General features: G+C 47.3%; 2 protein-coding genes and 1 non-coding gene across 3 annotated transcripts; all 3 read right to left on the reverse strand.

Annotated features, from left to right (window-relative positions):
- Window positions 1–730: 730 nt before the first annotated feature.
- Window positions 731–63,480, reverse strand: POSTN (periostin). Its single transcript, XM_056847927.1, has 23 exons — window positions 63,356–63,480; window positions 59,036–59,134; window positions 45,533–45,597; window positions 43,887–44,044; window positions 40,540–40,704; window positions 37,874–38,020; window positions 35,782–35,923; window positions 31,273–31,485; window positions 28,639–28,773; window positions 27,863–28,011; window positions 26,999–27,135; window positions 23,317–23,447; window positions 21,286–21,416; window positions 19,027–19,129; window positions 17,694–17,761; window positions 15,828–15,873; window positions 14,486–14,581; window positions 12,933–13,022; window positions 11,729–11,809; window positions 10,168–10,248; window positions 5,671–5,757; window positions 1,647–1,688; window positions 731–807 (listed from the first exon to the last, which is right to left on the reverse strand). Exons 1-23 carry the CDS (start codon window positions 63,478–63,480, stop codon window positions 737–739), a joined length of 2,562 nt encoding a protein of 853 aa, XP_056703905.1. The 3' UTR covers window positions 731–736.
- Window positions 56,079–56,151, reverse strand: TRNAS-GGA (transfer RNA serine (anticodon GGA)). Its single transcript has one exon. It is a non-coding gene; the product is annotated as a tRNA-Ser (tRNA).
- An 11,017-nt stretch (window positions 63,481–74,497) lies between the features above and the next one.
- TRPC4 (transient receptor potential cation channel subfamily C member 4) lies at window positions 74,498–205,460 on the reverse strand. Its single transcript, XM_056848067.1, has 11 exons — window positions 205,400–205,460; window positions 150,038–150,442; window positions 134,147–134,665; window positions 115,986–116,322; window positions 106,824–106,963; window positions 93,892–94,205; window positions 86,370–86,565; window positions 79,284–79,478; window positions 77,349–77,390; window positions 76,404–76,493; window positions 74,498–75,221 (listed from the first exon to the last, which is right to left on the reverse strand). The coding sequence occupies exons 2-11, from the start codon at window positions 150,413–150,415 to the stop codon at window positions 74,502–74,504; spliced, it is 2,931 nt and encodes a 976-aa protein (XP_056704045.1). The 5' UTR covers window positions 150,416–150,442; window positions 205,400–205,460; the 3' UTR covers window positions 74,498–74,501.
- Between the last annotated feature and the right edge of the window lie 82,898 nt (window positions 205,461–288,358).

Here is a 288,358-nt window from a genome sequence, read left to right on the forward strand (position 1 = left end):
CCTTTTCTCCGAACTGCTCGAATGGGTGTAGAACAGCAGCAATCAATCGTACGCCCCTTCTGAGCAGCATCCTGCCTATTCCTGTGTGCAAAGACATGTGAGGGGAGATCCAGGTGTCAGTGTCTTTTCGTGTGGGACCTTTGATCAAATTCATCTGAGGTAACAGCATTCTCGGGCCTATGCATTTTGTCCTTTTTTTTGGAGACGGGAGTGGGGTGGGGGCAGAGGATTCCACCAAATTGACCCAAAAAGCGTTTCTTTTAATGCAATGATGAAAATGGAGATGCTGTGCCGTTGAATAAAGTTTATTATGTTTTTTTTTTAAAAAGGTAAGGTTGTCGGTTTCGTCATGACATTTAAAAGTTCCCCTGAAATTTCATGGTTTTGCCAAACGAAAAGTGCTCGGTTAAAATAGCTTACACTCTCTTAGGGTTTTTTGTCACTTAAAATGTTGTTTATTATTCCCAGGCATGGTGAAATTTAGAGTGTCAGATTCATAGAAAATGGATACATTCTGAGTTAACCCCTTGTTCATAGGGGGCCGATGGGCATTTTGTCTGGAAGAGGTGCCTAAAACCACATGTTCTCCCATGTGCTTTGAAAGGGTAATGGATGCTCCGCCCAATGGTTAATGTTGGCTGTGCTTTATGAGATCCAGTCGTTCAGTTTATGCGTAGCAATGTTTTCTCGTGGGACTGTTTGGATTATCAACATTCTTCTCGATGCTGCAATCGTTTCAGTTCTCTTTTGGTGGACTCTGCTTTTTCGTAGCAGGACGAACAAGTCTTGTTCTTCTCCTTGGTGGTCCTGGTTCGCCACCCCCACAAGCACACACACACAAACACACGCACGGAAAAGAAAAAGAAAGAAAGAATTGGAATTGTTACAAAGATAAACCTTATAATCATAATACAGCCTTCAAAGCACTAGAATAGTTACTTTGGAGCATTCTAGAATTTTATTTTTGTTTCACTTCATTTATACCTCGCCTTTCTCCCCAGTGGGGACCTAAGGCAGCTTACATCATTCCTCCATTTTATTCTCACAACAGCCCTGTGAGGTAGACCAGGCTGAGAATGTGCGACTGGCCCTAGGTCACTCAGCAAGCTTCCATGGTAGAGTGCCAATAAGAAGCTCATCTGAGCGTATGAATTTCTAACCAGTGGAAATAGTCTGGCAAGGAGAAAGTTCTGTTGAAGGGTATCTGGAAGAAGCGAGGCGAACATTTACGATTTGTGTCCTTAAACACTAAGGGTTTTGCGAAGGTAAAAGATGGCGGAGAACTCTGTACACAACCGTGACTTCTTTAGAGAAGGGTTCCCCCATGTGGTGCCCATTGGCACCATGGTGCCCCCCAGTACTTCTCTTGGCACCCACCAAACTTTTCAGAAAGTGGGAGAGAGACTGAGAGAGTGTGACTAGCCCAAGGTCTCCCAGCTGGCTTCGTGTGTAGGAGTGGGGAAACCAACCCGGTTCACCAGATTAGCCTCCGCCGCTCATGTGGAGGAGCGGGGAATCAAACCCGGTTCTCCAGATGAGTCCACTGCTTCAAACCACCGCTCTTAACCACTACACCATGCTGGCTCTCTCAATGAAGCCTTACTAGTACATATTACCACAAGAGGAAATGTAAACTTCTCTCTTACCTTGTGTCCTTCTGGATGTCTGCACTCTCCTTACAGGTGTTTCTAAATCAAATAAATAATAAACATATTGCAATCAGATATCATTCATCTGAAGCATTTGAAATGGAGCCAGAACCTTTCTTGATGTCTCTTGTTCTGGCAGATGTTAAAACTAAGGCCTTCCTCCAGTTATTTTGCCCCTCTACGCAATTGGAGACGACAACTCAATTCTCACCCCGCCTCTCTGTTTCATACAGTATATAAACAAGCATTTTAAAGTGCATAATACTAAAATAATATAACCTTATATATAAATTCTAAAATAATAAAAGTATAACATACTTCTCCAGTGGCTATGCTATTTTGCAAACACGATCAGCAAAGGAGCATTATGTCCGCACAAGGCCAGCTGAAAAGAACAGCGGCTGTAGCCGTAACTGTCTGCACAGGACAGAGATAACTTTTCAGAGGCATTTGTCTTTTATGCATGGGTGTTTCCCTCGTGGTCACTCCAATGACTTCACGTCTCGGTGTTGATTGTGCATGCCCTTTCCGACCGTCAGAGGTCGCCTCGCTGTCCTCCTGCGTTTCCCCATGTTTTGCCTGTGTTTTCAAATTCGAGATAAAACAGGTCTCTAAAAACGCAGGTAAAATGCGGAGAAAGGCAGGAGGAGAGCGAGGCGACCTCTGATGGTCAGAAACGGCATGCATAATCAACACAGAGATGTGAAGTCGTCGGAGGGGTGACTGCGAGGGAAACACCCATACATAAAAGGCCATTATTTCCTATAGCAGGGGCTCCCAGCCTTTTGAGCTTGGGAGCACCTCTGGAATTCTGGCACAGTGTGTTGGGCGCGGCCACAAAATGGCTGCCACAAAAGGGTTCCTGGTCGCAGGAGGCAGTGCCAGTCACAAAATGGCTCCCGCAACTGACCTTCAGTCACACCTTTCCTGGTGCCCACCAAGCATTTTTAGAAAGTGGGCAGGGTAGGGTTGCCAGCTCTGGGTTGGGAAATACCAGTAGATTTTGGGGGTGGAGCCTGAGGAGGGCAGGGTTTGGGAAGGCTTCCATGCCGTAGAGTCCAATGGCCAAAGCGGCCATTTTCTTTGTCATGAATACCTCTATAATATAGTATAATAGTTTGTACAGAGTATATATAGGTTCTAATACTTTATGTATATATGTAACTAATTGTACGGTGATTCACATTGTTGGTATTCACACATGTATGATAGTCTATGTTTAATATAAGTATAATGTTTGGCATTATTGCTGTTTATTTTTTCTAACACACAGTGTAGCAAGCTAACTCATTTATTTTGCAACACTACCTGGAGGTTGGCAACCCTACGGCAGGGCCATGTGGGGCTTTGTCCAGCAAGGTTTCTGATCGGCAAAGCAGATTTCAAACAATGTTACTTAGTCGGCAGCTGCCACCACAGCAGAAGGAGATTCACTGTGTTACCAGAGGTAAGCTACAGTTAGGGCTGCCAGGTCCCCCTTCGCCACTGGCGGGAGGTTTTTGGGGCGGAGCCTGAGGAGGGCGGGGTTTGGGGAGGGGAGCGACTTCAATGCCATAGCGTCCAATGGCCAAAGCGGCCATTTTCTCCAGGGGAACTGATCTCTATCGGCTGGAGATCAGTTGTAACAGCACGAGATCTCCAGCTAGTACCTGGAGGTTGGCACCCCTAAGCTTCGCTGTGTTACCAAAGGTAAGCTACAGTGGCCATTTTGCTCCCATGACGCTATTCCAGAACTCTAAAGGTTGGGCACCCCTGACCTACGCTATCTCGGAGGAATATTATTGTGCGGATAAAAGTGCGGCGAGCCATGGTACGCAGTCCTGTGCTCATTGGAGGGAAGGTGAGACAAAAATCAAATCAATAATGCCAGATACGGGACTGGATCTCTAACAAGCTACTTCTGGGATGCTCAAACCCTGGATTCCAGATCACAATCTGCTTTCGGAAGCCCCCTGTTTCAAAAGCAGTTTGCTCTTAGCCTTAGGCTAAGAAACAGCAACATAGTCCAAACTCCTCGAGCAGATGGAATTACTTGAATGTTTCTTTGGATCCCGGCCACAATAATGATGTAAAAACTTTTAAGACCTGCTGATTTCCCTGGGGGTGCGGGGAAAGAGATTTGAGCAGGTTACCCTTTGTTTGGAAAAACGAAATACGGTTACTGAAATGGTAGCCTGTCCTTTCAAACCGTTACAAATGGGAGAGTAAATACCTGAAATAGTCGTATCAAACCGTTTACTAGAACTGTCTAATCTAATGAGGCTGAAGCTAGGAAAAATACAAGGTTAATGGAGCGGACGCACAGTACAAAAATTCCCATGACAAGCAGGCAATTCTGAGCAGTTCCCCCATCCAGAATATGTGAAATTCCACGCACTCCTAGCTGGATATTTGATCCCATATTTCCTGGTGGAAACCTCGTGCAGGACTTCTGCATTTGTGAAAGCATCCAAATGCTGCATCTGACCTGGCAAACGGATGCTAAAATTTATTTGGTACTTTAATACTCTCCTTTGATTGTGCAACTTCAACATCTTGAACGAGTTGTTCACATATTCTGTTCAGCCCATACAATGAGATTACATTCCCTTTTGTGAACAAATGTCACATATACATCCAGCTGCCTTTTTTTTGCAAGTACCTGATGCAGAGAGAAAAAAGATGCAGACCGACAGAACTGAAAACAGCAGCCACACAACATGTGCTCCAGTTCTCAAGTTAACTGTAGAAAGTCTCCTAGCGAAATGGGAATTCAGGAGGAGAGGGATGCAAGGGGGAATTGAAATGATAGACCAGGGGTCCCCAGCCTTTTTTTGACCCTGTGGACACCTTTGATATTTTGACACGTTCTGAATTTCTGTGTTGGCCGCCACCACAAAATGGCTGCCCCAGAAGGCGGAGCCAGCCCCAAAAGGGCTGCCACGGCTCATCTTCAGTCTCGCAGTGAAGATCCTTGTGCTGTGGTGGTAGCTGCCACCAAAGCAACATTTTTTTTTAAAAAAAATCGACAATCCAATGGCCAATCAGAAGCCTTGCTGGGCAAAAGCCCCATTTGGCCCCACCCACTTTCCCAAAACACTTAGTGGGTGTCAGGAAAGGTGTCGGTGGATGCCGGCGTGTCCACGGACACCACGTTGGGGACCCCTGTTGTAGACCAATGTGTTGTAGGTGGAATGGAACGAATACTTTCACCCTTAGCTTGAATTGACTTTGGGGGATGTTGTTACTAAATCATTACACCAACAACAAAGGGGGAAAAACTTAACCCTAAAAAACAACAGAATTAAGTACCCATAGGTCAAGAAAAAATAAACATCCAAGGCCAAAAGTCATACAATCTAAAAGGTACATCCGTACAAAATATGTATGTATTTATTACTGGCTAAAATCTAATAACACATCTGACATGACACATATAAAAGGTAAAAAGTAAAGGTCCCCTGTGCAAGCACCAGGTCATTCCGGACCCATGGGGTGACTTCACATCCCGACATTTCCTAGGCAGACTTTGTTTACGGGGTTGTTTGCCAGTGCCTTCCCCAGTCATCTTCCCTTTACCCCCAGCAAGCTGGCTACTCATTTTGCCAACCCAGGAAGGATGGAAGACTTAGTCAACCTTGAGCCGGCGACCTGAAACCAACTTCCGTTGGGATCGAACTCAGGTCGTGAGCATAGTTTGGACTGCAGTACTGCAGCTTACCTCTCTGCGCCATGGGGCGCCTATGACACATATAAGGCCCCAATATAAGAGTCTAATTGTATGATTTTATGTCTAATTGAGTTACATGAGCATGTTTATTTGGTAGGCCTTTGCAGAACCTTATGTGTGTTATACGTGTTATTAGATTTTAGCCTGTAACATACATATTTTGTACAGACATAACTTTTAGACTGTATAACTTTTGGCCTTGGATGTTTATTTTTTTTTCTTGACCTTTGGGTTCTTAATTCTGTTACCAAATCACTGCCTGCAACACCCATCTGCACACAAGGGCGGCCCCGTTATTTCTGCATAACTGACCTTCCAGATGAATTTTCTTTATTTCTGTCTCAATAATCTTTGGCTCTCCCTCAGTTACTTTAGTAACCTTGGTGTACTCAGATCCAGCTATGGTAAGCAAGCGTTAAAAACAATCATTGGTAAAGTTGCGGACAGCGTCTTTGACCAAAAAGGGGGGTGTCCAGGCTGGGCGTGGCTGTTTTTAGGAAACCACAGACACTTCTTGCCTGTTTTCTTCGAAGCATCATGTTAACAAGGGACCCAGTGGCATCCAGGCAGTAAGTCCTCTCCATGCATGTTCTGGCAAAGTATGCAAGAAGACGCCAAGTCTTATAAGTCGTTTATGCATGGGTACTTTCACTCATGTTCGCCCCTGGTCTGAATCGGTTGTTTCTTGGAGTTATGCATGAATTTCCCATCCATTAGAGATTACCTCACTGCCAGCCCCTGCAATGTCCGGGTCTTCCTCAACTCTTCCAACTTCCCTGAGCAAAGCCCGGGTGAGATCCCCATGCATAAGGCAAAGTGCGGGACACGCAAGCTTGGTTTTTCTCACAGCCAATTACAAAGCAGCATGCCCAGAGGCAGGGATTCAAATGCTTCCTGCTTCCTTGGAGCTCTTTCTGAGCAGAAGAAAAGCTTTTTAAAATCGAGGTTGGATTTCTCCCCCCTTCCCTTCAGATTGCTTCATTTTTTTGGTTCTTAAAATGCTTTTGTATGCGGCAATTGGTTTTTTGGGGGGATTTTCTCTCACAGTAAGCACTATAAAGTAAGCCAATTACAAAGTAGCATTTCAAGGGGCGGGGACTCAAGTGCTTCTTGATTTGAGCTTGGAGACTGCTGGTGCATAGATTCCTGACAGGAACGAACCTCAGGTAAAACTCCCGTGCATAAATGACCATAGTCTGCTCTTATAATATGACTCACACTTTGCAAAGAGCTTGTCGCATTGCAAAGGACAAATTGTTTTCCCTATGCTTTGGGCATTTTGGATGAGAAAACTAAAAACTCTGGATGCTGTCGAAAGTGTCTGTGAGCCATTACCCCCCCTCCCCCATTGCGTCACTTGGAGTATCACCATAAAGGGTTTGCTATCCGTGTCTCAAAGCACCACCTAGATCTCTGGTGGCGCTCGGTGCAAAAGGGGCTGGAAGAAACAAGGGAAAGTGAGAAAACGGAGGGAACAATACAGGCAAATCCATCGGCTAGTCCGACCCAGAGAGTCAAGCACGATATTTCCGGAAGGCATAACAGCAAGAAGGAGGAAAAAAAGAATCCAATGGAATTCACAGCATTTCAGGCAAACGCTTCGTTTACGGTGGTTGTTTGGCCATATGAACCTACCCAACCACGCTAGTCATCTTCATAGGCCCTGCATTGGCTGCCTCTGCTATCTGAGGGTAGAGGCGCAGCCAGTGGCGGATCTACTACACACAAATGGACCTTGTTCTTGTTCGGAGATTCTAGCGGGGGAGCGCAGCTATCGTATACCCTTGACCGAAGAACAGTACACTCCTTCTATCTGGGATGGTCGTCCTCTTTCACCGAGCGCGCAGCTTCGGGAGGGACACACATGGAACGGGGAGGGAGGGGACGCCCGCCTAGCCAGCCAGATCAGCCGGATCAACCCTGGCGATCAACGGGGTGACAGATGCCGCAGCCAGATCGCCCTCGCATCCAGGCGGATCTACTATGAAACTAATGAAGCTTAAGCTTCCAGAGCCCCTAATCCTGGAGGGGACTTGAAAGAACTTTTTTTTAATGAGGGAATTTTCCAACAAAATTGAGGGAGTTTTTAAAGGGTTTGTTATAATAATAATAATAATAATAATAATAATAATAATAATAATAATAGTTGGTTTTTATATGCAAACTTTCTCTGCCGCTTAATGGAGTCTCAGACCGGCTTACAATCACCTTCCCCGCCCCACAACAAACCCCCTGTGAGGTAGGTGGGGCCGAGAGAGCTGTGACTAGCCCAAGGTCACCCAGCTTTGTGTGTGGAGGCAGCCTGCTGGGTGACCTAGGGCTTGTCGCAGTTCTCCCCGAAACTCTCTCAGCCCACGCAGGGGCAGGTGATGGCAAACCCCCTCCGAATGTCTCTTGCCTTAAACCCCCCACCAGGGATCGCCGTAAGTCAGTCGTGACTTGACGGGGCACACCCACACACTTGCACCCCAGGGTCTTTACACATGAATGAACAGAGCCATGTAAATACGTGAGGATCTCCCTATTTATTATTGCATATTGTTGGTATCCACTTCGCTATGGTACCTATTTGCTGGGCTTGCTAAATGCCTCTCTGTCCCCACTCTGCAAGTAATAATGTGAGCTGGTGCATTGCTGTCTCTCCAAAACTTGGCAGGGCTCCCCTTTTGGATGAGGGCTACAGCCTTGGAGAATTTCGTGCTAATTACAGCGGGTGGGAATTGCATACAGAAATTAGTTTCCCCTTGCAATCAATGGAATTAAAGAGGGAACATGATAGGAACGCGGGTAGTAACAAAAATCACGAAAAAGAATTAACTTTCTGGATAGGAAAGTGTGCCCAAAAGAAATTTTTTTTTGTGCACATCCTCCTCAATGTATGCCGTCATCGCGTTGAGAGAGAACATCTGTCAATCTCATTTTACTGAACAACCGAGATGTGCCCTCACCGAGATATTTTATGCAGTTCTTATGAACATGAGGATCCCTGATTGAATTTTGCCTTGAGGGATTTCAAGGCCTGGTCCAACGAAGCACAGCTTGGCTCGGAGCCGCTTCGTTGGCCTCCTTTCTTGACACTTCATTACTCATAAGAACAACGAAAGTGGTGTGGACTCAGTTCAAGTGGAGCAAAAAGAGCTGCTCTCCGCCTCATTTGGGCGGGAGGACGCCATTCAATTTTGCCAAAAGCTTGAATTCTTTTCTCCTTCACTCTTTTCAGGTAGTTCAACTCCATACAACAAGCAGAAAGCATTCCAGACCAACGCATAAAGATTCATTTCATCGATGCTCGGTTTTTAGACTGCATTTCAATTCTTTGGGTTATTTCTTGCCTGTTAGCATGAACAGAAGAGACGCAGAGCCCGAAGCCTGGCAATACAGTGCACCCCACTTATACCATACGGCGATTCATTGCAAGCAATAGCTATTGGCAGAGGAAACTGTTCCCCACAGGTCGGTGACATCCCCCCACCAAGCAAGTTTGCATGGCAGGGATCCCATACGGAGTGGCATGGGCTGCCAGAGGTGTAGCGGCGTCTGATGAAAAGAAATTAAAGGAGCTCCATATTACTAGCTTGGTATTAGTTGAAAGCCCACAGAGAGGCAGAACTGCCATCTCCCCACCACATGGGTCTCGCGCAGGGCCAAAAGGGCCAGCTCTGTTGCAGTTTAGATGTGGGGAGGAGCTGTGGCTCAGTGGTAGAGCATCTGCTTGGCATGCAGAAGGCCCCAGGTTCAATCCCCGGCATCTCCAGTTAAAGGGACTAGGCAAAGAGATGATGTGGAAGACCCCTGCCTTGAGACCCTGGAGAGCTGCTGCCGGTCTGAGTAGACAATACTGACTTCGATGGACCAAGGGTATTCAGTATTAGGCAGCTTCATGTGTTCCATAGATGAATAATTCCCCATTTCATTATGCTCCTCTCCCAACCTCCACACTTAGGGTTTGTTAGCTCTGGGTTGGGAAATACCTGGAGATTTTGGAGGCAGAGCCTGAGGAGGGCTGGGTTTAGAGAGGGGAGGGACTTCAATAGCATAGAGTCCAGTTGCCAAAGTGGCCATATTCTCCAGGGGAACTGCTCTCTATCGGCTGGAGATCAGTGGTAATAGCGGGAGATCTCCAGTAACGAGCTGGAGGTTGGCAACCCTATCCATGCTCCATCATTTGCTCCGGTCCTGCGACCCCACATCTGGTAATAGTGCCCGCTCCTGTTGTAGCAGGTCTAGCCTAACGGTATTGTAATAACCGTTCAGCTTAGGAAGATTGCACCTTGACTCTGCACCAGCTGTATTGATTGAGATGCGTTTGTGTCAATGAGCTCAGTATAGAGAGAAGTGCACTGTACTCTTGCAGAGAAGAAGTAGAATTAAAGTTGAATACATAGATCCCGCAGTCATGTCAAAAGGAGGGTGCGGAACATGCCTTTGGTGAGCAACGAATATTCATTTTTGTACGAGGATTGCAAAAGGCAGCAAATTTGGATTTCGCCAACACTTTCTATTTCGCAAGTATTTCTTGAAGTTCAAAGATGGTCAGAAATAATATTGATAGTGCAAATAAATCTTCATTGCTCAGTTGAATGTAAAGAAACCTTTTAAAGACTGACGAGACATACATACAAACACTTTGTTTGGTCTTCCTAATGGACCCATGGAGGTCAGTGTAATGTTCAGAGGTCAACGTTTCACGCCTCTTGCTTTGTTTTTTCTTTGGTAGCATTTTGCTTAGCGAAATCAGTCTTTAAAACGTTACAGGTGTCAGTCCTCGGAACTCATTACAATGAGGTTAGTTGTCTAGCACCCACTAACCTCCCTGGAGAAGTCTTTTGAGCTCTTCATCTTCAAGTAAATGGCCATCACCTTCAATTAGTTTGGTCACCTTGGTAACCTCTGATAGGATACACATTTATGGCGTGATTTACGCGAGACATTGAAGAAAAAAAAGGTACTCACAGTCCACTTAACAAGTATACTTTATAAGTACCCCATCCATCAGAGAGAGTAATAAGAACTGTGCCAAACATCTGATGGTTTTCATTAAAAGAAAGCATGTGTTTCTGATGCATAATATGTATCAGCAGTTTCACTCAAACAAGAATTAAAGTATTAAGGAATCTGAGACAGATCACAAATTTGCAGGAGACCCTAAATATACCTTCCACAAAGCCCAAGTTCAAAACGTGACATAATATGGAAATGCTAGGATATTTTATTTCATGTAACGTATGACACCATGAATTTCCATAATGTGGATGCTGTTGATAATCACCAGGGCATGTTGGCAGTCAGTCATGCATTTGGTGAATATCCAAAATAACCCACAGCTAGAACAGTGACTATATAGACAGTCACCAAATATGGTCATTTTCAGCATTCACTAATGTAATTGGTTCATTTCATGTACTGTAATCACCAGATACATGTAGCTCGGCCAACATTTTCTTATTGCCAACTATCTCTACATTATTGGCATGGTCCACATTTGATGAATGTCAAATTCATATGCGGTTACTGACAATCCCAGATGTTTTGAGAATGTCTAATGGTTTGAGTCACCCCCATGTAAATCCTGGTCAGGTGACCGGCCTCTGATTGGCTACTCTGCATGAGGTCAGGGCAGGGTGCAGCAAGCCCCTCTTACACCTCCCCCTTTCTGGATGTAGAAGAAGAAGAAGAGCTGGTTTTTATATGCCGACTTTCTCTACCACTTAAGGGAGACTCAATCCGGCTTACAATCACCTTCCCCTCCCCACTACAGACACCCTGTGAGGTAGGTGGGGATGAGAGATTGTGACTTGCCCAAGGTCACCAGCTGGCTTTGTGTATAGGAGTGGGGAAACAAATCCAGTTCACCAGATTAGCCTCCGCCGCTCATGTGGAGGAGAGGGGAATCAAACCCGGTTCTCCAGATCAGACTCCACTGCTCCAAACCACCGCGCTTAACCACTACACCACGCTGTACATCATTGAATGATGACAACCCCATTAACTTACAATCAACATTCCCTGCTCTGAAAATTTTAACATCTGCAAAATGTATCTGGGACTATCAATATTCATTTGCTGTTGACATTCACCAAATAAATGAAATAAGTAAACAACTGAATTTCAGGCATTAATTGTCACACAACTCTCTGCATTCTGAACATCTTGTTTCTTGGAAATCTGAATCTTGTTAAACTTCTGCCCATTATCATAACCATGGCCAAGAGCTCTGATCTGATTCTGTCCAGACTCTGGTTTTTGTTTCTCATGTAGTAATCATTTTACAAAATGCTAATTGCTAAAATAACAACAATATATCAGTATCTATCTTAAATCCTTGATTACGCATCAATAAAATTCATCCTTTATCTCAGGAAGTACTAACCTTCTTCCAGCAGTTTCTTGATGCTTTCCTCAGTATTTGCTCCTCCGGTTGAAGTGATTCGAGTATATTTCACTTCAGGACCTAAAGTGGAAAAACAAGTAAATCAGGCTGCAAACAAGTCAAACGGCTAATGGTTAGAGTTTCCCGTATGTGCTTTTAAGTTAGGGTTGCCAGGGCCCCCCTTACCATCAGTGGGAGCTTCAATGGGGGGGCGCAATTTGTGAATGAGAAGCATGCTCACGTAATAATGTCCCTTCCGGGGTAAACCGGGAAGCAAAGGAGACTCTTTAGCATGTCCTTCAAAAAACTCTATAGAAACCATAGAGTTTTTGGAGGAATGTGCTGGAGCATCCCCGCCAAACCCGGAAGTGATGGGGATGCTCTAGCAAATTTCTCCAAAAACTCTATGGTTTCCATAGAGTTTTTTTGAGGGACGTGCTAGAGCGTCCACGTCACTTCTGGGTTTACCTCGGGAGGGACATTATTGTGCCATGTCATGCTGCGCATGAGTGGTGATCCTCCCCCCGCTTTAGCTGGCCTGTTTCCCCCACTGGGGGAACACTGGCAGGCCCATTAATTGGGGGAGGGGGTAATTATCTGCCATTAACAGGCACCTGAACACTATATTTTCAGCACTTTGTTATATGTAATAAGATGCCCCTGTTTGAATTATGGATTTCAGAGAGTCCTAAACTGTCATGGAAGTAGGCCCCAAGTGAAGCCTTGACATGGCATCTTGTGAGGAGTAGTGTATTCGGCGGGCCGGCAGCTGGGGAAGCAATTCCAACAAAGACAACAACGAGACTTGTGAAAGCAAGTGGACATGTGTCACACAAAAAGTAACTTGCTGTAGTTGACCCAAACCCGGCCACTTTCCTCCAAAGGCTGCTTTTCCTATAGATTCAGCAGGATTTGGTTGTGGGGTTTGGGAACGTCAACTACAGGGTCAACACAAAATGACAAGCACATGAGATGTCCAGAACGAAAGTTGAGGATTCAACGGCAGATTTAACATTGGAAGGAACGGGGCTTCTCTCGGCTATTTACATGTGATGCCTGAGGCCTTTCCTGAGGAATTGTTTGGATGGTCTTGCTACGAGGCAGCCCGGGCAAGATTCTGCTTGAGCAGCCAGCGACCAAGCAAATGACCCAGCATCAGAATTGGGGAGAAGATGAAAATCTGCATATTCTTGACGTGGTTTACCTTGAATAATTCTTTCTTCGGTCACTTGTTTTTCAGTCACTTCCACAGGGCGGCCATCAATTATTTTCGTATATTTTTTAATTATAGGCTCTATAAAGATGTTTTTTTAAAAGTTAGAGACAAAATAATGGACAGTTCATTGGACCGTTTCGACCTCTCCCTTCCTTGTAAGTCAGTCAGGCAAGGGGGTTTATCTCCAGCGCATGGGCCAAGAAAGTCAGCATTAGAAATGGTTAGATCCAAGGTTTTGCTCAGACAGACTGTTATCGCGTATGTGTCAGGGAGTCGAGGAAGAGGGCTGGCTTAGTCTCAAAGCATGCCAATTTTGCCAAGACCAATAATTCACAATATAGAGAACACCCTGACATTTTTAAAAAATCTGAATAAAACTTTTTTTGTAAAAAAAAACTATTGAGCTTTTAATTCAGCGAGATGTCGGAAATGGGTTTTCAACTTTGGTTCAGAAGGCCAATGGCAGCAAGTCCAGGAGGCACGGGCTCAGACTAACCTGCAGAGCCCCTGTTTGCAGGCACGTGTCAGGGGGGTGCACCTAAGCTGGTGCTGGGATGCTGGGCTGTGGGGCCGGGGAGGCGAGGCAGGGAGCAGCAGAACCCAACTGGGTCCCAGGGAAGCCAACCCAGGGAGGTGGTGGCAGCACATGGCAGGCGGAGTGAGGCTTTCCATGCTGCTGCAGCCATGCGGCCACTGGCGGCACCCCCCCCGGTTCAAATGGGCCAATCAGGGCTCGGGAGGCGGGCACAATGCGCGGGCGGACCTGGGTGTTTCCGCCGAGGTCCGCCTTCCCAGCAGAAAAAGAGGCCTTTCCTGGCCCCATTCTTTAGCCTGTTTCAGTGTCTTCGGTTGTATACTCGGGGTTTATGGATGGGGGGAGAAGGTAGTACAGGTGGAACAAAGTCTGACAGGGTTTGGGTTTAGGTAGCTGGTACTCAGCACTCCGCAGATTCTCTCCAGGATCAGAGGAACATGCCTATTATATTAGGCAGGACAATGTTGCTGCAGTTGACTTATTTGTGGGCTTCCTGGAGGCACCTGGTTGGCCACTGTGTGAACAGACTGCTGGACTGGATGGGCCTCGGTCGGATCCAGCAGGGCCTTTTTTATGTTCTTAAATTGGCACTAGATCTGTAACTGAGAATCCCAGCTCAGTATATGTGTTTGAGCTTGGGAAGAAACAGAAAGAGTTGGCAAAAGTGCTTTCCCACATTTCATCTCATGCCTCCAAACTCGGAGAGCACATATGAGCAGAACCAAAAGGTGGGAACACAGCATGCAAAGCCAAGAGGAACACGATAGTCACGACATGGCGTACAAGGGCAAAAAAGAAGCGAAGGATTCAATCGAGAAATATTGCGAGGCGGCACATCGCAACAACACATGCTTGGAACAGAATGCATCACAACGACACATGCGCAGAACAAAACAAGCAGCTATTAGAACTCCATCTCTTTCTGTCTTGTAAATAAATTGTCATTATGCCCCGCCTCCTCCAATCCATTCTAGTTAGCAGCATTCAGCCCATAAGCCATACTCACCTCCATGAATCACTTTGGTTACTGTCTCACCTCCCCGGACCACTTTGAATTCTGGCTCCCCTTCAATCACTTTGGTGATCTTTGTAATGGTTGGCACTGCAAAGCATTAATTCAAAATAAGAAAGTGTGTTATAAATATTCAGATACATCAATGCAAATACATATATATATATATTCAAAATTATTTGGAATGAAAATGCTACTCATATGTCACAACACCTAAGTCTATTGGGACTCGTGCCAAAATGTTCAGAGTGATGCAGTAATGCAGAAGGTTTGGGGGTACCAGATGAATAACAAGAATAACAATTGATATATGTGTGCATTAGCACACATCAGTGTAGCTGCGGGATCTGGTATGGTTTGTGTTGTGTAGGACTGCAGAAATAGGAGAGTCCAGCAAAGGAAGAATGTCTGTTCACAGCAGCTGAAGGAGCCAGTTTCTCTCCCGTCCACAGGAGCTGAAGGGGCCAGTTTCTCTCCTGTTCACACGAGCTGAAGGGGCCAGTTTCTCTCCTGTCCACAGGAGCTGAAGGGGCCAGTTTCTCTCCCGTTCACAAATGAAGGGGCCAGTTTCTCTTCCCATTCACAGGAGCTGATCAGAGAAGGTTTTGTTCTATTGGCTGCCTGGTGACTTATATGTACGGTTGCCAGGTCGCTTGAATTGGCAGGCAATTGCCTGCCAATCCACCAGTTGGCTCAGAAGAAGAAGAGTTGTTTTTTATATGCTGACTTTCTCTACCATTTAAGGAAGAATCAAACCGGTTTACAATCTCCTTCCCTTCCCCACAACAGACACCCTGATACCCCGGAGAGCCGCTGCCAGTCTGAGTAGACAATACTGACTTTGATGGACCTTGATGGTCTGATTCAGTATAAGGCAGCTTCATGTGTTCATGAGGTAGGTGGGGCTAAGAGTGTGTGATTGGCCCAAGGTCACCCAGCTGGCTTCATGTGTAGGAGGGAGGAAACAAATCCAGTTCACCAGATTAGCCTCCGCCGCTCATGTGGAGGAGTGGGGAATAAAACCTGGTTCTCCAGATCAGAGTCCACTGCTCCAAACCACCATTCTTAACCACTACACCACTTTTAACCACTACACCATGCCAGCTCAGGAACGAGGATAAGGCGTGTGCGCGATCCCCGCCCCAGCTCCGCCCCAAAAACCTCCCACCAGAGGAGAAGAGGACCTGGCAACGCTACCTATATGGCAATAACTCATCCCTTGACCATTGCTTGGCAGCCCTGACAACACACAACACTCATATCGTTGCCGCTCGGTAGTTCCATGCCAACCAAAAATGGATTTGCCACATTAATTTTTTTAAAAAACAATACTTACTGTAAAGTGTCCATGGAATTTCTTCATAGCGGTAGCCACTGACATACTGGGGAAGAAGGAAGATGGGTTAAATCTAGAGCGTATTGATTTATTTTATTTATTTGAAACATTTTAATGCTGCCTCTCCACCTCATCAGGGTCCCCAACGTGGCGCATATGAAAACACTGAAACATTTGAACAAACTGTTACAAGGGGGATTTTGTTATCAGGCACTATCCTTTAAGTAGCTTTTTGGCAGTCCTAATTAATTTAGGTTTTAACTGCTAATGTATTATGTAGATTTTTATGGGGAAGAAGGAAGATGAGTTTAATCTGGTGCATATTTATTTATTTGAAACATTTCAATGCTGCCTTTCCACCTGATCACGATTGCCAAGGCAGCACATATTAAAACATTAAAACATTTGAACAATTAAACAATTAGAAGGGGAATTTTATTATCAGACGCGATCCTTTAAGTAGTTTTTACGTAATCCTAATTAATTTAGGTTTTAATTGTTAACTATTTTTATTGATATAATTGTAAGGTTGTTAGCTGCCTTGAGCCTGACTTTTGTTGGGAAAGGGCAGGACAGAAATTGAATTTAATAATAATAATAAATAATAATTAAAAAAACATTTAGAATTATAAAATGATTCTATAAAAACACACCAACAACACCAAAACCAGGGAGGTAGGGTTGCCAGCTCTGGGTTGGGAAATACCTGGAGATTTTTGGGGAGGAGCCTGAGCAGGGCAGGGTTTGGAGATGGGAGGGACTTCAATGCCATAGAGTCCAATTGCCAAAGCGGCCATTTTCTCCAGGTGAATTGATCTCTATCAGCTGGAGATCACTTGTAATAGCAAGAGATCTCCTGGTAGTACCCAGAGGTTGGCACCCTTCAGGGAGGAGAGTCAGTAATTATTTAGTGGGGTTTTGACAATCAGAACTGGGAAATAAAAGTTCATGCTTTGTGACAATCAAAAGTGGAAATGCAACAGCAGAGAAATGCTTTGAACTGGGAGCTTAAAGAGAAAATATAGCAAAGGCTGGCAAGAATGTAGTCAAAAGCACTTAAATTAGAGCTTTCTAGACTGGAAGTCAATATATGACTCTGATTTACAATCGGTCCCTTTATGGTAAAGAACTAGATCCATGAAAAGTAGGGTTGCCAGCTCTGGGTTGGAAAATACCTGGAGATTTTGGGGGCAGAGCCTGAGCAGGGCGGAGTTTGGGGAGGGGAGGGACTTCAATGCCAGAGAGTCCAATTGCCGAAGCAGCCATTTCCTCCAGGGGAATTGATCTCTATCGGCTGGAGATCAGTTGTAATAGCAGGAGATCTCCAGCTAGTACCTGGAGATGGGTACCCCTAATGACGAGGGGAAGGGAAGATGGCAACTAAAGCAATCACTAATAATTCCCATTTCATCTGCTGGTGCTGCTTTTGAACCAGTAAAGAAGTAACGCTTAACCATAAACATGGGGCTGCCTCCAAAAATGGCAGTCCCAAGAATGTGTGTGCGTGTTAAGTGCCGTCAAGTCGCTTCCGACTCATGGCGACCCTATGAATGAAAGTCCTCCAAAATGTCCTGTCTTTGACAGCCTTGCTCAGATCCTGCAAATTGAAGGCTGTGGCTTCCTTTATTGAGTCAATGTCCCAAGAATACCATTATGATATTATGGCACAGACTAAATGTTACAGGTGGGATGGAAACTCAACATGGGACTGAGATTTTTGTTATCATGTGGCTCTGCTCCAAATGAGGCCTCTTTGTTCATTATCCCAGATGTAGGACAAACACATTTGGGGGGGGGGGGCTTCTAGGAAATGAACACAAATGGAAGACAGTTCTGTGTGTATCTCAAGCCACAAAGTGATTATACCTTGATCTGAATATACTTGATCAGTTTTTTCAGAATGGTTAGGAGTTCACTGCTTCCAACAGGCACATCTGCAACAAACATATTTTTTTTAAAAAAAGATTAAAAAGAAATCTCCTAAACACAAATGATGGCAACTTGCAGTGGCTATTTATTTAAGCAACCCTATCTCGAACCCTCCACTTTATTAAGTGTTTTTGGGTATTCTGTAAATCAGAATGACTGAAGGGGAGAGGAAGAGCACAGTAATAAACATTTCCAGTGTAGCACATTTCTTTCATATATTACAAAGCGTAAGCACTGACGGCCCATTCCTGACTTCTGAGGACGAAAGTCCTTCCACCGGCGTCCTACCAGCGTAAAGGCCCGCCTCGGTGTTCCGGGAGGCATTCCAGCGGCCTCAGGGGCGTCCCCGGGTCATGCTGGGGCGGGGGAGCTGCCTTTAGGCAGCCCCCTGTCCCCTTTCAGCCCGGCATGCCAGCGGCGAGAACGGCGGCCTTGCTGTTCTTTATGGGGCAAAAAGCCCCATTTAAAAATTAAAAGGAGCCCCGTGGCGCACAGGGGGTCAACCGCAGTACTGCAGTCCAAGCTCTGCTCACGACCTGAGTTTGATCCCGACAGGAGTTGGTTTCAGGCAGCCGGCTCTAGGTTGACACAGCCTTCCATCCTTCCCAGGTCGGTAAAAGGAGTACCCAGCTGGGTGGGGGTAAAAGGAAGACTACTGGGGAAGGCACTGGCAAACCACCCCGTAAACAAAGTCTGCCTAGTAAATGTTGGTACGTGAAGTCACCTGGTGCTTGCACAGGGGACCTTTACCTTTACCTAAAAATTAAAAAGCCGAGCTTTCAGCAGCCGGGAAACGGGTTAGGAGGCACTGCAGTAGGGCTTCCTCCGTCCCTGGCTGCTGATAGCTCAGGAATGGTCTGTGCGTCTTTCAATCACCTTTGTCTATTAAAGTTCTGGGCAAAGAGCTTTCTAGGTTAATTCTTTACTGGGGTATCCATGTATAGAGACATCTGGGACAACTGTCTGGGACTGGCAACTGGCTATCAGGATTTCTGTTTACGATAGTTTGACACCTTCCTTTCCCAAAGCTGCTCAGAGCAGTATATATAGTTCTCTCCTCCCCATTTTATCCTCACAACAACAGCCCTGTGAGGTAGATTAGGCTGAGAGAAGATGACTGGCTCAAGGTCACCCCCATGAGCATTACGGCTGAGGTAAGAATTTGAATCTGAACTCCTCGACACAATGCTCTAACCACTACACCACACTGACTGGTTAACATCCTGACTAAATAACATGGGTTAATATGTTAGAATAAACTGCTACCTACCTGCAGGATACAGGAGTTTGTCTATGGTGTGAATAACTCCATTGGTTGCCAAGACATCAGATTCTTTCGATTTCAGTTCATTCACCAGAAGAGTGTCGTTGACCTAAGAATTAAATAATAAAGGAAAAGAAGAAGAAGAGTTGGTTTTTATATGCCGACGTTCTCTACCACTTAAGGGAGAATCAAACCAGCTTACAATCACCTTCCCTTCCCCTCCCCACAATGGACACCCTGGGAGGTAGGTGGGGCTGAGAGCGCTCTAAGAGAGCTGTGACTAGCCCAAGGTCACCCAGCTGGCTTCAGGTGTAGGAGTGGGGAAACCAACCCAGTTCACCAGATTAGCCTCCGCTAATTAGCTCCCGTGAGCTGTTCAGGCACATCTGCACCATAGTTGCGTTGGGGCTGATAATGATTCTTCAAGGTTTTGGGGGTTGTTATTGGTGGTCGAAAGTACTGTCAGGACACAGCCGAGGGTTCTTAGACCCTCACCAGGTGCGAGGGATATCTCCCTTTGCAGTCCCTCCCCCCTGGAACTGTTCAGCCACCTGGCAGGTAACATAGTAAACATAGGCTTAGCTCTCATTCATCAGCAACACAGTGACATCTCTTCCAGCTAGAGTTGCCAGTCCCACCCCCCTGGCCACTTGCAGGAGATGGGGGGTAGGGCTGCCAGATCCAGGCTGGCAAACTCTTGGAGATTTGGGGGTTGAGCATGGGGACCTCAATGCCCTAGAGTCTACCCTTTAAAGCATCCATTTTCTCCAGGGAAACTGATCTCTGTAGTCTGGAGATGACCTGTAATTCCGGGGGATCCTCAGGTCCTAACTGGAGGCTGGCATTTCTACTTCTGATGTGCCCCAGACATGATGTCATTACATCACCGATGGCTGCAGGGATGCTCTGGAATTTGGGCAAAATTCTATGGTAAAAACAGCTTCTATCAGAATAATAGGAGCCCCGTGGCACAGAGTGGTCAGCTGCAGCACTGCAGTCCAAGCTCTGCTCACGACCTGATTTCGATCCCGACGGAAGCCGGTTTCAGGTAGAGCTGGCTCAAGGTTGACTCAGCCTTCCATCCTTCCGAGGTGGGTAAAAGGAGTACCCAGTTTACTGGGGGTAAAGGGAAGATCACTGGGGAAGGCACTGGCAAACCACCCCGTAAAAAACAACAGTCTGCTTAGTAAATGTTGGGATGTGACGTCACCCCATGGGTCAGGAATGACCCAGCGCTTGCACAGGGGAACTTTACCTTTTTACTGGAAGAAGAAGAAGAATGATAATGATAATATTAATCTTTAATCTTAGATCCTTCCCTTCTCTCAGCCGAAGCCGGACTCAGGGCAGCTCACAACAATAGAGTTTTGCCCAAATACCAGAGAGTCCCCATGGTTGACGACAACATGATGATGCCACTTCCGGTGAACACTGGAGGTGATGTTGCCACGACGACAGAAAACTAGGCCTAAGTTTACTGCCTGTAAGTTCCTCCCCAACCTCTGCCGGTTGCCAACTTATGGCGGCCTCGTAGGGTTTTCAAGGCAAGAGATGTTCAGTGGTGGTTTGCTACTGCCTGCCACTGTGAAGGAACCCCGGACTTGCTTGGTGGTCTCCCATTCAAATACTGACCAAGGCGTACCCTGCTCAGCTTCCGAGATCTGACGAGATTAGGCTATTCTGGGCTATCCAGGTCAGGGTAGGTTGTTATTACAGGATGCTAAATGGCAAATTTTGAAGTGTAAGGATGTGTCACTGGCCACCAAGACTAGATTAATTCATGCCATCGTATTCCCTATTACTATGTATGGGTGTGAGAGCTGGACAGTGAAGAAAGCTGATAGAAAGAAAATAGATTCCTTTGAAATGTGGTGTTGGAGGAGAGTGTGACGGATTCCGTGGACTGCCAAAAAAACAAATCAGTGGGTTATAGATCAAATCAAGCCTGAACTGACCCTAGAAGCTAAAATGACTAAACTGAGGCTGTCGTATTTTGGTCATGTCATGAGACGACAAGAGTCACTGGAAAAGACAGTCATGCTAGGAAAAGTTGAGGGCAGCAGGAAAAGAGGAAGACCCAACAAGAGATGGATTGACTCAATAAAGGAAGCCGCAGCCTTCTATTTGCAAGATCTGAGCAAGGCTGTTAAGGATAGGACATTTTGGAGGACTTTCATTCATAGGGTCGCCATGAGTCGGAAGCGACTTGACGGCACTTAACACACACACACACACAAATTGCAAAGGGTTAATCTCACTACTCACCACTTTCAAGTACACTTTGCCTCCTTGGATACTTTTGAGAATGTTGGTCACACCTGGCTCAAATCCGTTTCCGATGAAAACTCCCCGAATCAAGTGATAAAGCAAAATGTTCCTGAGTGCGTTGGTGTCTCCTACAGATGGGAGAAAGGCATTAGAACTGTCTCAGTGGTAACACTTCTAGCTCAGTATCCTGACTCCCCAGCCATATTCTGAAAATGACCTTGCTTTTTAAATCCTATTATCCCATGATAAGAAACCCCTGAATTCAAGCTCTGGTTTCTTGATATGTTCGAGGGGTGACTGAGAGGTGAAAATCAAGAACCACTAATTCTTTTTATCGTAGGGAAAGCGCTAGGGTTGCAAACTCCTGGTTGGGAAATACCTGGAGATTTTTGGGTCAGAGCCTGAGAAGGGTGGGGTTTGGGGAGGGGAGGGACTTCAATGTCGATAAAGTACAATTGCCAAAGTGGCCATTTTCTCCAGCGGAACTGATCTCTATCGGCTGGAGATCAGTTGTAATAGTAGGAGATCTCCAGCTATTACCTGGAGGTTGCCAACACTAGACAGCGCAAATATAAACAGCAAGGATGTTATCTCTTGAGAGCAGAGATGTAAACCTAGAAGTGATGGGGATGCTCTAGCATGTCCCTTTTAAAAAACTCTATGGAAACCATAGAGGTTTTTTTTGGAGGAATGTGCAAGAGCGTCCCATCAAAAACCCGGAAGTGACAGGGACTCTCTAGCATATTCTCTAGCATATTCTATGGTTTCCATAGACATTATTGTGCCACCCTTTAGCGGGCCTGTTTTTCCCACCAGCCAGCTGAGAAACGGTGGGCAGGTCTGTTAGTTGGCGGGCAATTGCCCACCATTAACAGGCACTTGGCAATAGGGCTGTTTAAAAAGAAATTCGGTAAAATTCGGGTTCGGGTTTATTGGCCATTTCTTTTTCTGGTAAAACCCGAATGCTGAATTCCCTATACCTGTAAATGTAGGAATTCGGCTTTAAATTCAGGTTTCCTGAAAAATTTAAACCCTATGGGGGCTTTTCGGACCCCCCGACCCAATCTTTACCAAACTTGGGGGTTCTTGCAAGGAGAGTCCCTTCTAGGTACCCTGAAAATGTGGGATTTCTACCTGCAAAAATGCCCCCTCAGGAGCCGCTGAAAGATGTTTCCGAAAAAGCCAGATTTTATCCGGCTTTTTCAGGAATGGCAAATTCAGCTTTGCCAACCTCCCGGATTTTGCAGACTCAGTAAACCTAAATCCGAATTTTACCAAATTTGCATTTTTGGGGTATTTTTTCGGTTCGGTTTTTATTGAATCCACAGCCCTACTTGGCAGCCCTAGTGAAGTGGTTACCTAAGTGGGTAGAATCACATTGCCTGAATAGAGAATGAAGAAGGGGGGAAAGTGGTCCTCTGTGTTCAGGATACCTGCTTTCCCCCTTTCTACTCCTTATATCACACTTAGGTGACCCCCATGATGAACTTGGTTCTGATGCCAGGAAAGCTGCTGCTGTATTCCACTAGTTTGTATTTGAGGTGTCACCAGGTAACTCTTCTTGTGCTGTTGTTGCAACCAATTAACACGACAAGCCCTTTGCCATGCTAAAGACTAGATACCAAGATGTCTGACGGAAGTACCATGACAAATGACCCCACACCAAAGAGGAAGACCACAGAGGCTGCAAGTTAAGCCAGTGCTGACAGAAACCACCTTGGACTCTGTTTAGGGTTCGCAGTTGCCTGCTTATGGTTAGAGGTCTCCAGGTCATTGATGCTGATGCTCACCTGATCAGTGGGCGGAAACAGGGGCCAAACGGGGGTCTCTTTGACTTACAGGAAGTTCTGATAAGGTTAGTTCTAGGAATCACCCAAAGATCTATGGTCAGAACTTCCGGTAAGTAGATACGGCCTTATTTTTCTTTCTAATTTTTCTCCCGGGAAGCTGCCCCCCAACAAGCCTCTTATCATCTGCTGGTTGTTGTTCCCAGGTTGCCTCCCATTACCCTTTATGTGACCTACTTACTGATCAGGGTCTGTTTCTCTTGTTCAGTCAAGCCTTTAAAAGCATCATTGGTCGGGACAAACAGAGTCCAGGCTCCTTCCTGGGACAGGACCTCTTGCAAATCCGCAGCATCCACTAGGCTCAGGAATATGCTGGGAAGGGGAAAAACACAACCGGATAAACAACAGGCTACTCAGCTCTGAGATAACAAGCTGCTCTCATTGGGTCACTTAACAGCAAAGGGAGGGCCTCATGAGAAACACCATCCTCCCAGAAAGAGGATGACAAGAGCAGGGAGGCTGTTCCCCCTCTTGTTTCCTCTGTCTGGTAAGGAAATTGCTTGCCAAATGAAAGCAAAAACAGTAATACATCAAGCAAGGCAGGTTTTTAGCAGCATATGCAAGGATATAAAGATACGTAGAGACCACATACAGACATTTTACAATTTTAAAAAGCTGTTCTTTTTTTATGGGAGATGTTTTGAGTCCCCAAAGTAAGACCTCTGTCAGGCGAATAGGATCAGGGCAATTAAGCTTCAGAGCAACGAGCCCCCTCAATTTGTCTAATTACCATATAAACCACTGGTAATTCGAGGGTAGTTAAAATAATGGCGCCTTCAACTAGCTAACGTTTGGTTCAATAAAGCAAAGGGCCAGTGGCAACTTCAATACTAAATGACCGCGGGGAAATGTCCCTGCATAAAAGGCCTTTCACACATGCTGAATAATGCAAGTTCAATCCACTTTCGATGCACTTTAGCAATCGTTGGCAAGTGGATTTTTCTATTTCACACAGTAAAATCCAGGTGCAAAGGGCACTGAAAGCGCATTATTCAGAATGTGTGAATGTGCCAACAGTCCCTTTTAAGTCATTCATGATACCCCAATGGTGGATTTTAGTGGCTTCACTTGTTCCTGCTCTTGGTGTAGGGTTGCCAGGTCCCTCTTGGCCACTGGCGGGAGGTTTTTGCAGCAGAGCCTGAGAAGGGCGGGGTTTGGGGAACGGAGGGACTTCAATAGGGTTGCCAACTTCCAGGTACTAGCTGGAGATCTCCTGCTATTACAACTGATCTCCAGCCAATAGAGATCAGTTCCCCTGTAGAAAATGGCCGCTTTGGCCATTGGACTCTATGGCATTGAAGTCCCTCCTCTCCCCAAACCCACCTTCCTCAGGCTCCACCCCCAAACCTCCCGCTGGTAGCGAAGAAGGACATGGCAACCTTAGACTTCAATGCCATAGAGTCCAATTGCCAAAGTGGCCATTTTTCTCCAGGGGATCTGATCTCTATCAGCTGGAGATCAGTTGTAATAGCAGGACATCTCCTGCTAGTACCTGGAGGTTGGCAACCCTATCTTGGTGGCTTGCCATTGTGGGGAGTCAAAACCCACAGTCTTTTGTCAGTGTTGTTCCCCAACTCACTTCTTTTTTGTCGCTGCCGCAAGGGGGCAAGGGGGTACTCGTGTGCCCTGCTACGCCAGCCCTGTGCTGCTGGAAAGCGGCGTGCTGAAAGTTAGCGCCAGAGGGGAGTGGCATTGAATTCTGAGAAGGGATAACATGGACTGTAACTCCCCCAATGGCACAATTTGCCAGGACTGAGGTTCCTGGATTTAAGTCAATGACTTGGAAGCAGCTTCGAAGACTGTATCCAAGAACATTGTCTTAATTGGATTTGGAGTTGGAACCAAGAAATACTGGCCAACGTTTGTGGCTGGAAAATGTGGAAAGGGGGGGGGGAATTGCCCAGTCCTCCTGCCTCGCTATCCCTGGACAACATTATATTTCTGTGTGTAGTCATGCTTTCTGCTTCAAGGCGCATGGGCACAGCTTTACCTGATTACGGCTGAACTTGAGTTGCATTTTCCAAACCTATCTAGGTGCCACTGTGTATCTCGAGACAGTGTACATTTAGTCGTGGCAGATAAGAGTTTTTAAGAGTTGCACCAAAAGGGAACACTCCGTATCACTACCACATTGTAATGGGAAAGAGCATTCATGTGCATTTCTAACATAAGAACATAAGGAAAGCCTGGCTGGATCAGACCAAGGCCCATCAAGTCCAGCAGCCTGTTCACGCAGTGGCAAACCAGGTGCCTACGGGAAGCCCCACAAACAAGACGACTGCAGCAGCATTATCCTGCCTGTGTTCGACAGCGCCTAAGATAACAGGCATACTCCTCTGAGACGGGAGAGAAGAGGTGTGCATTATAAGAACATAAGAAAAGCCCTGCTGGATCAGACCCAGGCACATCAAGTCCAGCAGTCTGTTCACACAGCCACCAACCAAGTGCCTCTAGGAAGCCCCACAAGACGACTGCAGCAGCATTGTCCTGCCTGTCTTTCACAGCACCTAAGATAATAGGCATACTCCTCTGAGACTGGAGAGAATAAGTATGCATCATGACTAGTATCCATTTTTACTAGTAGCCATGGATAACCCTCTCCTCCATGAACATGTCCACTCCCCTCTTAAAGCCTTCCAAGTTGGCAGCCATCCCCACATCCTGGGGCAGGGAGTTCCACCGTTTTTCTCCCTCGTAAAGGCTCAGGAATTCTTTTGGGTTCCAGTTTTGTCTGGTATTTGAGGCTGGTATTTTGCTTCATGCCTTGACCTGGATGGCCAAGCTAGCCCGATCCAGTTAGCTCTCAGAAGCTAAGCAGTATTGGCCCTGGTTACTTTTTGGATAGGAGACCAGGGTCACTGCATGGAGCCAGGCAATGGCAAACGGTACAGCGTGACCAGAAGTCAGTTGTGACTTGAGAATATTTCCCACCACCATTTTGCTTCATAAACAACATATGTTTTGCTACTTTCCCCCTAAATTACTAGTTGCTTATTAAAATAGTTTTTGAGCCCATTTGACAGTCATCTGAAAAGCAGTTGTCAAGATATGTCTTCTATTTTTTTTTCTTTTTAAATATATGCATTTCCACTTAGGGTTGCCAGGTCCCTCTTCGCCACTGGTGGGAGGTTTTTGGGGCAGAGCATGAGGAGGGAAGGGTTTGGGAGGGGAGGGACTTTAATGCCAAAGCGGAATACAATTGCCAAAGCGGCCGTTTTCCCCAGGGGAGCTGATCTCTATCGGCTGGAGATCAGTTGCAAAAGCAGGTGATCTCCAGCTAGTACCTGGAGGTTGCAATCCAAAGAGAGGCACCTCCGTGCTAATACCGTAAGGTTAGAAAAAAATGCACAGGAGTCTCCAAGTACAAAAGTATCAAATTGCTTATTGGTGTTTAAACATATAACATCTACAGAACACAGTGGGATACATAAACATAAATCCTAGAGAATATATACAATATATACACGTATAAGATTTGATGCAGTCTCTATGCAATTCAAATTAGTGTTGAAATCTTCTGGGTATATATCTCTTAATTAATCTTCAAAAAGTCCATGAATGGTACAAAATTCCCAAAAACATGCCTTTTTTCTTGGGGAAAAGATGGGGGACAGCATCAAATCTTATACATGTATATATTGTATATATTCTCTAGGATTTATGTATCCCACTGTGTTCTGTATATGTTATATGTTTAAACACCAATAAGCAATTTGATACTTTTGTACTTGGAGACTCCTGTGCAGTACCTGGAGGTTGGCAATGCTATTTCCACTCCAAAACACAATGCGGAAATTCAGAGTCGGGATTTTCAACTTTCAGACTAAGGACAGTTTGGAGGTAGTTTAAAAATCTTGCTATACCTGAATCGTTTATCGGTTTGCAATACTTCATAAAGACTTTTTTCTGATGGTTGGATAATCTCCCTGAAAACATGAATGAATCCATTCCTTCCCTCTTTGCTTCCTCGGATCATGCATGAATTTTCAATACATACAGCCTAGTAAGGAAAAAAGTAAAATAAAAATAAAATACAACTATACAGTCTTGGGGAAAAACATATCAAGCACATTTTAAATCATCCGATCCCCCAAACATTGTGTTGTGCAAAGTGTAATTAATTTGCACATGCTGAATAATTCACACATGCAAAATAATGCACTTTCAATCTTCTTCCAATGCACTTTGAAAAGGGATTTTACTATAACTAAAAAGATTAAAAACCAAAGGCTCTTATTTGTGATTGGCTATTCGACCTAGTTAATTTACATCATCATCTTATTTGTTTTTTGTTTTATACCCCCTGGTTTAACATGCAACCTGCTGGGGCTTGAAAATTAACTGTATATTTACCTTTGTACGTGTGTATATATTTTCTGAGACCAATGAGGAAGTCCTTTTGGCCAAAACAGATCTGGTCACAATGGTTTATGCATGCTACCAAATTGTATTGTTTATAGCGTTTTTAATACTTCTATGAGGCTTTGTTTTTTTAATGTTTTTACGAATTGGTGCACACAATAAAGAAACTACTATTTTTTTGTAGTTATGCTAGATCAACCTTTTTGGTTCCTAACTTGTTTTTTGGGGGGTTGGGTTGGGTTCTCTTCTTTCTGAGTTTAGTACTGTACAGTCATTACATAAGTCATTTTAAATTAATTAATTTTTTTAAAAACATGTTCAGAAAGCCTGGAAGGGGGGAAAGTGTTTCCATTAACTTCACTTACGGTACGATACACAAACACTCTCAGTTTCTTTCCTCCCAGGGTCTCCAAGAACTGTCCATTGTAGAGCTCATTCAGTCCAACTTTCACTTTCAAAATGTGGTTCTGGAGGATCAGTTTGAGAATTCTCTGGTCCATGGTTAAGGTGTCCTCTAAGAATTGATGAGAGAGCAGAAGGTCTGAATTAGGTTCCTTTTCATGGCGTTCCCACCTTTTCATATTCTTGGCTTCAGCGACTCAAACCAGTCACTTGCCAGAATGGTTTCCTCCATGTTGAGCCTTCCAGGTACAGTGCCATTATTTGAGTCACATGACAGATTACTGTCCAATAAGACAATGAGAAAGGAGAAGTTTTGCCCTCCTCCATGCTCCGCAGACCTTCAATCAAGACTTGGGCAATTTCACACATTCTGAATAATTAGGTTTGCCAGGTCCCTCTTCGCCACCAGCGGGAGGTTTTTGGGGTGGAGCCGGAGGAGGGCGGGGTTTGGGGAGGGGAGGGACTTCAATGCCATAGAGTCCAATGGCCAAAATGGCCATTTTCTCCAAAGGAACTGATCTCTATCGGCTGGAGATCAGTTGTAATAGAGGGAGATCTTTAGCTATTACTTGGAGACTGGCAGCCCTAGCTCACAGAGACATATTGAGTCTCTCTAACAGAGACATATTGAGCTTCTCTTGATAGATGCTATTTAGTAATTGAAGGGTTTTTCAAAGCCCTCGTGTAGGACTTCACACGGTTGAACTGTAGTGCCATACATTGTGTACAGGCTCCCTACCAGAAAAGGCCCCATTCACTGGAGCAAGCAGAGTGTATTCCGCTTCCGGCCTGAGAGATGAAGCCAAGCCCAGCTGAGCGACCAAGTCTTTGAATGTGGCCTGCTGGGGGCCAGCCAGCTCGATAACCTGTTTTGCTGAAATCAAAACGGAAACAAGGGGAAACATGTTAATTTTTGAGGGGATACCTTTGAAGCAAAACTAATAATTCCACCCCCACAGACGAACAAGAAGAAGAAGAGTTGGTTTTTATATGCCGACTTTCTCTACCACTTAAGGAAGAATCAAACCAGCTTACAATCACCTTCCCTCCCCCTACCCACAACAGACACCTTGTGAGGCAGGTGGGGCTGAGAGAGCTGTGACTAGCCCAGCTGGCTTAATGTAGAGGAGTGGGGAAACCAACCCGGTTCACCAGATTAGCATTCATCACTCATGTGGAGGAGTGCGGATTCGAACTTGGTTCTCCAGATCAGAGTCCACTGCTCCAAACCACTGCTCTTAACCGCTACACCACGCTGGCAAAGAAGAAGCATTCTTTGACAGAGGAATGGGTTAGACCCAGCTGCTGGTTTACTGGGAATTTTTTTGATAACTGAAAGTTATCCAGGGGACCACTCGCCAGAGTCTTTGACTTTTATTGTTTTTATGGAAATTGACTAGAAAAATACATATTCTTGTATATAAAGCATTCAAGTGAAGACAAAAGCAATTTTCGATAGGACAACACCAAAGGACTAATTCATGATAACAGTAAAACCGTTTAGCCACTTGTATAATTCCAATAATAATACGAGTCGATAAATAACAGCCCATTCCTGAGCTGGTGGTGGGCAGGGATGGTGGGGAGGAGTTCATCATCATCATTCCTTTATTGGCATAAAAACATAATGCAAAGAGGGTACAAAAGGAATGGAGATCTTTAAAAGTGCCCTTTATGGCATAGTTAAAAGACAGTTCCATCGAATAGCGCTGTTTGTTGCTACTGCCATCTAATTAACTGTTTGGCGGACTTTTAAAACAAACTTTAAAAACTGTGCCACTGTCTCCCATATGTGGGGCGAACGATTGTTCAATAAATAGGAAACGTTAAAAGAATCTGAGACTTTCTGTCTATTAACCAACAGGGGGCTTAAAAGTTCGTTACGAGATTCTGTTAGCAACTACAATAAAATAAGACATGAGCAACCGTTTCAATACAATTGTTGCCACAAGGGCAAAGCCTGTCAGACAGAGGGATTTTCCAAAATCTGCCTTCAAGTAGTGCAGATGGCAAAACATTAAATCTGGCCAGAGAAATGGCTCTACGTTGAGAAGGATCACACAGGTGAGATAAGTATGGGGAGGGCTGATAAACATCAAAAGGTACCCCTAAATTTGATGGGGAGCATGTTTTATTAGCAGTGCTGTTGAGGTCTTGAAGTCCTATATCTAAGAGTGTGCATTTTATCCTGTTTTAAAAGTGTAAACAGGGCTTTTCGCTCCATAGAAAATAGCAAGGCTGCGCCTGCTAAAAAGCCCGCGCAGCAACACCATTCTCAGCACTGGTGTCTGGGGCTGAAAGGAGACAGGAGGCTGTCTAATGCAACTCCTCTCCCTGGAACACCCCAGGAATGCCTCCCGGGATGCCAGAAGAATGCCCCCCGGAACGTTGGCATGGGCCTTTACACCAGTAGGACGCTGGCAGAAGGCCCTGCCAGCATTCTGGGGTGGTGCTGCTGCGGTGGCATCCGGAGACCGGCGTCCGGACCTCCACGCCGGCACTGGGGCCCACTAAAGCCGACAAAAGTAGCCCGGGTGCCGGCGCGGCCCCCCCCAAATGCTGGCACGGCCCCTTCCTGGCTTCCTAAGGCCTTTTGCCCTTAAAGTTCAGGAATGCGCTGTAAATCTGTAAAAGCTAAAATAAAAATAAAATACAGTAAAATACGGTAAAAATATGAACATGGAATTTAAAATTTAAATTCATTTAGCATTTTTATCATTATACCTGCGGCATAAATTATATACAAAAGCACAGAACTTAGCAACATTACTTGTGATTTGTGGGTTTTCATCAGGGAGGAGTTTTTCAAGTTGGTTTTTTTTCGGAATGACCTGGGATTTTCTTTTAAGAAATGACCTTGCTGCCAGCCCTCGCAATGTCCAGGTCTTCCCATTCCTCTGTTAACCCGATTCTTCCCTCTCTCCTGAGCTCAGCCCGGGTGAAATCCCCGTGCATAAGGCAAAGCGTGAGACATGCAAGCGTGGTTTCTCTCACAGCCAATCACAAAGCAGCAAGTAAAGAGGCAGGGATTCAAATGCTTCCTGCTCCCTTAGAGCTCTTTCTGAGCAGAAGAAAGGCTTTTTAAAACCGAGGCTTGGATCTCCCCTCCCTTTCTTTCAGATTGCTCTGTTTTTGTTTTTGTTTGTCCTTAAAATGCTTTTTTATACGGCAATTGGGTGTGGGGAGTGGGATTTTCTCTCACAGTGAGGATTGCAAAGTAAGCCAATTACAAAGCAGCATTTCAAGGGGCGGGGACTTGATTAGAGCTTGGAGACTGCTGGTGCATAGACTCCCAACAGGAAAGTGAGGGTCCAGCCAGCAACGAACCTCAGGTAAAACTCCCATGCATAAACAACCTAGGACTTCCACTCACCAGAGTCAGGAATCAGCACATCGTCTATGAGGTGAATGACACCGTTGGTTGTCACGATGTCTTTTCGGCTGACCATTTTCACTCCGTTCACGGTCAGGCTTTCTCCGTCGCAGCCAACTTCGACGGTGTTTCCTTCCAGAGTCTCGAAGACAGCCCCACCCGTGATCGCTTCAGAACACTGAAGGGTGTTCAAAACATGGAACTTCATAAGAGCTGGAGAAGAGTGAGAATAGAAAGGCCTGTGTGAAGACACTGAAGGTCTGAGAAGTATATAGCATCAGCGTTGACTAGGGTTAAGGGGAGGGTCCCTGGCTTAGTGGTAGAGAATCTGCTTGGCATGCAGAAGGTCCCAAGTTCAATCCTTGTCATCTCCAGTTAAAGGGACTAGGTAAGTAGGTGATGTGAAAGACCTCAGCCTGAGACCCTGGAGAGCTGCTGCCGGTCTGAGTAGACAATACTGACTTTGATGGACCGAGGGTTTGATTCAGTAGAAGGCAGCTTCGTGTGTTCATGTGAGAAATACCTGGAGATTTTTGGGGTGGAGCCTGGGGAGGGCAGGGTTTGGGGAATGGAAGGACCTCAGTAGGGTACACCCTCGAAAGCAGCCATTTTCTCCATAGGAACTGGTCCTGGTCATCTGGAGATCAACTGTTATAGTGGGAGATCGCCAAGTGCTACCTGGAGGTTAGGGTTACCAACTTCCAGGTACTAGCTGGAGATCTCCTGCTATTACAACTGATCTCCAGCCGACAGAGACCAGTTCCCCGGGAGAAAATGGCCGCTTTGGCCATTGGACTCTATGGCATTGAAGTCCCTCCCCTCCCCAAACCCCGCCCTCCTCAGGCTCCATCCCAAAAACCTCCCGCCGGTGGCAAAGAGGGACCTGGAGGTTGGCAACCCTATTTTTAAAACAGAACCAAACACCGAGATGTTCATGGTTGCCTTCTGTCTTGCTATGCACATTCAACTAGAATGCCTACACTTGAGCAAGAGCCTCACAACGAGTGGATGTCTTTGGATCATGGCCTTAGAAGAGCAAGGAGACCAGGACTTTGTTTATCCATTTATTTGCCTGTACAATGTGCCTTTCAACCCTAAAGCGTCCCCAGTGTGGCTCATATCTAAACTTGGAAGCAATTAAAGGCATCCTTAAGCCATATGGCATCAAACCAAAAACTATAATAGAAAAACTTGGCAAGAAAACTAAGCAACAGCAGCGGAAAATGCCAGATCTTTGCCAAGGCTGCGCTCTTCCAAGGTCTTGCATGGAAAAAAGAAGCCCCCCCTCTGACCAATTTCTGAATCACCAAAAGGGAGACCCATAAGATATTCTTATCAGTAGCATCCTTTTCAAGAAACAGCTGCATTTCTAACCTCATGACATTCCCATTAGCACAAAATGATATTTAAGAAGGGGACCTCCTGACAGGGTTGCCAACCTCCAGGTACTAGAAGGAGATCTCTTGCTATTACCACTCATCTCCCGCCGATAGAGATCAGTTTGCCTGGAGAAAATGGCCACCTTGGCAATTGGACTCTACGGCATTGAAGTCCCTCCCCTTCCCAAACCCTGCCCTCCTCAGGCACCACCCCAAAAACCTCCCACCGGGGGTGAAGAGGGACCTGGCAACTAGGGTTGCCAACCTCCAGGTGGTAGTATAAAAGTATCACCAGTACTGTATTGCAAGATGCTATAAATGCACAGTAATCACCGGTGGCGAAGAGAGACCTGGCAACCCTACAGCCAACCCTACCGCCTGAGGGAGGCTATAATTCCAGGGGATCCCCAGGCCGCACCTGGAGGCTGGCATCCCTAACTAGAGCAGGTTTGTTATTGGGACTCAAATGTATTCAAACATGGTTTCCAGACATCCTGTTGCTAACGCTTAGCAGGACTCCCTTGATATCCTTTGTCCTTTTTCTGTAACATGAAACGAGAGAAATGTTCCCCCCTACGCTGTGTTCTTTCTTAATGAGGAGGACAGATGTTAGGATTCCTATACAACAGGAACGGTTCTAACAGGTCTTCTCCCATTTTGACAGAAAGGAAATGTTTCAGCAGTTCAAATCTCTGCCGCTTAAGCACTTGTTAATGCATCTCATCCTCAGCCACGCCAGTGACATTAAAATCCGCTGTAACAGTTTACTTAGCTTAACAGGCTCCAGGCGTTCGTAAATGTATTCAAAAGCCGAGGCTTAGTAAGCATTAAATATTTCTTGTTGCTGCGGTTTACTTCCTTAAAAGAAAGTGCCGGTATGTTTGCTTGTGTAGATAAACAAAGCTGATTTTCAGCAGCCGTATTCCTGGCCCTGTGTCAGATTCTTGGCGTATCCATCATGGATATAACAGGTATGGAATAGCTGATCTGCCCAACCTCAAAAGACCTAGCAATTTAGGGTGCAACTACTCAATACATCTGACTAAGGTTGCCAACCTCCAAGTACTAGCTGGAGATCTTCTGCTATTACAACTGATCTCCAGCCAATAGAGATCAGTTCCCCTGGAGAAAATGGCCACTTTGGCAGTTGGACTCAATGGCATTTAAGTCCCTCCTCTCCCCAAACTCTTCCCCCCTCAGGCTCCACCCCCAAAACTTCCTGCCAATGGCGAAGAGGGATCTGGCAACCCTATCTCCAGCCAACAGAGATCAGTTCACCTGGAGAAAATGGCAATTTTGGCAGTTGGACTCTACATGAGGCATTGAAGTCCCTCCTCTCCCCAAACCCTGCCCTTTTCAGGCTCCACCCCAAAATCTCCTGGTATTTCCCAACTCGGAGCTGGCAACCCTACATTTGACAGGCTAGGTTAAGCCTGACCGGACTCATAGTCAGATGTAAGTTTGGGGAACTCACCATAAAAAGAACTCATTCCATTGGTGCAGAGAGGAAACACTGTGAGGAAGGAGAAGGAACTTCCCGTTTCCATTCCACCCCCTTTCCACCAGTGTCAGAGGCGGGGGCTTTTCGACCCTTTTCTCTGGCTCCACATGTCGTCCGCCAGAGAAAAGGGGTGAAAAGTCCCCCTCCCCTTTTCTGCTGGTGAAAAGGGGGTGGGAATAGGGTAGCCGACCTCCAGGTTCAGCCAGGAGAACTCCCTGAATGACAGCTCTTCACCAGACATCCGAGATCAGTTCCCTGAGAAAAAAGGGCTGCTTTGGAGGATGGACTTTAATCTAAAAGAAAGTCTCAGGCCTTTTATATAGGGATGTTTCCCACGTTCACCCCTCACCGACTGTTTCTGGGCTACCTTTTGATTATGCATGCCTTTTCCCATCTGTCAGAGGTCACCTCGCTCTCCCTGTGTGTTTTGCCCGCATTTTCCAGATTCTAGCTAAAACAGCATCTGGAAAACACGGGCAAAATGCGCAGGGGGAGAGCGAGGCAACCTCTGAAGGACAGAAAAGGCACTCATAATCAAAAGGAAGCCCCAAAGCAGTCGATGTGGGTGACCGCAGGGAAACATCCCTCCATAAAAAGGCCTCAAACAGCTACCGGGAAGGGGAGGGCTATCGCTCTGCCTCTCATCACCCCCACCAAAGCGGAAGATTGAAATGCTACTTAGGAGAATCACTTATCTCATTTCCCAAGACAGAAAGAATTAAAAACGTTAAGCAGCAAACACACCCCTCCCTGATTCTGGGGCAGAGGCCTCACAATTTTGCAAGAAGCTTTTTCACTCTGTCTGGAATCTAACATGCACAGTGCTTTGAACGGTCACACTTCTAAGCTGTGAAACTGATCTGATTTTCCCACCCTCAGGGACGTTCAATTGTCCTTCCCTCTCAGATCACAATTTCTTGGCAAGTTGCAAGTAGCAACACTGATCAACTGATTTTTTTAAAAAAATATGTGCTTAAATCCTGCTTGCGGGGGGGGGGGGAAGGAGGGAAAGCGGTGTGGCTTGTGTCTAGGGTTGTGCATATCGATAAACCCGAACCTAAAATAAACCCGAAATTAGCCGTTTGGGCAATATTTGGGTTTCAGTTTTACCGGATACCAAAATCTGGGAATAAAGCTGAATAGCCGATTGCTGAATCACCCGAATAGGTATTCGGCTTTTTTCGCTTCGGCTTTTCCCTATGGGAATTTTTTTAATGAGCTCTGGGGGAGGCATTTTTGGAGGTAGAGATCTTAAATGTTCAGGGTAGCTTCAAAGGACTCTCCTTGCATGAACCCTGAAGTTTGGTGAAGATTGGGTCAGGGGCCCCAATTTGATGGTGTCTGGAAGGTGTCACCCCCCTCCATAGAGAAACATTGTAAACTTTACCATACTTCTCTATGGGGGAGGGGGTCTACTCTTTTTGGACCCCATAAAATCGGACCCCCTGTCCCAAACTTTACCAAATCATGACTAGTATCCATTTTTACTAATAGCCATGAATAGCCCTCTCCTCCATAAACATGCCCACTCCCCTCTTAAAGCCTTCCAAGTTGGCAGCCATCACCACATCCTGGGGCAGGGAGTTCCACAAGTTAACAATTTCTCTGACACGTCGTTCTCTAAATTACCTTCAGAAGCCACGCTGTCACCCATGATCCTTTCCAGCACACCGCGAGGAAGTTTAGCGAAAGCGTCGTTGGTGGGAGCAAAGAGGGTGTAATGACCGGGTTTCCCAAGGGTGTCCATCACACCTGAGGCAATGGCGGCAGCCTAAGGAAGAAATAGGGGATCCCGCTAAGAGCATCAGACAAAAACATTGACCTCTCAGGCACAGAAAAGCCCACTTTCCCCAGCTCTGGAGCCGCATAACGGGCTTAGCATTCTCATGGCCATAATCCCTGTTCATTGATAATATATTTTTTGTGGAGGAATTAAAATTAACTGCACGCTCTCAGGGCCAGCCGGAGTATTTTGATCAGCCACGGTCATGATTTCCCAAGAGGCAACCCCTTCTGAAACTGGGAACTGGCTGGGAAAGGCATGCATAATCAAAAGGAAGTCCCAAAGCCGTGTGTGGGGGTAATGCTGGGAAACAGCCCAGCATAATTGGCCATTGTGCATTTTCCCAGAAAATTTATCATTCAAGAATGGATGCAGTGCCAGAGCCATTCACTTAGCAGAGCCTGCCTACCAAGCTCTCAAGGCCCAACTACACATTACATTTTTTGTGAGTTGCGTTGGGCTTCCCCAGACTCAACTTCCTTTCCCCGCAGCTGCTGAATGTAATTTTAATAAACAGAAGGCTCTGCTTGGAACTGCAGCGTAGGAGGAGAAGAGGCTCCCGCCAGTTCTCCCAAACCATTTTTCCTAGTTGAAACATCCCAGTAGGGAGTTATTTGCATGACTTTTGAGCTGCACATGGAATATACTGCACATGTGCAGCTCCAGAGTTATGCAAATAACTCCTTGCCGGAGCCATTTCAGCTAGGGAAAAGAGCATAGAGGGGAAGGCCCCTCCTACCGAGGGATAGAGCCTGGAAGGGTGGAGTTTGGGGACCGGAGGACCCCAGTGGGGTTCAATCCCATGGAGTCCACCTTCCTGAGCAGACATTTTCTCCAGGGGAACTGATCTCCATAGTCTGCAGACCAGTTGTAATTCCAGGAGAATTCCAGTAATTCCAGGCCCCTCATAAAGGCTGGGAACCCCCCTGCAGTTCCCTTGGGTTCCTTCCAATTTTTATAATGACATCCCCCACAGCTGATGTGTGTCTGCAAGGAAACAGAGTCAGCTCCAGGAGCCCCAACATGACTCACTAGGGTTGCCATCCCCCAGGTACTTGAAATCCAAAGAAAAACCTCTCAGTACACAGCCACTGAACACTGAATATGTACAGTTTTAACAATATATTTGTTTGCTGTAGCAATACTATATAACCTCCAGGCACTAGCTGGAGATCTCCTGCTATTGCAACTGATCTCCAGCGGATAGAAATCAGTTCCCCTGGAAAAATTGGCTGCTTTGGCAATTGGACTCTATGGCACTGAAGTCCCTCCCCTCCCCAAACCCTGCCCTCCTCAGGCTTCGCCCCCAAAGCCTCCTGCCAGTGGTGAAGAGGGACCTGGCAACCATGGGGCCATCCTCTTTTGGCTATTTCTCAGGGGGTGGGAGGATTCAGTCTCATTGGCAGTGGAAACTGTACTCTCCACTTCTGCTCAGCATCACTTATTTTGCTTCATCTGTACAAGGCAGATTAGGGAAGAAGAAGAAGAGTTGGTTTTTATATACCAATTTTCTCTACCTTTTAAGAAGAATCAAAAGGTCTTACAGTCGTCTTCCCCTGCCCACAACAGACACCCTGTGAGGTAGGTGAGGCTGAGAGAGTTCGGAGAGAACTGTGACTTGCCCAAGGTCACCCAGCTGGCTTCATGTGGAGGAGTGGGGAAACCAACCTGGTTCATCAGATTAGGGCAGGAAGGACAGCCCTCGCTCTGATTTGGCTTCACGGGGGGGGGGGGGGCACGTAAAGTAACCAGTCAAAACTGGCTACGTGATGACATCAGAAAACCCGGATGTCTGCCTCCTTACAACACATCATCTAGCCGGCTTATCTTTAGTTCATTGCTGCATTCGTACGGTAACCGCCTCTTCTTACATTTAAGGACATGATTTAGATGCGTTTACAAGATTAAAGGAGATGATGAAGAAAGCAGAAGACTTACCCTGAGAGATGAGAGGTCGTCTTCTGCCTCAATGACATCTTGAATGGTATTTCCAACTGGGGTCAGCACCCGGTCGATAACATGAACCACGCCATTTGTGGCAATCTGGTTGCCATGGATGATTCGGGCACAGTTCACAGTAACAACCTGTGTTTAAAGAAACGAGCCAGGGAATATTAAGCACAAAACTTGCTATAAACTTGGCTCTTGTTTACTGTTGGCCGCAGGGGATTATCTAGAATGTTTGACATATCTCTCCATTTGTCTTCTTCTTACAACTTGTTTATGAGACGAGAGATGTCGGCCATAAAATATTCTGGTTCATGGAATCAGTAATGCTAAAATACACCCTAATATTCTCATTCTCTCTCTCTCTCTCTCTCTCTCTCTCACACACACACACACACACATTTTTTATATTAGAATTATTTAAAATATGTACAAGAACAAAGCTGATTAAGACATAGACAAATATATTAAAAATAGAACAGCAGCACAGTAATTGTGAATTTCCTGCATTGTGCAGGGGGTTGGACTAGATGACCCTGGTGGTTCCTTCCAACTCTATGATTCTATGATTCTATTCTTCCTGTTTCAAGGTGGAACTGCTTCTTCTAATGCTTTACTCAATGGCCATTTATGCAGGGTTGATTTTGATGCTCGCTCAAAGCTGCTTTTTTACACGGCCTTTAAAATGTCTAGTCACGGTCCCGATGCAAGAGGAGAAAGTCAAACAAATCCCACACACTTGCCTGCTCCTTTGTTTGCATAGCCATTAGCAATGGCCGTTTGCATAGCTAAGCCCCAGCTGTGATTCTGCATGCTTCTTTCCAGAAATGCTTCGATGTGGGGGCGGAGCAAATAGAAAAGGTCATGTTAAAGGAGCTCTTTAGTAATGCGAAGCACATATGCACTGGAATGACGGGTGGAATGATGGTTCAAAAATCAATTGCATAATTATAGGATGGGGGAGACTCGTCTGAGCTCGTGTGTGTGAAAAGGATCTTGGGGTCTTAGTAGATCAAACACTGAACATGAGTCAGCAGTGTGATGCGGTAGCTAAAAAGGCAGATGCGGTCTTGGGCTGCATCAACAGAAGTATAGTGTCCAGATCACGTGAAGTGATGGTATGTTTAGCCTGAAGAGGAGAAGACTGAGAGGGGACATGAGAACCATCTTCAAGGACTTGAAGGGCTGTCATATAGAGGAGGGTGCCGAGTTGTTTTCTGTCACCCCAGAAGTTTGGACCAGAACCAACGGGTAGAAATTAAATCAAAAGAGTTTCCATCTAGACATTAGGAAGAACTTTCTAACAGTTAGAGTGGTTCCTCAGTGGAACAGGCTTCCTCGGGAGGTGGTGGTGGGCTCTCCTTCCCAGGAGGTTTTGAAGCAGAGGCTAGATGGCCATCTGTCAGCAATGCTGATTCTATGACCTTAGGCAGATCATGAGATGGAGGAGGGCACCTTGGCCATCTTCTGGGCATGGAGTGGGGGTCACTGGGTGTGGTCCCTTCCAACTCTATGATTCTATGATTCAGCGTGAAGAAATAAAAAAAAATATGCGGGGCACCTCAGCCTGGAAAGCACTGCTAATTACCAAGCATAAACGGCCAAAGACTTTGAAGGTACCATGGAAACAAATTAAGGTAGCTCCTTAGTGCATCTGAAGTTGATCTGAAACTTAAACCTAGTAAAAGCAAGCCACAACATTCTTTCAAATATATTTTACAACTCTAGACAACCTTCAATTTGCTCTTGCAGGTTAGAAAATGAATGCCGCGGCAGGAATATATCTGATATAGTTCTACATTTCTCCATCTGCTGTATACTGTCCATATGCATATTTTTATAAAAGTTACAGCTAAGACCCATTTTGCACAGATCTTGTCAGTCACGTGACACGGGCATAAACTTCCATTTGGTAGACCTGTGTTGTTAATGAAAGCCACGGTTGGGTTGTTCATTTAGTGAAAGGACAACAAAAGCTTTGAGCATCATTTGCAATGATAAATAACTGTGTGGAATCCAGAGCTTATAAAATTGAAATTCTGTCTGGCAGGCAGGGCTAGTTTTTGGTTTTTATATGCTGACTTTCTCTACCACTCAAACCGGCATCCAATCTTCTTCCCTTCCCCTCCCCACAACAGACACCCTGTAAGGTAGGTGGGGCTGAGAGAGCTCTAAGAGAAATGTGACTAGCCCAAGGTCACCCAGCTGGCTTCATGTGGAGGAGCGGGGAAACCAACCCAGGTCACCAGATTAGCCTCTGCCGCTCATGTGGAGGAGTGGGGAATTAAACCTGGCTCTCCAGATCAGAGTCCACCGCTCCAAACCACTGCTCTTAACCACTGAACTACACTGGCTCATGCCGGCTGCTGCTCTCCCTCACTTTCTTTCTGCAGGGGTGGCCGCTGTGCATCCTGCCCAGCGCATTTCTCTCTGCCCCTAGGGCCACCTGCATGTGGCTCCAGCGCGCATGCGTGCGCACATGCGTAACAGCCCTTTCCCTCCCAGTCACGGCGCTCCTTCACTCAGCTCCGCGCCTGCTGGCAGTTGAACTCTGTGGTTCTTTCCAAAGCCTTTCGAGCATAAATGGGATATAATAGATACCCTGCTGCTCGGGCACATGGTAATATAGATGGAAATATATATATAAACAGACTTACACCGTTGGGATAGTGATTGATATGCAGGGTTTGGTCATTATACATGGACACCACCGTCAGGCCATTCCTTAGGTCCTTCGTCAACAAGCGCTTGTTGACCATGTGGTTGTGGAGGGCATTGTACAGCTCAATGTTGACGTTTTCAATCAGGCCATCATGGATTTCCTGAGGAGAAAGATTTCGTCAGACTTTCCATAGTTAACTTTTCCCTCAGTCAGGTTTCTCTAGCACAAAGGTTCTGGTATTTGTGGGCATGCATATTCTCTCTAAGAAGCTCTGTCTCTTACAACTGTAACTGGCTAAACCATCTTCAAGTCTTGGGCTGCATCAACAGAAGTATAGTGTCCAGATCACGTGAAGTGATGGTATGGCTTTACTCTGCTCTGGTTAGACCTCACCTGGAGTACTGTGTTCAGTTTTGGGCACCACAATTTAAGAAAGATGTAGACAAGATGGAACGTGTCCAGAGAAGGGCAACGAAGATGGTGAGGGGTCTGGAGACCAAGTCCTATGAGGAAAGGTTGAAGGAGTTGGGTACGTTTAGCACGGAGAGAAGACTGAGAGGGGATATGATAACCATCTTCAAGGACTTGAAGGTCTGTCATATTGAGGAGGGTGCCGAGTTGGTTTCTGTCGCCCCAGGAGGTCAGACCAGAACCAACGGGTTGATATGAAATCAAAAGAGTTTCTGTCTAGACATTAGGAAGAATTTTCTAACAGAGCGGTTCCTCAGTGGAACAGGCTTTCTCGGGAGGTGGTGGGCTCTCCTTCCCTGGAGGTTTTTAAGAAGAGGTTAGATGGCCATCTGTCAGCAATGCTGATTCTATGACCTTAGGCAGATGATGAGATGGAGGGCCTCTTGGGCATCTTCTGGGCATGGAGTAGAGGTCACTGGGGTGTGTGTGTGGGAGAGGTAGTTGTGAATTTCCTGCATTGTGCAGGGGTTGGACTAGGTGACCCTGGTGGTCCCTTCCAACCGAGCAGCATTTAAAGGGGTGGGACTTGATTTGAGCTTGGGAGTCTGTGTTTCTGTATTCATGCCTCCATTAGCACACAGTTTCGTCCATGATTCTATGAAGTCTATGTAGTCTAAGCTAAAACTGGTAATTTATCTTCTCAGAGTATATATATATTCACAAGCCGATGGGCAGTGGCTTCAGGGTGGACAAAAGGAATTTCCTCTTTACTCAACAAGTGATTAAAATGTGGAATTCACTGCTAGAGGATGTAGTGATGGCCATAAGCATAGGTGTTTTATGAATGGTCGCTTTCCCCTCCTTTATTCCCTGTTTCAGCCAGGGTCAAATTTTTCAGTATGCACGACACCTCATTCCTTGGAAGCTCAACGCTGTTTCGACGCAAAACGAACCTGGCTTTTCCCATTCCTCTTCTGGCCCGAATTAAACCATTCATCCTGGCTCATTCCGGAGTCACATAGCATGCACACTCCGTTCTCGGGTTGAGCTTTGCCCCACCCTTTTCCCAACCCCTCTTCAAGGCAGCATGCAGATAGCCAAACAGGGGAAGCACAGAAGATTGCCAATCTTCTCTCACAGCCAATCATGAAGCAGTGTGTAAAGAGGCAGCGATTCAAGTGCTTCCTGCTACCTCGGAGCTCTTTACGAGCAAAATAAAGGCTTTTTTAAAACGAGCCCACCCCCTTCTTTCAAATTGCTCCGGGTTTTTGTTGTTGTTCTTAAAATGCTTTTTTATGCGGCGGTTGGGTCTGGGGGGAAGGAGATCTTCTCTCAGGATGAGTACTGCGAAGTCAGCCAATTACACAGCAGCATTTAAAGGGGTGGGGCTTGATTTGAGCTTGGGAGTCTGTGTTTCTGTATCCATGCCTCCATCGGCACACAGTTTCATCCCTGATCATTCCATCCAATTCCCTGATCATTCCATCCAGTTTTCCCCAACCCAGGTTACTTTGATCCTGGCTGAAACGGGGAATAGAGGAGGTTAAAGCAACCAGGCATAAATAACCATAGAGAGCTTTAAAAGGGGATAAGACAGTTTCATGGAAGTTAGGTCCATCAGTGGCTACTAGCCACTGTAACTAGAGGGAACCTTCACATTCAGGGATGGTAAATCTCTGAATACCAGTGTCAGGAGGCGCAGGGGATGTCCTCAGGGGACATCAGGGGATGTTCTCAGCCTCCAGCGGCAGCCGTTTTGTAAGCTGCTCCTATACCTTGCTGTGTGATAATTCCAAAGGTGCCTTAGGCTCTGAAAAGGTGGGGAGCTTTGTTCTAGTAAGAGAGCGGGCTGCACCTTATGTGGCTCTCTCTCTCTGAAATTTCTCTAATTTTCTCCAAAGGCTGGTAAAACTCGATAGTAAAAACTGAGCACAATATTTCAACTGAAGCCTAAAAAAACCCCTGTCTGTCTGTCTAATTAACAAAGTTAAGTTTTGTTACCTGACCCCGGGGCTTGTTTTGGATTTTCAGTATGGTTAAGTGTCGTCAACTTCAAGTCGCAGCTGACTCATGGCGACCCCTCAAGGGGCTTCCCAGGTAAGAGATGAGCAGAGGTGGTTGGCCATTGCCTGCCTGTGCAGAGAGACCCTGGACTTCCTTGGTGGTCCCCCATCCATGTACTAGCCAGGGCCGACCCCGTTTAGCTTCCGAGCTCACATGAGCTCAGGCTAGTCTGAGCTATTTTATTAGCTTGAGGGTAACTCTAAATACTGAGCCCCGTGGCACAGAGTGGTAAGCTGCAGTACTGCAGTCCAAGCTCTGCTCACAACCTGATCCTGACTGAAGTCAGTTTCAGGCAACCAGCTCAAAGTCGACTCAGCCTTCCATCCTTCCGAGGTTGGTAAAAGGAGTACCCAGCTTGCTGGGTGTAAAGTGTGGATGACTGGGGAAGGCACTGGCAAACCACCTCGTAAACAGAGTCTATCTAGGAAACGTCGGGATGTGACGGCACCCCATGGGTATAAATACCCATGTATATATGGCACCCCATAGGTATAAATACCCAACTTTCAGCTTTTTGCCCTCTCTAGCTTAAGATACACCCACAACGCTAACCTTTGATAAATGTATCTGAAGAAGTGAGTTGTGGCTCACGAAAGCTCATCCCCTGCCAGAAATTTTGTTAGTCTTTAAGGTGCTACTGGACTCCTGCTCTTTTCTACTTTGGTAAATGTGTAGTGTTTGCCTAAACCCAACAAACTAGATCCTGAAGTCCACTTTTATTTTAGGGTGTTTTTAAACACTGCATTCAGCAGCGGAATCTTTGTTAATATAATGTAACATTCACAAGTTGCATACATTGAAAAATAGTTACCAAAAATGACTTAGTCATATCATTTTTTTAAAAAAAAACTATATTAAAATATTTACCCGATCCAAGAGGTCCCAGGCTTCATTACTGGGGGCAAAGAACGTGTAAGAACCGGGCCCTTCGATCTCTTCTCGTAGTTTGGACATGTCAGAGTATCGTTGAGTAGACGTCGCTCCCACAATCCCCAAAGTGCCATACACGTGATCGATGGGAGCAACTGCAACAGACCAAAAAAAGCACAACACTGCCATGAAGTCTACTATTGCCATTTGGTTCCCAGTTAGGATTGCCAGCCTCCGGGTACCAGCTGCAGATTTCCCGCTGTTACAGCTGATCTCCAGCCGATAGAGGTCGGTCCACCTGGAGAAAATGGCTGTGTTGGCAATTGGACTCGATGGCAATGAAGTCCCTCCCCAAACCCCACCCTCTTCAGGCTCCGCCCCAAAAATATCCAGGTAGTTCCCAATCTGGAGCTAGCAACCCTGTTCCCAGTAATGGCATTTCACGGAGGGGATGATTGACAGTTCACGGAATTTCTAATTGTGGTGGCCCAGATTTATCACGGGCCAAACCGTACAAAAGTTAATTGCTAGAAATATGTCAAAAGGGAAAGGAGTCTTCTGCTGCCGCTTGCTTGGGTGTCTGCACATTTTCTCTGAAGCGTAGAGTTGCCAACTCTGACTTTGGAAATTCTCGGAGGTTTGGGGATGGTGCTTGGGGAAGGCGGGATTTAGAAAGGGGAGGGAATTCAGTGGGGTAGTCCACCCTACAAATCAGCCATTTTCTCCAGGGGAAGTGATCCCTGTAGTGTGGAGATCATTTGTAATTCCAGGATCTCTCTCCAGCCCTCACCTGGAGGACGGCAACCCCGCTGAGGAGGCTCATGTAATTAAAAGAAATTAATGACCCATTGGCACTTGGGAGGCCAAAGCTGGAGAGTGCCAGAGTGTAATTCCAGCTAGGATGCTATCAGTTGCTTATTTACACACATGAGGAGGTTGCTCTCAGGGCCTTGAAAAATGAGAAAACAAGTCACTAGTCCTTGCATATGACTCTTCATTAATGAGAAAGCAAATCACTATTAGTTACATATGACTCTTCCTTAATGAAGAAGAAGAAGAAGAAGAGTTGGTTTTTATATGCCGACTTTCTCTACCACTTAAGGGAGACTCAAACCGGCTTACAATCACCTTCCCTCCCCCTCCCCACAACAGACACCCTGTGAGGTAGGTGAGGCTGAGAGAGCTGTGACTAGCCCAAGGTCACCCAGCTGGCTTCGTGTGGAGGAGTGAGGTAACAAATCCAGTTCCCCAGATTAGTATCCACTGCTCAGGTGGAGGAGTGGGGGATCAAACCCAGTTCTCTGGATCAGAGTCCACCGCTCCAAACCACTGCTCTCAACCACTACACCACGCTTTCTCTCGAGAAACAAATCGCTAGTAGTTGCATACGACTCTTCCTTAATGAGAAAACAAGTCGCTAGTAGTTGCATACAACTCTTTTTTAATGAGAAAACAAGTCGCTAGTAGTTGCATATGACTCAATGAAAAAACAAATCGCTGGTAGTTTCACGTGACCCTTCCTCAAGTAGTGCTTCCTAATGTAACATTTCATCCCATCAGACCAGCCTCCTCTCCTTCTTGTCCCCCCTTGGAAGAGGCCCACTTGCACTCATTTGCATGGACAGGCAGTCCTGTAAGGGTACCTGCGGGGCATCCGCGCTCTCCATCCATCTTCATATAGCCGGGGCAGCATTCATATAAGACGGTTCTGCAGAAAAACAAAACAACTTTGTTTTATTCCTTTGCTCCTTGCCATCTTACTCTTACTTAATAATCAGTGCTGTGCACATTACACACACATGGAGGAAGGGAGGGAGAGAATGTTCATAGAATCATAGAGTTGGAAGGGACCACCAAGGTCATCTAGTCCAACCCCCTGCACAATGCAGGAAATCCAATTCTGGGGTGACAGAAAACAACTCGGCACCCTCCTCTCTATGACAGCCCTTCAAGTACTTCAAGATGGTTCTCATATCCCCGCTCAGTCTCCTCTTCCTCAGGCTAAACGTCCCCAGCTCCTTCAACCTTTCCTCATAGGACTTGGTCTCCAGACCCCTCACCATCTTTGTTGCCCTCCTCCGGACACGTCCCAGCTTGTCTACAACTTTTTTGCTCCAAGGTAACCTTTGTTCTGCAACCAGAAACGCTGGGAGTCTGCAACATCCGCTTTATGCAAGTTAAGCCAATTTTGTATATCTTCTTCTCCCCCACCCCCAATTCTGCCTCGGCAAGGAGGCAAGGAACAAGGTCCACTGAAACACATACCCATGTCCACGCAGCCCACTCGAACCCTTATGCAGGCCCTCCCTGCTGGTTCCTGGGATTTTTTTTATCAAGTGTTGTCCAAACACTTCCTGACAGCTAAAAGGGTGGAGGGAGTTGCTTTTTTAAAGATCAAGAGTCGTGATTTCTCAGGCAACTGATTTCTGCAACCAGATACCATGTTCTGTGTCTTTGCTGAATTCCCACGGAATTGTGGCACATGCAGACCTAGCTAGCATTCCCGTAGGTACTTTTAGGCTTGCCAACTCTGGGTTTGGGAAATTATTGGAGATTTGGGGGTGGAACATGGGGAGAGCGGGGTTGGAGAGGGGATGGAGCTCAACCAGGTACAATCAAGGGTTGCCAACCTCCAGGTGGTGGATGGAGATCTCCCACTATTACAACCAATCTCCAGGTGACAGAGGACAGGTCCCCTGGAGAAAATGGCCACTTTGGCCATTGGACTCTATGGCATTGAAGTCCCTCCCCTCTCCAAACGTCACCCTTCTCAGGCTCCACCTCCAAAATCTCCAGGTATTTCCCAAACCGGAGCTGGCAACCCTAGTTGTCATTCCAGGCAGGACCTGGAGGATGGCAACCCTATCCATCACTAGGGTTGGAAAATACCTGGAGATTTCTGGGGCGGAGCCCAAGGAGGGCGGGGGTTTGGGGAGGGGAGGGACTTCAATGCCCTAGAGTCCAGTTGCCAAAGCGGCCATTTCCTCCAGGGGAACTGATCTCTATCGGCTGGAGATCAGTTGTAAAAGCAGGAGTTTCCCAGCTAGTACCTGGAGGTTGGCAACCCTATAACCAGCAGAATGTTGGCAGACTAAAATGCAGTATTTGGCGTGGAATGAAGAACTCAATAGGCATTTGCCGCTTGGGTGTGCTCTGAAAATTTGCCTCGGGACAAAAAGGAGAGGGTAGATAGACCTTTGCCTCTGGTTACAGAAAGGATAGGACAAAGGCAGGATTGTAAACAGCTCTGGCCACCCCCTTTTTCATCGTACCCAGTGGGGGGGAGGTCGCCACAAATTATATACAGATGAACCAGGAAAAAAATTGCCTGTGCGCAAAGGACAGAGCTAAAATGTTCTTCTTGAATATTTTAGCTTATCATGTTCCTTTAAACATACAGCACACTTCCTGTGGGAGACTCCGGGGATTCATGTCTAGCCAGCATTTGGCTTTGAATATGCACGGCCATATGTTCCCCACACGGTTCAATGCAACTGGAAAGCAACGCACCGCACATATGTGAAGTGCGGGGGAAGGTTGGAACAAGGACCGCTTCCAAGAAAGGGGTCAGAATCCCTCCCCTTTGCAGACAGCATTGGAAGAAGAAGAAGAAGACAAAGATGATGAAGAAGAAGAAAAAGAAGAGGAGGAGGAGAAGGAAGGAGAAGGAGGAGGAGGAGAAGGAGAAGGAAGAGGAGGAGGAGAAGGAGGAAAAGGAGGAGAAGGAGAGTTAGTTTTTATATGCTGACTTTCTCTACCACTTAAGGCAGAATCAAACCGGCTTACAATCACCTTCCCTTCCCCTCCCCACAACAGACACCCTGTGAGGTAGGTGGGGCTGAGAGAGCCCTAAGACAGCTGTGATTAGCCCAAGGTCACCCAGCTGGCTTCGTGTGTAGGAGCAGGGAAACAAATCCAGTTCCCCAGATTAGTGTCCGCCACTCATGTGGAGGAGTGGGGGATCGAACCCGGTTCTCCAGATCAGAGTCCCTTGCTCCAAACCACCGCTCTTAACCACTAGACCACTCTGGCTCTCCAGCAAAAAAATCTAGGTCCTCAATATCTTTTTGTCAGGATCCAGCCGGCTCTCCACACAATCAAAACTACCAGTTCCAGATGAAATGGAAACCTATTTTCAACACAAAAGGAAGACGGCTCTGAAGCAGAGCTGGGCCCCAGGCGGTCCCACTTCTCAGATCTCTCCCCCTTGAGAGATGCATCAGAAAGCATCCTGTTGACCCACAGCAGGGAGTTCACCCTGATCCCATCCCGTTTCCCCAAAAACATTGTGCCTCAAGAAGAACAAAGACGGCTCTTGGTAGGGTTGCCAGCTCTGAGTTGGGAGATTCCTGGAGACTGGGAGGTGGAGTCTGGGGAAGGCACGGTTTGGGGAAGGGCTTCACCAGGGTATAATGCCATTAGGGTTACCAGCTCTGGGTTGGGAGAATCCTGGAGATTTTGGGGGCAGAGCCTGAGGAGCACGGGGTTTGGAGAAGGGAATCAATGCCATAGATTTTGGGGCGGGATTTGGGGAGGGACTTCAATGCCATAGAGTCCAATTGCCAAAGCGGCCATTTTCTCCAGGCGAACTGACCTCTGTCGGCTGGAGATCAGCTGTAACAGCGGGAGATCTTCAGCCACCACCAGGAGGTTGGGAATCCTAAATGCCACGGAGCCCAGCCTCCAAATAGGGTTGCCAACCTCCAGGTAGTAGCTGGAGATCTCCCGCTATTACAACTGATCTCCAGCCGATAGAGATCAGTTCGCCTGGAGAAAATGGCCGCTTCTGCAATTGGACTCTATGGCATTGAAGTCCCTCCCCAAATCCCGCCCCCAAATCTCCAGGTATTTCCCAACCGGTACCTGGTAACCTTACCTCCAAAGCGGCCATTTTCTCCAGGGGAATTGGTCGCTGTAGCCTGGTGATCAGCTGCGATTCCAGGAGATCTCCAGGGCCCACCTGGATGTTGGCAACCCTATTCCTGTAATGCAGCTTTTGTTCCTTGGCTCCAAGACCCACCCCACTAATGGGCAGGGAATGGGGGTTATTAATAGGATTGCCAGCCTGCAGGTACTAGCTGGAGATCTCCTGCTATTACAAGTGATCTCCAGCTGATAGAGATCAGTTCCCCTGGAGAAAATGGCTGCTTTGGCCATTGGACTCTATGGCATTGAAGCCCCTCCTCTCCCCAAACCCAACCATTCTCAGGCCCCACCCCCAAAACCTTTCGCCAGTGGCAAAGAGGGACCTGGCAACCCTGGTTATTCAAATACCCATAAGAACATAAGAAAAGCCCTGCTGGATCAGACCAAGGCCCACCAAGCCCAGCAGTCTGTTCACACAGCGGCCAACCAGGTGCCTCCAGGAAGCCTACAAGGAAGATAACTGCAGCAACCCCATCCTGCCTGTGTTTCACAGCACCTAATATAATAGGCACGCTCCTCTGATCCTGGAGAGAATAGGTATGCATCATGGCTAGTATCCATTTTGGCTAGTAGCCATGGATAGACCCATCCTCCATAAGAACATAAGAGAAGCCCTGCTGGATCAGACCCAGGCCCATCCAGTCCAGCAGTCTGTTCACACAGCGGCCAACCAGGTGCCTGTAGGAAGGCCACAAACAAGACGACTGCAGCAGCATTTATCCTGCCTGCGTTCCACAGCACAGCATGCTCCTCTGATATTAGAGAGAATACCGGTAGGTATGCATCATGACTAGTTTCCAATTTAACTAGTAGCCATGAATAGCCCTCAACTCCATGAACGTGTCCCCTCTTAAAGCCTTCCAAGTTGGCAGCCATCACCACATTTTGGGGCAGGGAGATCCACAATTTAACTCTGTGTTGTGTGAAGAAATACTTCCTTTTGTCTGTTTTGAATCTCTCCCCCTCCAGCTTCAGCAGATGACCCCGCGTTCTGGTATTATGAGAGAGGGAGAAAAGCTTCTCCTTGTCCGCTCCCTCCATACCATGCATAATTTTATGGACCTCTATCATGTCTCCCCTCAGCCGCCTTCTTTCCAAGCTAAACAGCCCTAAGCGTCTTAACCGCTCCCCATAGGACAGTTGCTCTAGTCCCCTGATCATTTTGGTTGCTCTTTTCTGCACCTCCTCAAGCTCTGTAATATCCTTTTTTTAGGTGTGGTGACCAGAACCCCCCAAATACACGCTGGACTTTTGTCAAGGGGAACCCTACTACCAACCTCACATAAATGTATTATCTGCAATGTCTCTTTGTAGTTCATATCACAGAGACTCGGACGGTTAAGACCGAAGCCCTTGTTATTTTTCAGATGACTCATCTGGCAGCCCCCTATGCGTCTTTGCCCCGCTGCAATTTCCTCGAGGACAAACAGTCCTCCGCCACCTCTAGGAGGGCCACGTTTGAGCTGGGCAAACAGTAGGCGTCTCCCCCCGAGTATTGCTTGGGGAAAATGCCAGGGCCGAGTCGATGGCGAAACTGCTTTGTGCTAAATGTTTTTCCCTCCAAAATTATGCATTCCCATTCCGGGGCCAGAAATGTCGTTTTTTTCTCTCTGACCCGCCTCAAATGATGCCAAAATGAACCTCCCCCTCAGAAAACTGTGATATATCACAATGTGATCCACAAAAGTATTGCAATCCATGACACCACACATTCTCTTCCCTCCCTATATTTGTGCTGGCGCTTGAGCCCTGTTGCCAACTCTGGGTTGGGAAATTCCTGGAGATTTGGGGACAGTGCCTGGGAAGGGGAATTTGGGGGATGGGTTGCAGTTAGAATTAAAAAGGTATGCCATAGAGTTTTCCCTCCGAAGTTGCCATTTTCTCCGGGAGAACTGATCTCTATTGTCTGGAGGTCAGTTGTAATTCCAGGAGACCTCCAGGTTCCATCTGGAGGTTGGCAACCCTCCCTGTAACCCCAAGCATGCCTGGGGTCCAGACACCACCCAATTCACAGTTTGAAGCAGTTCTCCTTGACACTGTTCTTGGCCGAGAGGCCCTGTGCTTTGCCTCTGGCTCCAAATCCCGCACTCGGTGCAAAGGAGGTGGCCGACCAGAAGATATTCGCGTTGAAATTGATTCTGTGTTTATTAACACCACCCTGCAACGGTTATACAGTGTCCCAGAGATGGATAATTTTGCACAATGTCTAGGGTTGCCAATCTCTCTCCCACTGTTAACAACTGGTCTCCAGCTGATTTCTCCAGTTCACCAGGAGAAAAAGGCCGCTTTGGCAATTGGCTGTCCAGGGTCTCTGGTGGAGGTCTTTTGCATCACCTATTGCCTGGTCCTTTAACTGCAGATGCCAGGGATTGAACCAGGGACCGTCTGCATGCCAGGCAGACACTCTATCACTGATAGGGTTGCCAGAGTGGTGGGTTTGGAGGGCGATTGCGCGTCAAACCACCCAGCCACTCCGGAGTGGTGGGCTTATGCACATGCACACGTGATGACATCAATTCCAGTTGTACTTCCAGAAGCACCGCATTGCCGCGGCTGCTTTAGCACTTGAACTAGGGTTGCCAACATCCAGGTAGCAGCTGGAGATCTACTGCTATTACAACTGATCTCCAGCTGATAGAAATCAGTTCCCCTAGAGAAAATGGCCGCTTTGGTAATTGGACTCTATGGCATTGAAGTCCCTCCCCTCCTCAAACTCTGCCCTCCTTAGGCTCCACCCCAAAAACCGCCTGCCGGTGGCAAAGGGTGACCTGGCAACCCTATTTTAGGGGTTGGGGCTGGGGTGGCCAATTTAATTTTGGGGGTTCAAGTTAGAGTTGCCAGGTCCCTCTTTGCTACTGGCAGGAAGTTTTGGGGGCGGAGCCTGAGGAGAGCGGGGTTTGGGGAGCGGAGGGACTTCAATGCCATAGAATCCAATTGCCAAAGCTGCCATTATCTCCAGGTGAACTGATCTCTGTCTGCTGGAGATCAGTTGTAATAGCAGGAGATCTCCAGCTAGTCCCTGGAGGTTGGCAACCCTACCCTAAAACCCCCTGCCGATCAGGAGGGGGGACTTGGTACCCCAAATCAGTGACCTACAGGCCCTCCCCATATATGGCAGGCCATATATTAATAAGGCTATTGAACAGATGATTAGGGTTGCCAACTGCCAGGTAGTCACAATCAATTGCAAAAACATGTATTAGACAAGTGCAATAGTGAGAGTGCAAAAAGTGCTAGAAAGGAAACTTATCAATATATCTACCCTCAACAAGCATAAAACTAATAAATACTGGTCTATAAATATGTCTCAAAATATGGTCAGGAGGACTCTATTACAGTTCATGTATATAACATGTCCTTTGCTTGTGTCAAAATTGACGACAGAAGACTGAGAGACAGGAGATGACGGAACGCCGTCCGGATGCTTTGCGTTTTCGCCGCCCCCGCGGGCGGCTTCTTCAGCTCTCCGTTTACGCTAGAGACAATTCTCCTTATATTCTTGTACAACAAGTTCTTACACACAAAGTTCTCAAACAGACTCTTGCTCCCAACAGGGTTGCTCAATGAAAATGCATGCAAAGGACACCTTAAATACATGAACTGTAAGAGAGTCCTCCTGACCATATTTTGAGACATATTTATAGACCAGTATTTATTAGTTTTATGCTTGTTGAGGGTAGATATATTGATAAGTTTCCTTTCTAGCACTTTTTGCACTCTCACTATTGTACTTGTCTAATACATGTTTTTGCAATTGATTGTGTGAGCCTTGTACTATTGTTTTCTCAGCCAGACTTTTGTTAGTACTAGTGCATCTTTATCTCAAACTGCCAGGTAGTAGCAGGTAGGGCTGTCAATTTGGTTTGTCCCGAACCAAAAAACAGCCGGATTTTCCCCGATTTGGCGGTTTTCAGTTTGGATGGAACCAAATTCAAAAAAACGTGGGAAAACGATGAGCCGAATTTGGCGAGTTCGGGGCGATCGCGAATAAATTCAGCAAATTCGGGGGCTCCGAATCAGCAGCATAACCGTCAGTTAGTAAGGAGCATTCTCCCGCGGCCAATCAGTGGCCAAGCTGTGTCTTCTTCTGGCCAATCAGTTGCGGTTGAGTGCGTGAGCCCAACTGCTGTGCGGCCCGGGGAGAGAAAGAGAGAGTGTCTGTTTGTGTGAGAGAGAGATCCCCGTGTGTGTGTGTGTGTGGGGGGTGCGTGTGCACATTCCCAGCTTTCCACGGCTCCGGGGGGGGGCATTTTTGAAGGTAGATGTCTCAAAATTTCAGTGTAGCTTCAGGGGGCCCTTCTTGCAAGAACCCCCAAGTTTGGTGACGATTGGGGCAGGGGGTCCCGAGTTATACGGTCCCCCCATCCAACCACGGTGATCCTGTGCATCTAGAGAGCAGCAAATCCAAGGCAAAACCTCCCGTGTATAAATGGAATCGTATTGGATTACTCCTGAGAAGACATCCACAGTAAGACCCATTTTGGGGCTTTTCTCTATAATTTTTTCCCTGTGTGTGTGTGTGTGTGGGAAAGCAGAGTCTGTGTGTGTGTGGGGGGGAGCAGTTTCTGTGGGTGGGGGGGAAGCCGAAGGGGGCTTTCGCCCATTCTGCCAAGGGGTGTGTGCCCAAAGATTTATTTCTCCTCCATGCTCCTGCTGGAAGACATCCACACAGTTTGATTTTGGGGTTTTTTCTCTATACCTTTTCTCCTGTGTGTGTGTGGGGGGGGAGGGCAGTTTCTATGGGTGGGGGGAGGAAGCCAAAGGGGGCTTTCGCCCATTCTGCCGAGGGGTGTGTGCCCTCTCGCCTTTGCGGGAGTGTGTTCTGCTTTTAAAGTTTTAAAGTATAAAGTTGAGTCTGTGCAGCGGCTAGTGAGTCTCTCTCTCTCTGCTCGGCACACGGGCTGCGCCTCCTCCTCCTTGGTTTTTTTTTTCCCGTTTGGGGCCGAGCCGTACTGGTTTGCGGGGTTTTTTCCCGCCCGTTCTGCCTGGGTGTGTGTGTGCCCGCTCGCTTCTCTCTCTCCCTGGTTTGAGGGGGGGGGGTGCTTCAGTTGTGTGTCCTCAGGTTTTCCCTCATTCATAAGATCGGTTAGGTCTATTTTGATGCTTGCTCAAAACTGGTTTTCAAATTGTGCCTTAAACAAAGCATTTGCCCGGTCCCAAGACTCCCGACTCCCGAGGCCGATGCAAAAGGGGAAATTCCACCCCCACCTGCTCCTTATGCATAGCTAGCGCGCTTCTGTCCCTTTCCATGGTTTGCAAACTTCCAAGGTCCCATCACATGTTGCTTTGCATGGTTTTGCAAACTCCAAGTCCAAAGGGTCTCTTTATTTCTATTCATTCCAATGGGCTGATCATGGGGGGGGGGAACCCTTCCGGGCCCCATAACTCGGGACCCCCTGCCCCGATCGTCACAAAACGTGGGGGTACTTGCAAGAAGGGTCCTCTCAAGCTACACTGAAAGTTTGGGTCCTCTACCTCCAAAAATGCACCCCCGGAGCCGTGGAAAGGCGTGAATGTGTTTTTAATGGTTTTATTCGGCCGAATTTTTCTCCGAACTTAGTGCCGAATTCCACAGATCCGAATTGGGGGCCAAATTTTGCCGAATCCAAACTTTACCGAATTTTTTTCCAACAGCCCTAGTAGCAGGAGATCTCCCGCTGTTACAACTGATCTCCAGCCGATAGAGAGCAGATCCCCTGGAGAAAAATGGCCGCTTTGGCAATTGAACTCTATGGCATTGAAGTCCCTCCCCTCCCCAAACCCCACCCTCCTCAGGCTCCCCCCCAAAAATCTTCGCTGGTGGTGAAGAGGGACCTGGCAACCCTACCGATGAAAGAATGGCTTCCTATGACCTCTAGAGTCCTGAGTGATAAGCTCTGGAAGCTTCTAGAGAGAGGCCAGAAAATGTTCCATCAGGGGGATGGAAGGGGTCTGAGGGTGGGCTGCAGGGAAACGCTGTGTGGAACTGGGAGATGGAGAAAGACTTGGTTCTGAAACGGAACGGCTTTAGGAAGAAGAGAGGCTTGATCGGGACTTGCCAAAATGTCTGGGAAAGAGGCCAAGATGTGGCCTGGCTGGAAAATCTGACTTCATGAGAAGCCCCAGAGTGAAATGGGATGAAACATAAATTGGGTAATGTAAAGATTATTCTGCCTACCTCTCTTCACAGAGAAGTATGTTTTAGTTCTCGGGAGAGAGGGCTGCATTTATTGCTTATTTCATTTCCCCTTTGCTCAGCAGCTAGCGTTGCCAACCTCCAGGTGGGGCCTGGGGAACTCCCAGACAAAGGAGATCAATTCCCCGGTAGAAAATGGATGCTTTGGAGGAGGACTCTATGCCATTTTGTGTGTGTGTGTGTGTGTGTTAAGTGCTGTCAAGTCGCTTCTGAATCATGGCGACCCTATGAATCAGCGTCCTTCAAAATGTCCTCTCTTTGACAGCCTTGCCCAGATCTTGCAAATTGAAGGCTGTCGCTTCCTTTATTGAGTCCATCTATCTCTTGTTGGGTCTTCCACTTTTCCTGCTGCCCTCAACCTTTCCTAGCATGACTGTCTTTTCCAGTGACTCTTGTCGTCTAATGACATGACCAAAATACGATAGCCTCAGTGTAGTCATTTTAGCTTCTAGGGTCAGTTCAGGCTTGATTTGATCTACAACCCACTGATTTTTTTTTTTGGCAGTCCATGGTATCCGTAACACCCTCCTCCAACACCACATTTCAAAGGAATCTATATATGCCATTTTACCTCACTGAAATCCCTCTCCTCTCCAAAACCCACTTTCCCCAGGCTGTTGCCATCTCCAGGACGCTTTGGGATAGGTTGCCAGAGGCCCTTAATTTTGAAGTCTTTCAAGAGACTAAAATCCAAATGTTTAGTGTCCAGAAGATTAGACAGCTGTATCTCTAAAAATTTCTGGTGGTAAAAGGAATCCTGTTTGTGTTGGAGGGGCAGAATAAAGTTGGAGAGGTGAACTTCTCATTCTGGTCTACCAACTTGGAATCTGGCTAGTTGGGTAAATTCTACAATCCCCCATGGTAGAAGAAGGTACCCTCTGGACCTATTTTGCTTCACCCTCAAACATAGAAAAAGAACATTCCCCCTGAAGGCCAGAAGGACAGTTACACATGATCACATGAAGGTGCCTTATACTGAATCAGACCTCTGGTCTATCGAAGTCAGTATTGTCTACTCAGACCGGCAGCGGCTCTCCAAGGTCTCAGGCAGAGGTATTTCATATTACCTCCTACCTGGTCTTTTCAACGGGAGATGCCAGGGATCGAACCTGGGACATTCTGCATTCCAAGCAGATGCTCTACCCACTGAGCCACAGCCCCTGCCCGGTCGGAACGATACTAGGGTTAGCTGATAAGACTTGGAGATGAAGATGGATTGGGGCCCATCTTCCAACATATCCCATCAAAGTGGCTCCTTTAAACAAGTGTGACACCGGTTGAATCCTAAGAATGCAACAGTGCCAGCATGATTCGAGATTCAGTGGGATTTTCGAGGTACCGGTATGAGCTTTTGAGAGTCAAAGCTCCCTTGGTCAGATTCTCACAAAAGCTCATGCCCCCAAAATCTAGTTCTCTAAGGTCCTACTGGACTCACATCAAGCTGTTCTACTACAGACCAATACGGCTACCCTTTAAAGCCATCTTCTTCTTTTTTTTGTTGTTGAAAATTTTATTGGTTTTTATAATATAAATTTTCCATGTTAACAAACAACAATAAAAGTAATATAAAAAACTAAATCATAAGTAATGTTGTTATAGTTATTTAAGTGCTAAATAAAAATAAAAAATAAAGGAAAATTTATTGACTTCCCCGTCACCTCCGTCCGCCTCCTAATAAAGTATTCTATCCCATCGTGATATGGTCTGATCTTAATTATTCTTATATCTCAATTAAGTTTCAATCACAATATGCTATTAATATAATTGATTACACTTCTTTATGTTAACAATGTCATCTAGATCAGATTAAAAGGTACTCTTCCATTTTCCCCAGTCCTAATTCATATTCACAATATTTCATCCAAGCCTCCCATTCCCCCATAAATTGAACATTGTCTTTTTGGTTTAAAGTAGCTGTGAGTTTTGCCATTTCCACCAGTTCAAACATTTTCATAATCCAGTCTTTTTTGCCAGGAGTGTCTGCCCCTTTCCATTTTGCTGCATAAAGCAGTCTTGCAGCTGTTGTCGCATAAATCAAAAAAGTCCTTTGTATTAACAAGTCATCAGGTATCATACTTAATAGCATCATTTCTGGTGTTTTGGGTATATTTTTTTGTACTATTAGTCTTAATTCATTATAAATCATATCCCAAAAATCCTTAGCTTTGTCACAAGTCCACCACATATGATAAAAAGAACCAACTTCTTTATTACATTTCCAACATTTAGGGGATGTCACTTTGTAAATCCTTGCAATCTTCTTAGGTGTTAAATGCCATCTATACATCATTTTGTAGATATTTTCTCGAATTGACTGCGCATTTATTCCTTTCAGATCTTTCGCCCATAGTCTTTCCCATTTGTTTAAGGCAATATCATGTCCCATAGTTTGAGCCCAATTAATCATTGTTGGTTTGATTATTTCCTGCTCACAATGAATTGTTAAAAGAAGATTATACATTTTAGAGATCAGTTGAGTGTTATTATCTAATAACATCCTGTGAAAAGGCGATTTTTCTTTAGAAAATCCATTCTTCATATCTTGTGTAAATACTGATTTAATTTGATGATATTGAAGCCATTGTAAATCGTCTTTAAGTAACTGAAAGTCTTTTAGTGAGCTTTTTTTCCCTTCCCAGTTAATTAACTCTTGGTAGGTGATAAATTTGTCCAATCTAAGTGGGCGTAATGTCAACATTTCTTGAGGTGATATCCACATCGGTGTTACTGGTTCAAGAATATGTTTATATCTCATCCAAATATGAAATAAGGAGGACCTGATTATATGGTTACGAAATGATGCTTGTATCTTGATTTTACCATACCACAAATAGCCATGCCATCCACTTATATTGTTAAAACCTTCAAGATCTAACAAACGCGAATTGGATAAGTTCATTCAGTCCTTTAGCCCCCTTTGAAGCCATCTTCAATGCCAGCATGTGACGCCATTAGGTGGTATCCATAGAATCATAGAGTTGGAAGAAACCACCAGGGTCATCTAGTCCAATCCCCTGCACAATGCAGGACATTCACAACTACCTCCCCCGCACACACACCCAGTGACCCCTACTCCAAGCCTAGAAGATGCCCAAGATGCCCTCCCTCTCATGATCTGCCTCTAAGGTCATAGAATCAGCATTGCTGACAGATTGGCCATCTAGCCTCTCCTTAAAAACCTCTAGGGAAGGAGAGCTCACCACCTCCTGAGGAAGCCTGTTCCACTGAGGAACCGCTCTAACTGTTAGAAAAGTCTTCCTAATGTCTAGACAGAAACTCGTTTGATTTAATTTCAACCCGTTGGTTCTGATCCGACCTTCTGGGGCAACAGAAAACAACTCAGCACCATCCTCTCTATGACAGCCCTTCAAATATTTAAAGATGGTTATCATATCCCCTCTCAGTCTTCTCCTCTTCAGGCTAAACATACCCAGCTCCTACAACCTTTCCTCATAGGATTTGGTCTCCAGACCCCTCACCATCTTTGTTGCCCTCCTCTGGACACGTTCCAGCTTGTCTACCTCCTTCTTAAATTGCAGTGCCCAAAACTGAACACAACACTCTAGGTGAGGTCTCACCAGAGCAGAGTAAAGCGATACCATCAATTCACGTGATCTGGGCACTATACTTCTGTTGATGCAGCCCAAGATCGCATCTCGCTTTTTAGCTACCTTTTTAGCAAACCTTCCTGCCCTCCTTGTCATGATCCATCCGAGGTCATAGAATCAGCATTGCTGACAGATGGCCATCTAGCCTCTGTTTCAAAACCTCCAGGGAAGGAGAGCTCACCACCTCCTGAGGAAGCCTGTTCCACTGAGGAACCGCTCTGACTGTTAGAACTGCTTCTAGCAAGCTGAGCCCAAGAGCAAGCAAAGCATGGAGGAAGCCAAAAGGGTGCCTAGGTTTAGTGCCATAGCCAAGATGCCAGCCCCCTCTCTCCCCCTGTCCATGTGGGGCCACAGTCACTTGGGGCTCACCCCTTGTGTCACCCATGACAAAGCTTGACTATCCATGTCACATAGTTGATGGAAGAGGTAGGACTTACGCTTTCTTCCCGCAGATGGCTCCCTGGTACCAGTTCCTGCAGGTACTGAAGTATTTCTTGTTGGTCCCCATAACTTGCTGGAGAGCACAGACATTTGGGCTGGAGGAAGAGGGAGAAAGGCAAACATTCAGCTGTTGTTTGTGATTCTAATTTGTAAATAGCAGATCAAGACCAGTGTGGTGTAGTGGTTAAGAGTGGTAGTTTGGAGCGGTGGACTCTAATATGGAGAACCGAGTTTGATTCCCCATTCCTCCACATGAGTGTCGGACTCTAATCTGGTGAACCAGGTTGATTTCACCGCTCCTACACATGCAGCCAGCTGGGTGACCTTGGGGCTATTCACAGTTCTCTTCGAGCTCTCCCAGCCTCACCTACCTCACAGGGTGTCTATTGCGGGGAGGGGAAGGGAAGGTGATTGTAAGGCGGTTCGATTCTCCCTTCAGTGGCAGAGAAAGTCGGCAAATAAAAACCAACCCTTCTTTGTTTGTGATTCTAATTTGTAAAAGAGTACTTGGTAGATAAAGAGCAAACCAAGGCTACAACAGGAGTAGTTTAATCACACATTCACCCATGGTAGATGTAAAAAAAATTCCTCATAACCTAACCCTGCTCCTCAGGTTCAATAGAGGATCTCCCACATATTCGGTTTAGTTGCCCATTTTACAACTCCATTCGTTTTAAATTAACCCAGCATTACCCAGATGTTTTAGATACAGTTGAGGGCCAAGTTAGATTTTTAATGGCAGACGTCAATTCAAAGATCACGCTTAGTGTGGCCTTTTATATCATGTTAGCTTCTAAGCTAAGGAAGAAATTTGTTGAAAATCAGACCCCGAAGTTGACACAGAAAGAATAATTTAGGAGAACTATAACATTCAATCAATATGTATATATGTGGCTGTCTGTAACATTTAAAAAAATTTATTCATGTAATGCTGGGTGTTGTGGGTTATACATTTTGTATGGTTTTAATCTGAACATTGTTAAGGTCTGTGACTAAAACATTAATAAATTGAGATGAGTTTAATCACATTAATTAAGGTTCATGGGACCCTGACCTGGATGGCCCAGGCTAACCTGATCTCATCAGATCTTGGAAGCTAAGCAGGGTCAGTCCTGGTTCGTACTTGGATGGGAGACCACCAAGGAAGTCCAGGGTTGTTACTCAGAGGCAGGCAATGGCTGACCACCTCTGAACGCCTCTTGCCTTGAAAACTCTACAGGGTCGCCACGAGTCTGCTGCAACTTGGCAGCCCTTTCCATCCCCACTGAGTTTCTTGGGGCGGTTTGCAAGTAAAACATGTGAAAGCATCATGTTGCCTTTTGCGCATGGCTGTTTCCCTCACTGTCACCCCCCTCCTGTGACTTCGGGTGTTTGTTTGGACTATACACGCTGTTTCCAACCATCAGAACTCGCCTCGCTCTCCCCCTGTGTTTCACCCGCGTTTTCAGGGACCTGTTTTATCTAGAATTTGAAAACGGAGGGGACACGCAGGGGGAGAGCGAGGCGACCTCTGACGGTCGGGGACGGCACGCAGAATCCAGACAATGACCCAAAGTCATTGGAGGGGTGATGGCGAGGGAAACAGCCATGCGTAAAAGGCCATTGTTCTTGTTATAAATTGAGCAGGAAGCCTCTCAGAAGCTGAGTCTAACTATACTCGGTACTTTTGACTGGGCATGATCATTGCTCTGTTCTAGGGTTGCCAACCTCCAGGTCCTAACTGGAGATCTCCTGCTGTTACAATGGATCTCCAACCGATAGAAATAAATTCCCCTGGAGAAAAGGGCCGCTTTGGCAATTGGACTCTATGGCATTGAAGCCCCTCTCCTCCCCAAACCCCGCCCTCCTCAGGCTCAGCCCCCCAAAAACTCCTGCTGGTGGCGAAGACCTGGCAACCTTAATTTCGCTGGAAATGTTAGCAAGGGCCGCGAGAGCCAAACAATGACACAAACCTTCCTGCCCTCCCTTCCTGCCCTAAGTTCATCGAATCAGCATTGCTGACAGATGGCCATCTAGCCTCTGCTTAACAACCTCTAAGAGGTTGTTAAGGAAGGGACTTCTTCCTCTGACCCCATTGCTGGAGAAACGCTGGAAATCTACAAGACCCTCCGGCGTAAGTTCAGACGTAGCGGCGGCCGTGCTAGGATCTCCTTGCGGCTGCCTTTTGCTCCAGAAGCTTAGGACATGGACTGCAAACCAGCCTCTGTTCCCGAGTTAGCCCTGCTCCCTTGGTGGTGGTTCTAGGGGGGCTTCTTCCTTGCCAGCTGCCTAGGAGGGCAAGTGGATCTCTTGGGATCTCTTCAGGCTTTCATGTGCCCTTCAGAACCACTGGCTCCTTCCCCGTTCTCTCCAAGTTTTATTAGGCCTCACAAAGTTTCCCTTTTTGGCAGGAATGTACTCTTTAGCCAGGGATGGAGCTGTGTGAATAACATCCAACTTCCATTCTCTTTTTTTTTGACACATCTTCCTCCCAGCTGTGGAGTTTAATAATTTGCAGAGGTTTTGGGGGGCAGGGGGCTGTGTGCAGTGTTTGTGTGGGGAGGACAGTAAACATTTTGTTTCCTCTGACTCCCAAAGGGAAAACTCTCATCTTTTGTAATTCTAGACACTATATTTATGGCCACCGTTTGGAATACTACAAGAACATCTGAGTAAACAGTCAAATAAGTAGGCGAGAATAAAAGCGGAGGGGGGATTTTTGAGGAGGAAGAAGAGTTGGTTTTTATATGCTGACTTTCTCTACCACTTAAGGGAGAATCAAACCGGCTTATAATCACCTTCCCTTCCCCTCCCCAAAACAGACACCCTGTGAGGTAGGTGGGGCTGAGAGAGCTGTGACTAGCCCCTCGTCACCCAGCAGTCTTCATGTGTAGGAGTGGGGAAACCAACCTAGTTCACCAGATTAGCCTCCGCCGCTCATATGGAGGAGTGTGGAATTTAACCCGGTTCTCCAGATCAGAGTCCCCCCGCTCCAGACCACTGCTCTTAACCACTACACCACGCTGGCTGGAAGAAGTAAATCTTTCTTTTGGTCTGAGAAAAAGACATCTCCACGGAGATTAAATCCATTCCAGATCTTGGCAGTGGGCCACGGGGAGTTCTCCTGCACACGAATCAATGGGGTCTCACGGGAGAACTTCCCGCTGCCTTGTGGTACCTTGTTGATTTTTGTGTTGTGTGCTCAAACCATCTATTACGACACTATTTCAAAAAGAGATGGCGATATTATTCTTTTATTATACATTTATTAATTTATCATACATTAGCCTTTTATGCATGGCTGTCACCCCTCTGATTGCGTTTCGATTATGCGTGCCATTTCTGACTGTCAGAAGTCGCCTCGATCTCCCCCTGCATTTCCCCACATTGTCAAATTCAAGATAAAACTGGTCCTTGAAAACGTGGGCAAAGTGCGGGGAAACACAGGGGGACAGTGAGGCGACCTCCGACGGTCAGAAACGGCGTGCGAAATCCGAACAAAGACCCGAAGTCAATGAAGGAAACAGCATAAAAGACCATTATCTTCAACAGGATGCATTTTTTAGTTTTTAAAGCGTGATTTACTTATGCAAAACTTGTGACCACTCACTGACCTTACTAAATGATAAGATTATTTTGAAACAAAAATCAGTGCGCAATATATTTCAACTGAACCTCAAGTTGTTCAAACATGTCACCTTGAGTGATCTGTTCAGGCTTTATTAATACGAATTCATTGTTCACTGGTAAAAGCTCACATCCTCCAACCTCCCAATTTCGTGGTCAGAGTTTAAAAGAGAAGCAAGAAGGCGTTTATTTGGAACAAATGTGGCCTGGACTGCACCGGAGTAAAGAATAGCCAAATATATCTGCCTTATTGTAAATTAGAAGGGTAGTGTTTAATTTCCGAGGGATGCATATATATCATCCCTGACCTGTGGGGAATCTTCTTTCCTCAGTTGTAAGGGGAATGCGCCTGCTGATCGGAGCTATTAGCGCTTCTTTTTACCCCCCACGTTCCAGGGTTTAGTCCTGGCACTGAAAACAGATGCCAAACATGCGCACCAGCGGAGCCCGGCTGAAGCCCTCGAGGGGATGGGGGGAAAAACCCGCACTTTTCATGTTTACTTTATCATCCTTGTAAATCAGATCATTTGTCTACTTAGAAAGTTTCACCATGCTTGCAATGCATGTTTTCTCTGAGCCTTAAGGATATACATCGCCACGGAGTATGTGGCCGTCCTTCTCTTTTGCAACAGTCCCCTTAACCTTATACAAAAACTTTTAGGGAAACAGGACTTTGCAATGGTTATAGGGTGGGAAAAACCCAGACTCACCCCTGAGTGCGTGCCCGGATCCGGCTGTGGGACAAGATCTTGTCATAGTGAGCGGTGGAGGAGCCCGAGGGATGGCAGAGTGACAGGAACGCCACGGCCAGGGCGGTGAGCAAGGGGAACGCCATCCTCATGTCTCTCGGTGGCTCCGGACTCGCCTGAGAAGAGAACAAGCAGAAGGCTCCCGAGAGTTCAAAGTTTATATACATGCTACAGCTCAGTGGGAGGGGAAAAGGGCTCAACCTGAGACGGGGAGCCTCCCTCCAGAAAACGGCCTCCTTCAGCCGGTTTTCATCAGCCTGGCCGGCGAGTGAAACATGAGGACCCGTGGGGAGGGGGCTAACTCACCCCCACCCCTGGTTTTCCTTTCCATATGTTCCGTGGCTTTTTTTCCTCCTTCAGAGATGAGACTGGTGAGACAGCGCAGATTATGAGGGATTCTTAATCTCACGGACTGAACAGCGGCACCTTTTGGGAAGTAAGGTGCTAATTCTTGAGCACGTGAAGCTGCCTTCTACTGAATCAGACCCTGGGTCCATCCAAGTCAGTATTGTCGACTCAGACTGGCAGCGGCTCTCCAGGGTCTCAGGCGGAGGTCTTTCACATCACCTACATGCCTAGTCCCTTTAAGTGGAGATGCTGGGAATCGAACCTGGGACCTTCTGCATGCCAAGCAGATGCTCTACCACTGAGCCACGGCCCCTCTCCTAAAATGAACACATGAAGCTGCCTTATACTGAATCAGACCCTTGGCCTGTCAAAGTCAGTATTGTCTACTCAGACCGGCAGCGGCTCTCCAGGGGCTCAGGTACAGGTCTTTCCCATCACCTACAGTACCTGCCCAGTCCCTTTAACTGGAGATGCCGGGGATTGAACCGGGGACTTTCTGCATGCCAAGCAGATGCCCTACCACTGAGCCACAGCCCCTCCCTCAAAGGGTAAACTCATTCTCACAGGAAACAAGGAGATAGTTTAAAAAACTGGGAGGAGGGCTTTCACAAAACATTACACGTCCCACACACAAGAAGCTCTCTGTGTGGAGAAAATGAGCTGTTGGGAAAAGGGTCCTGAACATCCTTCTTTGCGACATGGTGACTTTACACATGCGGCGAATGTTTGGAGGAGCATCCCCCCCACACACTGCTGGCTAAAGTACAAAAAGAAGCTCCCCCCCTCCTCTGCAGCTTGTGAGAAGACGGCCTTCTTTGTTGCTGTAGCCAGGTGTACACGGCCTTGGCTTGTAAGTAGCAACCAATGCTCCCAATTGAGCTGTGCTCATCCATGCTTCTGCGGCCCGACGTCTGGATTACTGCAATGTGTTCCATGTGGAGCTGCCCTTGAAGAAGAAGGAGAAGGAGGAGGAGGTGGAGGAGGAGGGGGAGAAGAAGAAGAAGAAGAAGAAGAAGAAGAAGAAGAAGAAGAAGAAGAAGAAGAAGAAACCAAAGCAAACCAAACCAAAATCAGCAGCAGAGACCAAACATTCTGGCCATGGTACCAGTTTTAGAAGAAGAAGAGTTGGTTTTTATACCCCGATTGTCTCTATTTTAAGGAGTTTCAAACCGGCTTACAATCGCCTTCCTCTCTCCACAAACAGACACCTTGTGAGGTGGGTGGGGCTGACAGAGTTCTGAGAGAACTGTGACTGGCCCAACGTCACCCAGCAGGCTTCATGTGGAGAAGTGGGCAATTGAATCCGGTTCACCAGATTAGAGTCCGCCGCTCATGTGGAGGAGTGGGGGATCAAACCCAGTTCTCCAGATTAGAGTCTGCCACTCCTAACCACTACAGCATGCCGTTTTGGAACGGAATGTGGTGGCTAGGGTTTCCAACCTCCAGGTACTAGCTGGAGATCTCCTGCTATTACAACTGATCTCCAGCCGATAGAGATCTGTTCCCCTGGAGAAAATGGCCGCTTTGGCTATTGGACTCTATGGCACCGAAGTCCCTCCCCTCCCCTCCCCAAACCCGGCCCTCCGCAGGCTCCGCCCCAAAATCCTCCCGTTGGTGGCAAAGAGGGATCTGGCAACCCTAGAGGTAGCTCAGCAGTTGACGGGGTCCAGCCACTATGTACATATTCTACCTATGTTGTGTGTGACTCACTGGTTCCCTAGATCCTTCCAGGTGCCAGTGAGGGGGGGGGGGCTGGGACTTACCATTCAGGGTCTTCATGGCCTGGGACCCCCACAGACCTGCAGGATTTCCTCTCCTTCCAGGGACCTGCATATCGACTTTGCTTGGCTCAACAGTGCCTCCTAGTGGTGTCTCTGCTGCAAGGGACATGCTGTACCCATTAACTCTTTCGTTATCCCCACTCCCACCCTTTGGAATTTATTATTTATATGTCATTTCATTTATTTGTTTATTTAATTATTTGTTTGTTTGTTTATTATATCAATTTAATACCTCGCTCTTCCCCACCAACCCATTTAATCAACAAAACCATTGAAACAGCATTTAAAATAGCCCTAAAGTTATTAAAAAACAATTATCCTAAAACTACTTAGGTGCCTCTGTATCCCGCCTTTCTGCCCTTGCAAGGGCCGCCGAAGCCGCTGTTTAAAACACACCTGATAAAAGTTGCATTTTAAAACCATTAGACTCCATCCTCCTCCCAAACACACATCATTAAAACGATTAAAAGGATTTTAAAAAGAGAGTTAAAGTGCATCCTAAACATTAAAAGCAACAATTAAAACATGGGATAGGAAGGAAGGATCATGGAGGGAATGCCGAACGACACAAAAAAAGATTAAAAAAACAGAGTTAAAATACATACTAAACATTAAAAGCAACAATTAAAACATGGGCTAGGAAGGAAGGATCACTGAGGGAATGCCAAACGACACAAAAAAAGTCTTCACCCGCTGGTGGAGGATGACAGCAACAGAAGGGGACAGTTGGATCTTCCTGGGGAGAGAGTTCAGAGTTTCGGTCTGGGTTGCTGCCCTCCTAATCTCAGAAGGCTGCAAAACCTAAAGCAGGGCTTCTGAAGATGACCATAGTGGCTGAGCAGGAACGGGGTCTTTGGCTGGACTCAAGGGATAACACCTTTTCTGGCCTGTACCATGTCGGGCCGCACTGGCCTGTCCCGTGGATCAAAAAGTCAGAGTGAAAGATTCAGCGGAGGGCCGAACGACACATTACAATTTGCATCTTGTCGGGTCTGTGTTCGCTGACCTGACTTTGACTCTTGACGGTCAGATGTCGGGAGCAGGGAAACTTGTTACCCAAGCATACGGGTCCTACTTCAGATCAGGAAAGCAGTGCTTTTGCCTTCTTCCAGTGCCATTTTTCTGACCAAAATGGCCCGAAGCCACCATTTGCCCTGTTGGGGGGAGGCTGCTTATGTAGCCCATCAGTATATTTAAAACTACTTTTGTGTGTTATGCATAAAGTATGTTATTAGCATAGCACTAGCTTATGTATGCAGGACAGGATACCAGAGGAAAGTTATAATGGACACAAGACAAAACGTATCATTCCTTATTCTGACAGATTTTGCTCTTGAACAAGGCTTCATCACAAACAACTCCTCTTGGTCTTCAAAAGAAGAAAACATTTCCTCTTCTTAACTAGCTCTCATACATAACCATTTGAGTGTACATACTGATCAGTCTACATCAGTAAGTTGAAAATTGCTTGCTGGGGTAGAAGAAGGAGAAGGAGAAGGAGAAGGAGGAGGAGGAGGAGGAGAAGAAGAAGAAGAAGAGTTGTGAATTTCCTGGATTGTGCAGGGGTTTGGACTAGACGACCCTGGTGGTCCCTTCCAACTCTATGATGATTCTATTCTATGAGAAGTCTGATGAACACAAATCCTCCTGCACATAACTTTCACCAACAACCCAGCCAATCGAGACACATTTTTATGCTCAAGATGCAAGAGTCCCTGTGAGCCAGAGACCGCTTGTGAGTTACGCACCCTGCTGGGTATACGACACAGAGGAAGGAATGCAGAATGGGGGACAGAACGCCAAAGTCCTGTTCTGTAAAACAGGATGCCGTCATGACTAACTTTCTTTGGACTGAGGCTGGTATCTGTTTCAGAGCATTACAAGGAATGTCTCCTTCTGAAACATGAAGGTCGGTGACCTCAGAGGAATGCTGCGGGGGCCAAAGCTTAGAAAGCCCTTTGCAGAACGCTTTGGAATCTGCCATATCTTGGAAGAGGGGGGCCCAAAGGGATTGAGCTAAACACTATCTAGTGGAACAACAAATAAAATATACTTTTAGTATAATGTTAGGCTTGCCAGGTCCCTCTTCACAACCGGCAGGAGGTTTTTGGGGTGGGGCCTGAGGAGGGCAGGGTTTGGGGAGGAGAGAGACTTGCCATAGAGTTCAATGGCCAAAGGCGGCCATGTTCTCCAGTTCTGTATTGAATAGGGATTAGTTTTAACAGCAGGACATCTCCTGCTACTACCTGGAGGTTTGGTAATCAAAATGAAGACAAGTGTTCTTACAACAGAGTATTGCAACAAAGACCAGCACTTATGACCTTAACAAGAAAAATACTTATATTACACATTTCCACTGAAAGTAATACAATTTTCATGAAATAGCAACCAAAGCAGTCGAAAATATACATATAGAAGTACAATATTGTACAAAAGGTAAGTGTCATCAGAAGCTGAATGTTATCTGATGACACTTACCTTTTGTACAATATTGTACTTCTATATGTATATTTTCAACTGCTTTGGTTGCTACTGCGTGTAAATTGTTTTACTTTCAGTGGAACTGTGTAACACAAGTATTTTTCTTGTTAAGGTCATAAGTGCTGGTCTTTTTTGCAATACTACCTGGAGGTTGGCGACCCTATATAATGTGCACAATTGTATCTAAAAACACAGCGCCTAAAATACAGGCTGCCAAAAAAACAAATCAGTGGGTTATAGATCAAATCAGGCCTGAACTGACCCTAGAAGCTAAAATGACTAAACTGAGGCTGTCGTATTTTGGTCACATTATGAGAAGACAGGAGTCACTGGAAAAGACAGTCATGCTAGGAAATGTTGAGGGCAGCAGGAAAAGAGGAAGACCCAACCAGAGATGGATTGACTCAATAAAGGAAGCCACAGCCTTCAATTTGCAAGATCTGAGCAAGGCTGTCAAAGATAGGACATTTTGGAGGACTTTCATTCATAGGGTCACCATGAGTCGGAAGCGACTTGACGCCACTTAACACACACACACAAAATACAGGCTTCCTAAAGAGCACAAAGAAGAAATGGTTACAAATATTACAAACACGTACACAGTTGATGCTAATACATAAAATGACCAAAATCTGACCAGACGCGTTTCGGCCTTTTAGAGGTCTTTCTCGGGGGTTATGCATACACAATTTCGCAATACACGCCCTGACATATGCACAAACATTGTTCAAGATAAGAAAAAAAAATAGTCCATGAGTCTTATAACATAGCTTTCAGCTCACACCTTGTATATCATGTTCAGCGTATTAGGATTTGTATTACATCAACTAACATGAAGATGAGAATGTTTGTAATATCTGCAACCGTTTATTCTTTGTGCTTTTTAGGAAGTCTGCGTTTTAGGCCCTGTGTTTTTAAATACAACTGTGCACACTATACGATAAAAGTATATTTATTTGTCGTTACACTAGATAGTGTTTAGCTCAACCCCTTTGGTTTCCCCTCACTTTTAGGCTGAGTTTCTTTATTCCACGTATTTCTTTGGAAGATCAATGTATTTCTTGGAAGATCAATGTTTGCTAAGCTGAATCAGAATACGTGCTAATTTGCAACTTTTTAAAATTGTCACTAGCTTGCCTGTAAACATTACTCCTGTAACCATCATAGTCCTGTTCCTCTTCCAATGCAATTTATGCCATCACATGCCAGCAATGCCCCTCCACCCTCTACATTGGACAAACAGGCCAGTCCGTGCGACAAAGACTGAATGGACATAAGTCTGACATCAGAAACCACAACATTCAGAAGCCAGTGGGGGGGACGGGACATTTTAACCTTCCAGGACATTCAGTTGCTGATTGAAGAGTAGCAGTTCTCTTACAAAAGGGATTTCAAAGGGAGATTAGAGAGATAGCTGAATTACAACTAATAATGAAGCTCAAGACAATGCATTCTCCGGGATCGAATAGAGACCTGGGATTTCTGTCTCATTACCAATGCTGATTTCTCCATGCCTACTACCCCTCTGCATATCATACCTAATCCAGTCACGCCTGCGAATGCCGTTCACTTGCTGTTGACATTTACATTGCCATTGTGTGTCTAAATCACTCGTCTCTACTTAAGGATCGATGGACTCACATTCTAGCTGTATCCGAAGAAGTGAGCTGTGGCTCATGAAAGCTCACACCCTGCCAGAAACGTTGTTAGTCTTTAAGGTGCTACTGGACTCCTTACCTTTCCTACTGTTTGTAAACATTACTGTTTTATTCAGTTTAATCTTAACCTCGTTTGATGCGAACGGTTTTTTAAATTAACATAGCAAGAATTAATCCGTTGCTGAAATCAGTCCATGATCTTTTTGTTTAACGCAAAAATGTTAAAGGCTATGAAATCAAATTGGCACACAATCACATGATGTCCCATCCAGAGCAGATCTGGGGATTTAACTCTCGTCCAAAGTAACTGGCAAAAAGACTAGGCCTTGCGGGCCAGCAGAAATCATTCAGATCCAGTTCTTCTGACACATATAAAGGTGCTTGTAAACAAAAGTCACGGGTTCAGATAAAAAGAAGCCTCCTTGTGTTCCTGGCATTAACGCTGACCCAGTACTACTTGCATTTCTTGGGAGACCTCTAGTGGGGAAAATCTTGCAATGACTTTCATTCAGTTCCTTCAAGGAAGGTTGATAGGGAACTCGACAAGAAATCTATATATTCAACTGAATGTCTCCTTTATCCCTTATTCCACTAGACTCCTCTCTTATCCAACCCACCTTTCTCAGTGTAATACATAGACTGGGGTTAAGTTGGGGTTAAACTAAAGTTGGACTAAAGTTTGGAGATATTCTGCTGCAGTGTTATGGAGAAATGCTCTGCATCCAAGGATTCACTCCAGTATATTAATCTACTGGTCTCTGTCCATGAATAGGAGCCCAGTTGCTAGGGTTGCCACTTGCCAGGTCCCCCTTTGCCACCGATGGGAGGTTTTTGGGGCGGAGCCTGAGAAGGGTGGTGTTTGGGGAGGGGAGGGATTTCAATGACATAGACTCCAATTGCCAAAGCAGCCATTTTCTTCAGGTGAACTGATCTCTGTCGGCTGGAGATCAGTTGTAATAGCGGGAGATCTCCGGCTACCACCTGGAGGTTGGCAACCCTACTCCCCAGGCTCCACCTCCAAATCTCCAGGAATTTCCTAACCTGCAGTTGGCAATCCTAGGCATGTTGTGGAAATGGAGACTTCATGCATTTAGGTGTTTGTCCCAAGAGTCCCTCGGCTGATAGAGATCAGATACAAAAGTCCCTCAGCCGACAGAGATCAGTTCCCCTGGAGAAAATGGCCCCTTTGCCAATTGGACTCTATGGCATTGAAGCCCCTCCCCTCCCTCCTCCGGCTCTGCCCCCAAATTCTCCAGGTATTTCCCAACCAGGAGCTGGCAACCCTATCACAGCCTGCAGGAGGAAAAAAGTCCCTCAGTCCCCCCGCCACCGTGCGATAACTAGGGTTGCCAGGTTCCCCCTCCTGATCGGTGGGAGGTTTTAGGGGGCAGGGCTGAAGCGGCCACGTGTGCACGGTGACGGCACTTCTGGTTTTCTTCCATAAGCACCACATCGCCGCAGCTGTTTTTTCAAACCCCCAAATCCACCCCCGGAGCGGCTGGGTGGATTGGTGGGCAATTGCCCGCCAATATCACCCACCTGGCCACCCTAGCGATAACCGAGTTGCTTCTATCGGATCGCAGTATATGCAGCATGATCAGCATCCCCTCCCCCTACCGGTTTTCGTTCTGGCTCCTAAATTCAATGCCTGCAAAAAAGTACAATCTGAATGCATCCTAACGAGATATTATATTTTTTTAAATGCATTTCCAAAACACTGATATTATGCCCCTGTGGTGGAGCAGACAATATAATTTTTTCCCAAAAAAATATCCTTAACTTGCCAGATGTAGCAATTATAGAACCTCCAGTGGGAAAGCCAAGCTCGATTAGACCAACCGCCGCTGCATTTCAGGCTAATGCTTTTCAGTAGAAGGGGTCGTTCTCTCGCTCTTTTCAGCTTTTTTCACAGCGTGAGTAATAACGGAGTGAGGTGTGCCACCCTCCAGAGCCCGTTGCTCTGAAGGTGGAGGAGAAAAGGCTGTGATCTTTTCCCACCTCCCACTCAGGTGACTCACGCGGGCACCCGCGGAGCTTCAAACATTGACCGGCACACCTGGCAGTCAGTATAGGGGCCTGTCCTTTTGGACGCCACCGGCATATAATATTTCTCACTGTTGGGACAATAGTCTCTGCCATCTAATATTCCAGTTCAAAACGCCTTTGGGGCTCGGTTCCGCGTGCATTCCCCTTTATAGCTTGAAAAGGTAAAGGGAGCTTGCGGCCATTCGAGTCACGCTTCATCAGAGAAAGCTGGCGGAAACGCCCCTGCGGATAAAAGCAGGGTTGGGCTTCTTGTGTGACCAAACTGTATTTTTCCTCCATTATAGTGCAAGGAAAAATAATTTGCAGTGGTTCAGAACATTCAAGCTGAGTGTACCGCTAATACAATGTATGGATCAGGACAATTATATTTCTATTGCATACTCGCCTCCTGTTTGTTTCTTAAGGTAGTTGTTCTGAGAACAAGAATCACTGGCCAATAAGAGATCCATCAGAACTGGAAATCGTAGAGCAGAGATCTTTTAAAGGCTATATTAGCCAAATGGAACCTATAAATTCGGTATAGCTTTTATTGCCAGATTCTATTTATGTATTTATCTCCCTGACCTGGATGGCCCAGGCTAGCCAGATCTCGTCAGACCTTAGAAGCGAAACAGGGTCAGCTTTGGTTAGTACTCAGATGGGAGACCACCCAGGTAGTCCAGGGTTGCTATGCAGAGGCAAGCAATGGCAAAACACCTCTGAACATCTCTTGCCTTGAAAACTTTACAAGGTTGTCATAAGTCAGCTGCAACTTGATGGCACTCTATCATCTGTCTGTCTATCTGTCTATCTGTCTGTCTGTCTATCTATCTATCTATCTATCTATCTATCTATCTATCCATCCATCCATCCTTCCATCCATCTAGCTATCTAGCTATCCTCTTTTCCTGCTGCCTTCCACTTTTCGTAGCATTATTGTCTTTTCCAGTGACTAGGGTTGCCAGCCTCCAGGTACTAGCTGGAGATCTCCTGCTATTACAGCTGATCTCCAGCTGACAGAGATCAGTTCACCCTCCCCTCTCCAAACCCCGCCTCCTCAGGCTTGGGGAGGGACTTCAGTGCCACAGAGTCCAATGGCCAAAGTGGCCATTTTCTCCAGGTGAACTGATCTCTATTGGCTGAAGATCAGTTATAATTGCACGAGATCTCCAGCTGGTACCTGGAGGTTGGCAACACTACCCATGGGGGCCCCTATGAGGCCCTTGCCTTGTGGGAACCAGCCCTTTTGAAGAACACATTAGTCACTGATGAGAAAGAAACAAGATTTAATTTCAAAAAAAATCATTTTGGCTGACAATAAAACACTCGTTACATATGAAAATACTCTCAGATTAATAGTACTCTACATCTGAAAGCTGACATATTTATTGTACAAACGGTCAGAGAGGAGGCCCCCCTGTGAACGAGCCCGTTCCGGTGAGTCTTTCAAAGATTTCGAATGATTGTCATTGTGTGACGGTACATCATGGGGAGTCTTCCTTGAGAGTTCGGCAGGATGTCCCGAAAACCCTGGAACTGCCAGTGCCGAAGCCACAGCGAACAGAGATTCTTCCCAATACATAAAGTGCAACGACTGATCCAGGCAGGTAGATACTCACTCACCTGGGAGAGGATCAAAAACTGGCAGGGCAGTTTTGCAAAAAAAGAAGAAGAAGGCAAGTTCATTTTTTTTTCTTTTCAGGCCACAAATGACTGAGAGAGGACTGTGGGCAGGCAGCAGGTGAGCAAACATTTTTGGAAACGAATAACCTCTGTGGACATACTTGCAAGGCCGGATTAACTCACATTTTGGCAAACTGGGAGAGCAAGATTGCATTTCTCCTGCTCTGGAGAAAAAGAGTTTAAATGAAGGGGGAGTCTGAATGAAGCAAATTCTATTTTGACATTCCAATACATGGAAATGATCATAGCTAATAGGGTAAACCAGCACAATTACCAAAAAAAGAAAAGAAAAAAAGATAACTTGTAAATTACAGGAATGAAGAAGAAGAAGAAGAGTTAGTTTTTATGTGCTGACTTTCTCTACCACTTAAGGAAGAATCAAATGGGCTTACAATCACCTTTCCCTCCCCACAACAGACACCCTGTGAGGTATGCGGGGCTGAGAGAGTGTGACTAGCCCAAGGTCACCCAGCTGGCTTCATGTGTAGGAGTGGGGGAACCAACCCAGTTCACCAGATTAGCGTCTGCCGCTCATGTGGAGGAGTGGGGAATCATACCCGGTTCTCCAGATCAGAGTCCGTCGCTCCAAACCACCGCTCTTAACCACTACACCACGCTCGCTCTCTAATAAATCAAATCACTGTTTGTTGCAGATTTTATTTATAGTAACAAAACTCTAGCTGGTTAAAATTCTTTTTAACGGAAAATTATGCCCACCCTCATTTTTAGGGATCTTGGAGAAAAAAAAGGTTACCCGAGGCTTCTCCCACCTTTGTCAAGCTGTGTTTGTTTGCATAGAAAAAGGATTTACCAGAGGCATTGAAACTATCACAGGAGAAGAAATTGCACTTCTTTCCGACTGAAAAAAGAGCGCTTAAAAAGTTTCTGTGGGTTATTGCAACAGTACAAGAATACAAGATGCTTCCATTGAATTAAAAAAAATGTAAAAGAAATTGGGAACGCAAAGCGGGCTAAGAAAGAGCAGGGGCCTTCTCTTGCCTTCCCTCTGTGGAATTATAGGATAGGCTCAGCCGGCGTTTTCCGAGTTCACGTTGGCAGCATCCCCAGGCAAAGGACGCCGCGGCCTCTTGCTGTGGGAGTAGTTCTGTCGGCCTCTCTACCCGGCGCCCATCACAACCTCGTTGTGAGGTAATTGTCCTGCTCTACGGTCTCTTGTTTCCCAGCCGAGTCCCTACTGAAGTCCAACTCCTTGTCCAGCAAATCCTTTGGTGTGAGCAGCTCAGAGTCCTGCCTCGTGCTATTCATTGTGTCGGCGGAGGAAGGTGCCTCATCCAGCTTGGAATCTGAAGCCTCGGTTTCAGCTCGCGCCTTAGCACCCGCCGCGCTCTTCTCACTGGGACTATGGATGTTCAACTCGCAATTGACCACCAGCTCTTCCTCCTCCACCTCCTTGGCTTCCTCCAGTTGCTCCTCCATTTGTTGACGGGAGACTTCTTCCGAGATGGAGTAGATCGGATTGGCGCTTGGCTCGGCAGAGATGTTTTTGGACTGTTTGTGAAAGAACCCGAACTTCTTCACGTCGGAGACGAAGTTCACCTTCTTCTGCTTTTCCTTGGGGGGCTCGGATGCCTTCAGGGCCGACCCGTTGCTCAGGATGTGCGCCTCCGAGGCCCGCGCAGCGGCCCTCGGGTGAATCATGGTGGTGATGTCAAAAAGGCTCAGGGTTCTCCGCTTCACTTTCTCCTGTCCTTCGGTCTCGTCTCCTTCCGCAGCCTCGGATAAAGAGTCGTCGTCTTTGCCCGTCTTTGAGGACTGCAAGTTGGGCAGTTTGTTTCCCTTTAGCAAACCGAGGACTTCAAAGCGGAAACTGGAAATATCTTGTTTTAACTCCTAAATGCAAGCAGAAAACAGGTGGCTTTTAAAGCATGGAACGCTTAGCAGAAAAAGTGTTTCACATTTGAAAGTGGTTGGAAACCTTCCAGGGAGGGTGATTTTGGTGCCCTAGGAGGGGCTGAGGTAGCCCGGGAGAGAATCATAGAATCATAGAGTTGGAAGGGATCACCAGGGTTATCTAGTCCAACCCCCTGCACAATGCAGGAAATCCACAACTACCTCTCCCACACACCCCAGTGTCCCCTACTCCATGCCCAGAAGAGGGCCAAGATGCCCTCCCTCTCATGAACTGCCCCACACACCCCCAGTAACCCCTACTTCATGCCCAGAAGATGGCCAAGGTACCCTCCCTCTCATGATCTGCCTCAGGTCATAGAATCATCTGCTGACAGATGGCCATCTAGCCTCTGCTTAAAAACCTCCAGGGAAGGAGAGCTCACCATCTCCTGAGAAAGCCTGTCCCACTGAGGAACCGCTCTGTTAGAAAATTCTTCCTAATGTCTAGAAGGAAACTCTTTTGATTTGATTTCAACCCGTTGTTCCTGGTCCGACCTTCTGGGGCAACAAAAATAACTTGGCACCCTCCTCTATATGACAGCCCTTCAAGTACTTGAAGATGGTTATCCTATCCCCTCTCAGTGTTCTCCTCTTCAGGCAAAACATACCCTGCTCCTTTCCTCCTATGACTTGGTCTCCAGACCCTTCACCATCTTTGTTGCCCTCCTCTGGACACATTCCATCTTGTCTACATCCTTCTTAAATTGTGGTGCCCCAAACTGAACACTATACTCTAGGTGAGGTCTAACCAGAGCAGAGTGACTCCACATCAGCTGGTCTGCTTGTGAAGGGAGTCTGGAAGCACTGTTGTCCCAACATGAGGACTGGTGTTCAGCATCTCCATCTTTTTTTGCCACTCTCTCAGTGGCTCTGTTATTTTGCTTTCTGGGGCTGCCACCCTCTAAGCTTTGTAGGGCGGGTGGGGGGGAGGGATACAGGCAGAGGTTGAGACTTACCTCCACACACACACTCAAATACATCCCCCACCTTAACTACACAGGTACAAATCGATATACAAATGGCTTGACTGTGTTCTGAACTCTCAGGCAGATAGTATCTTAAATGCGCTCGCTCATGAAGCAGATGCACAGTTCCAAAGCCCTCCAAGCGAAGACCAAGCACCTTAAAATTCTCCTCTGTCAGCCCTTCTTCTGTTTTAGCGTCTCTTATCATCGCTGCCACGTATCTCTTAACCAGATTTTTCATGACCTCCTGAAAGAGAAGAACAATCTGTCGTTTGAGTGGTCTCTAGCCATGCAGATTGATGCTTGGCGAAGGCAAGACGTCATTTCCAGTGGTTTTAAAATATCACTCCAAGAGAAATTAGAAGAGATGAACATAGGAAATCATAATGGGGGCGAACTGGCTGTTGGGGGTCAAGCTGGGAACCGGGTTCAGCCTCACTGGAACTGATGAGTGGATGGTGTGTGGGGGAGGGGGGAAGGATGGACAAAGAGACCCCCTTTGTGTTCCTTTGGGTTTTTGCATTTGGCCATTGTGAAGATTTTCAATCCCCCCATATCCACGGCTGCGATTGAGAATGCCTTTATTTCTTTTACTCACTGGGTAAGTTATACAACACCGATACTTACAACAAAAGTTGTTTATATGCATAGCAGTACATACAGTAGATTTGATGCCCAAATAATGTTGGAAAATGTATGCACTGTATAGGGAAAGTTCAGTGTGAGGCAAAATGGGAAATGCCACGAAAACAAGTTCTGTTTCCACAATGGACAAGCAAATTCAAAACAGGGATGCCCTGAATGCCAGTGTGAAAGGCGGTTTACACACAAAACTTAAAATAAATAAATAAATAAGATTGAACCATGCGCAAATGAGCATAATTGAATTGGCAAGAGCTTGTGCATCTAGCCACTCACAGTCTTCCCTGATGTAAAGTAAATCAGATAGAAAGCAGGATGGTTTAGTGCAGGGGTGTCAAACATAAACCCTGCGGGCCAGATCCGGCCCCTTGAGAGCTAAGGTAGTTCTGGTCCATGCTAAAAAGTCCAGTTGCATCCAATGATAATAATAAAAAACAAAAACAAAATAAAGGACACTTACCTGATATTGATGATGTCTCCTCAAATTATCAGCCGCACGCCTCTGAAAAATAGAACATGAATTGGCTGGAATTATATTTGAAAACTTTAGCGGAGCCAGAAGAACAATTTGATGACCACTGTACATAGATGATTAATACATTCTTAAATAAGCTGGAATCTGAAAACAGTGCTTCACACCAAACCTGGTTTATAGTCCTTGTTTGTCTCTCTGGAACTCAAACCCATGGTGGGCACGACCCCTCAGACCTCTTTCATGGTTCATTAATTGTAACAACCATTCCTTTCCAGTCCCATACCCAGAGATTCACATCTGCAGGATTTCCAGTGGGCCACCACTCTTCCACTCCTGCCCATCCTTTTTTCGCCCTGTCACAAATGTTCGTGCACATTTTCCCTTTCATGTGCATCTGAAGAAGTGAGGCCTGACTCGAAATAAACTTTGTTCGTCTTTAAGGTGCCTACAAGACTAGGAAAACTTGAGTAGGCCATATGTAGGCTTTTTAGCTATAATTTTTAGCCTATAAGACTAGGAATACTTCGGTAACCCATATATAGGCTTTTTAGCAATACATTTTAGCCTATAAGACTAGGAAAACTTGGGTAAGCCATATATAGGTCTTTTAGCTATAATTTTTAGCCTATAAGACTAGGAATGCCCTGACCTGGATGGGCCAGGCTAGCCTGATCTCATCAGATCTCAGAAGCTAAGCAGGGTCGGCCCTGGTTAGTGTTTGGATGGGAGATCACCAAGGAATACCAGGGTTGCTGTGCAGAGGAAGGCACTGGCAAACCACCTCTGTTAGTCCCTTGCCATGAAAACCCCCAAAGGGGTTGCCATAAGTCGACTGCGACTTGACGGCACCTTACACACACACACACACAAGATGAGGAATACTTGGGTAACCCATATATAGGCTTTTTAGCTATAATTTTTAGCCTACAAGACTAGGAAAACTTGGGAAAGCCATATATAGGCTTTTTAGCTATAATTTTTAGCCTACAAGACTAGGAAAACTTGGGAAAGCCATACATAGGCTTTTTAGCTATACTTTTTAGCCTACAAGACTAGGAATACTTCGGTAACCCATATATAGGCATTTTAGCAATACTTTTTAGCCTATAAGACTAGGAAAACTTGGGTAAGCCATATATAGGTCTTTTAAAAAAAAGGTAAAGGTCCCCTGTGCAAGCACCAGGTCATTCCTGAACCATGGGGTGATGTCACATCCCAACGTTTCCAAGGCAGACTTTGTTTGCGGGGTGGTTTGCCAGTGCCTTCCCCAGTCATCTTCCCTTTACCCCCAGCCAGCTGGGTACTCATTTCACCGACCTCGGAAGGATGGAAGGCTGAGTCAACCCTGAGCCGGCTACCTGAAACTGACTTCCGTCGGGATCAAACTCAGGTCGTGAGCAGAGCTTTTGACTGCAGTACTGCAGCTTAACACTCTGCGCCACAGGGCTCCTATAGGTCTTTTAGCTATTATTTTTTATAAAGATAATGTATAATTCTGTGAATGTATAACTTTAAAATGTTTCTTTTCTCAAAAGTTATTTGAAATACTGGAAGTTTGAATTATTTATTATTTGCATGTAAAAGACAGTGGCGCAGAGAGGTAAGCTGCAGTACTGCAGTCCAAGCTCTGCTCATGACCTGAGTTTGATCCCGACGGAAGTCGGTTTCAGGTAGCCGGCTCAAGGTTGACTCAGCCTTCCATCCTTCCGAGGTCGGTAAAATGAGTCCGAAGCTTGCTAGGGGAAAAGGGAAGATGACTGGGGAAGGCACTGGCAAACCACCCCGTAAACAAAGTCTGCCTAGTAAACGTCAGGATGTGACATCACCCCATGGGTCAGGAATGACCCGGTGCTTGCACAGGGGACCTTTACCTTTTTTTAAAAAGACAATGAGGATGGGGAAGAAATGGGCAGTACTTACCCCAATAGTTCCAAAACTCTCTGGTTTCTTTCGGATTTTTTTCCGACATACTCGTCTCCACAGCCAGGCGATCAGGTACCAGAGAGATTTTGGACTCGGGATCACATTGAAGGGAGTGGGAAGAGTCCCTCCTTCCTCAAAGTAACTCATCCACAGTTTTGTCCGAGCAAATTTCCATTCAATGTCTGCATGATCCTGAACACAGGAAGTAGGAAAACACCTTAAAGCCAGCACGGTGCGAGGAAGCTTTTAGCTTTGCCCATCACTGGAATCCCACATGAGATGAAACGCACTGCGAAATCACACTTTTGGTGATAGCAAAAAAAAAAACTTGAATCATCCTACTGAAGCACTCTGACCCTCTTATCACTTTTAAATCTCCCAAAGGCAGCAGAGGGTAATGACAAACGGAGGAAACATTGATTTATGTCTGGCAAAGGATCGTTGTTATCAGCCTACTGCTTTTAACAGCACTGTGGCATCATGGAGCACCAATTTTATTCAGACATGTAATAGCCAGAGTAAGTCTCTGGAAGCTGAAAGGTTTCAGTTAGAGTGCATGGGTTTTTTTTTAATGACTCATTCCTTTTCCAGTGAAGAGAAGGAAGAAATGCCATTGCAGCCATCAGCCAAGGGGTGAGCACCAATTTTTTCCCGGTATTTTTCGGCTTCGGGTTTAACGAACCCGGAATTTTTCAAAAAATCCGGAAAAAGACGAATACTTAGTTTGGCTTTTCCTGGAAAATTGCAAATGTTCGGGTTAATAAAGCCAAACCTGAAAAATACGGGGTGCAGAGCTGAAAGCTGGGCTCGCCCCCCCCCCCAGCTGAACTCTACATGGAGCTTGGCTGGGGCAGGATGAAAAACTGAAGGCTGTACTGGTTCCCAGTTTTTCGCCCCCTCCCGGGATTTTGACTGGGGCAGGGAGAAACTGAAGGCTTTGAAGCTGACAGCGGACTCAGCAAGCAGCAGGTAAGGATGGAAAGGAGATGGGGGTTTAAAAAATGTCAGCGGGGCCAAAGTGGCCCCGAATAATCTCAGAAGCATAGATTTTGGCCCTGGTTAGGACTAGAATGGGAGACCACCAAAGAAATCCAGGGTCATGATGCAGAGGCGGGCAATGGCAAAGCACCTATGAATGTCTCCTGCCCTGAAAACCCTGCGGGGCCACCGTAAGTCAACTGCGGCTCGACGGCACTTTCCGCCACCACTGCATGCATATCTACCATAAGCTCCTTGTAGAAAGAGTGGAATGAAAATACAGCAGATAGAGCTCTAACCATCATCAACTTTGGCACTAGAATTTCAGTAGAATGTGAACGCATGAAGCTGCCTTCCACTGAACCAGACCCTCGGTCCATCAAAGTCAGTAATGTCTACTCAGACTGGAACGGCTCTCCAGGGTCTCAGACAGAGGTCTTTCACATCACCTACCTGCCTAGTCCCTTTACCTGGAGATGCCAGGGATTGAAGCTGGGATCTTCTGCACGCCAAGCAGATGCTCTGCCACTGAGCCACAGCCCTACTCCATGGCTCCCCAGGGTCTCAGGCAGAGGTCTTTCACATCACCTACTTGCCTAGGCCCTTTACATGTAGATGCTGGGGACAGAACCTGGGACCTTCTGCATGCCAAGCAGAGGCTCTACCACTGAGCCACAACCCTTCCCCAAATGTGATGGGGAAAAGCTAGGCTGGACTCTCTCATATGGTCTAGTTCTTTTCCTTCGGGGGCGGGGGTAGAGCAAGTGAACTCACAGCTCAGGGGACTTCAGTGAAATGAGTAGGGTGTAACTCTGTTTAGGATTGCACTGTTGACCTGGCATGCATATCAGATTTCTTCTTCTCAGAAAGCTCACGTGCTGATCATAGAATCATAGAGTTGGAAGGGACCACCAGGGTCATCTAGTCCAACCCCCTGCACAATGCAGGAAATTAACAACTACCTCCCCCCCACATCCCCAGTGACCCCAACCCTTGCCTCGCAATGCAGGATCCCACAATCAAAGCACTCCCGACAGATGGCCATCCAGCCTCTGCTTAAAGACCTCCAAAGACGGGGACTCCACCACCCTCTTGAGGCAGTGCATTCCACCATCGAACAGCCCTCACCATCAGAAAGTTCTTCCTAATGTTTAGGTGGAATCACTTTTCTATTAGTTTAAATCCATTACTCCATGTCCTAGTCTCTGGAACAACAGAGAACAAGCTAGTTCCCTCATCAACATGACATCCCTTCAAATAATTAAACATGGCTATCATGTCTCCCCTCAACCTTCTCCAAACTAAAAAAACCCAACTCCCTAAGTCTCACCTCATAGGGTATGGATTCCAGACCTCTGACCATTCTGGTCGCCCTCCTCTGGACACGCTCCAACTTGTCAACATCCTTCTTAAATTGTGGAGCCCAAAACTGGACACAGTATTCCAAGTGAGGTCTGACCAATGCAGAATACAGTGGTAGTATTACTTTCCTTGATCTAGACACAATACTCCTATTGATGCAGCCCAGAATTGCATTGGCCTTCTTAGACGCCATATCACACTGTTGGCTCATGTTCAGTTTGTGGTCCACTAAGACTCCCAGCTCTTTTTCACATGTACTGTTGTCAAGCCAACTATCTCCCATCCTGTACCTGTGCCTTATGTTGTTTCTGCCTAGGTGAAGTACCTTACACTTCTCCCTATTGAAATCCATTTTATTACTTATAGCCCAGCTCTCCAGTCTATCAAGGCCATTCTGAACTCTGACCCTATCCTTCGGGGTATTAACTACCCCTCCTAACTTGGTGTCATCTGCAAATTTGATTAGCATGCTCTCTATTCCATCATACAAGTCATTTATAAAAAATATTAAATAGTACCGGTCCCAGGACAGACCCCTGTGGTACCCCACTAGTCACTCCTCTCCAGGATGAGGTTGTGCCATTAATGAGCACCCTTTGGGTTCAGTTGGTCAACCAATTACCAATCCACCTAACAGTAGCAGTGTCCAGCCCACATTTTACTAGCTTTGTTTCAAGAAGGTTATGGGGGACTTTATCAAAGGCTTTACTGAAATCAAGGTACACTACATCTACAGCATTCCCTTCATCTACTATACTTGTCACTCTATCAAAAAAAGAAATGAGGTTAGTTTGGCATGACCTGTTTTTGAGAAACCCATGTTGACTGTCAGTGATCACGGCATTTCTTTCTAAGTGCTTACAGACTGTCTGTTTAATCATCTGCTCTAGTATTTTACCTGGTATTGATGTCAGGCTGACTGGGCGATAATTGTTTAGGATTTCTTTCTTCCCCTTTTTAAAGATGGGGACCACATTAGCCCTCCTCCAGTCTGCTGGAACCTCTCCTGTTCTCCATGAATTCTCAAAGATTATTGCCAGTGGTTCTGAAATCACTTCAGCCAGTTCTTTTAACACCCTTGGATGCAGTTCGTCCGGTCCCGGAGGCTTGAATTCATCAAGAGTAGCCAGGTATTCCCGTACTATCTCAGATTCTATGCTATGCCGTAATTCCCCTATTGCATCCTCTGCTCCATTATTCCCAGGTTGAGGACTATTCCCCTTTTGGGAGAAGACTGATACAAAAAAGGAGTTAAGTAATTCTGCCTTTTCTGCCTCCCATTAATAACTCCCCATCCTCTCCACACAATGACCCGATCATTACCTTGATCTTCCTTTTGTTATGGACATAACAAAAAATAATAATTTGTTTTTGTTTTTAACTTCCCTAGCTAGCCGGAGCTCATTCTGCGCTTTAGCCTTCCTGACTTTCTCCCTACATGTGTTGGCTACTTGTTTGAATTCCTCTTTGTTGATTTCTCCCTTTTTCCATTTCTTGTACATGCCCTTCTTAAATCCTATCTCAACCAAAAGTTCTTTAGTCATCCACCCTGGTTTCTTCAAACCTCTACCTTTTTTTCTCCTCGTGGGAATTGATTGAAATTGTGCCTTCAATATTTCCCTTTTAAGAATTTCCCATCCTTCATGTACTCCCTTCTCATTCAATATTCTCACCAACGGGATCACACCCAGTAGTTCCCTAAATTTATTTAAATCAGCTTTTCTAAAGTCTAGAATACATGTTTGACTATTTCTTGCTTCTCCTATCTGCTGTATAACAAACTCCAGGAGAACATGGTCACTCCCACCTAAAGATCCCACTCCTTCTACCCCATAAACCAAGTCATCATTATTGGTTAAGATCAGATCCAAAATGGCTGTTCCCCTTGTAGCTTCTTCCACTTTTTGGACTATGAAGTTGTCTGCAAGGGAAGTGAGGAATTTGTTGGACCTAGTCGTTTTGGCAGAGTTAGCCTTCCAACAGATGTAAGGATAATTGAAATCTCCCATTACTACTACATCTCTCTTTTTTGAATGTTTGGACATCTGTTCCAGGAAAGCCTCAGTCTGGCTTGGGTGTCTATAATATACCCCCACAATGACATCACTATTTTTCTCCCCCTTAATTTTTACCCAGATGGTTTCAAGCTGGGTTCCAGTGTCTAAGACCTGGATCTCCTCGTAGGTGTAATCACCCCTAACGTATAATGCTACTCCTCCCCCCTTCCGATTTGGTCTATTTCTCCGAAATAGGTTATACCCTTCAATTAATACATTCCAATCATGAGACTTGTCCCACCAGGTTTCCGTAATGCTATTATATAATATTTGCTTTGTACTATTAACAGTTCTAATTCATCCTGCTTATTTCCCATGCTCTGTGCATTAGTGTAGAGACACCTTAGACCACAGGTCCTTCCTCTTGGCAGCTTATTTTAGATTGTTTCCCTCTCATTGTTAAGTTTTTGAACTGTCTTTCCTTGCGTATGTGCTACCCTCTGCAATTTGTTCCTATCTATATTTGCAGTAATTGTCCTCACTTGAAGCTTGAAATTAACGTCTCGCTCCCCCGGAAGATTTAGTTTAAAGCCCTCCTTATCAGGCTTGCAAGGCTGTGGCCAAACACATTTTTACCCACCTTTGTGAGGTGCAAGCCATCTCCCAATAGAAGAGCATTATCCAGGTAGCATAAGCCATGGTCGAAAAAAACCAAACCTTTCCTGGCGACACCATCGACGCAGCCACTCATTTATTTCCAGAATTTTTCATTCTCGTCCCAATCCACGGCCTACTACAGGAAGAACCGACGAAAACACATCCTGTGCTCCCAGTTCCTTCACCTTTTTACCCAAAGCTGTATAGTCCCTTTTAATACTTTCTGGGCTGTGCCAGGCAGTATCGTTTGTTCCCACATGAATAAGAAGGGAGGGATAATGATCTGTGGGTCTAACAACTCTATCCAGACTTTCCGTCACATCCTGGATGCGCGCCCCCGGCAGACAACACACCTCTCGAGACAACAAGTCTGGTCGACACACTTTACCCCTCTCAGTAGGGAATCCCCAATAACCAACACTCGCCTATTCCTACATTGGGGAGCAGACGTTTGAGTCCTGTCATCCACAGGAACCTGAGAGACCAGAGAGGACTGGGCGCTGAACCTTTCTTCCAATGATCCAGGCTCAGCATCTATAGGGAGGTTTTGAAACCGATTGCTAAGCAGCAGAGGAACAGAATCTCTCCTGACTTTCCTATTTCTGTGGGTAACATTCTTCCACATATTCTCCTTCTGAGATGGGTCCCCCTCCCTACACTGAGTTATTTGGCCCTCCTTCTCTTGTCCTCCCAAGAGGTTTTCAAGAGTTTGGTCCATGCACTCCTCCCCCTCTTTTATACTCTGCAGTGTAGACAAGCATGCCTCGAGTCCCCTGACTTTCTCCTCCAGTAGAACCACCAACTTACACTTACTGCATGTGTAATTGCAGTTACCCTCGGGTAGGAAAACAAACATTCCACAAACCTTACACGTCACTGCCTCCACTCTCTCACCAGCCGTTCCGCTTTGATTCATTGCAGACATGGTATGGTGTCTTGCACACTCCCTCAATGGTAACCCTACTAAAAGCTTCACGACACTCCTGGTTTCAGAGTAAACTGCAAATACAAACTTCGTTTCAAGACCCCCAGACACGACCCCCAGGCTAAGAGCCACAGGCCAAGAACCCTTGTGCTCTCGCCCTTCGGCTTGCACCAAAAGCCTGGCGAGCGCAGGCTTCTAAATGAACAACTCTCAGTCCCACCCCTCAATGCCAACAGCAGAGCGCGGGCCTCTCCAACAGGCCCCAAGCACCCCTCACCCACACTCTCTCTCACACACTAACTCACTCTCTCACACACCAGCCTCAGCTGAAGCTCCCAAACAGCTGAGGCACAAGCAAAAGCAAAAACTTACACTGACCTCTTTAGCAGCTCTGAGTCCTGCAGAATCACAACACAACTGCCTGTGGTGAGCGCAGTGCAACTAACACAAACTATTTGTGTGGTATAACGGTTAAGACTGTTGGACTAGAGACCCAGGTTCGAAGCTAGGTACTCATGCCATGGAAGCTTGCTGGGTGACCTTGGGTCAGTCCCACTCTCTCAGCCTAACCTCCCTCACAGGGTTGTTGTGAGGATAAAATGAACACACATGAACACATGAAGCTGCATTATACCGAATCAGCCCCTTGGTCCATCAAAGTCAGTATAGTCTACTCAGATCGGCAGCAGCTCTCCAGGGTCTCAGGAAGGAGTCTTTCACATCACCTACCTGCCTGGTCCCTTTAACTGGAGATGCCGGAGATTGAACCTGGGACCTTCTGCATGCCGAGCAGATGCTCCACCACTGAACCACTGCCCCTCCCCAAATGAACACATGAAGCTGCTCGATTCTGAATCAGACCCTTGGTCTATCAAAGTCAGTATTGTCTACTCTGACTGGCAGCGGCTCTCAAGGGTCTCAGGTAGAGGTCTTTCACATCACCTACCTGCCTAATTCCTTTAACTGGAGATGCCGGGGATTGAACCTGGGACCTTCTGCATGCTGAGCAGAGGCTCTACCACTGAGCTATGGCCCCTCCCCAATGGAGGAGAGGAGAAGGACGTAAGCCACTTTGGGTATCCTTTGGGGAGAAAGGCGGGGTATAAACGAATGAAGTAAAATAAATGTATAAAATAAGACACAGAAGAGAGGAAAGGAACTGACTGCAATGAGCTGGTAGGAGTTGTTCATCATGGCTATCAGCATGTTGAGCAGGACAACCAGCGAGATGACATTGTAAGTGCCAAACATGGTGGCCCCAACGAACTCGGTGAACTCGTGTCGGGCTTTCACATTAGTGACGTACAGGTTGATGAGTCCAAAGACAGACCAAAACAGCGACTGGAGGGTTTCAAATAACCTGGGGGGAAAGAAAAGGAGAATTTCAATCATGCAGGCAGAAGAAGAAAAGAAGAAGAAAAAGAAGAAGAAGAGTTGGTTTTTATATGCTGATTTTTCTCTACCACTTAAGGAAGAATCAAACCGGCTTACAATCACCTTCCCTTCCCCTCCCCACAACAGACACCTTGTGAGGTAGGTGGGGCTGAGAGAGCTGTGACTAGCCCAAGGTCACCAGCTGGCTTCGTGTGCAGGAGTGGGGAAACGAATCCAGTTCACCAGATTAGCCTCCCACGCTCATGTGGAGGGGTGGGGAATCGAACCCGGTTCTCCAGATCACAGTCCACCGCTCCAAACCACTGCTCTTAACCACTATATCATCCCGGTTGCATTTCACAGGGGGGAAACAGGGATACCTGTTGTTTCAACACACCTGTGCTCTTATTACTGATCAGTACCCAAGGGCTTCCCTCTCCCTTTACACACCAGCTACTATGCAAGCACGTGTGGCAATATTTATTATATTCTTTGTTTTAGTTATGGGAGGGAGGGTTACAAAGGAATACATTGGCCCTGGGTAACCAGCACCAGTGCCATGCACATAGCTGGCACTAATGCCCAATAAATATAGTAGTGTGGGTGTTCTTGTGCACTCATGTCAAGAACTGGCCCTCCTCGCATGCAGATATTTAATTTCCAGAGGCATCAAAGACAGAGTTGAAACCTGAAGTGCTGGGATGCATGTATATGCAAACTACTTAAAAAAAAAAAAACACACCCCAAATATCACACCACAGGCAAAATGGGGATAAAACAGGAAGTGTGAACAGTGTTAGGCAAAGCATGAGAAAATAAGCATAGTCTCTGGTTGGAGCACATCAACGCATGAAGCTGCCTTCTACCGAATCCGACCCTTGGTCCATCAAAGTCAGTATTGTCCACTCAGACTGGCAGTGGCTCTCCAGGGTCTCAAGCAGAGGTCTTTCACATCACCTATTTGCCTGGTTCCTTTAACTGGAGATGCCAGGGATTGAACCTAGGACCTCCTGTATATCAAGCAGATGCTCTACCCCTGAGCCACAGCCCCTCCCCAAAGCAAGGACACATTCTATAAATTAAGTTTAATTTACTAAAGGTAAAGGTCCCCTGTGCAAGCACCAGGTCATTCCTGACCCATTGGGTGACGTCACATCCCGACGTTTACTAGGCAGACTTTGTTTACGGGGTGGTTTGCCAGTGCCTTCCCCAGTCACCTTTCCTTTACCCCCAGCAGCAAGCTGGGTACTCATTTTACCAACCTCGGAAGGATGGAAGGCTTAGTTAACCTTGACCCGGCTACCTGAGACTGACTTCTGTCGGGATCGAACTCAGGTCATGAGCTAGCAATCAATTAGTGTAACAGTGTGAGGGCCATGTGTTTCTGACTTCTCCAGGTCCCTCATTCCCACCCCTTTGAACTCGTAAAGAACAGTTCACACCTCCCCGTGCCTTCCTGGGTCTCACGTCCCATCTATCTTGCCCAGGTGCCAGCTCTCCCTCCCCTGCTGCGCTTCCTGCCTCCACTCCCTCAGGCCGAGTCCGGCCTTGAAGTGCTGATAGCCCTCACTGTCTCCTTGGGACTGTTTGATGTTTTGTATTGCACCAATCTGTCTTGCAGTTTCTCACAACAGGAGTGTGAACCTTTTGCTCTGTAGTAGATATATACTGTAACCCCGATAAGCTAGTTCACTTGTAACTTTGAATCCGTGTCTGCTCATATCTTCTGAAGCCTTCAATAAATCCTTTGTTTCTGCATCAAGTCTGAGCAAGTGATTTGGCGAAGTAGCACAGGGGATTGGGACTCTCACATTAAGTTACAAGTCCCTACCTTTTTCGCTCTGCACCTGTAACGCACGGGACAGCGATGCAAGGTGAGGAGGATCCCACTACCCCCCCCGGTTCGCCGGACAAGCGCGAGGCACCGGTGCTTCCAGACCCTAAGGAGGAGGAAGCCAAACGGAAGATACCCGTGGTCCCTAAGCCGGGACCGGACTTGGGTACGAAGCCCAAGAACCCTTTCAACTCCTGGCTGGACTCCCCCAAGGACTGGTCGCTCTCCCGGACCGAGGCGAAACACCGCCGCTTGGCTTTATCCGGCACGGGACTCGAAGGCGACCTCGCACGAAGGGAGGCCCTGATGGAGGAGGAACGGAGGCAATGGCAAGAGGAGCGCCAGACCATGCTGGCACGCATGGACACCATGCAAGCTGTGATGGGCCAGATGGCAGCCGCTCTGGACGCGCTGAAGGTACAGCCACCCCCCGGTAACCCCCCAGACGGGGCACCAGTAACCCCTCCCGTCCCTCCTAGCGCCCCGACCCGCCGTGACCTGAAGATCGATGGGTCGGGGGATCAGTTGACTTTCTTTTTGGTCCAAGTGGACATTTTTATGCGTGAGCAGGGCCGGACCTTCACCTCCGAGGAGTCCCGGGTCCAGTACGTGGCCTCCCTCCTGCAAGGCGAGGCGGCAGCCTGGATGGTGCTGCAGTACGAACTCCGCTCCCCTGTACTAAGGAGTCTAGATGAGTTTATGGTTGCTCTCCGGAACCGGTTCGAGGACCCGAACCTGGGGGAGCGGGCTAAGGCCAACTTGATGCAGCTGCGCCAAGGGACTAAGTCGGTGGCGCAGTATGCAAGCGAATTCCAGTCCCTATCGAGTAGAATCTTGGATTGGAGTGAAGCCACCCGGGTACAGTGCTTCAGGGAGGGATTGAATCCGGACCTGCAACACTGGGCTTTCATGCAGGGTAACCCCCCTGATGTCGAGGGTTGGGTACGCCATGCGGCAGACATAGAAAATCGTAAGCAACTACTGAATCTGTCCAAGCAGCGGACCGGTCGCGATCTTCAGCGGCGAGGGGACAAACCAGGCGGGCCCAGAGATCCCCGAGCACCGGGCGGCAGCGGCCCCTCGGCCGCTGAACGCCGCAAGCGCTTCGAAGCGGGAGTGTGCTTGGTATGCGGAGGCAAGGGCCACTTCGCCTCGCAATGCCCGTCCCGTACCGGGCGTCCTCCCCCGCCCCGTCTGACCGAACCGGAGAAAGCCCCGGCGGAGGGCCAACCTCGACGCCGGAGTAGTGCTCCCGGACGCCGGAGCGCACCCTCGGCGCTGCACGCGCGCACCCAAGAAGAAGCTTCCACTTCCTCCGGTCCATCGGGATCCCGGATTACAAATGCCACCTTTGACTCTGCCGAGTCACGGAATACAATCACCCCATCTCCTTCGTCCAGCGAGGAGGAAGAGTGGGAGATGCCGGCAAAAAACGCCGTCGGTCTGCTGTAAGAGGGGCTCCTCAGCAGACCGTTCTGATTGTTGTGCAAGGAGCTCCCCCAATGGTAAGCGCCCAAGAGGAAAATGTGTATATCAGAGTCCACCTTTCCCTAGCCAAGGGAGGCCCGAGATTAGAGTTTCCCGCCTTGGTTGACTCCGGGTGCGCCCGGACTTTAATGAGTGAGGAAGTTGCCAAGAAGTTACGCGTCAGGCGCAAACGGCTCCCGGCCCCCCTCCGTTTTTCACAAATGGACGGTAGTGATTTAAAAAAAGGGCCGGTTACCCACCGCACCACGGCAGTGGTCATGGCTGTTGGGGAACATTGGGAAAGACTTTATTTTACCATCGCCCCCATTGTAGCCCCCGTGGTGTTAGGGATGAATTGGTTGCGGGGACATAATTCCTCCATAGACTGGGTTAAACGGACACTTACTTTCCCCGAGGACCCCTGCCTCCTGCATGATAAGGACCAAGTATTCTGCACCCCAGCCGCCGCGTTGGTGGGCTCCCCGGCGCCTGTTACCGCTCCACCCCAGCTACCCTCCAAATATGCACAGTTCGCGGATGTATTCGATGTAAGGGAATGTGATGAACTGCCCCCACACCGAGAAACCGACTGCGCCATTGAGATTGTGGGGGAAGGCAAGCTGTCCAAGGGAAAGGTTTATCCCATGAGCCCTAATGAGAAAGCGGTCTTACGGGACTACCTGGACACCAACTTAGCCCGGGGTTTTATCCGCCCGTCTAAAGCCCCGTATTCTGCCCCTGCTTTCTTCGTCAAGAAGAAGACAGGGGATTTGAGACTGTGCATTGACTTTCGCAGGCTGAACGCTGTCACCCAGTCTAACTCTTACCCCCTCCCTCTCATTCCAGACCTGCTAGCACAATTGAAGGAGGGCCGAATTTTCACCAAATTGGATTTGGTGGAAGCCTACCACCGCATCCGTATCAAGGAGGGGGATGAACCCAAGACAGCCTTCTCCAGCTGTTTTGGCATGTTTGAATACTTAGTCATGCCGTTCGGACTTTCGGGGGCTCCCAGCGTATTCATGCAATTGATTAATGATGTATTACATGATTTGCTGTTTCGTGGGGTGGTAGTGTTTTTAGATGACATTCTCATTTATTCGGAAACTATGGAAGAACATGTCCGTCTGGTGCGTGAGGTTCTCCAGCGGCTTAGGGACCATAAATTGTATGCTAAAGTGTCCAAGTGTGAATTTCACCAACCTTCCATAACGTTCTTGGGATATGTCATCTCTCACCACGGTTTGGAGATGGACCCCGACAAGGTTCGGGCGGTTAAGGATTGGGAACCCCCCTCCACACGCAGACAGTTACAGCAATTTCTGGGGTTTGCCAATTTCTACCGCAACTTTATCCCCAACTTCGCCCAGGTGGCCCTTCCCCTCACTTCCCTCTTGCGCACCAAGGGAAAAGGGGCAAACGCCGCTCTGCCTTCCGCCCGTTTGCAGTGGTCTCCTCCTTGTCAGCAGGCCTTTGATAATTTAAAACTGCTCTTTTCGTCCGAACCGGTCCTGGCCCACCCGGACTGCAACAAACCTTTTGTAGTCCAGGTGGACGCTTCGGATGTAGCTATGGGAGGGGCGCTGCTGCAACGGGAAGGCGGCGGCGCCTTACGGCCGTGCGCCTACTTCTCTAAGAAGTTTTCCCAGTCCGAGATTAACTGGGCCATTTGGGAGAAGGAGGCGGCAGCAGTCAAGCATGCCCTCACCATTTGGAGGCACTTCCTGGAGGGGGCAGAGAGTCCATTTGAGGTGTGGACCGATCACAAGAATTTGGAGGCTCTCAAAGGAGCCCGAAAGCTCAACGCGAAACAAATTCGTTGGGCTCAGTTTTTCGCCAAATTCCGGTTCACACTCAAACACGTTCCCGGTAAAGAGAATGCCCTGGCCGATGCTCTATCCCGACTGCCCCAGTACCGCAATGATTTCGACCGTCCCGTGGACTCCCTGTTTACCCCCGAACAACGAGGGGAAGTCCAGGGACTGGCCGTCACCACCAGATCGCAAGCTCGCTCACCCGGCGATCCCTTGCTCAAGGGAATCCCGGAGGCGTTTCAGCAGCGCCTCCGGGACGCCTCCTTACTGGAGGCGGAGCAGCAGGCTCTTCCTTCCGGCATGGAGCAGCAGGGTTCCTGGTGGACACTAGGGGGAAAACTTTATGTCCCGGCGCCTCTCCGCAAGGAAGTGTTGGAATTAGTCCACGGTGCCAAACTTGCGGGTCACTTTGGCTTCGTAAAAACCCTACACCTTGTTAGACGGCAATTTTGGTGGCCTAGCATGAGAGCCGACAAGGAACTGTACGTGCGCAGCTGCCCCACCTGCGCCACGGCCAAGAAAAGAATGGGAAAGCCTCCCGGGCTTCTGAAACCCTTGGAAGTCCCCTCCCGACCCTGGGAGGTGATAGCCATGGACTTTATCACCGATCTGCCTCCCAGCCGGGGCAAAACAGTACTCTGGGTAATCACGGACCTGTTCTCCAAACAGGTCCACTTTGTGCCCTGTGCCGGACTCCCCTCGGCCCAGGGACTGGCCAGGTTGTTTATCACCCATGTCCTCAGGCTTCACTCGGTCCCCAGGAAGGTTCTCTCCGACAGGGGGGTCCAGTTTGTTGCCAAATTCTGGCGAGCCTTCCTAAAATTGATGGGGGTGGAAGAGCAAGGACTCTCTTCAGCCTACCACCCGCAGACCGATGGGCAAACCGAACGAGTGAATGCAGTAGTTGAATGTTACCTCAGGTGTTATGTCAATTATCACCAAGACAATTGGGTTGACCTGCTACCTTTTGCTGAGTATGCGTATAACAATGCTCCCCACTCCTCAACGGGATTTAGCCCTTTCCGGGTGGTGTACGGGACAGACTTTGGCCCCTTCGGCTCCACTCCCGTCACCCCAGAACTCGAGGCGATACCCGAAGTTCAGGAGTGGGTGCAAGTAGTCCGATCCTCTTGGCCCTGGTTACAAAAGAACCTTGAACAGGCCAAGCGTAAATACAAAGAGCAAGCAGACAAGCATCGCTCCCCGGGGTGGGAACTCAAGGTGGGAGAACAGGTTTATCTCTCCACCAAAAACCTGCGCTCTCTCCGACCTTGCAAAAAACTCAATGATCGTTACGTGGGTCCCTTCCCCATATCCCGGGTGATCAACGAGGTCACGGTGGAATTGGACCTTCCGAAGACTTTGCGGGGCGTCCACCCCGTCTTCCATATCAGTCTACTCAAACCCTACGTAGCCGCTCCTCAATTCCATCCCCCACCCAAACCTGAGCTGCCGACAGTTGTGGGAGGGGATACGCACATGGAAGTGTCCAAGGTCTTAGACAGCAAATGGGAAAAGGGGAAACTGTTCTACTTTGTCCGATGGAAACATCTGGGTCCCGCGCACGATGAATGGGTTGCAGCCCCCCACATGGCGGCCCCTCGCCTCGTTCAGGAGTTTCATTGCGCTTATCCTGATAAGCCTCGGCCTCCCGACCTCGCGGGAGGGGGGCCTTAAGGGGGGCAGAATGTGAGGGCCATGTGTTTCTGACTTCTCCAGGTCCCTCATTCCCACCCCTTTGAACTCGTAAAGAACAGTTCACACCTCCCCGTGCCTTCCTGGGTCTCACGTCCCATCTATCTTGCCCAGGTGCCAGCTCTCCCTCCCCTGCTGCGCTTCCTGCCTCCACTCCCTCAGGCCGAGTCCGGCCTTGAAGTGCTGATAGCCCTCACTGTCTCCTTGGGACTGTTTGATGTTTTGTATTGCACCAATCTGTCTTGCAGTTTCTCACAACAGGAGTGTGAACCTTTTGCCCTGTAGTAGATATATACTGTAACCCCGATAAGCTAGTTCACTTGTAACTTTGAATCCGTGTCTGCTCAAATCTTCTGAAGCCTTCAATAAATCCTTTGTTTCAGCATCAAGTCTGAGCAAGTGATTTGGCGAAGTAGCACAGGGGATTGGGACTCTCACAAACAGAATGGATGAACAGAACACTCTGAACCACAAAGACAATGCCGCACAATTTAAAACTTACGTTGAAAAGGCATTGTTTTGTTTCTCGCACCGTATCCCTTTGCAATTATTGGCTTCGTTCGTTTCGTAGTAGAAGTACAGCTGGTTCAATCCATTGGCAAAGGCCAGTAGCACGAGGCAGTAGATGAACAGGAATTTCAAGATGTCCAGTAGCATCCTTCCGAGCGAAATCTGCAGGGGTCCCAGGTGAGAATTGGCTGTGAACAAGGAGATCAGGCGCAGAGAGCTGAAGATGTTGGCGATGGCAAAGAGGGCCTCAGCCACCAGGGTGGGGTGCCACATGTCCCAGCTCTCTCTTGGCACCAGCCCGCTGTACTGCAAGGAAACAAGAAAGATCCTGTTGGAGTGAGTGACTAAGCATGCCTGGGTACATTTGGGGCGGGGGGCGCTAAATTACTCTTAAGATCTTTTATGCATGGGTACTTTCACTCACGTTCACCCCTGGTCTGTCTCGGTTGTTCCTTGGAGTTAGTTATGCATGAGTTTTCCGTCCGTGAGAGATGACCTTGCTGCCAGCCCTCACAAATCCCGGGACTTACCATACCTCTATTAACCCGATTCTTCCCTCTCCCCTGAGCTCAGCCCGGATAAATCCCTGTGCATAAGGCAAAGTTTGCGACATGCAAGCTTGGTTTCTCTCACAGCCAATTACAAAGCAGCGTGTAAAGAGGCGGGGATTCAAATGCTCCCTGTTTCCTGGGAGTTCTTTCTGAGCAGAAGAAAGGTTTTTCAAAACCGAGGCTTGGATTTCTCCTCCCCTTTCAGATTGCTCCTTTTTTTTTGTTCTTAAAATGCTTTAATTGCTTTTTTATGCAGCAATTGGGTTGCGGGGGGGACTTTTCTCTCACAGTGAGCACTGCGAAGTAAGCCAATTACAAAGCCAAGATAACAACGAGGTGCAGAAAATATCATGAGTTTCTATGATTACATAAGTGACAGATTCCACATCACAGGCAGATATGTGCGCTGCAAAATACCACAATAACCATACAAACGTAGAAAAACCACACCGCTGTACAATTACAACCAATTATATAGAATAAACGAAACCCCAGATTAAAGGATACCAAGTGCAATCAGCAACTTAAACTAGGCAACAGTCCAAGGTGTCCATAGTTGCATAAATATTTTGCAGAAACAGATAAGGGGAATCCAAAACACAGTTCACAGTTGTGTTCTGCATCAGTGATGTGGTCCGCCGAAGAAGACAATGACGGAGGACAGACGAAGGAAGACAGACGGTTTTCTAACAGTCAGAGCAATTCCTCAGTGGAACAGGCTTCCTCGGGAGGTAGTGAGCTCTCCTTCCCTGGAGGTTTCTAAGAGGTTAGATGGCCGTCTGTCAGCAATGTTGATTCTATGACCTTAGGCAGATGATGAGAGGGAGGGCACCTTGGCCATCTTCTGGGCATGGAGTAGGGGTCACAGAGTGTGTATGTGTGTGGGGGGGAGGTAGTTGTGAATTTCTTGTATTGTGCAGGGGGTTAGACTAGATGACTGTGGTGGTCCCTTCCAACTCTATGATTGTATGACAATTGTCCCAGACCTGGTCGTTTTTTGCATCAGTACTTCTTCAGCTAAAAATACAATATTATAAAGTACAAAGCCCATGTGTGTGTGTTAAGTGCCGTCAAGTCGCTTCCGACTCATGGCGACCCTATGAATGAAAGTCCTCCAAAATGTCCTATCTTTGACAGCCTTGCTCAGATCTTGCAAATTGAAGGCTGTGGCTTCCTTTATTGAGTCAATTCATCTCTTGTTGGGTCTTCCTCTTTTTCTGCTGCCCTCAACTTTTCCTATCATGACGGTCTTTTCCAGTGACTCTTGTCGTCTCATGACGTGACCAAAATACGACAGCCTCAGTTTAGTCATTTTAGCTTCTAGGGTCAGTTCAGGCTTGATTTCATCTATAACCCACTGATTTGTTTTTTTGGCCGTCCACGGTATCCGTAACACTCTCCTCCAACACCACATTTCAAAGGAATCTATTTTCTTCCTATCAGCTTTCTTCACTGTCCAGCTTTCACACCCATACATAGTAATAGGGAATATGATGGCATGAATTAATCTAGTCTTGGTGGCCAGAGTCACATCCTTACACTTCAAAATCTTTTCTAGCTCCTTCATGGCTGCCCTTCCCAGTCTCAATCTCCTTCTAATTTCTTGGCTGCAGTCTCCCTTTTGGTTGATGGTGGAGCCAAGGAATAGAAAGTCTTGAACAATTTCAGTTTCCTCATTGTCAACCTTAAAGTTGTGTAATTCTCCTGTAGTCATTACTTTTGTTTTCTTGATGTTCAGCTGTAGTCCTGCTTTGGCATTTTCTCTTTTAACTTTCAGCAATAGTTGTTTCAAATCTTCACTATTTTCTGCCAATAATGTAGTGTCATCAGCATATCTCAAATTATTAATGTTCCTCCCTCCAATTTTCACTCCACCTTCATCTAAATCTAATCCAGCTTTCCTAATATGTTCTGCATATAGATTGAAGAGATAGGGAGATAAAATACATCCTTGTCTGACACCTTTGCCAATTGGAAACCATTCCGTTTCTCCATATTCTGTTCTAACTGAGGCCTCTTGTCCAGAGTACAGGTTGCGCATCAAAACGATCAGATGAAGTGGCACACCCATTTCCTTTAAAACCAGCCATAGCTTTTCATGATCCACACAGTCAAAAGCTTTGCTGTAATCTATGAAACACAAGTTGATTTTCTTCTGAAATTCTCTCGTACGCTCCAGTAACCAGCGTATATTTGCAATATGATCTCTAGTGCCTCTTCCTTTTCTGAAACCAGCTTGAACATCAGGCATTTCTCGTTCCATATATGGTAACAGCCTTTGCTGTAAGATTTTGAGCATCACTTTACTTGCATGAGAAATTAATGTAATGGTCCGATAGTTGTTGCAATCTTTGATGTCTCCTTTCTTGGGAATTGGAATGTAAATGGATTGTTTCCAGTCTGTGGGCCATTGTTTTGTTTTCCATATCTGTTGGCATATTCTTGTCAAGATTTTGATGGACTCCGTTTCTGTGGCTTGGAATAGCTCTATTGATATCCCATCTGCTCCTGGTGATTTGTTTCTCCCGATTGCTCTCAATGCAGCTTTCACTTCACTTTCTAAAACTGTAGGTTCTTCTTCAAAAGATTCTTCTTGGAAAGAATCTTTTATCCTTTCATCTCTTCTGTATAGTTCTTCAGTGTATTGTTCCCACCTTTTCTTTATTTTGTCCTGTTCAGTTAATGTATTTCCATGCTGATCTTTCAGCATGCCTAACCGTGCTTTAAATTTCCCTTTGATTTCTTGGATCTTGTGGAACAGATCTCTTGTTCTTCCTTTTTTGTTGTTCTCTTCTATTTCTTTACACTGGTTATTATAATAGGTCTCTTTGTCTCTACGTGCTAGTCGCTGGAACGTTGCACTTAGACTTTTGATTCTATTTCTGTCACCTTCTACTTTTGCTTCTTGTCTATCTCTGGCAATTTTAAGAGTTTCCTCAGACATCCATCGAGGTTTTTCTTTTCTTTTGGCTACAGGAATAGTCTTTGCACATTCTTCCTTGATAATATCTCTAGTTTCCACCCATAGTTCTTCAGGTTTACATTCACTTGAACTTAGTAATGCAAATCTGTTCCTTACATGGTCTTTAAACTCTTCCGGAATATTGCTTAGATTGTATTTTGGTGCTATGAATATTTTGGTGTTTTTCTTAAGCTTTATCTTTATTTTCGATATTAGCAATTCATGATCTGTACCGCAGTTGGCTCCTGGTCTTGTTTTGGCCGAGAGAATAGAGCTTCTCCATCTTCTGCTTCCAATTATATAATCTATTTGATTTCTATACTGGCCGTCTGGTGATGTCCATGTATACAGTCGTCTATTTGGTTGTCTGAAACATGTGTTTGCAATGAACAGAATTCTACGAGGCGTTCTCCTGCTTCATTCCGTGCTCCTAGCCCAAATCTGCCAACAACATTTGATTCTGCTTTGTTTCCTACTTTTGCGTTCCAGTCACCTATGATTATCAGCATATCTTGTTTAGGTGTGTGATCAATTTCTTCCTGAACACTGGCATAAAAACTTTCAATTTCTTCCTCATCAGCATCTGTAGTTGGGGCATAAACTTGAAGGATGCTTATGTTGATAGGCTTTCCCTGAAGTCTGATTGATATTATTCGGTCAGACTTTGCATTATAGCTCCTGACTGCCTTTGCTACATCTTGCCTCACTATTAAAGCAACTCCGTTTCTTCTCTTTTTGTCATTCCCTGAATAAAACACTTTGTAATTTTCTGATTGAAAATGTCCTAATCCAGTCCACTTTAATTCACTTATTCCCAGGACTGAAATGTCCATACGTTCCATTTCTTGTTTAACAATTTCAAGCTTACCCTGATTCATGCTTCTCACATTCCATGTTCCTATTTTATGCGTTGAACAGCTTCGGACTTTCCTTTTGCATCTAGTCATGTCAACCACTGAACGTCCTTTCGGCTTTAGTCCAATCGCATCATTAAGAACAGCGCTACTCGTACTTGTCCTCTGCTCTACCCCAGTAGCAGATTGAGTGCCATCCGACCTGGGGGTCCCATCTTCCAGCACTATATCTTTATTCATTTTGGTTTGTCTCATCATAGGGTTTTCAAGGTAAAGGTTGGTCAGAAGTGGTTTACCAGTGCCTTCTTCTGCGCAGTACTAACCAGAGTTAGCCGTAGTGGCACTGCCGTTGTCTACGAAAGATCTTCCGCCAGTGTCACCTTCCACTACTGCTGATGCCCAGTAGCTAACCTTCAGGGATTCCTCTACCCCTGTCCCCATTGGAACTGCCTGTTCTCTTCTGCGGATGTGGCCATTGATCCCTTAAGGGGGTGGATGCATCTTCGTCTGGTGTCTCAGCTGTGACCATTCCGTCTTGAGTGACTCTGCTAGGAGTTTAGTCTCTTGATAGAGTCTAGACCCCTTACGGTATTGCTCTCAGCTTCCCTGACACTCACAAACCCCCTCACCACGTTAAGGTGTGCACCCAGAAGGGGGACAAAGCCCATATATAGTTCTAAACATTTTGTTACTCAAAATAAACCAATTGTACCTACTGTGTGGATGTATGCCGTATGAGTGAGTGACTCTGAAGCCTGGACACTGGGGGGGGGGCACTAAATCACTCTAAGTATGTATAAGTGTTATCTCCTTGAATGGGACTTTGTCTTAAAACTGGGCGCTGCCCTCTAACCCCTCCCCTCTCTCTGTGTTCGTTGTTCTTCCACTCGTTGTTCTTGGCACTTCATGGAGTTACATGTATCTGCAGGTCTCTCCTGCAGAAACAATGAATCCCCGCTCCTCCACGTGAAGCCTTCTGAGTGACCTTAGGCCAGTCACAGTTCTCTCTGTGCACTCTCAGCCCCACCTACCTCACAAGGTGTCTGCTGTGGGGAGAGGAAGGGAAGGTGAATGTAAGCTGCTTTGAGACTCCTTAAAGGTAGAGAAAAGCGGGGTATAAAACCAAGCTCTTCTTCTTCGTGTACCATCACTGAACGCCACAAGAGTGAAAGGGAAATATTGGAGGAGTTGGGAAATATGGATGGGGGACAGTTGCTACACATTGCTATCTAGGGCTGCCAAACTTCAGGTAGAATATGGTTGGTTTTGTTAAATTTAGTGAATTAGTAGAAGTTATGTATTTTACGTTTGTAAATAACAGCTTCACATGGTCCATTAATGTTCTCTGAAGAAGAAATGTTATCGAAACAGGTGAATCCCTGTCAAGAAAATATGAGAAAATTGGATGGATTTGGGAATGATGCAAATAAGGAAAAATAAGCTTATTGTATCCAGCCTAGGAACACAAAGACTTGTAAAAGCAAGCTACATTTATAAAGTCTGGCATAGGAATGCATGCACCTGGAAATTGCAAGTCAAGAAACTAACAAATCAACTGAAGAAGTTGTCTATAAGAAACCGCTTGATGAGCTTCTGGAGGAGAATGTCCATCTTGTTGTCTACATCATATGGACTTCCAGTATTGGACTGACTTGTGCAAATCTTTGGGATTGCAGTACAACTACATATAGGCTTTGTGAGCCATCAGTGCAAATATATATAGGCTTTTATAGCCATCAATATTGTATGTGTAACTATAGAATAAGCTGTATGCTATGTTGTGAATAAGATTGTTTTTAATGATCAATTAGTGTTATAGTCATATGGTGAAGGGTAGATACTGGTGTTAATGTGTATGTATATATGTGCTGAATACAAAGAATTTGTGGAATATATTGGCTGTGCTATGCTAGTTCTATAAGATAAGGAAAAATAAGCAATTGATTCAATATTAGCAACACTGAGCATTGAGGGCAACTGGAATTATGTAAGGACTTATTGCTTGTTCAGAGTTCTATGTGATATTGATGCTGTCTAATTGTGTAAACTTCAGGTAGGGCCTGAGATATCTCCCAGAATTACAACAGCATTCATGTTGTGTGTGTCTGTTAAGTGCCGTCAAGTCGCTTCCGACTCATGGCGACCCTATGAATCAATGTCCTCCAAAACATCCTATCTTTAACAGCCTTCCTCGGGTCTTGCAAATTGAGGGCCATGGCTTCCTTTATTGAGTCAATCCATCTCTTGTTGGGTCTTCCTTTTTTCCTGCTGCCCTCCACTTTTCCTAGCATGACTGTCTTTTCCAGTGACTCTTGTCTTCTCATAATGTGACCAAAATACGATAGCTTCACTTTAGTCATTTTAGCTTCTAGGGTCAGTTCAGGCTTGATTTGATCTATAACCCACTGATTTGTTTTTTTGGCAGTCCACGGTATCCGTAACACTCTTCTCCAACACCACATTTCAAAGGAATCTACTTTCTTCCTATCAGCATTGTCCAGCTTTCACACCCATGCATAGTAATGGGGAATACGATGGCATGAATGAACTTGATCTTGGTGGCCAGTGACACATCCTTAAACTTAAGAATCTTTTCTAGCTCCTTCATGGCTGCCCTTCCCAGTCTCCTGATTCCTTGGCTGCAGTCTCCCTTTTGGTTGATGATGAAGCCAAGGAATATAAAGTCTTGAACAATTTCAATTTCCTCATTGTCAACCTTAAAGCTGTGTAAGTCTCCTGTAGTCATTACTTTTGTCTTCTTGATGTTCAGCTGTTAGAATCATAGAATCATAGAGTTGGAAGGGACCACCAGGGTCATCTAGTCCAACCCCCTGCACAATGCAGGAAATTAACAACTACCTCCCCCCACATCCCCAGTGACCCCAACCCTCCACCTGCCATGCAGGATCCCACAATCAAAGCACTCCCGACAGATGGCCATCCAGCCTCTGCTTAAAGACCTCCAAAGACGGGGACTCCACCACCCTCCGAGGCAGTGCATTCCACCATAGAACAGCCCTCACCATCAGGAAGTTTTTCCTAATGTTTAGGTGGAATCACTTTTCTATTAGTTTAAATCCATTACTTGGTGTCCTAGTCTCTGGAGCAACAGAGAACAAGCTAGTTCCCTCATCAACATGACATCCCTTCAAATATTTAAACATGGCTATCATGTCTCCCCTCAACCTTCTCTTCTCCAAACTAAACAAACCCAACTCCCTAAGTCTCTCCGCATAGGGCATGGATTCCAGACCTTTGACCATTCTGGTCGCCCTCCTCTGGACATGCTCCAACTTGTCAACATCCTTCTTAAATTGTGGAGCCCAAAACTGGACACAGTATTCCAAGTATTACTGCCTCTAAACAAGAAGGTTTCGGTTACTCATCGAGGCTGGTAGATTTTGATGGACCTCTTCTCCGTGGATTTAACACGGGGTTTTTTTTAGGCTGGTTAAGCCAGTGCCCATCACTACATCCTGCTGCAGTGAATTCCGTAAGGCGATTCCTCTCGGAGTGGAGTTCTTCCTTCTGTCTGTCCTGATTCTACAGCTCATCGACTTCATTGGGTACACCTGAGTGCTATGGGAGAGGGAGAAAAAAATCCATCTGGCCATTTCTGCAGGATCAATTTTGATGGTCGCTCAAAGCTCCTTTTAAAACGAGTCCTTTAAAATGCCTATTCACCGTCCTGCTGCAAAAGGAGAAATTCCACCCCCCCAACTCGCCTGCTCCTTCATTCCTTCCATTAGCCAATGGCCGTTTGCATAGCTAACGCGTGGCTGTAATTCTGCATGCTTCCTTGAGGGGATTCTTCGAGGCGGGGGCGGAGCAAACACAAAAGGTCACGTTACAGGGGCTCTTAAGAAATGCGGAGCAGGTATGCGCCGGCTTTGCAGTCACTTCCTGAATGACAGTTCAGCGTGAAAAACTAAAAAAAACCAAATATTCGGGGCACTTCAGCCTGGAATGCACTGCTAATTACCAAGCAGAAATGGCATCTGTCCACTTTCTCCACTCCACAACATAATTTTATAAAGCTCCCCCCCACAATTACTTGTCTGCCTGATAAACTAAAACCTTTATATGCCTACATACTTTGCAATGGATGCCCGCCCCCCCTGGTCATTGGTGGCTGTCTCCTACAACACATCCAAGAGGACAAAAGCCACCCTCTACTTACAGTTGGCCTCAGTCTTGCTGGGGATGTGATGCGATAAAAGATGAACCGTTTTCCTCTCTCTTCCCTGTTTTTCTCCCTTCCTAACTCCCAAAGCCAAGTGTGTTTGCATATGTTTGTATCCTTCTGGTTTGGCCATTTACGCAGGGTCGATTTTGATGCTCGCTCAAAGCTCCTTTTTTAAAAGCCCACCTTTAAAACGCCTATTCACGGTCCCAATGCAGGAGGAGAAAGTCAAACAAATTCCACCCCTTTCCACTTGCCTGCTCCTTTGTTTGCATAGCCATTAGCAATCATCGTTTGCATAGCTAACCCCGCGGCTGTGATTCTTCATGCTTCCTTGAGTGGATGCTTCGAGGTGGGGTTGGAGGAAATACAAAAGGTCGCATTAAAGGGGCTCTTAAGAAATGCAAAGCAGGTATGCGCCAGCTTCACAGTGACTTCTGGAATGACGGTTCAGAGTGAAGAACTAAAAAACAACAATGCAGGGCACTTCAGCCCAAGCATAAATGGCCTTTGTGTATTCTTTGGAAGGCATAAATCCAGTCAATGCACCAGCTGGGAATGGTAGTTTGACCTAGACGGTTTTGAGCATATGCCAGAGTGATGAATGATTGCAGAACTCCTGGAGATGATGGATGCCCAGACCATGGTGACCTTGGGCACACATAGTTCAAGCGAGCCTGTGAGCTCCCAGCACGCCCTAGCAGCAGCGACCCAGCCAGCCTCCACGCTGAACACCACCATGGTATAGAGGCAAACGACTCAAAATGTCAGCAACTCAGCAGGGCAATGAAACAAACCATTCAGCTAATCAAAAATCGGATGCTGCCAAGCAGGGAAGATGCATGGTTGACCACGTTGCTCGCAAAGCTCTCTGTTCTGATTAGTAGAATCGCTGCATGATTTGGATAAAGTGGTTCTGTGCACAGCGGTCTCTGTGTTATTCTAGGGAATCAGTAGTTCTTTCTAATTTCTGATAAATAGAGGCAAGGGATTCTTCATGAATGGTATGAACGGTAGAAAGAGCAGCTGAGCTGGAAAAAGCTTGTTTAATAAGCAATCTAACACATTACTGGCTTCCTGATTTGCCCTTCTTCCTGCTCTTAAGTTATACACAGCTTTCCCGCAGGGCTGTCTTAATGCATGGACACGCTGGGCAGTTAAACCGGGGGGCCCACACGAGCATAGGGTCCCCATACTAATCTATGTGTGTTGTGACTTGCTGTCAATGAATAAATAAATACTATACTAGACTATAAATATTTGTTTTTGGAAAATGCATACTTAGCATGTGTTTTACTAAAGCCAGTGTGGTGTAGTGGTTAAGAGCGGTGGTTCGGAGTGATGGACTCTGATCTGGAGAACCGGATTCGATTCCCCACTCCTCCACATGAGCGGCGGAGGCTAATCTGGTGAACTGGATTTGTTTCCCCACTCCTCCACACGAAGCAGGCTGGGTGACCTTGGGCAAGTCACAGCTTTGTTAGAGCTCTCTCAGCCCTACCTACCTCACAGGGTGTCTGTTGTGGGGAGGGGAAAGTGATTCTAAGCCGGTTTGATTCTCCCTTAAGTGGTAGAGAAAGTCGGCATATAAAAACCAACTCTTCTTCTTCTTCTTCTTCTGCTTCTGCTTCTGATGTCATCACCAAAGCCCCTCCCTCTGAGACCTTTAGAGGGGTGTGTGTTTGTGTGTGTGTAGAGTCAACTGGCGACAGGGCACTGTGTTTCTTCCTCCCACAGAATAGTTGCTTGGCCCGGTCTGTGTCACGCCCAGCCTTTATCAGGGTCTCAGGTGGGGTCTTTTACATCACCTACCTGCCTAGTCCCTTTAACTAGAGAGGCCGGAGATTGAACCTGGGTCCTTCTGTATGCCAAGCAGAGGCTTTACCACTGAGCCACAGCCCCTCCACATGAGCGGTGGACTCTGCTCTGGAGAATTGGTGTTCTAGTCCCCACTCCTCTGCATGAAGCCAGCTGGGTGACCTTGGGCTAATCACAGCTCTCTTAGAGCTCTCTCAGCCCCACCGACCTCACAAGGTGCCTGTTGTGGGCGGGGAAGGGAAGGCGATTGTAAGCCGCTTTGAGACTCTTTAAAGATAGAGAAAAAGCAGTATATAAAAACCAACTCTTCTTCTTCTTGGCATTACCAGTGGAAAACAGCTTTGTGGGTTGAAGACTGTTACATTTTCTCAATGCCATAAAACGGCTATTTATACCAGCTACTAAGAAGGTAAAATTTCAGACAAAAAAAAAAATCTAAATCTGACTGCAATTTAATTTGGAGAGTAAAGATGGCCAATCTTGTCAATGAAAAGAAATTCCTTTAAATGGGAATGCATGTCTGTCATCGCAGACCCCGTCTCCCCAATCCACGCTGGTGCCGGAAGAGATTGCAAGATAATTGTTGTTGAAATGAACAGTAATTGGACATCAGAAATGCATCGCATGATTTGTGTGACCAGACGAGAGAGTCTGCCGCTAGCATATTACGACTTGTTTTCCGAATGACAAATCATTCTGCTCACGGAAGCCTTGTCATTGGGCTAGTGAATGCAACCTTCTGTGAATCATAGAGTTAGAAGGGACCACCAGGGTCATCTAGTCCAACCCCCTGCACAATGCAGGAAATTCACAACTACCTCCCCCCCACACCCCCAGTGACCCCCACTCCATGCCCAGAAGATGCCCAAGATGCCCTCCCTCTCATCATCTGCCAAAGGTCATAGAATTGGCATTGCTGATAGATGGCCATCTAGCCTCTTCTTAAAAACCTCCAGGGAAGGAGAGCTCACCACCTCCCAAGGTAGCCTGTTCCACCGAGGAACCGCTCTAACTGTTAGAAAATTCTTCCTAATGTCTAGATGGAAACTCTTTTGATTTAATTTCAACCCATTGGTTCTGGTCCGACCTTTTGGAGCAACAGATCCAAAGAACATCTGGAATTGAACCGCAGCAGGGCAGATGCAGAGAGCAACAATCCGGTCAGCAAACACAAAATTCCAAGAGGAAGAGAGGAGGTCTGCATGCCGTGAAGCCAGGAAGGACTTCACCAACCACCAAGCCCAGTGGAGAATTTGGGCCTGTCTAATAGAAACTCTTTCGGCTTCCCTTGGAATTCTACGTTTGCACCGAATTTCCACTTTAGCCAAACGGGGCGGCGATGTAGACGCGCAAACCAGTAACCAAAATGTTACTGGTTGTATCAAAACTTTCTTTGCTGCCCTCGTAAGTCCTCAAATGTTTATCTTATGGAGGAAGCTCTACGTGCAGATAAAACCTGTTGCTTGTGTTAACTGGACACTAGGCCTCTCTGGTGATCCGGGAACGTGAAGCAGCGACCGGGGTCGGCAGACCCACATGGGACGTGATCCCAAAGTCCAGACCAAAGTGTGAAATAGAATCATAGATTCATAAAGTTGGAAGGGACCGCTAGGGACATCTAGTCCAACCCCCTGCACAACGCAGGAAACTCACAACTACCTCCCCTGCACACACCCAGTGACCCCTGCTCCAGAAGATGGCCAAGATGCCCTCCCTCTCATCATTTGCCTAAGATCATAGAATCAGCACTGCTGACAGATGGCCATCTAGCCTCTGCTTCAAAACCTCCAGGGAAGGAGCACTTACCACCTCCCAAGGAAGCCTGTTCCTCTGAGGAACCACTCTGTCAGAAAATTCTTCCTAATGTCTAGACGGAAACTCTTTTGATTTAATTTCAACCCATTGGTTCTGGTCCGACCTTCTGGGGCAACAGAAAACAACTCGGCACCATCTTCTGCATGACAGCCCTTCCAGTACTTGAAGACGGTTATCATATCCCCTCTCAGTCTTCTCCTCTTCAGGCTAAACATACTTAGCTCCTTCAACCTGTCCTCATAGGACTCGGTCCTATGGCCAAGTGCCACTCTGGTATGCCCAGGGTGGGGGGTGTCTCCAGTCTGCTGAGTGGAGAAGACTGCAGTCCAGAGAGGGGAAAGGAGCCTGAATTCCGGCCATAGCTCCACCAGCTGTGAGCTTTCTTGCTCTTGTGTGGAGACACAACCCCAATGACAAAATCCATGTTTGTGGCATCATGCTTGCTAAAAAAGAAAGTTACATCGTTGTGCATCTCCAAATACAAACAACAAAATCCTTTTATGGCTCAAAGCGCTTCCCAAACTGTAATTCAAAAATAAATGTTCACAAAGACTCCCAAGATTCTCGTTCAAGAAAATCCCTTCCCGTCTTTTTTTTGTAGACCCTCAAGATGGAGCGACTGGTCACTTCAACGGCATCACACGGTCACCATGAAGCCAAAGCATTTTGGGAAACAAAGGGACAACAGAATCACATCGTAGAGGGAACGACTCACAGACAACATTGCGTTCGGCTAATTACCTTTGAATAGGCGACAATTTTCAACGAAATAGTCGCCAGGTATAAGGAGTTCATTACAAAGTCCATCAGGTTCCACCAGTCGTGGATGTAATCCTGAAGTCCGCCGTCCCACATTTGTTTAATTTCACCCCATATAAAGCCTGCAAATGTAAACAAAAAAAAAAGTTTAGCTATAACAAGAGCACGATTCTTTTAGCCTTATCAGCCATCCTTTGTGGTCTGCAGTTCACGTTTCCGTAATAACCAAGGCATGCTAAAACGTCCCCCTGAAAGAGCTGACTTAGAGCCAAGTCTCTTTGGTCCAACAGACTTGTCAAGAGAATTTCTGTGTGGACTGTGCCTTCTTTCCATAAGTAACACAATGGCTTCTCCTCGGCTTCCCAAGCCATACAATTTCGTTCCATGAACTGCACGAACTGCCATTTAGTTCCATGACTACTATGTAGGGCCAGGGTTGGCCCTGGTTAGTATTTGGATGGGAGACCAGCAAGGAAGTCCATGGTTGCTGCACTGGCAAACCCCCTCTGCTTGTCTCTGGCATTGAAAAAACTACAGGGTTGCCATAAATTGGCGATGACTTGACTGAGATGGGGGACCACAAAGGAAGACCACGGCTGCTATGCAAACGCAGGCAATGACTAACCACCTGTTTGTCTCTGGCCTTGAAAACTCTATGGTAGGGGTGTCAAACATACGGCCCACAGGCCGGATTCAGCCCCTTGAGAGCTTTTATCCGGCCCGCGAGCCAGCAGAGGCCGCCACCCCCTCCACTCTTGATATGGGCTGGCGGGGCCCGGCCCGGCCCAACCAAGTGACATTTATGTCACATCTGGCCCTTGTTGCAGTTGGGTTCGACACCCCTGCTCTACAGGGTCGCCATAAGTCGTCTGTAACTTGACTTGGATGGGGGACAACCAAGGAAGACCAGGGCTGCTATGCAGAGGCAGGCAATCACAAACCACCTCTGGATATCTCTTGCCTTGAAAACCCATGAGGGCTGCCGTAAGTGGGCTGACACTTGACGTCACTTCCCACCACCACCACTATGTAGGCAAGAGGCTATGTGGAAGTCAGCAGGCTGTACCTTTCTGCTAACGGACCTCTTTATAGAAGGACACCAAAAATGTCGCAGCCGTGGACCCTTCGTCTTTTCTAGTTGTGTCACGAGATGCACTCCCCTCTAACTAGGCTTGCCAACCTCCAGGTATTAGTTGGAGATTTCCTGCTATTACAACTGATCTCCAGCTGATAGAAATCAGTTTCCCTGGAGAAAATGGCAACTTTGGCCATTGGAATCTATGGCATTGAAGTCCCTCCCCTCCTCAAACCCCGCCCTCCTCAGGCTCCGCCCTCAAAAAACTTGAGCCAACCCGAGATGCACAGATGGCCGGGAACAGCCCAGGGACTGAGCGGCCACAGTCATGGCAGACTAGGGTAGCCACTGGCAGGAGGTTTTTGGGGCAGAGCCTGAGGAGGGCTGGGTTTGGGGGAGAGGGACTACAATGCCATAGAGTCCAATGGCCAAAGCGGCCATTTTCTCCAGGGGAACTGATCTCTATCAATCGACCTTTATTGGCATATACTCAGAAACATGACGTAAGCAGTACACAAAATTCACTGTCCATACATTTTCGATTTAAATATGGTTTAGACTTTAGACCTTATATTGACAACTTCCATCAAAAATTCCGCCACCTTTAAAGTGACTTCAGGAATAGTATCTTTCAACAAAAAACTGGCATACAGAGATTTCATTTTATCAATCAAGGGTAGAATTGTTTTTTTACGAGGACCGTTGTGCAGGTGACAATTTATGATCTATCGGCTGAAGATCAGTTGTGATAGCAGGAGATCTCCAGCTATTACCTGGGGGTTGTCAACCCTACGGCAGAATCAAGTGGCCGGCCGCAACTCCGCCAATCCGCTGACTTGCTCAGGTCGCGTCAGTGTCGAGCCGAAGCACATGGCCACCCACGCACCTGACAACCAGCTGGAGCCCCCAGGTGGCGTCAGGAAGAAGGCGGCCACAACAGAGAAGGCTGGGCGAGATGCTTCCAAGAGCAAGCTGACTAATGAGGGCCTATGTACCCTCGGTTGGGGGCGGGACACAGGAAGGGGAGGACCACAAGGGGGCGGGGATTGAGATATATAAACAGGAGGGTGCAGAGGCCGAGGAGGAGTGAGCTGTGGAGTCGGACTGAGGTGAGGTCGACTCTGACAGCCAACAGAGAAAATAGGAGAGGCCATACTGGATCAGGCCCATCAAGTCCAACCGTCTGTTCACACCGTGGCCAACCAGGTGCCTCTAGGAAGCCCACAAGCAACACGGCTGCAGCATTATCCTGCCTTGTTCCACAACATCAAATATAACAGACATGCTCATCTGATCCTGGAGAGAATAGGTCTGCATTGTGGCTAGTATCCATTTTGACTCGTATCCATGAATACCCCTCTCCTCCATGAACACGTCCCCTCTTCAAGCCTTCCAAGTTGGCAGCCATCACCGCCTCCTGGGGCAGGGAGTTCCACAAGTTAACGATGTGTTGTGTGAAAAAAAAAACCTTCCTTTTATCTGTTTTGAATCGCTCATCCTCCAGCTTCGACAGATGTCCCCACGTTCTAGTATTATGAGAGACAGCTCTGCAACTCAGTGCAGTCTCCCTCTTTGGTTTGAAGCCTGTGAAGCAAGGCCTGGAGAGGGGTTAATATACAGACTGGATCCATCGACCCCAGCGGGCACCCTGACAGAGCCCCGCAAGTCGAATGACACTTGAGAGAAATGGCAGAAAAGTGCCATTTTGCAGTTGGCGAAGAAGGCCCCTGAATGTCTGTCATGAACAATGTCTTTCTTTTCAGCAACAGTCATACATGATGCAGGATGCACCTGCTGGGAAAAGGACTACCTGGATCTCACGCATACAGGAAGCTTTGCTTGGCAACAATCAGGGCGAATTTTAAAAGGCTACAAAATTGTACACCTCGCCTGACATAAGCTGGAAAAAATAATGATTCCGGAGGAGCTTACAGGGGCTCTGATAAAGCACCGAGCGTCGCCTGGAGAGAGCGCGAGGCATTCATTCTAGTCTAATTTGGGGCTCTTAAAGACTATAAATGGAAAAATGGCAATTTAATGCCCCTGGTTCACAACCACCGACAATGGATTAGTTCAAGTATTAATGGCTGCTGGTAAGAAAACTGGGGGAAAGTGTTATTCCTACAGCAGAATGCAAATGTTTTTTTTTTAATGTTGGGGTTGCATGCAAGCCGTCCTGCTCTTTCTAGGGAATGTTCTGTTTTCCCGCTGCACAAACATGGACCTCCGGGGAAATGCTATGGTGTGTCTCAGATAGCCTTATGAACAGAAGAAGAGCCCTGCTGGATCAGACCAGGGGTCCATCTACTCCAGCATCCCGCCTCACACAGTAGACAAGCAGTTACTCCAGAGCAGGGGTTCCAAAACTGTGCTCCACGGAGCACTTGGTGCTCCGCGAAGCCTCTCCTAGTGCTCCGTGAAGAGATTGGAAAGAAAAATACTACTGTGATGCTCGCCTGGCCTACCTTTCCCAGACCTGCCAAAGAGAGGAAGAACAGGGGACTGCCAGCTTCTGCTCAGCTGTGGCTCGGCTACAAGCCCACCTGGCTTGCAGGCTAGAGGCAAGCGGCACCTTGCCTGCTCGTCGTGTCCATGCAACCCTGGGCCATGGCAGGTCGCCTTGCCTGCTTTCCCTCCATGAAGGAGGAAAGGAGGAGGAGCAGTTGGCTGGCAGTCCCTCTACCACCACCTGGCTCACGGGTGGTGGCAGTTCTTTATAGAGCCAGCCTGGTGTAGTGGTTAAGAGCGGCGGTTTGAAACGGTGGACTCTGATCTGGAGAACCGGGTTTGATTCCCCACTCCTCCACGTGAGTGGTGGACACTAATCTGGTGAACTGGATTTGCTTCCCTACTCCTCCTCATGAAGCCAGCTGAAGGACCCTGGGCTAGTCACATCTCTCTCAGCCCCACCTACCTCACACGGTGTCTGCAGTGTGGAGGGGAAGGGAAGGTGATTGTAAGCCACTGTGATTCTTCCTTAAGTGGAAGAGAAAGTCGGCATAGAAAAACCATCATCATCATCTTCATCTCCTCCTCCTCCTCCTCCTCCCCCCACCTGGGTCTGCGTAGGCCCAGGCTGTGGGGGTGAGAGGTACCAGGCTAATGGCTGGCCTAGGGTGCCAAAAGCCCATGGGCTGACCTTGTCCATGTGACACATTCTACTTTTAACAATGCACATGTTTTTTTTTTAGTCAAACATGTTCTTTTGTCATTTCCACATACTGTCACGGTGATTGTCTTTGGTCTATCTGGACATTGTTGTGGCTCGAACTAATAATCGGTTTGCTTCTCTTATGCCTTTAACATGCAATTTATACATACCATGTATGCATAATGTTGACTTGGTGGTGGTGGAAAATGCTGTCGAGTCACAGGTGGCTTATGGTGACCCCATAGGGTTTTCAAGGCAAGAGACGAACAGAGGTGGTTAGACCACTGCCTACTTCTGCCTACTTCTGTGTAACAACCCTGGATTTCCTTGGTGTTCTTCCATCCAACTACTAACCACCTCTAACCCTGCTTAGCTTCCAAGATCAAACAATGGTGGTTTGCCATGGTCTACCTCTGCACAGCAACCCTGGACTTCCTTGGTGGTCTCCCATCCAAGTTCTAACCAGGATGGATCCTGCTTAGGTTCCAAGATCTGACAATTGGTGGTTTGCCATTGTCTACCTCTGCACAACAACCCTGGTCTTCCCTGGTGATCTCCCATCCAAGTTTTAAGTTCTAACCAGGATGGATCCTGCTTAGCTTCTGAGATCTGATGAGATCAAGTTAGCCTGGGTCATCCAGGACAAGGTGTAATGTTGACTTGCTGGCACACAAATAACCCTGAAAAAAATGCTATATTTTACTAGAAAAATCTGGTGCCAGGAAACTGAAAAAGGAACCGGAATAAAGATTCAGAGGTTTGCATACGGGAGAAGCGAATTCATAATGGGGATAACCTGCACTGACCAAACAAGCTTGCAAAATTCGACAGCCACCCTAGTTGAGGCACATGAGAGGTCGAAGTCTGGACTTCTGCCCCCCCCCCCTGTGAAACAAATCCCAGGAGGGGAAGAAGACACTCTGATTTTGCTGGCATGAGATGTGCAGCTCCCCCAAATGCCTCCGTTCTCCGCAGGAGCTTTTCTTCGCGCTCCATTAAAATGATATTTTAGCGGCTGATCGGCAATAATGAAGCAGCAAAGGTACGCGGCATTCGCTCTGGGGAGTCCTGCTTTTACAGAGGCACAGGCTTTTTAAACACTAGAATTAGTTATTCTGTCTGAGTGCTCTATGATACATATTATTCCCCCCCCCCAAAAAAAAAAATATCTGGAAGTGATTCACTTTTGACATGACACCCAAGCTGTTTCTTTAAATAGTACGATGGCCAAATTTCCTTCCCCCCTGCCGACAGGGCCATCTTTACAATTTTCACAGCTGTCTCAGCCCTGCACGGACTCATTAACCTCCATGGAGTCTGGTTGCGCCATCTGGCACTGCTACTGAATGAATGGCTCTCTGGGTCGATTCAGACAGGGAAAGGCCGCGGGGCCGCAGCACCACCGGTGGCTGTAGGGAAGCAACCGGGGCCAGAGGCAGGCAGTTCATTCTTAAGCTTTGCGGCGGCTGGGGACGGAGTAGCTGAGGCGCTGCCGCGGCACCTCCAAAGAAGAAGAAGAAGAGGAAAAGGAGGAGGAGGAGAAGAAAAAGAGTTGGTTTTTATATGCCGACTTTCTCTACCACTTAAAGAAGACTCAAAGCGGCTTACAAGCACCTTCCCTTCGCCTCCCCACAACAGACATCTTGTGAGGCAGGTGGGGCTGAGAGAATTCGGAGACGACTGTGACTTGCCCAAGGTCACCCAGCTGGCTTCATGTGGAGGAGTGGAGAAACCAACCCTGTTCACCAGATTAGCCTCCGCCGCTCATGTGGAGGAGTGGGGAATCGAACCCGGTTCTCCAGATTAGAGTCCACTGCTCCAAACCACTGCTCTGCCCCCTGTGGTAGCCATTTTTTGGCAGCCATTTTGTGTCAGAATTAGAAAGGTCAAGAAAAAAATAGTAGTCTTTCAAAAATTCAAAAATGGGGCCTTTCCCCCCATAGAGAACATTGAGGCTGTGCCAGAGAACACAGCCTCAACACAGAGGGGTTAGGAGGCAGCCAACCAGCATCCCCACCCCCGAACGCCCCTGGAACGCATCCCAGGATGCTGGCACGAGCACTTGCACCGGCAGGATGCTGGCAGGAGGCCAAGCCAGCGTCCATGGGCTGCGTTGCCATGCTAGTCCTGGGGCGCTGATGCAAGTGGCCCGATCCGACACTGGTGTAGGGGGTTAGCCAGTTCGGTCCCCAGGTGCAGGAATGAGCTCTAAGAAGGCTAAAATAGAAGGGAACAAGGAGGCAAGACCGTTCATCTACAGGCATTAGGGTTTCCAGGTCCCTCTTTTCAGAGAGGATTAGTGATTTAAATGCACTGCATACCGCTTAACAATTTCAATATTTCCATCTCTGTGCTGGCATCTTTTTTAAAACGAAGATCTGAAATTGATTTTTGATTACATTTTCACTTTCTGGAAAAAAACAAAAACTAAACTGAAGCCTAGGTACATACTTGTTAGATTCTCTGGTTTAATTTTAAACACTTTATACACATGCCCTGAATGTAATTATAAACAATATTTTTAATTATTTTGTGTACACTGGACCATCAGAAAGAAGGAGGAGGAGGAGGAGGAGGAGGAGGAGAAGAAGAAGAAGGGTTGGTTTTTATATGCTGACGTTCTCTGCCACTTGTTAGATTCTCCGGTAACACTCTCAGAAAAATAGCCCCCAATACATTCTTCCTAAGAACTGGGCCTGACAAACAAATCAGCTATCTACATTCATTCTGTTCTTTCTCCAAAGACAAGCACTGCCGCAGGAAGGCAGGAAGGCAGAGAGAGTGAGTGGGGATTCCAATTTAGATGGTTTTAGAGAAAAGTCAGACAATTTATCTGAAACTGCAATTTACTCCTGGCAGTAAAGCAGGATGATATATTACATATTTTACCCTGTAGAGAGATAGCCTTCTTATTAGAATTTGTTACAGATTTTTCCCTCTATGTATTTTTAAAAGCTTGTTTTATGAGTAAGAATTTGCCATGGGGAGGCGTAGGTGTATTCTTAGCACATTTTAAATGTTGATTTTTAAAATTAAGCATCCTATTAAAACCTAAGTCTTTCATATAACTGTATCTCTCTATTCAGTTCAGGGAAAACCTGAAATTTGTCAAATGCTAATAATCCAAAAGGAATCTCACTTGTCTGTGATTACTGGGAGACGGTGACATTAAGCAACTTTAAGATATCTAGGCAACTTTAAGCAACTTTAAGATGTACCTGCATCTCTCTATACAGTTCAGGGAAGACCAGAAATTTGTCAAATACCAATAATCCAAAAGGAATCCCATTTCTCTGTGATTAATGGGAGATGATGACATTAAGCAACTTTAAGATATCTGCTGTAACACAATGCAATATTTCAAGGAAAAAAAATCTGCTTTCCTTATGCCTGGTATAAAGACAACCGTTATTTGAACTATTTCGTCTGGTCTGAATCAGGGGTCCCCAACATGTTGCCTTGGAAAGACACATGAGAACAGGCTACGTAGCAGTCCATGTTGTTCCTGATGAAGATTTTCCAAAATCGAAACAAGAGAGTACCGGATCCCTGTAGAGACTGGTCTCACAGGAACCACGATCACTTTGATATACAAGAACTATGAGTTATTATAACTCTAAAAATCATGGACATTTGAAGGTTTTATGTTAACCTTGTCATTGCATTGTGCATCATATCTATGTTCTGGGCCTTGTGGTCCTTTTCTTCATCCTTGTGTTGTTGGGAATTCGCTGTACTATCTTGTGTTTCCCCTTTGTTTATTGTGCATTTGTGCATACTTGATTAATGAACTTCACACTTTTGCATCTAACTGTTGTATTTTGGCTTACTGCTGTTGTTTGACTTCCATTACAACTTATCCAGCTGACAGAGATCAGTTCCCCTGGAGGAAATAGCTGCTTTGGCAATTGGACTCTATGGCACTGAAGTCCCTCCCCTCCCCAAACCCCGCCCTCTTCAGGCTCCGCTCCCAAAATCTCCAGGTATTTCCCAACCCGGAGCTGGCAACCCTATCTCTAGCCACCCCCACAGCACAAGCATCTGCACCGTGTGTGACTGAAGGTAAACTGTGACAGCCATTTTGTGGCTGGCTCTGCCCCCTGTGGTAGCCATTTTTTGGCAGCCATTTTGTGTCAAAATTAGAAAGGTCAAGAAAAAAATAGTAGCCACACTACACCATCACTGCAATCAAACCCCAAAATACAAATACATGTGGTTAAGGGACAATACTCATAGATTTAATTATGTATCAACATTATAACTACCTATATATACTTACTGAAATACACCCAAAGTAACAATACACAATAATTCTACTGGCATAGAATCAAGTGTCCATATACAATCCTTGAGCTTGTTCTTCCATGTGTGGTGGTCTCTTCAATGATGCAACACCAGTATAAATCATCTCTTCAGTATCGGTAGAAAAATAGCTATAAATAATCTCTTCGGTACTAGATGGGATGCCGGCTCCTGATCCCGTTTCGTAAAAATCTTTGTCAGAACTTCACATCAATCTTATTTGTTCAGAATGATACATAATCTGACAAACTCCTCATTCTGTTTGGCAAACGGGCTCAGGAGCCGGCAACCCGTCTGGAGACTTTGGATGTATCTCAGTCAGTATATATAGGGAGTTATAATGTTGGTACATAATTAAATCTATGAGTATTGTCCCTTAGTCACATGCTTTTGCATTTTGGGGTTTGATTGCGGAATTAGAAAGGTGCCATTTTGTGTCAGAATTAGAAAGTTGTGTCAGAACTGGAAAGTTGCCCGCAGGCTCAAAAAGGTTGGGAACCCCTGGTCCTAATGCTGATGCACTCCAGTGTTTCATACTGAAGGGCTTCAGGGATGCTAGGCAATAATCCCCGAACCACAGAGAATTTGGCTGTATTTTCTTTACTAATACATTTACCCAGGACCCACGGTAATATCATCCACTCGACGATGGTTGGCGGAGGGCCTTGCATGTTCAGGTCAGATCTGTCAATGTGCTGAGAGGCGAGGAGCAGGAGGAACAGGAAAGTCAAGTAGGAGGCCGTGTGGCAGATGAATTTGATGAATGGCTTCTTGATGAACAGCCCCAGCGGGCTCTTGGGGGCGATCAGGTAGCAGACGGAGAAGACCGGGAAGAGGAACCCGATGATGACGCACGTCAACATCTTCACAGCCCAGTGGCGCCGCCTCCAGCCGGGGAACTCGTCGTACCAGCGAGAGGCGAGGAGCTGTTGGCAGTTGGGCTGGGCCACGAACTAAAGCAAAAGAAAAAGAACAGTCACATTTCTTCCACCGAGCACACCATTCTCTCTTGCGCACAGAAAAGAGCCTGCTGTAGTACTGCCTACCTCCAGGTACAAGCTGGAGATCTCCTGCTATTACAACTGATCCCCAGCCCATAGAGATCAATTCTCCTGGAGAAAATAGCCGCTTTGGCAATAGACTCTATGGCAATGAAGTCCCTCCCCTCCCCAAACCCCGCCCTCCTGAGGCTCCACCAAAAAAACCTCCCGCCAGTGGCGAAGAGGGATCTGGCAACCATAGCCTGCTGTCAAGTCACAGCCGACTGACGGTGATCCCATTGAGTTTTCAAGGCAAGAAGAGTTCTGAGTAGGGTTGCCAGCTCCAGGTTGGGAAATACCTGGAGATTTTTAGGGTGGAACCTGGGGAGGGTGGGGTTTGGGGAGGGACTTCAATGCCATAAAGTCCAATTGCTCAAGCAGCCATTTTCTCCAGGTGAACTGATCTGTATCGGCTGGAGACCAGTTGTAATAGCGGGAGATCTCCAGCTAGAACCCAGAGGTTGGCAACCATAGTTCAGAGGTAGTTTGCCATCACCTGTCTCTGCGCCGGGCCCCTGGACTTCCCTTGGTGGTTTCCCATCTTAACAGCATTATAGGTCCCCGGGCAAACCACTCACAGGAATAAAAATGTAAATGGTTGATAAAATTAAATATGTATTTATTGGTACTCACAACCAAATCAGGGTTTAAACATTAAAAGATTCTGCATCCATAATGAACAAGTCCTTCCTTATGTTATAGCTATTCATGGCTACTAGTAAAAATGGGTACTAGTCATGATGTATACCTATTCTCTCTAGGATCAGAGGAGCAGGCCTATTATATTAGGTGCTGTGGAACACAGGCAGAATAAATGCTGCTTCAGTCGTCTTGTTTGGGGGCTTCCTAGAGGCACCTGGTTGGCCACGGTGTGAACAGACTGCTGGACTTGATGGACCTCGGTCTGATCCAACGGGGCCTTTCTTATTTTCTTACGTTCTTAAATTAAGCTGTGGCAATCATTTTGCGGTTCGCTCCTCTTCCTGCGGCCGCCATTTGGAGGCCGCCATTTTGTTCCTGTGCCCACCATGCCAGGTCAGAATTCCAAATGTGCCTGCAGGCTCAAAAAGGTTGGGGACCTCGGTAGTAAACCTTCGTTTATTGTTATGTCTCTGACACAAACTATGGCTTGTTCTATTTGCTCCTAATCAGGGTTAAACCAGCATTTGAAATTCTGGTTCACAAGAAAGAGAAAAAACGTGTAGCTCATGTATAATGACAGTCTAGTTTGCTGTGGAGATGTTTAATTACTGAGTGGAGGTGTGCATGTGAGCTTGTGATTTCTTTCTGGTTCCTACCCAACTCTCAAACTGTTACATCTGTCCATTTTTTTAAAAAAATGATATATTTACACATATGTGTATTTGCCTGCCAGTATAGGGTACACTTCTTACATCTAATAAAGTGGGATCTAGTTAACGAATCTTCATGTCACAATACAATGTTAGTTAAGTAAATCAGTAAGAAATCTATTTCGGTTTACCCTTGTACCTTTTCGCTAGCATGAAAACAGGGGCGAAATGGGTTATGGAGTAGTGTTGGATGAGAAGTGCACACATGAACATACAAAGCTGCCTTATAACGAATCAAGGTCAGTATGGCCTACTCAGACTGGCAGCAGCTCTCCAGGGTCTCAAATGTAGGTTTTCCCCATTACCTACTACTTCATCCTTACTACGAGGGGAGGGGCCCTTGCTCAGTGGTGGAACATCTGCTTGGCATGCAGAAGGCCCCAGGTTCAATCCTTGGCATGTCCAGTTAAAGAGACCAGGCAAGTAGGTGATGTGAAAGACCCCTGCCTGAGACCCTGGAGAGCAGCTGCCGGGCTGAGTAGACAATACTGACTTTGATGGACCAAGGGTCTGATTCAGTAGAAGGCAGCTTCATGCGCTCGTGTGTTCACATGTACAATACGTTTTGATAAAGTTTATCGTTTGCGGCCGGAGACATTACAATCTGTCATATAAAACCTAGTCATAAATAATATTAAAACAGTCCGACCCAAAAAAGCGCTACTAATTAAATGCATTAAATGCCCTGATTAAATACAGCTTTAGCCTGAATTTTCTTGACTGCGAAGGCAAAGAGTGACACTCTGTAGGAGACGACCGGATCAGTGTCTGGGAGGAGAAAGAGCAGCTTCTCAGAACATCCTTACTGAAGATGCCGGGGACTGAACTTGGGATCTGTTGTATGCCAAGCAGAAGCTCTGCTGCAGAAGAACTATGCCCTCTCCCCAAGTACTGAGATCACTGGGGTTGATTTTGCTGATGCAATTTTTTAAAAGATTACATCATTTGTCGTATAGCGTGAAGCTTCCTGTCCACAAAACTTCATCTTTAATGTCTGCTGCAAATGCATTTACATGGCATTTACAAAGGGATATTAGATGTCTTACTAACACAATAATAAAATATAATTCACTGCTTGAACAGTCTTTAAATTGTACTTAAATCACTCCTAATCATGGAGCGGGGGAGTGAAAGAAGGCGTTGTGTTCTACATTTGTAACTACTAGAACAGATTAATGCATGTAAAGGGTGGAGGGGGGAAAACATCTTTTTATACAACTTTGACAGTTTATTAGGGGTTTGCATTATTTTTTCTCCTCTGGTATTTTTGGTTTCAGGTTTCACAGACTGAAGTTTTCCGAAAAATTGAAAGAAAAAAAAAAGCCAAATTCTCATACCAGTATTGGGGGGGGGGGAGGGGTGTCAGCTTTTTCAGATATTCAACATTTTCCAGGTATATTAAACCCAAACCTGAAAATGCTGGAAAAAATTCAGCATTATTCAGGATTCGCTTTTCAGCTCCCTTAAACCACTGCCATTTTTTCGGGATAGAAAACCAACAAAAAATATTATTCACAGGTTTTTTGGTTCAGCTTTGCCGAATGGACACCCCTGCAGCTTATGTGGAAATATTAACTCTAATCCCCCCCATTTTTGTTCATTGACAAAGGTTTGCTGCTAACTTAATGTTATGTCCTAAATTACCAGTCAGGATAGGGATGAGAAGGAGTTGAAAAGAAGACTGGAAAATAAAGGGAGAGGAGAACACAGAAAAAATTAGAAGGGGGTGGGAGAGAAATGAAGGCAGATCATGAAAGGATGAGAGAGAAAATGAAGGAGGAGGAGAAAAGTGGGAGAGAAATTACAGAGAAGAGAAGGAAAAGTTGTTTTCTTTTGCTACAGCATCCTAACAGGGCAACCCCTTTGGAACATCTGGGCAGAAAAATATTGATGGGCCAATGGTCATAATCGGTACAAGGTAGCTTCATATGTTTCCGTATGTAAGAACATAAGAAGAGTCCTGCTGGATCAGGCCCGTGGCCCATCTATTCCAGCATCCTATCTCACACAGTGGCCAATCAGTTCCTCTAGAGGTCCAATGACAGGGCACAGATGCCATGGCTTTCCCCTGATGTTGCCTCCTGGCACTGGTAATTCAGAGGTTGACTGCCTCTGAGCATGGAGGTTCCTTAGGTCACCATGGCTAGTAGCCACTGATGGACCTGCACTCCATGAATCTATCCAGTATCCTTTTAAAGATGACTGTGCCTGTGGCCATCGCGACAACTTCTGGCAGCAAATTCCACACTTTAATCACTTGCTGTGTAACGCATTTCCTTTTGTTCATCCTGAATCTACTGCTCATCAGCTTCACTGAATGCCCTTGAGTTTTAGTATTTTGGAAATTCAGGAAATTCACAACTACCTCCCCCTCAAACCCCTAGTGACCCCTACTCCATGCCCTGAAGATGGCCAAGATGCCCCCAGTGACCCCTACTACATATCCAGAAGATGGCCAAGATCTACTATGACCCCAAGATCTTTTTCCCTCTCAGTTTCATCAAGTTCAGATGCCATTACCCTACACTTGAAGTTGGGATTTTTTGTACATAAACTAAAATAAATAAAATAACTGAAACCATTAGTTTGGTTGTGGTTCCTCTGGATCTGAAGCCACATAGAATGGTGAAACCTGTGTACCAGCTCCAGTTTTCAGCAATTGTTCAAGTGGCTGATTTCTCCCACATTTTTGAATTGCAAAGCTGATCACTAGCTCATCCTTGCAATGCAGTTCCGTTTTTGAGAGGGAAAACCTGTGCCGAGAGATATTCGGCTTCTTTTGTCTGTTTGCTCTGCCGGCCAGGAAGATTAGTCGGGTTGGCTGGTTGGCTAAGAGTGCTCCATAGAAATCAACTAAACCATTAGCGCTGAAACCCTAAGATGTACTTCAGACTCCTTAGAAACAACACGGTGGATGATTAAATTTAATTCAATTCACTTGATAATGATGTATTTTTGGAAATTCAATTATCTCTCCTAATTAAACATGTCAGATGGCATTTGTTAAAACCTTACCAAACTAATCACACATGCTTCACTGTGCAGGATAAATCCATGTCCAGGACTGAAGAGGGCAAACTCCCACATTGCCAGTGTTTCATCTAAGAGTCTCACAGCTCAACTAGAATTAGGGTTGCCAGGTCCTTCTTCTCCACCGGTGGGAGGTTTTGGGGTGGAGCCTGAGGAGGGCGGGGTTTAGGGAGGGGAGGGACTTCAATGCCATAGAGTCCAATGGCCAAAGCAGCTATTTTCTCCAGCTGAATTGATCTCTATCGGCCAGAGATCAGTTGTAATATCAGGAGATCTCCAGCTAGTTCCTGGAGATTGCTCAAAGTCCGACACAGAAGGGCTACACACTGAGTATAGCTACACAGAGACTGTATTATAGATATACAGAAACAGCAACACACACATCAAAGATGCACAAGTGAAATAAAGTTCAATTTCCAATAAATATATTATCAATGTACTCAAAGTTCTCAGTCTTTAGAATAAATTTCTCGTGTTTTGATTTCAGGTATGGATTACAGGTAAGTCAATCTTTCCAGAAGAAGGAAGATCAGTGGGTGAAGAGGAAGACGGCCATTTCAGGTTTCTTCGTCAGTTCCACTTCATGGACCCAATGTTTCACGTCCCTTATTTCACCAAAGATGCCATCTACCTGGAGGTCGGCAGTCCTAAGTAGAATGGCCAAGCTTCAGGTGGAACTTGAAGATCTCCCTGAATTCTAAGTGATCTCCAGACTACAGAGATCAGTTCCCCTGGAGGAAATGGCTCCTTCAGAGGGAGGACTCTATGGCATCATATCCCTACTGAGATCCCCCTCTTCCCATACCCCAAGCTCCACCCCCAATTCTCCAGGAATTTCACAAGCATGAATTAGCAATCTGGATTGAATGCCATCTCAGCAGTGCCTTCAGTACAGGTGGAGTATCCTTTATCCGAACTGCTTGGGATCAGAAGTGGTACATATTTTGGATCTTTCCATATATTGGAATGTTTAGGAATTTTTGCATATACATAATGAGATATATCGGGGATGGGACCCAAATTTATGTATGTTTTATATACACTTTATACACATACCCTGAATGTAATTTTAAACAATATTTTTAATTATTTTGTGTACATTGAACCATCAGAAAGAAGGAGATGGAGGAGGAGGAGGAGGAGAAGAATAAGAATTGGTTTTTATATGCCAACTTTCTCTACCACTTAAGGAAGAATCAAACTGGCTTACAATCACCTTTCCCTCCCCACAACAGACACCCTGTGAGGTAGGTGAGGTTGAAAGAGCTCTAAGAGAGCTGTAACTAGCCCAAGGTCACCCAGTTGGCTTCATGTGTAGGAGTGGGGAAACAAATCCAGTCCAAAACATTAGCCTCCACCGCTCATGTGGAGGAGTGGGGGATCAAACCCAGCTCACCAGATCAGAGTCCACCGCTCCAAACCACTGCTCTTAACCACTACACCATGCTGGGAGGGGAAGAAAGCAGAAAATCAGAAAAAAAAATCTACATGCTCTGCGCTCTAATTTTAATCATAGTCAGTTCAAGGATGTCAAAGACAGGACATTTTGGAGGACTTTCATTCATAGGGTCGTCATGAGTCAGAAGCGGCTTGACGGCACTTAACACACACACACAAGTTCAAGAAAAATGTGTTTTAATAAACAAGCAATTTGTAATCCACCATCAACTCAGCCTGCCTTCTGCCCCACAGTTACGTTGAGTGTGGCACCTCATTCTTCCACCTAGAAATGTCCGCTTGTCCGATTTTGCAGCTAAACACTGTTGAGCATGCTAACTGGCAAGAAGAAGACGAGTTGTTTTTTATATGCCGACTTTCTCTACCACTTAAGGGAGACTCAAACCAGCTTACAATCTCCTTCCCTCCCCCTCCCCACAACAGTCACCCTGTGAGGTAGGTGGGGTTGAGAGAGTGTGACTAGCCCAAGGTCACCCAGCTGGCTTCATGTGTAGGAGTGGGGAAACCAACCTGGTTCTCCAGATCAGAGTCCGCCGCTTCAAACCACCGCTCTTCACCACTACACCACGCTGGCATGTGTTCCCCGAAAACATGTGTTCCCCGAAAAAGAAAAGTGCAATCCCTGAGCGTCTCCACCAGACACTGTTTTGTCTATGCAAACCTGCATGCTCTTTCACAAAGGATGCTTATGAAAGGCCTTAAAGAGCTGAGCCTGATTTCTTCCTGCCCCCTTCCGAATTCCATAAAATCCAAACGCTGGTGCGCTGTTTTGTGTTTCTTTGGTTGGACTGAACGAATTCTACTTGCTGTCTTTTGCCTGGGGATTGTCCTTTAGGCTAACCTGACGAGACTATGGAGACAGGTTGGGGATGAACAGGCTCTGTCGGAGAGGCAAGATGGAAAACATATTGACGTAGGAGAAGAAACCGCAAGAAATCTGCATTATTGGCGGGACCGTTAAGCCCACTGGTGTCCGACCCTGTTAATTAAAATTATTTCCAACAGTCCAAATTAACACTTCCCCGTTTCATCTCTGAAACACTTTCAAAATTAATCATAACACCAAAAAACCTCTCTAAAACCCCTCCTGTCAATAAAGAAGAAGAGTTGATTTTTATATGCCAATTTTCTCTCCCTTTTAAGGAGAATCAAACCGGCTTACAATCTCCTTCCCTTCCTCTCCCTACAACAGACACCTTGTGAGGTAGGTGGGGCTGAGAGATTTCTGAGAGAACTGTGACTGGCCCAAGGTCACCCAGCTGGCTTCATGTGGAGGAGTGGGGAAAAAAATCCAATTCACCAGATTAGCCTCCGCTGCTCATGTGGAGGAGCGGGGAATCGAACCCGGTTCCCCAGATTAGAGTCCACCATTCTTAACCACTACACCATGCTGGCTCCCATCAGTCACTGAACCAGATTCCTTCCTTGTACATGACTCTGTATAGTGACCCTGGACTTCCTTGGTTGTCTCCTCTCCAAGTGCTAACCAGGGTTGACCCTTTTAGTCGCTGAGACCTTACAAGATCAGGCTAGCCTGGGCCGGCAAGATCAGGGCCGTCCAGTATCCTTAAAACAGCGGGCAGCTGCAAGAGCTGTAGCAATCAGACAACCGACAGCATCACTCCCAAATGATAAAACGCAATACATGCTGAAGCAGCAGTAACTCAGATTTAAAGTGCAGAACAATCCGATCAAGGCGATTTGGCAATGGAAAATAAAACAGTGATGCAGCAAAAGATCTTCGTGTTCCAGTTGGTGTTTTCTTTCAGGTAGGGTTGCTAACCTCTGGTTATTGGGAAAGAAATTAGGCACCACTGTATCAGTATCGCAGAGATTAGAAAATCAGTACAGGAGCGAGAATTATTAACAAAGTGCATTTTTTTTTTATCACAAATGCTACTTTTTTGACAAAACACCACCTTTATACAACGTAAAGTCCACTATCCTATTGAATATAACAAGGTGCAAAACGCGTGTCAACCTCAGTTATATGGCTTTATCAAAGAGTCTCTTGCAGAGTACATTCGCCGTTGCTGATAATATAGTTCAAAGCGTAGTCCTAACGATGTGATGCTGGAATTAACGAAGAGGTCATTAGCTGGAGATCTCCTGCTATTACAACTGATTGCCAGCCGACAGAGATATGTTCACCTGGAGAAAATGGCCACTTGGGCAATTGGACTCTATGGCATTGAAGTCCCTCCCCTCCCCAAACACCACCCTCCTTAGGCTCCACCCCCAAAAACCTCCCGCCAGTGGCGAAGAGGGACCTGGCAACCCTAACCTTGATGGACCAAGGGTCTGATTCAGTACAATGCAGCTTCATGTGTTTGTGTACATACAAGAAGTCCCAGTTGGATGCCCTACTAACACACCAGGATCATTCAACGCGACGTTAGGTTGATAAAATCTGAAAATTGGATTCATCACAAAATCAAGGCAGTTGGTCCTATCTGCACGAAGCTTGGCAGACAGCGTTTACCTTCCGAAAAGTCTGGTAATGAATGGTAGGCAGGCAGGCTCACGAAATTCTCTGCTGCTGAATTTCATCTGCCCACGCATCGGCAGAATGCCTCCGAACGGGCCCGGCTGCATTCCCACCCCCACTCCACACACGCACACACGCACACCCTCGTTTCGCTGCCTACAAAATGACTATTTGATACATATTTATTTGTGTAACAGGCTTCCACTCTCTCTCCCCAAAGGCAATGCTAGAATAGAAAGATGCCAGTAGGCTGAGCACCTGACTCTCTTGAGCATCTGCCACATTGGCAAGGACAATCCAAGGTGCTTCGATTACATGGCTAGCCAAATCCAAATCGTGCGCCCCCGCACCCAATGAGGGAGTGGGACGGAACGGCTGCAGGATTCGGCCAGCCAAACACGCCAGATTTCATAAGGTATATATTCACATGCACATTTTCTGGCAAAACACCCCGAACGATGAGAACATAAGAACAGCCCTGCTGGATCAGATCAAGGCCTATCAAGTCTAGCAGTCTGTTTACACAGGGGCCAACCAGGTGCCTCTAGGAAGCCCCCAAACAAGACAGGTGCAGCAGCATTATCCTGCCCGTGTTCCACTGCACCTCACAAAATAGGCATGCTCCTCTAAGCCTGGACAGCATAGGTGTGCATCATAAGAATGTAAGAGAAGCCCTGCTGGATTGGACCAAGAACCATCAAGTCCAGCACTCTGTTCACACAGTGGCCAACCAGGTGCTTCTAGGAAGCCCATGAGCAAGATGACTGCAGCAGCAGCATCCTGCCTGTGTTCCACAGCACTAATATAGTAGGCATGCTCCTCTGATCCTGGAGACATCATGGTATGTATCATAAGAACATAAGAAAAACCCTGCTGGATCAGACCAAGGCCCATCAAGTCCAGCAGTCTGTTCCCACAGTGGCCAACCAGGTGCCTCTAGGAAGGCCACAAACAAGACGACTGCAGCAGCATTCTCCTGCCTGTGTTCCCCAGCAGCACCTAATATAATGGGCATGCTCCTCTGATCCTGGAGAGAATAGGTATGCATCATGACTAGTATCCATTTTGACTAGTAGCCATGGATAGCCCTGCCCTCAATGAACATGTCCACTCCCCTCTTAAAGCATGCCAAGTTGGCAGCTATAAGAAGAGCCCTGCTGGATCAGACCCAGGCCCATCAAGTCCAGCAGTCTGTTCACACAGTGGCCGACCAGGTGCCTCCAGGAAGCCCACAAGCAAGACGGCTGCAGCAGCACCATCCTGCTTGTGTTACACAGCACCTAAGATAACAGGCACGCTCCTCTGAGATTGGAGAGAATAGGTATGCATCATGACTAGTATCCATTTTGACTAGTAGCCATGGATAGCCCTGTCCTCAATGAACATGTCCACTCCCCTCTTAAAGCATGCCAAGTTGGCAGCTGTAAGAAGAGCCCTGCTGGATTAGACCCAGGCCCATCAAGTCCAGCAGTCTGTTCACACAGTGGCCAACCAGGTGCCTCCAGGAAGCCCACAAGCAAGATGGCTGCAGCAGCATTATCCTGCCTGTGTTCCACAGCAACTAATGTATGTAACAGGCATGCTCCTCTGATCCTGGAGAGAAGAGGCATGTATCATAAGAACTTAAGAAAAGCCCTGCATGAAAGGGCTCCAAGAGCCAAACACTGATGCAAACCTAATCTGACCGCTCTGCGGAAGAGAAGGGACAAAATGCCCCCTTAGGCTGGAGAAAAGGCGTCAAACGCTACTGGGCACAGTAGCAGGATGTGTAGCACCACCGAAGAGTTGATTTCTGATGGTAGATGAAGCGCAGCCTCCTGGCTGGAAACAATGACACGCACCACATAAAAATCAGAACATTCTTTTCACCGGTCTGTTTTGTGCAGCCGTAACAATCGTTCTCGGCGTTCTCTCTGGAGGACCAAAGATAAGCATGCTCAGCGGTGTGGCGTTTCCAGGATCTAGGATTTTATTAATATGATGTCAAATTATTTCCCCCTCTAATCATGCTTTTAGCTTGGCTTGGGGCCAGGTTCCGAGTAACTGAGTCATGGGCTTCTGGTGAACCATTAAGAACATGCTAATGCCGCCCTGGGGGTTCGCTCTTTAGAAGAGGCTCCAGTTTTAATGAATCCGTTTCTCCGGTAATTAAATATTATTATCTCTCCTACACAACACTCTTTTCTCTCCAGGCGGACGCCAAGCAGGAAGAGCCGTGGCCCACGGTCCCAGTAAATCAGCATCAGTTTCGCTCCTGTCAGTGGTGATGTGGCAAATCAAACCGCGAATGGCAAAGTTGAATCACGATATACTTGAATGGCGCATTTAGGGTTGCTAACCTCCAGGTACTGCAAACTATCCACTAATGCAATAAAGTTGGCTATCAAGAAAAAATCCGCACTTGGCTCATGTCTAAACACATACGTTGTAAGGAGAGATGCAAATAACAAGGCAGTGCAAATATCTACAAGTGAACCGTCATCGTAACAGGAAACAAATACCTAACATCTTCCTGGATTCCACATGCATCCCATTATCAAGATGCCGTGGTTAAACCAGGAAGGGAGTATATCACTAGGGTTGCCAGGTCCCTCTGCTCAACTGGTGGGAGATTTTGGGGGCGGAGCCTGAAGAGGGCAGGGTTGGGGAGGGGAGGGACTTCAATGCCATAGACTTCAATTGCCAAAGCGGCCATTTTTCTCCAGGTGATCTGATCTCCATCGGCTGGAGATCAGTTGAATTAGCAGGAGATCTCCTGCTACTACCTGGCAGTTGGCAACCCTACCTGCTACTACCTGGCAGTTAAAGAATGCTAAAGAAAAGACAGCACGTAGCTCTATATGCAAGAATATCAAAGCAGTGTTTTACAGTACAGGTGATCATTGTATTTGACCAATACCTGGCAGTTGGCAGCCCTATATATCACTCACTGAGAAAATGTATTGATGAAGAAGCCATTATTGGGGAAAGTGTCAGTTACCTGGAAGACGTTTCCTTTGCTCTTGCCAGCAGGTTCCTCGGCTGAAAAAACATTGCAGCCACCGTTTGGATGGCTGTTCCAAGCGTCTGTTCATCAGTACAGACCTATGAAGAAGATTCCTTCCTTGTTTTCGAGGGCTTGCCTTTACAAGGACTTTTCAGTCATATGAAGTGTCTTTTGGACTCTGAGGGAAACCTGGACATAGATTTCTTGTACATATTTCTTGTACTGTTGTTAGGAATTTGTTTCCTGTTTAGATGACGGCTCACTTGTAGATATTTGCACTGCCTTGTTGTTATTTGTGTCTCTCCTTATAATATTTGTGTTTAGATATGAGCCAATTGCTGATTTTTGCTTGATAACCTCCAGGTCCTAGCTGGAGATCTCCTGCTATTACAACCGATCTCCCGCCAATAGAGATCAGTTCCCCTGGAGAAAAATGGCCGCTTTGGCAATTGGACTCTATGGCATTGAAGTCCCTCCACTCCCCCAAACCCCGCCCTCCTTAGGCTTCACCCCTAAAACCTCCCGCCGGTGGCAAAGAGGGACCTGGCAACCCATAAGTAGATAGTCTTCTCTCAAAGCAGTTTGTCTTCAGTTACATAATAGTATCCTACTTACAATACCCTATATGCAGAAATATAGACCACTTCCCAACCTCCAGGTACTCTATGGCACTGAAGTCCCTCTCCTCTCCAAACTCTGTCTTCCTCAGGCTCTGGCCCAAAAACCTCGTACCAGTGGCGAAGAGGGACCTGGCAATTTGTGGCTGAACCCACAGTGTTGTGTAGGGATGCCAGCCTCCAGGTAGGACCTGTGGATCCCCCGGAATTAAAACTCCTCTCCAGACTACAGAGATGTTTCCCTGGAGAAAATGGATGCTTTGGAGGGTGGGACTCTATGGTCTCTCTCCTCCCCAGGCTCCATCCCCAAATCTCCAGGAGTTTCCCCAACCTGGATCTAGCAACCTTCGGGTGGCCAACCTCCAGGCACTAGCAGGAGATCTCCCGCTATTACCACTGATCTCCAGGTGACAGAGATCAGTTCCCCTGGAGAAAAAGGCTGCTTTGGCAATTGGACTCTGTGGCATTGAAGTCCTTCCCGTCTCTAAACCCCGCCCTCCTCAGGCTCTGCCCCAAAACCCTCCTGCCTGCGGCGAAGAGGGAGCTGGCAACCCTAACCGCCCATTCCCTGCCGGTGGCCAGGAGGAACCTGGCAGCCCTAGTGCTGAATCCGAATTCCAAAGGTGCCCACAAACTCAGAAAGGTTGGGGACCCCGAAGAAGAAAAAGTTGTTTTTTATTCCCTGCTTTTCTCTGCCGCAAGGAGTCTCAAAGCAGCTTACAGTCTCCTTCCCTTCCTCTCCCCACAATAGACACCTTGTGAGGTAGGTGGGGCTGAGAGAGTTCGGAGGGAACTGTGACTAGCCCAAGGTCACCCAGCAGGCTTCATGTGGAGGAGCAGGGGAATCGTACCGGCTTCTCCAGATTAGAGTCCGCCGCTCATGTGGAGGAGCAGGCAATCGAACTTGGTTCTGCAGATTAGAGTCTGTTGCTCATGTGGGGAATCAAACTCAGTTTTCCAGATTAGATTCTGCCGCTCATGTGGAGGAGCAGGGAATTGAACTCGGTTCTCAAGAGTAGAGTCCGCCGTTCATGTGGAGAGGCAGGGGAATCGAACTCAGTTTTCCAGATTAGAGTCTGCCGTTCATGTGGAGAGGCAGGGGAATCAAACTCGGTTTTCCACATTAGAGTCTGCCGCTCATGTGGAGGAGCAGGGAATCGAACTCGGTTCTCAAGAGTAGAGTCTGTCGCTCATGTGGGGAATCAAACTCAGTTTTCCAGATTAGAGTCCGCCATTCATGTGGAGGAGCAGGGAATCGAACTCAGTTTTCCAGGTTAGAGTCCGCCGTTCATGTGGAGGAGCAGGGGAATCAAACCCGGTTCTCCAGATTAGAGTCCGCCGCTCTTGACCGCTACCCCACGCTGGCTCTACAGCAATCCTTTGTGCACTCACAGAAACATAAATACCGTGGCAAGCAGAGAGAGCAGATGGTCCAAACAGACTAGACGAAAGGAAGAGGATAAAAACAGTTCTTTCAAAGAGGAGAAACCCACCGGGAGGTCCAAAGCTAATTTTTCAAAATAAATTAGCAAAATAAAGTGTCTAGCTACAGCCATCCTAAATCAAGGGCCCTATTAAAACACTTCCCTAACTTATACAGTTTATTATCCCATAGACTCTTGTCTGTAAACAGACCTTCTGAGAGAGAGAGCGGCCTTTTGTCATACAGCAGCCCTCCTTGGACAAGTGTTTATGAAATATGGTTGATAATCAGCAGAAATGGGTGTTTTTGGAGTCAGCCGCCCAGACGTGTTAATGTTTTAGCTGTTCCCTTACGGCCTCCAAGACTAAACACACTGTTGCTTCCATTTTTCAAGGAGTATCACTATAACCAAAGGAGTGTGCGTGTGCGCATCTCCCAACAGAGTCTCCAGTCTTCAAAGCAACCTGCGCCCCTTCATTCTTTTACACGCAGTCTGTAGGATGACCTTCCGAAGAGTGGAAGAAGGTATCTGTTACATAAGAACGTAAGGTCATAAGAAAAGCCCTGCTGGATCGGACCCAGGCCCATCAAGTCCAGCAGTCTGTTCACACGGAGGCCAACCAGGTGCCTCTAGGAAGCCCACAGACAAGACGAGTGCAGCAGCATTGTCCTTCCTGTGTTCCAAAGCACCTCATATATTTGGCATGCTCCTCTGATCCTGGAGAGAATAGGTATGCAGCATGACTAGTCTCCATTTTTAATAGTAGTCATGAATACCCTTCTCCATGAATAGGGTTGCCAGGTCCCACTTCGCCACCACTGGGAGGTTTTTGGGGCGGAGCCCAAGGAGGATGGAGGTTTGGGGAGGGGAGGGACTTCAATGCCATAGAGTCCAATTGCCAAAGTGGCCATTTTTTCCAGGTGAACTGGTCTTGATCAGCTGGAGATCAGTTGTAATAGCGGGAGATCCCCAGCTAGTACCTGGAAGTTGGCAACCCTATCCATGAACATGTTACCTCCCCTCTTCAGGTCTTCCAAGTTGGCAGCCATCACCACATCCTGGAGCAGGAAGAAAAGCCCTGCTGGATCAGACTAAGGTCCATCAAGGCCAGCAGTCTGATCACACCGTGGCCAACCAGGTGCCTCTAGGAAGCCCACAAACAAGACGACTGCAGCAGCATTTATCCTGCCTGTGTTCCAAAGCACCTAATATAATGGGCCTGCTCCTCTGATCCTGGAGAGAATAGGTGTGCATCATAAGAACATAAGAAAGGCCCTGCTGGATCAGACCAAGGCCCATCCAGTCCAGCAGTCTGTTCCCACAGGGGCCAACCAAGACGACTGCAGTAGCAGCATCCTGCCCATGTTTCACGGCACCTAATATAACAGGCACTCTCCTCTGATCCTGGAGAGACTTGGTATGCATCATGACTAGTATCCATTTTGACTAGTTCCAATTCACTTTACTCTTATTTTGTGTGGTAGTTACCTGCCTATGTTGTTGAATAGGTTATTGTTTGTACTAATATAACCAGTATACTATTGTCGCCTTGGTCCCAGTGCTGGTTTTGTTTTTGACTTGAGCTGTGGTTCAGCCCTGTTTGCCTATTTATTGTTAATTTTTACTAACCAGCCATGAATTGCAAGCCCACCACCCAATTGCCTATAAAGAAGATAATTCCCAGACTAAAAAAGAAAACAATTCTTTAAAATTTAAAGAATTAAACCCACTATTGTCAGTTCTTGCTATGCTCATGTCTAAATTACATGTCTCAATATGTGTAACATTTTTTACTTGTGATTAGGGTTGCCAGCCTCCAGTTTGTAGCTGGAGATCCCCCCTAATACAACTGATCTCCAGCCAATTGAGATCAGTTCTCCCGGAGAAAATGGCCACTTTGGCAATTGGATTCCATGGCATTGAAGTCCCTCTCCTCCCCAAACCCAGCCCTCCTCAGGCTCCACCCCAAAAATTTCCCACCCCGGACTGGGCAACCCTACCTGTGATAATTTTGTCTCTTCTTGACCATTTTGCCCTTTGCAATTTTTATTTGCTCCCTACGAATACATGAAGTTTACAGGTTCAAGTGCCGAATGACATGCACATTTTCTGGTGAAGAAACTTCCTCTGACAACATGCAAAGAGATCTGGGCCAATCGATAACTTCTTTACATTTGGGGTTCTGTTTGAACCACAAAAATCTATACACTATACCGCAGTTCAGCTTGTTAGAGGCTTAAAGTCAGAGCCCCCGCATCATATGCAGAGACCCCCCTAGGTCCAGGTGCTGGCATCTTCCGGTAGTAAGGCTCGAAATCAGAATAGGGCAATCATGGGCCATTTATGCATGGCTAGGGTTGCCAACCTCCAGGTGGTGGCAGAAGATCTCCTGCTATTACAACTGATCTTCAGCTGATAGAGATCTGTTTGCCTGGAGAAAATGGCCGCTTTAGCAATAGGACTCTATGGCATAGAAGTCCCTCCCCTCCCCAAACCCTGCCCTCCTCAGGCTCCGCCCCCAAACCTCCCGCCAGTGGCGAAGAGGGACCTGGCAACCCTATGCATGGCTGTTTCCTCATGGTCACCTCGCCGACTACTTCAGGGCATTGCTTTGATTATGCGCTCACTTTCCGACCATCAGAGGTTGCCTCGCTCTCCCCACGTGTTTCCGTTAGGGTTGCCAACCTCCAGGTATTAGCTGGAAACCTCCCACCGGTGGCAAAGAGGGACCTGGCAACCCTAGCTTCTGCACATTTCCCCTGCGTTTTCTGGATGCTGGCTAAACACAAATCCAGAAAACATGAGCAAAACACATGGAAATGGACGGGGAGAAGTAAGGGAAAACTGTGTGGATGAAAGTGTATGTATACGTTGGTTTGCAATCTATTTTTTTCTGAAAATGCTAATAAAATATCTTTTAAAAAAAGAAATGGACGGGGAGAGCGAGGCGACCTCTGATGGTCAGAAAATGCGAGTATAATCAAAGCAAAGCCGCGAAGTAGTTGGCTGGGTGACCACAAGGAAACAGCCATGCACAAACGGCCCTTGTGTTTCTCTACCCCATCCTCTCAGGGCCCCATCTACTCCTAAAGCAAAGTTCCCCTATGCAAACAGAGGAGGCAACCCCAAAACACCCCAAATGCCAATTGAAAGGTATACGCTCCTCAGGGGGAAACGACCCTGAAACGGAGGAAGTGGAAACATTGTGCTATAAGTGTATGTTGAAAGCACGGACATTTGGCGCTTTCAAATCATTTCCAGGACCATAGAGTGTGATCAGACAAAGATAAGATGTCTGTTTAAACGTTGTTTATGCTTAGTGCATTAGGCCTCCCAGAGGAAGGAAAGAGTGGATCGAGCCCTCTAAGCACCCCCTCCCTGGTTTTGTTCATCAACACCAGGCTTCCTGGACTCTTAGTAGCATTTTTAAGGGGGGAAGGCATGGATTATGCTTCCAGCATTTTCTAATTTTAATTTAAAAAATAAACACGTGCTAAGGTGTACAGTCTTACACGCAGTGTTCTTTTTAATCTGAATTTAAATATGTATTTTCATTTGACTGGAGCTACCTCAAGGTGCCCTGACTCGCGGCGGATTGAATCACAGTTAAGTAAACAGACGATCTGCCAACATTTAATCTGTGCCAAAGCTAACTTTACTGAATCAAACAGAATACGGTTTTGTTTGTTTGTCCAAATGCTGCCCATTATGGAGAACATGTTTATTTAGAAGGTTGTTCCATAGACTGCAGCAGGATTTACTTCCTACGAAATGTACACAGGATTACAGCCACGGAAACAAACATAATGGCCAGGCATTGGTCCCGAGGCCCATTTTTGCAAAGCTTCTTCAAAGCCATTTTATCCTTGCAGAATCACTGGACCGCAGCAGCTGGTCCAAGCGGAATATGGGATTAGAATCCTTCTAAGCAGTCTCCCTATCTGGGGTTTATTCGAAGCAGGGCCAAGTGACACATCTCTGGGTCATTACCAAGTTGATTGTTATCGGAGTATTCTTAGGCAGGCACCCACACATTTAGATGAATCAACCGTTTGAAGGAACTCGCGCCGCATCGAGCGGTTGAATTTTAAGTGGGTAACGAACCAGAAACCGCTCCCGTCTTTCGAAATAAAACCCTGGATGTCAGGCAGATCCACTAGCAACATCTCTTTCAGGTGAAAAACAAAACAGCCAACAGTGCTGATGGATCTACGAGGTACTGCGATATTTGAGCTTCGGATCTCGCACAACCCTAAAAACCTACTATGCTGTTCACTCAATTAAAAGCAAAACAAGACCAAGAACAGTGTGTTCCACATTTAAAGGATTCTATCGCACATTATTGCAACTAAATTGGCTATGACGGCCTCCAGGACGCTTACCTCTTTCTGACGGTACTTAATTGCCAGTTTCAGCCTTGCCAGATCGTTCCCGTTCTGCTCTTCTATTATGCTGTTATCGTCTCGGTAGTTAAGGATAATTTCCAGCTCCCTGGAACTCCGCGTCTGATCCAAGAGGTCTTTTGCAAACTGCTTGCACTGCTGCGACAGCTCCTCATATTCCGATTTGAACTCGTTCTCCACTTTGCTCAGCTCCTGAAGTTCCCAACTGAGCTGGAAAGCTGTGAGGAAAGGATCCTCGCTGGACAGAGCCACCAAAGATGGGCTCGCGAGGGCCCGATAGATATTTAGTCTGGACCGGGAATGGCGCAGGCTGTCCACGTCCGAGCTGGAGACGCATTCAACGCAGTTGCAGCGGACTTCGTGGGGCCTGGGGACTGAAACGCCTTTCTGGACCAAAAGTTTGATGATCTCATAATTGTTGGTGTGAGCGGCCAGGATAATGGGTGTAATGTCTGGCGTAAATTCCGAGAATTGTTTATCCAGAAGTATGGGTGGCACCTGTGGGGAAAAAGAGAGAGACAGTAAATCTCATCTGTAGCTGAAGGCCAAGAGAACATATCACTGGAAGCTTCTCCTCAAGAACGTATTGGCTAAACCAATTCAGGCTATCTTGAACTCCCATGAGACATTCTCGCTAATCTAAATTATCTCACCAGCACCTGTTGGATGGCATTTTGGAACTTACATTGTGGAACTCCCTGCCCCAGAAAGTGGTGATGGCTGCCAACTTGGAAGGCTTTAAGAGGGGAGCGGACATGATCATGGAGGAGAGGGCTATCCATGGCTACTAATCAAAATAAATATTAGTCATGATGCACACCTGTTCTCTCCAGGATCAGAGGAGCATGCCTGTTATATTAGTTGGTGTGGAAGAAAGGCAGGATGGTGCTGCTGCAGTGGTCTTGCTTGTGGGCTTCCTAGAGGCACCTGGTTGGCCACTGTGAGAACAGACTCCTGGCCTTGATGGGTCTTGGTCTGATCCAGCAGGGGCTTTCTTATGTTCTTATGGCATTCTGCTGCCAGCTTGAATCTTGCTAAACTGATACCACCACTCCAAAAATTTCTCTTGAAGTAAAACACAATTGTTCAGAAGGACATTTTTATAAGGGCAAGAGGGCTATATGACAAAGGAATGGTTCAGGAAGGTGTCTTAATAAAGGAAGAGGGGCTGTGGACTATACCAGTGTGTACAGAAGATATTATCTGTTAGCGTTATGTATTACCACTGCTTTATTTTTAACCTTCTGTAAGACCATTAAAAGAAGTTTTTAACCTTCTGTAAGACCGTTTGAGAGCCCCGAGGCGCAGAGTGGTAAGCTGCAGTACTGCAGTCCAAGCTCTGCTCATGACCTGAGTTCGATCCCGATGGAAGTCGGTTTCAGGTAGTCGGCTCAAGGTTGACTCAGCCTTCCATCCTTCCGAGGTCGGTCAAATGAATACCCAGCTTGCTGGGGGTAATGGGAAGACGACTGGGGAAGGCACTGGCAAACCACCCCATAAACAAAGTCTGCCTAGGAAACAACAGGATGTGACGCCACCCCATGGTTCAGGAATGACCCGGTGCTTGCACGGGGGACCTTTACCTTTTTAAGACCGTTGATCTGCACTGCTTAACATATGTCTAATACTCTATGCCTTATTTCGGATTGCTATAATCTTATATTGTCAAGGGCTGCTAACCTCTATTTTACAACTGTTTTCTTTCATGGCATCTACCGTATTTTTCGCTCCATAAGAAGCACTTTTTTCCTCCTCAAAAGTGAGGGGAAATGTTGGTGCATCTTATGGAGTGAATGTGCGTCTTATGGACCCTAGCCCAGTCCATAAGACACACATTCTAGCTTGGAAGGAAGGCGGGCAGAGCCCCGCATGCCAGAACGATGCAAGTCGGCGTTCCCTGCCCCGACGGCCATCTGGGAGGCGGGCGGGGCGCACAGAGCGGGCCCACCTGCCTCCCAGCTGGCCTTCGGGGCGGGGAACGCCGGCTCGCAGCATGACTAGCTGCTATGACTAGCAGCATATTTGGATATATTTGGAAAACATCAACCTCTTCAGTGGAATACTGTCATCGTACACAGTATAGTATGTTATCTTGCATTACATTTAGTTACATTTAAATAATAGTTTTTTGAGGAGTGTAAACCTGAAAGGGACATTATTCCGCCGCACACTACCGCACAATGGGTGGAGCGTCCCCTTTTCAGCTGGCCTGCTTCCCTCCGCTGGCCAGATGAGGTAGGGTTGACAGGTCCCTCTTCACGACCGGTGGGAAGTTTTGGGGGCAGAGCCTGAGGAGAGACTTCAATGCCACAGAGTCCAATGGCCAAAGCAGCCATTTTCTCCAGGTGAACTGATCTCCATTGGCTGGAGATCAGTTGTAATAGCGGGAGATCTCCAGCTAGGACCTGGAGGTTGGTAACCCTATCTCCTGTGTTGGCACGCCACCTTGATAATTCTTCACCCCCTTCCTCGGGGGGGTTTATTCCAGATGGGGAAAAAATCCATCCCAGTTTTATATGAAATAAGAAAGGGGGCGAAGGAAATAGAAGAGTCCATTTGTATTTCTGAGTTGGAGTTGTTCTGGCATCTCCTTCTGAAACAGGGCATTTTGAAACGCCTAGCGCTGCTGTCGCTGACAACTTAAACACTTATTTCCTAGCTACTATAAAATAAAATCTGAAATCAATTCTTGCCTTTGAGCAATAACTATGCCCTCATGCTCAGGCAGATAGAGAAGCTTTGTTTATTTATTTGCTTTTGGTCTGCAAACCAGAAGAGACACACAACTCTTTGCCAAGCAACTATTTATAGAATACAGGTGCTGAATTTAAATAACTTTCTAATGGCATAAACATGAAGCGATCCCCATAATTACAGGTTTCGAGTCTAATATCTGTGCCCAATGTTTTGAGAAGCGCGCCGCGCAAATGGGAAAAGATTATACATTTGATTCAGAAGACAGCTTCTTGGCAACAGAAATGGCATTTGGAGGCTTGGGAAACATGTGTGAAGATCAAATATCCATGCAGAGGTGGGCCCAATCATGAAGTGAAGTCTGCAGAATTTGTGATCTATATGCACTAGCCAGAATGGTGTAGTGGTTAAGAGTGGCAGACTCTAATCTGGAGAACTGGGTTCAATTCCCCACTCCTCCACATGAGCGGCGGACTCTACTCTGGAGAACCGGGTTTGATTCCCCACTCCTCCACATAACCGACTGACTCTAATCTGGAGAACTGGGTTCGCTCATGTGGAGGAGAGGGGAATCAAACCTGGCTCTCCAGATTAGAGTCCGCTACTCCAAACCACCGCTCTTAACCACTACACCACGCTGGCTCTCAAAGGGTTGTTGGGAGGATAAAATGGAAACGGGAAAGGATGTAAGAAGCTTTGGGTCCCTATGGGGGAGAAAGACAGAGTATAAATAAATGAATGAATGAATGAATGAATGAATGAATGGATGGATGAATGTATAAGCTGCTTTGCCATCACTCACTCAACCACTGCTCCTATGTTAATTAATGGGGAAAATTTGTAGGATTCTGGGATTCTGTTTTTTTAGGTAGGGGCACCAAATGTTCAGCATAGCTGCAGGTGCCTCTCTTTACAACAGCCCCAGACTTTGGTGAAGATTGGGTCAGAGGGTACAATTTTATGGGCCCCCAAATTTTCCTCCAGTGTTTCCAAGGGAGGACAGATGGGGTCACTTTATTTGGGGGTCCATAAAATAGGACCCCCCTAACCCAATCTTTACCAAACTTGGGGGTTCTTGCAAGGAGAGTCACCTGCAGCTATGCAGCAAATTTGGTGGCTCCACTTAAAACAAAAAAGGCCCCCCAGTGCCCCGCAAAAATAATGGACCTGAAAAATCCAATCAGAGCCGTGACTAGCCCAAGTTCACCCAGCTGGCGGAAACAAATCCAGTTTACCAGATTAGCCTCTGCCACTCATGTGGAGGAGTGGGGGAATCAAACCCGGTTCTCCAGATCAGAGTCCACCAGATCAGACTCCATTCCAAACCACTGCTCTTAACTACTACACCACGCTGGCTCCAGTTTCATAGTAGATCCGCCACTGCCTCCAGGGCATCCCAGGATCTGGTAGTTTTCTACCAATAGCCCCCCTCTCCGGGAGACCCCAATCCCAGCATGCTGCTGATTGGGAATGCAGTGAAGGCAGGGCAAGCAGATCTCCCCTCTCTGGCCCAAAAAACAAGATTAAGAGATAGAAACCAGAGTGCATCAGCAAAGTCTGGCTCTATTATCTTCTCAGGGCATTTCTCGGCTCGCCGTTCATTCTCGCCTTGCCTGGTGCAACCAACCTATTATCTGCTACCGGCTCTGTGTTAACCGACCTTAATAAGTCACTGCGGGGGGTGTCTGGAACGCGACTGGACCTGCTACAACTCTGCAGAGCAAAACGTTCCATCCTGGGCTTCTCAGCAGGGTTCATTAACTCAAAAGCTGGGTGGGGGGTTTGCCCGCAAGCTCAGCTTTTCCTCGTGAGGTTTCTCAGAGCCAAACCAGATGCGACACAAAGACTAAAGATGGAGGGGTGTCATTTTTGACCCTAAAAACCAGCCAAGCAGGGGTCCCAACTGGGTGAGGGTGTGTTTCCCCAGCAATAACCCAAACCAATAGCCCAAACCAATGACCACGACAGGAGACACACTGGTCCAAGGAAGATGGTTTACTGGCAGCATAGGTAAACAGAGCATACAGGATCTAAGACAGCAATGGAGGGCAATGGGATACACTTGACTATATAAAAGCATAGAAAAAAGCATTCAGCATTCAGCAGCCCAGGACAGGCTCAAAGATTACTATTTCAAAACAGTCTAGAGCTGTCTCCGTTCCCACGGAGTACTGTCTACTTCTAAGAGTCCAAGAATTCACACAATCCTTGAAAGCAGGTTGGTGGGAAAGCGAAACTGAGACACAGGCCTGACACCCAGCTGGGAATACCTGCCCAACTTGAGCCGTTCCAGAGGACCGAATTCATTACACCTTATTCTGTCCTCTTTACACAGAGCCCGGATCTAAATTTCTCGTAGCGTTTCTAAAGGGTCTGAATCTTTTTTCCAGATCCAGAGAAGCTGCTCTTTCTCCTAGCAGATGCCAATCCTAGGGTTGCCACCAAGTCCCTCTTTGCCACCAGCGGGAGGTTTTTGGGGCGGAGCCTGAGGAGGGCGGGGTTTGTGGAGGGGAGGGGAGGGACTTCAATGCTATAGAGTCCAATGGCCAAAGTGGCCATTTTCTCCAGGGGAACTGATCTCTATCGGCTGGAGATCAGTGGTAATAGCAGGAGATCTCCAGCTACTACCTGGAGGTTGGTAACCTTGGCCAATCCTGATGTTTCCTACAAAGTGTCACTCTGCTTTAGCAGCCAAGCTGTTTTTCATCAGGGAATTTAACATATTTAATTACTAGCTTCTTGGGGGTCAGTCTGCTCTAAAGTTATTTTAATGTTATTTTAATGTTATTCTAATGTTTTGTATGATATATTGTGATGGCCTTTGGCCACAAACAATAACTTTATCATATTACCCGCCCAGATTGCTAGGAAGCGAAGAGATGGGCATTGTGGCTACCTTTTCTCCTGAAACTGGGGTGCTCTTAGTGATTTTGGGACCCTGGCGGAAAAAAATTGGTAACGTCCAGCTGCCCATCAAGATGACCCTGCCCCCCCCCCCAATCTCAAGTGGGAGCTCCTCCAATACTGCCAAGTTGCAGCCGACTTACAGCAACCCCCTTGGGGTTTTCAAGGCAAGAAACGGACAGAATTGGTTTGCCATTGCCTGTCTCTGCATAACAACTCTGGACTTCCTCGGTGGTCTCCCATCCAAGTTTCTAATCAGGGCCAACCCTACGGAGTTTCCAAGATATGACATCATTGAGCTAGCCGGGTGCATCCTTGTGTATGGGGGGGGGCGTGGAGGAAGCCGCGGAGTCTTCTACCCATTGTGCTTGCGTGTGAGTGTGTGTGTGAGAAGCCAGGGAGGTTTGGGTGTGGTGGGGGGAGCCAGGAACCCCTCCCTTTCTCTCTCTCTCTCTCTCTCTCTCTTTCTTTCTTTTCTTTCTTTTCTTTCTTTCTTTCTTTCTTTCTTTCTTTCTTTCTTTCTTTCTTTCTTTCTCTTTCTTTCTTTCTTTCTTTCTTTCTTTCTTTCTTTCTGTCCTTCCTTCCTTCCTTCCTTCTTTCCCTCCCTCCCTTCTCTGCATAGTTTCTCCTAGGGTTGCCAACTTCCAGGTGGTGGCTGGAGACCTGGCAACCCTAACCTCTCCCTTCTCCCCCCCTGCCCCCGCTGGGAGATCTACGCCTGGTATGGCCCCCAAACGATGTTGCAAATATTCAAATGGCCCTTGGCAGGAAAAAGGTTCCCCACCCCTGAGTTAAAGGGACTAGGCAAGTAGGTGATGGGAAAGACCCCTGCCTGAGACCCTGGAGAGCCGCTGCCGGTCTGAGTAGACAATACTGACTTTGATGGATTCAGTATAAGGCAGCTTCATGTGTTTGTGTCTTCAAGGTGTCTGTTGTGTGGAGAGGAAGGGAAGGCAATTTTAAACTGCTTTGAGACTCCTTAAAGGTAGAGAAAAGCAGGGTATAAAAACCTCCTCCTCCTCCTCCTCCTCCTCCTCCTCCTCCTCCTCCTCCTCCTCCTCCTCCTCCTCCTCCTCCTCCTCCTCCTCTTCTTCTTCTTCTTCTTCTTCTTCTTCTTCTTCTTCTTCTTCTTCTTCTTCTTCTTCTTCTTCTTCTTCTTCTTCCTGTTTTCCTGTGTTGGCATTCCATTCCATGTCTTTCTCTTCCCTATTTCCACTGCAGTTTCTTAAATAATCCCTTCGTATCCTCCTCCTGTTTTCTCAATAAAGTTGAGCTGTTCCTCTGGAGCTCAAAGTCTGTGATGCCTCATTTTCGCTCAATACATTTTCCATAAATTATTCCTCTCCGCTCAGCCACTGAGAGAATTCCAAGATCGAAGAAAGGGCTGGCAAAGGGCCCCCGATCTGCTCTCTGTCTGAGAACCTGAAGATAGGGCATTGTGTCACGCTACTGTTTCCCCCCCAGCTGCTTCTCTCTCATGGAAGAAGGAATAGGATGGGACAGAGAGGGATGGTCCAGAAAGGCAGGAACCAGCTCATTGGGGCTGCCGGCTTCCAGGTGGGGCCTGGAGATCTCCTGGAATTACAACTGCTCTCCAGACTACCAAGGTAAGTTCCCCTGAAGAAATCGGCAGCTTTGAAGGGTGGACTGTACGGCATTAGACCCTCCGAGCTTCCTCCCCTCCCCAAACTCTCCCGAGGCTCCACCCCCAAAACCGCCAGGTGTTTTTCCCCAAGCTGGAGCTGGCAACCCTAACAATGAAGAAAGTAGATGCCTTTGAAACGTGGTGTTGGAGGAGAGGGTTACAGACTCCGCGTGTCTTGCCCGGGTTTTCTGGATGCCAGCTAAACACGAATCCAGAAAACACAGGCAAAATGCGCATAAATGCGCGGGGAGAGCAAGGCGACCTCTGGCGATCAAAAAATGCATGCATAATCAAGGCAAGAAGCTAAAATGACTAAACTGAGGCCATCATATTTTGGTCACATCATGAGACGACAAGAGTCACTGGAAAAGACAGTCATGCTAGGAAAAATTGAGGGCAGCAGGAAAAGAGGAAAACCCAACAAGAGATGGATTGACTCAATAAAGGAAGCCATGGTCTTCAGTTTGCAGGATCTGGCCAGGGCTGTCAAGGATAGGACATTTTGGAGGACTTTCATTCATAGGGTCGCCACGAGTCGGAAGAGACTTGACGCCATTTAACACACACACAATCAAGGCAAAGCCCAGAAGTAGTCCGTGGGGTGACCGCTAGGAAACAGCCATACATAAATGGCCATAGAACACACCTTTTTGGTTTCATGTATTTTATATGACTTATGACCACACCTGATCATACGAAAGATGCTTGTAAAGTGTGTGACATCACCATGTGAATAAGTGTAATTTTACTAAGAAGGGTTTTTTTACGCTCGGGGAAGGTACCTATATATGTATATACTAATGCTCTTGAGCGAGGAGAAAACTTGAAGGGTTCAGCGTGGCAAATGTCTTAATGTATCAGCCAGTCGTAACGACATGAAAATGATTTTAGGAAAAAGAGTTTCTGGCAATGTCAAGGTCAGGCGTAGCTTTTCAAAAACCCCAAGGTCTAGAGAAGCAGCATGGTGTAGTGGTCAAGAGTGGTGGACTCTGATCTGGAGATACTGATTTGATTCCCCACTCCTCCACATGAAATGCAGACTATAATCTGGTGAACCAGGTTGGTTTCCCCACTGCTCCACATGAACCCTGCTAGAGGACCTTGGGCTAGTCACAGCTCTCTTAGAGCTCTCTCAGCCCCAACTACCTCACAGGGTGTCTGTTGTGGGGAGGGGAAGGTGATTGTAAGCCAGTTTGATTCTTCCTTAGGTAGTAGAGAAAGTCAGCATATTAAAACCAACTCTTCCTCTTCTTTTTATCACAGAATCATAGAGTTGGAAGGGACCACCAGGGTCATCTAGTCCAACCTCCTGCACAATGCAGGAAATTTACACTCCCCTCCCCCCCACACACCCCGTGACCCCCACTAAGGCTATAGAATCAGCATTGCTGACAGACGGCCATCTAACCTCTTCTTTAAAACCTCCAGGGAATGAGAGCTTACTACCTCCCGAGGAAGCCTGTTCCACTGAGGAACCGCTCTGTTAGAAAATGCTTCCTAATGTCTAGAGTCTAGACAGAAACTCTTTTGATTTCATTTCAACCCGTTGTTTCTGGTCCGACTTTCTGGGGCAACAAAAAACAACTCGGCACCATCCTCTATGTGACAGCTCTTCAAGTTCTTCTGCTTCAGCTTCAGCTTCAGCTTCTTCAGCTTCTTTTTTTAATAATATTTTTTTATTTTCTGAATTTGACATATTAACATGTAAAGCAATATCCAATATAAAATAGTAATAGTACTAAAAAAATACAATTAAGATTTCTAAAAAAAACAATAAATTGACTTCCCCCTCTCCCTCTTCCGTCTAAAAATAAATTGTATGAACTTTTGCTAATAGGACTAATCCCTTTACAATTTTAACATAATATTATCCTAACTAACATCATTAAATCAATGCTTAGTATATAGTTAATAGAACGTACAAATAAGGGATTAGATCTAAAAAATTTCTTAAAGTGGTCCCATTAAAAATTAATATTTTCCAAAAGTAAACGCACAGTTTAACAATTAAAGTACTCAATAAAAAAGAAACAAATAGGAACCATTAAAAAGTGTTTGTATATAATAAAAAAATAAATAAAAAGGATATTAACTTCCCCTACACCTCCCTCTTTTTCCATTAAAAATTAGTTGCTTCGTTAATTTTCCATTTCATCCTAGAGCTCATTTCAAACATATTAGTTCTAATAATCATAATCATATATAGTGCTATTCCATTCAACTTCAGCTTCAGCTTCTACAGCTTCTGCCATTCTGATGACACAGTGACACAAGGAGACGCAACATCAGTGCCGGCTGGCTGCTCTGCTGGTCTATCGGCAAAGACGGCTCTCGGCAGCACCCACTTGCTTCAAGGAACATTCCAGAACAACTGGAGAAGCTTAATTACCATCGTCATGCTGAGGGGGAGCAGCCCAGAGTCCTCAGGCAGCCCGTGGGTTGGGGGAAGAGCAGGGCTCACATGTTGGCATCCCCACAGCTGCACAAGTAATTTGCCGCCTCTGTCTCTTGCTCTCAGCCAGACTGCGCCGAAGCACAGGCAATGTGCAGCATGCGGGACTCGGCTTCCTCCCTTCTGCCACAGACGTTCCCAGCGCACAGATGCAATCCCACTGTGGAACATCACACATGAGCTCCCCATGGTCTCCCCCCTTCTTATTCTAATGCTTGTGCATTGCTTATTTTTCGACTGCAATTTTAGCAAGCCCTATCTTGAAGAAGAAGAAGAGTTGGTTTTTATATGCCAATTTTCTGTACTATTTAAGTGAGACCCAAACCGGCTGACAATCGCCTTCCCTTCCCCTCCCCACAACAGACATCCTGTGAGGTGGGTGGAGCTGAGAGAGTGTGACTGGCCCTGGCCTCGATGGCTCAGGCTAGCCCAATCTCGTCAGATCTTGGGAGCTAAGCAGGGTCAGCCCTGCTTAGTGCTTGGATGGGAGATCATCCAGAAGAACAGTTGGTTTTTACATGATGACTTTCACTACCTCTTAAGGAAGAATCAAACCGGCTGACAATAACCTTCCCTTCCCCCACAACAGACACCCTGTGAGGTAGGTGGGGCTGAGAGTATGTGTCTAGCCCAAGGTCACCCAGCTGGCTTCATGTGTAAGAGTGGGGAAACAAGTCCAGTTCACCAGATTAGCGTCCGCCGCTCATGTGGAGGAGTGGGGAATCAAACCCGGCTCTCCAGATCAGACTCTGCCGCTCCAAGGAAGTCCAGGGTTGCTAAGCAGAGGCAGGCAACGGCAAACCACCTCTGTTTGTCTCTGCCTTGACCTGGATGGCCCAGGCTAGACTGATCTCATCAGCTCTAGGAAGCTAAGTAGGGTTGGCCCTGGTTAGTGCTTGGATGGGAGACCATCAAGGAAGTCGAGGGTCGCTATGCAGAGGAAGGCACTGGCAAACCACCTCTGCTAGTCTCTTGCCATGAAAACCCCCAAAAGGGGTCACCATTCATCGGCTGTAACTTGACGGCACTAAACACACACACACACACACACAAGTATACCCAAAAAGTGACAAGGAACTTATGAGTAAATAAAACAAAGCAATACAGACCCATTAAAACAGAAAGGCCTCCCAAGATTTGATCAAGGAGATTTTTGTGAACAGGCTAATAATTTAAAGGGATCACCTTTCCCACTTTCCTTTTCAATTTTTTTTTTAGTATTCTCCTTTATTGCTTGTGCTTAAGACTACGCAATTCAAGGAGACAAAATTGACCTTTTCCTGAAAGACTGTCACAAAAGCCTCCCTCAGAAAGAACAGAGGAGAATTCAGTTTTTTATTAATTTTTTTACATTTCAGATTTTGCTGCAGACCTTTTCCATCAGTCTACTCTCGATTTAAGTATCTTCAGATGGGGCCGTGTTGAGAAGTAGGTAAAGATATGCTAAGTTATAAAGGATGCATATTCTGTTTTTAAATCAATAAAATACATTTAGTGTTGATAAGAAAATAAGTATAGTATATATATCAATTTCCCCCCAAATTTCTGCCCCCCCCCCCATCAATATTTTCCCCAAGCTTTCAACATTTCTGGAAATTTTGCATCTTTGCCCGGGGAACTAGGATAAACACTCAGTACTAATCAGGAACAAAGGAAGACCCAACAAGAGATGGATTGACTCAATAAAGGAAGCCACAGCCTTCAATTTGCAAGATCTGAGCAAGGCTATCAAAGACAGGACATTTTGGAGGACTTTCATTCATTGGGTCGCCATGAGTCGGAAGCGACTTGGCAGCACTTAACACACACACACTAATCATAGCTCAAAGTGCTTTATAGATTTTTCAGTTTTGGTGGGGTGAATAATTTGTTTGGGGGTGATTGCTGCTTTAGCAGAGTTAACGTAAGAACAGGAAACTGTAAAGTAATAGAATGAATTGGGGGAGGGGCTGTGGCTCAGTGGAGAGCATCTTCTTGGCATGCAGAAGGTCCCAGGTTCAATCCCTGGCATCTCCAGTTAAAGGGACTAGGCAAGTAGGTGATGTGAAAGACCCCTGGAGAGCCGCTGCTGGTCTGAGTAGACAAATCTGACTTTGATGGACCAGGGGTCTGATTCAGTAGAAGGCAGCTTCATGTGTTCATGTGTCCAATGAGGCTTCATGTAAAATGACATGTTGCACATAATAGGTCAATGAAGAAAGCTGATAGGAAGAAAGTAGATTCCTTCATGAAATGTTGGAGAGTGTTGCGGATACCCTGGACTGCCAAAAAAATTAATCAGTGGGTTACAGATCAAATCAAGCCTGAACTGACCCTAGAAGCTAAAATGACTAAACTGAGGCTATCGTACTTTGGTCAAATCATGAGAAGACAAGAGTCACTGGAAAAGAGAATCATGCCAGGAAAAGTTGAATTCAGCAGGGAAAGGGGAAGACCCAACAAGAGATGGATTGGCTCTGAAAAGGAAGCCACGGCCCTCAGTTTGCAAGACCTGAGCAAGGCTGACAAAGATGGGACATTTTGGAGGACATGGATTCATCGAATCGCCATGAGTTGGAAGCAACTTGACGGCACTTAACACACACACACAAATAATAGGTAATGTGTTACCTTCTCCCCAGGACTGACCCTGCTTAGCTTCTGAGATCAGACGAAATCAGGCTAGCTTGAGCCATCCAGGTCAGGGCCCCCCATTTTTGGACACTAAGGTTGCCAACCTCCAGGTAGTAGCTGGAGATCTCTTGCTATTACAACTGACCTCCAGCCAATAAGAGACCCGTCCACCTGGAGAAAATGGCCGCTTTGGCCATTGGACTCTTTGGCATTGAAGCACCTGCCCTCCCCAAACCCTGCCCTCCTCGGGCTCCGCCCCCAAAACCTCTGGCCGGCGGCAAAGAGGGACCTGGCAACCCTATTCCCCGGTGATCTAATTCTAAAATTAGGCATCACATAAGTAGAAGCTGGGGTGAGGAGGGGCAGGTTCACACCATCACTTCCTTCAACAAAGGGAAGATTTAAATAAAACACCTGCAAAGGGAAATCTCCCCCCCTTCCCTGTGTTCTGACCGCACAGCGATGCCGCAGCGTAGACAATAGTAAAGCGACAAGACAGGGAAAGCTTTCATAGGAGAACCCAGGGCTCTTCTTACGCAGAGCTGAATTATATGTTTTGCTCATCGTTCACTACCGAAGCAGCAAAGAGAGCAATATCCTGTAATTAAACGGCATTGTACGAGTTGCGAGAGGCCTCCAGACACTTCGATGCGCTCCTCATTTAAATAACATTCACACGGGCCTGAAAACTGAAGCGGGCAAGGGCGGAAGAGAAACTCGCAACAGTTTCTAATCCTCGACACCGAGATTTTCTTGCACCTGACGAATTACAGAAGCCGTGGTTAAGAGCGGTGGTTTGGAGCGGCGGACTGTGGTCTGGAGAACCAGGTTCCATTCCCCACTCCTCCACATGGGCGGCGGAGGCTAATCTGGGGAACGGGATTTGTTTCCCCACTCCTACACATGAAGCCACTCTGAAAAGCAGAGTGTAAATGTTGGCTTCTGACGTGTCTAAACGCTTCAGCGTTAGTGGATGGATTTGGGTTAACTGAACAAACTGCAAATCTGGGATGTTCAGTTTTATACTCAAGAGCCAAGGATCCCATTTCAGCTCAAGCATAAAGATCTCTGTGATGCTGCCGGACTCAGCCAAGTGGCTCAGTGGCAGAGTGTCTGCATGGCATGCAGAAGGTCTGAGGTTCAATCCCTGGTGTCTCCAGTTAAAGGGACTAGGCAAGGAGGTGATGTGAAAGACCTCTGCCTGAGACCCTGGAGAGCCATGGAGAGGGGCCGTGGCTCAGTGACAGAGCATCTGCTTGGCATGCAGAAGGTCCCAGGTTCAATCCCCAGCATCTCCAGTTAAAGGGACTAGGCAAGTAGGTGATGTGAAAGACCCCAGCCTGACACCCTGGAGAGCCGCTGCTGGTCTGAGTAGACAATACTGACTTTGATGGACCGAGGGTCTGATTCAGTAGAAGGCAGCTTCATGTGTTCATGTGAGGCTCCAACCTACCAAGCCCTTCTAATCTACTCATGAGTCACGACCACAGCTGAGCAAAGGATTGCATCCAACCATTTCTGTTGCCTACTTTTCTTCACAGCACTTCTCCTTCACCCCACTGACCCCGACCCAATCTGGTCAAGGAGGATGGGCTATGAATTCAGATGTGCCGCTCTGCTGGAAAGAGATACAACGAATTTGGCAGATGTGGTTGATCTGCATCTATTTGCATGAATCCGATGGGTGCCAAACCACCGCGGGCCTCGTACATTGGTTCCAAACGAAGAAACCTGGACCAAGACCCTCGAGGAGATATACGGCTGACTCACGAGGAATGAGAATTTAACTGCTGTCCTTCAGGCAGAATTTTAATTTCTTCCTGTTGAGCCTCCGTGACGGTGATAATGTCAGGCTTAACTCTGCAACCATGTGGACTAGACAGAGAAACTAAGACTGGAATCGCCCCAAGATTTTGTATACCACACAAAATAACCGAGTCTCCACACAATGCACGCAAGTTCTTTCTGTTCTCCTGTGGTTCCCATTTGATCACAAGTATTTATTTATCTGATTAGATTTCTATCCCGCCCTACCCACAACGAAGCAGGCCTAAGGGCAGCTCACAACACAGGGTGACACAACAGAACAACTTCGAGATAATGCTGCTTCAAAAAGAAGCAATGGATAAGTTTACCATCATAATAAACCAACACTATAATGGCATAATTAATATAATAATTAAGAACAAGTGGAAGTTTGGTTTTTATATGCCGACCTTCTCTACCTTTTAAGGAGAATCAAACCGGCTTACAATCACCTTCCCTTCCCCACAACAGACACCTTGTGAAGTAGGTGGGGCTGAGAGAGCTCTAAGAACTGTGACTAGCCCAAGGTCACCCAGCTGGCTTCATGCGGTGGAGTGGGGAAACTAACCCAGGTCACCAGATTAGAGTCCGCCGCTCATGTGAAGGAGTGGGGAATTTAACCCGGTTCTCCACATCAGAGTCCACCGTTCATGTGGAGGAGTGGGGAATCGAACCCGGTTCTCCAGAGTAGAGTCCACTGGTCATGTGGAGGATAAACAAAGGGGACCACAGGAGACGTGAGCAGTGCAGGTAGCCTACCGTTTCCTACAGAAAACCCATAATCAACTGGTGACAGATCTCCATCCCCAAATACTCTTGTGTGCACACAGGTGAGCAGTCTAACCAGGGCTTCTGGGGACATATACAAGTCAGGGTTGTCAACTCTTGGCTGGCAGCCCCTGGGAGTATTGATGGGGAGGGCTCTAGAAAGCAGCATTGTGCAACACCATTTTTATTCCTGCTGTTTCATCAAGAGGCAGTGGGAACCTGGAGCTACGGAACAGGCAACCTGGCACCCCTAGAAGATAAGTGTGTCCAAAAACGGTGGGCCCTGACCTGGATGGCCGAGGCTAGCCTGATCTCGTCAGATCTCAGAAGCGAAGCAGGGTCGGTCCTGGTTAGTATTTGGATGGGAGACCACCAAGGAATACCAGGGTCGCTACACAGAGGCAGGCAAAGGCAAACCACTTGTGTTAGTCTCTTGTCTTGAAAGCCCTACTGGGTTGCCCTAAGTCAGCCATGACTTGATAGAAATTTACATACACACAAACGGTGGTCTGTGGTCCACAGTGTGTAGGTTTCAGGTGCGTATGCGCAGCAAATCTCGCCTGCTGTGCTAAAAAGGGCAACGCCTTCAGAGTGGAACCACGCATGAACACATGAAGCTGCCTTGCACTGAATCAGACCCTCAGTCCATCAAAGCGAGTATTGTCTACTCAGACTGGCAGCAGCTCTCCAGGGTCTCAGGCGGAGGCCTTTCACATCACCTGCTTGCCTAGTCCCTTTAACTGGAGATGCCGGGGATTGAACCTGGGACCTTCTGCATGCAAAGCTGATGCTCTGCCACTGAGCCACGGCCCTTCCCCATGCTTGACAACATCCACGCTAACCAATAAACACACTTGACAACACCCAACCTTCAAAACATTTTGCAGGCTATGCAGCTCTGACTCATGAGAGCCCAGGTTTCCCATAATCCTACTTATTTCATGAGATTCGGTTTGGGCTGTTTGCGTCTCTCGCCAGAACCACATACCTGTTTCTCCCCGCTAGGCCTCTTGTGGTTGAGGAGCAGCTCGACGGCCCCCACCACCTCCTTCCGGATGGCATGCAGCAGAGCGTCCCCGAGGTACACATTGAAGCTCAAGAGGAGCTCGATCAGCTCCAGGTTCTCGTTCTCGATGGCTATCAGGAGGGCCGTCCTCCCCAGGGGGTCGATGCAATTGATATTGATTTTGAAGTAGATTTCAGCTTCCTCCAGGGCTTGCTTCACACCGGCGTAATCGCCTTTCTCCACGGCGTTCAGATAGGCTTTCTCGGAAGGGGAGAGCTCGGACTCAGCTCGGACGATGCGGAGAGGGATGCGATCTCTGGAAGGGGCATTGATGCTTCTCTTGTAATAGAACTGGGCCATAGCTCACACCGCCCGAAGAATGCTCCTCTGCAATGGGAAGGGGAGAGGAAAAAAATCCTTCAGTTGCACATACCTGGACGCAGCAAAGTGAGTTCATGATTGCTGTCGCAACCAAACTCCACCCCATAAGAACATAAGAAAGGGCCCTGCTGGATCAGACCAAGGTCCATCAAGTCCAGCAGTCTGTCCACACACTGGCCAACCAGGTGCCTCTGGGAAGCCCATGAAAGAGACGACTGCAGCAGCATTATCCTGCCTGTCTTCCACAGCACCTAAAATAGGCATGCTCCTCTGATTCTGGAGAGAATAGATGTGCATCATGACTAGTAGCCATTTCGACTAGTAGCCATGGATAGCCCTCTCCTCCATGAACATGTCCACTCTCCTCTTAAAGAACATAAGAAAAGCCCTACACCTTCAAATGATATATCTATTGCTCTAAATAAGTTTGGGGAGGGGCTGTGGTTCAGTGGTAGAACATCTGCTTGGCATGCAGAAGGTCCCAGGTTCGATCCCCGGCACCTCCAGTTAAAGGGACTAGGTAAGTAGGTGATGTGAAAGACCTCTGCCTGAGACCCTGGAGAGCCGCTGCCAGTCTGAGCAGGCAATACTGACTTTGATGGACCAAGTTCTGATTCTGTATAAGGCAGCTTCATGTGATCATGTGACCAAACCCCCAACAAAAGAACCCCTGTCAGGTAAAACATGCCCAAGGAGAAGGGGCTGTGGCTCAGTGGCAGAGTATCTGCTTGGCATGCAGAAGGTCCCACGTTCAATCCCTAGCACCTCCAGTTAAAAGGACTAGGCAGATAGGTGATGGGAAAGACCTCTGCCTGAGACCCTGGAGAGCCGCTGCCAGTCTGAGTAGGCAATACTGACTTTTGATGGTCCCTCAAGGGTCTGATTCAGTAGAAGGCAGCTTCATGTGTTCATGTGTACGCCTGAGGACTAAAATTGGAAAGTTGGCGAGGCCATGGTACAAAGTCAGGGTCTGCCCGGGAGGTTTTTAATTGTAAAACCAAAGCAAATTAAGGTTCAGACCTAGCTGGCCACGTTTAATGAAGTGCCGGATTGCAGGCAAACCAATTTAGCACTCCAAAGTTTAATCTGAGGATGGATGTGCCAATTGAGGAGGGGTGGGGTGCCCGCGCATGCGCATAACATGTATGAAGAGGGAAATTTTATACATTGGCAATTTTTCAGAAGTGGCTTCATTTCAACACTGCACAAAATGCACTGTTTTTGGAAAGCAGTCTAACTTTTGCGTACAAGTAGATAATTGCTGGCAATGGAGTGTCATATGTTTAGTTAACCATATTAATGAAAACGATCCCTTTTAGCGGCTGGCCAGGCTTTTCAGTGCCAAAAATTTAATGACAAATTTTGACATTTCCCTTCCAATATTATATGCATTCCCCCCCACCAGCTGTACAGATGGTTAAGCAACTTTGCATAATACACAAACCATTAAATAACTTATTCCAGGCCTGCATTTGATGCCTGTTAAAATATGTTAAAATGCCCAGATTTTCACAAGAGACCTGTCCCTTTCTATGGCCTTTTATGCATGGCTGTATCCCTCGCGGTCACCCCTCTGGCGACTTCGGGTCTTTGTTTGGATCACGCATGCCCTTTCCGACCGTCAGAGGTCGCCTCGCTCGCGTTTTCAGGGATCTGTTTTATCTCAAATTTGAAAATGTGGGCCAAACGCGGGGAAATGTGGGGGGAGAGCGAGGCGGCCTCTGACGGTCGGAAACGGCTTGCACAATCAACACAAAGACCCTAGGTTGTTGGAGGGGTGACCCAAGTCATCCAGCAAGCTTCCATGGTGGGGATTTGAACCTGGGTCTCCCAGGTCCTAGTCTGACCCTCTAACCATTACACCACGCTGGCTGTTGTTATGACAAGGGCCACCAGTGTGCAGTAGAACTACTCAAAATGCTGTTTCTGAGCATACCATTGAGGTGATCTGGACACACAATGGGCATTGCCAACAAGGAAAAGTTCACATATCGACCCCCTATTTTGCAAACGTCACAGCAGCCTGGCGACCTCTGACGGTTGGAAACAGCATGAATAATCGAAACAACGACCTGAAGTCGTTGGACTAGGGCTGCCAGCCTCCAGTACTAGCTGGAGATCTCCTGCTATTACAACTGATCTCCAGCCGACAGAGATCAGTTCCCCCGGAGAAAAATGGCCGCTTTGGCCACTGGGCTCTATGGCATGGAAGTCCCTCCCCTCCCTAAACCCCGTCCTCCTCAGGCTCCACCCCAAAAACCTCCCGCCAGTGGCGAAGGGGGACCTGGCAACCCTACACAGCAACCATGATTCCATCAAAACAAAAACAAGAAATGTCCAGACCTGTTCAAAGGAAAAATTTAAAATACGAAACGAGCATGTAAAACATAACACCTCGGGAGGTGGTAAGCTTTCCTTCCCTGGAGGTTCTTAGAAAGAAGTTAGATGGCCATCTGTCAGCAATGCTGATTCTGTGACCTTAGGCAGATGATGAGAGGGAGGGCATCTTGGCCATCTTCTGGTCACTAGGGGTGTGGAGGGGGAAGGTAGTTGTGAATTTCCTGCATTGTGCAGGGGGTTGGACTTGATGGCCCTGGTGGTCCCTTCCAACTCTATGATGCTATAATATCAAAATAAAAACCCCTTACAACCCAAATGACTAGCGACCCAGAGTGGAGCCGCAGTTAACTGTGCTTATATCTGGATACTTACCTTTTACCACATGGAACAGGTTCTTTTCTGTGTGAACATGCCCTAAGTGGTTGCATATGGAGATATTTGTACTTGTGTGTCACATGTGACCTTTGTTCCTTTATCCCTTAGAAGCTGCTTGATCCATTCATCTTGAGCAGCGTAAATCTAATGTTTGGGGGATATAAGGACTGAAACAAATCTTGCCACTGACAATATAGCCTTGGGATCCCTGTCACTTAGTAAAAAGGGGATTATGTCAGACACAAAGGCATTAGATTTATATGTTGTGACCTTTGTTGGTATATTTATGTTTGTGGAAACATTGCAAGAGCTTAATGAATTTCTCTTTATGAAAGTCTTGTTACTGTTGCAATTGCCTGAGTTGCTTTGTTTTTTGTTGATATCATATATTACCGTATATACTCGCGTATAAGCCGAGTTTTTCAGCCCAAAAAAAGGGCCGAAAAAAGCCAACTCGGCCTATACGCGGGTCAATACGGTAGGGTAGGGTAGGGGGGAGGAGGGAGGGGGGAGGGGGGAGGGAGGAGGAAAACTTACCATTGCCGCCATCCTTCGCTGCCGGCCCGCTCGCCTTCCCGCGGCCTGGGAGCGGCCAGCGGGGCCTGCCTGGGAGCAGGCAGGCCTCGTGGCCGCCCCCCCACACCCCCCGCCGCCTCGCCGCCGCCGGCCCGCTCGCCTGGGAGCGGCCAGCGGGGCCTGCCTGGGAGCAGGCAAGCCTCGCCGCCGCCCCCGCCCCCCCACCCGCCGGCCCGCTCGCCTGGGAGCGGCCAGCGGGGCCTGCCTGCTCCCAGGCAGGCCTCGCCGCCGCCCCCGCCGCCGGGCCCGCGAGGGTTCCTCCGGCCGGCAGGGGCCGGCAGGGGCCTCCTGCAGGGCCGGGAAGGCTGCGCCGCTGCTGCTGCCGCCGACTCTCCTGGTGAGTAGGGGGTTCAGGGGCTCTTTCCCCTCCCCCCCTTGAATGGCACTGGGGTCGTGGCACTGGGGTCGGGGTGGGTTGGGGTGGGTTGGGAGGTCCCGGGAGGCCGGTGGGAGGGCGACCTGGGGCAGGGGCAAAATCTTCCCTGCGCTCTAAAATGGCGGCCGCCATTTTAGAGCGCAGCTTTACCAGAAAGGGGAATTTCTTATTGACCCTCGGCTTATACGCGGGTCAATAAGAAATTCCCTTTTCTGGCCTCAAGTTTGGGGGGGTCGGCTTATACTCGGGTCGGCTTATACCCGAGTATATACGGTAAGCCGCTGGAGTTCGTTGCCATTTGGAAAGGCATAAAGGTATTCCTGTCTGCCAGTAGTAATACAAATTTATCCTCATCTGACCTTCTCCGGAAAAGAGATATAATGGTCCTCAAAAAAACTTTTCTGTTCAGCCTCAAATATCAGGCACTGGAATGTCACAAGGGACAAATCCTCAACGGACCCACAATCACAGGAGCAGAGTATTTCACCCTAGCCCTATGGAATCCCACTGAAGAGGCCTTCTAAAACTGGATGTGGCAGAAGAACATCCAGGCATATGTAGTGAAAGCCTTTCTGTACTCACAATTCATTGGGGGAGGGGCCGTGGCTCAGTGGCAGAGCATCTGCTTGGCCTGCAGAAGGTCCCAGGTTCAATCCCTGGCAACTCCAGTTAAAGGGACTAGGCAAGTAGGTGATGTGAAAGACCCCTCCCTGAGACCCTCGAGAGCCACGCCGGTCAGAGTAGACAGTACTGACTTTGATGGACCAAGGGTCTGATTCAGCAGAAGGCAGCTTCATGTGTTGTTCATTATGTCAGTAAATAAGGTTGCCAACCTCCAAGTACTAGCTGCAGATCTCCTGCGATTACAACTGATCTCCAGCCGATAGAGATCAGTTCACCGGAGAAAATGGCCGCTTTGGCCATTGGATTGTATGGATTCTATGGCAATTGGATTCTATGGCATTGAAGTCCCTCCCCTCCCCAAACCCTGCCCTTCTTAGGCTCTGCCTCCAAAATCCCCAGGTATTTCCCAACCCAGAGCTGGCAATCCTATCAGTAAAGTATGGTGAAAGAGTCAGGGGCAAGTCCCCATGATGTACACAAGATAAACATAACATTTGGTTTGGCCCTGAGGTGCATGGGAGTTGGTCCGTTTTCCAGTTTGGCCCAAAGTTCGCACTAGCGTAGCTCGAGCTCAAGTCAGAAAACCTCCTTTCCGCTACGAGGTAAGTAAACGGCAGTGGGGCCAAAGCAGCCCTGAATAATGCCCCCCAAACCGGCACTATTCGGGATCTGCTTTTTCGGCTCCCTTTAATTCCCGATATTGTTTTTACCGGTAACCCCACCCCCACCCCAGAGAATACCGAAAAGTAAGACAGAAAGAAGGAGCTCTTTGCCTGGCTCCAGGCAAGGACCAAATTTGATCCCTACAGCTTTTATTGGTTTAACTTGACCCCCCTATATTAGGAACTGGGCAACTTCTAGGGTTGTCAGGGCGCCCCCCCCCCAAGCCACCAGTAGGAGATGGGGGGGTAAGAGGAGGTTTGCATCCCAAGCAATTTCTCTCACACGAGTTTGACCACCCACGACATCTTTGGCAGAGATTAATTCTCCCGTGCCAGATGCTTTAACCTTTCTCCATAGAGAAACTGCTCCGGCCTCTAACATTTTGGCTGCCCTTTTCAGGGAAGCTTCTCCCTTAGGACTGACCTTCTCCATGAGAACTTCTCAAACCGCTTCTGCACAGCACAGCTCGGAAATGGCTGCCCAAGAGATGCAGCCACTGAGGGCCAAACCACATGTTACAAAGTACGTGAGTCCACCTCAGTCACTCTGCAGCTGCCACTTCCCACTGAAAAGCGTTGTGGTGGCCCCATTAGGATCAGGAGTGGCGCACAGGGGGAACGGGGGCTCCTGCCTTTTGCCCCACACTGTTTCTTCAAGCTGAAACGGCTATTTGCCTTACGATGGAGCTCAGTATACATTGAAATCACTGCCTCTTGTGGCGGCCATTTTGTAGTTGCGCCCACAATCCAGAGTCAGAATTCCCAAGGTGCCCGTAGGCTCAAAAACGTTGGCAACCCCTGTTGTAATGTGTAGTTTGGCCGTCAATCTGAGGAAGAACAAGGCCCAAGTGGCCTGTAGGGGAGTGCATTCGGCTAAAGCCGAAACAACCCCCCCCCCCGAAAAATACCTTTTCGGTATTTTGGTTTTTTAAAAACTGGTTAAAAAATGGCGGCATTGAAGGGAGCCGAAAAACTGGGTCCTGAACAATGCTGATTTTTTTTGGCATTATTTGGGGCACCATTTCTTTCCTCCCCCCTTGCTTACCTGCTGGCTCTCCCCGCCATGTTCAGATCGCCGTCACCCGCCACCTCCGAAGTCCACGAGCCTTTGAGGCGGCAGGCGGCAGTGATCTTAATGCTGGGCCGCCTCCAACGTCCATGTGGACTTCGGAGGTGGCAGGCCACGTAGAACTGAATGCTGAGCCCAGCGTTTAGCTCTGCACAGTGTATTTTTCAGATTTGGGTTTACTAAACCCAAAAATATTCAATTATCGAAAAAAAGCTGAATCCCTTATATTCAGTTTTGTTTGGATTTTTAAAAAATTTCTAGATTAAACCCGAACCTGAAAAATACCGGAAAAAGGATCACAGCCCCAGTGGCCTGGCCCTCTTTCAACATATCACTGCGCATAATTGTGTAACTGCAAAGGAAGGGTGTTGGGGCTAGTTACCATGGGAGAGGATTCATACAAAGATACGCCTTCAGAGGGGGCAGCATTTGCCATCAACGGTTAGTTCGCATCTCTGAAGGTTTTCTTACTGCACAGGTCCAAATTTCTTGACAGGGAGCAAAATACACAAGAAGATGCTGAAGGACTAGGAGCGCCAACCTCCGTGTGGGACCTGGAGATCCTTCGGAATTACAGTTCATGTCCAGACTACGGAGGCCAGTTCCCCTGGAGAAAATGGCTGCTTTGGAGATTGGACTCTATGGCACTGTACCCCACCGAGGTCCCTGTCCTCCCCAGGCTCCATCCGCCAAATCTCCAGGAGTTTCCCAACCTGGATCTGGCACCCTAACCCCCATCTGCCACTGGTGGCTAGGGGGTAGGGGGGACCTGGCAACCCTACGAAGGCCTAATCTCGATACCACTTTCTACATACAAAGCAGTTTGCTTATTTGCCTCACACTACTAAGTTTACAGTGACTTTTACAGTGTAAATGCCACCTAGTGTTTTAAAGAGGCATTTTCTTTAAAAATGCATTATGAAAGCTTAAATCAAGCTCATAACAATCCATCCAATGCATATATTATTCAACAGCTTCAGTTATAACCACCACTGTTTTGCAATAAATGAATACGAATGAGTATTTCTCCCTTGTATCTATAAATACTGCTTGGGGTCAGTTTGTTACTTTGGGGGTCTTCGGTTAGGCAGATGGTTTTTGGGGCAGAGAGAAATAGCCGTACTGAAAATTGGGAGGGCAAGAGCTGGGATTTCCATACCCCTCATACACACCCCTCGTCCCATCTCAACCACCGCTGAGACAATCGCTGTCATCGGGGCACTGTTAGGTCAGGTCTCCCCTTCAGGGAGATCCAGGCCTCTCTTCTCCTCCAGTCATGACATTTGATGGAGCTTATCAATTAATAATTAACCCTATAAATTAATGAATACGCTCTAAAATAATAATACCCCAAATGCTGAAATGTTTGGCTGACATGACGTATCTTTAAATGCAATCAAATATAAATTAGGGCATTAATTATCCAAAATGACCCTTACAACTAGGCAAAATATTGCAAAGCCTGGAAAACAAAGTCTGAATGTAGTTGTGGGTTTGTTTTAGGGGGAAAAAAAGAATTAGAAAAGGTTTTTATTTTCTCCTTTCGGCTCACAAAAGCTACATTCACGTGACTAATTCCATAACTCACCACAATGAACATGCATAAATGAACCCTCATTAGGCAATTCTCTTGTCCTTGTTCAAAGAAGGAGACCCTCACTGCTAAGACCCATTGAGAACGTTCAACGGTCCATTCTGGACCATCAACATAACTAAGGAAAGGATAGCCAGCAGAGTTGAGGGTTAGGACAAAGGCTAGTTCAAATCGCCAAACCATGGGGGACATCTTTTTTTTTTTTATGTCAGTGGTTATCTGTGAGCCAAATACATTTGGCAGATGCATTTTGACCCACAAACTAAAAGAATCCGTACGAAACACCCAAGTTCAACCTGGACCAGCGAACCTACAAAATCCTGCATCCTCAATTCAAGTTAAATAGTTACTTCCAGTGCCCTGTCAATCTTCCTAACCCCAGACTATTGCCCAGGTGGGTACAATGACTTGGGCACCACTACATTCTATCCCGTCCTGCTGTGCTTTCATCCCTCTAGCAATGTATAATGGGGATTGCAAATCAAACAAGAACCGTGTGTGTGTGTGTGTTCCTGCTCGCAGCCAGTTCTGGGCTGATAACAGCGGATAAGGCAGATATGCCGAGGAGGTGGTTCAGATGTTTTCTCCAGATGTTCAACAGCTTAATTTAAAACAAGTCCACTTAAACCAAGATAAAACAAGATGATACTTCTCAGCCTGGAGCGGAGAAAGGAAGGAAGGAAGCTGTGAAATGCACTCATTTGTCATAGCAAAGCAGAATTCCATTATGTAGGGCCCTTATTCTAGATGGCAGATGAATACCATCATGAATAAAATGGTCCAGTAATTATCATGGTCACTCTAAATTATATTTTTTTCAGAATTATGATTCAAGAGCCGCATGATAACGGTTTCTATAGTGACTGATTTATACAGATATTGTTATCCTAAGAATTATCCAATAACTGCTCTCCTGATGAATGCTAATTATTTTGGGAATTCATTTATCCCTGGTCTTCGTGGGTGCCTCATTGCAACTGCCAACTAACATTCATTATTCCAAGTACAAAATCTGTATTTTGGACAGAAACAGAAGGAGTTGTATTACACTTAGGCCATTTATGCTTGGTAATTAGGCGCGCGTTCCAGGCTGAAGTACCCTGCATATTTTTTTGAGTTTTTCACGCTGAACCGTTATTCAGGAAGTGACTGCGAAGCCAGTGCATACCTGCTTCATATTTCTTAAGAGCCCCTTTAGTGCGACTTTTTGTGTTTGCTCCACCCCCGCCTCGAAGAATCGGAAGCATGCAAAATCACAGCCGTGTGTTAGCTATGCAAACGGCGATTGTTAATGGTTATGCAAACGAAAGAACGAAGGAGAAGGCAAGTGGGGGGATTTCTCCTTTTGCATCGGGACCATGAATAGGCATTTTAAAGGTTGCATTTTTTAAAAAAGCTTTGAGCGAGCATCGAAATTTATCCTGCATAAATGGCCTTACTGTAGCAGTCACAGCCCAAGAAAGAAGGTAGGACTCTGTTGGGGGAACAGCACTTGCTGGACAGTTCGAGGGAGATTCTCACAATACCTTTTGGCTATCTGACCATGCAGTCCCCACTTTTTCAGGTGCATATGGTAAGCAGGAAGTCATATGATCTTCATAACATGTGTTTTTTTTTTTTTTTGCAGCTAATATGAAAAACAGTAATTGACCAATATACCTGATGCAAACACTTGTGATGCACAACACTTTTTTATCGGGCTGCCAGGTCGGGGTGGGAGATTCCTGCCCCCAGGTCCCATTGAAGACAAATTAAAAAGAAAAATAAGGCCTCTTCTTTGGTTCTCGTAGGTTATCCAGGCTGTGTAACCGTGGTCTTGGTATTTTCTTTCCTGACGTTTCGCCAGCAGCTGTGGCAGGCATCTTCAGAGGAGGAACACTGAAGGACAGCGTCTCTCACTGTCCTTCAGTGTTACTCCTCTGAAGATGCCTGCCACAGCTGCTGGCGAAACGTCAGGAAAGAAAATACCAAGACCACGGTTACACAGCCCGGATAACCTAAGAGAACCAATGAACTCTGACCGTGAAAGCCTTCGACAAGGCCTCTTCTACTTACCACAGAGTTCCTAGTCATTCCTAGAGCTACCCAGAAGTGAAACGGGTTGCACTAGGAATTGCCAGCAACTCTATCGTGGGAAACTTCTGGTTTTATCATAGAGCTCCTGGCAATTCTTAGAGCTATCCTTTTCATTTCACTTCATACAAAAAGGGAAACAACCTGCAAGATTTACGGAAATGATTACGCTTTTACGCTTCTCCACGTGTTCAATTAAACTCGAGGGGTGCTTTCACACATGCTGAATAATGCCCTTTCAGTCCACTTTTAATGCATTTTAACGATCGTTTGCAAGTGGATTTTGCCCTTTCACACAGTAAAATCCAGCTGCAAAGCGCATTGAAAGTGGGTCGAAAGTGCATTATTTAGCATGTTTGAAAGAGCCTGAGTTGTTGTAGCGGCTAATCGGCTGGCAAAATGGCTTTCCGAGAAGATTACAACCCAAACAATTGAACAAACTGAGCAGGTCAGGCGAATTAAGATTTCATGGGGGGTTTCATTACTTCACAGCTACTTCAGCGCAAGCAGTGGTACAAGAACTCCGCCATCCCTTTGCAACCAGTGGCTACGGTAGATAGAGCTGCCAAGTCACAGCCGACTTATGGCAACCCCGTAGGGTTTTCAAGGCAAGAGACGTTCAGAGGTGGTTTGCCATTGCCTCAGTGAAGCAATCCCTTACTTCCTTGGTGGTCTCCCATCCAAGTACCAATAAGGACTGACCCTGTTTAACTTCTGAGATCGGATGAGATCAGGCTAGTCTCAGCCATCCAAGTCAGGGTTGATAACTGTAAGGATTCATAGAATCATAGAGTTGGAAGGGACCACCAGGGTCATCTAGTCCAACCCCCTGCACAATGCAGGAAATTCACAACTACCTCCCCCCATACCCCCAGTGACCCCTACTCCATGCCCAGAAGATGCCTCCCTCTCATCATGTGCTTACGGTCATAGAATCAGCATTGTTGACAGATGGCCATCTAGTCTCTGCTTAAAAACCTCCAGGGAAGGAGACCTCACCACTTCCTGAGGAAGCCTGTTCCACTGAGGAACCTCTCTGACTGTTAGGAAATTCTTCCTAATGTCTAGATGGAAACTCTTTTGATTTAACTGCAACCCGTTGGTTCTGGTCCGACCTTCTGGGGCAACAGAAAACAACTCGGCACCCTCCTCTCTATGACAGCCCTTCAAGTACATGAAGATGGTTATTCTATCCCCTCAGTCTTCTCCTCTTCCGGCTAAACACACCCAGCTCCTTCAACCTCTCCTCATAGGACTTGGTCTCCAGACCACTAACCATCTGCGTCACCACTATGGTTGCCAACGTCCAGGTTGGAGCTGGAGATCTCCCACTATTACAGTTGATCTCCAGGCGACATAGATTAATTCACCTGGAGAAAACGGCTGCTTTGGAAGGCGGACACCATGGCATTATCCCCCATTGAGGTCTCTCCCCTCCTCAAACCCCGCCCTCCTCAGGCTCCACCCCCCACATCTCCAGGTGTTTCTCAACCCAGAGTTGGCAACCCAGGTCACAACTGACTCATGGCAAACCCAGGACCACGGGGGTTTTCAAGGCAAGAGATATTCATTTCAAGGTAGCTCTAAGGATCGCCAGGAACTTTATGGTAAGAACTTCCTTTAAGTGTGTGTGTGTGTGTGTGTGTGTGTGTGTTAAGTGCCGTCAAGTCGCTTCCGACTCATGGCGACCCTATGAATGAAAGTCCTCCAAAACGTCCTGTATTTTACAGCCTTGCTCATATCTTGCAAATTGAAGGCTGTGGCTTCCTTGATTGAGTCAGTCCATCTCTTGTTGGGTCTTCCTCTTTTCCTGCTGCCCTCAACTTTTCCTAGCATGACTGTCTTTTCCAGGGACTTGTCTTCTCATGACGTGACCAAAATACGATAGCCTCAGTTTAGTCATTTTAGCTTCTAGGGTCAGTTCAGGCTTGATTTGATCTATAACCCACTGATTTATTTTTTTGGCAGTCTACTGTATCCGAAACACTCTCCTCCAACACCACATTTCAAAGGAATCTACTTTCTTCCTATCAGCTTTCTTCACTGTCCAGCTTTCACACCCATACATAGTAATAGGGAATACGATGGCATGAATTAATCTAGTCTTGGTGGCCAGTGACACAGCCTTACACTTCAACATCTTTTCTAACTCCTTCATGGCTGCCCTTCCCAGTCTCAATCTCCTTCTGATTTCTTGGCGGCCATCTCCCTTTTGGTTGATGGTGGAGCCAAGGAATAGAAAGTCTTGAACAATTTCAATTTCCTCATTGTCAACCTTTAAGTAGACGACTTATTTTTTTTTCTTTTTTTAATAAAAAAAAGTTCTCCTGGGATTCTGCCCCCACCTGCAACCACAAAACCCTCCTGCCAGTTGCCTGGCAACCCTACTTTCAGTCAGTACTTGCAACAATTTTGGGAGTTTTCTAAAGGATGCAGACAGCCGGGAAGTGATCAATTGCTTCTCCATTTCCCTCCATCTTCCTGCTCGTCAGTATTCTTAAACTGAACTGTGTAGCAAAATGTGATTGCGAATATTTAAAATCAAAGAAAAAACATTTCACACTGACAAATCTATCCGAAGGTCGGTTCTTGTAGGCTATCCGGGCTGTGTGACCGTGGTCTTGGTATTTTCTTTCCTGACGTTTCGCCAGCAGCTGTGGCAGGCATCTTCAGAGGAATAACACTGAAGGACAGGGTCTCTCTGAAGATGTTCTCCGGAGTGACAGCAAATTATCTTGGCCTCTTATACGAGGAGGTCTCTATTTATGAAAAGGTCTGACATACTGTATGTGTGGTGTATTGTTTTGTAAGTGGGTGTGTGTTGGATTTTTTCTTTGTTATTTAAATAAAACTTTTCTGGGGAAGGATATCATTTGCAGGCCCTTGAAAGCTGCGACATAAATCATGACCAATAAAGATAATCACAACTGACTAAATGCCCCAGCCCGTTAGGACCGTCCATCTTTATAGCCTTTCCTTTCCAAAATATACACTCCACGGGACTGAAAGTTACTAAATGGGTATTAAAATTCAGAGCACGGATTTTCATTGCTTGTGGAATTACGGCTGCGAGAGTCACAGGCGAAGGGTTTCGGAGGGTGTGCTCTGAGCGCGTGGCGCGGGGAGAGAAAGGACGCAGCTGTTCGCCTCGGCTCCGTCTCCAACTTCACCTTTCAATGCAGCTTGCAATTTCCAAGATAATGACAGCCGGAGGGCCGGCGCCAATGGAACATCAACACGCCACTTACAGAGAAACCACCTGCGAGTTTCGCGGAATAGCAACACGCTACTTCCAAAAAGGGAAACAACCACCTGCAAGATTTACGGAAATGATTACGCTTCTCCTCGTGGACAATTAGACTCAATCGGCTGGCCAAGCGCCTTCCTGAGATTCCGACTCCAACAGCTCAACAAGCTGAGCAGGTCACGCTAACTGAGGGCTCGTAAAAGGCTTTGTTATAACTGTGCGTTATGTGCTGTCAAGTCGCTTCTGACTCATGGCGACCCTATGAATCAACGTCCTCCAAAATGTCCTACCTTTGACAGCCTTGCTCAGGTCTTGCAAACTGAGGGCCGCGGCTTCCTTTATTGAGTCACTCCATCTCTTGTTGGGGCTTCCTCTTTTCCTGCTGCCCTCAACTTCTCCTAGCTTGACTGTCTTTTCTAATGACTCTTGTCTTCTCATAATGTGACCAAAGTACGATAGCCTCAGTTTAGTCATTTTAGCTTCTAGGGTCAGTTCAGGCTTGATTTGATCTATAACCCACTGATTTTTTTTGGGGGGGGGGTTATAACTACTTCGGTGAAAATAACGGTACAAGACCTGGTGGTGGAAAGTCCCGTTGAGTCGCAGCCGAAGAAGAACCGCTGCCACAGTGCGACAGAGAAGTCTCCTCCGTCACATTTCCGGCTTTCCTACCATCCACGACCACCAATAGAATACAAGCATTGCTTAAGAACAGCAAATGCTGCACAGATAAGACAGGAATCCGAGAATAAGATCCTGGCTCGAGTAAAATTTGCCCAGGCAAAACACCAGTCAGGGTAGGGTTGCCAACCTCCAGGTACTAGCTGGAGATCTCCTGCTGTTACAACTGATCTCCAGGTGACACACATCAGTTCACCTAAAGAAAATGGCCGCTTTGGCCATTGGACTCCATGGCATTGAAATCCCTTTCCTCCCCGAACCCCACCCTCCTCAGACTCCGCCCCCAAATTCTCCCGCTGGTGGCGAAGAAGGACCTGGCAACCCTAAGTCAGGGGGAGACTGGGAGGAAAAACTGGGGCACAGCAGAAGGGCCCCACGCCATGCAGCCACTACCACTACAAAAGAGGAAGGGAAGGAAAAAGCCAGTTGACAACTTTGGGTTGGGAAATTCCTGGAGATTTGGGGGCAGAGCCTGGGAAAGGGGGAGTTAGGGGAGGGGAGGGACTTCAGCAGGGTATCATGCCATACGGTACGCCCTCCAAAGCAGCCATTTCTCCAGAGAAATTGATCTCTGTAGTCTGGAGATGAGCTGTAATTCTGGAGGATCCCCAGGTCCTACCTGGAGTAGGGTTGCCAGCTCCGGGTAGGTAAATACTAGGAGATTTTGGGGGTGGAGCCTGAGGAGGGTGGGGTTTGGAGAGGGGAGGGACTTCAATGCCATAGAGTCCAATGGCCAAAGCAGCCATTTTCTCCAGGGGAACTGATTTCTAGTGCCTAGAGATCAGTTGTAATAGTGGGAGATCTCCAGCCACCACCTGGTGGTTGGCAACCCTACACCTGGAGGCTGGCATCCCTATTTCACCCAGAAGTGATGTCACGCTCCAGGCCTGACAGTCTTTTTCTTAAATTCTCTCTCTCCACCGTTCTGAGGCATAATGGCAGGTTGCATGGCAGATCAAGAAATAAACATTACATTGCCAGCTCTGGGTTGGGAAATGCCTGGAGATTTTTGGGGCGGAGCCTGAGGGGGGGGTTGGGGGAGGGGAGGGACTTCAGTGCTATAGAGTCCAATGGCCAAAGCATAGTTAAATTGTGGGACTCCCTGCCCCAGGATGTGGTGACGGCTGCCACCTTGGAAGGCTTTAAGAAGGGAGTGGACATGTTCATGGAGGAGAGGGCTATCCATGGCTACTAGTCAAAATGGATACTAGTCATGATGCATGCCTATTCTCTCCAGGATCAGAGGAGCACGCCTGTTAAATTAGGTGCTGTGGAACAGGCCGGATAATACTGCTGCAGTTGTCTTGCTTGTGGGCTTCCTAGAGGCACCTGGTTGGCTAACCTCTAGGTAATTCAGGAAATATAATAACCTGTGCTGAAATAGTATAGACTAGGAAAGAAGGCAGCACGAGGCTCAATTTTTTTTAATCTGAACAAATATGCATAGATAACAAAATGAGCTTGCAAAAGAATATATTAGGTCATTCAACAACAAAGCAGAAAATACATATGCTCAAGAGTAACGTGTTACAGTACACGTGAAAATTGCCTTGCAGGGCTTAAATCAACCAATTATGCCACACCGGGCTATAATGAAAGAAATAAAAATGAGTAATGCCTCGCGGGGCTACACTTTATCAACCGTGACACTGTTGCACCGCTTTGGCAATTGAAGTCTATGGCATTGATGTCCCTCCCCTCCCAAACCCTGCCCTCCTAAGGCTCCGCCCCCAAAATCTCTTGCCGATAGCGAAGAGGGACCTGACAACCCTGGTTGGCCCCTGTGTGAACAGACTGCTGGACTTGATGGACCTTGGTCTGATCCAGCAGGGCCTTTCTTATGTTCTTACGTTAAAGCGGCCATTTTCTCCAGGGGAACTAATCTCTATCGGCTGGGGATCAGTTGCAGTAGCAGGAGATCTCCAGCTAGCACCTGGAGGTTGGCAACCCGAATTACACTCAGTCTTTAAGGTGTTACAGACAGGGATGAGGGGGCGAGAAAGTTAGGCTGCAATCCTAAGTAAGCTTTCCTGGGAGTACGCCCCACTGAATAAACCGGGGTCTGCCTTCCAAGTAGACCTGCTTCTAGGTTTCCTCCCTGGCTTCCATAGGACCAGCTCATGAGCAGATCTGGCAGCTCTCCAGTACCACAAAATCCACGCTCTCACAGCATTGATGCATTGCGCCTAATGGCTCGTCCACTGGGCTGGTGCACAGCCTGTAACCTAGGAGACAAAGTACCCTTTTGGGGAGGGTGGACTCAGTGTTTATCTTGGCTGAAGTGAAATAGAAGGTCTGAGCAAAGGGAGCCCATTCACAATTCCTGTTGTAGTGGCTTTGGGCTGCAAGATAACGTGGCACCCCCAAGGCCTTGGGGAGAAGCCACGCTGGGGGCGCCCGAGGGAAGGTCTCAGGGGCCATTTATGCGTGGCTGTTTCTTCTCAGTCACCCCGCCAACTACTTCGGGACTTTGCTTTGATTATGAAGAAGAAGAGTTGGCTTTTATATGCTGACTTTCTCTACCACTTAAGGCAGAATCAAACGGGCTTACAATCGCCTTCCTTGCCCCTCCCCGCAACAGATACCCTGTGAGGTAGGTGAGGCCGAGAGAGCTCTAAGAGAGCTGTGACTAGCCCAAGGTCACCCAGCTGGCTTCACGTGGAGGCGTGGGGAAACCGACCCGGTTCACCAGATTAGTCTCCGCCGCTCACGTGGAGGAGTGGGGAATCAAACCCAGTTCTCCAGATTAGAGTCCACTGCTCCAAACCACCGCTTTTAACCACCACACCACGCTGGCTGTAACAAGTAGCTTTAACAAAGCCCGCTGGCTTCATGTGGAGGAGTAGGAAAACCAACCTGGTTCACCAGATTAGAGTCCACCGCTCATCTGGAGGAGTGGGGAATCAAACCCGTTCTCCACCGCTCCAAACCACCGCTCTTAACCACTACACCACGCTGGCTCCCTTGCTTGCATTTTCTGACCTTCAGACGTCGCCTCGCTCTCCCCACCCATTTCCACCCATTTTGCCCACGTTTTCTGGATTTGTGTTTAGCCAGCATCCAGAAAACCTGGGGGAAATGTGTGGAAACGTGCAGGGGGAGCGAGGCGACCTCTGACAGTTGGAAAATGCAAGCATTATCAAAGCAAAGCCCTTAAGTAGTTGGCGGGGTGCCCGCGAGGAAGCAGCCACGCATAAATGGCCAGGGGGTTCCTGCCTAGACCCGTGACCCGTTCCGTCCGACAGAGCCCTCGTCTTCCTTTCCATTTGTGCACACACCAGTGATTTATTTACAGGTTTTAAAATGTGCATCCCACTGCTAAGCAGCCCTCTCAAGCATCTGACAATGAAAAGGGTTTTAAACAATACCCCAGATCATAAAATAAAATGGCAATAAATAAAACCCATCAGCGCAACAGGCCAGAAGAAAAGAATAAATCTGAAGCGAATAATAAAATTCAGGTGCCACAACAACCGAAGACACAGAGCCAACCGCACAATAATTTCACCGCTCCTAACACAAACAAAAAGCTCCCTTAAAGAGAATGATCATCATTTGCATTCTGGCATTTTTAGCCAGAATGGTGTAGTGGATTCAGGGGGAGTAGTACCCAGATTCAAAACCCCACGTCCACCATGGAAGCTTGCCAGCGTGGTGTAGTGGTTAAGAGTGGTGGTTTGGAGCGATGGACTTTGATCTGGAGAGCCGGGTTTGATTCCCTACTGCTCCACATGAGCAGCAGAGGCTAATCTGGTGAACTGGATTTGTTTCTCCGCTCCTCCACGTGAAGCCAGCTGGGTGACCTTGGGCTGGTCACAGTTCTCTCAGAGCTCTTTCAGCCTCACCTACCTCACAGGGTGCCTGTTGCGGGGAGGGGAAGGGAAGGGGATTGTAAGCCGGTTTGATTTTTTTTTTTAAGTGGGAGAGAAAGTCGGTGTATAAAAACCAACTCTTGATGGTTACCTTGGGCTCATCACAAACTCTCAGCCTGGCCTACCTCACAGGGCTGTCGTGAGAAGGCAGAGGAGGGGAGAACGATGTTCTAAGAGCCGCTTCGAGTCTCAACGCAGGAGAAAAGTGGGATATAAATAAACAAAGGCATGGACAAATGCAAATGTGTTCTGAAGTTAAGAAGGGATAGGGCAGAGCGTGTGTCCCATGGGAGGGAGATCCGCAGGCTTGGCGCATCTACCCTGACTCACATGACCTGCTGAAAGGGAAAGGACCATGGAGTGGGATCTCTGTGTACATGTACACTGGAGTTAGGGATGGCAGCCCTGCAGGCACCGTGAACCCCCAAGCCCAAAAGCAGTGCTCAGAATCAGGCCGTGCGGTTAATCTGAACCCAAGACAGCTGGATCCACAATCACAGAAGCTGGGCTCTCATCAGATCTGTACTGTGTAAATGAAGGTAAGCTGCAGCAGACATTTTGTATCTGGTGCCACCGTAGGATTGCCAGGTCCCTCTTCACCACTGGCGGGAAGGTTTGGGGGCGAAGCCTGAGGAGGGCGGGGTTTGGGGAGGGGAGGGACTTCAATGTTATAGAGTCCAATGGCCAAAGCAGCCATTTCCTCCAGGGGAACTGATCTCTATTGCTGGAGTTCAGTTGGAATAGTAGGAGATCTCCAGCTAGTACCTGCAGGTTGGCAACCCTATGCCATTTCTGGCAGCCATTTTGTGGCTGTGCCCACCGTGCTGTGGCAGAACTCCAAGGATGCCCACAGGCTCAAAAAGGTTGGGGACCCTTGTCCTAATTTATAGCTGATATTTACAAGAGGGTAGTACAGGTTCTAAAATGCTTAGTTTGGGAAGTTTGCAAGAAGAAGAAGAAGAAGAAGAAGAAGAAGAAGAAGAAGAAGAAGAAGAGGAGGAGGAGGAGGAGGAGGAGGAGGAGGAGTTGGTTTTTATATGCCGACTTTCTCTACCATGTAAGGAAGACACAAAAAGGCTTACAATCACCTTCACTTCCACTCCCCACAACCGACACCCTATGAGGTAGGTGGGGCTGAGAGAGCTGTGACTATCCCAAGGTCACCCAGCTGGCTTCATGTGCAGGAGCGGGGAAACCAGCCCGGTTCACCAGATTCGCCTCCGCCACTCATGTGGAGGAGTGGGGAATCGAACCCCGTTCTCCAGATCAGAGTCCACCTCTCCAAACCACAGCTCTTAACCACTACACCACAGGAGAAATTCGATGCGTCAGAAGCTGAATTTTCACTAACCCGAATCTTTCAGTCCATATCAGATGTGAAAATTTCAGTTCGCCAAGCGAAACGGAATGTTTTGGTTCCCAACTTAGAACGCCGTTCCCCAAATGCTCCCAGAGTTCACTTGCGTTCCTAAATTGAGAGTAAAAACATTCCTCGACCCTTCACCTCCCCATGGAAATGTAAACATCTGCCCTAAGCGGCCAAAAACAGAAGAGAGGCAACTCCTACCCCTAGAACATTTTACAAGGGGTGGGAACGCTGCCAAAGAGCCAGCCCGTTACATAAAAGCAGCATGTGATCTTTCGCTTTCCTCTCCTCCCTGGCTCCTTTCCGCATTTCCCCTCCCTCTTTGGGTTCCTCGCATCCCCTGAGGATCCCTCCTTCTGGCAACTGTTCTTCCCCAGGCCCACCTTACTGTCCTTTTCCAGGATAGTCTGTCTCTCTAGGATCACAACACCCTTCTCTCTAGGGTTGCCAGGTCCCTCGTCGCCACCGGCGGGAGGTTTTGGGGCGGAGCTTGAGGAGGGCAGTGTTTAGGGAGGGGAGGGAATTCAATGCCATAGAGTCCAATTGCCAAAGCGGCCATTTTCTCCAGGGGAACTGATCTCTGTCGACGGGAAGTTCAGCTGTAATACCAGGAAATCTTGAGCTAGTACCTGGAGGTTGGCAACCCTACTTCTCTCTGACCTCCCTCTCCTGCATCTCAACTGCCGCAGTAACCATCAGAATGCCCCTTAGCCCAGGACAAAACAGTTTTAATTGGGAGAAGATAAATAGTTCCAATGGTATCCATTACTCCTCTTATCTTCATCTCAGAGACTGCAACATAAATCCCTGATGTCATTAATGTTCTGCAAGCAACTGGCCAGAATATAACGGGAGGAGGAGGAGGAGGAGAAGAGTTGGTTTTTACATGCCAACTTTCTCTACCACTTAAGGGAGACTCAAACCTGCTTACAATCCCCTTCCCTTCCCCTCCCCACAACAGACACCCTGTAAGGTAGGTGGGGCTGAGAGAGCTCTAACAGAGCTGTAACTTGCCCAAGGTCACCCAGCTGGCTTCATGTGTAGGAGTGGGGAAACAAATCTAGTTCACCAGATTAGCCTCCGCCACTCATGTGGAGGAGTGGGGAATCAAACCCGGTTCTCCAGATCAGAGTCTACAGCTCCAAACTACAGTTCTTAACCACTACACCATGCTGGCTCTGTAAATACCAAGTCACTACTGACCCTTCCTGACATTTACTAGGCAGACTATGTGTACGGGGTGGTCTGCCATTGCCTTCCCTGGTCGTCTACACTTGACCCCTCAGCAAGCTGGGTCCTCATTTTACCGACCTCGGAAGGATGGAAGGCAGAGTCAACCTAGAGCCGGCTACCTGAAACTGACTTCCGTCGGGATCGAACTCAAGTCGTGAGCAGAGTTTTTGACTGCAGGACTGCAGCTTACCACTCTGCGCCACGGAGCTCTGTTATCTTAGCCAGGGAATAGTCACTTTATTCAGTAATAAAGTATGTGAGTTCTCAGTGGTAGCAACGACAAACCATTTTGGCCAGGTTTTTACAGAATGGGCTAGGCCTCAAAGCAAGGTTGCCGGCTCCGGGTTGGGAAATACCTGAAGATTTTGGAGGCTGAGCCTGAGGGGGGTTGGAGAGGGGAGGGATTTCAATGCCTTAGAGTCCAATAGCCAAAGTGGTCATTTTCTCCAGGTGAACTGATCCCCATCAGCTGGAGATCAGTTGTAATGACAGGATATCTCCAGCCACCACTTGAAGGTTGGCAACCCTACCTCAAAGCCAGGGCAAAGATAAGTGCTTGTTCCATCAGTTCTGGCTGAAGTCTAGGTCTATTATGCATGGCTGTTTCACTTGCCGTCATCCCTGATAGCTTCTGGTTTCTGACCATCAGAGGTCATCTCGCTCTCCCCCTGCGTTTCCCCGCGTTTGGCCCGCACTTTCAGAGACCTGTTTTATCTTGAATTTGAAAATGCGGGCAAAACTCAGGGAAACTCAGAGGGTGTCAGCTCTGTATCTCAGTTAGTTTCGTTTCGTTTCTCACCAACTGCCTTCAAGGATTGTTTTGCATTTTTGGTTCCTTTGAAGCCGACTGTATTCCGTGGGAACCGTGGCACCTCTGTACTGTTTGTAATCTGTAATCTCTTGAAGCTGTGCCGTACTGTTGAATACCTTTTCTCCAAAGCTTTTATATTATCAAGTGCTAGCCAGTTTGCTCCATTGCTGTCTTGGGTTCTTTTGCTCTGCTAACCTATGCTACCATTAAACCAGCTTCTTGTCTCCTGCTGTGGTTTGTGGTTCTCAATAGGGACAAGTGCTGACAGAGGGAGAGAGAGGTAGGCTTGTCAGGTCCCCCTTCGCCACTGGCAGGATTTTGGGGGGCGGAGCCTGAGAAGGATGGGGTTTGAGAAGGGGAGGGATTTCAATGCCATACAGTCCAATTGGCAAAGCGGCCATTTTTTCTCCAGGGGAACTTATCTCTATCGCCCGGAGATCAGTTGTAACAGCGGGAGATCTCCGGCTAGTACCTGGAGGTTGCCAGCCCTAGAGCGAGGCGACCTCTGATGGTCGGAAATGACATGCATGATCAACACAAAGACCCAAAGCCGTCAGAGGGGTGATGGCGAGTGAAACCGCCATGCATAAAAGGCCTAGGTTTCCTGTAAAAAAACCAGTTTAAACACAGATATATCTACTGTTCTCCTGTATGAACACCACAATATTTTTTGGCAAAAAAAATAGTTCGGTCTTCTACAGAGGTGTCCCTGGAATTGTGAGAACAATTTCCTGAGATCAGACTTTTCGCTGAGAGGACAGCTTCTGCCCTTTGGCTGCCACTATGTCTAAATTGTCTCCATAGGGCCATACAGAAAAGTTGGACGAGACTCAGCCAGCCTTTGGGGCCCATCTTATCAACAGCATATCAAACCTACAATGGATTACTACAGAGGACCCTATCTTGGCTCATCTGGCCTTGGAGGGGATGAACCCTGGAGAGGCTGGCTGAAGAACGGAGACAAGTTCATCTCTAGGGTTGCCAGCCTCCAGGTGGTGGCTGGAGATCTCCCGCTATTACAACTGATCTCCAGGCGATAGAGAGCTGTTCCCTAGGAGAAAATGGCCGTTTTGGCAATCGGACTCTATGGCATTGAAGTCCCTTCCCTCTCCAAACCCCTCTCCAAAATAGATCGTTCAGTAATTTTAAGATTACTGAATGATCTATCAAAGCATCAGCCTTATAAACCCAATCTCTAAGCCAGTAATTATCAGTTGAGACTTCTAAAAGGCCATCTGGGATGGAGTATCTTAAGAGAATACTATTCAGAAATCCTTGGCGCTTTGAATCATTGGATAACAATAAACTAAAAGATTGATAGCATAATGAATTTGGTATTACAACTGATCTCCAAGTGATTGAGATCCGTTCCCCTGGAGAAAATAGCTGCTTTCGAAGGTGGACTCTATGGCATTATACCCCATTGAAATCCCTCCCCTCCCCAAACCCCACCTTCCGCAGAAAACTGTGCAGCAAACCAAACACCAAATTCCCCCTGCATAAATGACCTAAGGGTTTCAAGGCAACACCAGCAGCCAAAATACAGAAAAAGACACTGTTTTCCCAGTTCTTGCCCATCCCTGTTTCCGATTGGCTCTTTCATTTGCATGGTGGCTAACTCTACTTGATTAAGAGGAAAGCAGAAATGCTTAGGGCATTTCTCCTCTAATCTCATCTAATTTAATCCAATTTGATTGCAATGTGCATTGTATCTCTCTATCCTGACTTCTTTCTTTGCAACACTGGGATATAAGGATTCAGAGATCTCCGTTCTGAGTTTGCTTCTTTGCTGGATCAGACCAAGGCCCATCAAGTCCAGCAGTCTGTTCACACAGTGGCCAACCAGGTGCCTCTAGGAAGCCCACAAACAAGTCAACTGCAGCAGCATTTTCCTGCCTGTCTTCCACAGCACCTAATATAATTATATAATATAATTATCATAAGAACATAAGAAAAGCCATGCTGGATCAGACCAAGGCCCATCAAGTCCAGCAGTCTGTTCACACAGTGGCCAACCAGGTGCCTCTAGGAAGCCCACAAACAAGTCGACTGCAGCAGCATTTTCCTGCCTGTCTTCCACAGCACCTAATATAATTATATATAATTATATAATATAATTATCATAAGAACATAAGATTAGCCCTGCTGGATCAGACCAAGGCCCATCAAGTCCAGCAGTCTGTTCACACAGTGGCCAACCAGGGGCCTCTAGGAAACTTACAAGCAAGAGTAGGGCTGTTGATTCGGTTCGGCCCGAACTGAAAATCAGCCGAATTTCCCTTGATTCGGCGGTTTTTAGTTCGGGACAAACCGAACTCAAAACTGGCGGGCAACCGGGGAGCCGAATTCAGCGAGTTCGGGAGTTCACGAATAAATCTGGCCAATTCGGGGCATCAGTAAGCAGCATAACCGTCAGTAAGCAGCATTCTCCTCCCCCGGCCAATCGGTGGCCAAGCTGGGTCTCCTTCTGGCCAATCAGTCAGGATTGAATACTGGAGGAATCAGCTGATGTGCGGCCCAGCCGGGGAGAGAGAGAGAGAGAGGGAAATCCTCCTGTGTGTGTGTGTGTGTGGGGGTGCTTGTGCACATTCGCTCCTTTCCGTGGCTGCAGGGGGTGCATTTTTGAGGGTACAGACCACAAACTTTCAGCAGAGATTCAGACAAGCCTTCTTAAGAGACTACCCAAGTTTTGTAAACATTGGGTCAGGGGGGCCCGAGATATGGGCTCCCCCTTTTTTTCTTTCCATGGCTTCAGGGGGCGCATTTTTGGTGGTACAGACCCCAAACTTTCAACGGAGCTTCAGATGAGCCTTCTTAAGAGACCCCCCAAGTTTTGTAAACATTGGGTCAGGGCCCCCCGAGATATGGGCTCCACCCCTTTTTCCTCTCCCCCCTTTTCCATTTCCGTGGCTGCAGGGGGCACTTTTTGGGGGGTGCAGCCCCCAAACTTTCAGCATAGCTTCAGACAATCGTTCTTAAGAGACCACCCAAGTTTTGTAAAGATGGGTTCAGTGGGGGCAGAAATATCGACTCCCCCCTTTTCTCTTTCTGTGGCTGCAGGGGGCGCATTTTTGGGTGTGCCGACCCCAAACTTTCAGCGGAGCTTCAGACGAGGCTTCTTAAGAGACCACCCAAGTTTTGTAAACATTGGTTCAGGGGGGCCCGAGATATGGGCTTTCCCCTTTTCCCTATTGGGATGAATGGATCACCCTCAAGAGATGCATACATATGGATCTCATATTGGATACAAATGGAATCATATTGGATTACCCAGCCTCCCAGCCCCTCCTGATGGAACAGAAGACAGCCACAGTAAGACCCCTTTGGGGGCTTTAATCTATAATTTTTTTCCTTTCTGTGTGTGTGTGGGGGGGGGGAGCAGAGTCTGTGTGTGTGTGGGGAGGGAGCAGTTTCTTTGGGTAGGGGGGAGCCAAAGGGGGCTTTTGCCGGTTCTGCCTGGGGTGTGTGTTCCCCCTCCAGTCTCTCTCTCCCTGGTTTGAGGGGGGGGGCTTCAGTTTTGTGTCTTCAGGTTTTCCCTCATTCATAAGATCAGTTAGGTTATTTTGATGCTTGCTCAAAACTGGTTTTCAAATGGTGACTTAAAGAATGCATCTGCCTGGTCCCAAGTCCAATGCAAAAGGAGAAATTCCACCCCTTCCTGCTCATTATGCATAGCTAGATGCCTCTGTCCTTTTCCATGGTTTGCAAACTCCCAGGTGTCAGGTGTTGATTTGCACTGTTGCAAAGGTGTTGCATTGCGAGCTTGTGTTGCTTTGCAGTTGTATTTCTTTGCAAATTTTTTCACATCTGCCCCGCCCCCTTGCTCTCAGCTGTTTGTCGGGGCTGGGAGCTTTGTGCGTGGGCGGCAAGCTCTGCTCGGAGATACACATTAAGGGTGGGGGGACCCCTTTTGGGGCCCATATCTCAGCCCCTCCTGACCCAATCTTTACAAAACTTGGGGGGTCTTTCAAGAAGCGTCCTTTGAAGCTCCTCTGAAAGTTTGGGACCTTTACCCCCCAAAATGCCCCCCCAGAGCCGTGGAAAGGCGCGGTTGTGTTTTTAATGGCTTTATTCGGCCGAATTTTTTTCCCGAACTTTGAATTCCTGCCGAATTGCACGGACCCGAAGCGGGGGAGTTCGGACTTCGGCATATCCCGAATCTAAACGGGCCGAATTCAGCCGAATCTGAATTATACTGATTTTTTTTAATTCAACAGCCCTAAGCAAGAGAACTGCAGCATTATCCTGCCTGCGTTCCACAGCATCTAATATATTTGGTATGCTACTCTGATCCTGGAGATACATCTGAGAGGTATAGCTCTGGGTGGGCGGATCAGGTGAGGTCTTTTCCCATCTTGGAGCATCTCTGAGATTATCTGCCTGACATTTTAACTCATCTAATATGAGAAGTATGGCCCGAAAGGGCAAGCTTGCAGGTCTGGTCTGAATAATGCATACAAAATTAGCCCAGAAAGCCATTTAACCATGGCTTTAGACTCTCTTAAACAAAAAAGTATGCACTGAATGGTCTTATATATGGTTGTTTATGCATGGGTACTTTCACTCACATTCGCCCCCAGTCTGTCTTGGTTGTTCCTTGGAGTTATGAATGTTTTGTCCGTCCATTAGAGATGACCTCGCTGCCAGCCCTCACAATGTCCGGGTCTTCCCATTCCCCTAATAACCGGACTCTTTGATCTCCCCTGAGTTCAGCCCAGGTGAAATCCCCGTGCATAAGGCAAAGCGCGGGACATGCAAGCTTGGTTTCTCTCACAGCCAGTTACAAAGCAGCATGTAAAGAGGCGGGAATTCAAATGCTTCCTGCTTCCTCAGAGTTCTTTCTGAGCAGAAGAAAGGCTTTTTAAAACCAATGCTTGGATTTCTCCCCCCCCCTTCTTTCAGATTCCTCCATTTTTTGTTTTTTGTTCTTAAAATGCTTTTTTATGCAGCAATTGGGTTGGGGGGATTTTCTCTCACAGTAAGCACTACAAAGAAAGCCAATTACAAAGCAGCATTTCAAGAGGCGGGGACTTGATTTGAGCTTGGAGACTGCTGGTGCAGAGATTCTCAACAGGAAAGTGTGGGTCCAGAGAGCAACGAATCTCAGGTAAAACTCCCATGCATCAATGACCTTAAACAAAAAAGCGCGCACTGAAGGGTTTTACATAGTATCTTGAGGTTTCTTTTTTCAGCTACTTAGATAAGAAGATAAAGTCGTCCTTTAATATTCAATTCAAATGTAAACAGTGCAGTTTGTAAAAGCCGGACTTCCTTGGTGGGCACTTTATGTGGCAACAGAAGTAGAAGAAGATGATGATGAAGAAGAAGGAGGAGGAGGAGGAGGAGGAGGGAGGAGGAGGAGAAAAAAACCTTGGTTTTTATATGCTGACTTTCTCTACCACTTAAGGGAGAATCAAACCGGCTTACAATCACCTTCCCTTCCCCTCCCCACCACAGACACACTGTGAGGTAGGTGAGGCTGAGAGAGTGTGACTAGCCCAAGGTCACCCAGCTGCCTTCGTGTGTAGGAGAGGGGAAACAGATCCAGTTCACCAGATTAGCCTCCGCTGCTCATGTGGAGGAGTGGGGGAATCGAACCCAGTTCTCCAGATCAGAGTCCACTGCTCCAAACTACTGCTCTTAACCACTACACTATGGCTGCTGGTGCGAGCCCACAGGATATAGGGCTACACACAGGCCATTTATGCACAGCTGTTTCCTCCCGGTCACCCCGCCGACTACTTCGGGCCTTGGCTCTGATTACGCTTGCATTTTCCGACCGTCAAGAGGGCGCCTCGCTGTCCCCGCAAATATCCACACGTTTTGCCTGCGTTTTCTGGATTTGTGTTTAGCCAGCACTCAGAAAATGCAGGGGGGGATGCACAGGGAGAGAGAGGCGACCTCTGGCCATTACACCGTTCCGTAGAAAAACAGCTAAGCTCCCACACTCGGTGCCACACGCATGGCTTTTTTCAGAGTGACAACCCAGCCGCCGAAGTTGTACAGCATGTCCGTAGCAGTTTGTAAAGGTTCAACGGTAAATTAAAACATCTTAAAGGAATTTTGTTTTGGAGAGTCGTTGGGAGCTGTTCCTGTGATGCAAGCCAGGATCCTTTTTGAGGCCTCACGTACACGGTGCGCTCTCAGGGACCTCCCCTTAAGTTGTGGGGGACAGGGGGGAGAAATGAACAATGCAAAGATGCTCTCATTTTGGGATGCTTGAGCCCTCGCTCATGTTCTGCTTCCGAGTCAGGAGCCGGGAGCCAAGTTTTTGTTGCGCAGTTCAGCTGTTGGTGAACAACTGGAGCCTGTTTGGAGTCATAGAATCATATAGAGTTAGAAGGGGCCAGACAGGCTATCTAGTCCAACCCCCTGCTTAATGCAGGATCAGCCTAGAGCATCCCTGACAAGTGCTTGTCCAGCCTCTGCTTAAAGACTGCCAGGGAGGGGGGAGCTCACTCACCATCTCCCTAGGCAGCCGATTCCCGTCGAACAACTCTTGCTGTAAAAAAAAGTTTCCTAATATCCAGCGGGTACCTTTCTTCCTGCAATTTAAACCCATTGTTGCGAGTCCTATCCTCTGCTGCCACCAGGAACAGCTTCCTGCCCTCCTCTAAGTGACAGCCCTTCAAATACTTAAAGAGAGCAATCATGTCCCCCCTCAACCTCCTCTTCTCAAGACTAAACATTCCCAACTCTCTCAGCCTTTCCTCGCAGGGCTTGGTCTCCAGGCCCCCGATCATCCTAGTCGCTCTCCTCTCCTCCAAACCAGCTTACAATCACCTTCCCTTCCCCTCCCCACAACAGACACCCTGTGAGGTAGGTGGGGCTGAGAGAGCTGTGACTAGCCCAAGGTCACCCAGCAGGCTTCATGTGTAGGTGTGGGGGAACCATCCCGGTTCCCTAGATTAGAATCTGCCACTCTTGACCATCCCACCACACAGATGCCATGGTGCCCACGGATACGATGCTGAGGACCCCTGTTCAAGTGTCTCAAAAAAACAACATGGCAAGCTGCCCAACAGCGCTTCCCCAACTTTCATGTGGGTAGTTGGGACCTCCCCCTGCAGGACGCAGATCTTTAAGGCAACCCAAGGGAAGGTGCCTTAACTGCCTCTCCTCCTAGGACAGTGAGAGGTGCCAGCAAGTAGGGAAGAGCCAGAGGGGCCAGCAGCCAAACTTCAGATGTGCACCTTTGCTAAGTCCCCACTGGCACCCAGGCACTCTCACTCCCCATGGAAACAGTGTGAGACAATGTATATCTAATGCACAGTGACGGGAGGCAATCCAGGGATCTCTGACCTGATTCTGGGCATCTCAGCACTAATCAGGCTGCACGGCAGCTAACTCCTGCTCCATGCTGCAGCTCCATGCTGCAGAGACAGGGAAAGACCAGCCTCCACGTACCACTCACGTCGGCAGCCTTCAGGCGCTTTGGGATTCATCGGCAAGCGCCTCCTGATGAGGAACCTCCAATCTCATTTTCCGCCTCTGAATCCGAAGGCCCTTATTCATCTCCTGACAATTTCAGGGTCCAATTGGTATAATGCGCTCCCACCGCGCGGGGATTTCCCTCTGGGAAATGGAAGTGGCACATAATCATAGAATCATAGAGTTGGAAGGGACCACCAGGGCCATCAAGTCCAACCCCCTGCACAATGCAGGAAATTCACAACTACCTCCCTCCTCCACACCCCTAGTGACCAGAAGATGGCCAAGACGCCCTCCCTCTCATCATCTGCCTAAGGTTACAGAATCAGCATTGCTGACAGATGGCCATCTAACCTCTTCTTAAAAACCTCCAGGGAAGGAGAACTTACCACCTCCTGAGGAAGCCTGTTCCACTGAGGAACCGCTCTGTTAGAAAATTCTTCCTAATGTCTAGACGGAAACTCTTTTGATTTAATTTCAACCCGTTGGTTCTGGTCCGACCTTCTTGAGCAATAGAAAACAACTCGGCACCCTCCTCTATATGAGAGCCCTTCAAGTACTTGAAGATGGTTATCATGTCCCCTCTCAGTCTTCTCCTCTTCAGGCTAAACATACCCAGCTCCTTCAACCTTTCCTCATAGGACATGGTCTCCAGACCCCTCAACATCTTTGTTGCCCTTCTCTGGACACGTTCCAGCTTGTCTACATCTTTCTTAAATTGTGGTGCCCAAACCTGAACCCAGTACTCTAGCTGAGGTCTAACCAGAGCAGAGTAAAGCAATACCATCACTTCGCGTGATCTGTATATACTATACTTCTGTTGATGCAGCCCAAGACTGCATTTGCCTTTTTAGTTACAGCATCACACTGCTGACTCATGTTCTGTGATTGGTCTACTAAGACCCCAAGTTCCTTTTTGCACACACTGCTGCTCAAACAAGTCTCCCCCATCCTATAATTATGCATTTGATTTTTCTTACCTAAATGCAGAACTTTACATTTGTCTTTGTTGAAGTGCATTTTATTAGTTCTATCCCATTTCTCCAGCCTGTCAAGATCATCCTGCATCTTGGCTCTGTCTTCTACTGTATTTGCTACCCTCCCAATTTAGTATCATCTGCAAATTTAATAAGCATCCCCTCTATTCCTTCATCCAAATCATTTATAAAGATGTTGAACAACACAGGATGATAAAGGTGATAACTCATGTCCTGAGGAAGGTGCGCCACCTGGAGCATGCCATACCTTCCCTGAGGAATACCTTCCCAAGATGTTTGGGTGCTACATGCTTAGGCGCTAACTGCTGAAGAGGAGAAGACTGAGATAACCAAGATGGTTATCATATCACTTGAAGTACTTGAAGCGCTGTCATATAGCGGATGGTGCTGAGTTGTTTTCTGTTGCCCCAGAAGGTCAGACCAGAACCAACGAGTCGAAATTAAATAAAATAAGTTTCCGTCTAGACATTAGGAAGAATTTGCTAACAGTTAGAGCGGTTCCTCAGTGGAACAGGCTTCCTCGGGAGGTGGTGAGCTCTCCTTCCCTGGAGGTTTTTAAGCAGAGGTTAGATGGCCATCTGTCAGCAATGCTGATTCTGTGGCCTTGGGCAGATCAGAAGAGGGAGGGCATCTTGGCCACCTTCTGGGCATCTTCTGGTCACTGGAATGTTGGGGGGGAGATAGTTTGGAATTTCCTGCATTGTGCAGGGGGTTGGACTAGATGACCCTTCCAACTCTATGATTCTATTATTCTATGCTCACATGTAAATGAAGGAGGAGGAGGAGGAGGAGGTGGTGGAGGAGGGTTGGTTTTTATATGCCGACTTTCTCTACCACTTAAGGTAGAATCAAACCGACTCACAATCACCTTCCCTTCCCCTCCCCACAACAGACACCCTCTGAGGTAGATGGGGCTGAGAGAGCTCTAAGAACTGTGACTAGCCCAAGGTCACCCAGCTGGCTTCATGTGTAGGAGTGGGGAAACCAACCCAGTTCACCAGATTAGCCTCCGCTGCTCTCGTGGAGGAGTGGGGAATCAAACCCGGCTCTCCAGATAAAAGTCCACCGCTCCAAACCACTGCTCTTAACCATTACACCATGCTGGCTTTCTTGAGCTGCTCTGTAGGTTAATACCTATTAGCACTGGACTCAATCCATGCATGGCCGGGAACTCAATTTCCAATCTTTCAGCGAGCAGTCTCTGTAGTTCTCGCTGGTTATTACGAGGGAAACTCCGTACAGTCCTCGACACTTGTATTTTGTAGTGGAAGAAGAATGGAAAGTTTGCACCCGTGATCTGTTGTGTTGTTCCCTTTGTAAGGACATCGAGTGCAAACCACTCAACAACCCGCCGCATGGAAAGGCCTGCCCCATAAAAGAAAATTAAGGTTCTCTTTGCAAACAGCGACCGCCTTTGTCAGAGGGCGCCGTAATTTTTAAAGCGCCGTTGAGATGAACTGTTATTATGAGAGATTCCTTTGTGCCTGTAGATTTGCTCCTGTGATTTCATTCTCTTCTGCTCTGTCAAGACATGATCGGAACAAATCATCATCTGGCGGCGTCTGATAGCTCATAATAGAGAGGCAAAATGCAGGAGGAGGAAGGAGACGCAGCAGCAGTGGAAATCCAGGCCCTCTGTTCATCTGTTCCAACATCGGCCCCATTTTTATTCCTCTCTCCGTGGAAGGAGCTCAGCAGTAATCAGCTTTAATAGCAGGAGATCTCCAGCTAGTACCAGGAGGTTGGCAACCCTATTGCTTAGCAAGATTCCATGGTACGAGTGGGGATTCAAATCTGGGTCTTCCAGGTATTAGTCCAAAACTCTGAAGCACTCCACCACCCTCTCTAAAGAAATGAGCTTTCCACAGTCAGGATTGTGTGTGTGTTAAGTGCCGTCTCAAGTCACTCAAGTCACTCATGGCGACCCCATGAATGAAAGTCCTCCAAAATGTCCTCTCTTTGACAGCCTTGCTCAGATCTTGCAAACTTAGGGCTGTGGCTTCCTTGATAGAGTCAATCCATCTCTTGTTGGGTGTTCCTCTTTTCCTGCTGCCCTCAACTTTTCCTAGCATGTCTGTCTTTTCCAGTGACTCTTGCCTTCTCATAATGTGACCAAAATACGATAGCCTCAGTTTAGTCATTTTAGCTTCTAAGGTCAATTCAGGCCTGATTTGATCTAGAACCCACTTATTTGCTTTTTTGGCGGTCCAGGGTATCCGTAACACTCTCCACCAACACCACAATTCAAAGGAAACCACTTTCTTCCTAGCAGCTTTCACACCCATACATAATAATAGGGAATACTTGAATTAACTTTTTTAACTTTTTTAAAATCGGCAAAAATGGGGGCCAAAAAAGTGGACACGAATATTGCCAAATTTATTTATTTACCCCTTCCCCCTCCTTCCCTGCCTTTTCCCCCTTCCCTCCCTTAGGGCTACAAGGTTCCTATTCACCACTGGCAGGAGGTTTTTGGGGTGGAGCCTGAGGAGGGCGGGGTTTGGGGAGGGGAGGGACATCAGTGCCATAGAGTCCAACTGCCAAAACGGCGATGTTTCTCCAGGGAAACTGATCTCTATCGGCTGGAGACCAGTTGTAATAGCAGATCTCCAGCTACTACCTGGAGGTTGGCAACACTACCCTCCTCCTTACTTACCTGTTTGTCGACTCAGATCCATGCCGTCGGCCTTCTCTGTATTCCAGAGAAGGCTGGTGGAGTGGATAGGAGTGCTTCGCTTCCCTCTTCGAGCTGACAGAGATCAGTTATCCTGGAGAAAATGGCCTCTTTGGCAATTGGACTCTATGGCATTGAAGCCCCTCCCCTCCCCAAACCCCGTCCTCATCAGGCTCCATTCCAAAGACCTCCCGCCGGTGGTGAAGAGGGACCTGGCAACCCTAGGCCTCCACGAGGAGGCCCGATCCAGCAGGTAGCTTGGAGAGGAAGGCGGGAGCGATCCTAGCCACACTGTCCGCACACTCCGTGAAGTCAGAGCCCGCAGGCCGTGGGTCTAGGAATAGCCCCCCTTGCCGGATTTGTTCCTGTTGGCAGCAGAGGACAGGACTCACAATCATGGGTTTAAATTGCGGGAGGAAAGGTACCGGCTGGATGTAAGTAATTATTTTACAGTAAGAGTTGTTTGACAGTGGAATCGGCTACCTGGGGAGGTGGTGAGCTCCCCCCCACCGGCAGTCTTTAAGCAGAGGCTGGACAAGCACTTGTCAGGGATGCTCTAGGCTGATCCTGCGTTGAGCAGAGGGTTGGACTGGATGGCCTGTATGGCCCCTTCCAACTCTAGGATTCTATGATTCTCCCTGGCATGACCACAAAGAGGAGCAGGGTCCATATCCTTGCCCAAGGCACCTCACAGCACACGATGGAACCTAGCTGGCATGCATCCTTGGGAACTTGGGGGAGCCACAGATGGGCCAGGCATCTTCCCAAAGGGCCAAACGAGAGCCCCCTCCTCCCTTTCCCGAAAGGTGCCCAGATGTTCAGTCTGGAGAAGAGGAGGTTGAGGTTGAACATGATTGCTCTCTTGAAGTATTTGAGGGGCAGTCACTTAGAGGAGGGCAGCAGAGGACAGGACTCGCAATCAGGGGTTTAAATTGCGGGTGGAAAGGTTCCGGCTGGATATTAGGAATTTTATTTTTTTACAGTATCATAGAATCATAGAGTTGGAAGGGACCACCAGGGTCATCTAGTCCAACCCCCTGCACAATGCAGGAGTTTCACAACTACCCCCCACACACACCCCAGTGACCCCTACTCCATGCCCAGAAGATGGCCAAGATGCTCTCCGTCCCGTGGTTGAGGACCTCTCATAGTCCTCGTCTCCAGTAAGAGTTGTTCGACAGCGGATTCAGCTATGTGGAATCAATTCTATGATTCTGTGATGCTGCCCGCTGCTTCTGCTGTCTGTTTTCTTCCAGTCCGAAAGTTAATGTTTTATGATGCCTATCAACAGATCTGCTCCAGCATCCGCAGAGCTCAGGTGCCGGGCTCAGAATTAATGCATTCCTCTCCCCCTCCCCCCGCCCCCTCACAAAAGAGTTCCCATCTCTGGGGATTGCATCTCTACCAGCTGCACTGCCGGCAAACTCAGGACTTTGGTTGACATGTACGATTCTCCCCCCTCCCCCCCTTCGAATGTCAGCTCCTTATGACTCACCCTTCATGCTCAGACTAAAACAGGAGCACCCAGCATTAGTGTTCGACTCACAAGATGGAAACTATTTTTAAATGGCAGGAATCTGCTGTGGCTTTTCAAGTAAATAAACATTGGCGTTGCAGGGCCAGTTCTTTCAAACCACATGTCTAATAGCCGAGGGTAGCTTGCCTGCTTGCATCGAAAGATCGAGGGAGGGGGGGCATAATCCAGAGCTAGGGTATATTGCATAAGAACATAAGAAAAGCCCTGCTGGATCAGACCAAGGCCCATCCAGTCCAGCAGTCTGTTCCCACAGTGGCCAACCAGGTGCCTCTAGGAAGCCCACAGGCAAGACGATGGCAGCAGCAGCATCCTGCCTGTGTTCCACAGCACCTAACACAATAGGCCTGCTCCTCTGATCCTGGAGAGAATAGGTATGCATCATAAGAACGTAAAAAAAGCCCTGCTGGATCAGACCCAGGCCCATCAAGTCCAGCAGTCTGTTCCCATAGAGGCCAACCAGGTGCCTCTAGGAAGCCCACAAAGAAGACGACTGCAGCGACGTTCTCCTGCCTGTGTTTCACAGCACCCAATATAATAGGCATGCTTCTCTGATGCTGGAGAGGATCGGTATGCATCATGACTAACATCCATTTTGACTAGTAGCCATGGATAGCCCCATCCTCCATAAGAACGTAAGAGAAGCCACGCTGGATCAGACCGAGGCCCATCACTTTTGGGTACATAGCCAGAAGTGATGTCTCCTAGGGGTTGCTAGCAATGGCACAGCAACTGAACACCGTGGTGACAACTAGGGGTTGGCAGGTCCCTCTTCACCACCAATAGAAGGTTTTTGAGGCGGAGCCTGAGGAGGGCGGGGTTTGGGGAGGGGAGGGACTTCACTGCCATAAGAGTCCAATTGCCACAGTGGCCATTTTCTCCAGGTGGACTGATCTCTATCATTTGGAGATCAGTTGTAATACCAGGAGACCTCCAGCTAGTTCCTGAAGGTTGGCAACCCTAGTGACAACTTATCTTTACAATATGCTAGCTATTAAACAAATTATGGGGGCTACATGGGGGAAGTATTAAAATTATATGCCCCCTGTCTGTACTCTGAAGTGGTATAGTCCACCGTCTCTAGCTTCTACCACTTCCCTCCCTCTCCTTTGATCAGCACTTAACGTGTGGAAAAATAAACCACAACTGATATTTCCAGCAAACATGTTTTGCTGCTAAATGCACCCTTTCTCTCCTAGTTCACGAAAGAAGAACTTCTCCACATTCAGGAGCATTTCAGGGTCCCTGGTGGAGAGATGCTGTCAGGTAGCATAAAATGTGTCAGCAATCAAGCGGACGTCGGGTGTTCAAAAAAAAAAATCAAAACATTCCTCAAGCACGCCATCCTGTGCAAAGTACGAAAAGGTGAGAAGGCTGTGCAGAGTCCTCCTGCCATAACAACTGACCTCTGCAAAAAATGTTACATAAGGGCATAAGAAAGGCCCTGCTGGATCAGACCCAGGCCCATCAAGTCCAGCAGACTGTTCACACAGAGGCCGACCAGGTGCTTCCAGGAAGCCCACAAACAAGACGACTGCAGCAGCAGCATCCTGCCTGGGTTCCATGTCACCTCATATAACAGGCATGCTCCTCTGATCCTGGAGAGAATAGGTATCCATCATAAGAACATAAGAAAGGCCATGCTGGATCAAACCAAGGTCCATAATGTCCAGCAGTCTGTTCACACAGTGGTCATCCAGGTGCCTCTAGGAAGCCCACAAGCAAGACAACTGCAGCAGCATTGCCCTGCCTGTGTTCCACAGCACCTAATATAACGGGCATGCTCCTCTGATCCTGGAGAGAATAGGGATGCATCATGACTAGCATCCATTTTTACTAATAGCTATGAATAGCCCTCTGCTCCATGAACATGTCTACTCTTCTCTTAAAGCCTTCCAAGTTGGCAGCCATCCCCACATCCTGGGGCAGGGAGTGCCACAATTTAATGCACAGAAGGGGGATGGGGAAAACTGGAGATGCCAGGGATTGAACCTAGGACCTCCTGCACCCCAAGCCAATGCTCTGTCTCAGGTTCACTCTGCAGCTCCCACTGTTCTGTAACCAGAAAGCCGCTGCGATGTCCTTCCCACGAACAACTCATTTATCAGCTTCCAAACCAAGCACAAAATCACATTGAGGATCCTTGCGGCTTTTGAGCTCCCTGTGATCGGATTTCACAGGAGGAGGCAGCCAGGTGATATGATGATCTGGGCCGAAACTGTGCTTTTCACTCCTCTTTCACAGTATAAACATCTTTGAAACTGTCAAACAGTTCCCTTCTCCTGGTTTTTCTCTGTCTCGGCCTGGATCGGCTTCCTCCTTTCATATGCTCCCCAGTTCAGCTGGTCCGAATTTCCTTTTTTCACTGCGCATTTGTCAAGATTTGTTTGGGAAGTGCCGTCAGTCCTATTTTATACCTAAAAATTTAATTGATGAGAGCACTGAACTTTGAATCTCTGGTTGTTATTAAATAATTACAAGCGTCTTCACGGCACGGGAGATGTAAACTAATGCACAGAAGGGGGAAAGGGAAAGCGCACAGCAGTCAGAAATCCTTTTCTGGTATCTTCACCCAACTTTTTATGGTGCTCACAACAGGTGGATAGTTGAGCAGTGTTCTGAAATGTCTCAAAGGTTTCCTGGCAGAGGTGTCTCTGACTTGACTGAACCCCAAACAGGCCTGCCAAGTATCGAGCTACGTGTGATCAGAGATGCCACGCGCAATCCATCTATGGGCCGAACACTTCCCAATGTTATTGTTAGGCTTATAGGAAGGAGTCTGTTCATCGTTTCTCCAGCGCTTTCAAGCTAGTGTACTTTCTTATCCTCAGGGGTGGGGAGGAGATGATGAAAGAAATTTGGCCCTCCTTCGTAAACGTGAGCCAACTGCGCTGAGTGGGGAATTCTGAAATGAAATGCACGTATTTCAGCAAGCTGTTGGTCCCAATTACCCCGTGGAAACATAGTGGTTAAGAGTGGTGGACTCTAATCTTGAGAACCAGGTTTGATTCCCCGCTCCTCCACATAATGCTAGAACGTGGGGTCATCTGCTGCAGCTGGAGGATGAGAGATTAAAAATAGATAAAAGGAAGTATTTCTTCACACAACACATAGTTAAATTGTGGAACTCCCTGCCCCAGGATGTGGGGATGGCTGCCAACTTGGAAGGCTTTAAGAGGGGAGTAGACATGTTCACGGAGGAGAGGACTATTCATGGCTACTAGTAAAAATGGCTACTAGTCATGATGCATACCTATTCTCTCCAGGATCAGAGGAGTATGCCTATTATATTAGGTGCTTTGGCAGGATAATGCTGCTGGAGTTGTCTTATTTGTGGGCTTCCTAGAGGCACCCGGTTGGCCACTGTGTGAACAGACAGCTGGACATGATGGACCTTAGTCTGATCCAGCATATGTTCTCATGTTCTTAAGACATCTGGCATTTCCTGCTAGGCCAAGCCCTGCCAATGGGTTGGAAATGCAGACTTCAATAAGAAGAGGGCATCAACCTCAATATCATCAACCATCTTCTTGAAAGACAGAAAGCCCTAGGAAAGAACTGCATCGGCTTCATCCCGAACCTCAAAGTTTCCACTGCGCTGTCCTTCCATAAGGTAGTCTGGAGAAATATCTCGGAGAGAAAAGCAGTCAGGAAGCAGCTGTCAAATTTGGTAACGTTCTGCGTATGAGCTGGGCTTCAAAGGCATTTGGCTCTGGGCTGCGTTTTGTTCCTTTGACAAGATGCTTCAGAGGAAAACAAATCCGAGCTACGCCGTGGGTCACAGTTCCCCTGCCTCCCTTCAGAAGCGAATGATCAGCTCCGTCCTGTGATATTGGTCTTTTATGAAGGGCTATTTCCCTCGCCGTCACCCCTCTGATGACTTTGGGTTTTTGTGTTGGTTATGCATGCCATGTCCGACCATCAGAGGTCGCCTCGCTCTCCCCCCACATTTCCCCGTGTTTTGTCCGCGTTTTCAAATTTGAGATAAAACAGGTCTCTGAAAACGCGGGCAAAATGCGGGCAAAGGCAGGGGGAGAGCGAGGTGACCTCTGATGGTCGGAATAGGATTGCCAGCTCCAGAAATACCCAATTGGACTCTGTGGCATTGAAGTCCCTCCCCTCCCCAAACCCCGCCCTCCTCAGGCTCCGCCCCAAAAACCTCCCACCGGTGCCAAAGAGGGACACGGCAACACTAAGGTAACGAAAGTGGGGGAGCTAATGGAACAGCAGCAGAAGGGGGCGGGAGGAGAAACAGCTGCAGACACGCCACTCCTTCCTGTTGCCGTGGAAATGTTAAAGATATAGGCAGGGTGGCGGGGCTCATGAGCCAGCCTTGCCTAATTTTAGGAAATGAAAGTGTTCCATCAAGCCAAATGACTTTGGCAAAGCGCCGCCACTCCTCGAGCGGTTTTACACCAGCGCAGCCAGAGGCTCCCACGCAGCCGGGGGATCCAACCCGTCTATGTAATAGGCAACCCAGACAGACCTGTGCGGCTGCTGATTAAGCAGAGGGAAAGGAGTGGGATGGATGGGCACGTTTTACCCAACAGGGGTTCTTTTTTGGGGGGGTCACATGATCACATGAAGCTGCCTTCTACTTGAATCGGACCCTTGGTCCATCAAATTCAGTATTGTCTACTCTGACCAGCAGTGGCTCTCCAGGGTCTCAGGCAGAGGTCTTTCACATCACCTACTTGCCTGGTTCTTTTAACTGGAGATGCCAGGGATTGAACCTGGGACCTTCTGCATGCCAAGCGGTGGCTCTATGACTGAGCCACAGCCCCTCCCCATAACTCATGAACCAGCTCTGGTTTAGGAAATATCTGGAGATTTTGGGGTGGAGCCTGAGGAGGGCTGGGTTTGGAGAGAGGAGGGACTTCAGTGGGTTATAATGCTACAGAGTCTAAATTCCAAAACGCCCATTTTCTCCAGGTAGGGTTGCCAGGTCCCTCTTCGCCACCGGTGGGAGGTTTGGGGGCGGAGCCTGAGGTGGGCGGGATTTGGGGAGGGACTTCAATGCCATAGAATCCAATGGCCAAAGCGGCCATTTTCTCCAGGAGAACCGACCTCTTGCGGCTGGAGATCAGTTGTAACAGCAGGAGATCTCCAGCTAGTACCTGGAGGTTGGCAACCCTATGGATTATGCCCAAGGTGTTTCTTGGCAACTGCAATTGCTAATTATTGGGTGTGGAGTTTTCCAGAAGCAAAGTTGGGCTGGTGACAAGACTATTCCATTTGCTGTGAATAAATAAGACGGAGAGCAACACACAAGAGATGAAATAAGTAAAGGTTTGTCTCTGCACAACCCGTCTCCCACTGCGAGATTAATGAATGCAAACTGAGCCTATTTTCTCGCTGTCAGTAAGAATCGGCTGGGAAGGACTCCTGTTCTAATTCCATGGAATCACTTTGAGATGGTGAAACCTTTGCGCAGGTCGCTTCTGGAGCTAACTGCTTCGTGACAAAGTCGCGGTCTGGCTGACCCAGGACTAGTACTGGGAGGGAAGCTCCAATTTAACCACCCCCAGAGAATACACCAAAAACAACTTGTTGGAAGGAATGGCCACAACTTTATTTAACAGCTGTAAACAACTTTGGCATAGCATGTGGGCAGGATTGCTGTCATCATCGGCCAACCCCAATGCGGCTTGGATGTGAAATTCCTTCCCAGCGGTCCCGTTGGGAGTGGTTTAAGGATGGCAGGAAATGGAACCATCTGGGCATAAGCCACTTGGTAGAGCGGCCTCCGGAACCGCCTACCGCCATTGGGGCATGTTCACCTACCAGGCCCCTCCCCATGCCCAACCAGCCCACATGCCCATCTGCCCTAAGTTGTGACAATTACAATAACCAGAAACATCAGGGAGGGTGGGTGGGACCAAAGCTGGCAGCAACTGCAGCCGCCCAGCAAAACCTCTCCCTTTAAATCCTCCCTGGGCGGACCGGAGGGAAAACTTCCCTCCAGCCATCCATCCACCCCCCCCCCCCGGCACCAACAGCCCCCCAATTGGCCCAATTCAAATTCTTGGGTCGGGGGCTGATTGGCCCGGCGCACCCCAACCGAAACTCAGCCTGAAAGTCAGGGGAAACCAAAAGGGTTGAGCTAAACACTACCTACTCTGACAACCAATAAATCTATTCTTATTATATATTGTGCACAATTGCATTTAAAAACCCAAGGCCAAAAATACAGGCTTCCTAAAAAGCACAAACATAATTTCAAATATTACCAACACGTAACAGTTGATGTTAGTACATAAAATGACCAAAATCTGACCGGACGGGTTTAGCTGACGGTAGTAGAGATTAAGCCGATCTTTTCTTCACGTTTGTTGATGTTATATGCATCCTGAAACACTGGACACCAAATCTGGTTCTCTAGATCAGAGTCTACCACTCTTCACCACTACACCACACTGGCTGGAGAGAATAGGGGCCATATGCCCCTTGAACCTAGCTTCTGGCAGTAATTGAGCTGCGGTGATCTGTAAAGGTAAAAGGTAAAGGTCCCCTGTGCAAGCACCAGGTCATTCCTGACCCATGGGGTGACGTCACATCCCGACGTTTACTAGGCAGACTGTGTTTACGGGGTGGTTTGCCAGTGCCTTCCCCAGTCATCTTCCCTTTACCCCAAGAAACCTGGGTACAGCTGATCCTAGGCAGCTGACATTTCTATGCTGTCTCCATGAAGACACGAAGCTGCCTTCTACTTAACCAGACCAGTATTATCTACTCATAGGGTTGCCAACCTCCAGGTAGTACCCAAAAAATATTACTCCTAGTTGTGCTGAAATAGTGCAATATAATGTACAACAGTAGGCTCAATTAATATCAAACAATATCAAATGTATTCAAAACAACAAGCCACAAACAAGGACTATGCAAACAAACAACGGTGCTGAACAATAATAGTATATTATTTACAGTATTTACAAAGAATAGTCACCACCAGATAAGTCCATCAAGCTATCCAGCTTATAGGTACTTGTATTGTCCGTAAACTCAAAGTTGAGCACCCGGCTTCTTCTGTTTCTTGAAATTCCCTTAAAAGGGTAATGCCAAATGTCCGGTGGGGACCACAACTGAATCAAGATGCTCAGAACCGGATCAAAAGGAGGAACACAGATCCATGGTATTCATTAATAAGCCTTGGAAAACTAACTTAGCTCTCTTGAGCATAAGCATTGGAAAACTCGCTGATGTATACTGGGTGACTAGAGAAACTATTTGAGGCTGATGAAGCCTTAGGTGAAATGTAATGAATACCATGGATCTATGTTCCTGCTTGAAGAAACAAAGCAAACGCACACAGCAAACGTCCGGCAACCCTTCATGGGGTTTTCAAAGCAAGGGATGGCCAGAAGTGGTTTGCCATCGCCTGTCTCTAAATAGCAACCTCAGACTGCTCTGGTGGTCTCCCATCCAAGTACTAACCAGGGCCGATCCTGCATATCTTCCGAGATGCTGCCACCAGGAACAGCTCCCTGCCCTCCTCTAAGTGACACCCAAATACTTAAAGGGAGCAATCATGTCGACCCTCAACATCCTCTTCTCGAGACTAAACATTCCCAACTCCCTCCGCCTTTCCTCGCAGGGCTTGGTCTTCAGGCCCCTGATCATCCTCGTCGCTCTCCTCTGCACCCGCTCCATTCTGTCCACATCTTTTTCGAAGTGGGGCCTCCAGAACTGCACACAGAACTCCAGGTGGGGCCTGACTTGGTGGGCACCAGGAAGAAGAAAAAGGAAGAAGAAGAGTTGGTTTTTATATGCCGACTTTCTCTCCCACTTAAGGAAGAATCAAACTGGCTTACAATCACCTTTCCTTCCCCTCCCCACAACAGACAACCTGTGATGTAAGTGGGGCTGAGTGAGCTGTGACTGCCACAAGATCACCCAGCTGGCTTCATGTGGAGGAGTGGGGAAATCAGTCCAGTTCACCAGATTAGCCTCAACCGCTCACGTGGAGGAGTGGGGAACCAAACCCGGTTCTCCAGATCAGACTCCACCGCTCCAAACCACCACTCTTAACCACTATACCAAACTGGCTTTCTGAACCAGCTGGGAACAGTGACCGCAGCGTTCGTAAGTCTGGTGCTTATGTACACCGAAAGCATCCCCAGGAGCCCCAAAACAGCCACAGTTGACTTCAGAAGCGGAAGCTTCTCAAGATTTCTGAAAATGAAGTTGAAAGGAGAATTAAAATGGGGCCTTGGGAGTTATCTGGAGCCTAGATCTGCACTAATGGAAACTCAGAATACATACGAGAAATTAAGAAAGGTGCTGAGAGGAAGCCAGAGTGGTTAATGAGCACAGTCCAGGAAGCCAGAAAAGGGCAAGACGGTTTCCTTGAAGAAGCTTTATCCAACTAACAAAGAGGAGCGGGGAGGCTATATGGACAAGCACATGTAAGCTGATAGCACGGCAAGGCACAGGAGAATTTGAGGAGCAGACTGCCAAAAAACAGCCAGATAAAACAATGAGAATTCCAGAAGGAGGAGGAAAGTTGCCAACCTCCAGGTACTAGCTGGAGATCTCCTGCTATTACAACTGATCTCCAGCCGATAGAGATCAGTTCCCCTGGAGAAAAGGGCCACTTTGGCCATTGGACTCTATGTCATTGAAGTCCCTCCCCTCCCCGAACCCTGCCCTCCCCAGGCTCCGCCCCAAAAACCTCCCACTGGTGGCAAAGAGGGTTCTGGCAACCAGGAGGAGGAGGAGAAGAAGAAGAAGAAGAAGAGGAGGAGGAGGAGGAGGAGGAGTTGTTGTTGGTTTTTATAAGCCAACTTTCTCTACCACTTTAGGAAAAATCACACCGGCTTACAATCACCTTCCCTTCCCCTCCCCACAACAGGCACCCTGTGAGGTAGGCGGCACTGAGAGACCTCTAAGAGAACTGTGACTTGCCTGAGGTCACCCAGCTGGCTTTGTGTGTAGGAGCGGGGAAACAAATCCAGTTCACCTGATTAGCCTCCACCACTCATGAGGAGGAGTGGGGGATCAAACCCGGTTCTCCAAATCAGAGTCCATCACTCTTAACCACTACACCCCACTGGCTCTCCAAAAGTAAGCTGACAGCAAGGCAGTGAACAGGAGAATTTGAGGAGCAGACTGCTAAAAACCACCAGATAAAACAATGAGAATTCCTTTAAAGCAGGGGTGGGGAACCTTTTCCCCACCAAGGGCCATTTGGAAATTTATAACATCATTTGCAGGCCATACAAAATTATGAACTTAAAAATTAGCCAACCAAGCCCCAAGCAGGCAGCTTCCCCAGATGACCAACCCTAGATTTCCCAAACTCACATACGCCTTGAATAGAGGCTATTCCTGTCCGCGGGAGGGGGCGGATCGCCAGTCTTAGATACTTCTGAGCTAGAGATCTGCCAGGACCCACAAAGGGCCAGACCAAATGATTTCGCGGGCCTTAAACGGCCCCCGGGCCTGATGTTCCCCACCCCTGCTTTAAAGCCACCAGCAGCTCAAGTCGGACCGCGGCAGGGTGACGGGATCCAAAACTTAGCTCGAGGGTGATCGTGGCTGTTGCAGGCGCATCCCTCCGCTAAACATGGTTGCCCTGAAGTCCACCACACCTCTAGATGCAACCCGCTGTTTGGGACCTGGGTTCAAATTCCTGCTCAGCCCTAGAAGGGCCACTGGCACAACCTCACAAAGTCACGAGGACAAAACGGAAGAGAGGGAAACCGCAGCTGCCCTCCGGAGCTCCTGGGAAGCTCCTGGGATACAAACCCGATAAGCAGCACAGAGCTAAACGGAAGCAATATGAGATGGAGTTCTAGGGCTAATTGACAAATTGAAAAGAGCAAGAGTCCAGTAGCACCTTAAAGACTGACAAATTGAAGACTAACAAATTACCCAGTTTGGACTGTGTGCGTCCAGGGGCTGAGAAGGAACTCAAATGTGAAATTGAGCTCCTACCTGTAATATGCAACTTGTCCCTAAAATTGCTCTTCCCACCGGAGGATTGGAAACAACAAATGTAATGCCAGTTTTTTTAAAAAATGGGGGGATCTAGGGAAATTATGGGCCAATTAACCTAACATCTGTTCCGGGGAAATTGTGGGAACAGTTATTAAAAACCAAATCGAGAAGCCCAAGTGGGGACCGGCAACAAAACATTATGGGAAGGCTGCCGAGCCAAGGGGCTGCAGTCAACTCCAGTGTCTGTAGAGTGGTTTAAATTGCGGGCGGGGAGGTACTAATCTGGTGGACCGGGTTGGTTTCCCCACTCCTCCACATGAAGCCTGCTGGGTGACCTTGGGCTAGTCACAGCTCTCTTCGAGCCCTCTCGGCCTCGCCTACCTCTTCTTCTAAGTTAAGACTCGTTTTACCATGCTGTCCCCCAAGAAGACAATGGAGGTGCAGGGCAAACAAAGAGACAACAGACAAGCATTTAGGATTGCTATCATCTTCCTGCATTAGATGGCAAGCATCCTGCCAGATCTCACAAACTCCATTCAGGTGGACCTAATCTCATCCTGTAGCCAGCCAAGCCCTCTCTGACTCACCTTCTCAGACCTTCATTTCCAGTTCTATAACTCGATACCTTTATATGTTTTAGGAATGATTACCTAAGATTTTAGTATAACGACAAATCTTTTTCTAACAAGCTGATACAAAATGACTGCAATAGAATTTAAAACATATTGGTTAGTTGTTTTATTGTTTTATTATTATCGCTGCTTGTCTTCAGATGTAATAGTTTAACTATCATGAGAACTATATGGTATCATGGATAATGGCTTACTTAGCAGTTATATATACACTCTGCATAACTAGTTTATGATTTCAGAATAATGGAAGTTATATAGATCACAGGCCCACTTCAGATAGCTATACAGAATTGTCTTGTCTTAGTATTGAAGTATATAAGTATATATGTTAGGTTATGTGTTTTTTAAATTGTTTTTTGTGTTTTGTATTGTGTGAAATTATTGTTTGGATCCACTTTCCTGGATCCAAACTGGAAGCCACGATAAGAACGTAAGATGATAAGAAAGGCCATGAGGAATCAGACCAAGGCCCATCAAGTCCAGCAATCTGTTCACACACTGGCCAAGTAGGTGCCTCTAGTAAGCCCACAAGCAAGTTGACTGCAGCAGCATTATCCTGCCTGTGCTCCACTGCACCTTAATATAATAGGCATGCTCCTCTGATCCTGGAAATAATAAGTATGCATCATAAGAACATAAGAAAAGCCCTGCTGGATCAGACCCAGGCCCATCAAGCCCAGCAGTCTGTTGACACAGCGGCCAACCAGGTGCCTCTAGGAAGCCCCCAAACAAGACGACTGCAGCAGCACTGTCCTGCCTGGGTTACACAGCACCTAATATATTCGGCATGCTCCTCTGATACTGGGGAGAATAGGTAGGCGTCATGACTAGTATCCATTTTTACTAGTAGCCATGAATACTTGTGCGTATCGTTTTCCTTGCTAGTAGTGCTGGTTGCTACTTGCTTTCTCGCAGCTGCCTCTATCTACGACCTCGCTCTTCAGGAAGGTAACTATAACCCCCCTGGGACCCTTTTATCCTTGTGACCACCCCTCAAACCTTTGCTTTTTTCGCTCTGTATGTGTTGGGAATTTTGTGTGCGTGCGCGCAACAGCTTTGATTACTTTTAATAAAACCCTTCAAATTCATAAAACGCTTCTTTATTGGGAATTTTTCCATTGGTTTGCTCATCTGGCGCATAAATTGGTTCAAAGATTACTACGCTCTATTGGTCTCCAGCTAATTTCCCCCCAATAAAAGGAGACCCCTGTGCAAAGTGCATGGCAAGACACCTCCCCCCCTCCAGGCATCCGAATAAGTCTTTGCCAGTCCAGATCATCTTGCCAGTCAGAAAAATCAAAACGCACCATGTCTGGTTTCTAAAGAGACTGGGGGGGGGGGGGAGTAGAGGACGTGAGAGGAAAACACAGAAATGCAGTTGTTTTGGCAGCCGCATCGCCTGAGCAGTCCGTCGCTCATGAGCAAATTATGTAAATTCGAGGCGAAAGAACCATTGTGGAAACGACGGGACCGCGGCCACAAGATATAGGGGAAATCCTGCCGAGAGGGAGACGGAGCCTCCAGCAAATCGCAGCTGCCTCATCTGACAGGGCATCGCAGCCTGCCCAGAGATAAAGGATTTCTGCTTCATGTTTTCAAGCTGGAAGGAGTGACATTGGAGAGGCCCCAAATCTATCTAAACTGGTTAAGTTCCAGCAGCTCGGAACCATGAAATGTAAAATGGAGCCATTCCCCACCCCCCATCGAAGCTAAATCCCATGCATATAGAGAGCCAGCGTGGTGTAGTGGTTAGAGTATCAGACTAGGATCTGGAAGGCTAGGGCTGCCAACCTCCAGGTGGTCTCAACAAACATACAACCTATGCTGATGATAACGTAGTTGTGACAACAGCAGCACGGAGGCTCACACTAGACGTGAATATACTGTTTCGAAATTGTTTTCAACTTAATGACAGCAAATATTGGCAATATTATAACTCAAAAAACAAGCATTACATCATGCATAAGTACAGAAATAACTCAAGGTAAGTACAAAGTAAATTTTCTACACCCAAACAAATGATGCGCTCAATTGGAGGCACCCTGAAAAGGTTCAACAGAAATTCCGCCACAGACGTGTGGTATGAGAGTAAACAGTCTCTGTTGGTGTAGAAAATTTACTTTGTACTTACCTTGAGTTGTTTCTGTACTTATGCATGATGTAATGCTTGTTTTTTGAGTTATAATATTGCCAATATTTGCTGTCATTAAGTTGAATACAATTTTGAAACAGTATATTCACGTCTAGTGTGAGCCTCCGTGCTGCTGTTGTCACAACCTCCAGGTGGTAGCTGGAGATCTCCCGCTATTACAAATGATCTCCAGACGAGAGGGAGAAATGACCACTTTGGAAGGTGGACTCTACAGCAGGGGTGTCGAACTCAATTGTTACGAGGGCTGGATATGAAATAAATGTCACTTGGTCGGGCCGGGCCCTGCCTCAACTGCCCAGATCAAGAGTGGGGGGGGCGGGGGGGGGGGGCTGCCTCGGCTGGCTCACAGGCTGGATAAGAGCTCTCAAGGGGCCAGATTTGGTCCATGGGCCTTATGTTTGACACCCCTGCTCTATAGCATTATACCCCATTGAAGTCCCTCCCCTCCTCAAACCCCACCCTCCTCAGGATCCACCCCCAAAACACACCAGGTATTTTTTCCAAACCCTAAGTGCACCCCCAGCTAGGGTGGCCAGGTCCCTCTTCGCAACTGGAGGGATATTTTTGGGGCGGAGCCTGAGGGGGCGGGGTTTCGGGAGGGATTTCAACGCCATAGAGTCCAATTGCCAAAGCAGCCATTTTCTCCAGGTGAGCTGATCTCTATTGGCGGGAGATCAGTTGTAATAGCGGGAGATCTCCTGCTAGGACCTGATGGTTGGCAACCCTACCCCCTGCCCACCTTCGGAAATCCACAGGGAACAGGAGTAGAATTCCCTACTTTGTGGGGAAGCCGTGCTTGAGCCATACTAGCAACGCATGGGTATCCATGCATCTTTCTGCCCATCTGCCCATCAGCACACCCCAGGAGGAAAGAGGCAAACAGTCTCAGGAACTACATCACAAAGGCAGTGTGCGTTTCCTCCACCACACGGACCACAGACAGGACTGAAGGGAAGAGGGAAAGAGAGGGGCTGAGTGGAAGGGCCAAATGAGGCCACGAGAGAGCAACAAGTGTTATGGTGCGGGAGGAGGAGGAGAAGAAGAAGAAGAGTTGGTTTTTACATGCCGACCTTCTCTGCCACTTAAGGGAGACTCAAACCGGCTGACAATCACCCTCCCTTCCCCTCCCCACAAGAGACACCCTGTGAGGTAGGTGGGGCTGAGAGACTGTGACTAGCCCAAGGTCTCCCAGCTGGCTTTGTGTGTAGGAGCGGGGAAACAAATCCAGCTCACCAGATTAGCCTCCCACGCTCATGTGGAAGGGTGGGGAGTCAAACCCAGTTCTCCAGATCAGACTCCACTGCTCCAAACCACCGCTCTTAACCACGACACCACGCTGGAAGTGAACGACATGGGCAGAAAAACCGGGCTAAGGATGCCACAAAGGAAAGACATCTTTCATTTCTCTTCCCACTCCATCACCACATCTATTGCTTCATTTCTTATGCTTGCCAGGCCTCCCTGCCTCGGCCTCTGGTCAGGGTTGGGGGTGTAGGGTTGCTAGATCCAGGCTGGGAAACTCCTGGAGATTTGGGGGATGGAGCCTGTGGAGGACAGGGCACAACGCCATAGAGTCCACCCTCCAAAGCATCAATTTTCTCCAAGGGAACGGATCTCTGTAGGCTGGAGATGAGCTGTAATTCTGGGGGATCCCCAGATCCCACCTGGAGGCCGGCACCCCTCGCATTTCCATACACATCTGCACATGGGATGGGAGTTTACTAGTAGAGAATACAGTAGGGTGATTGGAGCGTACATACTCTTTCTACCACTACTCCAAGTTGAAGATACAGTCTGTTGTAACAAAGGGTGTAGGGAAAAGACTCACAGCCTCTATGGAAAGAAAAAGGTTGGCCGTGGGTTTTTTTTAAAATGCCGGCACTGATTAGCTACAAAAGGCATCGCAGGTAAAATATATATCCCTTCAAACTGGAGAAACCCAGCCCGAAGGAAGAGAAAGAAACAAGCAGAGACTCTGTCAGGTTAAATCGCGCGATTCTGCCTTACCCCGAGTGCGAAGCCCAACGGCAGCAGAAATTCTCACCTCAGCCTATCAAATCCAATCACCTAACCCACAAAGATTGCAAAGGCAGAAACCAGAAACAGACCAGGGGGGAGGGGGGATTTGCTTAGGATGAGACCTTAGTTCATTTAATGATCCAGTTCTATTGTACAGACGTTACCCATTTAGAAGAAGAAGGAGAAGAATTGGTTCTTATATGCCGACTTTGTCTACCACTTAAGGGAGAATCAAACTGGCTTACAATCACCTTCCCTTCCCCTCCCCACAATAGACCCCCTGTTCGGTAGGTGGGGCTGAGAGAGCTGTGACTGGCCCAAGGTCACCCAGCTGGCTTCATGTGGAGGAGAATCAGTTCACCAGATTAGAGTCCGCCACTCATGTGGAGGAGTGGGGAATCAAACCCGGTTCTCCAGATCAGAGTCCACCGCTCCTAACCACTGCACCACGCTGGCTCTCTGGGAGTGGTCCTGATATCTCCCCCTGATCAGGGGCATGTGCCAAGGAAAGAGCACAGGCTCCAGGACTAACGGAGCAGTGTTCTATATCTGGGGGAATCAAACTCTTTCCAGGGCTAGTGCAAAGAGCATGATTCCTCTGCTCACTTACAGTGTCACACTTTCCTACTCTGCTAAAAGCGAAGAGGAGACACAAGAGAAGGAAGCATTTCCTTGCTCCCTCAGGCAAAAAACAGCCAGATTCTCTCTCTCTCTCTCTCCGCCTGCAGTATAGTGTGAGAAGCGGACTGAACAGGGGCCCACGGGGGACTCATTGCTGCTTTGAGTACCAACTGCCACCACCACAGTTGCTAGGATGTTCTTTTCATGGGATGCCTCCTTCACAAGCTAAAACGGGGGTGCCCAAAAGGGTTGCCAGCCCCCCCCCCATGCCACTGATGGCAGCTTCGTGGGGTCGGGGCTGTGGGTAATGACCCCGCTTCTGGGTTCGTAGGACGCTCTAGCACATTCCTCCAAAAACTCTATGGAAACCATTGAGTTTTGGGGAGAAGAGTGCTAGAGCGTCCCCGTTGCGATGCTGGCGCTTCCGGGGTTAAACCAGAAGTGACATCATTGCCGCGCTAATGCGATCTTGGGGTGCATCTACAGAGGCATAACATCCAAATCGCAAGACGTCATAGTCCCGCTGTACACTGCATTGGTCAAGCTGCACCTGGAGTAGATAGATAGATAATTTATTTGCGGCACTTAGCCAGTCAAAACATTATAAAACGAAAAGCATGGACTAATAGATTCTTACAATTACAGAATTACAGTCCGAGTCTTAAAACATTTTTAAAACATTTTAAAAAGAATTACAGCTGGGACACATCTGTCAATTGCGCTGTTCTAAGGCGACGAATTTTCATTGCTGCTAAACAGAATTTCGCAACCTGGAGAGTGGTTGAAGGATTACCCCCTTGTAGGAGCATCTCAATCCTTTCATCTGCCCTGTCAGGTCTCAATCTCGATAAGAGGGGCTCAATAAACTTTGAACGGGGTAATGTATAGAAATTGCAGTTCAGGAGGGCATGCTCAACAGTTTCTAAGTCCCCTGATTTGAAGGGCAGAATCTCTCTTCCCAGGGTGTCTTCTTATATTCCCCCTCAAGCAAAGCAGATGGTAAGGCTCGCGCCGGGAGTATTGTGTGCAGTTCCGGAGGCCCCACTTCAAAAAGGATGTGGACAGAATCGAGTGGGTACAGAGGAGAGCAACGAGGATGATCTGGGGCCTGGAGAATGACGTGTCCACTTAGTGTCTAGTCCAGTGGTTCCCAAACCTTTTTGGGCCACCACCCCCTTGGTTCCACAAACTCAACCCCCAGTGCCCCCTACCCTATCCTATAAAAAAGCATTATTCAAAGTAGGGGTTTGCGTGACTAACTAAAGAAGATAACAATATAATTTCAAAACAGTTAATGGCACATCTATTCAAAATCAAATTACAACTTTTTAGTTGAAATTTATTCAACAAAACTGATGAACTTGATCCAGCGCTACCAGCTCTTCAAAGTCTGGAAAAACATTCTGATATCCACCAAATTTGCAAGCACAGTGTCATAGCTTGATCTATTGTAAATGAGTGAACAACACAGTTGAAGGGGCCCACCTCTAGCGCCCCCTGCTGCCCTCTTGCCTCTTAGTGCCCCCCTAGGTAATCCCCCCCAGGGGGTGGTGCTGCCCACTTTGGGAACCACTGGTCTAGTCCCTAACCTGCCCTTTCTGGGCAAGGTAACAGACAGCGGTGGAAGAGAAACTCCAGGTCTTCCTGAATGATACATCTGCCCTTGACCATCTGCCCTTGAAACTGACCAACACACGTGGTGAAACTGACCAAATATGCAGCCTCATAGTAAGTCCTTCAGCAAAAAGCAACTATTAGTAGTCTCTGTCTCTCAAGATATTCCTTAAAAATCTCCTTGCCAGTAGTAAACTGTTGGGAATAGTCCAGTCTCTGGACCCCAAATGGGCACGCAGCCTAAGTGCAGATTATCTCTTAGTGTTACTTTCGTTGAGGCCAACAAAGTTTGCTTTATGATATAACAAGGCAATAATGAGACATCTCTGAGCCAGCATTACTCAGCAACCAGGCAGATAAGATTAGAGTTCTGCCGAAGATACAGTTGAGGAAGAAGCCAAACAACAAATGCGTGGATGTTCTTACAAGTTCTGCCTGAGACCCTGGAGAGCTGCTGCCAGTCTGAGTAGACAATGCTGACTTTGATGGACACCCATGAACACACGAAGCTGCCTTATACTGAATCAGACCCTCGGTCCATCAAGATCAGTAGTGAAGATGAGTTGTGGCTCAATGGTAGAGCATCTGCTTGGCATGCGGAAGGTCCCAAGTTCAATCCCTGGCATCTCCAGTTAAAGGGACTCGGCAAGTAGGTGATGTGAAAGACCTCTGCCTGAGACCCTGGAGAGCCACGGCCGGTCTGAGTAGACAATACTAACTTTGATGGACCAAGGGTGTAGTTGAGTATAAGGCAATTTCATGTGTTTCTCTACCACTTAAGGAAGAATCAAATGGCTTGCAATCACCTTCCCTTCCCCACAACAGACACGTTGCGAGGTAGGTGGGGCTGAGAGCTGTGAGTAGCCCAACGTCACCCAGCTGGCTTCATGTGGAGGAGTGAGGAAACTGACCCTGTTCTCCAGATTAGAGTCTGCTGCCCCAAACCACCACTCTTAACCGCTACACCATGCTGGCAGACAGACAGACAGACAGACAGACAGACAGACAGATAGATAGATGGTCCAGATCAGAAGCAACGGGTTGAAATTAAATCAAAAGAGTTTCCGTCTTGACGTTAGGAAGAATTTTCTAACAGAATGGTTCCTCAGTGGAACAGGCTTCCTCTGGAGGTGGTGAGCTCTCCTTCCCTGGAGGTTTTTAAGAAGAGGCTAGATGGCCATCTGTCAGCAATGCTGATTCTATGACCTTAGGCAGATGATGAGAGGGAGGGCATCTTGGCCATCTTCTGGGCATGGAAGGGGTTCACTGGGGGTGTGGGGGGGGGAGGTAGTTCGGAATTTCCTGCATTGTGCAGGGGGTTGGACTAGATGACCCTGGTGGTCCTTTCCAACTCTATGATTCTATGATTCTACCTCCTAGAGAGGGAACTTCTAATCCTGAGCAGACTCTGGCTATCTCTCCTTCATGGCTCATACACATTTTGGCTGCCAGGTCTGGCAGAAATCAGCAGAGAGGCTATTGGAGGTGCAATCCGGAAAAAAACAAAGCTGCCCAGTAGTGAAGTTTGCAATTCTTCAACTCTGCAGCATCCCTTAGCCAGGTCTGTCCTGTTTCCCTCAGCATCTTCTTTTTAGCACCGTTAAGATTCTGCAATATAGCCAAACCATGCTGGAGTTTAGTGACTGCAACACACTGATGAATTCCTCTGGTCTGTTGACCATATAAGTCAGTCTGCCCTGCTCCCTTCACAGGAGTTCTTTGCCATTTCCTTCACTTGCTGGTATATCTATCTATCTATCTATCTATCTATCTATCTATCTATCTATCTATCTATCTATCTATCTATCTATCTATCTATCTATCTATCTATCTCTATCTTCTTCTTCTTCTCTCTCTTCTTCTTCTCTCTCCTTCTCTCTCTTCTTCTTCTCTCTCTTCTTCTTCTCTCTTCTTTCTCTCTATCTCTCTTCTTTCTCTCTCTCTCTCTTCTTTCTCTCTCTCTCTCTCTCTCCCCCCCCCCAACGCTACAAGATTCTTCCCAAGATCCGTGCTAGCTCACGCACGTTTATCTACTCTCTATCCGATGCTGACTTCTCCAAAGGCAATAAAATATTTTTAGTCATCTTTGATAGAGGTTCCCAAGGAGGAAACCACATAAGAGCCGAGTCCGTCCAAATGCCAAAGAACCTGCTTGCTGGAACCATGGTTTGCAGTTTGGAGGGATGTTTTTGCCCAGCAATAATCTTGAGAAGAAAGGCAAACAATACTGGGTGGGGGGAGGGGTTTCTTGCCTATTTAAGCCCTGGTCTGTCCCCATCAACTATTATATTATTCAAGACCCTCCTGTAAGAGCCCAAGAAACTGCTGAGCCCCCCCCCCAGCATACAATGGGTATCAGGGACTAGGGGTGGGGGTTGGGTTGACAGAAGCTCCAGGAAGGAGGAGAGTTCAGAGTCGTAGCATGGCATTGATTCTCTTCAAATGAGCCCCCCCCCCAAAAAAAAGCACACCGGCTGCCATTACAGAGACTCAGTGCCCCCCCCCGCAAAATCACATGAAGCTGCCTTATACTAAATCAGACTATCAAGGTACATCAAAGTCAGTACTGTCTACTCAGACCGGCAGCAGCTCTCCAGGGTCTCAGGCAGAGGTCTTTCACATCACCTACCTGCCTAGTCCCTTTAACTGGAGATGGCAGGGACTGAACCCGGGACCTTATGCAAGCCAAGCAGATGCTCTACCACTGAGCCACAGCCCCTCCCCAATGTAATCCAGTAGCCTCAGATGTCTGCTTGAGAGAAGCCACACGAACACATGAAGCTGCCTTCTACTGAATCAGACCCTTGGTCCATCCAAGTCAGTATTGCCATCTTTGATAGAAGTTCCCAAGGAGAAAACCACATAAGAGCTGAGTCAGTCCAAATTCCAAAGAACCTGCTTGCTGAAACCATAGTTTGCAGTTTGGAGGGATGCTTTCGCCCAGCGATAATCTTGAGAAGAAAGGCAAACAGTACTGGGTGGGGGGACCATCCCAGACCATCAAGGTACATCAAGGTCAGTGTTGTCTACTCAGACCGGCAGCGGCTCTCCAGGGTCTCAGGCAGGGGTCTTTCACATCACCTACTCGCCTAGTCCCTTTAACTGGAGATGCCGGGGATCGAACCTGGGACCTTCTGCATGCCAAGCAGAGGCTCTACCACTGAGCCACGGCTCTTCCAAAAATGGCTTAAGACATGAACACATGAAGCTGCCTTATACTGAACCAAGGCCTCGGTCCATCAAAGTCTGTACTGAAAGACCTCTGCCTGAGACCCTGGAAAGGGGCTGTGGCTCAGTGGCAGAGCATCTGCTTGGCATGCAGAAGGTCCCAGGTTCGGTCCCCAGCATCTCCAGTTAAAGGGACCAGGCAAGCAGGTGATGTGAAAGACCCCTGCCTGAGACCCTAGAGAGCTGCTGCCCGTCAGAGTAGACAATACTGACTTTGGCTGACCAGGGTCTGATTCAGTACAAGGCAGCTTCATGTGTTCAACTCGGAGGAGCCACAGATGAGCCACGCGTCTTCCCAAAGGGCCAAAGGAGAGCCCCCTTCCCCCTTTCTAGAAAGGTGCCCAGGGACCCTTCCTCAGCTCCCCCCCCCCCAGCTGACAGAAGGAATCCGGGGCTTCCCTGGCTGGAGCACTCGTGCGGGCTGCTGCCCCAGGAAGGGGGGTGTTAATGTTGGAGCCCCCAGACCAGAGCCTCCGGGGGGGCGCTACTTACTCCGACGCCCCCCTCTCTTTTCTCCAACGCGAAACATCCTAAGTCGAATTTACTTTTAGAGGAAAGGATTGCTAAACTGGAGGCTCCTCCGGGCAGAGAAACCTCCAGACCGCCGCGGACCCCCGGCCAAGTATGAGACAGTGGAGAGTCCCCCCCCCACAAGATTGGGACCAAGGAGCCCCCCCCCCCGAGATTGGGACCAAGGAGCCCCTTCCCTTAAAGATTGGGACCCCGGAACGCCCCCCCCAAGATTGGGACCAAGGAGACCCCCAAAGGTTGGGACCAAGGAGCCCCCCCCGAGATTGGGACCAAGGAGACCCCCCTAAGATTGGGACTAAGGAGCCCCCCCATGTTTGAGACCCCGGAGCGCCCCCAAGACTGGAACCGCGGATCTCCCCCCCACACACACAAAGATTGGGATCAAGGAGCCCCCCCAAAGATTGGGACCAAGGAGCCCCCCCAAACATTGGGATCAAGGAGCCCCCCCAAAAAAATTGGGACCAAGGAGCCCCCCCCAAAGATTGGGATCAAGGAGCCCCCCCCAAAAAAAATGGGACCAAGGAGCCCCCCCCAAACATTGGGATTAAGGAGCCCCCCCCAAAAAAAGTGGGACCAAGGAGCCCCCCCAAAGATTGAGACCAAGGAACCCCCCCAAAAAAATGGGATCAAGGACCCCCCCTCCCCCAAGTTTGGGACGGCGGAGCCCCCTTCCGCGCGGCGCAGGACTCACCGGGGCTGAGAAGGGGAGCCCGGCGCGGAGGCGCAGCTGCATCTTCCCGGCGCGGCGGCTGCTGCCTCCGCCTCGGCCGCGCCGCTGGGCAGAGTCCGGCCGCCGCTCTGGCTCAGGCTGCCCGGCTCCGCGGCAGCCGCGCAACAGGCGAGCGGGAGCGGAGGGCAGCGCCGGCCGGCCGGGGCTCAGCCATCGCCGGGGAAGCGCCGCCGCCGCCGCCGGCTGCTGCTGCTGCTCGGGGCTGGCCGCGCTCCAGCGCGCCTCCTTCTCCGCGGCGCCCCCTGCAGGCCCTGGGCGGCCGGGGTGGGGGGCAGGGATCGTCCCCACGGGCGGCGGGGGCGGCGGCGATCCCGGGGGTCCCGAGTCGGTGCGGGCGGCGGGCCCAGCTCTGCGTTCCCGTCTCTCCAGGGACTGAGAGAGGAGTCAAATCCGGAGTGGGTGTTTTTTTTTAAAAAAAATAATAATAATCGCGTAATTGGAACCAAGGCGGCTGCTGCTGTCTCTCTGGGTTCACCTGGGCAGGCTTTACGCCGAGAAGTCTCATAAGTTGTCGGGTCTAGGAATGGGCGTGCAGAGAGTTAACTAAGCCGCACCGACGCCAGACCTTTCCCTGTTTATTACTGGAGCTCAGACGGAAGATGCCCCCTACTCTGGAGCCTGGCAGTGGAAGTCAAAAGGAAAGGGGGAGAGGAGGAGGAGGAGGAGGAGAAGAGATGGTTTTTATATGTCGACTTTCTCTACCACCCCGTGAGGTAGGTGGGGCAGAGAGAGAGCTCGAAGAGAGCTGTGACTAGCCCAAGGACACCCAACTGGCTAGATTCGCGTCCGCCACTCATGTGGAGGAGTGGGGGACCAAAACCACTTCTCCAGATTACAGACCGCTGCTCCAAACCGCCGCTCTTAACCCCGACACCACATTGGAAAGAAGGCAGCCTCTATCAACACAACCCTCTTCGGGGGTAAAAATCTGCTTAGCTTGGTCGGTTGGAAAGCAGCCCTGTCAGTTCCATATCTTTGGACTGAAGTAGCCGCGTTTGTCTATCGTAAACAAAACAGGAGCCCAGTGGCACATTAAAGACAAACAACATTTATTCCAGGGTGAACTTTCATGACTCAGAGCTCCCATCTTCCTAGACAACAGGAGTCATTTACTTCTCAGTCTTCCAAGGGAGCCAATGTGGTGTAGTGGTTAGGAGCGGTGGTTTGGAGCTGGTGGACTCTGATCTGGAGAACCGGGTTCGATTCCCCCACTCCTCCACTTGAGTGGCAGACACTAATCTGGTGAACTGGATTTGTTTCCCCCACGCCTACACAGGAAGGCAGCTGGGTGACCTTGGGCTAGTCACAGCTCTCTCAGCCACACCCAGTGGCGGATCTACTATGAAACTAATGAAGCTTGAGCTTCAGGGCCCCTAATCCCGGAGAGGCCCTGAAACAACAATTTTTTTAATGAGTGATTTTTTTCAACAAAAACGGAGGTTTTTTTTAAAGTGTTTGTTATTAAAATAAGGCTACTTTAGTGATAGAATCATAAGCCAATGGGTCGACATACTTAATGCTAGCCTTAGAATATGCTTCACGTTGTCTGTATTCTCATCGGTGTCTAAAAAAAAAGATTATATTAACTGTGGTCTTTGCTATGCTTTATTTCATCATTCTATGATGCATCGTGCATGTATATAATGTTTCCCTAATTTTCATTTCCCCCCCCCCGCCCCATAACTAGAAAACCACAAGGTATAGCCTAGGAAATTTTTATTCACACCAGTGACTGACATGTGAGATAACCCAGTACAGCAATTTTAATCAAAAATTGAGATGTAATGGTTAATTTAAAAAAAAATTGGTGATCTGCCATAGAACAACCCCATCGAAGAAGATAGCAGCGGTTACCCAGACCTCGTTGCTGGTGGGAAGGGGCTCACTGTATGGCCCATTTTCAAGGACTCCACCCCCACCACCCTGTTCTCCGCCATTTGGGCCTCGAGGTCCTTGCAAGAGCAGCAGGGTCCTTTGGACTTTGTTGGATGCTGCCCCTATTATTGCTGGTTGTGAAGGGGCCCCCACAACAGTTCAAGCTTCAGGGTCCCAAAAATGTAGGTCCCGCCACTGGCCACACCTACCTCATAGGGTGTCTGTTTGTGGGGAGGGGAAGGGAAGGTGATTGTAAGCCGGTTTGAGTCCCCCTTAAGTGGTAGAGACACTTCCGCATATGCCGAATAATGCACTTTCAATCCAGTTTCAACGCACTTTGAAGCTGGATTTTACTGTGCGAAACAGCAAAATCAACTTGCAAACTGTTGTTAAAGTGCATTGAAAGTGGATTGAAGGTGGATTATTTGGCGTGTGCAGAAGTTATCAAAGTCAGCATATAAAAACCAACCCTTCTCTTCTTCCTCCAGCTCTGGTTTAGGAAATGCCTACAGATTTGGAAGTGGAGCCTGCAGACAGCAGAATCTGGGGAGGGGAGAAACCTCCGTGGGGCGCAATGCCATAAAGTCTGCCCTCCAAAGTATCCATTTCTGGGGGTGGGGAATGATCCCTGTCGTCTGGAGATGAGTTGTAATTCCAGGAGCTCTCCAGCCCCCACCTGGAGGACAACAACCCGACTGATTGCTTCTTTGCCCTGCTGAGCACTGCCCGGCGCTTCCTCGGCAAATGAGAAGGATAAATGCCTCTCAGACATCATCACCCTTCGTTGAAGAAGCATCATGACAGCCAGAAAAAAAAGATTTCCTACGGAAACCGAGGGAACCAGTTTCCTATGAAACCAATTTCCTACGGAAACCAACAGAATAACAGATGGAACCAAAGCAGGTTACTTTTTTAAAAAAAGAACGCAGGCTAAAAACAAGTGAAAAAGTACATCTCCCCAATCGATGGTCAAATATGAATTGTTATTGTGTATAATCTATCAAAGGCTGTCAGATACCTGAATTACCTTTGCACATTCTTTAAATGTTATTGTTTACAAACCAAATACTGTCAAATACGAGAGACTGCTAGTTTGCAAATCATCTTCTCGGGAAAGAAGAAGAAGAAGAGTTGGTTTTTATATGCCAACCTTCTCCACCACTTAAGGAAGAATCAAAGCGGCTTACAAGCACCTTCCCTTCCCCTCCCCACAACAAACACCCTGTGAGGTAGGTGGGGCTGAGAGAACTCTAAAAGAGCTGTGACTAGCCCAAGGGCACCCAGCTGGCTTTGTGTGGAGGAGCGGGGAAACCAACCCGGTTCTCCAGATCAGAGTCCACCACTCCAAACCACCGCTCTTAACCACTACACCACGCTGGCTCTTTAAGAAGGGTCGCTGTGTTGGTCAGTTGGGGCAAAAATAAGCAGGAGTCCTGTGGCACCTTAAAATCTGGTTAGTATTTAAGGTGCCACTGGCCTCTGTTTACTCTTTGGAAGAGAATACAGTCCTCGGAAGGATGTAAGGAAGTCTTTACATCTAGGTCAATGGGCTTAGAAGGGTTTAACTCGAGTGTTCTTCACTGCACGTCTTTTGCAGCAGTATACAAGCCACATGTATTCTAGGGCACCTGTGAGCACTGGTAAAGCACCGCTCCCATGTGAATGGAGGGTTGCCATTGCGCATGCCCCTGAACACTCAGGCAACATGCAAAGGTTCCTTGGCCACGCAGTCCCCGCAATACACCTCTGCGCATCATCTCTTTTCCAAACTGCGCTGCATTTCAACAATCACGCACTGCAAAATATCAGACATCTAATAACAAATATAGACCTTAAACATTTGGTGTGAAATGCAGTCAATCAATCAAGTTTTATTTCGCTATAATATCAGCTCTGAATAAAAACCAAAGTTAGGTTAAAATAATAAAATAAAATAATAAAAGTTGATGATTCTGGGAGGGATGATTTGGAGAAGAGGAGGAAAGATCTTCTACGGGGAGAGGTTTTCAACCAGCCGTTTACGAATCCCACAAGACTGGAGGCAAAACTTGGCTACTTGGGTGGTTATCTCCCGAGAGGAGTCTGCTAAGAGAAGGGAAACTTTAGCTTCTTCCGATCTCCCAGGAAAGGATGACAATATGGGGAGAATGTACTGCAATCTTATGTCATTGTAAAAGGGACGTTGCAGCAGAACATGTTCTATTGTTCCCACTTTCTCTGTTTTGCGTGGGCATAGTCGCTGGTGAGAGGGAGTACGGAGATACCTGCCTTCCAGGAGAGCTGAAGGTAAGGCATTGAAACAGGCAAGAGTAAAGGCCCTTCGATATTTGGATACTTCCAGGAATCCGAGGTAGTCTGCAGGGTGGAAAGGTTTGGGTGTGAAATGCAGATCTCAGAGTGAGAGCAGAACGTCTGGAGAAGCCGAAGAATATTTACCATTCAGATTCAGCAAGGCAAGTAGATTGGTGGCAGTTCTGCACTAGGATCCGTTTGCCCTCCTCCCTAGTCGGTGTGTTTAGGACTACAGATATTCAGCTTCAACTTTTTTTTCCTGGCAGATATACGCCTGTCACACAGCACAGCACAGCACAAAAGAAGAAGAAGAAGAAGAAGAGTTGGTTTTTATGTGCCTACTTTCTCTGCCACTTAAAGAATAATCAAACCAGCTTACAATCACCTTCCCTTCCCCTCCCCACAACAGACACCCTGTGAGGTAGGTGGGGCAGAGAGCGCTCTAAGAGAGCTGTGACCAGCCCAAGGTCACCCAGCTGGCTTCATGTGTAGGAGTGGGGAAACCCAGTTCACTAGATTAGTGTCTGCCGCTCATGTGGAGGAGTGGGGAATCAAACCTGGTTCTCCAGATTAGATGGGACAGTTAATATTTATCAGTTTTCAATGAGAGTCGTTAATTTATTTTGCATCAACGGCCCACGTGGGTTTTTAGTAGGTCCGAAGGTAGTGGGTTCTTTCAATTGATTGTTCACAGTCAGTTACAGATTGATCTCCTTGTCTCTAGTAGCTTCAGGGTCCACACCTAGTGTGGATTTTGGGCACCTCCATCTAAAGACTGTGATGCCAGTTCAACAATGCTAGTGGGTATCCTCTGGTTGCTCTACATTGCAAACAGAAGACTTCACACTAAATTGCCAAGAGAAGGGCAATTGCATTGGAGTTCATAGCAACCTTGCTGCGACCCTCTAACTATGGCACAGTGTGCCAGTGAAGCCCCTTGGACAGACACAGGTAGAAGCAGCCAGTTGGCACATGATGATGTGGCTATAAGAAGAAGAAGAGTTGGTTTTTATATGCTGACTTTCTCTACCTTTAAGGAGTCTCAAACCAGCTTACAATCGCCTTCCCTTCCTCTACCCATAACAGACACCTTGTGAGGTAGATGGGGCTGAGAGAGTTCGGAGAACTGTGACTAGCCCAAGGTCACCCAGCAGGTTTCATGTGGAGGAGTGGGGAATCAAACCTGGTTCTCCAGATTAGAGTCCAGCACTCATGTGCAGAAAGAAGAAGAAGAAGGGTTGGTTTTTATATGCCGACTTCCTCTACCACTTAAGGGAGTCTCAAACTGGCTTACAATCGCCTTCCCCTCTCCTCCCCACAACAGACACCCTGTGAGGTAGGTGGGGCTGAGAGAACTCTTAATGGAACTGTGACTAGCCCAAGGTCACCCAGCCGGCTTCGTGTGGAGGGGCGAGGAAGCAAATCCAGTTCACCAGATTAGCCTCCACCACTCATCTTGGAGGAGTGGGGAATCAAACCCGGTTCTCCAGATCAGAGTCCACCGCTCCAAACCACCGCTCTTAACCACTACACCAAGCTGGGGAATCAAACCCGGTTCTCCAGATTAGAGTCCCAAAAAAGCAAGAAAGTTGCCAGCCCCCCCTCCCAAAAAGAGACAGGGAGAAAGCCACATGATCAACGCTGCAGGCTGGCGTCTTGAGCAACCCTCGCTGCCGAATCTAACAAGCTGACGTCGCACCCCTTAATGGTTTGTTCCGATGTTCATTTCAGAGGCGCACAATAACACTTCCGATGGGAGGCTTTGAGAACCGCTCAAAAGCCTAACTGGGTGGGAGCGGGGGCGAGAACGCTTCAAGGTAGCACATGAAATGGTGTGGGTTGGCCAGCCCCTTACAGAAAAGGGCTGAGGATGTGGGGGTACTCACAGCGTGGGACAGGGGTCCGAATAGAATTGATTCAGTTATGCAATCCATAAACTCCGATGGCTATAGTAGCAAGGGTGCGACTCCGACGTCAGCATTAACAGCTTGGCTTACAAAACGAGAAAGGGAAAGTTCCCGTCAGGTGCCAATCCGCTGCCGCCTCAGAGAATATACTTATTATTTTGCTGAAATAGAAGGGATCCATTATCTCTGCATTTTCAGCGAACAGCCAGGGAAGCCCCCTGTGTTCTCCCTCGGAGCGACTTTGAATGACGTTTGCTCAACGCCAACAAATACATTATTTCAAGTAATCGTTGCATGACTTCAAAAAAAGGGGGGTAGTTAATTTCATTATACAATAGTTTTTCCATTGGGTCAGGGTCCTGTTCCCTGCGAGTGGGCAATTTAGAAGAAGAAAAGTTGGTTTTTATATGCTGACTTTCTCTACGACTTAAGGGGGAATCAAACCGGCTTACAATCACCTTCCCTTCCCCTCACCACAACAGGCACCCTGTGAGGTAGGTGGGGCAGAGAGAGCTGTGACTAGCCCAAGGCCACCCAGATGGCTTCATGTGTAGGAGAGGGGAAACCAACCCGGTTCACCAGATTAGCCTCCGTCGCTCATGTGGAGGAGTGGGGAATCAAACCCGCTTCTCCAGATCAGAGTCCACTGCTCCAAACCACTGCTCTTAACCATGACACCACACTGATTTAGAGTGAAGCCAAATGTTGGATTAACACCAAATGCTGCTTTAACTCCAAAGTCACCTGCTGGGTGACCCCGGGCCAGTCACGGTTCTCTCAGAACTCTCTCAGTCCCACCTACCTCACAAGGTGTTTGTTGTGGGGAGGAGCAGGGACGGAGATTGTAAGCCAGTTTGATTCTCCTTAAAAAGGTAGAGAAAGTCAGCATATAAAACCCAACCTCTCCTCCTCCTCTTCTTCTTCTTCTTCTTCGCCTAGGCTGGGCTTCACCCTGTGCTGGACAGGGGTGCAGAGACTCCATGGGAGCTGGCTTTCTGGGTAGTTTTGTTGGTCCCTAAGGTAGGGTTGCTGCCCTGACCTGGATGGCCCAGGCTAGCCTGATCTCATCAGATCTCAGAAGCTAAGCAGGGTCAGCCCTGGTTAGTATTTGAATGGGAGACCACCAAGCAATACCAGGGTTGCTGTGCAGAGGAAGGCACTGGCAAACCACCTCTGTTAAGTCTCTTGCCATGAAAACCCAAAAGGGGTCTCCATAAGTCGACTGTTACTTGAAGGTACTTTACACACACACACAAGGTAGGGTTGCTAAGCTCCAAGGGGGGACCTGGAGATCTCCTGGGATTATAACTGATTTCCAGGCTGCAGAGCTCAATTCCCCTGGAGAAAATGGCAGCTTTGGAGGGTGGACTCTATGGTGTTCTGCCCTGCTGAGGTCCCTCCCCTCCCCAAACCCTGCCCCCCCCCCCAGATTCCTCTCCCAAATCTCCAGGAATTTCCCCTCCTGCAGTTGGCAACGCTATTCTAAGGTGCCAGTATCCTCAATTCTAGTTTTTCTGGGTGAGTGTGTTTGTTGGACTGTGGGTTTTGATGTTACAACCTTGCCCACAATTGACACTCAAGGCAAGTCGGAAGGTTTCTTCGCCTTTCATTTCATTCCAAACCCAAGGATGTCATTTCTTCTGACCGGATCCGTAAAAAGCTGCTCATTAGCGCTCCGCGTTTCTCGTCTTCCTTTCTCGCTGGTACCATGGACAAAAAAACTTGAGTCCGCCTGTCGAAGTGCTTCATCCCTTCTTGTGACGTGAATCCTTTCCTTTATTATTCTGCTCATATGACCGAAGATCTTGAGCATGAAGAATACACAAAAGATAAAAACAACATTCAAACGTGATAAAACCTTAAAGGACTTAAAAACATTATCATATTACAAATCTGAACAATAAAATAGATTATGCCTCCAGTTAGCACATAAGAAACTAAATACATAGACCCATCTAATTTGTATATAATGGGTTTAAATAGCAGGAGGAAAGGTACCGGCTGGATATTAGGGAAATTGTTGTAACAGTAAGAGTTGCTCGGCAGTGGAATCGGCTCCCTAGGGAGGTGGTAAGCTCCCCCTCACTGGCAGTCTTTAAGCAGCGGCTGGACAAAACACTTGTCAGGGATGCTCTAGCCTGATCCTGCATTGAGCAGGGGGTTGGACTAGATGGCCTCTAAGGCCCCTTCCAATTCTATGATTCTATGATAATCAGCAGTGAAACTACTATTGCCAGATATTTTGCAACACATCTAGTTATTTCCGCTAGCGATTGTGATACCACCCATGGCTCAACAGGAAGCCGAAATCTAGAGAAAGGAGGAACAATCCAGATAGCCCTGGGGGGCAATCCATTGATCACAGAATCACCTTATTGATCACCTTATAAGGTACTTTTTGTGTACCTTATTTTGGGTGGGGGTCTTACATTCAGGCTCACCTTCCTTTTGACTAAATTCAGTCTTCTGCTGCCCAGCTGTTTGGTTCATAGTGTTTCGGCAGAGTTCAGGTTCAGTGGGTGCATGGGGCGTAGTCTGGAGAGAGTGGAACTGATGGGGAACTTTTCCAGCTGCCACGGTCAAACAGATGCTGCAACAGAAGAAATTTTTCTGGATAGGTCCTTCTGTCTTTGCTGGCTGGCGGAAGGTTTTCCTTGACTCTTTATAAGCAGCATTCCTCCCTCCGCCATGAATACAAACCCGATAGCATCTCATTACCTGTTCTCTTTGAAACGGAGCATTTTCAAATCACATAGCCGCTGTGTGACTGACCTGTGATTCATCTGCTATTTTTGCTAATGCATTAGAAAGTGCATTGCTGTATAGCTAGTCTGTGATTTCTCCCCTGTTCGCCTGTCCTTTTAGTGCTAGTTCTAATTCTGTTCTCTGTCTGTAGGACACTATGGTAGCGTTCAGTGTACATTAATCAACTGTCGTCTTTTGTGTTACTCATACTGATTGAGTATATACCCATCAAGCTCAGAATTGTCTACGATGCCGGGGATTGAACCTGGGACCTTCTGCATGCCAAGCAAATGCTCTACCACTGAGCCATGGCCTCTTCTCCTTGCCTTCTACTGAATCAGACCCTTGGTCCATCAAAGTCAGTATTGTCTACTCAGACCGGCAGCGGCTCTCCAGGGTCTCAGGCAGAGGTCTTTCATATCACCTACTTGCCTGGTCCCTTTAACTGGAGGTGCCTGGGATTGAACCTGGGACCTTCTGCATGCCAAGCAGATGCTCTACCACTGAGCCACAGCCCCACTCCATGGCTCTCCGGGGTCTCAGGCAGAGATCTTTCACATCACCTACTTGCCCCTTTAGCTGGAGATGCCGGGGATTGAACCTGGGGCCTTTTGCATGCCGAGCAGATGCTCTACCACTGAACCACGGCCTCCTCCTCAAAGGTATAGCTCTTCATATGCTTTACAAAGGCAGAATCTGAGGCAAGGTGGGCCGTGGCTTGACCTAGCCGTGAAATACTCAAATGACAGCATTCTCAGGAATGCATAATCCAGGTTGACGACCTCTCTTTTTTTAATGGCACTCAACAGTGATCATGAGCAATGGCTTTTGCTTGATAAACACCAACTAAAAAGAAGCCCTTCCTGGTTGCCCCAAACGAAAGCCCAGGAACATAGTTGTAGGACAACCACTGGAGATGGTGGTACACTAGAAAGCTTTCTGCTCCGTCATGTCTCGAAGACTAAACATGGGAGGGCGTGGCTCCTAGGGAGGAGGCGCCTGTGTCCACACTAGGGTTGCCAACCTCCAGGTACTAGCTGGAGATCTCCTGCTATTACAACTGATCTCCAGCCGACAGAGATCAGTTCCCCTGGAGAACATGGCCGCTTTGGCAGTTGGACTCCATGGCGTTGAAGTGCCTCCCCCTCCCCAAACCCCGCCCTTTTCAGGCGCTGACCCAAAAACCTTCTGCCAGTGGTGAAGAGGGACCTGGCAACCCTAGTGCACACCTACCTATGCATATCTTTAGACTGTGGATGAGGAATGGGTGGGGAGGAGACAATCCCGGCCTCTCCTTTTCTGCCCTCTTCCTGACCCATTACTGGATTTTGAGTATCTGGACCCAACTCACTAGCTGTAGACCTTCTGTTTCTGGACCTGGTGGAGGTAAAAAGGGCCGTTAAGTCACAGCTGACTTATGGCAACCCTGTAGGGTTTTCAAAAGAGGCATTCAGAGGTAGTTTGCCATTGCCTGCCTCTTCGTCACGACCCTGGTATTGAGAGCCACAGTGGTGTAGTGGTTAAGGGCGGTGGTTTGGAGCGGTGGACTCTGATCTAGAGAACCGGGTTTGATTCCCCACTTCTCCACATGGGCGGCGGAGGCTAATCAGGTGAACAGGATTTGTTTCTCCACACGAAGCCAGCTGGGTGACCTTGGGCAAGTCACAGTTCTATTAAGAGTCTCTCAGCCTCACCTACCTCACAGGGTGTCTGTTGTGGGGAGGGGAAGGGGAGGTCATTGCGGATCTGAGAGCCAGCCTGGTGTAGTGGTTAAGAGCGGTGGTTTGGAGCAGTTGACTCTGATCTGGAGAACTGGGTTTGATTCCCCGCTCCTCCACATGAGCGGTGGCGGCTAATCTGGTGAACGCCACATGAAGCCAGCTGGGTGACCTTGGGCTAGTCACACTCTCTCAGCCCCACCTACCTCACAGGGTGTTGCGTGGAGGGGGAGGGAAGGTGATTGTAAGCCGGTTTGATTCTTCCTTAAGTGGTAGAGAAAGTCAGCATATAAAAACCAGCCCTTCATCTTCTTCTTCTTCTTCTTCTTCTGTTCCTTGTAGGTTTCCCATCCAAATACTAACCAGCGCTGACCCTGCTTAGCTTCCGAGATCTGATGAGATTGGGCTAGCTTGGGCTAACCAGGTCAGGATGTACCTACTGGATAAAAAACCAGACTCTTGGCAGACCTACTTGCAAACGTATTCCTCAGTCTCCGCTCCGCTTTCATTTGTTGCCGCTCCAGTTCATCCCCGTAGGCTTTACTTCCTCTGAACGCTTGAAAGTAAAGTGCTTAAAACCTGATTTTTTTTTCTTGAGAGAAAGAAAGTTAGAATATTCATGAAGCAAAAAAAAGGGTTCGTGAATGAAAGTCTTTGATTTATTTCGGGAGAGTCAGTTAGCCTAGCAATTGGTCTTACATGATTCATAGGTGCCAAGGAAACCCACATTACTGCAAGGGAGTGCCGGTAACCAGGACACAAAAAGGAGGACGGATTTATCGATTACAGATCACAATTCACTAATCAAAATCCAACTTGAACCCCGCCCCTTTGTAAGCATCAGAAATGTTCCGAATTCAGACAGGATTACTGCTGACACGTGGGAACAGCTGTAAATTTCCCAATCTGATAATTTAGTCTGGTGCTTTTAGAATAATAGAATAGACTTTTATCTGGAGAGCCCCACTCCTCCACGTGAGCAGCGGAGGCTAATCTGGTGAACTGGGTTGGTTTCCCCACTCCTACACTTGAAGCCAGCTGGGTGACCTTGGGCTAGTCACAGTTCTTAGAGCTCTCTCAGCCCCACTGACCTCACAGGGTGTCTGTTGTGGGGAGGGGGAGGGAAGGTGATTGTAAGCCGGTTTGATTCTGCCTTAAGTGTAGAGAAAGTCGGCATATAAAAACCAACTCTTCTTCTTCTTCTTCTCTGTGGAATGACCCTGGACTTCTTTGGTGCTCTCCCATCCAAGTACTAACTACGCCTGATGCTACTTAGCTTCCAAGATCTAGTGAGATTGGGCTGGCCTGAGACAGCCAGGTCAGGGCACCAAGGTGGACAGCACATATAAATGGGTTGCCAAGTTTGTATTTGTTTGTTTCCCACATTTATGCTTTTAACTGCGGTTCGATCTATAGTAATTAGCAGACACACACATGAACACACACGAAGCTGCCTTATACTGAATCAGACCCTTGGACCATCAAAGTCAGTATTGTCTACTCAGACAGGCAGCCGCTCTCCAGGGTCTCAGGCAGGGGTCTTTCACACCACCTACAGCCTAGTCCCTTAAACTGGAGATGCCTGGGACCTTCGGCCTGCTAAGCAGATGCTCTAGCACTGAGCCACGGCCCCTCTCCATGGCTGTCCAGGGTCTCAGGCAGAGGTCTTTCACATCACCTACCTGCCTAGTCCCTTCAACTGGAGGTGCTGGGGATTGAACCTAGGACCTTCTGCATGCCAAGCAGATGCTCTACCACTGAGCCATGCCCCCTCCCCATAAATGGCTATTGCCTGGTCAGAATGGCAACGGCTCTCCAGGGTCTCAGGAAGAGGTCTTTCACATCACCTACTTGCCTAGTCCTTATAACTGGAGATGCCGGGGATCGAACCTGCCAAGCAGGTGCTCTACCACTGAGCCATGGCCCCTCCCCCATACATGGCCACTGCCTGCTCATACTGGCAGCGGCTCTCCAGGGTCTCAGACTGAGGTCTTTCACGTCACCTACTTGCCTGGTCCCTTTAACTGGAGATGCCGGGGATTGAACCTGGGACCTTCTGCATGCCAAGCAGATGCTCCACCACTGAGCCACAGCCACGGTTCAAATCAAAACACAACCATGTTCTAACTGGGGCAAGTATGCCCCTGTTATATGCACCATTGCAGAAGAAAGATGAGAAGGTGGTAACCCTCACCAACCCTTGCGTGCCAGAATATTTGTTTCCTGGAGGATTTCGATTCTTTCAGGGGTTTGATAGTCTTGGTTAGAATGGAGCTCATCTCCAGCTCCGCTTCTCTCAAGCACCTCCTGTTATAAATCCCCAGGGTTTTGACAGCATCCTTGGAAAGAGCATGGCTTGAGGCTATAATCGACTATTTGTCACCAGTAATATAAAGTGCAATGGAATCTTATCAGCATTTATGCTTCTCGTCGACAATATAAATCTTTTTTAGCAGATGCATGAACTCTGCAGACGTTTTGTCTTGCGGACAGCAGGTTTTCCTGTTTATGGTAAGGAGTGAAAAATTATTTCTTTACCAGAATCTCTCTCTCTCTCCCCCCCCCCCCCCTTTGCAATGTTGGCCACAGAGTGAATGGGTGCTCCACCGCTCTTTGCAATGTTGATCTGGGCTTCCAGTAAACATTTGCACCCAAACAGATGAAGTCATTCTGTGATCCAAGAGCTCTGCCTCAGAAACCAGGCCAGCGCTTCCCAAATGGATCTGGCATTTATTTTGCTGGCAACATGAATACATGAAGCTGCCTTATATTGAATCAGACCCTGGGTCCATCAAAGTCAGTATTGTCTACTCAGACCAGCAGCGGCTCTCCATTATCTCAGGCAGGGATCTTTCACATCACCTACTTGCCTAGTCCCTTTAACCGGAGATGCTGGGGATTGAACCTGGGACCTTCTGCAAGCCAGGCAGATGCTCTAACACTGAGCCACATCCCCTTCTCTTTACCTTCTACTGAATCCAACCCTTGATCCATCAAGCTCAGTGTTGTTGTCTACTCAGACTGGCAGCGGCTCTCCAGGGTCTCAGGTGGAGAACTTTCACACCACTTACTTGCCTAGTCCCTTTAACTAGAGATGCCAGGGATTGAACCTGGGACCTTCTGCATGCCAAGCAGAAGATGCTCCACCACTGAACCACTGCCCCTTCTCTTTACCTGCTACTGAATCCGACCCTTGATCCATCAAGCTCAGTGTTGTCTACTCAGACCGGCAGCGGCTCTCCAGGGTCTCAGGTCTTTCACATCACCTACTGCCAAGTCTTTTTTAACTGGAGAAGCTTCTGGGGATTGAACCCAGGACCTTCTGCATGCCATGCATAGGCTCTGAGCCACAGAACCTCTCCATGAAGCTGCCTTCTACTGAATGAGACCCTTGGTCCATCAAAGTCAGTATTGTCTACTCTGGCAGCAGCTCTCCAGGGTCTCAGGCGGAGGTCTTTCACATCACCTCCTTGCCTCATCACTTTAACTGGAGATGCCGGGGGCGGGGATTGAACCTGGGACCTTCTGCATGCCAAGCAGATGCTCTACCGCTGAGCCATGGCCCCTGTCCATCGGGTCTGTGTTCATTATTGTGCTAGCACGTTCTCTTAAGTTAACAGCACGGCACAATCCCTTGCATCTCCCTGCTCCCTGCCTCCACCACATGTTATTGATGCTCTACTAATTCCCACCGGTCTCAAGATCGCGGGCCAGTTGGCCACAGAGTGAATGGGTGCTCCACCACATTTCTAAACACTGCAGTTGCCAAAAGGCAGAGCAGGATTGGCTAGTCATTCGAGGAAACAATTGGGTAGGGTTTCCAGCCTCCAGGCGGGACCTGGAGATCTCTTGGGATTACCACTGATCTCCATATGACAGAGCTCTGTCCCCCAGGAGAAAATCAGCTGCTTTGGAGAATGGCATTATACCCTGCGGAGGTCTCTCCCCTCCCCAAACCCTGCTCTCCCCAAACCCTGCTTCAGGTTCCCTGGTCCCAAATTATTTATGGCAAACACGTTCAGTTGTGTCGCGAAAGAGTGAGTTGCGATCCCTGTCTCAAGGAAACGCCGCAGTTTGCAAACCAGCTATGCAGGATGAAAGAGAAGATCTGCCCCTCATCTGCACTCCAAGAGAAGAAGAAGAAGAAGAAGAAGAAGAAGAAGAAGAAGAAGAAGAAGAAGAAGAAGAAGAAGAAGAGTTGGTTTTCATGTGCCGACTTTCTCTACCACTTAAGGGAGAATCAAACTGGCTTACAATTGCCTTCCCTTCTCACCACAACAGGCACCCTGTGAGGCAGGTGGGGCTGAGAGAGCTGTGACTTGTCCAAGGTCGCCTAGCTGGCTTCATGTGGAGGAGTGGGGAAACCAACCCGGTTCATCAGATTAGCCTCCGTGACTCATGTGGAGGAGTGGGGAATCGAACCCAGTTCTCCAGATTAGAGTCCACTGCTCCAAACCACCTCTTAACCAATACACCACGTTGGCAACCCCAAACTGTGCAGCTCTTGCCAGAGAGACAGACTCCACAGCCCATGACCAGGCTTGTTATCAACCAACAGTAGCTTTGTCTAGATGGTTGACTTAGAGGGAACACCTAGGGTTGCCAACCTCCAGGTGGTGGCTGGAGATCGCCCGCTATTACAACTGATCTCCAGGCAACAGAGATTAGTTCCCCTGAAGAAAATGGCACCTTTGGCAATTGGACTCTCCAAACCCCACCCTCCTCAGGCTCCACTCCCCAAATCTCCAGGTATTTCCCAATCCAGAGCTGGCATCACTAGGAACACCTCATCCAGATAACTGTGGGGAAGGTGTCCCATACTGGAGGTTCTGAAATGCCTAGTGGTCTCATAGAGTCCAATGAAGACAACTTGGAGGAGGTTAACGGAACAGTTCTTTATTTAGCTAAGTAAAGAACCTGGGGTGAAATAACCCACAAATAAGATGCAGAGTTACTCACCAGAGAAACAAAGGAAAGTCAGTATTATTTATGCATTCGCATGGGGCAGGCCCAAGGCTGCTGACAAGCAGATTGATACACAAAAGCACCAATGCACATTAAGTGTCCACCCCACTCCAACCAGCACAACCTATAGATATTGGCTGAAGGCGTCACTTAGTCAGTGCCTGATCTTGTGAGCTTGGTAAGCAGAGACCACATTCCTGAAGATGAACGTAACCCAGAGCTATCTGCTGGTGCGAGGCAGTGCCAGACACAGAGGCCATGATTCATGGCTCCTGGATGCCAACCTCCCAATGCTTCCATGTGTGCGCGCATGAATACACAGTATTCCAAACCAGCTCCTATACTTTAGGCCTGGCATTTCCACAAGAGCAATTATTCAAACTAAATACAAAAGCATACATTCAAATAATAATAATGATCACAGGCACTACATTTTCACCACAAAACCAGGTGTTAATAGAGGCATAATCTGTGGAAATGTGAGAGCCAGTGTGGTGTAGTGGCTAAGAGCAGTGGTTTGGAGAGGTGGACTCTGATCTGGAGAACCGGGTTTGATTCCCCATTCCTCCAAATGAGCGTCCGACTCTAATCTGGTGAGCTGGCTTTTCCCTTCCACTGCTACACACGAAGCCAGCTGGGTGACCTTGGACTAGTCACAGCTCTCTCAGCCCCACCTACCTCACAGGGCGTCTGTTGTGGGGAGGGGAAAGGAAGTGGATTGTAAGCTGGTTTGATTCTTCCTTAAGTGGTAGAGGAAGTCAGCATGCAAAAACCTACTCTTCTTCTTCATAATCTGGAAATGGCAGTTAAAACTTACCATGACATGGAGATAAACAGCAATTGCTTGGCAAAGAGCATCTTCTTTTTCTCCAGGCCTGTTGGCAGCCCTACCTGCTGCATTTCACACAACGTTGGCCCACAGAGCAGACCTTCAGATGATCACCACAGTCTGGCAGGTCCATACAGAAGCAGACTGTGCTTCATCAGTTCAGACCGTGCAGGGCTTTAGAGATCATAACCAGCCCTTTGAGCTGAGTCCAGAAGCGATCTACAGAGAGCAAATCTTTTGGCCCAGGCTAAGTATCTGCTCTGTAATTTATACCAAACAGTAATCTTTTGGCTGCGCTTTTGAACTAGTCGAAAACTTCTGAGCCGCCTTCAAAGGCAATGTCATGCTGAGCGCATCGCCGTCATCTGTGCGCTGGGATTTCTGAATGACCCTTCCATCAATGCGACTATCTGGATGAGAAATGGGGGGCGTATTTGGCTCCTTGGATTCTGAGAAGGGGGAATTGTTCTGGTCACCAGGAGAAGCAGACGAAAGCGGCAGCCATCAGAACATTTTCTCGGGAATACACCCCACTGAATGAAACTGCACTTACTCTTGAGTAGACCTGCTTAGGCGCGTTCTCTTAGCTACCCGAAGTTACCACTCGCGGAGGTTTATAGTTTTCGTGGGTCTGACTCTTGATTGGGTTAGGAGAAAGTTTGGAAGTGTGAGATGGGTGTTCAGGCAAAAAAGAAAAGAAAAAAGAACTCTACACATGTTCAGATGCCCATGTTCCACAGCTGCCTTCTCCTATACTCTGTGCACCTCACTCCTCTTTTTCATGTATAGCTCCCCACAACAATTTCTTCCCCTGGGAGTCCAGTCAAAAAGTATTATACAGTACTAGATAGATAGATAGATAGATAGATAGATAGATAGATAGATAGATAGATAGATAGATAGATAGATAGATAGATATAGATAGATAGATAGATAGATAAGAGAGAGAGAGAGAGAGACAGACACAGACAGACAGATCATGCCATATCAATCAAGTTTTATTTCGATACAATATCAGCTCTGAATATAGATAGATAGATAGATAGATAGATAGATAGATAGAGAGAGAGAGAGAGAGAGAGAGAGAGAGACAGACAGACAGACAGACAGACAGACAGACAGACAGACAGATAGATAGATAGATACACAGAGAGAAAGATACAGAGAGAGAGAGTATGAAACATAGACCTGGAAGGGACCCCAAGGGTCATCTAGTCCAGCCTCTTGCACAATGCAGGAAATTCACGGCTACTCACCCCCCCACACACACACACAGTGACCCCTGCTCTGAAGAAGGCCAGAGATGTAAGCAGATGTCAAAAACTAGATCCGTAAGAGATGCAATGAATCTCCATGACTTTTTATTGTAGGGAGCAAAACTCCCGTATGCATAGTTACAGGTAAATGTCCCAAATATAGAAATAGGCTTCTGAACAGTTACAGCTAATTCTCAAAGGAGAGGGGGAGTTACTTATTTCAGAGCAGACCAGTGGTGCTGAAAGGGGACAACATGCACATAGCTAGGATTGCCAGGTCCCTCTTCTCCATCGGCGGAAGGTTTGGGGGGCGGAGCCTGAGGAGGGCAGGGTGTGGGGAGGGGAGGGACTTCAATGCCATAGAGTCCAATGACAAAAGCGGCCATTTCCTCCAGGGCAACTGATCTCTATCGGCTGGAGATCAGTTGTAAGAGCAGGAGATCTCCAGCTAGTACCTGGAGGTTGGCAACCCTACACATAACCCAGTTTCCCCAGTTATTTCAGTGGAGGAGAAAGGAAGGGGGAATAGCTTGGCTCTTTGCGCAATAGCTAGCTGCTCAGGCTATTTCTCATTTGCTAAAATACCAAACAACATGCAAGAAAACTGTTTTGTCTGTTTAAGAATTAGATGTCCCACTTTTAGAAAGTCACTAGGCAGCATTTGGGGGGAATAATAGGGGACGTTTTCAGGCATATGCCTAGCAGAGCTACCTCCCACGCTCTATTTTGGTGAAGGCGGAAGGGATGCAGCGACATCACTTACAAATGATAGTACGTTTCTGATTTAGCTCGTTCATGCCACTGAAAAGAGGAAGGCAGTGGAAAAAGCCAGAGGAAGGGTTGCCACTCCAGGTCCCTCTTCACCACAGGTGGGAGGTTTTTGGGGCATAGCCTGAGGAGGGTGGAGTTTGGGGAGGGAGGGACTTCAATGCCATAGAGCCCAATGGCCAAAGCGGGCATTTTCTCCAGGTGAACTGATCTCTATCGGCTGGAGATCATTTGTAATAGCAGATCTCCTGCTACTACCTGGAGGTTGGCAACCCTAGCCAGAGGCCTTGTCTAGTCCAAAAGGAAAGCTCCTCTGGAAGATGCCCTCTAAACCCTGCAGGGTTGCCAAGCTCCAGGTGGTGGCTGGAGATCTCCTGGAATTACAGCTGATCCCCAGACGACAGAGATCAGTTTCCTTGAAGGAAAATGGCTGCTCTGGAGTGCGGGCTCTAGGGCACTGTGCCCCACTGAGGTCCCTGCCTTCCCCAGGCTCCACTCCCAAATGTCCAAGAATTTCCCAACCTGGAGTTGGCAACGGTGCCTTGACCCACAGAATCGGGCTGTTCATTGTCAGGATGATGTGCGACAGTGAGGCAGCGTGGTGTAGTGGTGAAGAGAGGTGGTTTGGAGCGGTGGAGTCTGATCTGGGAGAACTGATCTGGAGAACTGAGTGGCGTACTCTAATCTGGAGAACTGGATTTGTTTCCCCACTCCTACACATGAAGGCAGCTGGGTGACCTTGGGCTAGTCACACTCTCTCAGTCCCACCTACCTCACAGGGTGCCTGTTGTGGGGAGGGGAAGGGAAGGTGATTGTAAGCTGGTTTGATTCTCCCTTAAGTGGAAGAGAAAGTCGGTGTATAAAAACCAAACTCTTCTTCTCCTCCTCCTCCTCCTCCTTATTCTTCGCAGCTTGCAATACGGTGTGTCCCAATCACTTCTCACTGGCAACTACGGGTGGGCCTGATGCCAGCAGCCAGGAGAGCAGGGCAGTAGCCAAGCCTCAGAACCTGGCTGCCCACCGCCGCTGTGCCGCAGGATAGGATCAAAACCTTAGACTCATAGAATCATAGAGTTGGAAGGGGCCACAAAGGCCATCTAGTACATCCTGCTGCTCAGTCAGAATCAGCCTAGAGCGGGGATGCTAAACTCAGTTGTTACAAGGGCTGGATATTATATAAATGCCACTTGGTTGGGCTTGGCCACACCTCGCCTCCCCAGGTTGAGAGTGGGGTGTGTGTGGCTGCATCAGCTGGGTTACAAGACGGATTAAAGAGTTGATTCCCCACTCCTCCACAGGAGTGGTGGACGCTAATCGGATGAACTGGATTTGTTTCCCCACTCCTCCACATGAAACCAGCTGGGTGACCTTGGGCTAGTCACCACTCTCTCAGCCCCACCTACCTTACAGGGTGTCTGTTGTGGGGAGGGAAAGGGAAGGCGATTGTAAACCGGATTGAGTCTCCTTAAAGGTAAAGATAAAGCAGGGTATAAAACCCAATTCTTCTTCTTCTTCTTCCTCTTCCTCTTCCTCTTCTTCTTCTTCTGCAAAATGCTTGGGAAAGTAACAGCCAGCCACCTTCTGCAGGCGTTCTGCTCAGGGATGCTTGGAAGAGCGGAGTAATTACATCCAGGCAGAGATTGGGAGGCGGCTGCATCTGTGGCTCTTGCCGGTGGCAAGTTACACTCCGTGAATACCAGCAAATAGCATCTCAGCGCAGCCTGCTTTCTGGTTCACTTCCTCAGCGGAGATGAAATAGGCTGGCTCGATCGTCAAATGCAGTCGCTTCTGGGTTCAGTGCTGTATGTTTGCTGCGTGCCTTTCCCCTCCCTGCGCCTTTGCAGTTGCAGAGTACATTGGTGATGTACATTGGTACATTATGGGAGGGGCCGTGGCTCAGTGTTAGAGCATCTGCTTGGCATACAGAAGGTCCCAGGTTCAAGCCCCTGGGATTTGCTAATTTCTACCGTGGTTTCATTCCCAACTTTGCTCAAGTGGCGTTGCCAATCACTGACCTCCTAAAAACAAAGGGTAAAGGGGTTTCTGCTACGTTGCCCACTGCCAAAATACTTTGGACTGATCAATGTCAATCTGCCTTTGTAGCCCTCAAGCGGCTTTTCACTTCGGAACCTGTACTACTACGGCATCCGGACCCAAACCAAATGTTTATTGTACAGGTCGATGCGTCCGATGTAGTCATGGGAGGGGCTCTTCTCCAGAGAGGACCGGACAGTCTCCTTCACCCCTGTGCTTACTTCTCGAAAATGTTTGCGCATGCCCAACTGAACTGGCCCATTTGGGAGAAGGAGGCATCAGCCGTCCATCATGCCCTTACTCTGTGGAGGCAATTTCTGGAGGGGTCTAGGGTCCCCTTTGAAGTCTGGACCGATCACAAAAATCTAGCTGCCATCACGGGGACCCATAAACTGTCCGCCAAACAACAGCATTGGGGGGACTTCTTTGCTCAATTCCATTTTGTTCTTAAACATGTGCCCGGGAAGCAAAACGTGCTTGCTGATGCCCTATCCAGGTTGCCTCAATACCCAGTAAAAATTGATCGACCGACAGACTCTTTATTCACCCCGGCACACAGGGGAGCTCTGCCCGTACTAGCCGTGCATACCCGGTCCCAAACTCGGCCCCAGCCTGGAAACCACACAGTGGCCGACAGAGTATCCAACACTAACCAGCCGGCTCCCTCGCCGGCCCCCCTTATGCTGCCTGTACCCGGCGTCCCGCAGCAACCAGTTTCCCCCCCTCAATCGCCAACAGCTCCTGATCCATCCTCTTTTGCGGGGGGAGGGGGGTGATCCTCTCCAACTCCTTCCTGGACTCCCTTCGTGCTCAATGCTTAGCACTGCCCAGACCCTACCCCAAGGTTTGCTGGAACAAGGTGGTTGTTGGTACAAAGACTCGAAATTATACTTGCCTAAAAACTTCGAAGAGAGGTCCTGCAGTTGGCCCATGGAGCTAAGACTGCGGGGCACTTTGGGTTCCTGAAAACCCTTCACTTGTTGCGCAGACAGTTTTGGTGGGGGGGGGGGAATGCGTTCTGATGTAGACTCCTTCATTCGCAGCTGTCCTATTTGTGCCACGGTCAAATGGTCTCAAGGCAAGCCCCCGGGACTGCTACAACCGCTGGAAATTCCCAGCAGACCCTGGGAGGTGATTGCCATGGATTTCATGATGGATCTCCCCCTTAGTGGGGGCAAAACTGTACTGTGGGTTGTTACTGACTTATTTTCCAAACAGGTACATTTGGTTCCGTGTGCAGGTATTCCCTCTGCCCCCAAGTTGGCCCATCTCTTTGTGTCACATGTTTTCCGTTTACATTCCTTCCAGCGCAAGATAATCTGCGACCGCGGAAGTAGTTACGTGGCCAAATTTTGGAAAGCTTTTCTCAAGTTGGTGGGGGTGGAGCAAGGTCTATCTAGTGCTTATCATCCCCAGACGGATGGGCAAACTGAATGTGTCAATGCTGTACTGGAATGTTATTTACTTTGTTATGTCAATTACCACCAAGATGATTGGTTTGAACTGTTGCCTTTTGCAGAATATGCTTACAATAATGCTGTACATCAATCTACAGGATTCAGCCCTTTCTATGCTGTGTATGGTCAGGACTTCAGTCCTATTGCCCCTGTAGAGGTATCCGAGGGGGAGGGGGACCCTGACGTAGCCTCTTGGGCGCATGCTCTCCGCACCACATGGCCCTGGCTGGTGAGAAACCTAGACAGAGCCAAGCGCAAATATAAAGCTCAAGCCGATAAGCTTCGCTCTCCCAGCAAGGACTTTCAAATTGGTGACTTGGTGTATCTCTCCACCAAAAACCTGTGATCCACTCGCCCTTGCCACAAACTCAGTGCCAAATACATAGGGCCGTATCCCATTGCCCGGATCATTAACCCTGTCACTGTGGAACTGACTCTCCCTAAAACCTTAAGACATATCCACCCAGTCTTTCATGTCAGTCTCCTCAAGCCTCATATTGCATCCTCGGAATGGCACCCAGAACCGCCTCCCGAGCAACCCAGGATGGTGGGGGGGGGGGGGGAGGAACATTTTGAAGTGTCAAAGATCCTGGATTCACGTATATGGCATGGGTCCCTGCAATACCTAATTCGCTGGAAGCACTTCCCCCCTGCCTACGACGAGTGGGTGCGTGCACAAGATGTATCCGCCCCACACTTAGTGAACGCCTTTCACACCGCCTACTCTGACAAGCCGTCCCCCTTGCAAGATGGGGGGGGGCTTAAGGGGGGCAGAATGTCAGGCCTGTGTCTCAGTTGGTTTCGTTTTCCCACTGACCAGCTCTCAAGGACTGTTATGCATACCTAAACTCTTTTGAAGCTGTGAGAACCACAGCGCTGTTTGTGCTTTGTAATCTCTTGCTTTTTTTCATGCTTTTATATTACCAAGTGCAAGCCAGCAAGCTCCATTGCTGTCACCTTTTCTTTGTGCTCTGTTAACCTATTTGACCAGTAAAAACCAACTTCTTTGGACCTGACTGTCTCTGATGTGGTTTATGGTTCAGATTGGGCCAAGGGCTTACAAATGGCCAAATTGGCCATTTTCTCCAGGTGAACTGAGCTCTATCAGCTGGAGATCAGTTGTAACAGCAGGAGATCTCCAGCTACTACCTGGAGGTTGGCAACCCTACCTTTGGCACATGATTCTAGCCACTCCAGGATAAGTACCTGCAGGCAGAGGAGAAACAAAATCTGCTATTCAGCTGCTGCTAGCCAGCTAGCCAGATCTTCCCCAGTTCCTTCCAAGCCCATAAAATGGACTTGTCCCAGTTGTCTAAGAAAATGCCATGTTAGAAGGTCCGGGCACTGTTTCTCAGCCTAACCTACTAAACAGGATCGTTGGAAGAAGAAAATGTAGGGGAGAAAAACTATGTAGGCCATCCGGAGCTCTTTAGAAAAAGGGCAGGGTAAAAGTAAACAATGAACACAGTGGCCATTCATGCATGGCTGGTTCCTTGCGGTCACCCCGCCGACCACTTCAAGGCATTGCTTTGATTATTAGGGTTGCCAGGTCCCTCTTTGCCACTGTCAGGAGACTTTTGGGGCGGAGCCTAGGAGGGCGGGGTTTGGGGAGGGGAGGGACTTCAGTGCCACAGAGCCCTATGGCCAAAGCGGCCCTTTTCTCCAGGTGAATTGATCTCTCTTGGCTGGAGGTCAGTTGTAACAGCAGGAGGTCTCCAGCTAGTACCTGGAGGTTGGAGCAACCCAAAACAGCACTATCACTATTCAAGTGAATTTTATAAAGTGCAAATAGCAAAAAATATATACATGAAAAAATATATATACAAAATGCAAGTACAACAAGATACAAAATTTACAAAATGCAATCCAATAAATATAATTCTTCAAAGGATATCACAAATCCTAAAGCACAGGTAAGTCAAAATATATAACCCATAGGGGCATTATTTGATATAAAAGTCTTTTGATCTTTCAAAATTATTCCAAGTATTGGAGCAAAGCCACAGGAAAAGGATGTCAGACGTGTCGTCTAGAACGGGACCACGTTTCGCAAATGACTTCTTCAGCGACCTGTATCTGTGTACCACAAGTAAATAATATAATCCACAATAAATCAAACACATAGTGAAGGAACTTACATCTACCACTACTGGTTTCCGTTTTTCTTTAAGACATTTTTTTAATTGTGCCTCAAAGAATGTCGTTTATTGCGTGATATGCAAATGTGGTTTGAAATACATTGGCAGTACAATTCAAACGGTGAGGACTAGAATTTCTGAACGTTGTTCTAGAATCCGCCAAAGAAATTTGGAAGCGCCCCTCACTGCGCACTTTTTAGAGAAAGGGCATGGAGATAGGGATCTTTCATTTTGCGTTCTATGGCAATTTCGCGGTCGTCCCCACGACACGCAAAATATTCAAAAATATTACATCAAATGGAAACGAAACTTATTTTTCTTATGGGTACATTATCCCCGGATGGTCTAAATAATGAACTTGATTATTCCTGTTTTTTAGGTTAATATCCCTTTAAGATTCCTTTCCATTTCCCCCGGCTTTTCAGCTGCAATCAATCAACAGCCACCTCTCTTACCTTTAACTTCCATGCTTTTCTCCTTTTGATTATTCTGTCCTTGTGAGACCTACATACAAACCTTTGCGGTCCTTATGAGACATCACCTATTAAGGCATATATATATATTTGCTACTGGTAAGAATTTTACATTTGTTTTATGTTGGCATGGTCTTATATTAATGAATTTATTATAGCCTTAGCAATTGTAAGTGTGTTTGATTTATTGTGGATTATATTATTTACTTGTGGTACACAGATACAGGTTGCTGAAGAAGCCATTTGCGAAACGTGGTCCCGATCTAGACGACACGTCTGACATCCTTTTCCTGTGGCTTTGCTCCAATACTTGGAATAATTTTGAAAGATCAAAAGACTTTTATATCAAATAATGCCCCTATGGGTTATATATTTTGACTTACCTGTGCTTTAGGATTTGTGATATCCTTTGAAGAATTATATTTATTGGATTGCATTTTGTAAATTTTGTATCTTGTTGTACTTGCATTTTGTATATAAATTTTTGTGTATATATTTTTCACTATTTGCACTTTATAAAATTCACTTTAATTTGCTTTGAATAGTGATAGTGCTGTTTTGGGTTGCTCCAATTATCCTTACAGCACTGAGCCTTCTTCTCTTGCAGTACCTGGAGGTTGGCAACCCTATTGATTATGCTTGCATTTTCCGACTGTCAGCAGTCGCCTCGCTCCCCACTCCTTTCTGTGCATTTTGCCCACGTTTTCTGGATTTGGTTTTAGCTAGAATCCAGAAAATGCAGGGGAAAGGGTAGATTAGCCTCCTGCCAACCCCCAAGTACCCCCCTCAACCTTCCTTAGATTATTCTGTTGCTCCACCTCACACTTACAGCCGGGGTAGATCACATGGAGATAGGGTTGCCAGGTCCCTCTTTGCCACCGGCGGGAGGTTTTTTGGGCAGATCCTGAGGAGGGCAGGGTTTGGGGAGGGGAGAGACTTCAATGCCATAGAGTCCGATGGCCAAAGCGGCCATTTTCTCCAGGGGAACTGATCTTTATCTGCTGGAGATCAGCTGTAATAGCAGGAGATCTCCAGCTAGTACCTGGCGGTTGGCAACCCTACAAGGAGAGTCTCTTGTGCCATGCTCCTGCCCGCCTCTCGCCCGACTCCAGTTGCACAGCCAGGACGGAAGGAGCTTGTATTGCCCGCCGCGTTCTCATTTTCAGTGCAACGGCTCCTGACAGGGAGAAAAAGCACTTTAGCCCAGCAAGAGTAGCGAAGGGCTTGCGGGGGAAGTGGAACGAGTTTAAGGCGCTGCAGTAATTGAAATGGGGGGGGGGAGAGATTGATACCTGCTAAGAATTGTCCCTTGCAGGTTGAAGCCATAGGACACTTGTTTGATACCATGATGATGAATTAGACACAAAAGCCGAACGGAATGGATCGGGGGGGGGGGGGGGACATATTGTGCCATAGAAAGAAGGTGCCTGTCTATTTTTAGCGCCGAATAGGAAGTTCATGCTTTCTGCTTTTACAAGATTAATTTCCCTACTCTTCCTTTAACAGTTTTCTTGACTGTCAGAACGCAGCGGTCTGCACCTTTCACGGACAAGAGGAAGTCTTCTGGGAATTCAAAGGCCTTTTATGCAGGGACGTTTCCCGCGGTCACCCCCCGCCGACTGCTTCGGGGCTTCCTTTTGATTATGCTTGCCTTTTCCGCCTGACAGAGATCACCTCGCTCTCCCCGCTCATTTTGCCCATGTTTTCCAGATGCTGCTTTAGCCAGAATCTGGGGAATGTGGGCAAAACACACGGGGAGAGCGAGGTGACCTATGACTATTGGAAAAGGCTTGCATAATCAAAAGGAAGCCCCAAAGCAGTCGGCGGGGGTGGCCGCGGGAAAACGTCCCTGCATAAAAGGCCAAACATCCTCTGGCTGGTAGCCTCAAAGTGAAGCCATTTGGTCAGTCTCAAAGCGAAGGCTAGGGGTGCCAACCTCCAGGACCTAGCTGGAGATCTCCTGCAATTACAACTGATCTGCAGCCAATAGAGATCAGTTCCCCTGGAGAAAATGGCCACTTTGGCCATTAGACTCTATGGCATTGAAGCCCCTCCCCAAAACCCACCCTCCTCATGCTCTGCCCCCAAACCCTCCCTACAACTCTAGTAAAGGCACTGCATGGCTTTTAATTTCAGGTTTTTCTTCGAAGCATCAGGGTTCCTGGAATCTCTGCCCAGATTAGGGTTGCCAAGTCCAGGTTGGGAAATTCCTGGAGATTTGGGGGTGGAGCCTGGGGAGGGTGGGGGCTGGGGAGAGGAAGGATCTCAGTGAGGTGGACACATGTGCATACAAAATTGCTTCCCCACCTCCCCTTAACATACACTAGACAGACATTGCAAATAGGTCAGTGCCAAGGAGAGCCAGAGGGGTGGAGTGTCCGGGCTGAGATCTTGTCCCTGAAAAGCTGGGGGTTGAGCCGGAAACAGTGCCATTGGAGGCAGCCCGGCATCTCCCGCACAAGGCAGCTTTTACCAGGGCTCGCCATTGTGTCCTGTGGAATATTTTCCCCCAGCGTGGTGTAGTGGTTAAGAGCGGTGGACTCTAGTCTGGAGAACCGGGTTCGATTCCCCACACCTCCACATGAGCGGCAGAGGCTAATCCGGTGAACTGGATTTGTTTCCCCTCTCCTCCACATGAAGCCAGCTGGGTGACCTTGGGCTAGTCACAGCTCTCTCAGCCTCACCTACCTCACAGGGTGTCTGTTGTGGGGAGGGGAAGGTGCTTGTAAGCCAGTTTGATTCTTCCTTAAGTGGTACAGAAAGTGGGCATGTAAAAACTAACTCTTCTTCTTCACCACTATACCACTCTGGTTCTCCTTTGCTGTTTGATCTGTACTGGTGTCTGCTTTGCTCACAACACTTTTCCTCCTACAAGAGAATCTCTGCCTGCTGGGTAACCTTGGGCTACTCACAGCTCTCTTAGAGCACCCTCAGCCTCACCTACCTCACACCGTGTCTGTTGTGGGGAAAGGAAGGGAAGGAGACTGTAAGCCAGTTTGATTCTCCTTAAAAGGTAGCGAAAATCGGCATACAAAACCCAACTCTTCTTCTTTTTCTTCTTTTAAAACGTTTTAAATTTTGTTTTGAACATCCAACCAGAGGAAAAGTTCTAGTGAACTCTTAAGCCCTCTCACACTGCTGTGTGTCATTTGGTTTGTCCTCACAAACAGTAGCGTGTGATGGTGTTCTGGGGTTTTGCTTTGGGACCCATCAGCTGCTAACAACCGGCATCGAAGAGACCCGGCCGGGTTCAGATCTCCACACTGCCATGAAAGCTCGTTGAGTGACCTTGGGCCAGCCCTGCTCTCTTAGCTGAAACTACCTCGTAGACTTATTTCTGAGGGACAGAATGGGTACCCTGTACAATACCCTGAACACCTTGGAGGAATAAAAATGTGATAAAAATAAAATGTGAGAGAATCTTATGTTTCCTGTCAGCCTGTTAAGTTGCCTTGGCTAATTCATGTAGCAAAATGAATATTAATGTAATCAAATGTATTATAATTCGTGTGTGCGCGCACGCACAAAGTTCTTGGTTGACTGACAAGCTAAATATTCTCGAAAATAAAATTAAATGTCCTACATTTCTGGTCCTCCTTCCCTATGAGGCCTAAGTTTCCTTAAAGTTACAGGCGCACCTTCTGTATTATCTCTCCTTTTAGGGCATTATAGACTTCATGTCCAAAGAGACATGTGCTCTCTGTGAGTGGTTGTTTCTCTGTCACTGGCTATCGTAACTCATAAGAACATAAGAAAGGCCCTGCTGGATCAGACCAAGGTCTATCAAGTCCAGCAGTCTGTTCACACAGCGGCCAACCAGGTGCCTCTAGGAAGATGACTGTAGCAGCATTATCCTGCCTGTGTTCCATGGCGCCAAAGATAATAGGCATGCTCCTCTGATAATGGAGAGAACAGGTATGCATCATGACTAGTATCCATTTGGACTAGTAGCCATGAATAGCCCTCTTCTCCATAAGAACATAAGAAAAGTCCTGCTGGATCAGACCAAGGTCCATCAAGTCCAGCAGTCTGTTCACACAGTGGCCAACCACGTGCCTCTAGGAAGGCCACAAACAAGACGACTGCAGCAGCATTGTCCTGCCTGTGTTAAGAACATAAGAAAGGCCCTGCTGGATCAGACCAAGGTCCATCAAGTCCAGCAGTCTGTTCACGCAGTGGCCAACCACGTGCCTCTAGGAAGGCCACAAACAAGATGACTGCAGCAGCATTATCTTGCCTGTGTTCCACAGCACCTCATATAATAGGCTCCTCTAATACTGGAGAGAATAGGTTTGCATCATCATGACCAATATCCATTTTGCCCAGTAGCCATGGATAGTCCTCTCCTCCATGGATATGTCCACTCCCCTCTTAAAGCCTTCCAAGTTGGCAGCCATCGTCCTCTGTAAGGGCAAAGCAGAGCTGTTGAGTAAGCTGGTTGATAAAAATGCTTGGATCGATTGGTTTATTTAAAGAAAGAATGAGCCCGTCTTTCTCCCAGACAACTGGGACTTTAGAAGATCTCTTGGAGGCAGCCGACACGGCCTACCCCTGAGTCCTGTTCCAACGCATGGCTTTGGCTACAAAAGGAATGCAGAAGTCACTCCAAGCAAATATTGAACCTTATCCAGAGAAACATTGTGCCCCAGGCACTGTAGAAATGTTACATTGCTCTGTTGGCATTTTTAAATCCTGCTTTTTATCTTTTTAAATGCCAATGCAAATTTCCAGATGGCCTTTTATAACAAAAAGCTTTTATGTTTTGCTTATCACACCGCATCTTCCTCCTCTTGTGACCAGCACCACGTTCTAGTCACCCTTCTCAGGCTGCATCTCTTTTACCGCTGGAGTTAGGGTTCCCAGGTCCCTCTTCGCAACTGGCGGGAGGTTTTTGGGGGCAGAGGCTGAGGAGGGCGGGGCTCAGGGAGAGGAGGGGCTTCAATGCCATAGAGTCCCATTGCCAAAGTGGCTATTTTCTCCAGGGGAACTGATCTCTCTCAGCTGAAGATCAGCTGTCATCGCGGGAGACCTCCAGATAGTGCCTGGAGGTTGGCAACCCTAGTTGGAGTTTGAGTGGCCAAAGAGAAGAATTCCAGAGGGGTAGCCACAATAGAATATTGCACCAAAATTAAACAGGAATCCAGGGGCACAAGACAGAGGAGCAACTTTTTAAATTCGTTCATGAGCCCAAGCTTATTTCATCAGATGCTAGGGTTGCCAGCTCTGGGCTGGAAATTACCTGGAGATTCTGTGGGTGGAGCTTCAGGAGGGCGGGGTTTGGAGAGGGGAGGGACTTCAATGCCATAGAGTCCAATGGCCAAAGCGGCCATTTTCTCCCTGTCAACTGATCTCTGTTAGCTGGGGATCAGTTGTAATAGAGGGAGATCTCCAGCCACCACCTGGAGGTTAGTATGCCAAAATAGACACCTCTGTGTATAAATGTAGTTACTCCAAATCTAACACAGATCAACCATATAGCTAAACAACAGACTGTATTATACAATAACATTGACAAGCACATACAAAAAGTCCTATTTCTTAAGCATAAAGACACCAAGTTACAATATTCCAAGGTTTCCAAAACTCACTATCCTAAAGACAGACAAAAAGCCCAACAGGTACCAATTCTAGGTTTTCTTCTTCTTTCAGGTATGAATTCCAGGTAAGTATTACTCAGTACCAAAGCAGGGGATCAAAAGTGAAGAGGAAGACGGCCGTTTCAGTTCTTCATCAGTTCCACTTTACCAATCGTATATATCCCGTCTCTTACTTCATATTAAAGAGTCCATATCCAAGAATCCTTCATAAGGTTCCTTCCCAGGATACCAACACTTTTATTTCTTAACAGTCTTCCAACAGGTTCCTTCTCAGGATACCATTCATGCCTATAAGGAATATATGTTGGAGATAGGGTTGCCAACCTCAAGGACATTTGATCCCATCCAACGAAGGAGAGTGTTACTATACAGCCCGAGTTGGCAGCTGATGAAGACCTCCCAGTGGTCGAAACAGGGATACATCCAGCACCCTGTATCTATACGATATGATCCACCATTGCCACTCATGTGATTTATGAGTTATTACACTCTAAGTAACAGCGACAGAAGAAACCTGTTATCTACATTACAAAAAGCTTGATGCTTATGTGACTACAATTCATCGTCTCCTTGATGCAAGTTGGCGATATATTCGCACAAGACTCTTTGGCTTAAGCGTAATGCTTGTGACTTAACAACGTGTGCAACAAAATGTTTTGAATCTTTTGCATATTATTGCACATTGATTGAATGAAGAATTGATTGTTTATATATGCCAAAATTGAATAAGATTACTATTGCATTGATAATTAGTGCTTGATTTTTTTCTGCTGTTCCTTATTAGCTAACCTCCAGGTGTCGGCTGGCGATATCCCGCTATTACAACTGATCTCCAGGCCAAAGAGCACAGTTTTCCTGGAGAAAATGGCCGCTTTGGCAATTGGACTCTATGGCATTGAAGTCCCTCCCCTCTCCAAACCCCACCCTCCTCAGGTTACACCCCCCAAATCTCCAGGTATTTCCTAACCTGGAGCTGGCAACCCTAGTTGGAGATCCCACACCAAGGCTTCTGCTTTACAGTGGGCGATAAGCTTGGATGCGACAGGGAAGGGAGCAAGCAATATAAGAAACCTTCTAAAAAGAATCATCACTTTTTTCTCCCTCGTAACCGCCACATTTCAGACAGATCTTTAATACTGTAATTGAAGCGTGTCACTCTTCTGATTTCACAGGCAATAATAAAAGCCTTATGCAATTCTAATTTCAGACGGAGATATATTTTTGGCCTACTCACAGCGATCCTGTTGAAAATGTGATGACTTTCCCCTGTCTTTGCTTTGCGCGCTCTATATTTTCAGATATTTATCTGGATGGAGTTTTGAAGCGAGAGAGACAGCTGTCTTCAGAGGAATAACAGGAATATTTTAAAGCAGCTTCCTTCAAAATACCCCCCCTCCCTTTTGGTTGGGTGAAAACAGATTTGCTAGCAACGTTCGAATAATAAATTCCGATGTACGCTTGACAGAACTCTATAGGGGAGGAAGGGTGATTTATTATGCTGGGTAAAGGTTTTAACAGAAATTTTAGCCAGGGATGTAAAATCTCAGGCATGGTTGGTTGCCCTTGGCTTCAGTTGGGGTCTTTTAAGTGGGTTAATTTTTCTGCCACGAGGCATAATAACAACTGTTGAAACAGTAGGGTTGCCAACCTCCAGGTACTAGCTGGAGATCTCCTGCTATTACAACTGATCTCCAGCCGATAGAGATCAGTTCCCCTGGAGGAAATGGCCACTTTGGCAATTGGACTCTATGGCATTGAGGTCCCTCCCCACCCCAAAGACGGCCCTCCTCAGGCTCCGCCCCAAAAACCTCCCACCGGTTGCGAAGAGGGACCTGGCAACCCTATAAACCCATCTGACCCCCTGTCTAGGTGAGGCCTTAGGGATGCCAGCCTCCAGGTGGGACCTGGAGATCCCCTGGAATGAAACCTCATCTCCAGACTACAGAGATTAGTTCCTCTGGAGAAAATTGATGCTTTGGAGGGTGGACTCTAGGGCATTGTACCCCACTAAGGTCCCTGTCCTCCCCAGGTTCTGCATCCAAATCTCTAGGAGTTTTCCAGCCCAGAGCAGGCAACCCCACCCCCCCACCCCCAACGAGTGACTGGGGGGACCTGGCAATAGGGTTGCCAACCTCCAGATAGTAGCTGGAGATCTCCTGCTATTGCAACTGATCTCCAGCCGACAGAGATCAGTTCACCTGGAGAAAATGCCTTCCAAAGCAGCCATTTTCCCCAGGGAACTGGTCTCTGGAGTCTGGAGATTGTGATTCCAGGCGATCTCCTGGCCCCACCAGGAGGTTGGCAACCCTATTTCTAAGAATTGAAACGATTAAGTGGCAGTAAAGTTTCAGTGCTCAGCCTTTTCCCCCTGCAAAATCTTAGAAACAAAACACAAATTTTAGATCACATATTTTGGATTTCTCCTGATCTCAAAGGTGACGCGTAAATAGGCCAGCCTTCCGATAATGGGATTGCACTCACGTAAGTGGATGCTGCCCTTTGAGCAATGCTTAATATCATGATTAAACTGTTTTTCTTTCCTCTCGGCACCTGAGCACATCTGAGAGATGCCGCCCAATTAGGACGCTATGCGACGTACTTAAATGATTTTTCACGCATTTAAATGGCGTGGCTTTGTTAATGCCTTGCTGTAATAACTACATATACACAAAGGATGTTGATTAGCCATTATTCTCTTGGAAAAGAAGATAAATAATAACACTTAAAAAAAAAAGAAATCGGTGGTAAAACCAGCCCTTCGACAGCCCTGTGGTGTAGTGGGAGGCCCAAATGTACAGGTTTGGTCTCTGGTGGCATCTCTTGATAAAAGGGTCCTGTAGCTATAGGTGATGCGAAAATCCTCCAGTAAGTAGGGCTGCCAAGTGCCACTGGCGGGCGAAACCCCCGCCGATCCACCTGGCTGCCCGCCGAACACCTGAGGGTTGGCGGGCAACGTGTTGTAAACCGGAAGCGCCGCATCACAAGGGCCTTTTACCACAGTTTGAGTGGTAAAGGCACTTTGCAATGCAGCACTTCTGGTTGTAAACTGGAAGTGATGTGATCACGTCGGCGCGCCCGCACAATCTTTCCCTACCTCTGCCCCAAAAACTTCCCGCCGGAGGAGAGGGAGGACCTGGCAACCCTACCAGTAAGGGAGTTGCCTTGCTTGGGGTTTACTAAAAAGTAGATCACTTTGAAGTTCCTGGGTATGCAAACACTCACTTCCTCCCTGCCCATTTCCTCCTGGCCCTGTGGCTGGAGGAGGAGGGGAAAACCCAGAATTCCTTATGCACACAAATGGCTACAATTTGAACGGAGTTGATCTCTGAGCAGACTTTGGCCTTTTATGCAGGGATGCTTCCCCGTGGTCACCCCTGCCGACTGCTTTGGCACTTCCTTTTGATTATACTTGCTTTTTCCGCCCATCAGAGGTCACCTCGCTCTCCCCGTGCATTTTGCATGTGATTTCCAGGTGCTGTTGAGCCTGATTCTGGAAAATGTGGGCAAAATATCCAGGGAGAGCGAGGCAACCTCTGATAGGCAGAAAAGGCATGCATAATCAAAAGGAAGCCCTGAAACAGTTGCCGGTGGTGACTGCGAGGAAACGTCCCTGCATAAAAGGCATTTAAATCCGTGGCAAAACAGCATCGGGAAAACCCAAGAAAAGTGTGGGGTGAGAGCGAAGTGAACTCTGAGGGATTAAAAAGTCATGCATAACTCCAAGGAAGAAACAAGGCAGTCCAGGGGTGAACATGAGTCAAAGTACCCATGCATAAATAACCTTCATTTCCTCAAGGGGGAAATGAACTCTTGTCTGGAGATCAGTTATTATTCCAAGAGGTCTCCAGGCCCCACCTGGATGCTGGCAAGCATAAATTCTTATATGCAAGTTTTTAAAAATACAAACCTATATGGATCTTAATATCTATCATGTACACCATAATATCTAAGAAGAGAGCCAGCGTGTTGTAGTGGTTAAGAGTGGTGGACTCTGATCTGGAGAACCACTCTTCCACATGAGCAGCGGAGGCTAATCTGGTGATCTGGATTTGTTTTCCCGCTCCTACACATGAAGCCAGCTGGGTGACCTTGAGCTAGTCACAGCTCTCTCAGCACCACCTACCTCACCTGTCTCCTTCTCCTTCTCCTTCTCCTTCTCCTTCTCCTTCTCCTTCTCCTTCTCCTTCTTCTTCTTCTTCTTCTTCTTCTTCTTCTTCTTCTTCTTCTTCTTCTTCTTCTTCTTCTTCTTCTTCTTCTTCTTCTTCACCTGAACTTTGTTCCTATGCAAACCAAACTTTGGGTTTTCATCCTGTTGGTCTACCCAGTTCCGGAAATCTAATAATTAGTCCTGATTTACTCTCCATAATAGAAAAAAAAATACATCATCAATGTAACGCAACCATTTGATAATGCAGTTTGCAAAAGGGTTACCATCAGAGTGGATTGATTGCCATTCAAAATCATCCATATATAGACTGGGAACCTCTGGTGTGATGGAGGATCCCATAGCAACACTTTTTGTCTGCCGGTGAAATTTTTGATTGATTACAAACAGGGCAATTTGCAAACTGAGGGCAATTTCTGCTAACCCTGCCAAAAAGACTGTAGGTGGGTAACGTTTCTGTCTATTATTTAATGTGTTCTCTATCACTGAGAAGCATCACCCTGCAGAATATTAGTACAGAGAGAAATTTCATCCAAGGTGCCTAGGAGAACACCCATCTCAATTTCATCTATTGCACCTAAGTCAGCGTGGTGTAGTGGTTAAGAGCAGAGGACTCTAATCTGGAGAACTGGGTTTGATTCCCCACTCCTCCACATGAAGCCAGCTGGGTGACCTTGGGCTAGTCACAGTTCTCTTAGAACTCTCTCAGCCTCACCTACCTCACAAGGTGTCTGTTGTGGGGAGAGGAAGGGAAGGAGATTGTAAACCAGTTGGATTCTCCTTTAAAAAAGGTAGAGAAATTCAGTATATAAGAACCAACTCTTCTTCTCCTTCTCCTCCTCCTTCTCCTCCGCCTCCTTTTGTTAATATAGTCTGTGGTGTCCTTTGACAGCCAGTGTGGTGTAGTGGTTAAGATGGTCAAGCTAGTAGCTGGGAGACCCAGGTTCGAATCCCTACTTGTGCCATGGTAGCTCAATGGGTGACCTTGGGCTTGTCACAGTTTCTTAGAATAACCTACCTCAAAGGGTTGTTGTGAGGATAACATGGAGGAGAGGAGAAGGATGTAAGATGCCTTTTGTCCTCACTGGGGAGAAAGGCGGGGTACAAATTATTTAAATAAATGAATGCATCACAGGGACAAAGGGTCTCAAAAAACCCCGAACGCCCCGAATGTATTTTGATAATGGTTCCAACCCTGGATCACAGCCAGAGATGACTGATCAGCCAAGGGGAAGAGAGACATTTTTATGGATTTTAGGCAGGACGTAGGACACCCAAGTTCTAGGGTTAGAGTTTTCAAGAAACTGCTTCTCACTGAAGGATATGTATCCCACCGAAACGCCCTAATGAAGGAGGGACATAATCTCTGTATGGATTTAAGTGGGCCAGAGCTGCACGGAGCATAAGCTGTTTCATGACATCTAGTTCATAGCCTTGCCTATTCTGTATAACGAACACACACACACACCCCGTCCGCTTCTATAACAATCATTCTTCTTATCATTAACTGAATTGTCTAATGTCGTTAAGGTTATTCCATCTGGGCCTGGTATTTCCCCCCTAAGTATCTCTAAATCCTTCAGAATTTTATTCTCAAAAACCTGTATCGCATAGGGATCGATAACTATAAATAAAATATATTTTCCTGCTGTACCTTCCCTCCTACTTCTCTGCAGAAAATTCTGAGCAGGTTTTGAACAGTGCTGAAAATCAAAGGTGAACATACTGTGCGGCGCTACCAGATCTCTTCTGGAGATTCTCAGCCCATGAATATCCCATTAGCATACATATGCAGTGAGGATTTATATTTGCAAACGTGTGTACGCTTTCTTACAATGAATCTCTCTCTCTCTTTTTTGCCAATTTTTTTCACCTACTCACCTAGCTTGGGGGATTCTTATTACAGCTCTGCGCAGTCTGCTTGAATTTCCAGCAGCCCAAATAATTTGCTGTCATCCACAATTAACTGTTTCATTGACACCAGGTCATTAATGAATGAATAGGACTGATCCCAGTTTACTCCTCTGGAGGACCTCCTGCTTACATCTACTGCGAAAACTCTCCATTCTGTTCCTACTCTCTGCTTCGTAATCATTCTTGATCCATGAGAAAACCTAGTCATAGAATCATAAAATCATAGGCCATTTTTGCATGGCCCATTTTGATGCTCGCTCAAAGCTCTTTTTTAAAATGTGACTTTAAAAATGCCTATTCACGGTCCCAACGCAAAAGGAGAAATTCCACCCCCACTCGCCTGCTCCTTTGTTCCTGTTTGCATAGCCATTCACATGTGCATAGCTAACGCGCCTCTGTTGTTTTGCATGGTTCCTTGAGGGAGATTCTTTGAGGCAAACGCCAAAGCTCGCGTTAAATGGGCTCTTTAGTACTGCGAAGCAGGTATGTGCCAGCTTCAAAAAAATATGTGGGGCAATTCAGCCTGGAACACGCTGCTAATGGCCATAGAGTTGGAAGGGACCAGCCTTTTATTTTTGGTTCTGGTTTTCCGACATGCACAGCCCTACCTCTGCTTCTCATTTGCCTTGGAAGCCCCTTGCTGGGGTCGCTGTGACTTGAGGGCACTTTACACACACACACACATCTATTAAAGAAGGGAGACCCAACATGAGATGGATTGGCTCTATGAAGGAAGGTACGGTCCTTCGTTTTGAAGACTAGGGCTGTCAATTCGGTTCGGTCCGAACTGAAAATCAACTGAATTTCCCCTGATTCGGTGATTTTCAGTTCGGACGGATCCGAACTCAAATCTGGCGGGCAACCGGGGGGGCCGAATTCAGCGAGTTCGGGAGTTCGCGAATAAATTCGGCCAATTCGGCCCCCCCTTCAGGGGAGCCCGCTGAAAGGCGCGGGCTGCCCTTTAAACTGATCTGCGCCTCCCGGCCAGGAGGTGTAGATGAGTTTAAATGACAGCCGCGCCTCTCCAGCGGAGCCTGCTGAAGGGAGGCGGGCTGTCATTTAAACTCATTTGTGCCTCCCGGCCGGGAGGCGCAGATGAGTTTAAATGACAGCCCGCCTCCCTTCAGGGGAGCCCGCTGAAGGGAGGCGGGCTGTCATTTAAACTCATCTGTGCCTCCCGGCCGGGAGGCGCAGATGAGTTTAAATGACAGCCCGCCCCCCTTCAGGGGAGCCCGCTGAAGGGAGGCGGGCTGTCATTTAAACTCATCTGCGCCTCCCGGCCGGGAGGTACAGATGAGTTTAAATGACAGCCGCGCCTCTCCAGCGGAGCCCGCTGGAGAGGCGCGGCTGTCCTTTAAACTCATCTGCGCCTCCCAGCTGGGAGGCTCAGATCAGTTTAAAGGGGCCCCGCGCGCCTTCAGGGAATCCCTGAAGGCTCGCTTCGGCCGAATTTTCCCCCGAACTCCGGATCCCCCCGAATTACCGAGGATCCGAAGCGGGGGAGTTCGGACTTCGGCAAGTACCGACCCCACAAGGGTCAAATTCGGCCGCATCCGAACTGTACCGAATGTTTTTTTTTTGACAGCCCTATTGAAGACCTGAGAAAGTTTGTAACCTACAGGACATTTTGGAAGATATTAATTCATAGGGTCACCATAAGTCAGAAGCAACTTGATGGCACGTGACACAAACATATTTGGGAAACAGAACCATTGCCCTGGCCAAGGAATTTCAGCCCTGGGCCATAGGTAGGGTTGCCAACCTCCAGGTAACAATTGAGCTTGGTGCTGCTTGGTTCTCTCAACTTTCGTTATTCAGCATATGTTGTTATTGTTTAGTCTTGACTATACTTGAGCTCGCTGATATGGATATGTTTAGTTACTCTAACTCCAATAAGGAGAGGATTTTTAAAATGTTTCCTAAAAAGATCAATGTTCAAAAATCTAAGAATGTAGACATGACTAAGATATGGAATTCTTTGAAACGCAAAGCTAGATCAGAATCGCACGCCATCACCTTGTCTGATTACATAGAAAATAATATTATTCCAAGAGGTCTTAGAATTCAGAAATCTCTAGCTATGTACCGACTAGACAAGGAATTCAACAATAAATGGATTGCTATCCTTAATAAATGCTCATATGATCTCATGATGTTAATCATTGAGAGATCCATCAAAGAGGCCGAAACGGCCGGGGAGGAGGCTGAACTATTTAAAGGGGAAGTTAAAACCGTGGTCCCTGAAGATACCTTTAAGAGTCAATTAGAACAATTGGAAAGTGATCTTACCAAATATAGTGCTGACATAGAAGCCTATAAAAAACGTAAATTTCTCAGAGATCAGGAGGATTACCACAAAGAAAGAGTCTATTTTTGGAATTACAAAGAGAACAGGGCTCGCCCGCCCAAAGGCGGCTCTAACATGGGACGGTTTTCGGATTCTGAAGGCTCCTCGGGAGAGAGGGGCGGATCGAGCATCTCCAGCGGGGGGTCTTACGGTTCATCATATTATCTTTGATCTGGTCGCCGGGATTTTTCTTATGCTCCGGGACCCCAACGAGGTCCTCGGAGGAAACAAATACCAACCTGATTGTGAATCTGTCTTTGCGACAATTTACGCCTGAGGAGAACTCCGTTTTGAATTTAGGTTTGGGCTTCGTTCCAACCCCGACATACTCAGGATTTCAAACCCGTGTAGATTTATACAAATTGTTCTGCAATATAAAACTTAGAGAATTTTTCAAAGGACAAGAGAGACCCACTAGTGAATTTAAAAATTTCCGCATAAAATCTTCCTTTATTCCAAAAAACCCTGGCTTTTTGATTAACACTTTCCAGACATTGGTACTTAGAGATCTTGACAAATTGGAGAAACGAAGGGGGTGGAGCAATCGCCACACTAACCTTACACCTGAGCAAATGAACCTTTTGAAAAATATTTCTTCTGATCCTGATATCATTTTTATGCTGGCTGATAAGGGAGGTGCTTTGGTCATTTTAGACTCAGTATCGTATGACCGTGAGAATATGAGACAATTGGATAATAGAAATTTTTACAAGCCTATACCAACTGATCCCACTCTCAAAGTAATGCACATAGTAAAAACTGTGATCTATGAGGGACTATCTTTAAACTACATTGATAAGAATCTTGCTGATTTTCTTATGGTAAAGCACCCCCGCGTTCCAATCTTTTATTCTTTACCAAAGATACATAAATCTTTGAGGGACCCACCGGGACGTCCGATTATTTCGGCTATTGGAAGCATCCTGGAACCATTATCCAAATTTATAGATCATTTTCTGCAACCTTTCAGCAAGGATACCTGTTCTTATATTAAGGATTCAAGGGACTTCATCAATAAAATTGAAAATATAGTCATACCAGAGGGGTCGGTGTTTGCCACCTTTGATGTTTCATCATTGTACACAAATATACCTCTGGAAGAAGTTAGGGGGATCATAGAAGAGCTTTTTGATACCAGGACTTATACTGACATTCCCTCTCATTTCTTACTCAGTTTGTTAGATATAGTTTTTGAGTATAATTTTTTCAGATACCGGGATCAATTTTATTACCAGACGCAGGGCGTCTCCATGGGCGCAGCCTGCGCACCGTCCATGGCAAATATCTATATGATTTTTTTTGAGAAACATCTTCTGATGTGTCATAATACATTTAAGGATCATGTTCTATATTATTTTCGGTTTATTGATGATTTGTTCTGCATTTTAGATTCAACAGAAGCCTATAATTCTGTACATCAGGTTCTGAACTCTTTAAACCCTCATTTAAAATTCACTAGTCAATGTGATCCATCAGCTATCTCCTTCCTAGATCTGACGGTCTTTAGGACCGAGGAGAACAAAGTTGCCTTGAAACCGTACCGCAAGCCCACCGATGTGGGAGCAGGATTACATTTAAGATCACATCACCTACTGCATCTGCGGCGTAATCTACCTTTTAGCCAACTGTTAAGGTTAAAAAGGAATGCTACCTTCGCCTCTGACTTTGTTCCAGCAGCACGAGATTTGTGCCACAGATTAAAACATAGAGGATATGAAGAGTCTGTCCTTTCTACTGCTCTCACCAGAGTAGCAAATAAAGACAGAAAAGATTTACTACTACCCTCCCAGGACTTGAAAAGTAGGACGACAGGCGTCTTTGCATCCTTGCAGTTCACTCATTTAACCCATGAAATACAGAGGATTATTTGCCGTCATTGGCATGTCATCGACACCATTCCTGGCTGCTCTGAACCTCCCACTTTTGGTCTTAGGAAGACCAGATCTCTTTGTGATTTTTTGGTCCATACTGATAGACTTGAGGAGAAACCCAGGATCAATATTCGCGGGCATCATAAATGTGGTTCATGTGTGATGTGCCCATATAGCCTTCCTATTAAAGAACTTAGCTCTTCTACCTCCAATTTTAAATATACTCTTCAACACTTCACTAATTGCCAGTCTAAAAATGTTATTTACGCGGTCCTCTGTCCATGTTTCAAATATTATATTGGCTCAACTTTACGCCAATTAAAAATCCGCATCAGTGAGCATAAAACCAGGATCCGCTCCAAAACTCTTGAGGCACCACTTACTGAACATTATCTCAAGATGGGACATTCTGAGAATGACATTTTATTTTTTGCCCTGTGGCAATATAAACCTCGCTCCTATCATCAGGAGGATATTGCCAAAATATTACATCAGCAAGAACTTAGACACATTTATTTATTTAAATCGCTCTCCCCCGCCGGTTTGAACAATGAGTTCGACCTATCTGTCTTTCTTTAAAAATCTCTATGTGGTCTTGATTTCATTCAGCTGTGCCGACAGACCCAGGTCTCTTAATGGAGGCTTGCAATGAGGTTTCTTACCAGCTATCAGAGATAGATAGAAACCCTATGGGACGCTGGTCAAATGATGGTAAGCTGTTGTATGCTTGATTAAAATGTAGTAATCAATTTATGAATTGTTATATTAGACTGAATGGTTAACTGTGATCTTTGGGCTATTAAATTTTTTTTTAGAGGTTTATTAACCCGACATGAATTGATAAGGAGACGAGAACTGATTAAGCAACCGCGAAACGAACACTAAACCCGGAGGTGTCGTTTTTGGACTTTTCCTTTGGATTTGCCTTAGTTTGAATTTCTTCTTACCTACGTTTGGAACTTGCACCGATACTGTGGAGCAATCCTATGAGACCTATGTTTTGAAGGGAATCTTTTGGAAACTGTGTGATGGAACATACCCTGAGACTATTTTTCCATTGAAAGTTGAAGTAACGCATTTATTAGTTATTGTATAATTTCAGTATCTTACTGGAGATTTTGGATTGTAATCTTTATAGCATATATGGTGATTAATATATGCTCATGTCTACATGATAGTATTTGGTGTTTTTGTTTAACTCTGAAGTCTTGTCATAATTAACAATTGAGCTTGGTGCTGCTTGGTTCTCTCAACCTCCAGATAATAGCTGGAGATCTCCCGCTATTACAACTGATCTCCAGATCCCCTGGAGAAAATGGCCGCTTTGGGAATTGGATTCTATGGCATTGAAGTCCCTCCCCTCTCTAAACCCCGCCCTCCTCAGGCTCCGCCCCCAAAACCTCCCATTGGTGGTGAAGAGGGACCTGGCAACCCTAGCCATAGGCAGCCATTGCAGAAAGTCAAAGAGTCGTTGGTCCAAGGTTTAGGGTTGCCCTCTTCGCTACTGCCGTGTGGTTTTTGGGGCAGAGCCTGAGGAGGGCGGGGTTTGGGGAAGGGAGGGACTTCAATGCCGTAGAGTCCAATGTCCAAAGCGGCCATTTTCTCCAGGGGAACTGATCTCTATCGGCTGGAGATCAGCTGTAATAGCAGGAGATCTCCAGCTACTACCTGGAGGTTGGCAACCCTACTGATCCAGCTCTGAGCTGGTAGGTGTGTGGGGGACTGGTAACTGGGGAAAGGCATCTGGGCTTTCCCCCTGTTCCCTTGAGTTTCCATCTGACCTCAGAATAAACGAACTGTAAATTGAAGGTATGCAAATGAACCTGAGCCGCTGAAAGCAGACATGCTTCCAGGGGTTTGCTTTGTGAAGCTGCGGGATCACAGCAGCCCGGTTTCCGTTCGCCGTGGTGCGCAAGATCCCCTTGGCATGAGTGACGGGAAGGAAATCTTGCTCATTTTTGGTGTCAATCCTTCAAGTCATATTCTTAGACGGAAAGTGAGACACGAGGGTTGAGGGATTTAATGAATGTGTCTCTTGTGAAGGTATTTATAGAACTTTCATTGCCTTCTGCAAGATCAAGGTTGTCACAGTTCTTAAAAAATAATTAGCTTTTGAAAGGCATCACACACTTAAGCTTGCCTCATAAGCAAATTATCTCCCACAATTATCGGGTGTGTGTGTATATCATACTAGTGGAACTACAGATGTGCAAATTAACATTGTAATCTTTCAAGATATTGTATTTTCAACAATGTGGCACGGTGGGGATTTGCTTTTCACACATAGAATCATAGAGTTGGAAGGGACCACCAGGGTCATCTAGTCCAACCCCCTGCACAATGCAGGAAATTCCAAACTATCTCCCCCCCAACATTCCAGTGACCAGAAGATGCCCAGAAGGTGGCCAAGATGCCCTCCCTCTTCTGATCTGCCCAAGGCCACAGAATCAGCATTGCTGACAGATGGCCATCTAACCTCTGCTTAAAAACCTCCAGGGAAGGAGAGCTCACCACCTCCCGAGGAAGCCTGTTCCACTGAGGAACCGCTCGAACTGTTAGAAAGTTCTTCCTAATGTCTAGACTGAAAGTCTTTTGATTTAATTTCAACCCGTTGGTTCTGGTCCGACCTTCTGGGGCAATAGAAAACAACTCGGCACCCTCCTCTATATGACAGCCCTTCAAGTAGAATAATAGAATCATAAAATCATAGAGTTGGAAGGGACCACCAGGGTCATCTAGTCCAACCCCCTGCACAATGCAGGAAACTCACAACTACCTCCCCCCACACTCACCCAGTGCCCAGAAGATGGCCAAGATGCCCTCCCTCTCATGAACTGCCCAAGTTCATAGAATTAGCATTGCTGACAGATGGCCATCTAGCCTCTGCTTAAAAACCTCCAGGGAAGGCGAGCTCATCACCTCCCAAGGAAGCCTGTTCCAGTGAGGAACCGCTCTGTTAGAATTTTTTTTCTATGTCTAGATGGAAACTCTTTTGATTTAATTTCAACCTGTTGGTTCTGGTCCGACCTTCTGGGGCAACAGAAAACAACTTGGCACCAACCTCTGTATGACAGCACTCCACGTCCTTGAAGATGGTTATCATATCCCCTCTCAGACTTCTCCTCTCCAGGCTAAACATACCCAGCTCCTTCAACCTTTCCTCATAGGACTTGGTCTCCAGACCCCTCACCATCTTGGTTGCCCTCCTCTGGACATGTTCCAGCTTGTCTACATCTTTCTTAAATTGTGGTGCCCAAAACCGAACACAGTACTCTAGGTGAGGTCGTCTAACCAGAGCAAAGTGATACCATCACTTGGCGTGATCTGGGCACTATACTTCTGTTAATGCAGCCCAACATTGCATTTTCCTTTGTAGCTACAGCATGATCTGTGTTAGATGCTCTCATGGTCTTTGGCTCACTGTTTCTTGTATACATTGCTTTATTAACAAAGTCCAGAAAGCGAAACGCGAAAAGGCTGTGCCTTAAGAGAGAGAGATTTCTTTCCTCTCTCTTTTCTCCCCTTAAACTAGAAAAGAGACTGTTGGTTCTCTTTCATTCCCCTTTCTGACACAAGAGGCCCGTGGGACTGGGAGCTAATGGTTCTCCTTGAGTGGATTGCCACCTGGCTGGCTGTAGGAGGTGAAAAAAGGTTGCAGCTCTCGATAAAACGCTTCCTGCCACTTCAGCGCCTCAGCCCACAAAGCAAAGTGCTGTTCCCACTCACAGGTGAGGCTGGCATGGAGCGCGGCAGTTTTTTTGTAGCAACCTTTCAGCAGCAAAATTGTGAGTGGAGCCTGATTTGTGGGGTTTTTTTGTCTGCTTGAAGGACATTCCTGTCTTGAAAGCTGTTGATGCCCCCATCTGGTCAGAAAAGAGGTCCCGGAGAAAACGGTAGCTTTGGAGAGCGGAGTCTATGACCCTGTGGCCCACTGAGGTTCGTCCCCTCCCGAAACCCCATCCTTCTTCCCGGTCTCCATCCCCAAATATCCAGGAATTTCCCAGCTCAGAGTTGGCAACCCTACCTAACACGTGAGGGAACAATGCAGTTCCTGACAGATGCCTTAACAAGAGCTTTGTTTTCCTCAAGTTTGTTCAATGACTGGAAGAAGAAGAAGAAGAAGAAGAAGAAGAAGAAGAAGAAGAAGAAGAAGAAGAAGAAGAAGAAGAAACCCATTTTCTCCAGGGAAACTGATTTCTGTCAATAAGTTGTGAGATCTCCAGGCTCCATCTGGAGGAAGAGGAGAAGAGTTGGTTTTTATATTCCGTTTTTTTCTACCTTTAAGGAGAATCAAACTAGCTTACAATCACCTTCCCTTTCTCTCTCCACAACAGACACCCTGCGAGGTAGGTGGGCCTGAGAGAGCTCTAAGAGAGCTGTGAATAGCCCAAGGTCACCCAGCTGGCTTCACGTGTAGGAGTGGGGAAACCAACCCAGCTCACCAGATTAGAGTCTGCTGCTCATGTGGAGGAGTGGGGAATCATACCCTGTTTTCCAGATTAGAGTCCACCGCTCCTAACCACTACATCACACTGGCTCTAGGGTGCGGCTAGAAGACGCATTATGCAGCAACCTGATTGAGTCTACCCAATGGCTGGAGGAGAGATCTCCTGGGAAATCTGTGTATGAGTTACTTGAGCTCCGCTAAAGGCCAACTTTCCATTGAAATCACGGACCTCTGGATGGTAGGTCTACCATCCATTGGACACTTCCTCCAACTCTTCCTTGAGCTTCATTCCAGAAGAAAGGGAGGATGTCAAACATGGCGGCAACGCTATGGAACTCTCTCCCCACTAAGATTGTCAGGTCCCCTGGTCATCAGTGGGGGGATGGCAGGTTAAGTCTGCCAGAACCAGGTTGGGAAACTTCTGGAGATTTGGGGATGGAGTCTGGGGAGGGCAGGGACCACAGTGGGGCACAATGCCATAGAGTCCGCCTCCCAAAGCAGCCATTTTCTCCAGGGGAACTGATCTCTGTAGTCTGGAGATGAGCTGTAATTCCAGGGGATCCCCAGGTCCCCCCTGGAGGTTGGCATCCCTACCCAAGGGAAATTCATCTGTTCCCTTCTGTTGCTGTCTTCCACCAGCAGTGAAGACTATTTTGCTTTTCCCGGTATTCCCTCAGTGATCCCTCCTTCCTAACCAATGTTTTAATTGCTTTTAAAACGTTTTCTATGTATTTTAACTTTTAAAAATTTGATTTAATTATGTGCGTTTGGGGGAGCTGATTTTAATGGTTTTAAAAAGGGATTTCTCCCCCCCCCCCCTCGTGTACATTTTAAATGGTTATCTGCCTTGGTGGCCCTTGTACAGGGCCGGATTTAGGTTTGATGAGGCCCTAAGCTATTGAAGGTAATGGGGCCCTTTATAGGTCCAGGTGTCCTTTGTCAACAACAAATTGTCGCTGTTTTTTGTGTTGAATATATGCTGTATGGTAATTTATGGACCTAATAGGTATCTAAAGCCATTTGCACATAACAAAATATGTATTTTATCAAAGTAATTGTTGAACTGAAATACAATTAAAAAGAAGTATATTAATAGTGAAATAATTATTAATCTCTAACTTAAAATGATTTTTTATTCATAACAAACTTAATAATGCAAACACATTGGCATTTGGCAAAAACAAAAGTTCCTTTAGAAATGCAGTGTACATCCAGGTTTTTTTTCCTTTAAATTTTTTGGGGGCCCCCAAGAGAGTGGGGCCCTAAGCTATAGCTTGTTTAGCGTATACGTAAATCCGGCACTGCCCATTACGGGATTTAAATTGCATGAAGGTAATTAAATAAATAAATAACAACCGTGACTTTCATTTTGGAATAGTTGCTGTTACTTAGCTTTATTTCTGTTTCATTAACAAAATATTGTATTGCAGGATAATAGCCAAAGGGAAGTACTGTTCAGTGAATTGTTGGCATTATTAGAAACCTTACCTAACACTCTGAAAAGTTATAATAACTCAGTACATTTTTAAAAGAAAAGATAATTTTGTTGTTGCACAATATGGGAACTAATATTAGCGATTAGCATACTTACAAAACCTGTTCGTAATTAAAGTATCTGTTTTCGCCGTTCCAATTTCTAATGAAGTGTCAGTGCAATCCAAAACAGAGTAAACCCTTCTAAGTCCAGGATAGTCAATGGGTTTAGAAGGGTGTCGCTCTCCTTAGGATTCTGCCATTAATGCGTAATTCATAGAATCATACAGTTGGAAGGGACCACCAGGGTCACCTAGTCCAACCCCCTGCACAATGCAGGAAATTATCAACTACCTCCCCCCATACCCCCAGTGACCCCTACTCCATGCCCAGAAGATGGCCAAGATGCCCTCCCTCTCATGATCTGCCTCAGGTCATAGAGTCAGCATTGCTGACAGATGGCCATCTCTGTGTGTGTGTAAAGTGCCTGCAAGTCGCAGCTGACTTATGGCGACCCCTTTTGGGGTTTTCAATGCAAGAGACTAACAGAGGTGGTTTGCCAGTGCCTTCCTCTGCACAGCAACCCTGAACTTCCTTGGTGGTCTCCCATCCAAATACTAACCAGGGCTGACCCTGCTTAGCTTCAAGCCTCTTCTTAAAAACCTCCAGGGAAAGAGAGCTCACCACCTCCCGAGGAAGCCTGTTCCACTGAGGAACTGCTCTGACTGTTAGAAAATTCGTCCTGATGTCTAGATGTCTAGAAACTCTTCTGATTTAATTTCAAACCGTTGGTTCTGGTCCGACCTTCTGGGGCAACAGAAAACAACTCGGCACCCTCCTCTATATGACAGCCCTTCAAGTCCTTGAAGATGGTTATCAGATCCCCTCTCAGTCTTCTCCTCTCCAGGCTAAACATACCCAGCTCCTTCAACCTTTCCTCATAGGACTTGGTCTCCAGACCCCTTACCATCTTGGTTGCCCTCCTCTGGACATGTTCCAGCTTGTCTACATCTTTCTTAAATTGCAGTGCCCCAAACTGAACACAGTACTCTAGGTGAGTCCCTGTGAGAAAGGAGGACTATGGGTTTAAAGTGCTGTCAAGTCGCAGCCGACTTATGGCAACCCTGTAAGGTTTTCAAGACAAGAGACTAATAGAGGTGGTTTGCCATTGCCTTCCTTGGTGGTCTTCCTTCCAAATATTAACCAGGGTCAACCCAGCTTAGCTTCTGAGATCTGATGAGATCAGACTAGTCTGCCTCATCCAGATCAGGACTATACATAGCGCAAATAAATAGATAATGTTTTAAAACCACTTGACAAAATTTGACTGGTTAGTTGACCGCCTCTTTTTTGACTGGTCAAATGGTCAATCCTAGGCAGGATTTCCTGCCTTTTATGATTTTTTTCTTCATTTCTTTTCCATGAAGAAGAGTTGGTTTTCATATCCAGATTTTTCTCTACCTTTAAGGAGTCTCAAACCGACTTACAATACCCTTTCCTTCCTCTCCCCACAACAGACACCCTGTGAGATAGGTGAGGCTGAGAGAGTTCTGAGAAAACTGTGACTAGCCAAGGTCACTCAGCAGGCTTCATGTGGAGGAGTGGGGAAACCAACCCAGTTCACCAGATGAGAGTCCACCGCTCTTAACCACTACACCGCGCTGGCTCTATATTCTAATTTTAAGTCTATTTCTTTTCAACTCACAGAATTGTTGATGTGAATTATTGCCTTGTTGAAGGGCCGCTTCCTTTCGCAGGAACCTGCCTAATTACTGAGACCCTCATTCAAGGCCATGCGCTACGCGTTGTGTGTTTCTTCCGTTGCGGTCCCTCATTTGTGGAATTCGCGCCCTCACCTATGTACCCGCTGCCCTCTTCATCTGATGCCAGCTACCAGAGGTCGAACACACACAACCCTCTGTTATTGTGTATTTTTATGGAAATATTGTGAATGAAGTGCCTATAAACTTCATTTATGGGAAAACATATATTCTTTCATATGTATGTTCATATATTCTTTCATATCTTTCAAGAATAGAGCATAGCATCAGGCAGATATATTCTGCCCACACATGGAAACTTTGGGAACGTTGACATCCATAACTATAAGAGGCTAACAGAACACATTGCCTGATACAGGCTTTCCCCTGTAGAGAAAAACAGTGTCTTACCCTTCACTGTTAGGAATGTGAATCACAAGACCAAGTGCTTTCTTAGAGACAGCTTCTACCAATCTCTATATAGTATGTTAATTAAAGTAAGGTAGACAAACAATGTCTAGTGAGTCGACGTAATTGGAACATCCCTAACCAGAAGTTATAATTGGGGTTGCAATCCTTTGTTTGAGTGTGAAGACTGTCCTGCGCATTAGGGCAGTTTTATCCGGTATGTATATTGGGCTCAATAAACAACTGCTTTGAACTATCAACCTCCCACTGTGTTATCTTGATTCGAAATTAATATTATAACACAGGCATTTCATGAACTACCTCAAAAACATTGTGGAGAGACTAGATATAAATGCCTTGCCCATTAGGATATGTGTAACGGTACCTGTTAGCACAGGTCACATCTACGGAAGGGTTTTGTTCAATGTAATGTTTTTTCATGTATTCCGAGTAGGGTTGCCAATTTCCAGGTACTAGCTAGAGATCACCTGCTATTATGTCAGATCTCCAGCCGATAGAGATCAGTTCACCCAGAGATAGGGTTGCCAGGTCCCTCTTCGCCACCGGCGGGAGGTTTTTGGGGCGGAGCCTGAGGAGGGCCGGGTTTGGGGAGGGGAGGGACTTCATTGCCGTAGAGTCCAGTTGACAAAGCGGCCATTTTCTCCAGGTGAACGGATCTTTATCGGCTGGAGGTCAGTTGTAATAGCAGGAGATCTCCAGCCAGTACCTGGAGGTTACATCCAAATGCGCGCAGAAGGGCACACAAATAGTAACTAAATGCTAAGAAGTGTATTATGTATCTTAAATACATCCAATATATACATAATTTTAACTTCAATACAATATAGCATCCAAAATCATCAAGGTAAGTACAAAAAGATCCAAATATATGGTATAGAACTATCTTTTCTTATATTTCAGGGATCTCAGGTGAGTTTCAAGGTAGAAGAGGAAGACAGCTGTTTCAGTTCTTCATCAGTTCCCCTTCATGCACCTTTTACAGATAACAATTAATAGGGTTGCCAACCTCCAGGTACTAGCTGGAGATCTCTTGCTATTACAACTGGTCTCTAGCCGTTAGATCAGTTCACCTGGAGAAAATGGCCACTTTGGCAATTGGACTCTATGGGATTGAAGTCCCTCCTCTCCTCAAACCCCGCCCTCCTCAGGCTCCGCCCCCAAAATCTCCTGCCAATGGCAAAGAGGGACCTGGCAACCCTAACAATTAACCATAAATATTCAATTTCCACATAATGATTACACAATCTTGTTTATATAATGTGTCAATAGTCATACATCACCAGACTTCAGGCGTCAACTTGTAAAAGTCTGGCATTTGGTAATGTACAATTATTGCATTATTATTGGGCTTGTGATTATATGTCCCTTATATCAGTTGTCATAAGCACTTATGCATGGCTTTTGTTGTTTAAGGAAGGTCCATGAAGTACACCAGAATAATGCTGTAGGAACAGACAGTAAGAAACAATATAGAAGCATTATTAGGTAATGTAATAATGTAATAAATATAGAAGTGTCTGTATTCAAGAACCTGGAGGTTGGCAACCCTACCTGGAGAAAATGGCCCCTTTGGCAATTGGACTCCATGGCACTGAAGGCCCTCCCCAAAACCCGCTGTCCTCAGTCTCCACCCCCAAAACCTCCCGCTGGTGGTGAAGAGGGACCTGCCAACCCTAATTCAGAGTGGCCAAGTGACCAAAAATCAGCCAAGAAATCAGAAGGTGATTGAGACTAGGAAGGGCAGCCATGAAGGAACTAGAAAGGATTTTGAAGTGTAAAGATGTGTCACTGGCCACCAAGATCAAGTTAATTCATGCCATCGTATTTCCTATTACTATGTATGGGTGTGAGAGCTAGACATGGAAGAAAGCTGGTAGGAAGAAAATAGATTCCTTTGAAATGTGGTGTTGGAGGAGAGTGTGACGGATACCCTGGATCACCAAAAAAACAAATCAGTGGGTTATAGATCAAATCAAGCCTGAACTGATCCTAGAAGCTAAAATGGCTAAACTGAGGCTGTAGCGCTTTGGATATATTATAAGAAAACAAGGGTCACTCGAAAAGACCGTCATGCTAGGAAAAGTTGAGGGCAGCAGGAAAAGAGGAAGACCCAACAAGAGATGGATGGACTCAATAAAGGAAGCCAGGGCCTTCAGTTTGCAAGACCTGAGCAAGGCGGTCAAAGACAGGACATTTTGGAGGACTTTCATTCATAGGGTCGCCATGAGTCGGAAGCGACTTGGCGGCACTTCACACACACACAAGCGACCAAATAACCACCTCATCTCTTTTCCAACTGCATATTAACTTGTATACATGTCACACAACCCCCTCCCCGAAATGCGTGCCTCCACGCCCGCGAAATAATCACTGATCTAACAAGGTTTTTTTTTTTAAGCCTCTCTCGAAAAGATTCTGTCTGGTATCGCAGGTTAGGAAATGATACTGAATACAATCCTTTTTTTTTTTTAAAGGCTAATTATTTTATTCTTCCCCTCCTTCACAATCAGAGGATGCAAGCGGCTCTCTCCAAAGCAATGCTCCACATGAGGAATGTGCAGGCAGAGGTTTCCGTGGCAACGGCAGCAGCGTGAAGCTCCCCAGCACAATTCCTTTGGCAGCTAGATTTCCCCCAGTAGCAACATCATTATGTATTTTTGAATAACGAAAGGACAATTAGTTGGGTCCCAAAGCGCCGGGGAGGGAACAGGAACGGGGCTGCCAGAGCGGCAGGGAGAAGCGGCTGATTTGCCCTCTCCCCGGGTCTTCTCCCGGGGTGCTTCCAGATGACAACCAAAATGCGGGGCAGGAGGACGGAGGCCATGCTGGACTCATGCTGTCAGACTGGCCTTGGTTGGTAGTAATTGGACAGTCACTGGCCCCGATCCAGTTAAGGGCACGGCTGCCCAGCAAGCCCCTACAGGAGAGGATTCAGGGTAGAAGACAGAGCCAGGATACAGGATGGTCTTGACAGGCCGAAGAATTGGGCTAAAACTAATAAAATGCACTTCAACAAAGATCAATGTAAAGTTCTGCATTTAGGTAGGAAAAACCAAATGCATCATGACAGGTTGGAGGAGACTTGCCTGAGCAGTAGTGTGTGCAAAAAGGATCTTGGGGTCTTAGGAGACCAAACATTGAACATGAGTAAGCAGTGTGATGCGGTAGCTAAAAAGGCAAAGACGATCTTGGGCTGTTTCAAGGAGAAGTGTAGTATCCAGATCACGTGAAGTGATGGTATCACTTTACTCTGCTCTGGTTAGACCTCACCTAGAGTACTGTGTAGGATGTAGACAAGCTGGAACGTGACCAGAGGAGGGCAACAAAGATGGTGAGGGGTCTGGAGACCAAGTCCTATGAGGAAAGGTTGAAGGAGCTGGGTATGGTTAGCCTGAAGAGGAGAAAACTGAGAGGGGATATGATAACCATCTTCAAGTCCTTGAAGGGTTGCCCTATAGAGGATGGTGCCAAGTTGTTTTCTGTTGCCCCAGAAGGTCGGACCAGAACCAACAGGTTGAAATTAAATCAAAAGAGTTTCCATCTAGACATTAGGAAGGATTTTCTAACAGTCAGAGTGGTTCCTCAGTGGAACAGGCTTCCTCAGGAGGTGGTGGGCTCCAGGAGGTGGTGGGCTCTCCTTCCCTGGAGGTTTTTAAGAAGAGGTTGGATGGCCACCTGTCAGCAATGCTGATTCTATGACCTTAAGAAGTTGATGAGAGGGAGGGCATCTTGGCTATCTTCTGGGCATGGAGTAGGGGGTCACTGGGTGTGTGTGGGGGAGGAGGTAGCTGTGAATTTCCTGCATTGTGCAGGGGGTTGGACTAGATGTCCCTGGTGGTCCCTTCCAACTCTATGGTCCTATGATTCTATGATGGTGGTACTCTGGTCCTGTTTGGCCATCCAGATGTGGTGTGTGGGTGGTGGGAGTTGGATTACATTTGGCACTTGAGTTTTGTTTTGTTTTAAAATGCACAGCCAAGCACTGGTTTTCCGCTACAGAACCGGGTTGGTTTCCCCGTTCTTCCAAATGAAGCCTGCTGGGTGGCCTTAGGCAAGTCACAGCTCTCTTAGAGCTCTCTCAGCCCCACCTACCACACAAGGTGTCTGTTGTGGGGAGGAGAAGGGAAGGTGATTGTAAGCTGGTTTGATTCTCCCTTAAGTGGTAAAGTCACTGTCAGCATATAAAAACCAAGTCTTCTTCTTCTTCTTCTGCTACTGCTACTACTTCCTCTTCACCAGGCAGCTGCAGCGCGTGAAACTCTTCTGATGCTTGCTGTATTTGCAAAGGACGTGTTTGTCTCATTGGGAATGTTTCGTTCCCAGGTACATATTTCAAAAGTCTGAGGTGTACACCTATAAAAGTTCACAGGTGGAGGGACCTTTGCTGAACGGGCATGCCCAATAGGGTTGCCAGCCTCCAGGTCCTAGCTGGAGATTTCCTGCTATTACAACCTATCTCCAGCCGATAGATATCAGTTCCCCTGGAGAAAATGGCCGCTTTAGCCATTGGCCTCTATGGCATTGAAGTCCCTCCCCTCCCCAAACCCCTCCCCAAACCCCTCCCTCCTCAGATTCTGCCCCAAAAACCTCCTGCCAGTGGTGAAGAGGGACCCAGCAACCCTACTTGGTGTTGCCAGGAAAGGTGCTGGTGGACAGCCTGCTGGGATCCCCGTTCTAGGTTTTACCACAGGGTTTTTGTAAATCTTAGAGCATCCCAGGATGTCTGTTCCGGTTTTCACCAGAAGTGACATTAGTGCGCCAGTGTGATGCCGGTGTACCAATCCCTTGCTCTAATTCTTGCCAGTGGTCGCTAGCTGTAGCCTGCGGCAATCCTACCAAGATGTGCTCTCTACAAGCTCTGTCCATTTTTTCATAGACCGATAAAATGCTAACTCTGCTCTTTCCTATCTTGTATGGCGTTCCTTTACAATAAAAAAAACTATTTCTTTCCTAAAGCCACAAAGCCTTGTGCGAGCTGTATTTCTAAGCGACGTCCCCGTTCTTCTCACTGTGCAAATCTGCCGACAGGGAAAACTGAAAAAGAGAAAACTGCGCTGGGGATTGTTACGAAACAGATTGAAAATAAAACCAATATTAAAACCAATAAAGGCAGTATTATAATGTCCCCCTATAGATGTATGGCCCAGCCTCACTTGGAATATGTGTGCAATTTTGGTTGTTGTATCTCAAAAAGAATAGTGCAAAGCTCAAAAAAACTCAGAAAAGGGCAAACTTAGAAAGGGGGTTGGAACACATTTCCTATGAGTAGGGTTTCCAGGTCCCTCTTTGCCATCGGTGGGAGGTTTTTGGGGCAGAGCCTGAGGAGGACTGGGTTCGGGGAGGGGAGGGACTTCAACGCCATAGAGTCCAATGGACAAAGCAGCCATTTTCTCCAGGTGAACTGATTTCTATCTGCTGGAGATCCGTTATAATAGCAAGAGATCTCCAGCTAGTACCTGGAGGTTGGCAACCCTACATTTCTGACCTTCAGAGGTCACCTTGTTTCCCCACGTTTTGCCTGCATTTCCAAATTTTCAAAGCTGGCAACCCTACCTATGAGGAAAGCTGCAGAGTTTGGGACTATACACTTTTAAAAAGAGACAACTTTGGGGGGGGATGATAGAGGTTTATAAACTTATGAATAAGATAGAGAGAGGGGACAGAGAGAATGTTTTCTCTTTCTCCCAGAACACTACAACTCTCCTTTCCTGGAGGTTTTTAAGAAGAGACTAGATGGCCATCGGTCAGCAATGTTGATTCTATGACCTTGGGCGGATCATGAGAGGGAGGGCACCTTGGCCATCTTCTGGGCGTGGAGTAGGGGTCACTGTGTGTGTGTGTGTGTGGGGGAGGTAGTTGTGAGTTTCCTGCATTGTGCAGGGGGTTGGACTAGATGACCCTGGTGGTCCCTTCCAACTCTATGATTCTATGAAGGCACCCACTAAAGTTGATGGGCAATAGATTCAGTAAGAACAAAATAGTTCTTTACACAAGTGATTAAAACGTGGAATTTGCTGCCAGGGCTCCACTGGTGAGCCATGGCAGGAGAGACAACTGGTTGTGGGGGTCAGATTCATTCCCCATCTTTTACACGAGTGACGTTGGTCGCCATGACTGTTCCCCTCTGCCTTCTGTGGTGAGGAAACGGAAGTTCCATACTCAGAATAACAGATGTCAAATGTGTCTGTTTGAATCAATTGCCGTAATTTTCATATATTTTTTTCCAGTCGTCAGGTTGCCAGCTCAGGTGGGGAAATTCCTGGAGATTTTGGGGGTGGAGCCTGAGGAGAGTGGGGTTTAGGGAGGGGAGAGACCTCAGCCATAGAGTCCCCCTCCCCAAAACGGCCATTTTCTCCAGGGGAACTGATCTCTGTAACCTGGAGACCAATTGTAATTCCAGATCTCTAGCCAGCACCTGGAGACGGGCAACCCTACCCTCCTTTTTAGTCTTAAAACATGTCCCATCCCATAGCATTTCCCATCACAGGTGTTTCTGCTCCTTGTTCCAGAGTAGGGTTGCCAACCTCCAGGTACTAGCTGCAGATCTCCTGCTATTACAACTGATCTCCAGCCGACAGAGCTCAGTTCCCCTGGAGAAAATGCCCACTTGGGCCATTAGACTCTATGGCATTGAAGTCCCTCCCCTCCCCAAACCCTGCCCTCCTCAGACTCCGCCCCCAAAAAATCTCCAGGTATTTCCCAACCCAGAGTTGGCAACTTTATTCCAGAGCTCTGATGTTTGCTAAGCACAGCCTACCGGGGGGGATTGTTGTAGATTCAAATTTTATCTTTGCTGCTGCAAAAGGAACAACTCCAGCGTTCTGTCGCTGGAATCTGAACAAGCCTGCGTCTCAGGACGGTGAGCCGATAATTCCGCCCTGTGCCCTGAAGCCTTCCAGGCACAGGAATAAACAGCGCAGTGTATACAAAGTAATTACTATAATTTCCAGAACATAAAGAAACAATTACTGGATGTTCATCTTCACAGTTGTTGTCAAGCGCTCATGTCGTTCATGGAGTTCTTAAGGGAGGGTCAACGTTGCGCACAAGATGCCGCTAATTGCAACTGTTCCCCGACCAAAACATGGAGCAGCTGGGAGGGGTGTCAAGTTCAGCTGAACGTCAAGAAGACAAAAGTAATGACTGCAGGAGAATTACGCAACCTTAAGGGTGACAATGAGGAAATTGAAATTGTTGAAGACTTTCGATTCCTTGGCTCCATCCTCAACCAAACGGGAGACTGCAGCCAAGAAATCAGAAGGAGGTTAAGGCCGGGAAGGGCAGCCATGAAGGAGCTAGAAAAGATTCTGAAGTGTAAGGATGTGTCACTGGCCACCAAGATCGAGTTAATTCATGCCATCGTGTTCCCTGTTACTATGCGTGGGTGTGAAAGCTGAACAATGAAGAAAGCTGATAGGAAGAAAGTAGATTCCTTTGAAATGTGGTGTTGGAGGAGACTGTTATGGATACCGTGGACTGCCAAAAAAACAAATCAGTGGGTTATACATTGAATTAAGCCCGAACTGACCCTAGAAGCTAAAATGACTAAACTGAGGCTATCGTATTTTGGTCACATTATGAGAAGGCACTAGAAAAGACAGTCATGCTAGGAAAAGTCGAGGGCAGCAGGAAAAGAGGAAGACCCAACAAGAGATGGATTTGACTCAATAAAGGAAGCCACAGCCCTCAATTTGCAAGACCTGAGCAAGGCTGTCAAAGATTGGACATTTTGGAGGACTTTGATTCATAGGGTCGGCATGAGTCGGAAGCGACTTGATGGCACTTAACATACACACACACACAAGTTCTGCCCCAGCCAGAATTTGATGTCAGACTGGGGGACAGAATATGTTCCAGGACCCCTTCACTGGCTTTGTCAGGCATTTTCCCCCTCCAGATAGAAGACACTACAGTTAGGGTTGCCAGCTCCAGGTTGGGAAATACCTGGAGATTTGGGGGGCGGAGCCTGAGGAGGGCGGGGTTTGGGGAGGGGAGGGACTTCAATGCCTGCTATTATCACTGATCTCCAGCCGATAGAGATCAGTTCCCCCTGGAGAAAATGGCCACTTCGGCAATTGGACTCTATGGCATTTAAGTCCCTCCCCTCCCCAGACCCAGCCCTCCTCAGGCTCCTTTACATTTTTAAAAGTAAGGCTCTAGCCTTTTTCATTATGGGGATATAAGGGGAAATGTGCCAGCATATGGGGAACTGTGGGAGAGTTTGTTAACCCCTTCCCAACCCAATTAATTCACAATTGCTCTGTCCCATCACCTGTTCTCCCAGGGCTGTCTTCTTTTCTCTGGTTTGTTCCTCTCCTCTTTAAAGTCTGCAGGAATAAGTAGGCAGAACACCACCTCGCCCTTCTGATTTGGCAATGGCAGTTAAAATTTCCATCAATCCAAAAAGAACCCTGCTGGTAAATGTCGACCTTCCTCCTAAAGCTTCTAGAGCTGATACTAACACCCAGTGGGACACCATGGAGAATTATTTATTGGATCAGCGGAACAAGGCGTCATGATAGTGGGCGGTGATTTTAATGCCAGAATTGGATCAAATAATGGCAATCTCCTCCGCTTCTAAATTCTGGAACAACAGTCTTTTTTATTGTGATTTTGCAAAAAGAATTTGCAATTCTAAAGAGAAAGGCTTCAATAACTCTGGGGCCAGAATGATAAGTATGACATCTAAACTTTCATTAACAGTCATTAATGGAAATAATACTGTTGATACTTTGGGAGATTATCCATCCCCCCCCCCCACCATAAGGAGCTAGTGTGATCGACTGTTAATTGATGGCCCCTGGTTTTCTGTAATAGGCAGAACATTGGCCAGAACACTGAAATGAGATTATACTTTTTGGGGAGGGTTGTCTTCTCTGTATGAAGTGGGGAATTTATTTCAGCAGCAGATAAGGACATGATTGGCAGGGGGAGGAATAGAAAAATGAATGTCCAGTTGCACCCAGATTGGTTTCTGGCTTTGATCATTAATTCCAAAGCACCTGGGTACAGCTTCCTTGACTGAAAGAATGTGTGCCTCTGAGCACATGCAGAATACCTTTGGCTTGCCAATGAACAACCACCGAAGTTGTCATTTACCTTGGTGTAGTGAGCCAGTGTGGTGTGGTGAAGAGTGGTGGTTTGGAGCGGTGGAGTCTGATCTGGAGGACCAGGTTTGATTCCCCACTCCTCCATATGAGCGGCCGAGGCTAATCTGGTGAACTGGATTTGTTTCCCTGCTCCTCCACACGAAGCCAGCTGGGTGACCTTGGGCTAGTCACAGCTCTCTTAGCCTCACCCACCTCTCAGGGTGTCTGTTGTGGGGAGGGTAAGGGAAGGTGATTGTAAGCTAGTTTGATTCTGCCTTAAGTGGTAGAGAAAGTTGGCATATAAAAACCAACTCTTCTTCTTCGTCTTCGTCTTCTTCGTCTTCTTCTTCTTGATCCTAGAAGGTTGCCTTTACTGACCCTCATTTTACAAACGTTAGCCATGAGGCAACACAGGTGGCCGACATGAAATGGGCTAAAACCGGCCTCTGTGCTTAGGGGGGGAGAATCAAAATAAAACTGAGCCAAGGACCATCTCTTCTGGATGCTGCGATTTCAAATGCTCTCTGCATGTGTATTGCTTTCCCTTCACTCTGCAGTGTCCGCACACATCTACCTACTTGGTATGAGGCGATGGTTTCCAAGTGGTACTGAGTAATTTGCATGCAGGTGTAATTTAGGATTCTCTAATTTTAGTAATTAAAGCTCTGGTTAGTTGCCAGTTCTTCTCCCCCCATATCTTTCCCAACTCAGCTGAGTCACACCCCACGGCCTTCTGCCCTTCAACGTATCTTGCCAGAAGAATAAAACCACACTAATTAAATCAACAAAGGGCTCCTAGCAGGATTATAAGCAAATTGCTTCCCTCTGGACAGCGGATGGCATACCACATTATGGGTGTATGGTTTCTTCAGACTTCCCCGCATGCCTGCTTGTGGTAATTACTGTGGGTATAACCTGAAGATAGGAAGCAATAATTGGCATTAAAAGCTCAAGGACATTATACATGTAGTGTGCAGTTAGTTTCCATGCAGTGTTTATTTTTTTAGTCTGCTAAATCGCCCTTCTTTTCAAAGCTGTGACAACATGCACCATGGGCATACCACGTACAACATGTACCATGTGGTACAGACCTAAGGGCATGAAGAAGTACTACTATTAATATTGCCCTGTGACATCACCACACAATGACATCATCAGGCCCAGCCTAATTAGTAGGCTTGCCAACCTCCAGGTGGTGGCTGGAGATCTCCCTCTATTACCACTGATCTCCAGCCAATAGAGATCAGTTCACCTGGAGAAAATGGCCGCTTTGGCAATTGGACTCTATGGCATTAAAGTCCCTCCCCACCCCAAACCTCGCCTTCCTCAGGCTCCGCCCCAAAAATCTCCAGGTATTTCCCAACCTGGAGTTAGCAACCGTATTAATGAGTCTTTAGGTTTGGGGTGATGGGATCTGTCAACCCTTAAACCTTGGGGTGTAGGGTTGGCAGGTCCCTCTTTGCCACTGGTGGGAGGTTTTTGGGGTGGAGCCTGAGGAGGGTGGGGTTTGAGGAGGGGAGGGACTTCAATTCCATAGAGTCCAATTGTCAAAGTGGCCATTTTTTCCAGGGGAACTGATCTCTATCGCCTGGAGATCAGTTGTAATAGCAGGAGATCTCCAGCTATTACCCGGAGGCTGGCAACCCTATTGGGGTGAAGCCTGAGGAGGGAGGGGTTTGGAAAGGGGAGGGACTTCAATGCCATAGAGTCCAACTGCCAAAGTGGCCATTTTTCTCCAGGCAAACTGAGCCAGCGTGGTGTAGTGGTTAAGAGCAGTGGTTTGGAGCGATGGACTCTAATCTGGAGAACCGGGTTCAATTCCCCACTCCTCCGCATGAGCGGAGGACGCTAATCTGGTGAATTGGATTTGTTTCCCCACTCCTACACAGGGAGCCAGCTGGGTGACCTTGGGGCTAGTCACAGGTCTCTCAGCCCCACCTACCTCACAGGGTGTGTGTTGTGGGGAGGGGAAGGTGATTGTAAGCTGGTTTGATTCTTTCTTAAGTGGTAGAGAAAGTCTGCATCTAAAAAACCAACTCTTCTCTTCTTCTATCTCTATCGGCTGGAGATCAGTTGTAATAGTGGAAGAGCACCAGCAGCCACCTGGAGGTTGGCAGCCCCAGCGTGATGATGCCTGGATGCGGCCATGACCTCGGCTGTCTCAACAGCACATAACCTGGGAGTTCGACGTAGGGAAGCAGCACAGTTCAGGACGTCATCCGGCAACAGGTAAGTAAGTTATTGAGACGCGGAGAGCCAATCTGCTCCCATCGTGAGCATTCAGAATAGCACCAGCGGCCGAACGACCTGCAGATGTTCTGGGTTAAAAGCGGCACGCGTGTCTCTCGGTGTGTGCCTCTTTGTGCATGTGTGTCTCCTTATTGGCAACGGGAGGATGGGGGCCTGCCGCTGCTGGAACAAGTAGCCATGGAAACAGCCGATCGGTGGCATTCACGGCATTTTTTTTTTTAAGCAAAAGACCAACTTGGCAAAATGTGAAGGAATGACAAACGGGTGAAAGGACCCTCTTCAGAGCAGGGGGGCTGACCTCCTTGTCGGGAAAGAGACGCACCCCTGTTCCCACGTTGCATCCTTTCCAGTCAGGTGTATGCTTCAGACGGTTCGAGTTGAAACTGGGAAAGGCCGGGTGTAATCAAGTGGATCTAAAATGCTGTCGGCGTTCATTTAGGAAACCGGGCTCCGCAGCAAACCCAAACACGGATTCTGTCCCCAGGTACACCCAGGCAATACTGTTACAGTCCCCGGTTGCATCATCAGTACCTAGGGTTGCCAACCTCCAGGTACTAGCTGGAGATCTCCCGCTATGACAACTGATCTCCAGCTGATAGAGATCAGTTCCCCTGGAGAAAAGGGCCGCTTTGGTACTTGGACTCTATGGCATTGGAGTCCATCGCAAACCCCGCCCTCCTCAGGCTCCGCCCCAAAAACCTCCTGCCGATGGTGAAGAGGGACCTGGCAACCCTATCAATACTATCTTGGGCTAATGTTGCCAACCTGCAGGTGAGTCCTGGAAATTTCCTAAAACTACGCTTGACCTCGAGGCGACAGACTGCTTTGTAGGGTGGATTCTAGGCAGGGTTTCCAACCTCCCGGTGGTAGCTGGAGATCACCCACTATTATAAATGATCTCCAGGCAACAGAGATCAGTCCGCCTGGAGAAAATGGCTCCTTTGTGCAGTGGACTTTCTACGCCCTCCAATCTCCAGGTATTTTCAACCCAGAGTTGGCAACCCTAATTCTAGGGCATGACGCCCTACTGGTTTTAATATCTCATTCCTCTTTCCTAATGCAGTTTCAAAATGACCCCCCTCTTCTCCCCTGCACTTGGTGAGTGTGTGTATGGCTCTGCGTCCGGTGGCAGAATTTCAAAGGTGCCCGCTGGCTGAAAAAGATTGGGGACCCCTGTTCTAGACCATGAAAGCTTATGCTGGAAAACAGTTTGGTAGTCTGGAAAGTGCCCTAAGACTCCAGTTTATTTTTGCTGCAACGGACAAAGGTCTTTTATGCATGGCTGTTTCCCTTGCGGTCACCCCTCCGATGACTTCGGGTCTTTGTGTTGATTATGCATGCCGTTTCCGTAGGGTTGCCAGGTCCCTCTTCGCCATCGGTGGGAACTTTTTGGGGCGGAGCCTGAGGAGGGCGGGGTTCGCGGAGGGACTTCAATGCCATAGAGTCCAATTGCCAAAGCAGCCATTTTCTCCAGGGGAACTGATATCTATTGGCTGGAGATCCTTTGTAATAGCAGATCTCCAGCCACCACCTGGAGTTTATTGCTGTGTTCCGTACGGAAAAATACCGAAATAATGAACAAAATTTACAACTAAATGTTGTTTGCTTTTACTGGATGTTGTATATACTTCATAGAAACTTACAGTCACATGGCTTATCTCATACACATACATACAGATTTACACATCTGAATACACAGGCATAATATGCCCTTGCAATTTTTCCAAATCTGGTGTAATTGCCAATTTTTCTATGAGCATTACTTGCCATTACAATCTATGCCGTGCCATATGCCATGCCAACTTTATTTCCCGGGATTGGGTAAAGTTTCAATAATCTTTATCAAGGCATCAACTGAATTTGAGGCAACCGCCTTCCCCTGCCGGTCACAACTGAAAAGTGTAAATCTGTATGTATGTGTATGAGATAAGCCATATGACTGTAAGTTTCTATGATGTATATACCACATCCAGTAAAAGCAAACAAGGTTTATTTGTAAATTTTGTTCATTATTTCGGTATTTTTCCATACGGAACCCAGCAGTACCTGGAGGTTGGCAACCCTACGTTTCCGACCGGTAGAGGTCGCCTCGTTTCCCCACGTTTTGCCCGCGTTTTCAACTTTGAGATAAAACAGGTCCCTGAAAACACGGGCAAAATGCAGGGTAACCCAGAGCAAGGAGACCTCTGACGGTTGGAAATGGCATGTGTAATCCACACAAAGACCCGAAGTCATCAGAGGGGTGACCGCAAGGGAAACAGCCATCCATAAAAGGCTTAACTGAGATACCCTTCTAGAGCTGAAACACTATTTTCATTTGCCTTGCAATTCCTCAAATAATCCTCAGGCAGGAACAGACTTTTCTGCTTTAGGTGAAAGGCAACGGAAGCTCTAATTATGACAAACAGTTCATTAAACATTCACTCAAAATAAGGATATTGCTGAGTTTTAGGCTTGGGGAGGTTCCGAAATAGCAGACTTTTCAAATGATCTAAGCCAACCTCCCTTTGCGTTTCATCTCACCTCATGAATAAGGCCAGGCCGTTCCAAGTCGGGTTGTCAACCTCCAGATGCTAGCTGGAGATCTGCTATTACAACTGATCTCCAGCCCCTCGAAAACCTGCTCTCAACGGACGGTCACCCCAAATGCAGGCTTTGTTTCTCTGCACCATGACAATCTCTTGAAATCAGATTTTTGATGACCATAATAAAGGACTGTTCACAGGGTGTCATTTGCCACCAAAAGAAATGTTTTCTGTGCCTTATTTTCCTTGCGTTTAAGTCTTTTCCCTCCGTTTGGAAGCTAATTTGCATGGACATCATGCTATGTGCCCCAGAAATGAAGGCAGCCCCCAGACTTTGAGGTGTCACCAGCCTGTCAATCGTCTCTTTCCGCCAGTCCTCAGCAACGCTGAACTTCTGAACCTGAAACCAATGGACAGCCCAGCTTGCAAACCCCTGGAGGATAGGGGTCACCCCTTTGTAGACCCATAAAATTGGACCCTCTGTCCCAAAGTTCAACAGACTTCAGTGACCATCTAAGGAGAGTTCCTTGCAAATTTGATGACTCCACCTCCAAAAATACCCCCAGAGCTTCCAAAAAATCCCCATAGACTATGATAGACCTGGATTTTTTGGGAAATCCGGTAATAAGCCGAATGCCGATATTTAGCAGTATGGGTATTCGGCTTATTCCGGGTTTACTGAAAAATATCAGGCCCAATAAACCCGAATCCAAAATTTACCGAACTTTTTTTCCCACAACTCTATGACAAATAAACCCCATTAACAGGGTTGCCAACCTCCAGGTGGTGGCTGGAGAGCTCCTGCTATTACAACTGATCTTCAGGCGATAGAGCTCAGTTTCCCCTGGAGAAAATGGCTGCTTTGGCAACTGGACTCTATGGCATTGAAGTCCCTCCCCTCCCCAAACCCCACCCTTCTCAGGCTCCGCCCCCAAAATATCCAGGTATTTCCCAACCCAGAGCTGGCAACCCTACATTAAGGCAAGGAAGCTGGGTGTTTTGTGGTTGCTCTACCCTACAATATGTTGAAGGACGTTCGTTGCCCCTCCCTCAGTTATTATTTTGGGGGGTCGCGGCCTTCATTACCAGAAGATGTGACATCTAGGAAACATGGCTGGCTACACTGGAAGGACCAGGAAGGCGGCTGCTTTTCGAACGGAGCTCTTAGGAGCTCATGAAGTGTAGGAACCAAAATTTGCAGGGGGGGAAATGCTTTATATTTCTAGGGTTGGTCCTAATTATAGCGTGAAACGGGGAGTGTGGGAGGCAAGAGGCGCTGGGGCAGAAGTGGGTGGGGTCCTCATGTTCAATATGCGTGTTCAATGACGGCTTAATACAGGGATGGGGTGGGAATTCACTGCTGGGAGGGACAAAAGAGGAACAATTTTTTTTTAGACAGCTCTTTAAAAATATGCCCGCTTCGGCTCCTTCGCGCCGCCAGGGTGGAGGAAAATGGCTTTAATCAAGCTCCTTCTGTGATGTTAAATACAAAGAAACTTTGGAAGCAATGTTCCCTGCCATTCCGGGGAGCGCTTTCAACTCCTGCATCCCTGCTTGCTTGTTTTGTTCACGGGGCGCCCCACAGGATTTTAATGATTGCACGTCCAGCTGAGGTTTCGACAAAGCCGCGCGCTCGGAGCGGAGGCCTTCCTGCCGAACAGGCGGCAGAAAGAAAGCCAAGGTGGGCAGCAAGCGAGGGGTGAGCTTCAGGGTCCCACGGGGCAAACCCCGCTACGGGGCAGTCCGAGCGAGTCACCCACCCCCAGGCAGTGCCCTTACTTGGCATCCTGGATATTGCAAGGTTGCATTCAATTGCCATTCAATTGTCACAATCTTCTACATTCTCTTTGGCGGATCGGTGACCTGCACGGTCTTGCAGCTAAAAATATGTGCACATAATAGCACCATCCTCAGACGACAGGTCACTGCTGGCGGGTGGGGGGGGGACGACTCATTATTGCACACGGAGGAAGGCTCCTTTCTCCCTGCTGCAGGTGTGGTGTTGTGGATAAGAGTGGTGGACTCTAATTTGGAGAAGCGGGTTTGATTCCCCACTCCTCCACATGAAGCCAGCTGGGTGACCTTGGGCTAGTCACAGTTCTCTTAGAGGTCTCTCAGCCCCACTGACCTGAAAAGATGCTTGTTTTGGGGAGGGGAAGGGAAGGAGATTGTAAGGTGGGAAGAAGAAGAAGAAGAAGAATTGGTTTTTATATGCCGACTTTCTCTACCACTTAAGGAAGAATCAAACAGGCTTACAATCACCTTCCCTTCCCCTCCCCACAACAGACACCCTGTGAAATAGGTGGGGCTGAGAGAGCTGTGTCTAGCCCAAGGTCACCCAGCTGGCTTCATGTGTAGAAGGGGGGAAACAACAAACCCAATTCACCAGATTAGCATCCGCAGCTCATGTGGAGGAGTGGGGAACCAAACCCGGTTCTCCAGATCAGAGTCCACCACTCCAAACCACCGCTCTTAACCACTACACCAAGCTGGCTCTCCTTGAGACTCCTTAAAGGTAGAGAAAATCAGGGTATAAAAACCAACTCTTCTTCTCCTTCTCCTTCTCCATCTCCATCTCCATCTCCTTCTCCTTCTCCTTCTCCTTCTCCTTCTCCTTCTCCTTCTCCTTCTCCTTCTCCTCCTCCTCCTCCTCCTCCTCCTCCTTGGCAATAAGCTCCCTTGCAGATATTTGAAAGCAAATAGCAGGTTTATTCTAAACTAATATTATCAATCTGTAATATATAATCAACAGTTAAAAAGTAACCTTGGCCGAAGGCAGCCTTTTATTTATATGATTTAATTAATTTAAATTCCACCTTCCTTCCCACTGGCGACCTAAAGTGGCTTACATCATTCTCCTCCATTTTATCCTCACAATAGCCCTGTCAGGTAGGACGGGCCGAGAGAGTGTGTCTGGCCCAATGTCAACCAGTGAACGTCCAGGTCACATGTGGGGATTCGAACCTGGGTCTCCCAGATGCTAGACACTAGGTACTAGACACTCTTAACCACTATACCAGACTGGCTCTCTGGCCGTTTTTTATCCATCATATGTTTACCTCACTCTTTCTCCAAAGAACATAGAATTGGAATCGGAGAGTTGGAAGGGGCCATACAGGCCATTTAGTCCAACCCCCTGCTCAAAGCAGAATCAGCCTAACGCATCCCTGACAATTGTTCATCCAGCCACTGCTTGAAGTCTGCCAGAGAGGGGGAGCTCATCACCTCCCTAGGCAGCCAATTCCACTGCTGAACTACTTTTTGTCAGGCTGCTATCTCGGTTTCGTTATTGCCTCTGTCTCTGTGCTGTATTGTCTGCCCCCCAAGGTCGCATGCCTAAGCCTAAGCCTGGGAACTCAGCTCCTGGGAAACTGTATTCCTGCGTGTAATCTCCCGCCTTTCCTGCCTTATAATATCTCCCAGCTAGTGAGCCTTTCATAGCTGTCATTTTATTCGTTTGCACTGTATGCCTATTTGATCAGTAAAAGCCATCTGTTTGGACTCTATATGACTTTGTGGTGATTTCTGGTTCTGTGGGCCAAGGGCTGACATTATGACAGCTATATCACATCTTCACCGTTCTCCTAGCCAGGCTGGAGCCCAGGGGGGTTCGCCTGCCACTTGGATGGGAGCTGTGCAGCTCTCCAGGTGATCTACTACCCTGGAGCCCTTCTCAGAGGACCCTACTCTGTTACAGGACTTAATCGCTGAACTTTTCCGGACGAACCGAGAGGGTTGCCGCTTGAGGGGACTGGTACACGCGCAGTGGCAATCTCTTACAGGACGTCTCTGCATGTTAACATCGGAGGATACTGATGCTCGTTTAGATCTTCAGGACTTGGATTGTAATTGTCCCAAAATATCCGATATTAATGGGATAGGATAGGCGTTGGTCTGGGTAACCGCATTGAGCTTTCTGAAGTCAATGCACAGGCGAAGGTCGCCCTCTTTTTTCCGGACGAAAAACGCGGGGGCCGAGTTTGGGGCATTCGAAGGGCGAATGAACCCTCTGGCGAGGTTTTTGTCCAAAAAGTCCCGGAGGACAGTGCGCTCGGAAGCGCTCATAGGGTAAATCTTACTTATGGTTAATGTGCAGTCCTTTACTACTTCAATCGCACAGTCTGAGGCCCGGTGGGGGGGTAAGGCATCACATTCCCTAAGGTCGAAGACATCTTCAAAGTCCCGGTACACAGCGGGTAGAGCCGGTGGTACAGGGGCAGTAGAGGTTAATGCTGGAACGGGCGGAAATGGCAGAGCAAAGTTTTGCCGATGCTGGTCGCAGGTGGGACTAGCGAAAGAGATAGTGTTTGTTTCCCAATCAATACTGGGACTATGTCCTTTAATCCAGTTAATTCCCAAGACCACTTCAAATCGGATAGGGGCTATAGTGAAGTCTATTTGTTCCCAGTGGGAACCAATTCCCATTGCCACCCCTATGGTGCGATGATCAACTGGACCCCCCTGGAATTGGCTCCCGTCCATTTGAGCAAATTGGACGGGGGCGGGTAAAGCCTCTGAGTCAGCTCTGAGTGCAGCAAACGTGGCTTCGCTTATGAGAGTGCGACAGCAACCGGAGTCAATTAGTGCTTTGACGGGGATTTGAGGACCTCCGTTAAGTTGTTGTAAAACTGCATCTACGTAGACGGTGGAGTCCACTTCTTTGATTTTGGTAGGAGCATTCGGTTTGATAGGAAGATCCTGAGAGGTCTGTGGAGATGCTCCATTCACCACAGACCGGAGCCGTTTTTTGACAAGTCGAGGGGAGATTCCAGGTTTAAGGCTGGAGAAATCCAAGGGTTTTCCTCATCCGAAGAGGGAAAGCTGTCCCCCAATGGGGCACTTGTAATCCGAGACCCGGCGGGGTCGTTGGAAGCAGGCAGGGAAGCTAGGTCCCCGGCATGGAGTGCAGAGGGTGTGGGCCTTCCCGGAGCTGCGCTGCGGGTGGCCGCGGTGCCTCTGCGTGGTGGACGACCTCGGGCGCGGGTTGTCGTGCTGGGACGAAATAATTCCTGGCGGCGTGGACAAACGGCTGCAAAGTGGCCCATTTCTCCGCATGTAAGACAGGCACCCCTCTGAAATCGGGCTTCACGTTCCTGGAGCGGACGTGGGGGGTTTCGTGGGACGAGCAGTGGTGCCTTGGGTTGAGGCTTTGGGGTGCCCTTCTCCTTGTGCTTTTGACGGACGAGAGAAATAAAGCGGCGGCGGCTTTCCACTTCCTCGGCTAATAGGATCCAGCCTTCGAGGGTATCGGGATCGCCCCGCATGTAAGACCAGTTCAGAATGTCAGGATGCAAGGCTTCCCTGAAATGATGGATTAGGGTGGTCTCGGGCCAACCTACAATTTTACTTGCCAGTCGCTGAAATTCATCGGCAAATTCCCGAACTGTAGCAGAGCCTTGTTTTAATTGTAAGAGTTCCGTTTTGGCTCTTTCTCCCAGGAAGGGGTCCTCAAACCTCCTTCTCAGGGCAGTCATGAAGTTGTTGAGGGAACGAATCGCACGAGAGCGGGTGTCAAACTGGAGGACCATCCAGTCAGCCGCTTTTGCAAAGCGGCTGACTGGATGGTCCTCCAGTTTACAGACACTTTTACTGTAAAAAAAAAAAATCCCCAAATATCCAGCCAAATATCCAGTAATGCACTGCTGAGGTCCCTCCCCTTCCCAAACCTCAACTTCCCCAGGTTCTATCCCCAGATCTCCAGATATTTCCCAAGCAGAAGTTGGCCACTCTAGGAATGGGGCAATGTGAATTCATCTGCCTGTGCCATTGCTCTGATGGCAAATCACCTGTCCGTTTCCCCCTGCTACTATTACCCTTCCTCGCTTCATTACCGAGGGCTATTTTCAATCAGAGAAGCAATATGGGTGGGGGGGAGTTAAAGCCCTCCCTCCCCAGCACTGAAGCCACAATCAAGATCCCCCCCTCATGTCTTTTAAGACCCAAGTATCTTCAGGAGGTCATGCACATGATGGATGAATTTTTCCAGCAGACAGTCATTAAACTGAGCCGTGCGGCTGATTCGACTCAGGGTTCCTTGACTTGAGGTTTCCTTGTTGCCCTGGCCTTGATCAATGGTACTCGCATCAAGATTTTATCTCCTGTGTTCTGACAGGTACTGTAACACAAAGGGCTACTACATCAGTGGAATCCACAGGTCTCTTCCTAGACATACACCAGGGTGTCTCTTATTTATTCGTTTAGAACATTTTTATGCCCCTCTCTGGGAAACTGCCAGAAGTTACAAGACAACCGTCTTTTATTTTTTGGTAGGAATTCATGTGTGTGTGTGTTAAGTGCCATCAAGTCGCTTCCGACTCATGGCGACCCTATGAATCAATGTCCTCCAAAATGTCCTATCTTTGACAGCCTTGCTCAGGTCTTGCAAACTGAGGGCTGTGAATTCATACACAAGTATTATTAACCTTTAATCCCCCGTAAATATGCATTGTGTTGTTAGAGGCGATTAAAATCAAAATCCATAAAATACAGAGTCCTCCCCTCTCCCCCCGAGTTTCCTTAGACAAATAAATTTGGATATTTAGACATTTCGGTGCTAGAAGAATGACCGCGACAAGGGTGGAGGGATTCGAAGATGAAAGGCAGTGTTTCTGAATCTGAGCATCCACGAGAGATCAAATGGATCATGATAATGAGGGAAATCTTCACGCTTGACAGGAAGGGGGCGAGTCTCTGACGGATCGGATCGCTGGGAGCTCTCGGATGTTTCTTCCTCCCGTGGAGAAAATGCAGACAACATATTTCAGATTATTTCTCAACTTCTTTCCCCTTCTGTTGTCAAATTGTTTTTCTAGCTGCTAAGTTAGCCATTTCCCCCCTTCTAAAAAGTCTTACCTAGGGCAGGGGTCCCCAGTATGGTACCTATGAGTACGATGGTGTCTTCTGCCACCTTTCCTGGTGACGGCTAAATCAGGGGTGTCAAACTCATTTGTTCGGAGGGACGGATATAGGGTTGCCAGGTGCCCGCTGGTGGCGGGCAAACCCCAGGCAATTTACCCCTCTGCCCCCCCGACCACCTGAGGGTCGGTGGGTAAATGTGCACGCACGCCTCACTTCCGGTTTAGAACCGGAAGTCCCGCCTCGCGAGGGGGCTTATACCTCTTAGTTTGAGTGGTAAAGGGCCGCTTTACCACTCAAACGAAGAGGTTTAAGGCCCCTTGCGAGGCGGCACTTCCGGTTCTAAACTGGAAGTGATGCCTGTGTGTCAGCGTGCGCATGCGCTCAAGTGCACACACTTTCTCACAAAAGCCTCCTGCCGGAGGAGAAGAGGGACTTGGCAACCCTAGCCGGATATGACATAAATGTCATTTGGTTGGGCTGGGCCATGTGTACCAGCCCACAATGGGTCCGCCAACCCACACAGTGTACAGTAGGGTTGCCAGGTCCCTCTTCACCACCGGCGGGAGGTTTTTGGGGTGGAGCCTGAAAAGGGCGGGGTTTGGGGAAGAGAGGGACTTCAGTGCCATAGAGTCCAATTGCCAAAGCAGCCATTTTCTCCAGGTGAACTGATCTCTATCAGCTGGGGATCAGTTGTAATAGCAGGAGATCTCTTGACCTTGCTTCTCTGCCTCTGGCCTTGGGACTTGACACCAGCCCTTTGAGTGCACCACGAGCCGAGGCAGCCACCCCCCCTCCCGATCAAGGCCGCAGACTTTGCCTCTGTAGACACCAGGTCCCTCTTTACCACCGGCGGGAGGTTTTGGGCAGGGTTTGGAGAGGGGAGGGACTTCAATGCCATAGAGTCCAATTTTCCAAAGTGGCCATTTTCTCCAGGTGAACTGATCTCTGTCGCCTGGAGACCAGTTGTAATAGAGGGAGATCTCCAGCCACCACCTGGAGGCTGGCAACCCTGTGACTTGGAGGCAGGCAATGCCAAACCACCTCTGAACGTCTCTTGCCTTGAAAATAGGGTTGCCAACCTCCAGGTACTTGGAGAAAGAAAGGCTTCATCATGCCTCGTGCTACTGGAAGTGAGAACGGCTATTGTGAGGAGAAGATGGCTGGTGAAAAGTTCTGGAACTAGCTGTGATTTTCTGGGAAAAGAGAGGAAGAAGGAAAGATACAGATAGCTGATGAAGCCATGAGCGAAACGTGATTTGGATCTAGACAACACGTCCTAACAGCTTCCCTCCGTGGCTCCTGCCTGGGACTCCGCTTTCCAGCAGTTTACAAAACCTAAAGAAGTCTATATTTGAGTATAAAAATTTTCTTACCTGTACTCAGGAAACTCAGGAATTGACATTGACTTACCTGACTCCCAGGATATTTATACATTGAACTTTTTTGCTGCTGGACTGCTATTGATATCTATATGTGTATCTGGTTATTACCTTGTTGTATATATTGTTCACTTTTGCACCTTCCTTCACCTTTATAAATTACTAGTACTTTAATATATATTGTGTGAGTGCTGTCTGGATTCTTTCCAACCTCCAGGTACTAGCAGGAGATCTCCTGCTATTACAACTGATCTCCAGCCGATAGAGATCAGTTTCCCCTGGAGAAAATGGCTGCTTGGCAATTGGACTCTATGGCATTGAAGTCCCTCCCCTCCCCAAACCTCACCCTCCTCAGGCTCCACCCCAAAAACCTCCCGCCAGAGGCGAAGAGGGACCTAGCATCCCTACTTGAAAACCTTACAGGTTTGCCGTAATTTGGCCGTGACTTGATGGCAAAGGGGAAAAAATCCTTATAATTTTGTGGGGGGGGGGGGCAGCACTGGCAGATAAAAATATGTTTCTCATGAAGGCATTTGTTGCTTTCCTGTCTATATTCATCTCAAATGTTCCGGTCAGATTACTCTAGGGGGGGAAAAATCCTTGGAGCTTTTTCCTAATCCTCGCCTTTTTTTCCCTAATAATTGAATTGTTACACAAATGGATTGTTGGATTGTTTCCCTGCAGGAAAGAGCTTTCTGAATCCCCGTTCAATTTGGGCTTTTATACTAGCGTGATCCAATCCTGACCTGGAAGGCTGTCTGATCTTTAAGACCTTTTGTGTGGTGTTAGAAGAGGTGAACAAATGCTGGCGTAAGAGAGGAAACTACTGAAAAGCTTGCCCGATCCCTTTCTCCTGTGTGTAAATATCCTTTATTAAAACATGCTTGAAAAGCTTAAGGCGTCAGCCCTGTTTGGAAAAATCTGTATACGAATCTGTCTAAGAAGGGTAAGGCGTATCTTCTGAAGTGAATCAATAGTTTCCTTCATATCTGCCTTTTAATCTCTCCTGGGGGCAGTGATAAGAAAAGGTGTAATCTTTCCTTCTGTATGTATCTATAATCCATCCATGGGTATTTGATAACACAAAGAATGAGTCCATTCTATGCTGAATACCTCCCCCCCCCCAAGGAAGCTGCAATCCAGAAGCTGCACTAACAGAGAGCCGGCATGGTGTAGTGGTTAAGAGCAGTGGTTTGGAGCGGTGGACTCTGATCTGGAGAACCGGGTTTGATTCCCCACTCCTCCAACAGGCTTAAAAAAAGGCTCCATCCCCAGAACACCCCAGGAACACCCCCCTGGACAACGGCGCGGGGATTCGCACTGGCGGGATGCTGGCAGGAGGCCAAGCCAGCATCCCAGGGCCACGCTCAGGGAGGCCAGCGTGAGCACCCCAACACTGGTGGCTGTGCCTCTCTCGGTGGTGCAGGTGGCCTGGGAGTGGCCCCTTGAGAGCCTCCTGAGCTCTTTCGGCCTGAAGTATTCCTATTGACTGACTCTCTAAAATCCAAACTCTTCTTTCGCTACTTCAGCTACCGACACCTTACTCTACACATTAAAAAAATAAGTGACAAGAACATCAAAACCTGTCGGTTATAGATTTAGACGCCTTTGACAGTTACCCCCGAGCTTTCCTTGGGTTGTTTTTTTTTTTTTTTGCTCTAGCAGCTGCCACAGAAGTGGATACCAAACTGGCTAAGCTAAAAGCTCACAGTGCTTGGACCCAGGGACTGTAGGGTTGCCAACCTCCAGGTAGTGGAAATCCCTATACAGGAAAATTAGTTTTCAGTACACAACCACTAATCACTCTGAATATTCTTTTTCAAACTGTACTACACTTTATACATATCAATGTATGATGAATTATTACAGTAAGACATACAATACTGAATGCATAAGATGGACCATAACATATAAGTGTCCATAAACCAAAGTTCATATAACTGATGTTCAAAGTTATATAACAAGCATCCATCCAGAATTGTAATAATGAAATAGTTGAAACACCAGGGGGGAAAAGGGGGGGGATTTTACTTATCCGGAGTATGATGCTTCAGTGCCAAAGTTGAAAGATGCACTTGTTCCGTGGTCAGCTGATCCTTGCTGGCCAATCCTATGTTGTTCCTTGGATGTATTGCTGCTAAGAAGCTAGCATAGAATATGCTGCTGGAGAAAACTATGCGCTGTACATGTAATTGTACATGCATGCAATGTATATACACAGGTTGTATACACTTGAAATATGTAGAAAGTAACAAGACCCCAGTTTCATCTTGTTTCGCGTTGATATTGTGATAGCTTCTTCAGACTTTACATTTATATCCGACTGCAACTTTGCAGTTCATGAGAATGACTCTTTAGTCAGTTCACCTGGAGAAAATGGCCACATTGGCTATTGGACTGTACAGCACTGAAGTCCCTCCCCTCCCCAATCCCTGCCCTTCTTAGGCTCCACCCCCACAAACTTCCTGCCAGTGGCAGGAGGGACCTGGCGACCCTAAGTGATTAGAATGTCACAAAATATCCAGCTTTAATAAATGCAGATTCCTATTTTTTGGTAGCTATCACAAATTTACTTGGTAAATAACAGAGCAATCTGGTATACTCAGAAGTAAGTCCCTTTGAGTTCAGTGGTACTCCCAGGTAAGTGTCCTTTGGACTACTGCCTGAACTGCCCCGGGAATAGTGTTGTGGTGGGGATAGAATTGAGGAGAAGGTAGGAGACTATGTAAGCCATTTTGGGTCCCCAATTAGGAAGAAAGGTGGGGTATAAATAGGCCTCCCAGGGCCCGCAGCTCCATCAGCAGGAGCTTTTCTTCAGCACGCGATGCGCGCAATGTGCCTACATCACTTCCGGGTTTACTCGGAAGCGACGCGGACGCGCTATCAATCTCGGTGGAGGTTGCTAGAGCGTCCGCGTCAGTTCCGGGTAAAACTGGAAGTGACGGGGGTGCGTCGCACGGGCACACGTTGCCCGCCAGCCCTCAGGTGGTCGGCGGGCATCCTGGTGGATTGGCAGGATTTTAGCTGCCACCACCGGGCACTTGGCAACCCTAGGTATAAATGAAGTAAATAAATAAATTTGAAATTTTGGGGTTGAGTTACTACTCAGGTGTCTCTGTGTGCTGCTGGAGTCTGTCCATAAACCCAGATCATTTCTTTTCCAACGGATCATCCAGATAGCGCAGTTGTAAAAAGCAAGCAATGCAGACTGTCTGATGTCAGTTATTTGAAGAAGGCCGCACGACCATGCAGGTGCGAAGAAAAGATACGCTTTGCAGATCACTCCACCGGATGAGCTGTCTGTGAAACTGGGGCTACCTCTTCACCAGCGCATGAGATGATTTTATTCTTCGACTGGACTGGGCGAAAGCCACACGCTGGCTTTGGAGCGCAAGGAACGGTGGCCAGGTGCATAGATATCTGCACTGTGTTATGCCTGAGTCAGTCTTCAGTAGGGAACATTAAAGTAATCTGAACAGGAGCCTGCCTTACGGGTAACTCAAGACATTCAACCAAAGGAAGTTTTCCTGGCAATCCTGTTCGCATCCTAGTTCTCAGCATGCCTGTCCATAACTGCTTCAGACTTGAGGGAAGCAAATGAATAGCATTGGCAGTGAGAGCTGAAGCTTCTGCACTCCCCCCACCTCAAAAATCTGTGTTGCTCGCACATGCTGGTGGACAAGCAGAGGCCATTTATGTAGGGCTGTTTCCGCACTGTGACCTGCACCGACTGCTCCAGTGCTTTGTTTCGATTGAGCACGCCTTTCCCTAATGTCAGCAATCTCCTCGCTTTCCTATGCGTTTCAGTGCATTTGGCCCGCATTTTCCAGATCCTCACTAAAACAGGAACTTGGGAGGTAGGTGGGGCTGAGAGAGTTCTGAGAGAACTGGGACTGGCCCAAGGTCATCCAGCTGACTTCATGTGGAGGAGTGGGGAAACAGACCTGGCTCTCCAAATTAGAGTCTGCTGCTCATGTGGAGGAGTGGGGAATCAAACCCGGTCCTCCAGATTAGAGTCCATCGTTCCTAACCACTACACCACACTGGGAAAGACGGTGCAAGAGACGAAGAAGAAGAAGAAGAAGAAGAAGAAGAAGAAGAAGAAGAAGAAGAAGAAGAAGAAGAAGAGGAGGAGGAGGAGGAGGAGGAGGAGGAGGAGGAGGGGGAGGAGTTGGTTTTTATATGCCAACTTTCTCTACCTTTTAAGGAGAATCAAGCCAGTTTACAATCTCCTTCCCTTCCTCTCCCCACAACAGACACCTTGTGAGGTAGGTGGGGCTGAAAAAAACTGTGACTAGCCCAAGGTCTCCCCAGCAGGCTTCATGTGGAGGAGTGAGGAATCAAACCCGGTCCTCCAGATTAGAGTCCGCGCTCCTAACCACTATACCATGCTGGAAGCAATAGGGAAGTTAACATCCCTACTAGTTGAAGTATTTTAGAAAATGAGGGGGGTTAAAGAAAAAACTGAGCAGGGGGAGTGAAACTCTGCCTTTCTCCTGCACCCAACCTTGCTCTTTTTCATTGCTTTCAGCATGTTTCACACAATATGAACAATCCACCGAAGTGCTCTAGCAAAGACTGTCGAAACGGGATATTTCTCCTAGTCGTTGTATGGAAGAGGAAACAGGCAACCTACAGCGGCTGTTGAGAAAAACCATTATGAAATGGCGCGGTACAACAGAAAGCGAAACTTAATCAGTTAGCCCTGATTTCTATCAGCCTAATCCACTGGATGGAAAATTTCTATCACTGGCTGGTTTCGGAGTGTTGATCCGCTCTGTCCGAAGAACCAGCACGCTTTTAATCGAATGGAGGATCGCCAGCATTCTGTAGGAGTGCGAACCACGTAGGCTTGAAGTGAATTGCAAAGTTCCCAACAGTTTTGCAATTATTATTAACCCTTTCTCTAATCCAGCATGGTGTAGCGGTTAAGAGCAGAGGTTTGGAGCGGGGGAGTCTGGTCTGGAGAACCGGGTTCGATTCCCCACTATTCCACATGAGTGGCGGAGGCTAATCTGGTGAACTGGGTTTGTTTCCCCACTTCTACACATAAGGCCAGCTGGGTGGCCTTGGGCTAGACAGACACAGCTCTCTCAGCCTCACCTACCTCCCAGGGCATCTGTTGTGGGGAGGGGAACGGAAGGTGCTTGTAAGCCGGTTTGATTCTTCCTTAAGTGGTAGAGAAAGTCGGCATATAGAAACCTGGCAACCCTAACTTCAGGTGAACTGGATTTGTTTCCTCACTCCTGCACATGAAGCCAGCTGGGCGACTTTGGGCTAGTCACAGCTCTGTTAGAGCTCTCTCAGCCCCACCTACCTCACAGAGTGTCTGTTGTGGGGAAGGGAAAGTGATTGTAAGCTGTTTTGAGTCTCCCTTAAGTGGTAGAGAAAGTCGGCAATATAAAAACCTGGCATCCCTAACTTCGGTGGAGTATAATGCCACAGAGTTCCCCATCCAAAGCAGCCATTTTCTTAGGGTTGCCAGGTCCCTCTTTGCAACCGGCGGGAGGTTTTTGGGATGGAGCCTGAGGAGGGCAGGGTTTGGGGAGGGAAGGACTTCAATGCCATAGAGTCCAATGGCCAAAGCGGCCATTTTCTCCACCTGATGTGATCTCTATCTGCTGGAGATCAGTTGTAATAGCAGGAGATCTCCAGCTAGTACCTGGAGGTTGGAAAGAAAATAGGCACCACTGTACTGGTATCAAATGTTTAGGAAATTAGTACAGGAGCGAGAAACACTTTTGTTAATTAATTTCTCGCTCCTGTACTAAGTACCTGGAGGTTGGCAACCCTACATTTTCTCCAGGGGAACTGATATCTGTAGACTGACGGTGAGCTATAATTTTGAGGGATCACCAACTCCCGCCTGGGGACTGGCGTCCACACCCAAAACCTTCTCTCCTTTTTCTTCTTCCTGTGCATCTGGAACGAGGAGAAGGGTTTCCCTCTCTGCCTTCCCACTCTCTCCTCAGCATGAGTCACGGCAGCTCCGATGGCGGAGTGAGACTGCCAGGGTGCCCAGAGGAGACGGAGCTGCCTGAGGAAAAGGGGGGAGTAAAATCCGCACCCTACGGTAGTCAGCTTGCTCATTTCCTGGGCGGCTGCCAGGGGGCTTGTGTTTTTCTCTTCTCTGTGGGCAGCTTGCTCTTCTCCTCACTGCTGAGATGAGCATACAGAGTCTGCCAAGAAGGGCGTAGGGTTGTTGATAGAGGGCCCTTTACTTCCATCCTTGTCGTGAGGGCTGCTGCTCACCTAGGGTTCCCAGGTCCCTCTCACAAAACCTTTGTAAGAGGTTTTTGGGGCGGAGCCTAAGGAGGACGGGGTTTGGGGAGGGGAGGGACTTCAACGCCATAGAGTCCAAGGGCCAAAGTGGCCCTTTTCTCCAGGGGAACTGATCTCTGTCGCCTGGAGATCAGTTGTAATAGCAGGAGATCTCCAGCTAGTGCCTGGAGGTTTAGCAAAAATAAGCACCAAATACTAAATAGACTAGCTAAGTGAAAAAATAGTATTCAGCTCACACTGATAATGCAAAAGTGCGATGTTATTATTTACAAGTGCAAGAAGCCAACAATAATAGAGATACATGCAACAAAATGTATACAAAGATACAATGTAGCTAAAAAGCTACCAATACAGATGGTCAGTTTCAACCTGAAAAGTCCTTTAAAGGTAAGTACAATGACTTTTTTATTTATTTCTTCCAGAAAGATGATGAGACTGAAGTATAAACGCAGCTGGACAACGTCAAAGCTGGGGAGCGCCTTCCGGATGAATTCAATGCTTTCGCTGTCTGAAAGACAGCTTCTTCAGCCAATAGCCTCAATAAAGTAGCTTTTCGTGGGATTTACAATAAATACCATATTTAAAACTTTCTATCTCGCATGAATCCTTGTTATAAAAAATTAAACAAAAACTTATGAACATAGCAAGCTCAACAAACATACTATTTTTTCACTTAGTGCCTGGAGGTTGGCAACTCTAAGCTTCTATAAATCCCTCTGGTGGGGGCTGTTTTAAGGTGGGAATCACCTAGGGTTGCCAGCTCCAGGTTGGGAAATTCCTCGACATTTTGGGGGCGAAGCCTGAGGAGGGCGGGGTTTGGAGAGGGGAGGGATTTCAATGCCATAGAGTCCACCTTCCAAAGTGGCCATTTTCTCCAGGCTTACTGATCTCTGTCACCTGGAGGTCAGTTATAGTCGCATGAGATCTCCAGCTGCCATCTGTAGGTTGGCAGCCCTATGCCAGGGGAATTTGATATTTTAGGAACAGGAAACATTGGAGAGTCAGAATTAATCACACAGGAAAGCCAAGAATGAATGAAATATTCAAGAATAAGAGCACCATTAATTTAATAAGTTAATGGTGGAAGTCACTATAATGGGGGGAAAGCAGACACATGGAAATTTTTCCAGATTTTCATGTAAAAGCCATGGCTAAAACTTTAGTTTCTTTTAATTAGGCCAGTTTTAACCTCTTCAATGGACTTTATTTGATAAGGGGAATTATTCCTTTTTTAATAGAATTGCTTTTAAATAGTATTTGGACTTTAAAGAGTTTTTTTGTAAACGTATTTTTATATAAGTATTGGTCCAATTTGATTATATAATTGACTCCTGCCTGTGAGGAGGCTAATTAAAACCTTGTAGTCATTAACGTTGAAAACCAGTGGTGTTCTCTAGCTTTCTGGTGCCTTCAACCCAGGAATTCCACATTATATGCAAAGGTTCTTCACGTAAGTACCTTCGTTCCAATTGTTAAAAGTATTTTCCAGTGTTTGTGGAGATGGAAATAACATCTCAAACAGCCCTTTTCTTTGTGTATATGCAGGAACAATAATAAAACCATGCTCCATATGTTTAGAAAAATAATAATAATAAGAGCACCATTGAATATTTCCCAGGTGGAGAGCATTTCTCAGGTAGGAGCATGGAATGCTTTGGAGAAGGGGAAAGAGAAGAGCTACCGTTTCTGAGCGGTTGAAGAGGAACACTTCAGGGCCATTCAGATGGGGATGAGTCAATCCATTCTTGAAATGATGGCGGTAGCATCAATCCACTGTTAAGAATCCACATATCATTTTTGGAAAGGGCTTACCCACCCTTCAGAGTTCTCCAGTCGAAGCAAAGGGCTGTCTAAGGGAAAGCTAGTTAGCATAAAACATAAGAGCATCATTTGCATGGTATTTATGCCTTTTAAATGGACGCTTTTGGAAAAGTCTTGAGTAGCGTTCCAGTCCTGAAGGTTGTAACGACCACCAGGTGTAGGGTTGCCACGTCCCTCTTCGCCACTGGCGGGAGGTTTTTGGGGTGGAGCCTGAGGAAGGCAGGGTTTGGGGAGGGGAGGGACTTCAATGCCATAGAGTCCAATGGACAAAGCAGCCATTTTCTCCAGGGGAACTGATCTCTATCAGCTGGAGATCAGTTGTAATAGCAGGAGATCTCCAGCTAGTACTTGATGGTTAGCAACCCTAACCAGGTGGGAAAGGGGAGCCATCTCTACAAGACCAGCCCTCGGCGCCTTCCACCTTCAGTTCAAGCCAATTCAACAGCACCGGGACTTGGGCGGGGCCGTGGCAGGCAGAAGGTCCCAGGTTCAATCCTCATGATCTCCAGTTAAAAAGATCAGGCTGTAGGGGATGTGAAAGACCTCAACCTGAGATCTGGAGAGCGGCTGCCAGTCCATTCATAGAATTGGCTGTTTAAAGACACTGCTATAAAAAAAAAAAGGTGGAATATCTTGCCTCTAGTGAGTGCTGGGATATTACCCTACAAGAAGGGATTGGGTTATTTTCCTTCCCCCCCCCACCCGCCCGCAACACCTTATCTCTCATATGCGGCAAATCTTATACTCCTTCTCTTCTTCCAAATAAACAGTTTGAAAAACCAACCCATAAAAATAACCCAAGCTGGTTATTTCAAACTTGTTGGCCAACTGAATAGAAAAGGGGTCAGGGTGTTTTTTACCCTCTCGCATTATCGAGCTTCTGGCACTTCCAAACGCACCACGCTGGACAACTGCGTTCCTTTTACTGCCTCTCCATATTCAAGCGTGCATGTTCTGTTCCTTCTTGCTTAGTGCTGGCTCCGCGGAACCGCATAAAGCCATGCGGTGAAGAAGAGAATGTGGGGATTAAGTAGGGGAACAAATAATACGAGCCATAAATGGGTTCGGCTGCCCAGCCGCCCCACCAGCAGGGCTGAAAAGTACAGAAGAATTGGTTTCATGCAGGTCTCGATGACAGGGAAATGGCTTGTAAATCAGCCAGTGTTAATCGTACTTGAAGGGGTATTCGGATGTTGGGAACTGGAGTTAAGTACAAAGTCATGTGTGGCACTTGACTGGGTTCTATTTATTTATTTCAAACATTTATTATTTATTAGACTTTGTACCTCACTGTGGAGGTTCCTGCAGTTTCCCCTTGTGGAACTAGGGTTGCCAGATCCAGGTTGGGAAATACCTGGAGGTTTTTGGGGCGGAGCCTGAGGAGGGCAGGGTTTGGGGAATGGAGGGACTTCAATGCCATAGAGTCCAATGGCCAAAGCGGCCATTTTCTCCAGGGGAACTGATCTCTGCCGGCTGGAGATCAGTTGTAATAGCAGGAGATCTCCAGCTAGAACCTGGAGGTTGGCAACCCTCCCCTCCTCAAACCCCACACCCTAAGGCTCCACCCCAAAAACCCTCATCTGTGGTGAAGAGAGACCTGGCAACCCTACCCTGGGCAGGGAGTTCCCCTCCGCTACCCACCACCAGGCCCTGTTCACACCTTCATTCCTAGGGTTGCCAGGTCCCTCTTTGCCACTGGCAGGAGGTTTTTTGGGCAGAGCCTGAGGAGGGCAGGGTTTGGGGAGGGGAGGGACCTCAATGCCAAAGCGGCCATTTTCTCCAGGGGAACTGATCTCTATTAGCTGGAGATCGGTTGTGATAGCAGGAGATTGGCAACCCTATTCATGCCCTTCCACCCATCCTCATGCTTCCCACCAGCCTGTGGGTCCTTCCCCTGCCTCCTTGCAAGATAGGTTGCCAACTTCCAGGTGCCTTATCCAGTCATACATTAGAAGCAGGAAGGCATACGCAGTACGAATGGAGCAAAAGTTCCAGTAGGAACAATCAACATAGGATCGCCATGACCCAAGAAGCAGACGCAAAATGGGATAAAATACTGGAACCCCGATGTCGGTGGCCTCTATGGACATTTCTATTGTGTTGTGTTATATACCACAAATATTGAGAAGCCACTTTATTGTGAAAAAAATGGTAAATTGTTAACAATTGCACAGCGGCAAGGCACTCCCTTGCTAGCTGGCTACACACTGTATTTTACAAGTGTCAAGGACCTAGATAAAGGTTGCACTACTCTGAAATAGGCTTAACAGCTTTTTTATGCCAGAAGTGCTCAATTTTTTGATTTCGCAAATTCCAGGTGGGGCCTGGAGAGCCCCTAGAATTACAACTGATCAGCAGACAATAGAGATCAGTTCCCCTGGAGAAAATGGCTGCTTTGGAAGGTGAATTCTATGGCCTCATGCCCTGCTGTGATGTGCACAGGGCTGCCATCTCTGACTTGGGAAGTCCCCGGAGGTTTGGGGGTAGAGCCTGTGGAAGGCAGAAATTGAAGAGGAGAGGAAGCTCAATGGGGATATGACTCATAGAATCATAGAATCATACAGTTGGAAGGGACCACCAGGGTCATCTAGTGGAGTCTGCCCATAGAGTCTGCCCACCAAATAGGGTTGCCAACCTCCAGGTGGTAGATGGAGCTCTCCCGCAATTACAACTGATCTCCAGCCGATAGAGATCAGTTCCCCAGGAGAAAATGGCTGCTTTGGCAATAGGACTCTATGGCATTGAAGTACCTCCCCTCCCCAAGCCCCGCCCTCCTCAGGCCCCACCCCCAAGACCTCCAGGTGTTTCCTAACCCAGAGCTGGCAACTCTACCTCCAAACCTGCCATTTCCTCCAGGGGAACTGATCTCTGTTGCCTGGAGATCAGTTGTAATTCCCGGAGATCTCCAGCCCCACCTGAAGATTGGATACCCTAAGCTGGGACCACGGGTTGTAGAGTGCTCGCAAGTGAGGGGAGGTGGGCTCGCATGAACGCATGAATCTGCCTTATACTGAATCAGACCCTTGGCCCATCCAAGTCAGTATTGTCTACTCAGACCGGCAGTGGCTCTCCAGGGTCTCAGGCAGGGGTCTTTCACATCACCTACCTGCCTAGTCCCTTTAACCGGAGATGCCGGGGATTGAATCTGGGACCTTCTGCATGCCTACCACTTCAGGCTCTACCACTGAGCCATGGCCCCTTCCCTCCTAGAAGGGTGTCCTGATGTTGGCTCTGATGATGGTAACGTACGTTTTGGCTTACCCTCTCTCAGAGTCTCAGAGTCAGACCAAGTTTCCCGATGGGACGTGTGACCGATTTTTTAAATGATTTTGTCTCCTCTATGTCATAATTTAATTTAATTTAATTCATTATTTGGTTTCACAAAGCAAATTATTTTATTTTTCTGAATGAGTGACATGCAGATTAATTTTTAGAAAGTATCCAACTGCTTCCCTATTTAAAACAATCAAAGTCAAAGAGGGTTTTAATATATATATATTACTTTCTTTTCTGTGTTAATGGCCAATTTTGTTTGCCTTCCTTCATGCGCTCAGAATCAGACCAAGCTCATGAATAAGCTCAGCATTTTAATCCCACCCTTTTGAAAGGCAAAGTATCTTGCTTTGCTGATGAAAGAGAAATAGCCCCGTCTGCCAATCACCCGCAAAGTGATTCAAACTAAGTTAATCAGATCACGTTGATACATTTAAAACCTTTTGTGCCTGCCTCAGAAAAGGTTTTATTTTTTAACAAGAAATTGGTTAATTTATTTAAAGAAACAAGAAAGAGAAAAGGATAGGAATGGAATCCATTCTTGCTGGATAGGGATGGGAGGCTCCACATGACCCCCATCAGCCTAGAGCAGGGGTGTCAAATAAACGGCCCGTGGGAACTAGGGTGGCCAGATCCCTCTTCGTCACTGACCAGAGGTTTTTGGTGCAGAGCCTGAGGAGGGTGGAGTTTGGGGAGGGGAGGGACTTCGATGCCATATGGTCCAATGGCCAAAGTGGCCATTTTCTCCAGGTGAACCAATCTCTATCGGCTGGAGATCAGTTGTAATAGCAGGAGATCTCCAGCCACCACCTGGAGGTTAGACAAAACAATGACCGTGCTGACCTTGGCTATGCAAAAACAACAGCACAGTGGCCAATTGAATTACATAGGGCTGTTGATTCGGTTCGGCCCGAACTGAAAATCAGCCGAATTTCCCTTGATTCGGTGGTTTTTAGTTCGGGACGAACCGAACTCAAAACTGG

Source organism: Euleptes europaea, chromosome 4 (genome assembly GCF_029931775.1).
Source record: "Euleptes europaea isolate rEulEur1 chromosome 4, rEulEur1.hap1, whole genome shotgun sequence".
NCBI lineage: Eukaryota > Metazoa > Chordata > Lepidosauria > Squamata > Sphaerodactylidae > Euleptes > Euleptes europaea.

What these genes read in the sequence shown, in the direction of transcription:
- TRPC4 (XM_056848067.1), bottom strand. Translation starts at nt 150,415, where the DNA reads ATGGCCCAGTTCTATTACAAGAGAAGCATCAATGCCCCTTCCAGAGAT. An exon ending in TTAAGTACCGTCAGAAAGAG is followed by an intron (nt 116,323 to 134,146) that starts GTAAGCGTCCTG and finishes CTTTTGCTTTAG; the next exon opens with TTCGTGGCCCAGCCCAACTG. An exon ending in ACTCCTACCAGCTCATTGCA is followed by an intron (nt 79,479 to 86,369) that starts GTCAGTTCCTTT and finishes TCCTGTGTTCAG; the next exon opens with GATCATGCAGACATTGAATG.
- POSTN (XM_056847927.1), bottom strand. Translation starts at nt 63,480, where the DNA reads ATGGCGTTCCCCTTGCTCACCGCCCTGGCCGTGGCGTTCCTGTCACTC. An exon ending in ACGACCTCTCATCTCTCAGG is followed by an intron (nt 35,924 to 37,873) that starts GTAAGTCTTCTG and finishes TTTCTTCCTTAG; the next exon opens with GCTGCCGCCATTGCCTCAGG. An exon ending in AAAGAAAATTCATCTGGAAG is followed by an intron (nt 1,689 to 5,670) that starts GTCAGTTATGCA and finishes TATTTGATTTAG; the next exon opens with AAACACCTGTAAGGAGAGTG.